Source organism: Dama dama, chromosome 27 (assembly GCF_033118175.1).
Source record: "Dama dama isolate Ldn47 chromosome 27, ASM3311817v1, whole genome shotgun sequence".
NCBI lineage: Eukaryota > Metazoa > Chordata > Mammalia > Artiodactyla > Cervidae > Dama > Dama dama.
In genome coordinates this window covers 12,617,840-12,906,197 of record NC_083707.1, presented here as the reverse complement: position 1 = coordinate 12,906,197, position 288,358 = coordinate 12,617,840, and the positions used below count along the sequence as shown (strand labels likewise).

General features: G+C 39.1%; 1 protein-coding gene across 3 annotated transcripts; it reads left to right on the top strand.

Annotated features, from left to right (window-relative positions):
* The first annotated feature begins 58,751 nt into the window (after positions 1-58,751).
* CDH7 (cadherin 7) lies at positions 58,752-196,614 on the top strand. Of its 3 annotated transcripts, none has more exons than XM_061130768.1 (12): positions 58,752-58,848; positions 72,379-72,784; positions 123,467-123,761; positions 127,758-127,877; positions 135,397-135,564; positions 137,863-138,050; positions 160,435-160,688; positions 175,123-175,259; positions 176,546-176,667; positions 177,540-177,657; positions 180,756-181,007; positions 194,419-196,614. In XM_061130768.1, the coding sequence occupies exons 2-12, from the start codon at positions 72,575-72,577 to the stop codon at positions 194,910-194,912; spliced, it is 2,358 nt and encodes a 785-aa protein (XP_060986751.1). In that variant the 5' UTR covers positions 58,752-58,848; positions 72,379-72,574; the 3' UTR covers positions 194,913-196,614. The 3 variants fall into 3 exon arrangements, with proteins under 3 accessions (XP_060986751.1, XP_060986752.1, XP_060986753.1); XM_061130769.1 differs by having other exon boundaries at positions 58,838-58,848; positions 72,553-72,784; XM_061130770.1 differs by lacking the exons at positions 58,752-58,848; positions 72,379-72,784 and having other exon boundaries at positions 123,625-123,761; positions 135,465-135,564.
* Positions 196,615-288,358: the final 91,744 nt, after the last annotated feature.

The following is a 288,358-nucleotide window of genomic DNA, read 5'->3' as shown; positions in this document are numbered from 1 at the left end:
TAGGTTTCTGCAGCTCAAAAATTCCAAATTCAAGATGTCAGAGGGCCCAGTGCTCCTTCTGAAGTCTCTAGGGGATGTTCTGTTTCCTTGTCTTTCCCAGTTTCTAGGGGTCGACTGCATTCCTTGACTCCCAGCTCATTCCTCCCTCCTCAAAGCCAGCAAAATAAATCTTCAGAGCCCTCTCTCGTTTCTGTCCTTTGCTTCCATTGTCACACCTCATTTTCCCCCTCACCCATTTCCTTAGGAGGATTACATTGGGCCCATCCAGGTCATCCAGAATATTCTCCCTATCCCAAGAAACTTAGGGACTTCCCTGATGGTCCAGTGACTAAGACTCCATGCTCTCAATGCAAGGGGCCCAGATTCAATCCCTGGTCAGGGCACTAGATCCGACAGACCACAACTAAATGATCCTGCCTGCCACAGGGAAGACGGGAGATCCCACGTGCTGCGAGCAAGACCCGGTGCAGCCAAATAACAAGTAATACACTTTAAAAATAAACAGCTAAATGAATATTATTAGAAGATTTAGCTTAGGCATGTCTGCAAAGTCCCTTTTCCATGTGTAGTGGGTAGCCTCCGAAAGATTTGTCTACCTGGAACTTCAGAATATGACTTTATTTGGAATGAAGATCTTTGTAGATGTAATTAAAGATCCCAAAATGAGATCACTGAAGATGAGAGTGAGCTCTAATTCCACTGAGGAGAATCCTTATAAATGATAGAGAAGTATTCATTAGACCCAAAGAGTGGAAGGGGGTGGGATAAACTCTCCCTCGGAGACTCCAGAGGATTCAACCCTGCTAGCATCTTCATTTCAGACTCTGATCACCTTACCCATAAGAGAATACGTTTCTGTTGTTCAGAGCCCTGCAGGTTGATCATTATTATGGAAGTCCTAGGAAGCTAATATACCATTTAAGGTTACATAACACAGGATCTGGGGATTACAGGATGGGCATATTTTTCAAGGAGCATTGTTCTGTGTACCACAAAGTACAAATACCCTACCAAATTTGAGAAATTGCACTTGTGTTCTGATGTGTTATGTCGTCCTGTTTCTGTCTCATCAGCAGAGATGGATGCTTAAAAACAAGGTCTTCACATCTCCTTTCTTGGGTGATAATGATGTGATTGATACTCAAACACAACTAGTTTCCAGTAAAGAATGTTATTCCCTATGAAACAGCTTGCTAAAGGGCTGATGATGACAAAAGTTTGGTGAGATCACACTGAAAGATACATATTCTGAAATCTTTGTATACTGGTTCTATAATATAGAAATATTTACCATTCTCTTTGTACTGGTCCTTAACTGCAAGAACAGTGAAATTCATGGAAAGTAGTTTATTAACTGAAATTCTCTGAACAAGACAAGCCCCAGTATCATTTCCATGTTTTCTTTATGAGCTTGGATTGATTTAAGCAAAAGTCAGGCTTAACTATTTCTCTGTTTGTTTTCCAAAAGTTAATAGCTGCACCTAAAAGGCCCGAACTTTAATTTGGCAGTGAGTTATTATGAAATCTTCCACAGGACTCCACAGTGCTAGGTTTTTTTGTTCACAATTTCATTTTATTAAAAGTCTTAATAGTAATTATAAATCTCTGTTAAATCTAAGCATAGATCTTTTCCGTACTAGACAAAGATATTTATTGACTAGTAGATCAAATAGAATGGATTTGAAATACTATCAATAGCAAAATTACAGTTGTTATTTTATGTGTTGAATTTGAATAACCCTAAATCAACAGTAAAAAATTACAGACGTCCTTTGCAAAAGATGCTTAAACACTGGTTTATCCAGTTTGCCAATAGTTCACTACAGGTGTTTCCAATTTAATCAGACATCTTTTCACAACTACCAATTAAGTCTTTTTGTTGGGTTTACAAGATAATAGCTAAAGGCAAACCACTCCTGTAGGTATTCACGTCCCCACTTATGTCTTCAAACAATAATGACATACATACATGGAAAATAAAATATGCTTTCTCACTGCTTAATGTTGGACAATACAAGGTAATTCAAACAGACATATTTAAGCACAGTTAAGTAATAAATACCACATACAGACATAGCCTGAGAATTAAGCATTTAATACTTGTGACTATAATTTCTTGCTGCCTTGAATTTCTTTTCAGAAGAGACATGAAGTATAAGAGTTTTCTGTAGATTCTATTCATAGTTGCCTGTTACAAGAACATATGGAATGTTATGACTAATTGAACTTAATTGAATTACAAGGGGCTCACTGTTTCTCAGAAATGTCATTATCTTTTGGTCATGTAGTAATAGATAACCAGCAAGAGAGTCATGAAAGCATTCTGCCAAGACCAAATACTGCCTCTACTTCAAATAATGCTGATTTTTTTGGAGGAGAGGTCATCTTGTGATGTAGAACCAAAAATATTAGATTACTTTAAAAATGAATGAAATAGACAAAATCTATGATGTTATTTTAGTTTTTCTGTGATTTAGGACAGAAATTTCCAGAAGTACAGAACCATTTATACTACATTAAATCTCTTCTGAATATTGCAATGTTTTCCTTTTAAAAATCACATGAATCAAATACCATGCATATCGTTAGATCACTGGACTACATGCAGATGTTTTGATATGTTCGCAGAAGTATAAACCTCTAGGTACTCACAAGGCACAGTAGTACATACTTACTACTGTGTGTACAATAGTACATATTTGATCACTTAAATGTTTTCCCCTGTATTGTTATTCCAATGTGGATAACCTAATTTTCCTTGATTGAAATAAAGTGTTACTAATTACAGAGCAACTTCTTAAAAATACATCTAGATATATGCATCTTTTAAGCTAATAAAAGTCATCCTCAAGGAAGAAGTTGATCCATGCTTGCTCATATAATTATTAATAAGTTCAAATTAGATACAAGTAACACCTAGTATATTACTCTGCAAAAATGCAGTAAGAAAAGTGAGTTTACATAGAATTTCTTATTTTACCGACATTATTTTTTAAGACACTTCCTTTTGTTGAAAAAAGGAAAAACACGTTTTTATTTTGTAATGGAATATAGCCAATGTTGTGATAGTTTCAGGTCAACAGGGAAGGGACCCAGCCATACATATGCATGTCTCCATTCTCCACCAAACCCCGCTCCCATCCAGGCTGCCACATAACATGGAGCAGAGTTCCCTGTGCTTCACAGTATGCCCTTATTGGTTATCCACTTTAAATATAGCAGAGTGCACATATCCATCCCAAACTCCCTAACTATCCCTTCCCCTCATCCTTGCCCAAAGCAACCATAAGTTCACTGAGATGCTTCCTTTTGAATATTACAAATGTAAGGGAGTAAAAGTAAAATAAAAGAAGCATGGAAACAAAAGATTCCCAGAGGAAGAGGAGGAAAAAATAAAAGGAAGGCTAGAAAGATGATAGAAGGTAGAGTCATTAACAAGAAAAGCAAGAAGAAAGTAATTCCTGAACCAACAGTGAGTGGCTGTGCCGTGCTGACTCAGTTCGTGTCCGACTCTTTGCCAACACATGGACTGTAGCCCGCCAGGCTTCTCTGTCCATGGGGATTCTCCAGGCAAGAATATTGCAGTGGGTAGCCTACCCCTTCTCCAGGGGAAGTTCCCAAATCAGGAGCCAAACTGAGCTCTCCTGCACTGGAGGTGGGTTCTTCACCAGCTGAGCCACCCGGGAAGCCCCATCAGTGAGTGGAGATTCCATTATTGCATTATCTGTGAGCGCTTAGTCACTCAACGTGTCTGACTCTTTGCAACCCCATGGACTGTAGCCAGCCAGGCTCCTCTGTCCATGGAGATTCTCCAGGCAAGAAGACTGGAGTGGGTTGCCATGCCCTCCTCCAGGGGATCTTCCCAACCCAGGGGTGGAACCCAGGTTTCCTGCATTGCAGGCAGTTTCTTTACCATCTGTGCCACCAGGGAAGCCCTCATCCATTATTGGGTGTTTTTAAAAAATCTGTTTAATTATACAAATATCGCCTTACTTTCTCCCTTACTTTGCTAGGGCTGCTGTAACAGAGTATGACAATCTGAGTGGCCTGAAAAGAGAAATTGATTTTCTCATAATTCTGGAGGCTAGAAGTCTAAGATCAAAATATCAGCAGGGTTGGTTCCTTCTGTTTCAGATCCCTCTTCTTGGCCTGTTGATGGCTGTGTTCTGCCTATGTCTTTACATCTTCTGTCTATATCTGTATGTGTCCAGATTTCCTTTTCCTGTGAGGATACCAGTCATATTGGATTAGGAACCATCCTAATGGCTTCATTTTAACTTAATTACCTCTTTAAAGATCCTATCTCTAGAAATTATGGGCTTCCCTGGTGGCTCAGAGGTTAAAGTGTCTGCCTGCAATGTGGGAGACCTGGGTTCAATCCCTCGGTTGGGAAGATCCCCTGGAGAAGGAAATGGCAACCCACTCCAGTATTTTTGCCTGGAGAATCCCATGGACGGAGTAGCCTGGTGGGCCCACGGGGTCGCGGAGTCGGACATGACTGAGTGACTTCACTTCCACTTTTTTCACTTTTCTCTAGAAAAGTTTACATTCTGAGATACTAAGGGTTAATACTTCAACATATGAATTTGGGGAGAGACAGAATTCAATTCATTTATATTTTCCCTGAAATCATGTAGGATGGCATAATGCATAATATTAATAATGTGTATTAAAAGTGTAACATAAAGATTTAATCCAATTATTTGGATAGTTTCAGAATGAAAAAGCCATACTGATTACTTAAAAATAATAATAATTAACTCACAAGTTCTAAATCAGTTAAAAACATGATGTGGTTTTTTGTTGTTGTTTTTTTCTTAATAACTTCCCTCTCTTCCAGTTTTCTCTGTTGTCATGGTTTGAAGTCACAGGAAGTACATGGAATAACAACAAGTTTACACATTTGTTGTTAAGTAAAACCTTTGTAAGAGTCACTGCAGACCTTTAGTAAATTATTGCTGAGCTGTGGCATTACAGGCACTGGGAAAAATTCAATCATTTTCTGCTATATTCAGTTAGAAAAAAAAGAAACCCTAAAATATGATTCCTGAATAGACTTGCTTGAAAGAATTCCATCATATATAATAGTGTTATTGTTTGGCATTATTTCCTACAGAGAATTGGTTTGGATAGAAATAATATGAGCTAAAATACGAAGAGTTTTCAATGAGATTCCTTGTTGTTAAATGAACAGCATTATGTCATGTTTATAAAGTACTAAAAACACTTAAAAATATCTAATGCTGCTGCTGCTAAGTCGCTTCAGTTGTGTCCGACTCTGTGCGACCCCATAGACGGCAGCCCACCAGGCTCCTCCATCCCTGGGATTCTCCAGGCAATAACACTGGAGTGGGTTGCCATTTCCTTCTCCAAAAAATACCTAATACCTTTAAATAATTATCATTTCTGTGAATAGAAGACAAGATATTATGGCATATTTTAATTACTATGAGTGAATCACTTTAACAGACTTATGTAGATCATTTCTAATAAGTGTTAAAAGAATATATATAACCATAATTTACCTTTGTCATTGACAAATAAGAAAAATGATCAGCCTTAGTATAAGTTTATTTTCTTATTTTCTGTATTACATGATTCAAACATCTTGTAAAACTTTTCAGAATCATAAAAAGCAACTAATTGGTTAATTGATAGACTCGAATTTCAGATTTGTGGAGAGCTGAGATCATGTAACCCAAAAAACCCACTTTTTTTTTAAACTGGAGGATAGTTGCTTCACCATGTGTTATTTTCTGCTGTCGAGCAACATGAATCAGCTGTAAGTATACATATATCCTCTCCCTCCCAAGCCTCCCTCCACCACTTTTATTTTCAAATGAGGAAACCAAGGACTATACGGGTTGACTCCCTGATCAGTAATAGAAGAGGTGCCATGAAAGACAAAAATGAGAATTTTATATAGCTCACCGTTTCTAAGAGTTTATGCATAAAAAGATACAAGAAAGTCAAAGTGAAAGTCTCTCAGTCATGTCCGAATCTTTTTGTGACACCATGGACTATACAGTCCATGGAATTCTCCAAACCAGAATATTGGAGTGGGTAGCCATTCCCTTCACTATGGGATCTTTCCAACCCAGGGATCGAACCCAGGTCTCCTCCATTGCAGACAGTTATGTTACACATTAAATAAGCAAACATAATCATGGCAAAATGAGCAACTGCCATAAATAAGCCATTTTAAATAATATGTATTCTGTTTGTAAGAACATGAATGGCACATGTGAACACAATTTTTGTCAAACAAACCAAAATCTCATTTCTAAACTATTTTCTAAATTTGGGGGGTAGTGTATAACAGCATACTTTTTAATGCTGTCTCGGCTACTAAAGAAGTAAATGGCAAAATGCAAAGATTTTAATAGTTTAATCCAGCTTTACATTTGAAAGATATCACATTATATGGTTTACGAAAGGTCAGTGTATTGAAAACTCTCAGGATTGGAAGAAACCATTCAGGTCATCTAGTTACTCCCCACCCAGTTGCTGACAAGTTTCTCAGTGACTGAACTGCAAAAAGACCATTTGGGTTTTATTTTTCCTTATGACATGTATATGGGCGGCAAATAGTTGTTTGAATTTTGGAAAGATTAAATTAACTTCATCCAAAATGCCTTTCAACTTTGTTTCAGAATTCACTTAGAAACTCCTGAAATAAAATACATAGGAACTCCTTACTATCTTAACTCTTCTAGTTGCCATAACAACTTCTGAAAATTTCCCAAAAGTCTATGTCTGCTATGACAAATCTGCTCATTCTTGCAAGAGCACACATTTGAATTGTGTGAGTCTAAGTGGGAGTCTACTGGGTGAGCTACCCTCGGATCTCAACTGTACCCTAATGGGATCGAGTCTTCTATTTGTGGTTGTGAATTATCATTTGTATAGCCTCCTCATTTTTAAGTTAAAAAGAAAGTCTTATACAGACTATAAAATCCTGGGGGGAAAGTAGATGAGCCAAAGAAGCCTAGGAAAAAAATCAATAATAGAAACTTTGGTATCAAAATTTATTGAGAGAGGTATGGTGCTGAGCTTAGTCATGCAGTCATGTCCAACTCTCTGTGACCCCAGTTACTATAGCCTGCTAGGGTTCTCTGTCCATAGGATTCCCCAGGCAAGAATACTGGAGTAAGGTTGCCATTTCCTATCCCAGGGTATCTTCTCAAAACAGGAAGGGAATCCATGTCACCTGTGTTTCCTGCAATGGCAGGTGAATTCTTTATCACCCAGTCACTAGGGGAGTCTGAGAGGTGTATGTATGCCTAAAAACCGTAAGCTCCGCCATGCAGGATACTTGAGCACTGTGTAATATTTCTGAAGTACTAGATGAACATTGTTGCAGAAGACTGAGAAGCCCTAGGCAGGGTGTTTGCCATAGAACATCTTGTTGATAGAGCTGAAAGTGTTGGAGTATAGAAAAAGAAGATAAAACAAAGTGAGATGATTGAAAGGACTGAGCCACAGAGCAACTTTCAAATGACTTGGGAGATTGTAATATAGTCCATGACTGTAATTTGAAGATCACACATGAAGCAACTTATTTAGAATATAATACTACATCATACTCCTGGTAACAAGTTAGCTACATTGCAGATAGTCTAATTTGATGGAAAGGGCTGTTTGGAAACAAATGACGCCTTTTCTGATCATTTCAGAAGACTAAAAGTACTGGCACCTTCAGTGCTCAAGCATAGTCTCATCCTAGCTCTAGTGTAAAAATTGTGAAGATAGAAGTTAAACCTTTGTTAGTATCACACTCCCAAAACTCCAGACCCTTAAATTAATGTTGAGAGGGTACTTTGTTATAGAGTATTCAAATCATAAAGCCTAAATGAGAAAGGAGATTATTTAACATTAGAGAAATTTGTAGCACAATAGGAAAATCTTACAAGTAGCATTCTTTGATAATATGTAACTCTTCATGAACTTATTGATTTGGGGAGGAGTTCCCAATCAATGGAGGGGCTTCCCAGGTGGCTCAGTGGTAAGGAATCTGCGTGCCAATGCAGGAGATGCAAGCTCATTCCCTGGGTCAGAAAGATCCTCTGGAGAAGGAAATGGCAACCTACTCCAATATTCTTGCCTAGAAAATCCTATGGACAGAAGAAGCCTGGTGGGCTACATTCCATAGGGTCAAAAAGAATCAGATACAACTAAGCATCCACTGATTTATGGAGGTGATAAATGAATTGTTTGCCTCCTAATACATGATTGTTGAAACCTTTGGGACCAGATTGTCTTACAACCATCCCAGCATATTCTAAGCAGTGTCTGCTTCAGGGTACTGATAGAGATTATATGGATTCAATGAAGGATTCACAAAAGAGTTTTGGCATCGAGGAGACATTCAAGATTGAAAATTTCACAGCAAAATGCAGAGAATGGGAGAAAAATGTTTTTACCATTTTCTTGCTGATTTCCAAGTTGTTTGGGTACAGTCTGACTGCTTCACTCTCAAAGGATTAAACATATCTTATATTAATATCTTCTGGAAAGGCCAGGATTTAGTGAACAGTGAAAATGTGGCAGAACTGTCAGATCTGATAATAAAGCACTCCCTCCTAATGTATTCATTTTCATGCTCATCACTGATCGGAGGAAGAGGAAGATAAGTAGCTATGAATACTAGATGCCAAAAATTTAGCTGAAATTTTGGGTTATGCAAAAATGATCTTGTTAGTGAGCATAATTATAATATGAGCAGATGTGTCATATTAAAAAAAAATACACTGTAATGACAAGTTGGTCTTCTATCAGGGTTCTCTGAGTTATCATAGCCAAGTATATGGGTTTTCTTGGGTTTGGTCATGGATGAACCTTCAGTCAGCACTGTTGACCCACCTCCCTCACTGGAATGAATTTTAACCAGCCGCCTGTACACACAGCTACTGATTCCTTCAGCTCTGCCCTCTCAATGATTTATTTTGCTAAGTTGCTTCAGTCCTGTCTGACTCTTTGCACCCCTATGGACTATCACCCTCCAGGCTTCTCTGTCCATGCGATTCTCAGGGCAAGAATACTGGAGTGGGCTGCCATTTTCTTCTCCAGGGGATCTTCCTGACACAGGAATTGAATTCATGTCTTCTGTGTCTCCTGCTTTGGCAGGAAGGTTCTTTACCACTAGCGCCACCTGGGAAGCCATGTACTCTCATTACCAAGCCTCATTTAAACAACCCCTCTATCGATAAGGGGCAGTTTTGCTCCCTGTTATTTGAATTCCTTATCTGTTCTTATCATGATATTTTGATTTTTAATAACAGATTTGAATCACCATCCATCACAGTTTATGACTGTTGTCCCTATGTAATTTTAATATCATACCACTTACATTCAAAACATGGAGTTTATGTCTTAAAAGACATAGTTATTAGTTATAGCATATATTTGTTGCAGCTTAGAGAAAAAATGGATTTGTGCTTGATACTGTGTACAAGATCATGTTATGCAAAAAATAATAACCATCAAAGTCTGTTAATTGAAAAATAATAGTTTAAGTTGTGTTCTACAACTCCTCTGTGGGTTTTTATATAGGTATTTCACAATGTTCTCAAGATATGTGAAGAAATTTGGCATTTTGTATGGACTGGAATGGAGAAAAATGGCAACCCACTCCAGTATTCTTACCTGGGAAATCCCATGGACAGAGAAGCCTGGTGGGCTATAGTTCATGGGGTCACAAAGAGTCCGACATGACTGAGCAAACACACACACACGTACAGACTGGAAATGTGTCATTATTTTTCCTATTTAAGTGAATGGTATATAAAAGCTCACTATCTAAAAATTCATCATCCAGTCTATTTTCAGGAACTGATTAATTATAATAAATGAGGAATATTTGGGCTACCATTTGGTAAGGAGGTGAACAATAGATTGAAAGAGTATTCATTGATTTTTATATATTTCACAGAGCATTACTGAGTTTGTTTTGTTCATAGAAACAAGGTACAATAGGGAGAAAGTCTAATCCTTCTAATCCACTATTTCTGACTCAGAAGTAAAATCACTGGTCAGCATCCTTAGATGAAATTGAGGAATGAATTGTGTTTATATATCATCAAATTAGAGCAGTGTTTGTATTTATCTGATTTGTGTTACATACTATTTTCTCTTTTAATTACAAAACCAACAAGGGCAAATTTATTAATCTTCATGGAAATAAAATTATTTTGTTTGTTTTTGAATCTGGCATAGATTAACAAGTCTACTTGTATGTCTAACAGAGAGATAATTGTTATAAAAATATAATGAGTTATCAAGATTAGTATTATTTCACTACCATCATACGCTGACACAGCTTTCACTTAAGTGCACAGAATAAATGAATAGATCTCTTCTGTGAGAAAGATTCAGCTGGGCTTTTATTTGATCATTCTGTTGCCTGTAATAAACCAGGGCTTATTCAAATAGAGTGAGCCAGCTCTTCTCTTTAAAGCTGAATTAGGAAGCATTTGAACAGTGGGTGAAAGCTTCGAGATTGCATCTAGCATGCGCTGCCTCCATTGGTGGGAAAAAAACTAATGCCAATTGAGGACATAGATAAGGAAGAGCTGGATGACTCTGAGAAATTAACAGTGCTTCTTCCTTTTTCTTTAAAGTGGAGATTTGAATTTTCATTGTAACAATATTCACATTTGAGATTGAGCATATAAATGTTGAATTTTTTCAAATTTCATAAATATTTAACTGAGGGAATAATAAAGAAGTGTACTCATCACACTAAACAAGAATACAACTGATGCTTGATAGGGGCCAAGTCTCGAGAAGTTATGGCCAATTTGTGATCCAATTTATCATTCCTTTCTCTTCACACTAAGTGGATATGTACGTAGATCATAGATATGTATCAGTTCGGTTCAGTCCAGGCACTCAGTCGTGTCGGACTCTTTGCGACCCCATGGACTGCAGTACGCCAGGCTTGCCTGTCCATCACCAACTCCCAGAGCTTACTCAAACTCATGTCCATTGTGTCAGTGATGCCATCCAACCGTTCATCCTCTGTCGTCCCCTTCTCTTCCTGCCTTCAGTCTTTCCCAGCATCAGGGTCTTTTCTAGTGAGTCAGTTCTTTGCATCAGCTGGCCAAAGTATTGGAGTTTCAACTTCAGCATCAGTCCTTCCAATGAATATTCAGGACTGATTTCCTTTAGGATAGACTGGTTGGATCTCCTTGCAGTCCAAGGGACTCTCAAGAGTCTTCTCCAACACCACAGTTCAAAAGCATCAATTCTTCAGCACTCAGCTTTCTTTATAATCCAACTCTCACATCCATGCATGACTACTAGAAAAACCATACCTTTGACTAGATGGATCTTTGTTGGCAAAGTAATGTTTCTGCTTTTTAATATGCTGTCTAGAGTAATCATAGCTTTCCTTCCAAGGAGCAATCATCTTTTAACTTCATGGCTACAGTCACCATCTGCAGTGATTTTGGAGCCAAAAAAAATAAAGTTTCTCACTGTTTCCATTGTTTCCCCATCTATTTGCCATGAAATGACTGGACTGGATGTCATGATAGCAAGGAATTATCTTTAATATTAAAATATAAAACATCCAATATATTCTTAGAATATAGCCTATACCTAAGCTATATTTTTTTTCTTTGACAAGAATTGATGACTCGTCTATTAGAACAAATCAAATTCTGGCAGGGAGTGCCACTCATACGTGATTACCAATATGCTGTCTTCCCACTAAACCAGTATGCTAACATTCACCAAATAGATTTAGTGATCATGCATTTCAAATTTTGAATTGAAATTTGATGAGTCCAAATAATTCATTACAGAGTACAAATGGTGATAACAAACCACCGTTTCCTCTATTTCTTTATAAATATTTTCCTTTAAGCAATAAACCTATTTAGAAGAAAAGGCAATTTACAAGAGTCTGGGTAAACTCCGGGAGTTGGTGATGGACAGGGAGGCATGGCGTGTTGCGGTTCATGGGTCAGACACGGGTCAGACATGGGTCGCAAAGAGTCAGACACGACTGAGCAACTAAACTGAACTGAATCAATTTTTAAAAGTCATGAGGAAGGTATTTAATCTGTTCACGTAAATCTATAAAACAGAGAAGAGAGAAAATATTAATTTTATGATGTTCTGTTTTCTAAACTTGAACTTATTGGGTCTTCCCAAGTGGATCAGTGGTAAAGAATCCTTCTGTCAATGCAGGAGACATGGATTGGATTCCTGGATCCAGAAGATCCCCTGGAGAAGGAAACAGCAACAGACTCCAGTATTCTTGCCTGGGAAACCCCATGGACAGAGGAGCCTGCTGGGCTACATGTAGTCCATGGGATCACAAAAGAGTCGGGCATGACTTAGCAACTAAACAACAACATATATATGTGTCACTTCACTTATTCAATTATTTGTTCAATTATTCATATAACTTGTCAGTCAATTTCTGGTGACCGCTTCCACGTGTTAGCTATGGTGCTATGTTGTTGTTCAGTTGCTCTGTTCTGTCCAACTCTTTGCGACCGCATGGATGGCAGCATGCCAGGCTTTCCTGTCCTTCACCATCTCCTGGAGCTTATCCAAAATCATGTCCATTGAGTCAACAATGCCATCCAACCACCTCATCCTCTGTCGGCCCCTTCTCCTCCTGCCTTCAATCTTTCCCAGTATCAGGGCCTTTTCCAATGAGTCAATTCTTCACATCAGGTAGCCAAAGCTTTGGAGTTTCAGCTTTAGCATCAGTCCTTCCAAAGAATGTTCAGGACTGATTTCCTTTAGGATTGACTGGTTTGATCTCCTTGCAGTCCAAGGGAGTCTCAAGAGTCTTCTCCAACACCACTAGTGAGGTAGAACATGGTTAAACATGTTCTTACTGGTCACATATAGTTCATTTTTTTTATAAATTGCTACATGGGGCTGTTTTCAACTAAAGGTAGAAACTTGCAAATAACTTATAAAAATACTTTTCATATTTACCCCTTGTTAATGCTTGCATTTTACACATTTTCCTTTCCAGTTTGTAGTTTTCCTTTCAATTTTGTTTGTGATGTTTTTGACGTTCACCTTCTGGGTTATCTCACCATATCTGCTGGCTCTTTCCTTTATACACTCAAAAGCTGGTTATTTTGCATTTGGTACTGTACCTAGAAATCCTGTACCATCACTATAGCATATAACCATCTACATTTTCTTTTTAATATGTTTTGGGTTTTTTGTTTTTTTTTTTTTCCTTCACATTTCAGGTCTTTGGTCTCACTGAAACTTATGTTGGCATAAGACATGCAGTAGGGTCTCCTTCTCCCTCTAATGATTAGCCAGGCAATCCAGCACTATTTGGCAAAAAGCAAAGAAGAACTAAAGAAACTGATGAAAGTGAAAGAGGAGAGTGAAAAAGTTGGCTTAAAACTCAACATTCAGAAAACTAAGATCATGGCATCTGGTCCCATCACTTCATGGGAAATAGATGGGGAAACAATGGAAACAGTGAGACCCTTTATTTTCTTGGGCTCCACAATCACTGCAGATGGTGACTGCAGCCATGAAATTAAAAGACACTTACTCCTTGGAAGGAAAGCTATGATCTATCTAGAGAGCATATGTAAAAGCTAAGACATTACTTTGCCAACAAAGGTCCATTTAGTCAAAGCTATGGTTTTTCTAGTAGTCATATATGGATGTGAGTGTTGGACTATAAAGAAAGCTGATCTTTGAAGAATTGATGCTTTTGAACTGTGGTGTTGGAGAAGACTCTTGAGAGTCTCTTGAACTGCAAGGAGATCCAGTCAGTCCATCCTAAAGGAGAGCAGTCCTGGGTGTTCACTGGAAGGACTGATGCTGAAGCTGAAACTCCAATACTTTGGGCACCTGATGCGAAGAACTGACTCATTGGAAAAGACTCTGATGCTTGAAAAGATTGAAGTCAGGAAGAGAAGGGGATGACAGAGGATGAGATGTCTGGATGGCATCACCGACTCCATGACCATGAGTCTGAGCAAGCTCCAGGAGTTGGCGATAGACAGGGAAGCCTGGCAGGCTGCAGTCCAGGCGGTCACAAAGAGTCCGACACGACTGAGTGACTGAACTGAACTGAAACAGGCACAACTTTGCCCTTAATTTTTTGAAACAGGATTCAGGAAAAAAAAAAAAAAAAAGGCAGCCATGTGTTTCTGAGTGATTCCATGGGCGCTGCACACTGGCTCTGCAGCGAGACTTGCCTGGCAAGAGCCCCCTCCGCCCCCCGCCCTGTACACACACACACAAGAGTCCCAAGACTCTGGGGCTATGCATGGTGACATAAACGTAAAGTATACTACATGCTTGATCTTTTGAATTTACCAGACTCAGGCAATGTAACAAATAGTCGATCTCAATATAGGTACTCAACATAGATACTAATATAGAGGTGAACTCAGAGTAGGCAAGTACCAATTTCCCCATCATCAGCTCAACATGGGTCCCACTGGGCTAAAGTCAAGATGTGAGCTGGGCTGTTTCTTTCTGGAAACTTTAGTGCAGAATCTATTTCTTTGTTCTTTCCAGTTGTTGGCCATGAGATCTCCATTTCCTCCATGGCTGAAGTCATTTCTCATCTTCCAGAATCCACCTACATTCCTTGGCTCATGGCTCTCTCCACTTCAAAGCAAATAATAGAGTCAAATCCTTCTCTCAGTCCATCTCTCCTGTCCCTTCCATGACCATATCTCTCTGACCAACCCTCTTGCTTTCCTCTACCATTTTTCAGGATCAAGGTGATTATGTTGGGCTCACTTGGGTGAGTATAATGTGCCAATCTTAAAGTCAGCTGACTATCAGCTTTAACCATCTGCAACCTTAATTCCCTTCGACCATGTAGCAAAATGTATTCATAGATTTCAGAAGTTAGATCATGATATTGATATCTTTGCAGAGCCATTGTTCCACCTATCACAATATTTCTGTTCATTTCAGTATATATATTTTAGGCTGATACAACTGTTTACTAATTCTCCAATCTAAAAATTCTTCTGGGAATTGACAAAACTTATTTCAAAGTAGTCCCTCCTAACTTCATTGTAGACTGTTCTCCAATATATGAAGTGATTCTGTTTTGTTAATTATTTTGTGTCAATAATTACTTTTTGTATTTAAAATGACTTTTCAGAGCTTCTTCTGTTGGTATTGACCTCAAAGTAGTATTTATTGGATTATATTTTATAGTACTATCCTACAACCTATTCATAAAACATTTTATCTTTATACTTATTACTGAAATGAAGTTCACAGTTCACGTATTGCTGAAGTCTGGGTTGTAGAATTCTGAGCATTACTTTTTCAGTAATTTATGAATTTATTTTAATTTATTTTCAGCAATACATGAACTGTGAAATTCCAGATGTTCAAGCTGGTTTTAGAAAAGGCAGAGGAACCAGAGACCAAATTGCTAACATCCTCTGGATCATCGAAAAAACAAGAGAGTTCCAGAAAAACATCTATTTCTGCTTTATTGACTATGCCAAAGCCTTTGACTGTGTGGATCACAATAAACTGTGGAAAATTATGAAAGAGATGGGAATACCAGACCATCTGACCTGTCTCTTGAGAAACCTGTATTCAGGTCAGGAAGCAACAGTTAGAACTGGACATGGAACAACAAACTGGTTCCAAAGAGGAAAAGGAATACGTCAAGGCTGTATATTGTCACTCTGCTTATTTAACTTATATGCAGAGTACATCATGAGAACTGCTGGGCTGGAAGAAGCACAAGCTGGAATCAAGATTGCTGGAAGAAATATTAAGAACCTCAGATATGCAGACGACACTACCCTTATGGCAGAAAGTGAGGAACTAAAAAGCCTCTTGATGAAAGGGAAGGAGGAGAGTGAAAAAGTTGGCTTAAAGCTCAACATTCAGAAAACTAAGATCATGGCATCTGGTCCCATCACTTCATGGGAAATAGATGGGAAAACAGTGGAAACAGTGAGAAACTTTATTTTTGGAGGCTCCAAAATCACTGCAGATGGTGATTGCAGCCATGAAATTAAAAGACACTTACTCCTTGGAAGGGAAGTTATGACCAACCTAGATAGCATATTAAAAAGCAGAGACATTACTTTGCCAACAATGGTCCGTCTAGTCAAGGCTATGGCTTTTCCAGTGGTCATGTATGGATGTGAGAGTTGGACTGTGAAGAAAGCTGAGCACTGAAGAATTGATGCTTTTGAATTGTGGTGTTGGAGAAGACTCTTGAGAGTCCCTTAGACTGCAAGGAAATCCAACCAGTCCATCCTAAAGGAGATCAGTCCTGGGTGTTCATTGGAAGGACTGATGCTGAAGCGGAAATTCCAATACTTTGGCCACTGCATGTGGAGAGTTGACTCATTGGAAAAGACCCTGATGCTGGGAAAGATTGAGGGCAGGAGGAGAAAGGGACGACAGAGGATGGCTGGATGGCATCACCGACTCAATGGACATGGGTTTGGGTAAATTCCGGGAGTTGGTGATGGACAGGGAGGCCTGGCGTGCCTGGGCATGGTGTTGCAAAGAGTCGGACACGACTGAGCGACTGAACTGAACTGAACTGGAATGAATTTGTCATCATAACCTTTATTAATACTAGTACTTTTAGTCTTCTTTATAATATCAGATATTTAGAGTTTCTCTTTCACTTTACCATTATTTTTCATTAGTAATTAATTATTCAACATCATATGAACCCCCTCAAAGAGACTGAAAACAGCACCTTCTTTTAACAACATATATATATATATATATATATATCTTATATATATATATATATATATATATATCTTTATCATGTAAGTATTTTCTACCTTCCTTATGGAGCTTCTAGAAAACCACTCTACCCTAAAGCTATTCTTACTTGAGATGGAGACATTTTGACAGGGTTTAATCAGTGCAGTGATATGACTAAAGAATGTTCTCAGAATCTTGACCTTGTGGAGAAGGAATGGTGTGGCTCCATCTACTGTTTGGAGATAAGACAGTTTGCTATTGCCGTAGTCCAGCTGAAAAGTATGACAGGATCCAATAAACCTTCTGAGGTCAAGGTAGGAGGAGTTAATGGCTTCATCCATGATAAACGGGAAGAAAAAGAGTCAAAGATGATTTTCAGGTTAGTGCCTAACTCACTGATGATGAGTCCTCATATATAAGGTAAGAGGAAAAGCAGGTTTTGGGGGGTTGGATAAACTCATTTGAGAACATACCCCGATTGTGTTATGAATGAGAAATGAAAGAGTCAAGATATGAATTTGAGACTCTATAAATTCAGTCCTTAAAAGCAATTAATATTACTCAGGAGGAACAAACAGAGGAAGAAAAGAATAAACAGAGAATATTGCAGAACAGTAATATTTAAAGTATGGGTGGAAAAAAGAGAATATAAGAAAGCATATGCAGTATAAATGCTCAGGATGGCATTTTAAAGTGGAGGCACAAACAAATTCCAAAAGACAAGATCTTCTTTCTGTCAGATAGTTCAGATAGGTCAAGTAATTTGAAAACTGAAATTTAACTGTAGGAGTTAGTAAAGCTCAGGAGCTAGTAGATTTTATAATCCATAGGAGAAGGTCTTAGAAAGTTTAAGTAACATACTCAAGGTCACATAGCCAATAAATCAGGGAATATAATTTTAGTGAACATTATTGAATCTTTTTAGTGAATATTATTATTGAAACTTTATCTTTGGACTTTACTTTCACCACCAGACACATCCACAACTGGGCACCTCTTCCACATTCCTTTATTCCTTTATTCCTTCCGGAGCTATTTGTCCACCCTTCTCCAGTAGCATATTGGACCCCTACTGACCTGGAGGATTCATTTTTCAGTGTCACATCTTTTTCCCTTTTCATACTGTTATAGTAAACAAATAAACAACCAAATGAACAAAAGTAAGGCAGGGAAGTAATAAGTATTTATTAGTTCTTGTGGGAAGACTTTTCTAAACTTGAAAGCTTTAGAAGGAAACTAGAGAAAAAAAGATATATTTTCATAAAAATTGATAACATTCACATATGAAACAATAATAGCAACCTAAGAAGAAACATAGATTCTTTAAATGATATATTTATACCATCTAAATTTTAATTTAAAATGTACTAAACTCCCACCAACTTTTCTTTAAAACATCTATGATGACTCAGAAACACCAAATCTCACAAGAACACTGAAAACTACAAAACATTGCAATAATCTGAGAGGAAGTACAAGACCTACGGGGCTGAATTGAGAATCACAATTGGCAGCTGACATGAGCTTTGCCAATTGGAGCAGATGGTATGAATATGATTTGGTTCTGTGCCACAACCTCCCCCTGGTAAGAGATCAGAATCAATGCCAACAAAAAACTTGGAAACTGCCCTCCTACTGCATAGATATAAGATTTTCTGGGGATCATAGTCTACCTGCTTTCCAGTTGCTGCTCCGTCTCAAGTACCACTCATTATACATAATGTAAGATTTTTCATGGAAGAATGAAAACAGACACTAGAATTGATCAATTGTATCCTGTGAGGTGTTGAACCAGCATGTTGTGCTTCAAGCTGTACCTTAGTGGGGATTAGAGTTTTTTCCTGAATTCCTTTAGCCTAGTGACAGAAAAAGATGTCATAGGTTTTTCTGAGACTATTGTACTTCAATCAAGCAGTATTATACTATGTAAATATCTCCTAGCCCAGAAAATGGATCTAGCGATCTTCTCAATCAATCTATTGTATACAAATGGAGAAGCTCAGGTTTGCTTGTTTTTTTTTTTCGTCCCTACTAAACTGGGTGGTGTGAGAGCTTTCTGTTTAGAACACAAACAAATGCTATAAACAGTCTTATGCTAAAACAGTCTTCCTTACCCCATTGGCTTGAGCCACACAAAACTCCGCCAAATTGCCGCTTGAATATAAAAACGTAAGGCTTCCGTCCAGCAATCCTTTTCTGATGCTATCTAAGTGTACCCAGTGGACAGTGAGTAAACACAGGGCAAGCCATAACATTTTTTTTTTCTAGAAGCACTAAATGTGCTAGACAACTCTTCATTCCAAGACAAGTAAACAGGATCAAAAATCTACGAGACTCAAAAACAAAGAACAATAAATAAGGAATAAAGTGGTTTTAAGATTCAGAGAAAGATTTTGCCTACAAAATTTGTTTAGTTTTATGAAGTCATAAAATCAGTTATCCTCTATGATCACACAGTCTGGTTATTCCAAGTGTTATGAGCCATTATTGCCTCAGCGCCTGATTTTCATCACCTGAGACCTCAAAACTCTGATTTCCTCTCCTTTCTTCCTCTAACCCCTTTTTTCAATTGTTACTTCTTTTCCAGTACAGACTCCAGGGTTTTTTCCACGAGCTTATTCTTGTGAATAACTTCCGCTCTTCTTTTCTTTATTTAAATTAATTTCTACTGGAGTATAGTTGATATACAATGTTGTGCTAGTTTCCATTGTACTGTAAGGCGAAACAACAACACGTGCACACCACCCTCCTTTTGGATTCCCTTCCCACTGAGGTGGGAGCACTGACCTAGGTGGGAGCACTGACCTAGGTGGGAGCACTGACCACAGTTCCCCGAGCTGTAGGCAGGGCCTCATTAGGTACCTAATTTGTACAAAGTATCCGTGGTGTGTGCATGTCAGTCCCAACCATCTCACCACCTCCTTCCCCGCCCTGGTATCCATGTGTTTGTTCTCTCCATCTGTGTCTGTTTCTGCTTTGCAAATAAGATCACCTGTACCATTTTTCTAAATTCCACATATATACATTAATATAGAATATTTGTTTTACTCTTTCTGACATATTTCACTCTGTATAACAGTCTCCAGGTCCATCCACTTCTCTACAAATGACCCCATTTCACTCCTTTTTGTGGCTGAGTAATGTTTCATTGTATATGTGTACCACATTTTCTTTATCCACTCCACTATTGATGGACATTATTTAGGTTGTCTCCATGTCCTGGCTGTTATCAACAGTGCTGCTGTGAACACAGGTGTGCATATATTTTTTTTGAATTATTATTTTCTCTGTGTATATGCCCCAGTGGTTAACCTCAGCTTTCTTTCTCACTAGTTATAGTGACCTGGAATAGGTTCAGAGTGAAATAGACCCAACAGCTGCATTTTTGAATCCTAAACTAGGTCTTCAGAATGATTTTACAAAAAGCTAACTGCATAGGGCATAAAAATAAATCATATGTATCTGGTATCTACATTACATGTAAATATATCATATATGTGATCTTATACATGTACTACATGTATGTATGCATTTATTTTCATCCTGTTTTCTTTTTCTTGCTTCTTCCACACAATAGAGTGATATTGTATGTATCTTCTCCACTCTTACATGCCTCTCAATTTCCCCTTCCCTCTTAGCACAGGACCTTGCTTTACAAATTAAATAGTGCCGATCAGATGGAAACACATTCCACTTTATATCACCAAACTTAAAGATGATCACTAATGTTATGAGAATTTATTTATTCCTATAGTAGATGGCAAAGTGCCTTTCCTGTCCAAGGAATGGCACACAATATGAGCAGTGCCACAGCCAAGAGGAACTGGACATTTTAGATTATGGCCGTTAGCTGTTGTGGGGATGGATGAATGTCACCAGCATCTGCTGGCTGGAAATCAGTGAAACAAGAAGTTCTAAAATGTTCAGGGAAGTCCCCTCATTGAAAACATCTCATCTCCTGCCACACCTTTCAAATGTTTCTCTGGAATTCAAACATGTGTAAAAATCTGTTTCTAATGATGTGAGTGTGGAACATAGGTTTAGGTGTAGCCCATCATTTTTTGCAGCTGCATAATCTGCTGAGCACTCCAGAGTGAAGCTACCATAAATATCAAGAGAAATTTTAATTTCTTATATTAAATATGTATGTGTATGTGTTTGCATGCTCAGTCATGTCCAACTCTTTGTGACCCCCATGGACTGTAGCCCACGAGGCTCCTCTGTCCATGGGATTTCCCAGGTAAGAATACTGGAGTGGGTTGCCATTTCCTTCTCCAAAGGATCTTCTGGACCCAGGGACTGAATCTGAGTCTCTTGCATCTCTTGCATTGGCAGGCGGAATCTTTACCACTGTGCCACCTGGGAAGCCCATAATAAATTTGTAGTGTGTCAGGAAATGATAAAGGCTATAGAAAAAACTAATGCAAAGTAAGGGGAGTGAGGATTCTAGATAGAGCTTTGTAATTTAAATGGGTTGTCAGCATAGACCTAATTGAGAAAGTAACTTTTGATCTAATATTTGGGGAAGTGGTAGATTTAGCCATTTATTAATGAAGGGATGCTAATGAAGTTGATCCTAAAGGAAATGAGTCCTGAATACTCATTGGAAGGACTGATGCTGAAGCTGAAACTCCAATACTTTGGCCACCTGAAGCAAAGAACTGACTCATTGGAAAAGACCCTGATGCCAGGAAAGATTGAAGGCAGGAGGAAAAGGGATGAGATGGTTGGATGGCATCACCGACTCCATGGACATGAGTTTGAGCAAGCTCCAGGAGCTGATGATGGACAGGGAAGCCTGGCATGCTGCAGTCCATGGGGTTGCAAAGAGTTGGACATAATTGAACTGAATTGAACTGAATGAAAGGATGTAAAAGAAGAAATAACTACTAATAACAACCTCACACCATGCCGTCTAATATCTAAGTGATGATAGTTGTGAATAGCTCTTATTCCTAGTATAGTTAATAGTATAGTCTTAGTATGAAAGTAGTGCATGCCCTAAAAGAATCTTTACAATTAGACTATTTGTCACAAGAAAGATGATTTCTGTGCAAACATGAAAATGTTTAGTCTTTTACAGTGCTGTGTTTAGCCACTCAGTCCTGTCCAACTCTTTGTGACCCCATGGACTACAGCCCTCCAGGCTCTTCTGTCCATGAGATTCTCCAGGAAAGAATACTGGAGTGGGTTGCTGTGCTCTCCTCTGGGGGATCTTCCCAACCCAGGGATGGAACCCAGGTCTCCCACATTGCAGGCAGATACCTTACCATCAAGCCACCAGGGGAGCCCAAGATTATTGGAGTGGGTAGACTATCCATTCTCCAAGGGATCTTCCTAACCCAGAACTCACACTGGGGTCTCCTGCATTGCAGGAAGGTTCTTTACCAGCTGAGCCAATAGGGAAGCCCATCTTTTACAGTAAAATATACCATAATAGTGAAAGTTGAGAATAATCAAAATATCCATTCAAAAATAAAATATTATAAGGGAACTATAATTTTTAATTCAAGGCTGTTTAATAAACTTTAAATAGAATATAAATGTTAAGCAACTTTCCTTTATAGTTAAGAGTTCGAAATTGTCTTAATGTAAAGAGCAATAATAAAATATTTCTAGATAGGTATTTAAAATTTAATTTATAAAGTAGCTATAAAGTATATCTCTTTTATTTTTCTTTTATATAGTTAGATATTTATATTCTATTCATGTTTTTAAATTTAATTTTATGTTGTGTTTTATTATATATTATAAGCATAATACATATATGACATTATTATGCATCATTGTACTTTAGTTCTTAAGTATGTAAGGACTGTGACTACCTGAAATCAAATGTTTATAGACACACAATTGAAATTTTCATTAATCAATGGGATTATTTCTATTGTAACACTTTTATTAAAAAGTAGAAGACTACTCATTCATTTAAATAATATATTTGCCAATTGCAGAAGATTGAGACTGCAGAATAAATCCAATATTTATAAAGATTGAATTTCAGATTAAATCTTTTTTTTTCAAGTTGACTGTGGATGTGTTGAGTGGTGACATAAAGAATGGGGAGATGGCACCCCTCTATGAAGCCTTAGAAATGAGAAGTAGGAGAACCATCTGTTTTGGAGAAGACTGCATTTTACCCGTCAATTAAATGTTTGTAAGCACTGCAAAACTTTCTCAAAGGATGTCTGTGCTCCTCATAGTACATGTCATTTATGAAAAAATCAAATATAACTATTCATAAAAGAAATGTGTGGATATGTACAATTTTGAATTTTTTTTTCTTAACAAGACCTCAAAATGAAGCATTGTTGAAAGAATAGCAAAATGCAAAAGGAAGAAATGTTTGATTGTCTATTATTTAATGGACCCCCAAGAGAGGTTACCAATTTGAATACTCTCTTTTATCATGGCAGCACAATTTTTAGTAAATAAATAAATAAGATAAAATTTTCTGTGAATCTTATAGGCTAATTAATGTTAATCTTAAGTAATCTAATTAATGTTCATTTTACAGTTTGCCTACCAATCTCAAACAAAGTTGCTTCTTTAAATATAAAAATAGTAGCAAATATATTTGTGATTGAGATGAAGCTGATTATTAACTCATGCTAATCAAAATTTATTTTCTTTCAGAATGAAAGTACATCTTTTTTATAGTAAGTGATATTTCTATTAATATTGTCTGTAGAACATCAAATCTCTGAAGGAAATGTCTCAAAATCCAATAGTTTGGCTTCTTATAGAATAAAATATGGACGTGACTGATTAAATTGTTCAATGTTCATTTAAATATTTCCCCATTACCTGGGGCTTCCCTGATGACTCATTATAAAGAACTCAATCACTCTTAAGCTACTGAGAGTGGTATCCCACTGCATATGTTGTCTTCAAGTGGAGTTTGAATTTTTTTGTCTCCAAAATATTTATATTTTCCCAAATTATTCCAACATGACATTATTATATTTTACTTGCTAATGTACAGTATACACACTGTGTATTTAAGCAATATTCTTAAGCAGTCTTTTTGTTTTTTGCAATAGTGCACCATACTTAATAATACTAAACATAGATATGTTCTTCTTGATAATTTTATAATACTTTACCATTTTACTTTTCAGTCACCCATTTTTTTTTAGTATCTTTGATTAAACACACTTCATTATTTAATTTACTTAACCATTTCATTCACTTACCAAGTATAGCTCTTTTTGTAAAACATTTTCTAGGTATGAGAATAGTTGATGACACACCATTGTGTTATCTCGAAAAGTCTAGGATCTTCCAAATGAAGAGAACCCTTAAAAGGACAATGGAGGCAGTGTCTGAGTAATTGTGTAGCTTGGGCTTCACAGGCTCACGGTGAATTTAATGAGTTCCTTGTGCTTTTAACAATAAGAAAATTGAGCCATTGTGTATTTCCATAGGGGTTCATCTGTTTGGGCTGAAAAGCAGTTTAACAATGTTTAACACAGACTGTGACTTACATCTTAATCATATTTTTCATAGTCTTATCTATCTTAGCTATGATAATAGAATTTCTTGTCTAAACTGACTAAACCCATTAAAGAGTAGGCCTTTTTAACATGTAAATTTATTTTTTTACTGTTGGTTCCTCTTTATTTTTTAATTTTATTTTGAATAAAAATGGTACAAATTTAGATATTAGTAATGACATGTTGAGTGCTTTAAAAGAATTTTTGATGAATTCCAATTATTTTGTATATAGTAAATGAATATCAATTTGTGTGGTTGTTGTCCAGCCACACATGTTAACATTTTAAAAATATTTTGGAGAAAAATTTTTGATAAATTCTAATCATTCTGTATGCAATAAATGAATATTTATTTGAGGAAATGGCTTAAGTATATATATTCAGTTCTTTGTCACTATAACATACTTCATTTACAAATAAGACAACACTCATATATTAATATTTGTACATAATTTAGGAAATACTTATGAAAGTTTATGTGAATTATGAAATTTGATATTCTTTTAAATAAATGTAAGATGATTTCAAGCTGGAACAAAGTATTTGGAGAGGGAGTTAGTATAAAAAAATAAGATTTTTTTATAGACTATTCAAGAAATAAATATCAGTATTTTACATTGTAAAGTGTTGGTCTTAATGTTATAAACTTGATCTAGACACTTCTTATTTACTTCACAGGAAATCTCTTTTTTGGATTGGCTTCACATATTAGTTATAAAAGTTTTCACTCCTTCAAATGTAACCATCTAAATGAGAAATATTTATTAATAGGAAGGGAGTTCTGTGAATGGATGCTGAAAGAAGGTAGCTTCAAAATTAGATAAACTGGGCTGCCGTCTATGGCGTCACACAGAGTTGGACACGACTGACATGACTTAGCAGCAGCAGCATGCAAATTCCAAGTAATTGATCAAAATTTTATTGGTTTTATGGATTGTTTATATAGTCTACAAGTGGCTAAATAAAATGGGGGAAATCAATAATTTACTCAGTTGGCACTATTTCCTTTGGACACAATTGCCTGGAGAATCCCCACAGACAGACGAGCCGAGTGGGTCACAGTCCGCAGGATTGCAAAGAGTCAGACACAAGTGAAGCGACTTACCACACACACACGTGCCTTTTGAAACAAGGGAAATGTTCAATAATTCAGTAAGTGGCCCTGATAATCTGCCACTTTCTACACAGTCATTATGTTGATTAATTAAAAGTGGACAGAAGTTCCACCAAAAGTGGTGGGTTTAGAGTGATTTAAACTTGCTAAATGTTTTGACGATACAATATTGGAAGATAAATAGATTCGAGACATCTGCTTACATCATTGTGCTGTTAACAGTGATGTATTGTGTTTTTTCCCAGAAGGGAGATCTCATATTAAGTGTTTTTACCACATAAATAAGTGAAAAACAGTTATTTAATGAGACTATTCAAGACTGAAAAATTGCAGTGATTCAGGCATTTTTTTTCACATCTAGTAAATGTATAAATGGGTATAATTTTGTGAAAAATTATTTGGTAATATGCCTAGAAGTTTGGGGCTTCCCAGGTGACACAGCGGTAAAGAATCCACCTGCAAATTCAGGAGACACAGAAAACAAGGATTCTATCCCTGGGTTGGGAAGATCCCCTGGAGTAGGAAATGACAACCTACTGTAGTATTCTTGCCTGAAAAATTCCATGGACAGAGGAGCTGGCAGGCTACAGTCCTTGGGGTCTCAAAGAGTCAGACATGACCGAGCACACACATGCACACATGCTTTCAACTCAGTAGTTAAACTGCTAGGATGTTATCATGGTAGTGATGTGAAGTGATATATGCCCAAGAGTAATTATTGCAGAATTATTTTGATAATAAAAAAACAGAAAGAATCTGATTTCCACAAAAAAATTGTTGAAATGAGCTTGTAGAAGACTTAACATAATGGGGAAACCCAGTATAATATTATTTAAATATTAGATATGTGTATTATATTTTTAAAATAAGAGAATAAAAGTGAGCTAGGTTTTTAAAAAGCCAGGCAAATATTCATTTCTATTTAATGTTTTAAAAAGTTATCTGTCCCAAAAGCTCTGTGTGTTTCTGTAAAACCAGGATCGTAGCACTTGGTGTTGGAAACAGCAAGCAGAGTGTGCTGAGATTCAGATAATGAAATGATAGGCGTGGATGGGACAAAAGTTAGGAGCAGGCAGTGTCAGACCCAGGGTGGATGGGAGTGTAACACCTGGTCAGTTAGAACACAGTAACCAACACAGAGACACAGTATCTGGATAGAACTTTTAGGCATTGTCATAGACAAGCAGAACTGCGGTGTGTAGGGAGACAGGAGTTTAATCAGTGGTTTAAGGGTAAATAATGTGGGGCTTGTCCTCCAGACCCAAGACATAACATAAACATATTACTTAAACCAAAGTGTGATGGGATGGGTGTCACACTGTTCCTTGATTTCCCTGAGCTCCTTGTATCCTTCCACACGGACAGAGTGGGAGAGCAAGCATCTGGGGAGAGAAAACTAGAACTGAGGATGATTTTGTTCATCTCTCTTTTTTCCCTTCTCTCCTTCCTTTTTTTATTCTTCTAACTCTCTAGTCTTTTTTCTCTCCTTCCATCTTTTTTTCCTCTCTTCCCTTTTTCCTTCTACTTTTTAATATTATCTTCAAAATCAGTATGTTTTACACTTAGAGAACATCTTAATTTGAACCGTCTACGTGTTACATGCTAAGAGACCTGTATACTCTGTGTAGCATTTCTTTTCCTCCACTTGATAGCTCTTAGTCATGGTCCTGAAGAGGATTTAAAGCTGTGCTTTGCTTTGGGCCTTGTTTTGTTTTCTGTTCTTGGTGATGCCATGCAGCATGTGAGATCTTAGTTGCCCAACCAGGGATCAAACCCCCTGCATCAGAAGCTCAGAGTCTAAACCGCTGGACCACCAGGTAAGTCCTATGCTTTGTTTTTTAAAAGCTCCTCCATAAGATCCCATTTTATGGATGTTACAAATTGGACATAAATGGTTCTCAGTGCAAAAGGAAAAATTAAGGAAAGATGCAACATTATAAATGAGATGAAATATTTCCACTTTATAGTTGAGGAAATTGAATTTCAGATAAGTTAAATAACCAGAAGGAAGTCATAGGACAGCTTAACAGATCAGTACACAAATCCTTCATTTTTACTTGAGAATTCAGATTGGAAATCCAAACAGATTGACTGATTTCAATCCTAACTAGAAAAAGTTTGATATAATCATCATCTATATTTCTAGTGGTGATTTATGAGCCATTATGTTATTCTGGCAATTACTACTTTCTCATAAATGTTAACAATATGAATGTCGGCAATGTAATATCTCTCTATATAATATCTATTTATATCTATGTCAATATAATATAATATCTCACAATGTTAACAATATATTTCTTATGAAGTACAGTTATTTTCCTCGGAAATGCTTCAGATTTGGTTCTGATGCATTTGGGTTAATTCATGTACTCAGCATTGAAAAATGAGAGTTGAAATAAATTATCTGCTAGAAATGCAAATTAAGTCCAAAATGTATGCTGAGAAATACACCCAACGCAGAATGATTAGATAAGCCACGCAGTGACGAGGATCAAGCGAGCTGCAGTCGCTGAGGAAAGTGCTGGCATCAGCCCAGAGAGCTGAGCTGGCTAGAACTGCGTCTGCCAAGGTTCACTGACATAAGACTTACGCATGCTCTGCTTCTGTAGTGGGCGGAGCAGCAGTATCCTTGGATGCACATGTGTCCTCTACTGGATCAAGCGCTTTGCTCTATTTGAATAGACAGGCTTCCTTTCACAACTCGCTATTATTAATAATAATTATTATTAATTATAACTAATAATTAATAGTTACTATTAGTACTAGAATTGCTTTTTAAAAGCCGAATATCTGAAACTACTTTTTCATATAGAGATGAAAACTTTAGGATTTCGGGGAAGATTGTACTAGGGTTTTGTAATACCATTTTTATTCCTTTTCTGAGTACATGAATGTGCATGTGCTTATTTTACAAGCAATGGAAAAGGGAAAATCTAATATAATTAGGTGCCTATTATGCTGCCAGACACCAAGGTAAGATATTAACTGCTAACTGCACACTGTTTTTCTTCAATCAGGATTCTTTTATGTACCTCCATGAATAGCAAACCGCTAATAAGACTAATCAATCCCAAAAGTATATTAGGACAGACACTCCCCACCCACAAAACTCCAAATCCATGGAGCTGTATTTTAGTAGGAGCCTTTTGTTGACTGAGCCTACAGTTACTGACAAGCTCAAAGGAATAACTGAAAGCTTGAAATCTGTGGATTTGGGTAAGAAAAGTCTTACAGATGAAGATGAAATCCTTTATGGTCATAAAACTCAAGAGGCTACCTAACTTAAACATTGCCTTAGCCTTTAAAATTATTTGCAGTGTGCTTTTAATGTTAAAAGACAAAAGGAAAAGGTTTTATACAATAAAAGTGACATCAGTCAAGCACTTAAAGTTTTCAGTTTATAAATGTTTTAACATCAATCATAATATCACAACAATTGAGCCTCAGTAAAATGCCATATCAGAGAAGGCAATGGCAACCCACTCCAGTACTCTTGCCTGGAAAACCCCATGGACGGAGGAGCCTGGTAGGCTACAGTCCATGGGGTTGCGAACAGTCGGACACAACTGAGCGACTTTACTTTCACTTTTCACTATCATGCATTGGAGAAGGAAATGGCAACCCACTCCAGTGTTCTTGCCTGGAGAATCCCAGGGACGGGGGAGCCTGGTGGGCTGCCGTCTATGGGGTCGCACAGAGTCGGACACGACTAAAGCGATTTAGCAGCAGCAGCAAAATGCCATATGTTATATATGAAGACTTTAGAATGAAACGATTATGTTAACCTAAAGATAGTGCTATCTTCTCTTTTTAATAGACATCTATTATAATTACTGATTTGAATCTGGAGAAACTAAGGCATAAAGTACTCTTTCATTCAAAAGTCAATGATATATTTATCAACACCATCACGATAATGCAGTTTTCATTTTAATCTTTTATCAGTTGAACAACTTGTAAAAAAAGGTTAAAGATGTGTTGCATTATGTGCTCAGTCATGTTCAACTCTGCAACTGCGTAGACTGTAGCCTGCCAAGCTCCTCTGTCCATGGAATTTCCCAGGCAAGAATACTGGAGTGATTTGCCATTTTCTACTTCAGGGGATCTTCCCAACCTAGGAATCGAACTCACATCTCCCGCATCTCCTGTACTGGCAGGCAGGTTCTTTACTTAACTTGAGCTACCTGAGAAGCCCTTAAGATACATTCCTTTAAAATGGAAAATTATCATTTGATAATATTTAGAGTTTCATGATACTTGATAATTCAGTTCACTCGTCTATGTATAGTAAGGTGATATTGAAAGTGGATGTGAAATTATATTTAATAGACAATAAACTAGAAGCAAACACTTCATGACCAATTCAGTTTTAAGACCTGATTGTGTAAAAAATGAAAAGGCAATTAGCTTTATAGATTTATTCCACAGTGAGAAATATTGAATGGCTGATTTTTCTCAAGGAGCAGTGTTGTAAAAATTAGTTTACAGAAATTATGGAACATTCCATTCTCAGTAAGAAATAAGTAAGATTTTTTAAAATGTTGTACAAGATTTAAAGATAAATGTATAAAGCAATAATAAGTCTGTTCAATTCAGTTCAGTTCAGTTCAGTTCAGTCACTCAGTTGTGTCCAACTTTTTGTGACCCCATGAACTGCAGCATGCCAGGCCTCCCTGTCCATCACCAACTCCCATTACCCAAATTCGTGTCTATTGAATCAGTGATGCCATCCAACCATCTCATCCTCTGTGGTCCCCTTCTCCTCCTGCCCCCAATCCCTCCCAGCCTCAGGGTCTTTTCAAATGAGTCAGTTCTTTCCATCAGGTGGCCAAAGTATTGGAGTTTCAGCTTCAACATCAGTCCTTCCAAAGAATATTCAGAATTGATTTCCTTTAGGATGGACTGGTTTGATCTCCTTGCAGTTCAAGGGACTCTCAAGAGTCTTCTCCAACACCACAGTTCAAAAGCATCAATTCTTCGGCGCTCAGCTTTCTTTATAGTCCAATTCTCACATCCATACTTTACACATAATTTGTAAAGACATACTTTATAACAATAACAACATAGAGGAGAGCAGGAAGACAGAATTGTGCAGGTGCATGGATGTTCTGTGCTATTGAAATTAAGTTGGTATCTATTTGAACTGGACTGTTACAACTTTAGGATGATAAACATAATTCCATGGAAAGCACAGATTAAATATTTTTAAAATATGCACAAAATGAAAAGAGAAGGGAAACAAAAGATTTACTAAAAATATCAACTAAACACAAAAGAAGGCATTAATATAGGAAATGAGAGTAAAAAAAAAAAAAAAAAAAGAAAAGGAATAAACTATGACATACAGAAAACAAATAGCAACATTGCAGATGTATTCCTTCCTTATCAGGAATTGCTGTAACAGAAATGAATTAAACTCTCTGACCAAAAGGCAGGGATTGGTAAAATGAATTTTTAAAAAATTCATTCAAATATATGCTGTCTATGATGTCTATAAGAGGGTTGTTTTATATCCAAAGACACAAAAAATTAAAACTGCAAAGTTGGAATAACATATTATATGCAAATAGTAACCAAAAAAGAGATAGAATGACTATACCAATATCAAGCAAAACAGATTGTTAGGAAAAAGGTTACAAAGAAGAACATTATATGTTGATAAAAGTGTCAGTTCATCAAGAATATATAAGGATTAAAAACAGATGCAACAGGAAGATTACGGGAAGATGGCAGAGTTGTAAGCGCCAGAAAATTGTCTCCCCACCAAGATTTTGGAACAATTTTGGAACTCTGGAGTCTATTGAAGGATTGGAAATTTCCAAGGGAAGACCCCATCATTTACAATAGGTATAGATTCAACCTAGAATTACTCTCAGTCTCTGGGACTTAATATGGATGACGTGTGTTAGGAAATCATCAGTATACTTATTTGGGGGACTTCCCAGGTGGTGATAGTGGTAAGGAATCTGCCTGCCAAAGCAGGAGACACAAGAGACACAGGTTAGATCCCTGGGTCGAGATTTCCTGGAGTAGAAAGCGGCAACCCACTCTAGTATTCTTGCCTGGAAAATTTCATGGACAGAGAAGCCTGGTGGGCTACAGTCCATGGGGCTGCAAAGCAGGTACCTATTTGGCAATAGTATCAATACTTCTGTTTTCCCACTAAACCTCGGCTTACCTCTACCCTTACCCTCTCATAATCAATGCTACTTACTTTTCTTTCCCTCATCACAATGCCAGACCTTATGGGGTATGGGAAATGTCTTTCCACTACTAAGGACCAAGTCACAAGTTAAGAGTACAATTAACTCTTTAAAGACTGCATGAATGCTTAATTGAATCAATGGATAAAGGAAAATACTCAAAAGGGAATACCACCTCTTTTTGTGAGATTTGGAGGTAATACAAGTGTCCAAGTTCTGAGAGGATTTCGAAGAATGGCAACTGAGAATATTGTATTCATTTACACTGATGAATAATTTGTCATCTTACAGACTTCATGCTGGTATCCAAGACAGTTAAAAGGAGAGTCTCTTCTTTTTTTTAAAGTTTGTTAATGTGATTGCCAGCTTCCCAGGTGGCTCAGAGGTAAAGAATCCACCTGTCAACGCAAGGAGATGCAGGAGATGCAGGTTTGATCCCTGGGTCGGGAAAATCTTCTGGAGAGGAAAATGGCAACCCACTCCAGTATTCTTGCCTGGGGAATCACATGGACAGTGAAGCCTAGCAGGCTGTAGTCTATGGGATCACCAAAGTGTTGGACACAACTTAGCAGCTAACAGCAACAACAATGTGATAGCAATAACAGCATTGCTTTTATACTAATCTTAGTATTTAAATTTAAAGTATATTTTAAAGAAGTAATTTCCTAAATTGAGATAATATTGTAGGGAGAAACAATAAAAAAAAATCTCTGACAGTAAAAAACAAGAACACTCTATTCACACAACTAGATATCTTATAGTAAGACTTACAAGTTCTTTCAACTCCTGACAAGGTGATTATATCAATACATTTTTTTAATTTACTATTTTCTTAAGGTTTTGTACTGATCATAAAATTAAGTCTGAGTTTGTATATGTACACACACATGCATGTAAAAGACACACAGAAAAATACAGATATAAAATATTTTCCTGTAATTTTTGTAAATATTTTACCTTTTTCCAGGTACTGTATCATTTGCATTTGCCATTTTTCTCCTTAAATTAATGTCTAAGCCAGGAAAATACAACTATCCATGTTTTAAAGGGACTTCCTAGGTGGATCAGTGGTGAAGAATCTGCCTGCCTGTTTGGGAGATGCAGGAGATGCAGGTTTGATTCCTGGGTCAGGAAAATCCCCTGGAGTAGGAAAGGGTAACCCACTCCAGTATGCTTGCTGGGAAAATTCCATGGACAGAGGAGCCTGGTGAGCTACAGTCCTCGGGGTTGCAAAAGAGTTGGACATGACTTAGCAACCAAACAACACAGATGTCTTAAAGATATGGAATCAGGGGTTAAACGAATTGTCCAAATTCATACAGTTAGCATTGAGCAAAAATTCTTGGATCTGTACCCTTTTTCCCTTCATCACCTTGTCTCTCCCATCTTCCTCTCACCAGTCCGATCTTACTGCCCTAGCCCTGTGGCTCCTCTTTCTTATGATTGATGGGCGCACAGCTGACTTGGTCGTCTTCTTGTCTGAGAAAGCATCTGGTGGTCGCCCTGAAGCTGCTGGCACGCTGGTCGGTTTGCTCCAAGGCTCAGTGCAGATGGCAGGATCGCTGATGGAGATGGGAGCCTCCTGTACAAATGTCAGCCACGAGGAGAGCTTCTGCCCTTGTGTTTCTGGTCCCAAATCCTCTTGGAGGACTTCTCCGACTTTTGAGAACACTGGCTGTTTATGAGGCAGCCACTGGGTGGGGCAAAAGTGCGTACTGAGTAAGAGGACATTGACTTCTTTAACAAGTATAATAAAGACAAAAGTGTTTTACCAAGTTCATTTTTTGAAGCAAATTGGAAAGTTCACATTCAGATTCCAAGTTAAGATCTCATTTTCGTTTTCTAGCATGCTGCTGCTGCTAAGTCGCTTCAGTCATGTCCGACTCTGTGCGACCCCATAGATGGCGGCCCACCAGACTCCCCTGTCCCTGGGATTCTCCAGGCAAGAACACTGGAGTGGGTTGCCATTTCCTTCTCCAATGCATGATAGTGAAAAGTGAAAGTGAAGTCGCTCAGTCATGTCCAACTCTGAGCAACCCCATGGACTGCAGCCTACCAGGCTCCTCTGTCCATGGGATTCTCCAGGCAAGAGTGCTGGAGTGGGTTGCCATTGCCTTCTCCAGTTATCTAGCATACCTCCTCTATAATGTTTTATTAATTACATATATCTTTATACATAACGGACAAAGTGCAGCCCTCCAGGCTCCGCTGTCCATGGAATTCTCCAGCCAAGAATACTAGAATAGGTAGCCATTCCCTTCTCCAGGGGTTCTTCATGATCCAGGGATCAAACCTGAGTCTCCTGCATTGCAGGCAGATTCTTTGCCGTCTGAGCCACCAGGGAAGCCCTTATACATATGAAAGGCACACACATACAAACATACACCCCACACAGTTTAAGGACTAGACATGATCATTCATTTGTGTAGCAGAATGTAGAATACCAAGTTATATTTCCATTGATAGTAAATTTTTTTCTCTAATAGATCTTATCTGCTAGGCATTTCTTTTTTATACCTTTCTGAGTGTATATGTTGTAATTCTGCTCCTGTGGGGCAATTTAAAAAATGATGGTTTATGGCATTTTTCCTCTAACTTCTGTTGCTTTGTGAATGTTGTAGTTACATTCATCAGACACCACATTCATATGCAGCAATTTAATTGGTGCCGTTCAGTATCTATCATCACTTAAAGAGAATGAAGGGGAATTAGCCCTTAGCTAGAGTGTTTAGAGAGGGAAAGAGTGAGCCTTCGTGTTTAAAAACAGATGAGTCATTTGCTACCTTCAGATTTCTTGCAGGATTTGCTCCTCGTCTGATTTTTCTTGAGACTGGAGAAAATGCTTGTAACCATGAAGAATTTAAATAAGCACATTAGACAAATGCTATATTCAGGTGGAATATAGTATCATATAGCAGTCCATTTAAAAGGTTCAATCCCTGAAACTCCATTACAATGAAGTTTCATCCCTTCAGATTTTTCAGATGTCTAGACGATGTGGAAAAATTGCTTATAAAAGAGGCTCACATATAAAAGAATGCCCCCCTTTTCCTGTATGTTTATAACAAGTTTGGAAGTAACAGCTGAAAATGATAATATTAATACAACAAACGTGCAGTATCAAATCTGAAATTAGACTATTTAGTGATATTTCTAGTTTTTTTTTTTTTTTTTTTTTTTAATTTTGTGTTTTCTTTTTGTCAGAGAAGTAAGACTACTCTCTTTTAAATGTGAAGAGAAGGGTACAGAGATAATTAAAGCATCCAGTTTGGAAAAAGAAAAGAAAGCAAGGTTGATGATATTTTTTCTTTTCTTCACAATTTTTCTTCTCATTTGTTTATTGTCAAAAATATCAGCTTTAAATGGCTTCCCTGGTGGCTCAGTGGTAAAGAATCTACCTGCCAATGCAGGAGACGTGGGTTCGATCCCTGAGTCAGGAAGATCCCCTGGAGAAGGAAATGGGAACCCACTCCAGTATTCTTGCCTGGAGAATCCCATGGACAGAGGAGCCTGGCAGACTACAGTTCATAGGGCTGCAAAAGACTCGGACGTGAGTTAGTGACTAAACAACAATCAGCTTTAAGATGATGTATTTCAGAAGTCCCTTTACTTTCTTTTTTTAGAATTCTTTCTTCTATGGTATTGGGATTTAGAATAACAGGATACATACATAGTGAGCAAGCAAGAGATTCAGCTTTTCCATATTCATCTCATTTTGCTTAAGTATGTTATTAAAAGTGTTGGAAAATAGGCAAAATTTGCATTGAGCAATCAGACATGCTGTACGCAACTGTTTTCCCTGTTCTATTGCAACAGAATGGATAAAGCAACACCTTAGCATGATTATCCCTCAGTCTCATGACCACTAAGTAATCTCACAGGAAGGTTCAGTAACAACTTCGTGAGTCAGGATGATGCAATTCTAAAATAGAAACAAAATGACTCGTCCAAATATATCACAGAAATGCTGTATCAAGACATGGGTCAGGAAAACTAGAAAACAAATGAGGCTTTAGGGAAATAATAATACTTAAAATCATGCAAATCCCATTTCTTGAACTATGTGCCTGGCCCTGTACTAACAGGTTCATATTCATTATGTCTGGTCCCCTTAATTCTGAAATACAGGTTTTATTTTACTTTTTAAAATTTTAGCAGGTTGGAAAGCAGCAGTGAGAAAGTGCTGTTAGCCCAAGATTACCCAGAAATTGAGTGACTGAGGGAAGGTTCCAGAGTGCATTTATTGTGACTATGAAATTGAAAGTAAGGAAACAGATATTTTGAACTTGTTCAGTGCCCTTCAGTTTACAAAGTGTCACCATTCTACCATCCGATTCCTTCGGGAACTCTGGGAGATACAAATATCATTACCCTGTTGTAGACATAAATAAATAGAAACTCAAAATAACAATAATCACATGCCCAATAAAAGACAGAGCCTAAGGTAGGAAATGGTATCAGTGCTCTATCAAGTCAGACCAGCTGACTTGGAGAACTGGCTGAAAGTAAAGAACATAAATACATAGGGAAAAGAAAGACAGACATTCCGGAGGCGAATTGAGATGAGGATTCCTGGCTTTTTATATTTATCTTTTTTCTAGGGGTTACTTGAAGAAATGCACCCGGAGGGGAACCCTGGGAAGAAAAATATTTGAAGAAATAAAGGTGGCTTACAAGGGCTTTGTGTGCTGCCACAGTTTGGGAGGAACTAAAGCTGTCCGTGGTTAAAGGAGTCACAGACTTATCAGGAGAAAAGTCCTGGGTCTGAAGGCCGCTGCCATGGGTTCCAGGCAAGTCTCAGACACTAGCAAGTTAAAAGATTTGGGTGAAGAAGAAGATGAGGGGGGTGGGGGCGGTCCCTTGTCCTCTTGAAACTTATTTCCCTACATGTGAAATGACAAGGTTGAATTACATAATGACTAATAGATTTACCAACTCTAAAAATTTTGACCCTAGAATTTAATTATATTTCAAGTCTTATTAGGAAGCGATCATTGATAAGCTTCTTGGGCTTCCGAAATGGCGCTAGTGGTAAAGAATCTGTCTGCCAAAGCAGGAGACATAAGAAACGCAGGTTCAATCCCTGGGTCGGGAAGATCCCATGGAGGAGGGCATGGCAACCCCGTCCAGTACTCTTGCCTGCAGAGTCCCATGGACAGAGGAGCCTGGTGGGCTATGGTCCATAGGGTCGCAAAGATTCGGACACGACGCAAGCAACAGCACGCACGCATGCGCACCACTGCCAAGGGACGAACCCATGGGCTCTCCAAAGAAGGGAGAAGTCCCAGGCCCCATGCTGTCTGGAGCCTGTGCCAAACCTTTGTCGACCTAAATGAAAAGATAAACTGAGGCAAACTCCAGTTGCCGGAAATTAAGTTTAGCTGGGAATAGCAGAGGAGTTGCAGTTTGGAAAATGCAAGATGTAGCAAGCTATAGACAAGTCTGTTGAGGGTTTGGGGTGAGCTGTATCTAGGGCAAGGAGTGCAAAGAGCGGCTGGACCAGCCAGATCCAAGCAGGAAGTTCACTGACTTAGACATGGGGAGAGATTCCTGGTGGGTGTGCACTGGTCAGGGGATAAACTTTGGTCTGTAAACTAGGCACTTACCAGAAATCAGTCTCTCAGGTTTTTTTGTTGTTTGTTTGTTTTTGCTTTTAATTTTTTGTCTGCTCAGCATGAGCAACCTCACTTCCCCAACCAGGGGTCGAGTTCATGGCCCCTGTAGTGGAAGGGCAGGGTCTTCACCACTGCAGCACTAGGGAAGCCCATCTCTCGGTTCTTAAGTTCTGCTTTCCTGCGGGTGAGTTTGTGAGAGTCCCCATTTGATATCCTCCAGTCTCATTCTAGATTGAAATTCTTTCACACCTTCAACATCACAGCTGGTAGTAATAATAGTATGAGGCTGTTACTTTATTCTGACTTATCTGCCTTGCAGTTAATTCATGTTAAAAAAAAAAGATTCTGAGGAAATAGATCAAAGAAAAAAATAAGATGCAAAAGATACCTCTTGATTTTAAAGCCCCAGGTTTTAGACTACAGGTTTGAATGAACAAACAGGTAACAGCACATTCTTTAAGACAATTGAACTGTGTTTCTGGACATGCTGTTTTCCTCCCGGATTTTCTGGTCATCCAAACTTTAGGAGATGCCATCCTCTCCAATCAAATGCTGATCAGCTCCCATCTCTGCTCTTAAATTTAACAACAACAAAGGAAAGGACCCTCTGCTTTTGAAACTGACTCAATTGTTTATCCCTTTGTTTCTTCTGAGAGCATAATAGAAACCAGGGAAAGGTTTTCCGGATGCCCCAAAGAAACAATTCCTCTGCCATTCCAAAATACATCTAGATCAGTGATTCAAGCATTTATGTATTGAAATCTACATTATCTAAACATAAATTGGGCTTCCCTGGTGGTTCAGTGGTTAAGAGTTCACCTGTCAATGTAGGAGTTGCAGGTTCAATCCCTGGCCAGGGATGATCCCCTGGGGAAGGAAATGGCAACCCACTCCAGTATTCTTGCCTGGGAAATCCCATGGACAGAGGACCCTGGGTGGGCTACAGTTCATGGGGTCGCAAAGGAGTCGGACATGACTTAGGAACTAAAGAACTGTTGTAGTTAGTAACATGAATTGCTTCATTTTATCTCCTTTATTTTTCTGTTGGGGCAATATATTTATTTTTTAGTATTGTAAGTGTGTAGAGGGGTTTATTATCTCTGTTTGTTTTTTTTTTTAATTGAAGCAGAGTTGATTTACAGTGTTGTGTTAATTTATGCTATACAGTGAAGTGACTCAGTTATACACATACATATCGCCCATTCCTTTTTATCTTCTTTTCCATCATGAATTTATACCAGGAGTTCGGATATAGGTCCTTGTGCTGTATGCTGGACCTTGTTTTTTTTTATCCATTCTTAATGTAAACAGTTTGCATCTACTAATCATACACTCTCAGTCCATTCCTCCCCTTCCGCCCTTCCCCTTTGGCAACCTCATGCCTGTTCTCCATGCCTGTGAGTCTGTTTCTCTTATAGACAGGTTCATCCGTGCCATAGTTTAGACTCCACATATAAATGATATCACATGGTATTTGTCTTTCTCTTTCAGATTTATTTCACTTAATATGATAATCTCTAGGTCCATCTACGTTGCTTCAAATGGCATGATAGTTTATTATCTAGGAACTTTATCAGAATATTAAATGATCATTATAAACCATTTAATATAAAAGGAATCTTCGGGTCTTACAGAAGTTTGGCCCACTGGCGTGAAATAACTCACATTATTGACTAGGAGGCGCTTTCCAGGTTGGATGAATGATGCCTCCCTTAGCTCCAGTGTTCCTTTAATCCTTGATTAACCATCTCCTTGATTTCCCAGGATTAGAAGGTCAACTGATTTTTTAATTATTCACAGACAGATTGAAAGCTCAGGGGCAAAAATGTCTAAAGTCAGTGTGGATCCCTTTCCAAAGCCGACAATAATCTGCTCAGCTAACATTTACTGAAAACACACATGAAAAGTTGTGTTCCAAGTTGACCCACAGTCACTGTGTCAAGACGGCTGTCCTGATGGTTGATGGGGAAAGAAAAGACATGAACATAAAGCATCAAGGCATGGGTGTTGTATCAGGAAACCAATGCCGTGCTGTGGACTCACAGGAGAAAGAGTTCTTACAAGGGGGTTCAGAGCAGGGTTTATGAAAGAAATAACATTTGAATAGAGACTTAAAGGTCGCGTGGGGTTTGATATAGTAGGAGAGCACACAGTCTGAGCAAAGTTAATTGGCATAAAAATGTGGCCACGTTCAGGGAATAAAAAGTAGTCAATCCAGACAGTGGCATGTGCTTGTGGATGGAGCCGCTGGGTCGGACCTGGCAGGGTGTGGAGAGTCCTGAAAGCCACGGGCCAGGAATGCTGACCTGTCTCTTTCGACAATAGGGACATCCTATATATTTTGAGGAGAAAATACTGGCAACATCCAAACTAGTTTAGAAAAATGAGTAGCAGCAGGGGAAGGGATTAAAGAGAGGAGCCAATACAAAGGACAGGGACAGTGGGGCTCATGGAGAGCTGCTTCTATCATCCAGCAGTTAGATGATGCAAGTTCGGGACCAAGGAAGGCAGACAGGAGTGAAAATGCTATTTCGTACTGCATGTGGGTGGTGAGGGAAGTCTAGGAGATGTGGGTTTGATCCCTGAGTCCGGAAGATCCCTGGAGGAGAGCATGGCAACCCACTCCAGTATTCCTGCCTGGAGAATCTCATGGACAGGGAAGCCCGGCAGGCTAACAGTTCATAGGGTCACAGAGTCGGACACGACTTAGCGACTAAACCACCACCAACACTGTGCTATTTCTACACTGAATTTCTCTTTATCTCCTGATTATCTCTACCTGGGGATCATCACTGAGAACAGTCAAGCTGAAGTCCCCATGATAAGTAAAGTGAGATGTTTGGGTTCTGACTTCATTTTCTGGAAAAGGGTCCTCTGAGTGCACTTTACAGATGGAGACAGCTGCTATAAATCATGTAGAATCAAATAGCACATTTTAAATTTCTTAAACTGGAATTAATTAAAGTTAAAACATACAAATGTGAGTGAATAAATATAGAAAAACAATTTTAAGCTCAACAGCAAATTCCTGATGCTTAAAAATCAGTTCCATATTTAAAGTTGCTTTCCATCACGATAGCAATGATTATATAAAATGTAATATTAAGATCGAATCCAAAGAGTGAAACTCCAGTATAAGTGGCTCCAACAATGTAAATCACAGAGATCACAGACAAGAATTAAGTTCTGTACACCACATCTTGGCTTCTAACATATTAACAGATACTACGATGTCTCTGAAGTAGAGTCTTCCAATTTTAGTGACTTTTAACATTTGCCTAGTCCTAGGCAGCTTAGTGATGGGATTTTAAGAGCACCTCTGTCTAGTAGAAACAAATTGGAAGGGAAACGACTTTATAAAGGTGCTACTGAAACAAATTGGATAGGATGTATTTAAATTTAATTTTATTTGTATTTGTTATTGGTTAGGGAGAGTTGAGGAGGATCCCCTCCTTGAGGGTCTGGGTTCTTGGTAAAGACACAAAGAAGAAGCAAGTTTATTGAAGAAAGAACACCTCAAGGAAGAGGTGGTCCAAGCTAAGTGAGGCACTAGTCCCCAAGTGATGAGGTATGGGGGTTTTCAAAACAGGGCTCTTGCATATTCATCTAGGTGGGCAAGGACTGACAGTCTTATTGATAGTTGAAAGTTCCATAACATCAGGCTGCATTGGGCATGTCTTTCTCATAGTTCAGTCTGTTATAATCAAATTTAAGTATGTGTAGAATATTTATGAGTCCTTAATGGGTTCCAGGCTCCCTAAGGTCACTTGAGGACACAAGTCACTTGAGGAGTTGGAGAAGTCCCTGTGGTTAGTTTGTATCCACTGTGAGGCTAGGGTGCTTGCACTGGATTTAGAACAGTGTGGTTATTTTGTAGCATATCCGTTAGCTCTTCGGGGCTGCATTGGAGTGTGTCTAAGGTGAGGTTTAGAGATCACCTAGAATCTTTTTTGGCTATGCTACTCCTTATTGTTCATGCCTAACTTCCAACCTAACATATTTAATACACTTTCAAATGTTAAATTTTAAAAGTGAATAAATACACTTATACTATGCTTCCTTATAACCTATTCAGAGATTCTGAGTTCCTATGAAAGGGAAATGGAACCTGCAAAAATAAAAATTGTTGATGCATTTAGGTAGGTAAACTGCAATGATGGAGAGAACCCAAAGGAAAACAAACCGAAAAGATAGAAGTCTGCTTGTCTTTCAGATGATGTTTCGGGGAGGATCAGCAGGTTCTGAGCCACAAAACCATTCAGTGTCAAAGACAAACAAGGGTTCTACCATGTTTACCGTGTAGCTTCTAAGATGTCCCCGGACACGGTCTTTTCAGACCTGGGAAGGAGGCGGGCAGGGCAGTGGAGGCACGGATTTCCTCTTGAGTAAGTGAGGCAAAATTTACACACACCAGTCCCACACACACTCCATCCAGGAGCATTTGGGATCTTGACCTTGTGCAGCTCCAGGCAGTCTGACAAATGCCCAAAAAAGAGTAAGATCAATATTATTTGGCAGCTGCCTGTCTTGGCTACATACATAGACATTGCAGATATTTTTCACCCTTTACCTGTATTCCTATTATCATTATGATTCAATAAAGACAAATAAAATTTCAGTAACAATTGAGAATTAATACTTCCAAAGAATCACCCTTTGGGTGGTCAATGAAAACTCAAGAAAGTTCTTTAAGAATTGAAGATAATGTCATGAAGGTAAAGATCATATGTCTTCCATTGACATAAATAATTGTTTAGTGAGAAAAGAATAGGAGTTACCACCTGAATAGAGGGTACTTTTCGTCCAGGGGCTAACACCAGATGTTGCACTAAGAGAAATAAAGCTCCCACAACACAATTTCTTGAAACTGTACCATGGAGTGGGAATGTCTTCCTGACCCATCTGGCGAGTAGTTTCTGCCCTGAAACATGGAGATGAAGAGCTTGTGTGATTCTCTCCAGCCAGTGGACTGTAACTGCAGGTGCTACTCCCCATACAAATGTCTAATTACCTCTAGGATCATTTTCTCTTATTCACATCCTGTTGCCTAAAGTTACACAGGTTAAACATGTTGCCAATCCTTGAGTGTTATTCTTTAAAAAAAAAAAAAAAGGAAGAAGCAGCACATATGAGTGTTTAATACATTGTTTTCAGGTCACCTGATTTTTTTTTTAAAACTGTTCTATTTATGGTTTATATTGCCCCCAGTGGTTTGAGAAGCTCATTAATAAACTATTTTTTTTCCCCTCAGATATATCCATTTGCTCCATTTCCCCTATGCCAAATGTCTTTGTTGATTTTCTGTAACAGTTTATGGTCAGGCACTAACTTCCTTGCTGCTAATTTCACTGTAAATTTCATTGTGGTACCAGACCCCTCTGGACTGCCCTCTAGCAGATCAATACACTGAATTTATATTTGTTACAGAGCTATTAGCACTAGCAGCAGCAGGGTAATTAACTTCCCAAACCGAGATAGCATTCCCCATCTGCTTTATTAATAGCATGTATATCTTGAAGAAATAATTTCTATTTGCATCTAACCCATCAAAGAAACGAGTGGCCAAATTCCAAAGTCCATGTGAATTCTGGACGTTAGGGACATAATTTCTTGGCAGAAGATAGTTTTAAGATATATTAGGAAAGGAGTGAGTTGCAGAATCTATAAATTGCCCATCAGGGGAAGGGCTACACAGAGGATTAAAATATAGAGGCCACATGGAAGAAAGAGTTCTGTATTAAATACCACTGAGAATTTAGATCATCCTTTCAGAAATAGGAGAGTCCATCCCTATTTAAATGACCATGGAATTCACTTAAAGGTCAATGTTCACATTGGCAAAGCAAAGGCCAATGAGTTCTCACTGACAAAATAATTTGCCCCTTGTAATTTAGGACATAACTATCTTGTTTGAAAAATATGCTATATTCTTTATGACACAGGACAAATTGCAGTGTCTTTCATATATTTGTATTTATTTATTTTTTGTGATGTTTTACATATTAAAGCAATAGAAATTAATATTTAACCATAATTCATTTACTGACTGAGATCCTATGCTATGCAAAATTATATTCTAAGTTCTTTGAATATAAACAAAGAATATTACCTGCTTTCTATAACTGCAGTTCTAGTGGGGATAAGACAAGAAATATTCTGAAGCAAAAATTCCAAAATGCAAAAATCTCACCACTACCTATGAATGGGTGGTCTGTGATTGAATGGGACTCAGGAAATAATTATCCTGAACTTTAACACAATCATACAGGTTGGGATTGACACTTGTAATTTAAGAAATATAATTCCATCAAAGAAGAAAAAGAACCTCATCTATTCTTAAATAATGTTTGCTTGATATTATCTTTCTGGATGGATTAAGGATATTTTATTTTTAATGTAAATATGGGATCTTTGAAACAGGTCTTTTAAAAAATTTCTCTGTATAACCATTTCAAAAGCTCTGTTTAAAAATGAGAAAATTCTTTGTATCAAATTCATGCTGCGTTTTGGGCTTCCCTGATAGCTCAGTCAGTAAAGAATCCGCCTGCAGTGTGGGAGACCCCAGTTTGATTCCTGGGTCAGGAAGATCCCCTGCAGAAGGGATAGGCTACCCACTCCAGTCTTCTCGGGTTTCTCTTGAGGCTCAGCTGGTAAAGAATCTGCCTGCAATGCAGGAAACCTGGGTTCAATTCCTGGGTTGGGAAGATCCCCTGGAGAAAGGAAAGGATCCCCACTCCCATATTCTGGCCTGGAGAATTCCATGGACTATCCACGGACTCACAAAGAGTCGGATAGGACTGAGCGATGTTCACGTTCTTGCTGCTTTTTCTGTAATGAGTTTCTGTTGTCATTTGAACATATTTTCCTTTCCTGCTTTGTTTTTGGAATAATTCTATCTTAGTAGTTTTAAACAACTCATATAATTCTATGCTTAAATCAGATCATCTCTTGAGTTTTGTCTAACCATCACTTTGCTTCAGATCACATTCTGGTTCAATGGGTGTTTTGTTTAATAAATGTTGTTCAGCCTTCCATACGAGTCAAGTGCACCTGAGGAGTTTGTTGTCTACCTAGGGGATGATGAGAATTCCTCAGGTGTCAGGAGGACCCTGGAGCAGGAAATGGCAACCCACTCCAGTATTCTTGCCTGGGAAATCCCATGGACAGAGGAGCCAGGCCGGCTGCGGTCCGTGGGATCGCAGAGTCAGACAGGACTGAGCAGGCACACACAGGAAGACACAGAAATGTAGGGCCTTTGCTAATTAGCTGTAACTTAATAAATGCCCAAGTTCTGTTTCCTTGTTGCCGCTCGCATAGCTATCTTGTAGCTTCTTATGTCATTATGGCCCACTTTTCAATACGACGGTGCCTTAATATCCAGTGTAGCAAATCTAATCCTACGGTTTATTGTGGGCAGCCCCAGTTGGTCTGCTTTGAACGCTTCCCTCCCTTCGTGTGAATGGAAGTTATAGTTTTGCCCCGCTGGTGGCCTGCCTCACCTCAATTTGTTCCGGCAATCGGAGGCAGCGGCTCTGTGTGAAAGGCGCGCGGCCCGCTGAGAAGCGCGTTAGGAGTGACCTCGGGCTGAATGGGCCGGCGCAGCCCTCTCTGCGCGGGCGGGCCTGCCCGGTGCAGCGCGGGGCCGCGGTGTCAGGCGAGGCTCGGGCGCCTTTCTCTCGCTCGCTCTCTTTTTTTCTTCCTTGAAAAATGAAACAGGATAGTGGACAGGCTGGGATAATCTTAGCAACATCTGTTGCCTTTCACAGGGGTCTTAGCTGGGGACAATAAGTTTCAGCAAGGGCCTGAGTTCCTGTTGACGGCGAAAATAAAAGCGCTCTGCTGAAAGGACTGTGGACACGTCGCCCCACTCACAGTTTAGGGCGTGTGTGTGTGTGTGTGTGTGTGTGTGTGTGTGTGTGTGTGTGTGTTTCCCCCTCTTCTTTCCTGGCAAAACTGCCAGAAGGGGGAAAAAAAAAACCACTTTCACAATTAGTGCTTAATGGACTTAAAGAATGGTGGAAAAGTTACATTTCTCAATACCTCCATCTTCAGCTCAGTTAATCAGAAGTGTGGGAGAATGTATGTTTGGCATTCTTTTACATCTGTTCCTGTCCAGATTCCTGATTAACTTTTGTGTGTGTGTGTGTGTGTGTGTGTGTGTGTGTGTTTATTTTTCCTGATTAACTTTTATACTAAGTCCAGACAGTTTGGGGGGCAATTGCTAGGTTCTTACTTTTTTTTTTGAAATGAGTATTTCACACATTATTTATTTTTTCCCTTAAATTTAATCTGTTCATCTGATGCCCATTACCTTACTTTAGGCAGCAGGAAGCATTCAGTTTAGATAATTTTTATAGGGACAGTTACCTGCTTCTTTTGCAAGATGCTTTTTCAGAGCAATTTTGTTCAATTTTAACCATGACATCCTTTCCAACAAATGAGATGTGATGCAGCTGATATGTGTGTGCCTCCTGCAGCCTTCTGTTTCTTCAGACCAACAAATGAACAGATGAAAGGGAATCCCAATATCTCAACTTTTATTGATGGTATATGTCTTTGGAATCCTTCACATGATTTTGGAGGAAAAAAAAAAAAAACCTATAGAAAGAAAAATCTATAGATGTAGATTTATGTCTATTAAGAGATTGATAGATTTGGGTAGACCTCAATGACTATGATCCATGTTCTACTATAAAAAGGAAATGCTAATATTTCTGAAAATATCTGCATTTATAAACATTTCTTTAGAAGACATAAGGGGTCCTTCAATAATGGGTCTTGTACAAACACAGTACATTCATGCATGACATATTTAAGAGCTGCTTTAAATGTTCTTTAAATGTATTAATTTAAATGGGTTTAATGTATCTTATCCCCAAATTAAAAATTTTATGCTTCAAAGTCTTTAAAAATATTGCTTTTAGTTTAATTGCATTATTATATTTCCAATACTGTTTATAGATGTGTGAGTAAAATATAAAACTGTAGCATTGTAACAATGGTTTCTATGACTGTCATTAATGTTTAACAAGTTTTCCTATTTTTAAGCCAAAAGTAAAAATAACAAAACAAATTCAGTATAAGAAGTAGAATTTAGGAATATAAAGATCATGTGTTATAAGTATGGAAAAATATGTTGGACATAATTGAAATAATTGTATTTTTCAAAGAAAGAAATCCTTACAAATTGAGTATTAATTAACATCTAAATTACCCAGTTAAGAGAGGGACAGCTAAAGTTACTTAAGAGTATTTCATAACTAGTCTTCATGAAATAGAATAAGACATATTTTGTTATTCTTGCTTCTGGCACTAGTGGTAAAGAATCTGCCTGCCAATGCAGGAGACATAAGAGACATGGGTTTGATTCCTGGGTCGAAAAGATCCCCTGGAGAAGGAAATAGCAAACCATTCCAGTATTCTTGCCTGGAAAATCCCATGGGCAAAGGAGCCTGGCAGGCTACAATCTATGGGATCTCAAAGAGTCGGACACGACCGAAGCGACTTAACTTAGTACTTATTCTTGCTTTTAATAAAGTTGTCACTCTAATAGATTTATCTAACTGCTAGATCCCATTCAAGCCAACCATGGAAAGCTTTGATGTGTATGTGTGTGTGTGCGCAGTCATGTCTGACTCTTTCCGACCCCATGGACTGTAGCCCACCATGGCTCCCTGTCCATTGTACTTTTCAGGCAAGATTCCTGGAGTGGGTTGCCATTTCCCACTCCAGGAAAACCTTGACAGCATAAGTTAAATGAGAAAAAGACAAAAAAGAAAAAAATCAAAAGCCGTTTGCCAACTCACATACACAGCCCAATGGGTGGTGTGGAGGTTTTCCAGGTAATGCAAGGATTCAGCTGTGTAGCATGAATTTTCCATTCACTCTGAATATACCATGTAGATAACTTCCACGCATAAGAAGTACAAGATCTAATTATGTCTAATGGGTAAATGGGAGAAGAAAAAAAAAAGCTTTGGACTTTGAAACCTGCCTATCTGCATATCTTGTGCTATGGATTGGCTTCCCAGGTAGCACTGCAAGTGGTAAAGAATCCGCCTACCAATGCAGAAGACACAGGGGACACAGGTTTGATCCCTGGGTTGGGAAGATCCTCTTGAGGAGGAAATGGCAACCCACTCTAATCCTGAACAATCACATGGACAGAGGACACTGGCGGGCTATAATCCACGGGGTTGTAAAGAGTTGACCGAGCATGCACGCAGGCACATGTGCTATGGACTAAATGTTTGTGCTTCCCCCCCAAGTTCACATGAAAGTGAAAATGTTAATCACTTAGTCGTCTGGGACTCTTTGGGACCACCAGGCTCCTCTGTCCATGGAATTTTCCAGACACGAATACTGGAGTGGGGAGCCGTTTTGTTCTTCAGGGGACTTACCTGACCCAGGGATCGAATCTGGCTCTCCTGTACTGCAGGCAGATTCTTCACTGTCTGAGCCACTAGGAAAGCCCAGAATCCATATGTTGAGACCCTAATCCCCCGTGTGATGGTGTTTGAAGGCAGAGCCTTTGGGATATCATTGGACTTGGGTGGGGTTGGGGTGAAGCCCTCATGATGGGGTTGGTGACCACATTAGAGGATGAAGCCAGACCTTTCCTCAGCCATGAGGACACTGCAATTAGATGGCCGTCTACTCCCAGGAAGAGAGTTCTCACCAGCACTGGACCTGTCCAGACACTGATTTCACACGTGGAGTCCCCAGATAACACAAGAGAAATTAGCCTTTGTTGTGGACACCACTCAGACTAGGGTATTTTTTCTTTTAAGTTTTTTTTTTTTTTTTTTTTTTTAATGTTGACCATTTAAAAGCTCTTTATTGAATTTGTTACAGTGTTGCTCCGGTTTTCGTTTTTTGACCATGAGCCATGTAGGATCTTAGCTCCTCCATCAGGGACTGAACCTGCGCCCCCTGCACTGGAAGGTGAGGTCTTAACCATTGGACCACCAGGGAAGCCCCTAGGTTATTTTCTTACAGAAGTGGGAGCAGACTAAGACATTTTACCTTCAACAATAGGAACTATAAATTTACACACCTATGACGGCCTGACAGTGAATTAAGGAGTAAGCTGACTGTGGCAAGATGGAGTGTATATGCCCATCTCAAGGGAACAGAAAGGCTTCACGTTGCTTTACAGTATGAACCCGGAGCTGTGGTCAGATTTCCAGTGTGTAGAAGGCGGAGGGAATTCCCTGGCAGTCCAGTGGCTAGGACTCCATGCTGCCTCGACCAGGGGCCCAGGTTCAATCCCTGGTTGGGGAACTAAGACCCCTCAAGCTGTGTGGCACAGCCAGATATATAGTCAACATTTATGAAAAAAGGAAGAGAAGTCAGAAACAGAGATATGTACATATAATCTTCCAGTAACAAACCCTGAAAGACACACGCAAAAATAAACTCACTCTGTGGGCCCAACTTGACTGCTGGTTGGGTGTGATGAGGGGGGCGTTGACTTGACCCACCTTGGTTAAACAAACGAAAACACCTGAAACATTGTTTGCCTTGCTCTGTTGTGTGTTCATTCAAACATGACTCTCATATTAGGAAAATCTGCAAGGCTGGTTAAGGAGCTGTCATTCAGAAATTTAGAAAGATATATTTTGTCTTAATCTATAGGGAATATTTAAACATTTAAAGATTACCTAGTAATTTTCTAACAAGTAATAGAGCTATTTTTATTCATTACCTATGGTTTAAATAAACTTATGTAGCTGTTTAACTTTTGGGGGAACTACTTGATATTTCATTCGATAAAGGAACTGAATTATCTGTCAATATAGATTGTAACATCAAATTACTTTCTTGCCATGAGCTATTCATTTGACCTTATAGTTTTCCAAAATATAGGCTTTTTACCCTAAAATGATGGACTCATTCAAGTCTTATTGTTCTAAGAATGAGAATGATGATTTACGTTAGTAGATTTACGTTACATTGACACCTTAAATAAAATTTTAAGGTGTGATATGGAAAGCCATGTCTACAGAATTATTTGTGAAAGTACATTCCATTCATATCATTATAAATCCACAACAATCCAAACTATTAAAAAAATGTCAAATTAAAAGTGACAATGACTACAACCAAATTATTTTTCCACTGCTTAGAAAAGCTATGAAATAACAAAAATCCTTCTTGGTATTTGACATGCAAAATAGTGAATAATTATGTCCGCATATCTAGGATTTTTAGGAATCCTGCATTGGATGTTGCTGTGTCGACCAACTGGCATGCTTTCATTACTGGGTTTTGATTCTTCTTTTTTTTTTTTTGATGTGGACCATTTTTAAAGTCTTTATTGAATGTGTTACAATATTGCATCTGCTTTGTTTAGTTTTTTTTTTTGGCCACAAGGCATGTGGGATCTTAGTTGCCCAACCAAGGATCAAACCTGCAAACCCTGCATTGGAAGGAGAAGTCTTAAACACTAGACTGCCAGGGAAGCCCTGTGGGTTTTGATTCTTATTCACATACCTGGAGTTTGTCATGAGATCATGAACCAATCTCCTTATCTTCCTGAATTTCAGTTTCATCGTTGATAAAATGAGGGAATATGCTTAAGTGTCATCGAATGTATCTTATTAAGTCATTTCATGCATAAGCTATTATCTTCTGTGACTGGGGGTAATTCAGTTACTTACTGAGGCCCCTTAACCCTCTCAGACCATAATTTGTATCCACAGATTTATTTGGAAGGTGATCTTTAAGTTCCTCACAATATGTATAACATTTTCCTGTCAGCATTAAAGCTAAAAAGCCCTAACCAAATAAACGTGGCATAACGACCATTGATTTCCACTGCCACATCTTCTCACACAAACACACAAATGGATTAGAAAATACCGCGCCTTATTTTGTCCCTAAGGACTGTGTATGTTGGTCCTCACATACGGCATCAGTCGTGAGTTAGTTTCCTTCTTCACTCTTTTGTAGTGGGAGACCCTCATTAGCTTGGGGTGCAGAGTGACCATTTGGCCAGATGGGTGAGGAAGTGAAGGAAAAATGCTGATGGTATCCCTTTTTAATCACTCAATCCTGAAAGTGAAAAGCGAAACCACTTGCAGTTCACAGAGATAATGACTGCTTGAGACATCACCTTTGTCAATGGAGTAGTTCAAGCTCATAAAAAGACTGTGCTTCTTAAGCACAAGTACCTTCTAGGGTGGCAGCTCTTCAGGATTTCATTAAGCATGCTTACCTGCCTTTGAAAAAAACTGGCTCATTTCATCTCCTCTTTCTTCCTAAGGTATATTGTTTCCTCTTGTTTTCTCTTCCTGGATTTGCTTTCTGAATATGAATCTAGCCTCAAAGACACATACTCCTGAGAGTCGTACTCTTGGTTCCATGCAGAGGCTGGAAGTAGGGTCATTAGTCCATGCGCATTTCACGTGTGTTCAGTTCAGTTCAGTCGCTCAGTCGTGTCCGACTCTTTGCAACCCCATGAATCGCAGCACGCCAGGCCTCCCTGTCCATCACCAACTCCCGGAGTTTACTCAAACTCATGTCCATCGAGTCGGTGATGCCATCCAGCCATCTCATCCTCTGTTGTCCCCTTCTCCTCCTGCCCCCAGTCCTTCCCAGTATCAGGGTCTTTTCGAATGAGTCAACTCTTCGCATGAGGTGGCCAAAGCACTGGAGTTTCAGCTTTAGCATCAGTCCTTCCAATGAACACCCAGGACTGATCTCCTTTAGGATGGACTGGTTGGACCTCCTTGCAGTCCAAGGGACTCTCAAGAGTCTTCTCCAACACCACAGTTCAAAAGCATCAATTTTTCGGCACTCAGCTTTCTTCACAGTCCAACTTTCACATCCATACATGACCAGTGGAAAAACCATAGCCTTGACTAGATGTACCTTTGTTGGCAAAGGAATGTCTCTGCTTTTTAATATGCTACCTAGGTTGGTCATAACTTTCCTTCCAAGGAGTAAGCGTCTTTTAACTTCATGGCTGCAGTCACCATCTGCAGTGATTTTGGAGCATGTGATAGGAGAACACTAAATATAATTGAGTGGCACCAGCTATAAAGCCTGCAGAACCCAGGGCAAGCCAGCTCTCTGGGTCTGTACATCAGGTTAGTCAACAGGCGGAGAAATCGGGTCCCAGCCCAGGTGAACAAGAGAACGCATGCTTAGGGAGCCCTTTCTGTCTAGGCGAGCAGAGGATTCTGTGTAAGAATCTCATTTTATGTAAAAAAACAAAAATCCCCTGTGAAATCCGATTGCTCCTTGGAGACTGTTCTCCAGGGGATCTTCCCCACCCAGGGATCAAACCCATGTCTTCTTGGTAGACAGAGTCTTTACAACTAAACCACCTGGGAAGCCTGGTTTATGTTTTTGCTGCTGCTAAGTCGCTTCAGTCGTGTCTGACTTGTTGCGACCCCATGGACTGCAGCCCACCAGGCTCCTCTGTCCATGGGATTCTCCAGGCAAGAGTACTGGAGTGGGGTGCCATTGCCTTCTCTAGGTTTATGTTTTTAGGACTCTCCAATAATAAGTGTCTTCCTCCTTCAATTCTTGTACCTTGCTGCTTACTGTTCTCTTACTGAGTTTAGCCTCATCTCTCCTTTTTAAATAGTTCTGGATGGTCCTGGAATATTCTGTGGGAACTTGGCCTTACTTTCCTTTGTAATTCCTGCAATTTGTGGCATCAAACCTGGCACACAGCACATACTCAATAAATACTTCTGAAATGAGTTTATTGTGAAAATCCACTTAATTTTTTCCCCCAGAAGATTCTCTGGTTTATCACAGAGTGATAGAGCAGTGTTTAGCAGAAATTTGCATTATCACTTTTCTCTATGATGGTTTTAGATGGTTTTTATGGAAAGACTATAATTCAAGAGACAACACAGGCCTAGCTATATTATTTCTGGTAATTTTCATTTGAGATGCTTTTTAAAAAGTAGTTTGTGTTCTAACTATTCTAAATCCAGAGATACAATTGCACAGCCACGGTATCATACACGATTTAAATAAGTAAGAGTTCCCTTGCCTTGGCGTTTAACACCAAATCCAGGTCAGATGTTTTTCTCTTTGAGCTTGTTCATCAGAAAGAAAATGTTGATAAATTTGACATGTGGCACCAGAAAACTCTTCTTATTTAAAACGATAACCAAGCACCCACAATATCCCAGATATTCTTAAGTCCCATGAAGAAGCCTTCAGTATCTGAAGAGTTCTGGAAAGATAGCCTGACAACTTCCTTTGCCTAGAACAGGGGAAAAAAGGAATCCTTCATCTTTGCTTTTGCAGCCCTCCCTGTGTCTTTTTGTTTCCATTTTCCTTCTTTTTTTCTAAGTAGTTGGGGTGAGCAGTAAACTACCAGTAATCTAAAGCACGATATATACAAGTAGGCAGATTTAAAAGTCTGAACTTTTTGTTTCTGCTTTCCTGTTTCACCATGAGATCTCACCATTCTTTTTTAAAACATTTTCCCTTTTTTTGATGTGAACCATTTTTAAAGTCTTTATTGAATTTGTGACAACATTGCTCCTGTTTCATGTTTTGGTTTTTTTGGCCACGGGGCATGTGGCATCTTAGCTTCCAGACCTGGGATCAAACCCACACCCCCTGCATTGGATGGTGAAGTCTTAATCACTGGACCATCAGGGAAGTCCCAGTGCTTATCATTCTTCTGTGGCAAAGTTCTCCATACTGTGTATTTGAAGGGAATGGAAACCTCAGTATTGGTCCATCTGCATCATTGCACCACCTCGGAAATCTGAGTACTACCTACTGGGATGCATCTACCTTATTGTAGGTGAGTTTACAAAGGACTTTTGATTTTTTTCTTTCTCATTTTATTTACACTATCAAGGATTTTCATGCTTGGGCACTTTTATTGCTTAATATGAGATCTTAGACCACTCAGGCTGAGGGCGGTTTTCAGTGAGAACTTACTGTTCTTACTGTAGCTCCTGAAAGGTCCACTGGCCTCCTCCTCACCCTTGGTGTTGTTCAGTCATTAAGTCATGCCCGACTCTTTGTGACCCCATGCACTGCAGCCAGAGCTTCCAGGTCCTTCACTATCTCCCGGAGTTTGCTCAGATTCACGTCCGTTGAGTCGGTGATGCCATCCAAACATCTCATCCTTTGTTGCCCCTTCTCCTCTTTCCTTCCTCACCCTGGAGAACATTTAAGGAGATGATTCCTTAGACCCCATTAGACATCCTTGCCTTCTGTGCTGTCTCAGCAGCTCCTTGCTCCATGAATATCTTCAAGCCCTTTAACTAACTAGTATACTCTCCAAGAGAGTATATTAAAAAGCAGAGACATTACTTTGCCAACAAAAGTCCATCTAGTCAAGGCTATGGTTTTTCCAGTAGTCATGTATGGATGTGAGAGTTGGACTATAAAGAAAGCTGAGCACCGAAGAATTAATGCTTTTGAACTGTGGTGCTGGAGAAGACTCTTGAGAGTCCCTTGGACTGCAGGGAGATCCAACCAGTCCATCCTGAAGGAGATCAGTCCTGGGTATTCATTGGAAGGACTGATGCTGAAGCTGAAACTCCAATACTCTGGCTACCTGATGTGAAGAGCTGACTCATTTGAAAAGACCTGATGCTGGGAAAGATTGAAGGTGGGAGGAGAAGGGGATGACAGAGGGTGAGATGGTTGGATGGCATCACTGACTCAAAGGACATGAGCTTGAGTAAGCTCTGAGAGTTGGTGATGGACAAGGAGGCCTGGTGTGTTGTGGTTCATGGGGTCACAAAGAGTCAGACACAACTGAACAACTGAACTGATACTAATACTCTCCAAGTATTCACTTTTGGTCAGACTGACTGTGTAAATAATAAACAAGGAGCCCTTGAGAGCACCTTAAGCAGAAAAATTGTATCATTGCATACTTGGGATTAGCCCTGGCTAGTACCTGTGATGGGCGCACTCACCAGTGAGATGTTGTTGGGGGTGGTGGGGCACTGATATCATGATGCTGATACTAGCAAACATCTTTATTCTCTCCGTGATCATTTATGCTGTTACTGATAACTGTATTCAAGATATCTTTAAATCTACTTCTATTTTCTGATTGTATCTAAGAGATTTTCATGCACTAATGCCACAACTAGAGTCCAGGCTACTATTTTTCTCACCTGGATTTCTATAGTAATTTCCTAAACACTTCCTCACCTTCAGTGCCAAGCTAACTTAAATCAACTGCCCGGGTGTCGCCTTCTTGTGCAATTATCATCACAATCTCCCTTCATAAGACTCCTCATGCTCCCATATTGCTCTCATGGTACAACCCAAATGTTGGCTCTTCCCATTGGAGACTTTTTGTTCATGTTATGTGCTCCCATGCCCGATACTCTGCTTACCTCATCACAGTGCTCATCCTAGTGTAGGGAGATGTACCCACCTTCTTATTTTCACAACAGGTTGGAAGGTTCCTGAAGATAAGAACTGCACCTTGACCTTAGTGTTCTCACCCTTTAGACTAAGGATCACGCAGCAGGCATTGTTACTATTTACCAAGTTAGTGAAGGACAAAAAAGATCTAGGAGTCTGTCCTACTTAGTCCTTCCCTTTCTAGAAAATGCACGTGAACTGAATTAGATGAAATAGATTGATGAATACAGACATACTCAGGGAAACTCTAAGCATCACATAATGAAAAGATACATTTTAATGATTATCCACACCTCTATATGGGGAGAGATTTTTCACAGGAAACTATAAATGATCTTTTTGAGAGCTTGCCTTAGGTGAGAGCGTCTTACCTTCTGCCACATCTATGTTTTCCTGCCCAGGGCTCCCCAGAATTGCTGGAAATATGCAGACCTCATGATTAGCTCTTTTCTGCCCTCAGCTGCCAGATACTCAAGCCACATCTCTGGTTTCAGAGTAAGATCAGGATGGAACGAATATGAATATAACTGAACCATCAATCTCATCAGAAACCTTGTACTTTGGCATTGAATTTCCTTTGGGACACAAAAAGTGTAGGGAAATACTTTCCATAACAACAGGAATTACGGCAAAGTTCTGTTACCTCTTCTGATTCCTCCTTCTCCAAAAGAGAGCTTTATTGATTTAATCAAGAGTGAAAGTATATTGAAAGTATTTTTTTTAAAGTAGGAAAGAAAGGGGGACACATTGATTTGTGTACATTATATGACAGTAAAGAAACAAAACCTTCAACTGAGAGGATTTTTAAAAGATTGTTATATATTAGAATATAAGTATTAAAGCATAAATTTGGAAATAATGGAAGCATGACATTTCATAAATAAGCATCTGCAGTGATGACTTACGTTTGTATTTCATAGACTCCTAAACATTTGGTATCATCTTGGGATTTATCTAGTACAGTGTCTTTTTATTTGTGTTTCTCAGGAAATGAGGTTCTCTAATTAACCAAAATTTATCAGAAGAGGAGAAAGGATCTAAAAACATGTCCTTGGACTTGACCACAGTGTAAACCTGTGGAATATTTCCTTTATTTATTATTCCTAACGTTGGACTTCCTCCTAAAAATAAAACACAAACACCTTCCAGGGACCTAGAAGACCCTGCAATATTTGTCTCTTGCCCACCACTCCAGTATAACCCATCTTGACTCTCCCCCTTGCGTTGGGTTCTCTGTTTCCCAAATACACCCAACTCTTTCCTCCTCCAGACCTTCTGCCTTCTCAAGACCTTTGTCCTTGCTCGTTTGCCCAGGCTATTTTCCTTCAGAGCTTCTTAAGTCCAACTCATTCTCATCACCATGTCTCAGCTTAAGCGCCTCCTCCCCAGATGAACAGATGTCCCTCAGTTACTGTCGGAAGTACCCCCTTTTCTTACCCTTGCCTTCTGCACTGCACTCGATGGGAGAGGAACCTAGATCTTCCTCTACGAGGAACAGAACCAGAACTAGTGTTCTAGGTAACTCACCCCTTCTAGAATCTAGGTCAAGGTTACAGTTTCTGTTAGGGGAAGCACACTCGCTAAAACCACCTACCCTGGCCAGGCACCATTATACCTATTTTCATGAGTTATCTTATGACAGGAGATCCTAGTAAGGAACACAGAACTAAGAAGCCACCACCACCTGGAAGAGTTCAGGAAGGGTCAAAAGGAGACGGCACATGTCCTACCCCCTCCCAGAATCCTTCTCGCTGGCATCCATCTTGGCTGAGCAATGCATGTGCCCCCAGGAAGGACCCTGAGTCAGAATGATCGGCCAAAGACCACCCAGAAACTACTCCCATCACCAGGTAACTGGGGACTCACAGCAGTTCCCCTGGGTTCCTTTACCCTCCTGCTCTCCGCCCCGGGGCCCCTTCCCGGTAAAGTTTCCTGCTCTGTCACCATGTGTGTCTCCTCCGACAATTCATTTCCACGTGTTAGATGGGAGCCACCCTCGGGCCCTGGAAGAGGTCCCCTTTCTGGTGCCAGTTTAAGGGTATTTTTTAAAAAGAAAGGCAAGGAGTCTGGAAACATCTGGTTCAGGATGAAAGCCTAAACTGATGATCAGTATTTCTGCAGAGGACCAGAAAATAAAAAATCAGGGACAATTTTAGGAAAAGTATGACCAAAATAACACCAAAAAAAAAAAAAAAAAATCTGCATTTCCTTCCGTTTTCATATGTGGTGGCTGTTGATTATAATAAGCTAATAAATATATATGGTACAGTACCAAATTCCTGATCCCACATTATCCCTTATAGATGAAAGAGCCAGGCCGCCAATGAGCTGGTTAAAAACTGGCAGGTGGGCTCAGATTTGTGTTAATACTGGATGGGATACAACCATTTCACTTCTTGTATTCAACAAATATTTGCTGTGGGTTAAACATGTGTTGTGTCTTAATCATGCTGAATATTAATCTTTACCTTCCTGAAATGTTTGGTCCAGAGCAATGATAAGAATAGGTTCCATCCCAGAAGCAAATTCATTTACACAAAGGAAGGCCACCAGAAAAATGTAAAGTTCGAGACTGTGGAATATTAGCTGGAATAATTGAGGATTTTCGCAGAGAATCCTTCAAGTCAAAGTCCTTCAAGATGAAGCCAAGGTTTAATGTTCCGCCACCGATGGTGGAGTTGAAACAGAAGTACACCCTGGGAAACCCAAGGCGGTATCTATGCAAGATATAAAGAGGTCTGTTCTAAAGGTACAGAGTTTGAGGGATGGCTGGCAGGTGAATGGAAATGGACCGTGAAATGGTCATCCAAGCTGACCTGGAGAGGTTTGGGGTTGAAGACACAACTTTTAAAATGAAGCAACTGTAAGTAAATAGCAGAGCCAGCCGTGGTATTTGGAAATGAATACGCTTTAAAAAGGTTTGCTGTTAGAATGATTAGCACAGAACCCAGTTTTAAAGACTAAGTAGACGAGAGAGGGAAAAAAGAAAAACAAAAAACTAGCTAAACGGACTAGAGGAGCTAGACTGGGGGGAGGGTAAGTGTGCCTGAGGGATACAGGACGCAGAGGGGCTTACACGGACGAGCCATGCCCACAAGCCGGGTATCCGGAGAATCACTGTTACGGATGGATGGGAGACGCAGGGCCAGTTCCATTGACAGACTGAGAAAAATGAAAACGAACGCGCTTGGAAACGATCTGCTCACCTTCCTAACCCCTACGACGGAACAGCTAGGCATCAGACTAAATCAAGCACCAGAGCAGAACAACATAAAGCGTGCTCAACTCTACAGGCGGCGGCGCGTCCTAAAAAGAAGACGAGATCCCCTTGCCCACCTCGCGAGGGTCCTCTCTCCCACCCAGCGCGTAAATCACACACCTCGGAAGTTTTGCATTAGCCAGCCCAGCAGGGGAGGAAATTTTCTGCAAGTACAGAAAGCAGAACTAGGGCAGTCCGAGGAGATTGAAAGGGCAAAACTATCACGCAAGAAAACTGTAAGTTCTGATTAGTTTTATGACTTTGCCTTCATGCCTCAGGAGCTCCATTGATCACGGCTTCCGCGACAGGTTGGGGGTGGGGAGGGGAGGGCGCTGGAAAAAAAAAAAAATTCTCCAAACTCTCCTCCAGCTCGGCGTTTTCAGATGCAAATACCTCGCCGGGAGATGGATGGGCTGCTGCCCCTCCTACTTCCACCGCTCTCCTGGATTTTCCTGCGAAGGACTCGGTCTGCGCGGAGCTGTCAGGAGGGCGGTGGAGGAGGGGTACGCGGGGGTGCGCGCGCGGCGGTGCGCGCGCGGCGGCGGAGCGGCTGCGGTGCCAAGAACCCTCACTCGGGCTCCGGGAGGTGCCGGAGTGTCGGCGGCTCCGGGTCCCGCCACGCACGGCGCTGTCTACCGGCGCCGGCCGCCGACCACCCGGTCCTCCCCGCCGCCCGCCCACCTGGCCCGGCCCAGCGCGCCCTCTCCGCCTCTTCTGCGCCCGCCCACTCGCCCCCTCGCCCTCTCTCCGGACGCGCGCCCGCTCGCTCGCTCGTTCCGGACCCAGCGTCTGAGCCGCCCCGGGAAGCCGGCCGAGCCGGCGGGACCGGGGCGCTGGGGGCCCGCGTCGGGTCCCCGCAGCCCGCGTCCCGCGGAGAGGGCTGTGATCGGAGCGGGCGCCGGCCGCAGCGGGTGCCGAGCGGGCGCCGCGGGTCCGCCCCGTGCGCCCCACCGCGCGCCCTGGGTCCCCAGGAGCCCGCGGGCGCCCGGCTGCTGAGCGCGCGCCCTTTCGGATGCCAACGCCCAGGTGGCTGGCGCGGGACGCCGCGGAGAGGGCAGCGAGCCCCCAGGTGAGTGGGTGCGCCTGCGGGGGGCCCGGGGAAGGCGCCGCGGGGCACAAGTGCGCCCTCCGGTGCGCCCGGGGAAGCGGGACTCCGCGGCGGGCGGAAAGAGGGCGGGGAGATCCGCGCGGAGTTTCCTTGGCGTCCCCAAGTTACTGCTCGGTGGCCCTGAGATGCTGCTCCGCCGGGCAGGGCGGGCGGGCGGGCGAAGGGAGCCGGGCCCGGCAAGCTGATGCTGACGGACACCGGGTGCGACGCGAGTTGGCGAGTTGAGCGAGCAGATCCCGGCGTTGTCCAGGTGCAGGGGAGCACGCAGTCCGGCCCGCTCTCCTCCACCGGGAGCGCGAGGGGCTGTTGTTGACCCGGGATACATGCTGGCAAAACTCCGCGCTGGCCGGGCGGCCGGCTCCTGCGGCGGTCTGAGACTGCGAGGGGGCGTGTGCCCGCGCGTCCATCTGACCGGCTGCGTGTACTCCGTTTACCCTTCTGGACGGTGGAGCTCCTGTAAGGGTGTTTGGTTTTTCCTGTAATTAGTGTTCTGCTGGTGCCCTGCATCCGCAGGGCTGGCCTCTGCGAGGCATCCCGCCTCCGCTCCGCCCGGCGGTACCCTAGGTGCGCGACGTTCTAAGGGCGCCCTGCTTCTCTGACTGGTGGACTTCGTGGGCGCACCTGGTCCGCGGCTGGTTGCGGGTATTGAGGCTCCTGGCATGGATGCACGAGGAAGGACCTATGGTCTTTATTGGCTTCACCTTTTAGATCGTTAACCTCAAGGATTTCTTAGATATAGTGCAGGTGAGTGGAGATTGGTACTGAATTACTCAGCAGTGGGCAGGTGGGAACCTGTGAAGAAACCAGCAAGGACTGGGTAGCTTTGGAGATCTGAACACTGAAGCCCGAATATACTTACAACGCGTTCGCAAGAAATATCTTCTCTTGATTGGAGCACTTATTAGGTGAAACATCTTTAAGTAAAGACTCGCCCTTCATAATTCCTGTAACCCGGCAGAAATTCAGATTATTTTGCATTCAAAAGTAGACAAGCAGGACTTTATGGGGGAAAATGGGGGGGGGGGGGGGAAGTAATGTGTTAATAATATATGGCTTGAGGTAAGTGACAGTATGCATTAAAAAAATTCAGGTTAGCAGCACGAAAATGTATATTTTAAGAGTTTAGGGGCAGTATTAGCCTTTTTGGTTGTTGTTCTTTAAAGGAAAGTTCATATTGATACGCTGTCCGGCAGCGATATCAGAATAGTTCTAAGTGTGTCTTTATAAAGACAAGTTGGTAGTGAAGAGCTAAGGAAGAAAGTAATTGTATTGGAAGCTTTCAGTAACTCACCAGATTTACTTCTTTCCGGAAGAAACTAGTTAGATTTTGTTTACACAAGCTGTTCTCTTGTTAGTACATAAAGGGCAATCCATTAAGAATCCTTTTGTTCATTTTGGGGCTCTTTGGGACAGTATGGATTAAAATGCTAAAGAATTGAGGCAGATAGTCAAACTGGCAACTTTATAGACGTCTGGCTTGTTATGCTAGAGTTTCATATGGAGTGGAGTGGCAGAAGCAATTAGGTAGCATCCAACCTTAATAGTCTTATCTGGTAAAACTAGCTGTGAAAGTCTGTCTGTGGAAAGAAAAATAAAGAAAACAAAAAATCAGTAGTGCAGACCATCACCCTGCTCGAAGCCATTAAGGTTTGCAGCCTTAAGAAAAGGGCATTGTGCTCTTACAACCTGAGATATTATTGTAATTAAGGGCTGCAATAGGTCATTAGAATTGTGTTAACAATTGGCTGACAGGCTCACACCTCTTCTTAAGTAGACTTTTATTGATTTAATAGCACAGGCTTTTCCCTTTCTTATAGAAGGGTAATTGTAAAGCATCTGTATTATTGTGGTTTACCCTTGAATTGACTCTAGTTTTTAGTGTCCAGTGAAGGAGAGAGGATCAGGTGCATCCTGAGTGGGTCACTGTTCTGCCTCCCTATGTCTAAAAATCCACCCACTCTCTCTTCTTTTTAGTTTTTTTGAGGGCAGAGCTGATAACAACTTCCAGAATGTATAGTGGTATGAGGAAGTGACTACAGTATTTGTAGTCAAGTTCAATACTTTGTCAAGTCTTTTAAAAATCTTTTGTAAAGTATCATCAGTTGTTCAGTGTTGTTAACATGTATGCTTCAGTGATTTCCATCCTTCTTTGATTTTATAAGATTTTGCATTTACTGCCTTAGTAGCTCCTATCACATCACGATTCTCTCTCTCACATGCAAAAAAGGTTTTTTACTGGCTTGGAGGGCTTCAGAGCCTTTAGCTGAAATTGGGAGTCTCAGAAACTTCTAAAATAGCTGAGGCACTGTCGTTGATTGCAAAAGGACAGTGATGGGAGCTTTTCTCCTTTGCATGAAGGACTCAGTTGCTTCTAAATGGGGTGATGAAGGGGAGCTGAGGACAAGGAAGGCATGTGATCAGAGTCCTGTGTGTGACCATCTCCTCAGCCTCTGACAGGCAGAACTGATCTAGTTGCAACCAGCAGTACTCGAGTGCCTCCTCTGGGAATTTGCTGGTTTTGCAGAAAGATACCCCTGCAAACATCCCCCCCCCTGGTTCTGCGAGACTCCTCACGGACAAAATTATCAGTGCAGATGAATATGCAGGCATGCATGTCTTTACGTTCATTTCAGATTTTCATTCTGGTAGAAATTTCAGTTTGACTGTTTTGCAGACTGTTTATTGAAACATGATGCCTTTTATTGAAGTCGTGTAAATGCAAGGGTAAATTAAAAGTGAAAATTGATCCCGCTGAGATATGTTGTAAAAGTACAAAGGAACATTAGCCCTGTAAGTATGAGTTGACCATTTTGATACTATATAGAGAGCTCAGAAGGACTGTGCTCTGTCACTTTCTTTGTAATTTACATCGGCTGCTTCTAGTTAATTGTGTTTTCTCTTTTTCATTCCTTTCACCCATGGCAGAAGTTATTTGTGCTTCGTGGCAATTGACTCTGTAATCCACTTAGAGAAGTTTTCATTCCATGTCTGATAACCAGAGGCAGGCTACTGGCTGTGTGATTCATTTCCAGGGCCCCTGCCTGAATATTTAGGCCAGTTAACGGTAGGAGGCTGTGGTCTGTGGTTGTAATGTTATCTGGCCCAGGGAGCTAATGGGTTTGATCACAGTTTCTTTATGTGAGAAGTCACATATCACAGAGGGTCCCCAGCCTCACTAATTAAAATGTAAAGAATTATGCCTTTTAAGTAGAAAAGAAGAGGGCTGCTTCATCAGTATTAAAATTATTGAAGTTAATGCTAAACTTTAATAGTATAGAGATGAAACAAATGATAGTATATCTCTATACTAAAAGCTGAAGATGAAATATTAAATCTAGAATGATTATCATGGGTAGTTAGGAACAGAGGAGCATCTTGAAATACAGGACTTATAGCAACAACTAGATAACCATCCATGTACATTCTTATATCCTAAGGTATTTTATTGAGAAATTGGAATTTACCCAATTTCTAAAACAGCCAATGGAATATTATTCAAATGTCAGTGCAGATAGTTAACTACCATAGCATTACAGCGTTGTAGGAAGTTATTATGGATGCTAGAGTTGTTTCGAAGGGAAAAGGCAATTTTAAAATTGGGTACTGCTCACTCTGTTTTTGGTAATATATAAACATGCAATCCTGAACAAGAGATCTCTTGAGTATCCCATTTACATTCTATACTCTCTCTTGTCCATTCAGAGTGGAATCCTTGATGTTCCCCTACTTTGAAAATTCAAGCTCATGGTTATATTAAAAATTTGAGTAAATTCTGAAGGTAATAAAATAGATCTTAATGATCAGATTGAGAAATATTTAACAAATACTTTAAATGATCATTGCATCCCAGTCATGCCCAATTCCATCTGTAACTAGCCGTGTGACCTTGGCCACTGCACAGCCATAGGCTTCATTTTCGTTAGTAAAGAAAGAAAAGACTGCCATAGGTTCTTCTAATGCGTCTTCTATCAATACTTTTGTGGTTCTACCTCTTGAGTGGGTTGGAGATTTATTTATTTTTCCCCAACATGAATGCTCAAGAAAAGCAAGCGTTTACCTCCTTCAGCACTGAATGACCCTCATTCTCTCTCTCTCTTAGATGTCATCTCTGAAAGCTCTATTTGTGTGTGATAGTTGGAACTGACGAGTGGCCATAGCTCTTGAAGTGCTCCTTGCCCTTGGATTACTTTCTGTTGTAACTCATGGTGTCTGCTCACTGACGAAGGGGAGGTTAGAACAGATCATTCCCCGCTTTTGTGTTCCCCCAAATGTGTTCAGTGGATCTACTGTAAAAACAAGTGAACATAACAGTGAACCAGTATGATCCTTTTTACAAAGCAGCGCACTCTACCTTTGTGGCAATAGTGAGGACCTGTGTGGAGACCAGTGGCTGCTGTCCTGGGGAAAGCAAGGGCAGATGAAGGTCTTTAATGGAGACATGAAATCAGAAGGCAGTCTCTCCTTGTTGAGTTTAAATAATACCATTTAATACCCAAGGAGTATCCAAAACGGAGCAGGCTTCTTTCGTCAAACTACAGAGCTCATTCATGAAGGTTGTGCGTAAAACTGGTGATATGGTCAGAGTACCCTCTGACCATTGCTCTGAAGTGCACTTTTAAGCATGGATGTTGTTCAGTCTTCATAAGCATGCATTAAAAATATGTTGCTTGTCAAAATGCATCGGGTTGGCCGAAAAGGTTGTTCAGGTTTTCCCATAAACTGATCAACCTTTTTGGCCAGCCCAGCAGTTCGACTTGAAAGCAATCCTGGAAATGACAGTTTCCTCCCAATAGGCCAGCAGCAAGATTTTTTTTTTTTCCTCTCCTATTTTGTTATTGTTACAACTGTGATTTCTTGTACTATAAACCATCCAACAAAATGTCTCAGGGAATGTTCTAACGGTGTTTGGCGGTTACCTGTTAGGGATTTCTCTGATTCTCGTGGAGTATTTTCTATCAAGTTCACTGGCAGTCCTTAAATGGCATTCTTACCTTTGTTTTTATAGAAAGTGCAGATTACTGAATTTATTCTAAAACTCTCATGTTCCATGTAATTGTGAACTGGACCGTGTTTTTTACTTTTTTCCTTTTGGCCGAGTTGTGCTGCCTGCAGGATCTTAGTTCTTCGACCAGGGATCGAACCTGCACCGAGGTGTGGAGTTTTAACCACTAGACCACCAGGGAAGTCCCAAACTGGTCCCATTTTTAAAAGAGAGGCAGGCGGTCTTCTAGCCTTTAAATTACCAGTAGGTAGTATACTACCTGTTAGTATGTTATGAAGTAAGTATATTTCACAACAGTTGCAGAAGACTTGTATCTGATGCAACTCCAGACTCACAGAGGTTGAGCATCTGTTCCTTGCCTGTGGTTGAGAGAAACTGATGGTATAGAGTCTTAAACTGAGGTAAGCCATTGGTTTATTCATATTGCACTGCAAAAAACACTTCCAGTTTAACTAAGTGCCAGAAAACCTAAACTAGTAATATTCTATCTTCTTTTAATATAATTGATAGTCATAGTTTATAGCTCCTTATTTCTAGAAGGCAGATAGTCCTGTGTGCCTTTTAAAAAAGCAGTTTAGCAAATATAAATTAGTTCATAATTAGGCATGTCTTTACTCTTATGGTTCTATGTTAATGTGAGTGGTTGAATAGGATACATTTTGTGCTACTTGTAGTGTTTTTAGCATGCCGTCTTTAATTTAGATGGAAAAGGCTCTGTAAGATTTGCCCTTTTGCTCATTGATGCATTAAAAATACATTTTTTGTTATGAAGGGTTTTTTTAGTCATTGTTTGTTTTTAGGTCTGAATAAACATTTGATTAAGAGCATGATGGTCACTTGATCTGATTTTTGAAAGTAGTTTCACAGAGGTGTTAGTGGAGCAGAAAACAAGAAAATTTTATAATGATGAATTCATTTGGGTAAAATCATATTAGGTATTAAGGTTAAATGAATAATAAACTATCTACTTGGAAATAATTCTTTACCACTTAGTTGAACAGAAATAATTGGAACAAAAAGGTAGCATGATAAAGTAATTTCAGGTCAACAAATGATGTTGATTTAGTAAATAGCACTTGACTGATTCTTACCTCTATCTCTCTTTTTTCATTTTTGCTCCAGTCCATTTAAGATTTCCTTTGTGAGGCTTCATTTTGCATTCTTTTGACTAAAGTGCTTTGTGCTGCTCACAGCATTATTTGTGGTGATTTTCATGTATTTTTGGTTTGGCCAAAAAAAAAAAAAAAAGAGAGAGAGAAAGACCTAACTAATGTTACAAATTTTAAAAATGACAAATTTTAGCTTTAAAATATCAGAGCAAAAACAAAGTTTTAAATGTTACCCAGAGTTTTTAGATTTTAGATTAATTACCAATCCAGTAGCCATCTCCACTTTTTTTTTTTTTTTTTTGAAATGTCTATGCTTGGCCTCTATTCAGCTCTTCTCTCCTCAGAGACAACCTATTCCTGCTGTTTTTGTCCCCAGTGTTATAATGGTGAACATCTGTAGCTGTCCAGAAGTTGTCACAGATCTGTAGACGTTACCTAATTGTATACTAATACATTATTTTTCTGCACTCTTTTTTCTGAGTTGGTCATAGTGACCCAGGCAGCAGTCCTGACTTCCAGAGGGCCATCCTTTTAAGTTTTCCCTCGGGACACATGTCGGCCCATGACACAGCTTGGGTGCAGAGGTCTCTGCTCATTTCTGATGTAACATCCCTTGGTTAACTCCTACCTGTATAGGAAAGTGAGATAGGAGAGGAGGCAGAAGAGGACACACAAGTCTGAGGAAGGGTGTGGATTTCTGTTTTGGGACACAGGTTTGTGAGGCTGTGTTTAACCCATTGTGCAGAAAGTCAACAATTGAAATGTGTTGGGTGCTCAAGTTCATTTATGTGGAAAAGATGTTACTGTGGTTGGTGCCTTTAGACGTGTTGACATTTGTGTGAAGATGGGAAGCCTGTATGGTGAGGTTATGGACAGGAAATCTCAAGGTCAAGTCTCGATTACTTCTGATTGATGACCGTAGATAACTGAAGGTTTTTCCTGAGGGTTCAGGGCCCTTCCTGTCTTTCATGGTGACCCAGCTCATCCATGGAGGGTGAGCTGGGTTGAGCTGTTGTTCTGGCCTTTACCTTGAAAACCAGATCTGACTGGAAAGTAAGGCAAGGATTTGGGGGGACAGGTGAAGAAAGGGGACATCAGACCCTTGCCACACCACTTCGTCCTACTGTTTTCAAGGGTATGTTCCTGGCACGGTTTGTAGCCTCTGCAAGGTATTGATGTACATATCATGAAACACCCTACTCAGATCACTACCCTTCACATGTGATTTTCTGATTTTTACCAGCACACTGTACAAAGGGTCTTCTAGAGGCATTTATGTGCCTCATTAAAGAGAATCTCATCCTCCAGGAATGTACACAATGCCAGTTGAAGTATCCTTGTACTCTCTTGTAGACCTTCAAGAAAAGTAAAGGAAATTTGGCTCAAGAGACTGGCAAATACTTCAAATCCTGCAGAGAAATGTAATGGGATTGTTCTCAAAGTGATTGCGACTTCTGAGCATGGTAGAGTAGTCAAGGATTTCCATGTTGACGTCTATGGTTAAGTTTTCATATTAAGCATGAGAGCGATTATAATGAAAAGAAACATTCCATAGACATTTTTTGAATGTCAATTCCAGGGCCTCCTTCTCTTCTGGATACTGGGATCCAGAGATAGGGTAAATCATCCCTGTTCATCAAGGTTTCTGTTAATACTAACTGCTCTTAAAACCCTTGATTTAAATAGGAAAGTACAGAATTCTCAGGTATCTTTCCTCTGCAGATACTGTCATGTCAATGACTCTGAAATAACTCATGGCGTTTTCTGTCACTTTGTTGTTTTATGTGTTCTAGCTTGTTCCATCACTCCACAGTCTTGTATGGAAAGTAAATAATCAAGAGGCAAAAGAGTAATTTAAACATGTTAAAATTCATGCTCAATTCCATAAATATGTCAAATGCTTCCTTTATATTCCTGTGGCTTTCCTTAATCTCTCTACCCTTTACCTTTAATTATTAACAGTGTGTACTTTTTCATAACTGAAAAAAGACAACAAAAGCAATTTTATATAATTAAGACCTGTACAAACAGACTTTATAAAATGATGTAGCTCAGCTCTCACATTTTGCAAATGTGGAACATGAAGTCCCAAAGGGATCCAAGGTCATTACAGCAAATGATGGAGGGTCGTGTGATCTATTTCCAGTCCAGATTATGTTTCTTTCTTATCAGTGAACATCCTGAGTGAACTCAAATAAAGTTATCCAATACCAATACCAGTCTTTGACTTATAAGAATGACAGAGAACATGGCTTTAGGAGAGAAAACATTACTTTTTTTTTTTTTTTAAGTATTTTGTTGCCATTGTTTGTATGCATCTAGATGCTTTGTTTTATAATCTGTGTAGTTGTCCGGGCACTGACTAGAACTATTAAGAATATTTTCATTCAATTTGCTTACAAAACAGAAACTCTCAGACTTTGAGAATGATCTCATGATCGGGTGTGGGGGGAGCAGGGAGGAGGAAGGATGGGGGAAGGAAAATGGTTAGGGAGTTTGGGATGGACATGTACACACTGCTATACTTAATGTGGGGAACCAACAAGGACCTACTTATAGCACAAGGAACTCTGCTCAATGTCATGATGCAGCCTGGATGGGAGGGGGGCTTAGGGAAGAAGAGATACATGCATATGTGTGGCTGAGTACCTTCACTGTTCACTTGAAATATCACAACATTGTTAATTGGCTATACCCCAATACAAAATCAAAAGTTAAAAAATGTTTTCACTAAGTGTTAAGAGTTTTCTGAAACATTTTATTATAAATAATATGAAAATGAAAACATCACAAACTAATTTGAACATAAGTAGTATCAAACTTAAAATGTATAATTTTTAAGTTTGATACTACTTATGTTACATATATGTGTGTGTATGTGTGTGTGTGTATATATATATATATTTAGTGTTTTTAGTTTTTGCCAGGGACTATCCTTAGCTTTTTATGATTTGCTTATTTAATCCTATGAATTAGATGAAATTATTAACATTTTCATTTTATAAGTGGGAAGCTTGAAGATTCATCTCTGGAACTCTGGAACTTATTTTCTTAGAATTTAAGCATCTTTTCCAAAATTGCATAGCTGAGACATGACAGACTCAGATTTGAATTTATATCTGAGGCAGATGCCCACAGACTTTACCAGTATTTAATTATAAGTATGTATCTTAGTTGCTCAGTTGTGTCCCACTCTCTGCGACCCCATGGACTGTAGCCCTCCAGGCTCCTCTGTCCAAGGGATTCTCCAGGCAATAATACTGGAGTGGGTTGCCATTTCCTTCTCCAGGGGATCTAACTGACCCAGGGATTGAACCTAGGTCTCCTGCATTGCAGGCAGATTCCTTACCATCTGGGCCATCAAGGAATTCCAATTTAATTATAAGAACTCCCCAAGTCTAGAATTCTGAAAAAATTCATTTGCTGTCTAATTTTTTGGAGGTTGGGTACAATTTCACACAGAAACAATGTTATCAAGTTCCCTTAATTGATAGAGTAGCCTAAATTGACACAGAATTGAAACAGAAGAACTATACAGAAAAGATCTTCACACCCAGATAATCACAAAGGTGTGAATACTCACATAGAGCCAGATATCCTGGAATGCCAAGTCAAGTGGGCCTTAGGAAGCATCACTACAAACAAAGCTAGTGGAGGTGATGGAATTCCAGTTGAGCTATTTCAAATCCTAAAAGATGATGTTGTGAAAGTGCTTTACTCAATATGCCAGCAAATTTGGAAAACTCAGCAGTGGCCAGTTTTCATTCAAATCCCAAAGAAAGATCAGTTTTCATTCCAGTCCCAAAGAAAGGCAATGCCAAAGAATGCTCAAACTACCGCACAGTTGCACTCATCTCACTGGCTAGTAATGCTCAAAATTCTCCAAGCCAGGCTTCAATGATATGTGAACCATGGACTTCCAGATGTTCAAGCTGGATTTTGAAAAGGGAGAGGAACCAGAGATCAAATTGCCAACATCCGCTGGATCATCGAAAAAGCTAGAGAGTTCCAGAAAAACATCTACTTCTACTTTATTGACTATGTCAAAGTCTTTGACTGTGTGGATCACAACAAACTGTGGAAAAATCCTCGAGAGATGGAAATGCCAGACCAGCTGACCTGCCTCTTGAGAAATCTGTATGTAGGTCAGGAAGCAACAGTTAGAACTGGACATGAAGCAACAGACTGTTTCCAAATGGGGACAGGAGTACATCAAGGCTGTATATTATCGCCCTGCTTATTTAACTTATATGCAGAAATGCTGGGCTGGATGAAGCACAAGCTGGAGTCACGATTGCTGGGAGACATATCAATAACCTCAGATATGCAGATGACACCACTCTTACGGCAGAAAGTGAAGAACTAAAGAGCCTCTTGATGAAAGTGAAAGAGGAGAGTGAAAAAGTTGGCTTTAAGCTCACCATTCAGAAAACTAAGATCATGGCATCCAGTCCCATCAATTCATGGGAAATAGATGGGGAAACAGTGGAAACAATGACAGGCTTTATATTTTTGGGCTCCAAAATTACTGCAGATGGTGACTGTAGCTATGAAATTAAAAGACGCTTGCTCCTTGGAAGAAAAGCTATGACCAACCTAGATAGCATATTAAAAAGCAGAGACATTACTTTGCCAACAAAGGTCCATCTAGTCAAGGCTATGGTTTTTCCAGTAGTCATGTATGGATGTGAGAGTTGGACTATAAAGAAAGCTGAGCGCCGAAGAATTGATGCTTTTGAACTGTGGTGTTGGCGAAGACTCTTGAGAGTCCCTTGGACTCCAGGGAGAGCCAACCAGTCCATCCTAAAGGAGATCAGTCCTGGGTGTTCATTGGCAGGACGGATGCTGAAGCTGAAACTCCAATACTTTGGCCACCTGATGTGAAGAACTAACTCATTTGATAAGACCCAGATGCTGAGAAAGATTGAAGGTGGGAGAAGTGGCTGACAGAAGATCAGATGGTTGGACGGCATCATCAACTCACTGGACATGAGCTTGAGTGAGCTCTGAGAGTTGGTGATGGACAGGGAGGCCTGGCGTGCTGCAGTCCATGGGGTGGCAAAGAGTCGGACAGGACTGAGCGACTGAACTGAACTGAAATTGACATCATTTGGCGATATTGCATTTTAAATATTTGGTCTTAGGGACCAAAGTATTTCTGCTGTAGTTTTTACAAGCAGTTTCCTTCTTTCTTGAGGAATGAGAGCCATGAATCTTGAAATGTTCTTTGGCCAAAGGGTTCCCATGCTGGACTCAGTCTGGTCACCACGACCCTAGGTCACCCCTCCCCGATCCCCAGGAACCTGGTTATGAAGGAGGTCCCTTTGCTTCTTACCAAAGGCCACTCACCAGGAGTGCCTGGCCCCAATTCCTGATCGGCATATACAAATCCCTACACCAGCACACCATTTCCTTGTTTAAGTGTTTACCTGTCTTCTTTTAACTGCAGGTAACTTGTCTCTCAGGTGGGTTAGCTCAGACCCGCGTACAGAGAACTTCCACACTAGCTGAGGGTCATTCATCCAACAGAATATCAGTAAATTGCCCCAAGTTCCTTCTTGCTTGTAATTCTAAGTGTAGAACAACTCGCCTTTCTAGAGTGATTTTCAAATGAACCAAATTCATTTTTGATCATCAGATGGGAGGTCTGGATTCTGGGAGATGGTATTCAGTGCACAGACTGCAGTGAATATGCTCCAGTAATAGTTTATCATTCATGGGGGTTCTCAGAACATAGCATTTAGCTGTATGTGGAGCTATCCTGGAATGTCCTAAATTTCAAAATGTTATCGCAGTATCTTTAATAGGAGTATGTTCATTTGAATAGAGCTTCAAGTCTATGCAGCCTGTTTTTTCCAGTTGTGTGGACCATTTTAATATGTTTAATACAGTTCACCTTCCTTCTACTATATATGGCATGTTCTGTAAGCAATTTGACTGTCAGAAATCATCTGATGAATAGCAGACATTTCTGTTACAGGAGAGAAGGGAGAAAGATGGAAAAGTTGGCACAGAGAGTATTTTCTGCTTTGATAATGAGATATCTTGTGGCTTCATGTTGTTAAGACTATTTTTCTCCTCTCAAAAATTGAAAGCAAATCTTATTTGCCTTAATTATCCTATTGTTGATTTATTTATAGGTAGCCAAATGAATTCATAACCCAAAGTGCAGCAGTGATTTAAGTGAGCACTTGGTCATAAATTCTCATTCCTCTGTGTTTTGGGGTGTGTTGGCAAGTTGGCATTGTAAACTGATTATCTCTTGCATTATCAGAATTTAGTAGCTGAAATAACTAGACCTTAGGATGCAAGATTTTCGCTGCTGCTAAGACACACCTCTTAGGTGTGCGGAACCGAGAATCAGGCTCACATATAGTCGAATTTGCTCACCCCTCTGATGATCAGTATAATTTAATCCTGTCATTGTTGACAGAGAAAGGCCCTACTATGCACAAGCCATGCTGTAAGGGGTTCAGTAAATATTTATAAAGCGACAAATACCTTCAGTGCAGTAGAATAACCAAACATGCTCCACAGCAGACATGACAATAAGTTTGAAGGGTAGAAATTGGAAACCACTGAGCTTTTCAGCTGATCACAATCAAATCAGAACACATCAAAACAGCTGGTGTTCGGTGGCTTAGAATCAATCAACCGGTTTTGAAGCATCTCATACTTCTTTCTCTTTACAGTTTCACAGGAGAGATTTAAACTAGCATATGTCCTTTCCATTTGGTTAAATCCCTGCTTTGAGCTGCTTGGCTTTCATATTCTAATACCAACAAATGAAACTGTGATAGAAAAGGACAAAAAAAAAAAAAAAACTGCCTAGCATTAAAAAGATTTTTTTTTTAACCGATGGGTTTCTCCATTTGTATTAAATAAACCATATGCTCCCAATGATAATGCCCTAGAAGAACGAGGAAAATTTTAAGGTTGCAATAGGGAATCAGGATATTTCTGCATCAGCAGTAGCTATGTCATTTGTAAATACGGCCACAGCTTTTGCAGCTTTCTGTTTTAAGTTTATCATTATATTTTAATGATAATGCAAATAATGATATCTTGGACGATCAAGAGTGAGTGAGTACCAACAAAGACCTGCTGTAGAGCATGAGGTTCTCTGCTCAGTGTTACGTGACCAGCCTGGATGGGAGAGGAGTTTGGGGGAGAATGGATACATGCATGTGTCTCGCTGAGTCCCTTCACTGATCGTCTGAAACTACCACAACCCTGTTAATTGGCTGTACTCCAATGCACAATGTTTTTGGTGTTGAAAACAAAGTAAAAAAAAAAAAAAAGAATGAGTTAGTAAGTGCAAGTTAAAAGTTATTTCTGTGTTTCGGTTTCTGACACCCGCTCTTCTCTTTGTTCTGGTAGGTACCTATTACACCATTCTTGGGCGAAGGTTATTCAGCACTTGTGACCTCTCCCCTTCGAACTCTCTACAAATTATTGTCTCTGCACTCCCAGCTGACACCCTGCCGGAGGCAAGAGCTACTAAGCCAGCTGGAACTGTGCCTTCTCTCTTGTCAAGGTTTTTTTCTTACACAGGAAAAAGAAAGAAAAAAAAAAGATGAAGTTGGGCAAAGTGGAGTTCTGCCATTTCCTGCAGCTGATCGCGCTTTTCCTGTGTTTTTCGGGGATGAGTCAAGCGGAGCTCTCAAGGTCCGGATCAAAGCCCTATTTCCAATCAGGGAGGTCACGCACGAAGCGCAGCTGGGTGTGGAATCAATTCTTCGTGCTGGAGGAGTACATGGGTTCAGACCCCCTCTATGTAGGAAAGGTAGGGTATTTGGCTTTTCCAAGTCACAAACAATCCTTGTGAATGTCTGTGGTTGAATGGAGAGCGGCTCATTTTTCTTTGGAGATGAGAAACGCAAAGCTGTCATGAGGTTTCTGGCGTTGGTTAGCCAGGCTGGTACAGTCACCCAGGTGTTACTCATCCCGTGAAGCCACAGTTTAGGGAGTGATGCTTTATTCCAAGGTCCAGGCGAGACTCGTACTCACGTCTCATTTACCACGATGGTGGCATGGTAGTAAAGCTGTCGTTTCCAAAATTAGAGCAGGAATGCTCACTCAACAGCGGTCCCCAGTGTTTTTGGTGCTTGGAACTGGTTTCATGAAAGACAGTTTTTCCTTCTGACAAGGATGGGGGACGTGTTTTGGGGATGATTCAAGGGCATTACACTTATTGTCTGCTCAATTTCTCATCTAATGTTGCCACTGATGGACAGGATGTGTTGGTCCATGGACAAGAGGCCGGGGACCCCTGTACTAATAAATGAATACTGGCGGGTTCTATGAGCCAATAAATTTTTAAAATTCTTTCTGGGAGTTAATGAGGCTAATAATGCTCATACTAACTTGAGGCTTACTATCCTGTTCGGATACTTGCAGTTGAAAATGGCAAAAGTGTAATTATGGAGACTGCTGTTTCTAAATCATGAGCGGTTCAAATCTACATTTCTAAGTGGTGGTCTTCTTTTAATGGACTATTAAAATTTCCTTTTTAAAATTAACATTTTGGTTAAAAATGAATGTGAACAGAGGTCCATGAGAAGTGATGTTAGACGAATGGTGGGCAGTTTGGGGTGTATTTATTTGGCGGCCAGGTGGTGCCCAAGTGGAGATTCTTTATCACTGCTGCTCTTTGTCTGCATGTTTGCGTAGTGGTTTCCATTCGAGCACTTTCTGAGTTGAAGGTGCACTTCAGGGCACGTGGCCTTTCCCCGACCATCCTGGTACCATGTTCCCAGTTCCTAGTTTGATGCAGGTTTGACTATGTTCGTGTCTGTGAAGATGTCCTGAGATTTTCAACTTGGTGCTGAGCCCTGGTGAAGGGTTTCTATAAGTAGAATATGTTTGTAAGACATCTATACATCTGCATGTCTGCTCTTCCGTTTTATGCATCTATTCCTGGTAAAGTGAAGCCCAGCATACTGATGAATTTATCCCTGAGTGGATTTTCAACTGTGAATGATTGAAGGAGAATCTTTGGTATTTGTTTCACAGTTCATTGTTTCATTTGAATAGACCTTGAGTAAGAGTGAAAAATCTGTTTTTGTTGGTAGGTATCTACATAAGTCAAGGTGATCTTTATTATATATATCTTCTTATTTTTCTTTAAATGCCTCTATATTGTACAAATACTGATACTGTGTTGTAACAAAGGAATTCAGATACGTTAAAGATTTCTAGGGACGTGGATTAGGAAATTTTCTAGCCTATCATAGCATGTTTCTGTCCTGATGAAGGATTTGCATGCATGTGTGCTAAGTTGCTTTAGTCGTGTCCGACTCTTTGCAACCCCATGGATTGTAGCCCGCCAGGCTCCTCTGTCCATGGGATTCTTTAGGTAAGAATCCTGGAGCAGGTTGCTGTGGCTTTCTCCAGGAGATCATCCCAACCCAGAGATCAAACCCTTGTCTCTTATGTCTCCTGCATTGGTAGGTGGGTTCTTTATCACTAGCACCACCTGGGAAGCCCAAGAAAGGATGTACACAAGTTATTGTGTGTGTGTGTGTGTGCGCGCGCGCATATCTATATTTCCAGAGCCAGTCTGCTTTTATCAATAGCACCATCATTTATACTTACTATGTATAAATCTTTCCATTGCTCTTATTTTCTTGTAAATCAAGTGAAAGCATTAACCATATGCAATGTTAGTGACCTAGAATTTAGCTCATAATGTCATTCATTTTTAATGATGAGAAATTCATCAAATTCGGTTGAATGGATAGGTCTATAATAATTCATCTATTTCATAAAGGACCAGTGAAAAGTGAAAGTGTTAGTAGCTCAGTCATGTCCGACTGTTGGTGACCCCATGGACTATAGCTCGTGTGGCTCCTCTGTCCATGGAATTCTCCAGGCAAAAGTACTGGGGTGGGTAGCCATGCCTCTCTTCAGGTGATTTTCCCAACCCAGGGGTCAAACCAGGTCTCCTGCATTGCAGGCAGATTGTTTACTGTCTGAGCTACCAGGGAAGCCCAAAGGATCAGTAGTTATTAGTTATTATAGTAGTTATTACTACTATCAGTAGTTATCAGTAATGAAAGTGAAAGTCACTCAGTCGTGTCCGACTCTTTGTGACCCCATGGACTCTATAGTCCATGGAATTCTCCAGGCCGGAATACTGGAGTGGGTAGCCTTTCCCTTCTCCAGGGGATCTTCCCAACCCAGGGATCAAAGCCAGGTCTCTAGCACGGCAGGTGGATTCTTTACCAGCTGAGCCATAAGGGAAACACAGTAGAAATCACACTTTTGCACAAACGTAAAATTTTCTAAACATAACTAAAATATGCCACTAATTTGGTTTTAAATGGAGTTGCTTGAGTGAGATTGACATTTGGAAATCAAGATAATTTAAAATTTTAAAAAACCTCATGTTTTAATTTTTAAACCTTCACCATAACAATTCAGACTGCTTCTATCAAGATAATCTGTGTTAAGTCAATTTCAAGTTTTGAATGCATGTCTCTAGGTTACTTAAGTTCCAAATACATGCAAAAGTCCTGGGCAATGCCGTTGCTGTTTTTCTATTAATAAGAAATGGTGTGGTTCCTTGATTAGGTAGGAAATATTCTGTGCTTTCCTTTCAGTTAATTAGAGACAATCGTCTAGCAGACTTGATGTGGCAGGAAACAAGTTTGTGCTCGTCTCTTGAAGGCTGTGTATTGGGAGTTCAACAGTGCTCTTCACAGTAAGATATTCAGGATGGAAACAGGTTTTAAAAAACACTTAACTGATTAAAATACAGAAAAAGGGCAATAAAGTAATTTGAGATGGAGAGAGAATTTATAGAGAGGACAGACAAATGAACGTGAATAATCTAGACTTTCTGTGTGAGATGATAAAATGAGTCTTTTTAGGTTAGTGTCCTGAATGGGCAGAGTTAAAGGGAAATTTTGACCTCAGTACAATTTTTATCACTTGGATGCATACAGTAGAGATATACACACACACACACACACACACACACACACATATATATTCTTTTCATTTCTTTTTCTTTTTCTACCTTGAGGGAGGCTATGACCAGTTTTCAAAGACAGGATAGAAAGTTCTAGATTAATATGCGGAAGAATAGATAGGCAGATAATGGATTTCACAAATGCGTATTTAACATATGCTGGTTAGATGGCTACACTCTGAGTCTTCCTGAGAAAATCAAGCTATTTAGGTAATTTGGAAGATGTGAATATTGACCTTGATAAAGTTGATAGCTTAATTTAATCACAAAATGAATATGTATTGTATGCATCAAATTGACTTCAGTCTGATTGCTGACTCGGGCATTTCCTATTAATTCTATGACTTAGGTTAAGTTGCCTAATGTTACTAAATTATAGTTTCCTCATCTTTAAAGTAGGAATAATGATATCTGTAAATCAAGGGTTTTTTTTGTTTGTTTTTACTGAGAAATAATGAGATAAAATATTTGGAATATAAATTAATCTAGACATCATATTTATCTATTTCACTACATACTAATTATAAATTAACCAGGTTGTGGAGAATCTATTGTGTTATGTGTCCAGTGTTATAGTTGTGATCCTTCAGATGAAAGTAGACATTATTTTATGTCTTAAATAGTATTTAAACTTATTGCAATTAATTATAGGATTGGTCCATATTGGATGTGCTTGGCAATACATGTCTTGTATAGGATAAGACTATGACATACATATGTGGGTAAATAATTCAGTCCTTAAACACACGGACTTCAAATGTCAGATCATGTCTAACATTTTTTTACCTTCAAAGTTGAAGACGATGTTAATGGCTGATGGCCAACAAGATCAGCTAAATTAGTCTACAGTTAAATAAAATTTGATCTTTAAGGTAGGATAGTGAAGTCACAAGATGGCCATCATGTTTTATTTTAGCCAATTTCCTGATTTTGATAACTCAAGATGAAAATAGAACAGTCTGTTGAAAGGGACCAGGAGTTCTTCCAGAATCCTCTGTAAGAGGCCTCCAGGACACACTTATGGGCTGGGTTAGAATCTGACCTTTATCAGGAGCATCTCATTGTTTTCTTGTGATTCAAATTGACAAGCCGCTGAGTCTTAGGTAAGGAGTCATTACTCTGATGGAGCTCTTTTTGTAAGTTAAAGTGTAATTGATGTATCTGTGCTCTGTTGTGTCTGACTCTTTGCCATCCCCATGTAATGTAGCCTGCCAGGCTCCTTTGCCCATGGAATTTTCCAGGCTAGGATACTGAAGTGGGTTGCTATTTCCTTCTCCAGGGAAATCTTCCTGACCCAGGGATTGTCCCGTGTCTCCTGCATTGGGAGATGGGTTCTTTACCACTGGCATCACCTGGGAAGCCCCATAGTTGACATACTGCATTGTATTATTTTCAGGTATACTGTATAATGATTCCCTCTTTGTATAAATTGAGAAATGATGACCACAGTATGCCTAGTTGACATCCATTGCTCTACATAGTAAGAAATTCTTTTTGTGTGTGTTGAGAACTTTTAAGATCCACTCTCTGCACAACTTTCAAATGTGCAGTACAGTATTATTAACCAGTCACTGTGCTGTATGGAGCTCCGTTTTAAAGCATAGCAAGTAGTGCACCTTTCCTTCCGAGGAGTATTTTCTTGCCTGGGCAGCAGGGCACATGGATCTTAGTTCCCCTACTGGGGATGGAACCTGCGCCCCCTTTACTGGAAGTGCAGAGTCTTAACCACTAGACCTCCAGGGAGGTCCCCAAGAGTATTTCTTAATTACAACTGTGTCTGTTTTCTTGTCCTGTCATGGGAAGGATGAAGGTAGAGATGCCCTTTTCTCTTCTTCCTGTGAATTTAACATCACCCTGCCTTGGCTCTTTGAAGTGCATGGGAAGTAGCTGTGTCCAGCCACCTGATCGCATCACACTGCAGTTTTCTAGCCCCGTCTTTTCCTCACCTCGGCATTTCTCACTTACCATCCCCTCACCATCTGACAAAAAAAATTTGTCTACAAAACCACTGAGCCTGAGTCTGGTATTAAGTGTTTTCCATCTCTGCTCAGGGTAATGGGCTGCCAGGCCTTCGCTCTGCTCCGGGCCATCACTTTCACTGAAATGTGTGTTTCGTGCTTCTTCCACAGTCTGCTTCTCGAGCTGTTAACATCACTCTTACCTTTTCTGCTACTCCCCTTTCGTTCCCCGCCCTCATTCAGGGAGAATCTATGCCTGTTACCCTAGTCAGAGTTAAAGACATAGTAATGCAGCCTGGGATTCACTCTGCTCTCAATTTCACCTGGCTTGAAAGTGTTGCTGAGCATCTTTGATGCATTTAATTACACCTCACAGCCATATCTCTCACTGAGAGATTTCTCTGTCTCCTGATCCCTGAAGCTCTGCTCACTGTTCCAGAAAAGAAACTTTTCTCTTGAAGAGAGATTGTGTTAAGAGAATTGGGTTACAAATCAGATTCCTTCATGGGGGTAAGTTTATATGAGAATCACAGAAAGAAAATAATCCCAAATATTAAGAACTTAGGGAATAACATACATGTTCACCTGGGTGTTTCCATAACACCTTATTGAAAAACCCAAATGAACTTTTTGGCTAACCCCGTATATCATGGTAAAAATTACATTTTGTAGATTTCAGAGGGAAAACAGCAAAGCATCCTCTAAATATGTAGATTACCTGAAATTGGCTCCCATCTTAAAAGAAAACAAATAGTTTGTTCTGTGTATGCATAGGAAACCCATTTTCATAACAGTTTTATAACCAGGGTGAATTGTGAAGACCCTGGCTTTTATCTTCTTGTTACTTCACTGGTAGAAATGTGGAACTCCTGGTGGCTTCAAAAGAAATTTGGACATGGATAAGCTCTGTGGGATGCAAATAAGTTCAGACTCTTAGAAATATTTTTTGGCAGTTATTTTTAGCTCTTATAAAACTCTGGAATGACTATAAAGTAGTAAATGTGTTTTCTCCACATAAAATCAACAACCCAAAGTCTTTGTGTGTTCTTTCAAAACCATAATGAAAATAATATATATCAGATTTTGCTACTAAAATGCAGAAACATGCCATTAATTCAGTTTAATATGGCCTATTTTCTCTTCAAAGTTATCTTAGGTTGGAAATGAAGGTTGTAATTAGCTACCAAATACTTTACAGGTGAGGCTACACAGCCAGAAGTTGGAGGATGAGGAGTTGCAGTTATAAACCTAATTATAGTCAAACTTGGGCTTCCCAGATGGTTCAGTGGTAGAGAATCTACCTGCTGATGCAGGCGGTGCAGGAGGCGCAGGTTCGATCCTTGCATCGAGAATATCCTCTGGAGGACGAAATGGCAACCCACTCCAGTATTCTTGCCTGGAGAATTCCATGGACAGAGGAGCCTGGTGGAGTATAGTCCATGGGGTCACAAAGAGTTGGACACAACTGAGTGACTGAATACACACAGACACTCAAACTAGAGATAGTCTAGATTGGCTCTAAATTTTCTGATTGTTTGTGTTGATCAGGATCATTTAAAGTGCCGTCTTCTAAATCCTATATATATGTGTTAGGTATGCTGTAATGTTCTTTATCTTTCTGGCTTACTTCACTCTGTATAATGGGCTCCAGTTTCATCCATCTCATTAGAACTGATTCAAATGAATTCTTTTTAATGGCTGAGTAATATTCCATGGTGTATATGTACCACAGCTTCCTTATCCATTCGTCTGCTGATGGGCATCTAGGTTGCTTCCATGTCCTGGCTATTATAAACAGTGCTGTGATGAACATTGGAGTGCACGTGTCTCTTTCAGATCTGGTTTCCTCAGTGTGTGTGTCCATATATATGGGATTTAGAAAGATGGTAATGATAACCCTATATGCAAAACAGAAAAAGAGACACAGATGTACAGAACAGACTTTTGGACTCTGTGGGAGAAGGCGAGGGTGGGATGTTTCGAGAGAACAGCATCGAAACATATATATTATCTAGGGTGAAACAGATCACCAGCCCAGGTTGGATGCATGAGACAAGTGCTCGGGCCTGGTGCACTGGGAAGACCCAGAGGGATCGGGTGGAGAGGGAGGTGGGAGGGGGGATCGGGATGGGGAATACATGTAAAACCATGGCTGATTCATGTCAATGTATGACAAAAACCACTACAATATTGTAAAGTAATTAGCCTCCAACTAATAAAAATAAATGAAAAAAAATAAATAAAATGCCATCTTCTCTAATGTGTGTCTTTGCACACACTTGTCACCCATTTGGTGAGAGTAGGAGCAAAAGTTATGAAAAACTAAATTCAGTCTATAATAGTTGGGTTTTAATATTTATGTTGAATTTCTAAATGCAAAGACCAGATTCCAGCTAAAAGGATGACACTGGGCTTTTCTATAGAAAAGTGTAATTGACCAGCTGTATATGCCATGCTCACTGATACACAGCCAGTGTCTGTGACTCACCAAGATAAATGATAGAATTAGATAAGCACAGGGCAGGCGCTGAGGCTTTGCTGGTTTAAGCATATATGGATGAGTGCTAGCGTGGGAGGAATTTCATCCTAATCGTTTCATCTGATTTATATTGATTATCTGTCATAGTGATCGTGATCACTGGAGACAAACCATAGTTTGCAGAACTATGCTTAACATCTTTGGCATGCTGAGCAGCCTCGCATGTGTTTTCTTTCTTCCGCTTCCTTCTCTTCTTCAAATACATATTAAGTACATGCTCTATGTTAGGTACTGTGTCAGAGTTAAAGTAAAGCCTCTCCATCCTAACATTGTTTGGTTGATAAACCAACCAGGTAACAGGTGGAGATGGAAAGGAGTCAGTTCCACAGCTGATCTGTAGCTGCGGAGGTGGATAACCAGAGGCACAATTCATAGATCTGTGAACAAAGGCTTGCACGAGGATACCTGGAAACACTCTGTGATTCCACGATTCAGTCTCCAAATCAGAGGCGAGAAAAAAAGGAATTATCTCCCTAGAGAGTAGGACAGAATCTTCTAAAACTATATTGGGGGAAGCCTTATATAGCAAAAAGATAAGTAAGCAGAAACCCTGGGTTATACTGTCAAGTTCCTTATTATTGTGGGCTCTAAAATGCATAAATTTCAGTCTTCGCATCTGTAAAATAGAGATCAACTAGGTAAAATTTTGAAACCATCTTGAAGTCATTTCAGACTTACACATAGGTTGCAAAGTATCATTTCAGGACCCAGCTTCTCCGAATGACAGTATCATACTTGACTAATGGCTACACCTATTGGGCTTCCTGGATGGCTCAGCAGGTGAAGAATCTGCCAGCAGTGCAGGAGACACAGGGAATGTGGTTTGATTCCTAGGTTGGGAAGGTCCCCTGGAGAGGGGAATGGCTACCCACTCCAGTATTCTTGCCTGGATAATTCCATGGACAGAGGAGCTTGGCAGGCTACAGTTCATGGGGTTGTAAAGAGTTAGACACAACTGGGTCCCTGAGCTTGTACACATGCAGTGACTATACCTATTATTTAAACTATGAAGTTAACATGGGTGTAGTACTCTTTACTTATCAACAGGTCACATTCAGAATTTTCCAGTTGTTACAGTCAAGTGACTTTTCTGGTAGAAACCAATCCTGGATCGTATCTTGCATTTGTCTTGAGATCTCTTTAGTCTGCTGTCCTTGACTAGTGATTTGGTAGAGTCTCTCGCAGTCGGGCTTAGTTTCATGTTTCTTCCTAATGTAGACGTGTCAGGAGATGTAGTTTGGGCAGGAATGCCACAGAAATGGTACGGTGCCCTGCTCACTGCTTCTTCTCAGGAGACACAGGCTGCTAATAGGGCTCATTCTTACAGATGTTGACTTTGATCACTTCGTCAAGGTGGTGCCTGCCATGTTCTTCTACTGAAAAAAAAAAACTGAAAGTTTTGAAATCCTGAAGGGAAGTATAGAATTATCTAAGTTGCCATTATGGATTAGGATAAATATTACTGGTGATTTGAGGGATATGCATTGAATGGCTCATTAAGGTCCATTGTCCATTTTTAGGATGGGGTTGTGGGTTTATCTGAAACGTGGATGAAATTTAAATCTAAAATGCTGTCAGGTAATAGCCATACTTTTATGTAGTAATTGATCTTGTTTCTCAAAAACACATCCATTTAGGATGTCTCAGAGAAATTGATTTTGGTTTTTTTGTTTTTTTTTTTTTTTTTGTACGAAGCACGTGAGACTACTCTCTGTGGTCTAGGATTCCAAGAAGATGTCTACTAATCTATATTTAAATAAGAACTTTCTTCCTCATTGCTTACAAAATATAAAGAACTGTTTTATACTGTAGAGTGTGCCACAAAGTATTTGACCCTCATCATTATAAATAAAACATTGCTTTGGAAAATAATAGGTATAGTTGGCTAAGGTAAAAGAGAATGCAATTGAATGTTTTACATTTTAATATATTCATAAGAGAGCTGAAGTCTAAACAATGAATTGTATTCTGTTTAATGTTGGAAAAGATTTAGTAATGATTTCTGCTAATAATTCTTCATAGAGTCAATAACATTTCTGATTCATAGTCAGTACTGATTAAATCTTCAGAAAGGCCTTGAACTCACAAGGAGTTCAAGGAAGGAGGGGTTCTTATATTGGAGATGATGCATTTGGAAGTGCAGTAAGTAGAGTAAGGGAACAATCATTAGAGATAAAATTCAGTAGTGTTAGAGGGCCAGTCTGGAAAGTAAATTTCTGGAAATACATTGTTTTACTTCTATGAAAATAATTTTGTTTTCCTTCAAAGTATCAGATTTAGTTGCAATACTGTCAAGGTCTTTTGACATGTTTTGCAAACTTTTTCCTTTAAAAATGCATATATTCAGCAGAGAATAGATATATTTATGTGGACTCTCAAGTTATTAATATTAAATGTTATTTCCTAAATTTTACTAAATCTTGAAACTGAACATTGAATAACATGGCATGATAATTAACAGAGACATTAAAATGGTATTTAGCTGGGACACAGAAATATTAGAAATGAACCCTGGAACAGAATTTTCCAGAATAGAGTATGGAAAAATAATGAACTGTTGAGAGTCTAGAAAGAAAAAATTTTGGACTTTTATTCAATTAAAGATAAACTCATCTGTAAAAAAATGCTAGTTTTTGGTATATGAAGTACACAATATACTCAAGGAGTTTTAACTGATAAAAGTGCAGCTTCAAACAAGTGGGGAGACCATTAGCTCATCCTTGAAGGGGTTATAAAGACATTAGGAATGTTTGTAGCTAGTTGGCCGTACACTGCTGTCTTTCACTGAGCTGGTGGGAAAAGATGGAGCAAGTAGGGTCAAGCATCAGCTTAGCCTACTCTTGTACATCATGGCTTGTTGTTGTTCAGCCTCTCAGTCGTGTCCAACTCTTTCTGAACCCATGAACTGCAGCACGTTTGTCTTCCCTGTCCTTCACTATCTCCCAGAGTTTGCTCACATTCATGTGCCTGGTGTTGATGATGTCATCCAACCATCTCACTGTTCTGCCGCCCTCTTCTCCTCCTGCCCTCGAGTTTTACCAGCATTAGGTTTTTCCCCAATGAATCAACTCTTTGCCTGAGGTGTCCAAAATATTGGAACTTTAGCTTCAGCATCAGTCCTTCCATGGCTTAACATTCAACATAAGAGAAGGTCTGAACTCATTCCCACAAATAACAGTTAGGGAAAAGGAACTGGCCAGGAAAATACTTGTGTTGGCCTCAACCAGTCTTAATTCTTCTCAGACCAAAAGCCTGAGGATTTTCATCTCTCCTGTCACCACACAAATAACAGTGACCAAGAGATGTGGACTCTTACACAAAACTGGGGAAACAGACTCTTGGAGGGCACAAACAAAACCTTGTGAGCACCAGGACCCAGGAGAAAGGAGCAGTGACCCCACAACAGACTGACTCAGGCTTACTTGTGAGTGTCCAGGAGTCTCCGGAGGAGGTGTGGTTTGGAGGTGGCCTGCTGCCGGATCAGGGCACTGAGTGCGGCATTGCATGCATGGGAACTTTTGAAGGAGGTGGCCATTATCTTCATTACCTCCACCATTGTTTAGTCTCAGGTCAAACAACAGGGAGGGAACATAGCCCCACCCATCAACAGAAATTTTGATTAAAGATTTACTGAGTCCCACCCATCAGAACAGGACCCTTTCCCGCCGCCCCCCCCCCCCCCCCCCCCCCCCGCCAGTCTCTCCCATCAGGAAGCTTCCATAAGCTTCTTATCCTTATCCCTCAATGGGCAGACAGAATGGAAACCACAGTCACAGAAAACTAATCAAGCTGATCACATGGACCACAGCCTTGTCTAACTCAGCGAAACTTTGAGCCATGCCGTGTAGGGCCACCCAACATGGACGGATGGGTCATGGTGGAGAGTTCTGACAAAACGTGGTCCACTGGAGAAGGCAAACCATGGCACACTACTTCAGTATTCTTGCCTTGAGAACCCCATAAACAGTATGAAAAGGCCAAAAAGATAGGACACTGGAAGATGAACTCCCCAGGTCAGCAGGTGTGTGAAATGCTACTGGAGGAGAGTGAAGAAATACCTCCAGAAAAGAATGAAGAGGCAGAGCCAAAGCAAAAACAATGCCCAGTTGTGGATGTGATTGGTGATGGAAGTAAATCCAATGCTGTAAAGAGCAATATTGCATAGGAACCTGGAATGTTAGGTCCATGAATGAAGGTTAATGAGAAGTGGTCAAACAGGAATGGCAAGAGTGAACATTGACATTTTAGAAATCAGTGAACTAAAATAGACTGGAATGGGCAAATTTAATTCAGATGACCATTGTGTCTACTACTGTGGACAAGAATCCCTTAGAAGAAATGGAGTAGCCATCAAAGTAAACCAAAGAGTCTGAAATGCAGTACTTGGATGCAGTCTCAAAAATGACAAAATGATCTCTGTTTGTTTCCAAGGCAAATCATTCAATATGGTAATCCAAGTCTATGCCCCAACCAGTAATGCTGGAGAAGCTGAAATTGAACAGTTCTATGAAGACCTACAAGACCTTCTAGAAATAACACCCAAAAAAGATGTCATTTTCATCATAGGGGACTGGACTGCAAAAGTAGGAAGTCAAGAAATACCTGGGGTAACAGGCAAATTTGGCCTTGGAGTACAAAATGAAGCAAGGCAAAGGCTAGCAGAGATTTACCAAGAGAACACACTGGTCATAGCAAACACCCTCTTCCAACAACACAAGAGAAGACTCTACACATGGACATCACAAGATGGTCAATATCAAAATCAGATTGATTATATTCTTTGCAGCCAAAGATGGAGAAGCTCTATACAGTCCGCAAAAACAAGACTGGGAGCTGACTGTGGCTCAGATCATGAACTCCTTATTGCCAAATTCAGACTTAAATTGAAGAAAGTAGGGAAAACCACTAGACTATTCATGTATGACCTAAATCAAATCCCTTATGATTTTATAGTGGAAATGAGAAATAGATTCAAGGGATTAGATCTGATAGACAGAGTGCCTGATGAACTATGGACAGAGGTTCGTGACATTGTACAGAAGGCAGTGATGAAGATCATCCCTAAGAAAAACAAATGCAAGAGGCAAAATGGTTGTCTGAGGAGGCCTTACAAATAGCCGTGAAAAGAAGAGAAGCAAAAAGCAAAGGAGAAAAGGAAAGACATTCCCATTTGAATTCAGAGTTCCAAAGAATAGCAAGGAGAGATAAGAAAGTCTTCCTCAGTGACCAGTGCAAAGAAATAGAGGAAAACAATAGAATGGGAAAGACTAGAGATCTCTTCAAGAGAATTAGAGATACCAAGGGAACATTTCATGCAAAGATGGGCACAATAAAGGACAGAAATGGTATGGACCTAACAGAAGCAGAGATATTAGGAAGAGAAGGGAAGAATACACAGGAGAACTATACAAAAAAGATCTTTATGACGCAGATTACCACGATGGTGTGATCAGACATCCTGGAATGTGAAGTCAAGTGGGCCTTCGGAAGCATCACTATGAACAAAGCTAATGGAAGTGATGGAATTCCGGTTGAGCTATTTCAAATCCTGAAAGATGACGCTGTGAAAGTGCTGCCTTCAATATGCCAGCAAATACGGCAAAGTCAGCAGTGGCCACAGGACTGGAAAAGTTAAGTTTTCATTCTAATCCCAAAGAAGGTCAATGCCAAAGAATGTTCAAACTGCCTCACAATTGCACTTATCTCTCATGCCAGCAAAGTAGTGCTCAAAATTCTTCTAGCTAGGCTTCAATAGTACATGAACTATGAACTTCCATATGTTCAAGTTGGATTTAGAAAAGGCAGTGGAACCAGAGATCAAATTGCCAACATCCATTGGATCATTGAAAAAGCAAGAGAGTTTCAGAAAAACATCTAATTCTGCTTTATTGATTACACCAAAGTCTTTGCATGGATCACAACAAACTGTGGCAAATTCTGAAAGAGATGGGAATACCAGACCACCTGACCTGCCTCCTGAGAAGTCTGTACACAGATGAAGAAGCAATAGTTAGAACCCAACATAGAACAAAAGACTGGTTAAAATTGGGAAAAGAGTACATCAAGGCTGTATATTGTCTCCCTGCTTCTTTAACTTTTATGTGGCGTACATCATGAGAAATGCCGGGATGGATGAAGCACAAGCTAGAATCAAGATTGCTGGGAGAAATATCAATAACCTCAGCTATGCAGATGACACTATCCTTGTGGCAGAAATCAAAGAACTAAAGAGCCTCTTGATGAAAGTGAAAGAGGAGAATGAAAAAGCTGGCTTAAAACTCAACATTCAGAAAAGTAAGATCATGATCTTACTTACATGGTCTCATCACTCCATGGCAAATAGATGGAGAAACAATGGAAACAGTGACAGACTTTATTTTGGGGCTCCAAAATCACTGCAGATGGTGACTGCAGCCATGAAATGAATATACGCTTGCTCCTTGGAAGAAAAGCTATGACCAACCTAGACAGCACATTGAAAAGCAGAGAAATTACTTTGCTGATAAAGGCCCGTCTAGTCAAAGCTGTGGTTTTTCCAGTAGTCATGTTTGGATGTGAGATTTGGACTATAAAGAAAGCTGAGCACCAAAGAGTTTATGCTTTTGAACTGTGTTGTTGGAGAAGATTCTTGAGAGTCTCTTGGACTGCAAGGAGATCAAATCAGTCAATCCTGAAGGAAATCAGTCGTGAATATTCATTGGAAGGACTGATGCTGAAGCTCCAAATTTTAGCCACCTGATGTGAAGAACTGACTCATTTGAAAAGACCCTGAAGCTGGGAAAGATTGAAGGCAGAAGGAGAAGGGGAAACAAAGGATGAATTGTTGGATGGCATCATTGACTTGATGGACATGAGTTTGAGCAAGCTCCAGGGGTTGGTGATGAAAAGGGAGGCCTAGCGTACTCCAGTCCATGGGGTCGCAAATAGGTGGACACAGCTGAGTGAGTGAACTGAAGAGATGTTGGGGAAAAATCCAAGAGAGTATAAGGAGACCCTCTTCATTTCTAGTTCAGCTCGAATTCTGTCTGCTGTAAGATAAATGCAGAAGAGTAATTTCTCAAGATGGGGCTATGTCACAGGAATGGTAATTACCATAACCAAAATGATTAACATCATTCCAGCAAGTTTTGTGTGTAAACAGTGCACAATTATCTGATAAGAATGCTTCCCTTAGGATATTTACTTATCTTCTTAGTTAAAATGCTGACATGTTTTAAGGTATTTAACTGAAAACACACAATCAGGATTTGGACAACACATACATAATGCTCAACAGATGCGAGTTTGAAAGATTTGTGATGATCACTGGTGGAATTAGTCAAACCAGGCTTAAATTAGATTTTTCTGATTTGTGAGTCTTTTAAGGGTCCACATTGGAGCAGAATCTTCCTGCAGTGTAAAAGATTACACTTTCGGTTCTCTGAAGTGAAGAAATGAAAAAGTCAGCATTTTCTTTTTGATAACATATCTGAGAAACTCAGGTTTGTATTTCATATACTCTCCCCTTGCACAGTTTATGTAAGTTTCTCAGTTGAATCCTAACAGCTGAATTTAGATGGCTAATTGATTTTGCTTATTCTGTAGAAGCAGATAATAGTGAGCTCAAGTCATTGGGATTCAGTGTATGATAATTATATCTAAGAAAAGTGAAGATGAGATGGTTGGATGGCATCACCCACTAAATGGACATGAGTTTGAGCAAACCCAGGAGATAGTGAGGGACAGAGAAGCCTGGGATTCTGCAGTTCATGGGATTGCAAAGAGTCAGACAGGGCTTAGCGACTGAACCACAAAGAAAAGTGAAGTTGCCAATAGTTGAAGATGATGAACCATCAGTAGTTAAAGAAACAGATGAGAAATAATCGGATGACTGTAGAACATTGAGATAGCTTATTTGTAATACTGAAATCACACAGACACTGCATGAAGAAACACGGAGCCTTGTCTAAAATGAAAGTAACTTGAATTGTGCAGTAGATACACAACCTTGGAAAAGTAGTTTTTACAGAGATTCATGTCAAATGATGGGATAGTATTGTGAAGCTTGACATTGAAAGTAAAAATACGAGCCTTATTACAAAGGGTAGGGGTCTTGTTGGTTAATCATTGTAGCACCTGCAGATAGACTTCTGGCTGAGACACAACAGCTGTGTTCATGAATTTGGGAGAGTGGTTGTGGAGTGTAATGATCTGAAACAAGAGTTTTTTTTTCCATTGATTAGATCATTTGTTGGAAATGTGAGTACAATTGATGATGGAAAAAACATACAAATGAGTAAGGAGTAAGGGTTAGTGTCAGAGGAAGTGCGTTTTATTTCAGATCCAATTAAGATTTCACAGTGGGATTTATGATTAAAAACAAAAGGGACTGATGTTCACATGATTAATATCACATTATGTGTGTGTGTGTATGTATATATATTTGTTTTTTTCAGTGCTACTCTCTTCACACTGTCTGTGGCTTCTGACTTGTGTCTAAGTTCGATTTCTCTGTAAACTCTGGGCACACTGATCAAGCTATGTTTTCACAGCACTCTATTTTTAACCTTATATCCAAAGTTAAAGAATGTATAGGAGAAATAGAAACTTAAGTGGGGGAAGGAGTTTAAGCAGCTCCAGAGGCTTCAACAGTCATGCAATAGCTCTTTTTGTTATTTTTTCAAGCAATGGCTGTGGAGCCCTGTACCAAGGTCACAGGATAAAAATCTCTGAAAGTGACCAAGCCCCATAGCAACTGTGGTCCTGGGCAGGATTAAACCTCAATAATTTACAACTGATCCAGTCAGTTCAAAAGAGAAAAATCAAGATTTTTGTTCCCCTTACTATGAATTTTGTCATAACACAAGACATGATTGCATTACCCACTGGGTGGGCCAAAAAATTTGTTTGGGTTTCCATAGGTATGATGTTAAGGAAAAACGCAAATGAACATTTTGGCCATCCCAATGTTATTTTTGTTGTTGTTAGCATTATTATCTCTTGAAGAAAATAGGAAAAAAATTAGGGTTTGGATTAATAGATGTGATCAATAAAGTAACTAGTGAATATGCTAAAAGGAAGCTGTTGTAAAACTGCATGTTAACTAGGAAAGCCAAAATCAATTTCTCCAAATACTGTTTTCCTCAGGTAAAAGTGATAAATGAGGGGCCTGTTCTCTCTTCAGCAGACTCTGAAAGCTTCCTGAACACTGCCTATATAACTATAGAGTATCACACATTGTTCCAATAAGTTCAGGGGCACGTTTAGGGCAGGGTTAAGAAATCTGAATACTCTGGCCTAAGCAGGTCTCCAGGCTGAGCGCCTGTTGCATCCGTAACCCATCGCCCAGCTGTGTGGCCTGGAAGTGGCATTTTCCACATGTTTCTGACTCTGGAGCATCCAAGTGTGCAGGATTTCCTCAGGGCTGTATTGGGAGAGTCTAAAGCTACTGCCGTTTCTCAGAGTTATTCAAGGATACAGGCCAGTCCTCTGGAAAGACATGGGGCCCAGGAAATAGACCTGGATTTGAATGATAGTTTCCCCATCCTGATGACCCAGAATCACAGACTTGACCTTCCCTAGAACTCCTGTGATGGCCACAGCCCTGTTTTGAAGTCTGCCATAAACTCAGCTGAAGCAAAAAGATGAAAAGCAATGGAGGAAGGAGGTAGGTTATTTTGGGCTTTCTCAAATGTTCAGTGCAAAAGAGAACAGGAAGATTTCAGTTGGCTGCCTAGTAAGAAACATGTAGAGAATAAAAGGGAATGGGGATAGAGCTGCCATATGACCCAACCATCCCACTGGTGGGCAATACACACTGAGGAAACCAGAATTGAAAGAGACATATGTACCCAGACGCTCATTGCAGTACTATTTACAATAGCTAGGATATGGAAGCAACCTAGATGTTCCATAAGGAAGTCGTGGAACATACATGCAATGGGATATTACTCAGCCATAAAAAGGAACATATTTCAGTCAGTTCTAATGAGGTGGATGAAAATGGAGCCTATTATACAGAGTGAAGTAGTCAGAAAGAGAAAGAGACATTATTATATGTATGTAATGCATATATATATGGAATGTAGAAAGATGGTAATGAGGATCCAACACGCAGTGGGGCAAAGGAGACACAGATGTAAAGAACAGACTTTTGGACTCAATGGGAGAAGATGAGATTGGGATGATTTGATAGACTAGCATTGAAACACGTGTATTACCATATGTAAAACAAATGACCACTGTAAGTTCGATGCATGAAGCAGGGAACCCAAAGTCAGTGTTCTGGGACAACCCAGAGGGATAGGGTGGGGATGGAGGTGGGAGGGGGGTTCAGGTTGGGGGCACAGATGTATCCCTGTGACTGATTCATGTAGATGTATGGCAAAAACCATCACAATATTGTAAAGTAATAATTCTCCAATTAAAATAAATTTAAAAGAAAGGAAATAGGGATTAGATCCCATAAATAAGGGCTTTAGAAAAGGAAGCTTTTTTGTTTTGTCTTGTATCCCTAGGGAATTGGAAATTATGTGACAGCTTTCATGCTTACCTTAGGGTATATTACCTAATACAAATGGTAGTGAATTGGTGCATTAAGGCAGTGCATCTGGAGGAAGTTTAGCCTAGTTAGTTGTTAAATCCTAACAGATTCATAAATCAAGGAGATGCGAACGTGAACCTCACCATCACTGCTTGGTGAGGAATTACATCATCCCTCAGCATCTGCAGGGGATTGGTCCTAGAATCTCCCCTCCCCCATCCCAAGGATCCCAAATCTGAGGGTGCTCACGTCCCCTACGTAAAATGGCCTACTATAGTTGGCCCTCCTTCTCTCTGGGTTTCGAAGCTGGCTGAATCCCTGGAGATGTGTGAGCTGTGGATTCAGAGGGTCACATACACAGCTGCTATCAACTTAACTCTGAAAAGTGGGTTTGATAATGTGTGCTTAGCTGCTCAGTCGTGTCCCACTCTATGTGACCCCATGGATGGTAGCCTGCCAGGCTCCTCTGTCCACGGATTCTCCAGGCAAGTATACCGGGGTGGGTTGCTATTTCCTCCTTGAGGGGATCTTCCTGACCCAGGGATTGAACCCATGTCTCCTGCGTTTCCTGCATTGTAGGAGTATTCTTTACCTGCTGAACCATTGGGGTTTATTAATAGTCTTATGTAACACAGTTGTTGGACTGAAGATAATCTATGTCGAGTACTTCATCTTTGCTACATAGGAAGCACTCCTGGAGGGTTAGCTGTTAATAGTAATCCATATTTTTACTTTCTAGTCCGTTACTTTGTAGTCCATTTCTGTGATTGACCTGCGTCAGGTGTCGTGGTTTCAAAGCAACCTGTAGTCTCAGGAGTAATTCAAGCGAGATCTCTCACGTTGGCCCACTTTGTGACCACAGACAAGTCCTTCGAGTGTCCTTTTCTTCTGTGCTCCTCTGTCACGAATGGATGCTTGTTGCCAGATCTCCACTGAGTTGGGGTCAGGACCTCCAACAGATAATATCTGTTAAACTGCTTTGAAATGTGTTAAATGCTAAACACTAAATAACAGTTATTTTTGATGGGAAAAGCAGTTGTGAGTTACATTTATAAAATATTAGAAACAACTCACAACACACATTCATTTTCGGTTATTACTGATGAATACTTGGACAGTCTCTTTCGATCATTATTGATGAGTCATACTTGATATATATCCTAAAAACACTTCCAGGATTTGGCTGCTGTTTAAATTTTACATATTCAGAATCAAATCAGATTTAAATTTCATAGGACAGCTTTTCAAACCGCAGATTTGAAGAAAGGGCAGGACACACACACACATACACACAGTTGTTTTATTCTCAAATACTTTCCACAACTAGAAAGCTAATGACATCTTTGAGAATTTCCCAGGAAGCAAGAGATTCCAGTGCTATTAGGATTTTACCGAAGAAAAGTAATGCTTAATGGAACTAGGTAAAGCTTGTTAATCTCTCAGTTAATTTCCTTTTTTTTTTTTTAACGATTATGCCTTTAGTCTCAAGTTTGGCTCAAGCCTCTCGCTAAGGTTTACCCAACCTACTACACTCCATTAAGTTCTGAATTCAGAAATGGAGTTTGATTAATTTGATTTTGTTCCAAATACTAGTAGCATTTAAGCACCTCTGGCTTATGTGTTGAGAATTAATCCCGTTTGCCTAACATTTTTGGAATAGTGAAATTCTGATATTTTGAGGGAGGAGAGGGGATTGAATGTCTTGATATAATTTGATATTTGGGGAAACAGGTATTTTTGGTATGTGTGTGTCATTGGAAAGATAAACAAGGAGAAACTATCTTGCATTTCTGAGGGTCTTAAGCACAGATTGAGGGACACAGAGGGTTACATGTTGGTAAGTGTTGCTAGTCTTCTAGGAATTGCCATTGGAGAGGAATCAGTTCAGGTAGGCAGGTGTTCCTGTGGTATAATTAAAGTCTGAGGGAAAAAGAGGACCAGAGGTTATTTTCTTTCTTTTCAAAAAAAATAAATAAAAGGCAGGATACTGAAATCATCCAAAGGATATGTGGTACAGAGGAAGCGGAGCTTCTTAACATGCAGTTCCACAACATAAAGCTGAAGAAATGCTTCTGTCACTAAGCATCTCTTCACATATGAAAATAATCAGATCAGTTGACTATATCCAAATGAACACCACCTGAGTTTAAGGGCAACCTATACATATGAATGTGAAACCCCTCAAGATGTCTAGATAAAATGAATGTTAAACTCATCCAGAAGCTCATAGGAGGCTTATTATAAAGTCTTTATGGTGAAGCTTGTCTTTAGGTGAAAAGGAAAAACAAAAACAAAACACAAAACTCTCCAGTTTGGAGCAAATCTATCCATCCAAATAGTAGTACCTAGTGGAGTGGAGAGAATACATTTTCTGGCTTCACAAACTTCACTACAGTTTAGGATCCTATAACTTAGGAGTAATCTTTTGCCTTTAGCCCCTGTGTTATATGATGTGAGAATGCTAATAAGAATTCATACCCACAGACCACCAAAGTATAACTAAATAATTCAACCTAGAAATGTGTATAAAATATGGTACATAAGTATACCATGTTCTTATGTTAAAAAACAAGTATACATAAGGATATTACAAATATTGCCTTGTTGGTGGTGTAACCATGTCTGCACAGAGAATCTAAATTCTCTCATAGTTTCTGCTTTTGATCATATCTCAATGGAAGGTGTCTTAGTCATTAGTGATTTTAGTCACTTAGTGATTTCAGTGTGTATGTTTCTGGGAGTCAGTGACTTTTCCTTTGTATTTACTTCATGCTGATCTACAGCAAAATGCTAAGCATACTTAAGTGTCTACCATTATTATTTTTCTATCAAGAGCTGGTTCCATGCTGATTCAAAAACTTATCACCCTGAACCCAGAACATGATGGGTTAAGTTACAAGACCCAAATAGGAAGAATGACAGAGAAATTGGTGCATTTTTATTCCCAGCAATACATGCCATCCTTGATGTTTTTCTACCATCAGAACTTGCACGAGTGAGAACGAGCCACCGGTTTAAATTCTGTGCCCTGTGCATCTCACCCTTACAAAGGCTCTTCCTCTCGGGGAAACACAAGGTCAAGGTTAGCACTTGCCTCAACTGAGAGTGCTTTTGTCTTTAGATTTATATCCTCAATAGTCTTGCTTCTGGGCTTCCCTGATAGCTCAGCTGCTAAAGAATCCACCTGCAATGCAGGAGACTCGGTTCAATTCCTGGGTCAGGAAGATCCGCTGGTGAAGGGATAAGCTACCCACTCCAGTATTCTTGGGCTTCCCTTGTGGCTCAGCTGGTTAAGAATCCGCCTGCCGTGTTGGAGACCTGGGTTTGACCCCTGGGTTGGGAAGATCCCCTGGAGAAGGGATAGGCTATCCAATCCAGTATTCTGGCCTGGAGAATTCCATGGACTGTACAGTCCATGGGATCGCAAAGAGTCAGACGACTGCACAGTTTTCACGTTCACTTTCAGTCTTGCTTCTAGTCTTGATATTTTGGCCAATAAACCAATAAGATTTTCCTTCCCAAATCTCTGACCCTGATCCGGTTGTATTGGGTTGGCCAAACAGTTCTTTCAGGTTTTTCATAAGATCTTACAGAAAAAACCTGAAATAAACTTCTTGGCCAATGCAAGTTATGGTTCTCCATCTGAGTCACACATAGTCTTCACCAGTGCCTTTTGGAAGTCAGTGGAGCTAGAAAACAGAGATAAGTAACTGCCCCAAATGGAGATAGAATGGGAGGAATTGACAGTCTCTTTAGTGCTTTAGAGGAACATCTCCCAAACTTGAGTTTAATTCTGTCTTATGGTGACATCATTGTCATTTTCTCAGAGAATCGATTCTGAATACTCACATTGATGGTGCTCAGAACCCTTTGCTTAGATTGGCCCTGTTCAGCCTTTCATTTGGTTAGCTATTTCAGATGTACTAAATTTTATGTCAACCACAATTAGTAGATAATAAAAAGTCGTTGAGAAAAGAAAAGTTGATTTACATAAGAAATCAGGTGAACATTTACATTTTTCTCTAAAATATCATGAATGTAATCTGACTGTACATATACATTTCATGCAAATACATGCAAATATACATATAACTATACTATATGCATTTTATATACTTGAACGTGGATTCTTGGTACAAATTTAGAGCTATTTCACTTAAGAAAAGATAATTTTGTGTTTACAAGTCGATCTTGTAGATATTTTAGAAGGCTATATTATCAGAAGGGAATGCAAAACAGCGTATGTGTGATTCAGGTCCTTTTCATTTTCGCTTTTCCCTGTTCCTTTCTTCCCTCCCTCCCTCTCTCCCTTACCATTCCTCTGCCACATTTCAGTATCCGTCTGCTACTTACAAGAGAGAGGTACTATCATAAATAGGGCAAACAACCTTGGTACCTAAGGACCTAGTGGTTGATTTCTGCTCGTAGGTACACGTGAAATATATGGATGACAGAAGTGTTAAAATGGAGCAAAATTTTCCATTGATGCCTGCTACATATGGGTAGTTGCTTTTCAGTACTTATTGTAATTATGTTCTGCAAAGTTGCCATGAACTCTGAATGAGCAAATACTGAATCACTGATCATGGGGGAACACACGGAGTTAGGTTCTTCTGAGCCTATGTCATTTTCATCAAGTGGTCAGCATATAGCCTTGTTTTGTATGTGTTTCTGTTTGAAGACACCTTATTTTATATATAATAAATAACTTCTTTGTGATATATATGAATATATATATATCCATATATATATATGTATATATACCATATATACATATATATATAGTTGATCATTAACATTGAACTCACGGACAGCAGCTCTAACAGGAGTTAGCCTGACATATATTTTTCCCCCTAAAGCACATCACAGGCCTCTTGTCCCTACGAACACTAGCTAGCACTTAAGCATGGCACTTGGGGACCACTTTAAATAGCAAAAACACCAATAGAAAGTGCAAACATACACACAAAAAAGTGACACTAAAGAGACAATAAAATAAACACTTATTTACATTATAAGGGCTGAAACGAAAGCCAGAGTGTTTAACCTTAGTTAGGAATGGGGAAACTGGGAGATTCGAACTTTTTGCTGCTTGGCTCATGCCCACAAATGACTGCAAATAAATAAATGGTCATCAGTTGGCAAATTCATGATGAATTCGTGATGACAGAATCAGGAATAACAAAGTTTAACTGTATCTATGTGAGCAAAGATGTAGAAATTCTGAGCAGAGCCAATTTGGGAGTAGGGATCACGACTGAAACTGGAGGGAGGGAGGCTCCATGAGTAGATTGAAGCTTCTATCCTACGGGGGGACCCTGGCAAGAGCAAGTAAATAAAAGTACAGCGTGGCAGATGCTGACAGATTATCTAGAGATAAATGCATAAGGGCATGGATATAAAGAGTGTCCTTAGAGGGGTTGTAAGTCTTTAAAGGGTGGTCAGCTTCACTGAATGTGGTATTTTTACAGAGTCCAAAGGGAGATATAGAATTTACCAACCTGGGAAAAGTAAATCCAAGCAGAGGAAACAACAAAAGAGACATGAGTCATGTTTTGGCCCACGATGCATGGGCACTTGCACATCCAATTACTAGGCAACTAATCTCCCTAAATAGACAAACCAGGGGGAAAGTAAATTAATGATGTTGAAGGTAAACTAACAGTAAGATCATGACAAAGCCAGGACAGCAATAGTTGAAAATTCTGAAGAGCTCCAAATGTCAAGATGATAAAGCATCCTCTCTGAAAACAGCAGAATTTTCTGTTCATTGCCTGTGCATATATGCTATAGCAAGTTGGCAGAAACACTGCACTGTGTCATGGCAACCGGATTTCTTGTAGAATGTTGAGTCAGTCTATAAATGATAATTGCATCCTAGCTTTCGCTTGTGAATACCAAATTTAGTCAGGTACCAGCACCAGCCCTTAGTGTGGTGCAGAGGGTTTCTATGGAAAATGGTGTGGTACAGGTGGAAATTCTCACCCCTCTCTTCGTGGACCCTCAAGAGGATGTTGGTGGGTTGAAGCAGACATCTTGAGGACCCCTGACTTAGACTTTGGAATGAGTGATTGCAAGTGTGTGAAGCTGCATTTTATCAGTCTTATTTTGTTTGGTGGAAATTCTGAGCAGAACCAATCAGGGAGTGGGGATAAAGACCGAAAGAGAAGATGGAGCAAGACTCCAAGAGTAGATTGGAGCTTCTGTCCTGGGGCGGGGGCACTGGCAAGAGCAAATAAATATAGAGTGTGGTGGATGCTGGCAGATCATCTAGAGAAAAATATGTAAGGGAATGGATATAAAGAGTGTCCATAGAGAGGATATAATCTTCTAAATGGTGGTCAGCTTCACTGAATGTGGTGTTTTTTGCAGAGCCTGCAGGGAGGTGTAGAGTGAACCAAGTGGGCAAAACTGGGGAAAGTAAATCCAAGCAGAGGAAGCAACAAAAGAGAGACGTATAGGGGAGAGTGGCCTGATACGTTTGAAGCAAAAGAAAGGGCAGGTGTGGGTGGCGAGGAGTGAATAACATATGAGCACAGAGAGGAAAGTGGGGTCAGCAGACCTGGCCTCCTTTGTAACTGTTCTTAGTGAAGGGTTCTTTGATGTAATGGCAATGCTGTTGACATATACATATTAAAAGAAAAAGTCACTGGAAACACGTCCCCATGACTGCTGTAGATATATTGCCCTTGACCTCGCAAGATGTGTGATTTCTCGTCCAGCAAAAACAACTTGACAAGAAGTTCTGGTAGCATCTTTTGACATCCTTTTATTACTAAACCTTTTTTTTTGTGTGTTGCCATATTTTTCTTTATCTTCTAATTTATTTTTAATTTTTTTGGAGTATAGTTGCTTTACAATGGTGTTAGTTTTTGCCGTACAGCAGAGTGAATCAGCTGTAAATATGCATGTATCCCCTCGTGTTTTAGATTTCCTTCCTATTTGGTCGCCACAGAGCAGTGAGTAGCTCCCTGTGCTATATGAGAACCCAGTAGGTTCTCATTAGGTATTTATTTTATACATAGTATCAATGGTGTGTATTCCATATTCATTATTCTAATGTTGCCCTTACTTCATTTATTTCGTATCCTTATAAGCTGTCCTAAATCCCTCTGGAGCAAGGTATTCAGTAGACACACAGGTGGAGAAATAGATAATAAGGAAATTGAACTTGTGTTCTTTTATGATATTTGCAGGGACCACAGTTCAATGACTGGCTTTTGGATTGATCTTCAGTTAACTAGGATTTGGTTACTTTATTGCATCAATCCACTTAAAAGCAGTGCATTTAAATTATGATTTTGCCAAATGCAATGTGTTGTATCTAACGTAATTTTCAGGCAACTAGTTATTAGACAACGTGTGCACAAAATATGCATATGTGCTGTATGAAATATGTCACATAAAAATGTATGTATTTGTATTGGCTAATTCTCAGACCAAAGGGACACATGTAGCATACAGTTCTGTATAAAGACAGCGTGAATACTGGATAGTTTTCTTAAAATACGCTAGCAGTCTGGTAGAGATTATGTACTGTGTTCAGTGCAGTTTAGTAAAAGTACATCTGGTAAAAGTGATAATATGAAATTCATTGTGTCATTCTTGAGGCAAACTGTGCTCAGTTAAGAACTACATCCTCTAACTCAAAACTTATAGAAGATAGGTTAACAATAAATTCTTAGCCAGCATTCCAAGACAGCTCTGCCCAAGATAGTAGATGCTATATAATGTGTTAGAGAAAATCCTAAATTTTTGGAAAGAAGCTCAAATGACAAGACTTGGTGAAAAAAATACCCAGTGGTATTTAGGGAACCTCATATATGTCATTTTCCTAGTAGCATTGGTTTTAGAGTTCATTGTATATATTATGGAGGAAGTGTTTATTAATTTTACTCTGATTTTAATACTCTGAGAAGACATGAAAGTTGTAATTATAAAGTACTTTGATTTAGAACAGTTATTTTCTATGCAAGGAAACAGAACCGAGGTTACCACAAAATTAAACTTTTAAATATAAGAAAATGTTTGATCATAAAGAGCAACAGAAATTTTTAAAGCAACATAATAAGATACTGAGCATTCAGTGTAAAATGTGTTATAACTGTAGTGTTCATTGCAAGTACATGACTCTCCTGTATTGATATGTAAAGTCTAGTTCCCTAGGTCCAGAGATATCACTCGAATTTAAGTAAATGGTGGCACTTCCTCGATGGCTCAGCCTGCAGTGCAGGAGACACAGATTTGATCCCTGGGTCGGAAAGAACCCTTGGGGAAAGAAATGGCAACCAAATCCAGTATTCTTGCCTGAAAAAATCCCATGGGCAGAGAACCCTGTCGGGCTACAGTACAAAGGGTCCCAAGAATTGGATAGGACTAAGCAACCAAGTCCAGGAGTAAATGGTGGGAGTAAATCTGAGTTAATGCTTTCCATTAATATAGCTGTAACATGAACTGGTAAGGATGAAATTTTCATTGTGGCATTTAACGCATATCCAGGCTGGTGTTTCTACAGTGATTGTACCTGATTATAAAGTAGAGATGAATGAGGAAGTATTTTTCAAACTCAACATTTTGACATGATATATGATGTTTCTGCAGCATACCTAGCCTTGAAAAAGATGATAATCAGAAAAAGATATGAGTTCTGTGGGTTCTAAAGCTTCCCAAGGGGAAAAAAAATGTAACAGTTGCTTTTTGGGTGTTTCACAAAATTGTAATTGCTCTGCTAAGCCTACCATTCCCCTCTGGTCCTGGATCTTAGAAATGGCCTGTACAGGTGTGCGGCCTCAAAGCTTAGGGTGCATTAACTTCAGAGTAAACCCACCTCTGCATAGCATAGCAAACCATACATCTTTACTGAAAATGTTTAATTGAATATGTTAACATAATGTCTCCGAAGGGATTGGGTTCTTGTTCAAAATGATAGTGTCAAAGGATAGCTTTCGGGATTGATAACTCTGGGGGTCAGATCATTTCCTTGGTTTCATGCCCATCGATGAAAACTCATTATTCCTGACAAAAGACAGTTACATTTTAAGTGTTTTTATCAAAACAAATTAAAGATCTTTATCATTAGCAACATTTATTGACATATGCAGGTTGAAAGTCATGCATGAAAACACTTGGGAAATTTTTACCAAAAATCATGTGTTTTTGAGTAGAAATTTGATATATGTGTATGTATATGCATGCTTATATAAATAGAAAGCTTTTCTTGCAAAGCATCTTATTCATGTTTTAAATTCATTGAATTATGTGACATATTTAGGTGTTCAGTGGGATAAGCAAGATGACTAATTTGGGGGAAGTAGTTATTAACTTCTGAGCTGTTGTTTCTGTTGCCGCTGGTGTGGCTCAAAGTGCGGTCTGGCTGCTTGCTGCTCAAAAGCCAAGATTTGAGAGGCAAGGTTGGTGACTGCTTTATTCTGGAGACTGGCTGCCAGAGGGGAGAGGACAGCCTCAGGTCCAAAGGCTGACTCCCCCAGCAGTCAGTGGGCAAGAGCTTTTAGTGGGTTGTTTCAGGGATACTTCAGTGGAGGCTACGTGCAGAAATAGCACAGTCAGCTCTGACAGTCACCTTGAACTTGCTCATCAGTGGTCTGATCAGCGTCTTCTTGATTGTTTTGAGTCCAGTTAATCTTTAGTTCCAGAGTGGATTTGTTCCCATGTTTTTAAGGCCAGTTGCTGCAGCGATGGCAGCTTGTCACAGCTCCACTCAGGTCGTATGTAGTTAATTCCTTCCACTTGGTAGGAGTTTTAGGATATACAGAACAGCTCAAGGACATGGCCTGTCTACAGCTTTTTAGAAACTAAAGGTCCTTCACTTTACTTAATGACTAAACTATTATTATTTTGTCCTATTTGCTTTCTTTGCTTTGCATTTTTCTCACTTCTCTGATTAAACTTGTTCTCTGGCTTAAAGATTTTCTACAAAACAAAAGATAGGCAGAGACCATGGGCCGGCGAGGACCACTGGGTCCTGGTCTCTCTCACTGCCGTGGAGGTCATTTTGGTGTCAGTTCAGTGTAATTTCACAAGGATTTCCATACTATTTGCCATTCATTCCACACGATACAACAGAAATTTTCTTACAGGTGTGAGGATGTAGAGTGATTATCCAACACAAGTCACACATTTGGAAGAATTCTTAGTCTAAATTTCAGGAGGTTGGGACCAAGTGATTAAGAGTGTAGACAGAGGAAAAACAAAATTAGGGCTGCTTTAATTTTGAATTCTCTACTGTAAAAGACTGGATGGGCTGTCCTGATACATAAGGGCAGGGACAGGAGTGTAAAAATCCAGAGCTGTAATTCCCTGCTTACTGGACTGGCTCTTCTCTTGGGTGGGTTCTTTAAGGGAGGACCTTGCCTTTCATTTTTGCATTCTCAGACCTGAGCAGATGGTCTGATATGTTTCACAGATGAGTACAGCTAAGAAACTACAGTTTTTGAGTAGACTGGGTTGAATAGGACTCTGCACTCAGTAGGCATCTGGGTGACATATTTCCTGAGTAAGTTGGTGAAACTCAAGGCAAAGGCTGTAACCAGTTAGTGTGAAGAAGAGAGAAAAGTAAGTCACATTGGCTCTTTAGGGGGATAGATCTTAGTGAGATGAAAGCCCTGAAATCGTGCCTTAAAAATCTTCAGCAAGAAGAAAGGCAGATATTAGCTGTAAGGATGTTTGGTTTTTTGATATGTTTCCTGAACTCTGATCTTTGAACAGACAGGAAATGAGTGTGTATAATCAGGATTGATTCAGATTCATCAAGTATTAAACTGTCTGGAATAAATATGGCTGGTTTGGTGCAGAATTGGGTATAAGATGAGTACCTGAAATAACATAATCTTCTTCAATGAAGATTTATTAAATACCACTTATGAATATGGGTCTCACCCCTCATTCCCTTTAAGTGCAGTGGAATTTTTATTACTTAGAGTTATTTCTGCTAGACTCTATACCAGATTCTACATTGTTGGCTCAAATCATCAAAGAGGTTTAAATACCAAACAGTTTTAAAACAGAAGAGCACTGGGGGTCATTATCACTAAATTTAAGCTAAGGTGATTTATCAAGTCTGCTTATCCTGGGTATGGTGGTGGTTTAGTCACTAAGTCGTGTCCGTCTCTTGTGACCCCGTGGACTATATATAGCCCATCAAGTTCCTCTGTCTATGGGATTTTCCAGGCAAGAATACTGGAGTGGGTTGCCATGTCCTTCTGCAATAAGACACACCAAAATGTGAAATTAAAAAAAGAGAAAGTGGGGGTAGGGTGGGTAGAGAAGAGGGAAGAAAGGGAGGGAGGGATGAAGGAAGGAATAAATCCTATTTGCCACATTGCGTGTAGCATTCACTTTGGCAGCTGTAAGCCTTGGTGAGTGGTATGAGCAGGTATATTTAGATATAATTTAGTTCAGAACTCATTGGGGCCGTCAGCTCGTCTGTTCAACTGGTACAAATGCTCAAGGTTGTGGTGGCTCACAGTTTCTTGCAAGTCACTGCTCCCCTGACTGGATAGACCTTTCTCACAACACTGTTTGCTAGACATCTGTGTAATCTATGGAATAGCATTTGTTGTTCAGTCACTGAGTTATGTCTGACCCTTTGTGACCCCATGGGCTGCAGCATTCCAGGCTTCCCTGTCCTTCACTATTTCCTAGATTTTGCTCAAACTCACAACTCATATCCATTGAGTTGGTGATGCCATCTGATCAACTCATCCTCTGTCGCCCCTTTTCTCCTCCTGCCTTCAATCTTTCCTAGCATCAGGGTCTTTTCCAATGAGTTGGCTCTTTGCATCAGGTGGCCAAAACCCGTTGGAGCTTCAGCTTCAGCATCAGTCCTTCCTATGAATATTCAGGGTTGATTTCCCTTAGGATTGACTGGTTTGATCTCCTTGCAGTCCAAGGGACTCTCAAGAGTCTTCTCCAGGATCACAGTTTGAAAGCATTAATTTTTGGTACTTAGCCTTCTTTATGGTCCAACTTTCGCTTCATAGTGAGTGCTGTTTCTGTGTGTCCTTCGGGAAGAAAGAGAAGCAGAGTTATCCCTGCTTTCTTTAAGATGGAAACTGTCTCCAGATGGTTAGCCAGTTAGTGAGAGTCAAAGTTTCTAACATGAATCTGGACAGATCCACCTTCTCCTCAAGTTCAGATTTTACATGTAGCTAAGAAAATTGGCCTGGTTGAAAACCAAATCCGATACTCAAGAAGCTATAGAAAAGGAGGAATTCGTGGTCTGTAATGGTCCTATAAGAAGTCATGTCATCATGAATATTTTTTAGGATGTGCGTTCATTTACTCTTGGGTTATTTATGAAGTCCGTGGGCTGTGCACCCCTGGGGCTGACTGTGTACTGGGAATATAAATAGGCAAAGAGTAAAGAATGGTTCTTGTCCTTTGGGTCGCAGCACAGTGAGGAAACTTACAGATAATCTAAGTGTTGTCTGATTGTGGGTTTTATAGTGTGGAGTGGACGCTGAAGGAAAGAGCAGTAAAAGAAGCCTGGGGAGATCAGACAGGCCTTTAAAGAGGGGGTAATATTTCAGCTGAGCCTTGAAGGATGAGAAACTCCCTGAATAAATGGGACGAGAGGAAAATATTTCTTGTCTCAAAGGAGCAACCAGGGCAAAGGCATGGAGATGTGAGAAAACCAGTTTGTTATAAAGGGTCTGTGATTGATTTAGATGGCCAAAGAAAGAGCAGAAAGGAGAATTGATGCAGCCATGAATCAAGAGCCATATCGTTAATATTTTTGCTAAGGAATTTTTTTCATGTTTTTTATTTTTGTCTTTTAGTACAGTTGGGGGATGGTTGTGAGCCTATCTGAATTTCATAAATGCCAACTGCTAGTGTCAAAGGGTTTTAGATCGAAGGGGTCAAGAATGGAGGCAGAAGGTCAGTTCAGTGATGGTTAACAATTCCAGGTAAGAGGTGGTAGAGCCTGAAATGAGGTCCTGGGAGGGAGGATAAAAAGGATAACGTGAATAGCAGTTGTTTGGAAAGTGAAGTCACTATGCTGCTGCTGCTGCTAAGTCGCGTCAGTCGTGTCCAACTCTATGTGACCCCGTAGACGGCAGCCCACCAGGCTCCCCCGTCCCTGGGATTCTCCAGGCAAGAACACTGGAGTGGGTTGAGTCATTATGAAATGTTTCCAATTAAGTGTGGAGTGGAGAAGGTTGGGAATGATACAGAAAAAGGAAGAGAGGTGGCCTTTTTCACCCTGAATATTCTTTGGAAGGACTGATGCTGAAGCTGAAGCTCTAATATTTGGCCACCTGATGTGAAGAGCTGACTCACTGGAAAAGACCCTGATTCTGGGAAAGATTGAGGGCAGGAGGAGAAGGGGGTGACAGAGGATGAGATGGTTGGATGATGGCATCACTGACTCAAATGACATGAATTTGAGCAAACTCCAGGAGATAGTGAAGGACAGGGAAGCCTGGTATGCTTCAGCCCATGAGGTTGCAAAGAGTTGGACATGACTTAGCGACTGGACAATAACAACATCTACAGCATCAACCAAGTGCCTTCCACGTAGTTAGTGCTGTATTGTGCACGAGAAATCCAGTGTTTCTGGCTCAAGACAGGAAATATCAGGTTAAGTTGCAGTTTGAAAGTATTGAATAATTTGAAGTCCCCTGAAGAATATCCACATGGAGATATTCCTTAATGAATCACTCAAATCCCTAAGCAGGAAAGGTGAGTGAGAGAAGCAGTTTGTTGAACCTGGATGATGGTGAAGCAAGTAGGATTGATGACTCAGTGAAGAAGCAACTGAGTTTTAAGCTTAGTTATTAACAGGGCCCTTTGGGAGTGAAGGGCGAAAAAAAAAAAAAGTACAATATACCAATTTTTATTTTCTCCCCCTTTTCTTCCTTCTTTTTCCCTCTCACCCAGGCCATCAGAAATACTTTTTAAAATATTGCACTAAATGATCTGAGTGCTCTCTTAATAAAACCTATTTATGAAAGGTAATTGATCAGCTCAAAATGTTCCCACATAATTACGAATCATCACATACTGTAATGAATAACTGTGGGTATATGTAATAGTGCATTATTTAAAGATGTGGAACAGAAAAAAAAAAAGGTTTACAAAAGGGCTTTTGGAAATGTGAAAAAATGAAGATTTCAGTTTCTTGCTTGAGCAACAAACCTTATAAGTTGTAAAGTGCTTTAAGAAGGATTTAACCTAAGACCAAGGAGTGACACTTCTGCCTTTAGCCCCTGCGCTTATGTTCTCTCTTTGAAACATAAAACATGTTTGAGTGTATGTATTTCTATGTGTATGTATGTGTGTGTACATGCATCTGTATTTACGTGTGTATATTTCAGTGTTACACATCTAATGTTTGTGCTTGGCATACATATAAATTAGTAAAATAATTACATCTGAGACGCTATCCTTTCTACATGGTATTCTTTTTAAAATTTTTTAAAAATTAATTTTTATTACAGTATATCTGCTTTATTTTACATGGTATTCTTAATCAAATAGTTTATGTGTTAGTCGCTTAGTCGTGTCCAGCTCTTTGCAACCCCACAGACTCTCGCCTGCCAGGTTTCTCTGTCCATGGAATCCTCCAGGCAAGAATACTGCAGTGGATTGCCATTCCCTTCTCCAGAAGTCAAATAGTTTACTTACGTAATAAAACCTGATCCCTATTTAGTGTTGTGTAGTTTGTAAAACCCACTCCAGTACCATTGCCTGGAAAATCCCTTGAATGGAGGAGCCTGGTAGGCTCCAGTCCCTGGGGTCACAAAGAGTCGGACACGACTGAGCGACTTCACTTTCTTTTAATACATTATCTCACTTGAGCCTCACAGTAGCTCTTTGAGACTGGGGCAAACATTATCATTAGTTAACTTCTTTATAGGAGGAAATTAAAGCTGAAAGAAAGTTCTGTAGGTAAGTAATAAGCAATGGGGCCCTGCCTTGACTCCAAGCATTCTGGTCACAGACCATATGCCCCTCTCATCACTGTCCATTTAAACTCATGCCAGACATTCCAGTAGAAGTCTTAGGGGCCATGTTAAGTGATCCAATATATAATAACAATTTAATGTTTACTCTGGGATTCTGTAAACAAATCCATAGTTTGTTTACAATGTGACAGAATTACTGGGGAAGCAGATACAACTTCACTAGTTTGGATTCCTTCTGCACTAATAGTTGTGTGTGTACTCAGCGCTCAGCTGTGTCTGACTCTTCATAGACCCGTGGACTGTAGCCCGCCAGGCTCCTCTGTCCATGGGATCCTCCAGGCAAGAATACTGGAGTGGGGTACCATTTGCCTACTCCAGGGGACCTCCCCGCATCTTCTGCGTCTCCTGCATTGGCCAGTGGGTTCTTTACCACTCGCCACACCTGGGAAGCCCCTGATAGTTCTCTGAATGCTCCAGTTCTCCTCATCCTTCTCTGTTTCTCTTTGGCCTTTATTTTAAATTGATTTTGCCGAGTTTTAATTCAGTGGCATTTGACTAAAAACCCTCTTATCCGTTTAGTACACTGATCTGTTTATATGGTACTGGATATTAAGTTTTGAAAACGACATTAACTGTTTTGTGGTGGTGTGTTAGCCAGTTTTCTTAGGTGCTCCTGAAGCTGACTTCTGGGTATGAGAAAATGGCTTTTAGAAGCTCCGGCTGCATTCCGCGGAGCACCAGGATGTTTGCTCGGCCAGTGCATTCTCAAGAGTGGCCAAACATATGGACGACGTCGTAGAGAAGTGGAAAAAAAGAGGCAGAAAAGGAAAAGGAAGGGTTTTCTGGTTTCTATCCTCTGGAGAACTGATTTGATGTGCCCTCTAGGGCTCAAAAGGAAGTTAGTGTCTGTAGAGTACAGTTTAAGGAATCAAATACCTCAGCCTTGAAAAAGCTCTGGTGTTACCCCTTCGAGAAGCTTATAGGTAAAACAGTAGGCAGTATTCCACCCTACGGCTGTGTATCATTTATGTTTCAGTTTTCTTGCTTTGTATTAAAAAGCAAGTATACACAATGCAGATGGGAGAATGTGTGTATCTTCTTCCTAAGGGGATAAGCATAGGAATAAGATTGTATCCTGGAATGATACATTTTTCCAGCTTTGTGGCAGCAATGTTGCATTGTAATCTTGTAGTTCTGAGCCCTGCAGAGCTGTGGATAAGAGAGCATGCTTCGCTATTTTCATACCCTTTTTCCAGAGGCTCTCTCGTCTGTGCAGACTGATTCTGTCTGACCTGTACTAAAACTCAGCTATTTACTGATTTCTATTTAAAAAAGAAATCTGTAAGCATTTTTTTAAACTATAAACAATTTTTGCAATATTCAAAAAAGTTATTACATTTAAGTGAAGCCATGGGAGGGGGCAGGGCTTTTAGCACTGCACCGAACCAGTCCTCATCTGAAACGCTGTCCTTGGCTAACCCATATCTGAGACCCTCCTTGAAGGGTCTTTTCCTTCCTCCCTGAATCATCCAGCTTCTGGTTTTTCTTTCCCTTTCATGTGTACTGCAGGATTTAACAATTATTCTTCACAACTTGAGTGTTTGTAAGGAAGGAAGGGGTGGGTGTCTCAGTTTCCATCCCACAAAGTTTTGAGACATCTTTTTTTTTTTTTTGCATAAGTGTACACATTGTGGGCGGTGCTAGTGGGGAAGAACCCACCTGTCAGTGCAGGAGACCTAATGACGAGGGTTCGATCCCTGGGTCGGGAAGGTCCCCTGGAGGAGGGCAGGGCACCCACTCCAATATTCTTGCCTGGAGAGTCCCATGGACAGAGGAGCCTTCGGGTTACAGTCCATAGAGTCGCAAAGAGTCTGGCACCACTGAAGCGACTTAGCACTCACACATGAGAAATTTCAGTGAATATACTTATTTCCATGTAATTATAAAAAAATATTTTTCACTGCATTAAAAGCCTGTCTAAGAGTCCTAGTCCAGTCTATAGATTGGCCCTGCAAGAATTAGGGTTTTGGCTGATGGTGGTAATGATAAACTGCTTACAACATGTGATCACACTACTTGTCACCAGAGGAGACTGTCACTCAGCGGGATTGCAATGGAGACTTGATTTTGTAAAGAAAGTAAACATAAGATCATCTTAAAAGATGTTCTGGAGAAAACGCATGCCTTGGCGGTACTAAACAATATCCTGTCACTTGCTGAAGCTGGTGGCAGAGTGTTTTCTTGAGTAACATAATATTCAATGCATCATGTGCTCTTTTCATTTTTACTTGGCGTGCCTTGATTTTCATGTTAGATAAATGCAAAGTAGGAATAATTTTGGTATGAAATCTGATGGATTTGATTGTAGAAAGCCTTAGGCAATGTTTTCTTGCCTGTCGCATTCCAAGGCAGAAGGGGGTTGGTGTAGGAGATTATGGGAAAATTACAAATAGGAAATAGAGAAGAACCAAACAACGTATTCTCTCAATTATAAGGTGCATCCCCCCCCCACCCCTACATTTTGCCTTCGGAAAGTGGGATGCCTCATACAATAAGGACATCTTCAAATGATACCATACAGATTTCTTGTTCTTTTGTGGCAGAATACGTGATTATGGGGCACCTTACGGTCATTGAGCTTATGCCACGGTAGACCTTGATGCTAAATTGGTCTTTACTTTTGAAAGTATTAAGAAGCCATCCATGATCTTGAGCTGGAGAGCAATGAAGCTGTTAATGTTCTAATAAGATGCAGGGGACAGTCACCTAATAATAATATGTGTTAGAGATGTTTTAAGAGGGGAGACTAGTTGAGAGTCTGTGCATTTTGGGGATGGTATGATTTGCTTCACTGTTAATGTGTGTGAGAAATAATGAAATCCTGATTCAGGGCAGTGATGGGCGAGGTAGAGACAATAGTAGACGTGGCTCTTGAGGTGGATAGTTCCGGTCTGTCATGCGCTCTTAACTACTGTCAACATTTTAGAATGCTTTCTTAGTTTTATAGTTCTATTTATATAGTGATTGTGTAACCATAATATATAATCTTTTGCATGCTTAGCATTTTCCATGATATTTCTCATCTACTGTGAGCTTTTTTCTAAAAATCCTTCAAAAGCATTATTGAATGGATGCATAAAAGATACATGATTGAATGTTTAAATTATTTTCAGTCTTTGCCATATTAAAGGGAATGATTCAGTGGAATGCTTGTATATAGATCTTTGCATGAATGATGGTTTTCTTAAGATAGACTACAAGAAGCAGAATTAGTTAAATATTGAAAGCTCTCTCTCTCAAAAAAAATTGGGAATTGACAACTGTTTGGGGGTGGGGTTGAAAGTATCAGGAGGCATCAGGGGAAAAAAAAAGAAAAGCTCCGAAATTCAGTAGCTATAAACTGACATTTGCGTTACTAATTGTTGGGGTTTTTTTGTATCAGGGAATACAAGAATCTAAGATCTTTAAGGTCATTCAGTTCTTATGATGGGAGGTGAGGAGGGGGCAGCGTGGTATAGATGAGATGCGGTAAAATACAGACTTTGCTGCTGGCAAGATCTAAGACTGAAGTTTGACCCTTTTAGGTAAGTTTAGACACAGCACTTAATCCTGTTAAATAACACTTTCCTTGTGTGTAGAATTAGGCCAATAATGCCACTGCAGAAGTTTGTTAGGAGAATTAAAGGCCCTTTGGCCATGTGTCTGGCACATAATTACACTCAATAAATATTAGCTCTCACTATTAGCATTTGAAAAGAGAGCTATAAAACAATATGTGAAGCAGAGCGGATAGAAGTCAGGATTGCACATATAAAGCGATAAAGTAAGTGTTCAGTTCAGTCACTCAGTTGTGTCCGACTCTGCGACCCCATGAACTGCAGCATGCCAGGCCTCCCTGTCCATCACCAACTCCCGGAGTTTACTCAAACCCATGTCCATCAAGTCGGTGATGCCATCCAACCGTCTCATCCTCTGTCGTCCCCTTCTCCTCCTGCCCTCAATCTTTCCCAGCATCAGGGTCTTTTCCAATGAGTCAGCTCTTCGCATCAGGTAGCCAAAGTATTGGAGTTTCAGCTTCAACATCAGTCCTTCCAATGAACACCCAGGACTGATCTCCTTTAGGAAGGACTGGTTGGATCTCCTTGCAGTCCAAAGTAACTGTAAGAATACACAGAAAGGAATAGAGGATACAGTCTTCAACAGGAGTGATGGGGTTTTGAGTTAGTCTGGATCTGATCGTCAGCAGGAAAATTTTCTGTCATTCCTTCACCTTGGTTAAAATGGTCCCTTCCCATATAGTATTGCAATCCAGAATCCACTGGTCTCAGTGATTACTAATAATTGTTTTATATTTGACATGTGACCATACATGTTTATTCCGATATGGACTTCTTTTTTATTTAAATCACAGATAATGTACAAAAAAAAAAAAAAAAAGATTCAGCCGGCACTTTTAAAATTAATTTTTTGGATCAGTAACAAAGGAAGTTTTACTTAATAGAAGCAACATAGAAAACTAGGGGGGATATGCCCACCCCTAATGATGCCCTCCAGAAATGTTTCCTTGCATTAATATCCCTCAGTAGCAGCCTTCTACCAGAAAATCATTATCATCACAGCACTGCTGCAAGGAGTTTGGGGTGATTCAAATTGAAATAGAATAATACATCTAATCCATGTATCTGTAATGTGATGTGATGAAACTTAGGGAAAATGTATAACATTTTAAACCTCACAGAGAGCAAATGGGTTTTCTTAGTGTGTATATTTGTAAGTGATACTAATTGAATTTGTGCGTAAGATATCAGACAAATTCTAAGTATTATTAACAACACTTCCTTTAACATATACACCCCTTTCTGACAGTTGTGTTTAGGTTAGCAAACTGTTTTGTTGTACCCTTTAACATTACTTTCTGTAAGGTGAGGACATAGATTTTTTAAATTAAAAAAACTAATTAGTTCTGTTGAGTTCTTTTAACCAAATTGCAAGCTGAGGTCAGGAGGAAGAAGTTTTCCTCTCCCCTTCTAGGTTCTGCTGGCTGGTCTAAGCATTAAATTCATTTGAGACAGATTGACAGAAAATCAGACAAATTTAAAATAGAGGGGAGAGGCCCAGAAGAACTTGCCACAAGGGCTAAAACCCTCACCGTAACTGCCATCTTCAGTTAAAGGCAAAAGAGGATGTTGAAGGTAGTGGTTTGGGACTTCAAAGGGGAGAACTTTTCCATAAACACGCATGTTCCATGAGCAGATGTTTGCTGGGCCAGGCAGAAGGGCTGGTGTATAGAGTGGTCTCTGGACTTCAGGTCCTATCTAGTTCCCCCCACTGCACAGCCACCTCATTCTTTGCAGGCATGTTTGATTATAGCTCTATTTGGGGAGCAGACCCCGTATCTGAATTGTTTTAGGCAGTTAGAGGACAGGTCAAAGCTTCTTCCTGAGTCTTTTGAGTCTAGTTTTCAGCTCAACATAATCCTCATGACAGAGAGACACTTCGGGCTGCCAAGTTTTTCTCCCCTACATTCCTATAGCTTTATTAACTTTATTACATTTCTTTACAGACACTTTTCACCTTTAGGGCATTAAACACAAATCCAGACTCTCAGCGGCAGAAGGGTAAGGCATCCCTTGGTTGCCTTGGGTGCTGAGAAGGTTCACAAGAGACTTGACTTTCCTCATTTATTTTTAAATGATAATGTTATTTAGAGGAGGAAAAAATGTGTCTTCTCCTTAGGTCACCTGAGTCAAAATATAGCCTTCTTGTTTCTTATACCTGCTCTGTTTCCCATGAGACAATTACATACCCCATGGAGGGACCTGACTTGGAAAATGGGTTTGTTTTTTATTTAGGAAGATTTTGTGTTTGTTGAAATTATTCCAGGAATTCTTTGAAGGCAAATTATTATCTCAGCTCTGCAGACATGCTTATTTTTGCTTTTTTATCTAATTAATGAACCTGTTTGCCTTTCAAGATGATGTCATTAGTCAAATGGAAGAATATTTTCCTCCACTTCTGTACTCCTTTCTTCCCTCTTGGTGTGTGAATCTTAGATTAGGTGTATAATAGCATGGTCTGGAGATCTTTTAAAAGCAATGATAACGATAAAGCCCATGGGCACATACTCTGATGAAACTATCCTGTGGGGGTATGTGTGTGTGTGTGTGTGTGGAGATCTTTTAAAAGTAATGATAATGATAAAGCCCATGGGCACATGCTCTGATGAAACTATCCTCTGTGTGTGTGTGTGTGTGTGTGCAGGCGTGCTCGGTCATGTCTGGCTCTTTGCCTCTCCAGGGACTGTAGCCTGCCAGGCTCCTCTGTCCATGGGATTATCCCAGCAAGGATACTGGAGTGGGTTGCTATTCCCCTCTCCGATTCTGCAGTGGGTCTGGGCGTCTCACCACGTGGGTGAATGGAAGACACTTGCCCTGGGCGTGTAGAACTTGAGGGGGTGTGTAAGGAGAAGCACATCGAACTTTGGCTCCTGGGCTCAGTGAGTTAAGGCCCTTCTGCTTCTTCCTGTTTTCCAAATAAACCCCACAGAGAATCCTCCTTACCCTTGTGACTGGTTCATTCACCATGTGAAGTGTCTAGAAATTAAAGGCTTTGGGAGCATGGGAAAAATAAGACTGTATCAGGTGTGGACAGAAGGAAACAAGCGGCATTCCGCCTGGGGAAATGTCTTTTTTTTGGGGGGGGGGGGGCGGAAATGTCTTTGAAGAGCTTTGCCTCCGGCAGCTTCTTCCTAGTGGCTTCCCCTGCTGATCTCCAGCCCTCTGATCTCGCCTGTCTCACCAAATTGTGCAAATGTGCTTCCCACCGCCTGTGCCCCTGCCGGAGGAGGCCTGGGGTGTGTGAGCACAGATGTCCTCAGACAGCCAGGCTCTGCCACGGGTTAGTCAGTGAGTGAGTTACCTGCATCTGGGGGACAGACGCTGAGTCAGGGATGTGCCTTTCGGGGATGTATTGGAGTGGTTCTCAGAATCAAAATTGGTGATGAAGGGAGGGAGGGAGGGCTGGGCAGCGGGAGGGGGTGAACTGCGGTAAAATTGCAACCTTGAAGGGGGATAGTCTCCGGGGATGTGTGCAACTGGCAAGGCTCTTCAAAGTCGACCTGGATCAGGGGAGCAGGAGGAGCTTGAAATCAGCCAGTCATTGCCTGGGGGATGCCTCCGAGAAAGAAGTATTACCTTCGGCAAAGTGGCTCTCTTTGCCATCTTTTGCAATTTGCCAGACTGGTAAATATCCCGCAGGTGAGTGACAGTTTTTAGGAAGAACTTAGCTGAGAAGCATCAGCTCCTGGCACTCCCAGCATTTCCTGGGGTCAGGTGGGAAGTGAACCTGGGCGGTCACTGCCATGACACCCCCTGATGACTGCAGAGGGGCCCCCGCCCCCGGCTTGAGGTATTCCGTTCAGGGGGCAGCTCTTATAGCTCATATTTGACCTCTTTTCTTGGTAGGATTTACAGGAAGGTGAGTAAGATGAACTACAGCCCCTGATGCTGTAGGTGGTCTCCAGCTTCTAAGCAGTACGCACCATTTTCCTCTCATCACCCAGCCTGCCTCAGGCTGAGGTTCCTGCCCTTGTCCTTTTAGCATCAAAATGGGGCAAGAGGGTATCAGAGTCACCCAAGGACCCAGATGCTGAACATATTCCTCCTGTCTCCTTCGTGCAACAGAAGCGTGCCTCCTGCTGCTGGTCAGGATGGATTACACCTACCAGGATGCAATGCTTCTCTTTGTGCGTTGGTCCCTTGGTGCTGGGAGTCCAGGGACAAGGCAGAGAGCACTCAGAACCTGGTGGAATCACCTTGCACTTGAAACAGAAGCATCAGTAGGAATGAGGATAACATGGGCATTCCCACTGTAATTCTAGTTCCTGGTCTTGTGTATTCTGCTTGCCCCGGGAAGCTCTGTGATGTTTAAGGAGGCGTCTCCCTCCAATAGAGGGTGTTTTCCTACAGCAAGTGGTAAGGGCTCAGAGAGACTGACTCCAGCACTTCCAGTAGTTGAAGTGGGCGCTGCAGCCCAGCCTTTGGGGTGAAGTGGGATGGGATGGGTGACCCACTGTGGATCCCCTAGAGGGGCATCTCAGGTGTGAGAAGAGCCTCTGAGGTTTGAAATCATCAGTGTTTTCTTTCCATTTCCAGTTTGTTTGCTTGTTGTTGTTCAGGGGCTGAGTTGAGTCTGACTGTGGTATTTCTGATATTTTTATCGTAAACATATGGCAGATGAAATTGTTAATTTTTTTTAGTAGACATGCAGTGTTTCTGTGGAAAAATTCTGCTCAGCCTCCACTTCAAGAAGCAAAATTTAAAGTCATCCTCCTGAGAGGAGAGCTGAAACCTTCCAAGGGTTTGCTGTCTAACTGCTTCTGTTTTATGACTTGGCATTTAGGCCGGAGCCAAGAGGTGGAGAACACTGTGCTCTCGCAATGAAATTGGAGTGACGAGGAGTTTTGATCAGTAAGAAGCTGACTCCAGGCAGATTTTCTTGCAGTTGGTTGAAAGTTGTGGCTGTGTGTCCTGGAGACAGCAGCCGAGAGATGATGAGATGTGTGCCGTGGAGCTTTCTCTAGGGAGTGGCGTGTAGCACGTGGAATGAAAATGCTTTTCTGAGTTGTTATCAGTCAGTCCCTGGTGAAAAAGGCAGGGCTCTTCACATGAAGCACTGTCTGGGTAACCACACCATAGGCACGAGTGTAGAACTTTTTGAAACGAAAGCAAGATTTCCCCCACTAAGAAAGGCAGATACTTCCATGGTACAGCTCTATGGATGTACACATATGGATAGAAAGTGACCTTTTATACAATACTTACAAATACATTACTTCATTTTATCCTCACTTCAGGATTTAAGGCTCAGTGGACACTGAGGATGCTGACTGGTTGTTGCTGTTGTTCGGTCAGCAAATCGTGTCCGACTCTTACAGACCCCATGTCTGTAAGTCCATGTCATGCATGGACTGCAGACTCCAGGCTTCTTTGTCCCTCGCCATCTCCTGGAGTTTGCCTAAGCTCATGTCCAATGAGTCTTTGATGCCATCCAACCATCCCATCCTCTGTTGCCCCTTGTTCTCTTGCCTTCAGTCTTTCCCAGCATTGGAGTCTTTTCCAACGAATCAGCTCTTCACATCAGGTGGCCAAAGTATGGAAGCTTCAACTTTAGCGTCAGGCCTTTCAATGAATATTCAGGGTTGATTTCCTTTAGGATTGACTGGTTTGATCTCCTTGCTGTCCGAGGGACTCTCAAGAGGCTTCTCCAGCACCACATTTCGAAAGCATCAATTCTTCAGCTCTCTACCTTCTTTATTGTGTAGCTCTTATAAATGTACATGACTACTGGAAAGACCATAGCCTTGACTGATCTATAACTAGCAATAAACTGGGATTTAGGTGTGACCAAGGCAGCAAGACAGCATATTAAAAAGCAGAGACATTACTTTGCCAACAAAGGTTCGTCTAATCAAGGCTATGGTTTTTCCAGTAGTCATGTATGGATGTGAAAGTTGGACTGTAAAGAAAGCTGAGCGCCGAAGAATTGATGCCTTTGAACTGCGGTGTTGGAGAAGACTCTTGAGAGTCCCTTGGACTGCAAGGAGACCCAACCAGTCCATCCTAAAGGAGATCAGTCCTGGGTGTTCATTGGAAGGACTGACGCTGAAGCTGAAACTCCAATACTTTGGCCACCTGATGCGAAGAGTTGACTCATTGGAAAAGACCCTGATGCTGGGAGGGATTGGGGGCAGGAGGAGACGGGGGCAACAGAGGATGAGATGGCTGGATGGCATCACCAATTCGATGGACGTGAGTTTGAATAAACTCCGGGAGTTGGTGATGAACAGGGAGGCCTGGCATGCTGTGGTTCATGGGGTTGCAAAGAGTCGGACAAGAATAAGTGACTGAACTGAACTGAAGGCAGCAAGATACGGAGCGGAGTAGAGATTCAGTAGACAAACCTCTGGTTCCTTCGCATGGACCTGGCTGTTGATACCACTCTGCTGCTTAGTATGGACTGAGACCCAGAATGAATGTCTGTTGCCACTGCATTAGGGTGAACTTTTCCTGAGGATAAAAATAATCACAGTAGTCCTTCCTTTTTAAAATACACTGTTTTTTGTTGTCTTTTTTTTAAAGAGATGTTCTAGGGAATTTTAATCTTTCGTTAAGTACTCTGTATCATATTCTTTTCCTTTATTACTTTGTGAGTGTGTGTGTGAAGGTCACTCAGTTGTGTCCAACTCTCTGTGACCCCATGGACTATACAGTCCATGGAATTCTCCAGGCCAGAATACTGAAGTGGGGAGCCTTTCCCTTTTCCAGGCGATCTTCCCAACCCAGGGATTGAACTCAGGTCTCCCACATTGCAAGCGGATTCTTTGCCAACTGAGCCACAAGGGAAGCCCAAGAATACTGGAGTGGGTAGCCTATCTCTTCTCCAGCAGATCTTCCCCACCCAGGAATTGAACCTGGGTCTCCTGCATTGCAGGTGGATTCTTTAATCAACTAAGCGCTCACGGAAGCCCTTTATGTGTAGTAATGAAGGGCTTCCCAGGTGGCACTAGTGGTGAAGAACCCAACCAGCCAATGTAGTAGACATAAGAGCCATGGGTTCGATCCCTGGGTTGGGAAGATTGCCTGGAGAAGGAAATGACAACCCACTTCAGTATTCTTGCCTGAAGAATCCCAGGGACAGAGGAGTCTGGCGGACTATAGTCCATAGCGTTGCAAAGAGTCGGACACAAATGAGGCGAGTTAGCATGCACGCACATGGTAATTAATACCTATATTTCTTAAAGCACGCATCTTCCTCAAAGATGCTTCACAAGAAAATTGTGTTCCATTACCCTGGAGCACAATGATAATTATAAATTAGGAATATTTCAACCAGAAAAAAAATGACTCTTAAACTTGTTTTCATCTGTAATATTTCTTCAGCAGCTTGATAATTACATGGTATCCAGTGATATGTGGAAAATATCTATTTAAAAGCATAATGAGAAAAGAAAACTTGCATGTAATGTGTATATTCAAACAGTTTTTCCCTTGCCAATTATTGTTTAAATCTGCCCTCCATACTTTCTTATTTTAACCTTGTGAAAGTTTAGCAAAAGTAAACTGCATGAGTTCTAACAATCTGTAACACAGTTTTAAACTTAAAAAAAAAATCTATAATAAGTAAATCAGCAGTAGAAAACTTACCTTAGAAATCTTTTGCCTAATGTTCAATATATAAATCATTCTCTGATGGATTAACATGCTGTTCAAAGGAACATATGCATATTTTGTGTTCAGCCATCATTACTCCATTTTTTTTTTCATTACTCCATTTTTTGTACACAAATGTAGCAGCATTAACTTTTATTTCTATAATATACATTTTTCATTTTTTCTATTCAAATATTCATTACAGAAAAATTAAATATAACATTAATTATTTCCATCATCGTATTTAGTCAGTGAGGATCACAGAGGCTTTCTTTTTTAGCTTTATATTTTTAGTGTCAAAACTTTCGTGATAAGCGTTATCTTTCATGATAAACATTCTGTTTCATCTTATGACTATAGTGGTCTTTTTCTGTGATAAAGTAATGTTTTCAAAAGCAAAACATTAATAAGTGCAGTCCTGACATTATAGTAATTTATTAATCGTACCCTTCTTCGTCGTATCAAGTAGTTGTCACAGTTGTTCAGTGAAGTTCAAGTGCAGGTATTTATAGAGGAGGGGAACCAGGAGAGTAAAGACAAGATCAACAGTCAGGTCAGAAAACAAGCAGAGTGGAACATGTTCATAGAGGGAAGAAAAGTGGGTCAGTAAATTGAATTGATTTTTTTACCTCAGTAGATTGAGGAATATTTTCCATTTTCAGATGGATCACAGTGATAGATCAGGTAGTTTATATCAGGTCCTAGTTGATTAAATAAATGCAGGAAAAATGTCAGAATGCAGTGCATTGATCTGTTGTTGTTGTTGTTCTTTATAATCTTAAATTGAAAATGTAGTGTTAGTTGCTCAGTGGTGTTCGACTCTTTGCAACCCCATGGAGCCCACCAGGCTCTTCTGTCCCTGGAATTCTCTAGGCAAGAATACTGGAGTGGGTTGCCATTCCTTTCTTCAGGGGATCTTTCCGACCCAGTGATCAAACCTGGGTCTCCCGCATTGCAAGCAGATTCTTTAATCAAGAACATGGTATTCTGCCTTCTGAGAACATCCAGTGGTCTATAAACCCTCTTTAAGCCCCTGTGTCTGTGTCTGTGTGGAGTACTGTATAAGACTTAGGGAAGCAAGAATAAGAAAGCATGCCTGTCCCTGCAGGACTCTGTCTCTTGGGGAACACAAAGGTATCAATGTGCAAGTATTACCCTGGGCACAGAAAACAAGGTGTCTGAATTCCCTCTCCCTGGTTTCAGAGGATTAGGGAGAACAAACCAGAGATACAGGATGTTTTTTGTTTAGTTTCTTTTCTTCCTACTTAATGCTATTAAAGCTTAAAAGGATAGAAATTAAATAAAACAAGCACTATTGTTTCCCAAAGTGAATTATAAATTTACAAAATTTACTACAATAGTCTGTTAAGTATGTGGAATATGGTGATAAAGAGGACCCAGCTCTTAGGGTAGGAAAACAACTAAACCAGATTTTCAGTAGAAAGCAGAATTAAAGGCATTTTGTCAGAGAAATGCAAACAACATGTCTTGGGGGTGGGGATGAATAGGATTGTTAAGGTTTCAGTAAAAGGGAGCTTACATTGTGTGGAGCTGGGTGTCAGATGCTGGATGAGATGATGGAGGCCGGGTCTGTAAAGAGATGGAGATGCTGGCTCTGATCCAGCTGCAGTCACTGGTCCTGGATGCCTGGGGCATAGAGAGCCCTCTGGGGTATAGGAAGGAGACCCGGGGGGCTGGCCCGTGGCCACGTGGAGCCCTGTGCTTAAGATCTGGGGCTAAACCCAGAGACCATGGGAAGCAATTAGATATATTTGATGAAGGGTGTGACATACCCTATGCTATACTTCAATATAGTTTTAGGAAGATCATTGCTGACATGCAGTGTAACCGCATAGATGATGGTGAGCTATTCAAAGTGAATAGTAGCTGGGGAGTTTTGTTATAGCCCAAGGGGAAGATTTTAAGATTCCACGTTGGGATTATTGTTCAGAAAGACTGAGGAAAGGGTTGATGCATTAGAGGTGATGAGTGCGTAATTCCATTGAGTGGGGGATGATAGAGTCATAGTGGATGATTATTATTGTTTTCTAACTGGAGAATAATCGCTTTACAACGGTTTCTGCTGTCCAGTGTGAGTCAGCTCCATGTACACATATATCCCTCCCTCGTGAGCCCCGCTCCCACCACTCCAGGTCATCACAGAGCTCTGAGCTGAGCTTCCTCTGCTAGACAGCAGCCTCCCACTAGCTCTCTGTTTTATACATGGCAGTGTATCTATGTCAGTGTTCCTGTCTCCGTTCGTCGCATCTTCTCCTCATTGCTGCTGCTGCTGCTAAGTCACTTCAGTCGTGTCCGACTCTGTGACCCCACCGACGGCAGCCCACCAGGCTCCGCCGTCCCTGGGATTCTCCAGGCAAGATTATTAAACAGATTATACTTCAGGCACGTGTGAGGTGTGCTTTGCATCCTGGCCTGGGTAGATTATGATGGAATCCAACAGTTTCGCGTTTCTTACATTGTTACCAAAGACAGAGGTGACCCAGGGACACTGGATTTGCATGATACTTGGATCACCTCCCTGCTTATTTGTTCGCCTTATAGTAAGCTGGACTCAGCTAAGAGATGTGTGCTCCTCACTGTGTGTGCTCGTTTGCCAAAAAAAAAAAAGAAAAATGTAAATATTTACTTTTGGAGCCACAACAAATACTTTGAAAAAGATTTAGAGACACAGACAGTAAAAATGAGTGTTTTCTGGTGATGAATCAAGATTTTGTTATTGTTTAGATGAATCCAAAGATGTTTATGGGGATATTGGCAAATGAAATAGGCAGAACATCATGAGTTTTACTCTGCTCCAAGTAGAGTAAAAATCTTTGTTTTTTATTGTGTTTTTCATTTATTGCTAATTTGTTCACTTACCATTTTGGGACCATAGAAATTTCTTCCTGGCCAGAGGTTTTCACTGTGGAGAGTCCTCCTCTAGGCTGTAATAATCATTTACAGAGACTGTGCAGCCGTGTTTGTGTGTGTGTGGAGGGGGTGGGGGGACTGCAACGACACACATCTTAACTCAGATTGCCTTTCCGTAGTTTCTCAGCATTTTTCTTTGCTGAGCATGCTTCTTCAGCACAGAAGGGTAGTAGTTTTTCCTAACAGTATCGGTTTCACTTCACCTATTAAGGTTAGTATAGTGGGCGAAGCCTCACAGATTTAGTGTGTGAATCATTGATACTTTCATCTCCATCTTAATATTTCCTAGTTGATCCTTTACTCTCAACCGCAGATGCTTCTGCTAACCCCACAAGGACACCAGGTTAGACTCATGCGTTTTTATGCTTGTGAATTTTGGCAGTGGTTACGAGCCTAGCGATGGTCCCAGCTAGGAGGAAAATGTCAGTGATGGGGAGGGTGGTAGATTTCAGGGCTCCGGCAATAGATGTGTGTGCGCACATGTGCGTGTTTGTGTGTGTGTGTGTGGGATGGGTTGGTGATGGTGGTGGCAGTTAGAGGTGGAAGAGAAGAATGCTGATCCTTGAATGACTGGGAAAACAAGCAATATGAACCGTTTTTTACCTTTCGGCTCTTTCACTCTCAGTAATGGAGAACAACTAATGATATTGAATAATGTCAAATACGGTGTCAGAGCTCAGGCTGAAGGTCAGTCAGGATTTCATGTGTTTCCTTTATGGAGAGGAAGGCATCCTCCCTTAGCTGAACACCCCGGGAACATCGGATCACCACACTGTGAAGGCAGCCATCAGTTGATAGGAATTAGTTAAATGAATCGCAAGGGCTGGTCCCGTGAATGGGAGCCCATACCTTTGATTAAAGATGCAGCCTGGGTATTACTTATGTATTTCTATGGTCAGAAGCTCTTTCTAATATTTCACACTACCATCAGCAATAGTGTAGAGACCCTCTGCTGACCCAGAGAGGAACAGATGAGCAAGGGGGGGCTGAGAGAGGGGCTGTGAGAGGTGCATGCAGTGGGGGACTCTGCTTCGCGCTCCTGCTTGGTCACTTCAGTCGTGTCTGACTCTTTGCGACCCCATGGCCTGTAGCCCGCCAGGCTCCTCTGTCCATGGGATTCTCCAGGCAAGAATACTCGAGTGGGCAGCCATTCGCTTCTCCAGGGGATCTTCCCGACCCAGGGATTGAACCTGCGTCTCCTGCCTTGACAGACGGATTCTTCACCACTGAGCCACCAGGCGAGCTCCGGCTTTATTCTCCCCTGTTATCTTCTTTTGTCTCTGGACTCAGTTCTTCCTGTTGAGTGTGGTGGAGTCTCCTGCTGTTCTGTGATGTCAGAAAGGTGCCTTCTGGAATGTTGTGAAGTGTGTGGCTGAAAACCCCTGGAAGCATTGACCTTCTTTAAAATCTGGGTGGGGGGTGGGCGATCTGGTGGGTTGCTTTATTCTGCCCCGAGTTCCCCTTTGTAGTGGCTTTTAATGTCCCCCCCTCACAGGACACAGCCCGTGCCCCAGAGGCAGGATCCCAGTGCAGGCGTGGAGGACAGGCTTTCCGCCAGCCTGACGTTTTCAGACTCCTGTGCGTGCTGCGTGCTGAGCCCCATCAGTCATGTCTGGCTCTTTGCAACCCCATGGACTGTAGCCCGCCAGGCTCCTCTGTCCATGGGATGCTCCAGACAAGAATACTGGAGTGGGTTACCATGCCCTCCTCCGGGGGATCTTCCGGACCTGGGATCGAACCCGCATCTCTCACGCCTCCTGCATTGGCAGCTTCTTTACCACTAGCGCCACCTGCAGGGATGCAGCTGCAGTGTTGGCCACGTGACCTCAGGCTGTTCTCTGCCTCAGTTTCATTAAAAGGATAATGAAGGCATTCAGTGTGAGCACGGGATGGGTTACTCTGTAGAGAATATTAACAGTAGTTCCTGGAACACGGAGTGCTCAATAAGTCAAACTTTAGGGACTTTTCACTTGCCTCATATAAGCTATTGCATATGTACATAATAGACACCCTGAGAATGACTTAAGAAAATTAAATAATTGATTATATTTCAAGAACACATCTTCTCCATATGCTGGATAATCTTGCTGCGGAGTGATTTACTCGCTAATGCCTCCCTGAACAAAGCTAAATTAAAACTTGTGCCAGAAATTAATTTTTTTATATCATTTTGTCCTGGCTGAAAACTACAGAAACTAAAGGATGAATCAGGTACTTAAGTATTCCGAAACCGAGTATAAACACAGCTGTTACAGTGAAATGGAAGGATCACTTAGAGAAATTCTTGGTACAAACGCAGTATCCTCAACAGCTAAAGATGGACATGGACTGGGTACCCACTTACCTAAATAGTTTCCCATATCCTATATTTGTTGCACTTTGTCTTTTTCTTGTGATGGCAGGGGATTCTTTACCACTGAGCCACCTGGGAAGCCCCATGCACCTTGTCTTTTAAAGAGTGCCAGCATAGTTCCGCAGGGCAGCCTTGCTATTTGGTAAATTGGGTTTTTGCCTTTGTATTAATTGCAGGCCAGAATCACAGCGGCTCCTGAGGATGAAAGATTGTTGAAATTCCAGAGTGCGTGCTGCATTTCTCAGGTTATGAAGTTCAGGGAAAGATGTAATTATTTCCGAGTTTCCTCAGGTTCCTCTGTTCGACATAATGTTCTGACATACACAGAAGGGACAGCTCCAGATATGAAATGCAAATCAGGAGGGGCTGCCCCTGCAGCCGGAGCCGGGGTTAATCATGCAAATCTAATGCAGTGCTTGGTATTTCAAGAAAGGTTTTAGTTGAAGTCTCAAGCACATATTGATTTAAAATTCCTACTTCAGAGAGCAGTGTAATTTTTTTTTTTTTTCCAGCTTCAAATTTTAAAACATAGAACAGGATTTGGAGACCCATTTAGTGACTGGACAGCCATCCGTACTTAATAAGCATGAGAAGTTGTGGGGGTGTGAGGGAAGGGTACCTGAAAAGGATGTGATGATTTCTAAGCATTTTATTTAATATATTAGATCTAAACTTACTAATGTGCTCGAACAAGTCCCTTTGCTTGGGTATGATTGAATCGACCAATTGTACATGTTTACTGAATAGCTGCTCTGGTCAGAGAAGATGGCTAAAACTGGTGAGGACAGATAGCGAGTTTCTAACTTTGGGAATAATATAAAATTCCTTTGGAGGTGAGGCTGGGTACCGGAAGAAATGCAATTGTTTTGCTCACAAGTGCAAGCTGACACATTCTAAATGGCCTTTTCCACTGTGCACGATACAGGTCCGCTTATCTTTCCAGGAACAATAAAATCTCGTGTGCTGCTGCCTGACATAAGAATTATTTTTACGTATCTCCATATCGCTGACTCTCTTGTAAGTTAATCTCATCTCACATGAATTTTTCACCAGCTTCACTCTGATGTTGATAAAGGAGATGGTTCCATCAAATACATCTTGTCAGGCGAAGGGGCAAGTTCCATTTTCATTATTGATGAGAACACTGGGGATATTCATGCTACCAAGAGACTGGATCGCGAGGAGCAAGCCTACTACACGCTTCGAGCCCAGGCGTTGGACCGGCTCACCAACAAGCCCGTGGAACCCGAGTCCGAGTTCGTCATCAAGATTCAGGACATCAACGACAACGAACCCAAGTTCCTGGACGGCCCGTACACGGCAGGGGTTCCCGAAATGTCACCTGTGGGTGAGTAAGCCCAAGTTGATCTTGTACTATCTGATTTGGGGAGGTTTGTGTTTAAAATTAAATCATCATAAGTACCAGAAAAAGAATCACATTAATATTTGTATAGAAATTACTATCTTGAGTGAGGGAATGTTTGAGATGTGTTAGTAGCCGGTGTCTAAATTCTACTTTTTGACGCATTATTTTATTTGTACGAAAATTCAGAAATTCTTTTACACTGCTCAATGTCTTCAAGAAATTACCTAGGTCTTACCGTCCCTTTTCAATTTAATATTTAAAAATTTAAAAATGAAGGAATCCCCCAGCAGACCAGTGGTTAGAATTCAGTGCTTTCACTGCCCAGACCCTGGGTTCGATCCTTGGAGGGGAACTAAGATCCCACAGGCTGTGTGGGACAGCTTGCCAACCCCCCTCCCCCTCAAAAAAAAGTTAAAATTATGCTTAAGAGGTTTAAAAAAAAAAAACAAAGAAACCTTCCAAATAAACTTAGTATCAAACCAAAAAAAAAAAAAAAATTCCAGACACATCCTTGTGATGATTTGGTTATCTTTCTCCCCATGTTAGGGTAATAATTCGCTATTCTAAGCATATCTCTAGGGCCAGGTTATCAGGTAGACTACCAGTGGAGCCAGGCTAACATTTGGTCTTTTTCTTATAAAGTGTGCTTCAGCCCATAAATGTCCATCCACCTGCCACCACTAATCTTGTTGTAATTTCTCCAGGAATTTAGATGCATGAGAATTTATACTCAAATGTATACTGTTTATAATGATGGTAAAGTGATACTCACTGTTAGATATATGAAAGAATAATGAAGGCCGTTTTACCAAAAGGGCTTCTGATCATTGCTCCATGACTGGAAAAATAGAAAGTAGATTACCTTTAGTATATACTGTATTTCAAATACTATTAAATTCTCTTTTAAATTCCAGTTGTTTAGGTACCTTTGGAATAGTTTTCAGCCAGTATGTAACTTAGATATGGATGATCTTACAAGATAATAAAAAAAAAATTATGAGGCTATTGATTTATATATTTTATTTCCTATTGTTTATGGTATTGAAGGAGGAAGTTTATTTAAAATAATAATGGAGCTTGTATTTTTACACCTATTTCAACTCAGGTCTTTAACTTGAAAGTTTTGTGTATATGTGCTCAGTCATGTCTGACTCTTTGAGACCCCAGGGATTGTAGCCCAGGTTCTTCTTCTGTCCATGGGATTTCTCAGTCAAGAATGCTGGCGTGGGTTGCCATTTCCTACTCGAAGGTATCTTCCTGACCCAGGGATTGAACCTGTGTCTCTTGTTTCTCTTGCGTTGGCTGGCAGATTCTTAACCACTGCGTCACCTGGGAAACCCTGATAATTTTACCAATGTGATATAATACTTGACTGACTGTGATTTGTTTTATTGATTGATTGTGATTTGTTTTACTTGAAATAAAGGTCATTGCATTCATTCCAGCTTTTCATCTGTATATCCGCTATGCAGGGAACTGGAATTGCAGAGATGTGTGTTACATGGTGCCCTTTAGGGAAATCACAATTTAGTGACCCTGAATTTCTGTTCCTATCAGATGGGAGAGGGAACATTATTTTGGGACTGTGACTCTGGCTGCTAAAGAAATACAAACTGAAAATGAACCAAGGGTGCTTGCGGTCAGGAAAAGTTCTGAACCACAGTGGCAGCAGCTGCCTATAATTATCTTCTGTGTAAACATTCTTTGACCAAACAGGCTTATTCACAGCCTCTCAATACCACCCACACCTTCAGAATGCTTCCTGCTGCTCTCATTTAATGACAGAAACAACAACAGCTATGATGACAACAACAATAACAAGACTTGGGAGGTTTTAGAGAAAAGAGCAGGCACATTGTCCTCCCCGAAGGAAGTAGTAATGTTTAGAGAAACAGGTTTTGAGGTGTGTGTAAGCAATTCAGTTCAATGCTGCAATTCTCCTGGGCATTTTTGGTGGGCTTGATAAGGCTTTCCTTTCCTAAGTAGAAGATAGCGGTGCAGATTGGCTTAATGGGAGCTTTTTGTTCTAGCGGTTGAATAATGCACTGTAATTTTAGTTCCACTGGTACCACTCTGATATCAAACAATATGACTATTATACACATGTGTAAGTTATTTTAGCTATTTGATCGATTCCAGCAGGCTCAGGACTTTTTAGAAAATGATTTTCAAATGTCTTCAGAATTTATTTGACACTGAGAGAGTTCACTGGATTAAATATCCAAACTTGAGCTAAGCACAGGAAATGTTTATATACAACATATCCTATGGATTTATCATGATTCTGTTTATCAAAGTGTTTACTTGTAACTAAATAGTTATAGTAGCCACTAAATAGTGTGGTATATGCAACACAAGGCTTCTGTGTTTATTATTCAGGGCTATTTTGTTGTTGTCGTTCATTGTATACTAACAAATAATAAGATTTGAGACCCTCATAGTCCACTAGGATTGCTTATTTGTTGCCAGAAAGGCATAGATAAGCACAAGAATGGGTGTGTGTGTCTGTGTGACTGGATGTGTGTGTAGTAAATTATTTAATGAACACTTCAGAAAAATAATATATACAACAAAATTTACTGAGGTATAGGTTTCATTATTTTGTTGCAAGATGTTTTCCAGTGAAGTAGGAAGTGGGTACTTAAACATATCACCAGAGTAAATATTGCTGTAAAGATGGTGAATTATAGAGGAAATTGAGAATATCATTCATTGATCCTAACGTTTTAAGATAGTCAAAATCTAGTTGTTAAAAAGATTTTAAAATATACATCATTCACCATGTGGTCCTGCCAAGCAGCCACATGGCACAATCTCCTAAGTCTACCAAATAAAAAAGATAAAACTTCAGAATTTAAAAAATAACTCTCACAATTTTTACCCAATTTGAAAGGAAATGAAATCAGTTAGGGAAATAATAATGTGGAAAAGAGAATAGATTTGTAGTAAGATCAGCATTTAATGACTTATTTAAGGAATTTCGAAAGGAAGATCTACATAGGAATAGATCTAAAACAGATGTTAGATGAAAAATGCTGTGTTTTCAAGAATTTGTTAGAAAGCAACTTGAGCCTTGAAAGAATACATAAAAAAGGGAGTTGTCCCATGCCCATTAACTAGGACATAAATGTTAAAATAGCCTGTGCTTACATATTTAAGCTAAGCAAATGTGGGTAGCTAATATTTTAAGATGAGATTCCAAGTGGAGATAAAAAACAACAGATCACACTAGATGCTTTCTATCTGGAATAAGGAAATGCATAGTAAAAGGAAGAAGCAATATGACATTCTATCATACAAAACGTAGAAAAGCAACCAATGTTGTGATTTTTCAAGTTATCATGCTTTTTCTCCTTTGGGAGGGTTTGGTTTCAGTGTTCACTTCATGCTTTTGTTATAAGTCAATTAGTGAAAACAAATGAAAAAAACTACTGAGAGAGAGAGTTAAATACCAGTTAAATACCAGTTAAATGTACCAATCCAATATTTTTTATGAACTCACTCCGTTACTGAGGTTTCCGTTTCTGTCGCTATAGCAGTTGGGTTGCCCCATGATTTGAGGGTCAAGGTGCTAGGATCTGTCATGCTGCTTTTTTAGACTGTGATTGAGACTTAGAGATTGCTGTTGATAAAAAACTTGCTACTAGACCTTGATGGATGAGATGCCTAAAAGTCGAGTCCCACCCAATTCTGAGAATATATCCCTGTCTAACTTGGCATTGTCAGTCCTATTTTTTTTAACCAACATCTTTTCGTGTCCCTTAAGTATTTCTGAGGAATTATCATTTATCATCTTTTGGAGTTTGTCTTAGACAGAAAAATGTATCCATTTTTCACATACCTGAGAAAAAGAAAAATGAACACTGGAAAGCATCTTTATATCTTTACACTAATGTAGCATGTTTAGAGTTTGGTGATTTTTCTTGTTTTATTGCATTTGGGAGTTTTTAATTCATTGGTTTTTGGATTGTCATGTAGGGACCTCAGTGGTACAGGTGACAGCGACGGATGCTGACGATCCTACATATGGCAACAGCGCTCGAGTGGTCTACAGCATCCTTCAGGGTCAGCCATACTTCTCAGTGGAGCCCAAAACAGGTAAAAATTGACACGCGACTCTCCTTGTAAAGTCATTATTTCTTTCTTGGCATAGAATTAATAATAGTTATTTTGGTTCAATGTAGTTGAAACTGATGACACTCTATTTTTGTTGTGCATTTTTCAAAATGTGTACCATGGTAATAAACAGCATGTTATTTATAGAGCCATCAACACCTTTTAAAAATATTTTACTACATTATCAAAATTTCTATCAAAATTAAGCAAAATATTAGATATTGAAAAGTTTTTCAGCTGCTGTCTCTTGACTTGATAAGAAAACGTTGAATATTTACCTCTGCAATGTTTCGATTTGTTTTCTTTAATTAACTCACATAGGAATTACACACAGTAGAATTTTAAATCTTCAGCAAAATCTCCCTGCCATGCAGTAGAATATATAGTGTTACAGCTTCTCCTTCCAGAGGCTGGCTTTCTCAGGGAAATTAGTTGAAACATAACAATTAGGATGATGATCTGCTAAATCAAAAACTAAATTAAATGACTTTTTTTCATTTTAGAAGGAAAAAAATATGGGTTGCAAAACTGCCTGGATAGAAAATGCGGTTGTTTGGCTAGATGTTCTGTTTCGCTTTGAAGATGAAATGGTTTACATTCAGTAAGGCTATAATTTGGAGCACTGTTTTCTTTGTTATAAAATAATATTTTATCTATTACGCTTCTCTGGCTATTGGTACAGGGCAGCATGGGTGGGTGTGAGCCCTTGCTTTTATTCACCACTGAAAAAATCCAAAATTTCTCTGTATTTTAGTAATTTTGTCTTTATCATGGAGAAGAATGCCTCCTCAAATATCCAAGTTTATGATCTTGAATCACTGATGATACTTATGATCCTAAAATACTTATGATCCTAAAATATTCATATTTTAATGCCATTCACCACCCTGTTTTCCATATTATAAAAAATGGCAGTATTCATTCATTCTCAAATCACTGTGTGGGGAGTACATATTTTAAATATGTTTTGAGAATGACAGCTATAATGTACAAAAACAGACAGATTCAAGGCCAGTTCATCGTTCATTAGAATGTCCACAGAGGCCGCATTGCGTGTTTTATACCAGTGTTGTGATGAAGTTTGGAAGCTGCCTGAAGAGTCTGACAGAGGAGTAATACTTCTGATTGAGCAAGTATTGAAGGGGAAGTAAATGAAAGTCTCTGCTTTATGATCTGAATCCTGTGAATGTAAAGTTGTGCTCGTGGCTGATTTAATGATAGATCTGAGAACCTCAATTCAGACACCCACCTGTTCCCTTATATATCTACTCTGAAGCCTAGAAAGACATTGACAAGTCTCTGACAATTTGCTCACAAATTATACACCTCTCGCGTTATATAACTGGTCCAAAACTAGCTTGTACTAATCCCAAGGGCTAAATATTTTGCTGCTACTAGTGACTGGCTTGTGATTTTAGCTTTGTGTAAGATAATAGGTGTCCCATAGGCCCTGTGTAGGTAAAACCTCCACTGTGGGCAACTGGACAGTAGTCTGTATCCTGACATCACATGATTAGAACTTCAAACTTCATTTTAACTTTCAGTCTCAAGGATCGTGTATTAGAGGAGATGAGCTTTTTGTTTAGTTTTGTTTTGTTAGAGTTTTTAATGCTCTAGTCATGGTAGTCATTGGGACTTCTGTTTCTCTAGTCACCAGTGCAGAGATATTAGAGGACTATAGAGAATGCATTTTTTTCCCCCAAAATTCTGTTTTTCTGACAAAAATGAATGGAAATTTTTCATGAATTACATATACAAAGAGCCACGTAGAGTTTGAGGTAGTCTTCCTGAGTTGATGTATGATCCTTATCTTTGTGAGAAATAGCATTCTTTTCCACATCTTTCGATATCAGCGTTTTTGAGAAGCATGTAAAACTTTTGACATGAAAAATGCTGAAAATATGCCGGATCAATATTATGTAAAATAGGCCTAGGAAATCACTATTAAATGTATCTCTGAAAGTTTAACTTTTAATTTCTTTTTTAAAAAAGGAATATTAGTAATATTAATAATATCCATTACTTTTTATTAATCACATATCATTAATTTAGCCTGAGTAAAATTTCTGAGCATGTATTTCTTCTGTAGCTCTACTTACAGGCCAGATGACCAGAGGGTAAGTGTGTTTTCTACCTTAATTTTTCTGTCCACAAAACAAGAATGTGAATAGCTGCAAAAAACAATGTTGACAGTTCAACAAGCAAAGAGAATGGACCTTGGAACAAGATGATGTAACCTTAAAAGGACCATTCAGCTTCCCATCACCTGTCTTCATAATGGCCCCCAATTTACTGGGAGATTAAGGATTATTCTAGTATGTTTATCTACTCTAAAACCTGCAAGCAAATGGGTCACATTGTTCAATGTGACAGGATTGGCTACACGATGTGCTATTTGAAATGAAACTGCAGGCTTCCTGTTCTAACATTAGTAAGATTTCCAGTGCCATCAGCAGAGCAGAATCCAAACACAGGGCCAGTGGAACTGCACAGAACACCAAAGCTGTAGGCCTTGGAAAATGGGTGGAGAGTTAAATATCAAATATCATTTAGGATTTCTTTGTTAAACTTGGAGGTGTGACTACATGCTGCCTGCATCATGCATTGCCTGCGTCCTTGTTCTGTCCTAGTTTTAGGTAAGTACTACAGTCATAACAGTGTGCTTCCGTGATAGCCCAGTTGGTAAGGAATCCGCCTGCAATGCAGGAGACCCCAGTTCGATTCCAGGGTCAGGAAGATCCCCTGGAGAAGGGACAGGCTACCCACTCGGGTATTCTTAGGCTTCCGTGTGGCTCAGCTGGTAAAGAATCCGCCTGCAATGTGGGAGACCTGAGTTCGATCCCTGGGTTGGGAAGATCCCCTGGAGAAGGGAAAGGCTACCCACTCCAGTATTGTGACCTGGAGAATTCCATGGACTGTATAGTCCCTGCTGTTGCAAAAAGAGTCGGACAGGACTAAGCGACTTTCACTTTCACAGTCGTAACTCAGCGCTCCTTCCGCCCCTCATGGGTGTTCTGTCCTGTGTCCTGGCTCGTGGTGTGGAGGAGCCTCCCCGCTGTGAGGGCTTTCTGAGGATGTCCGCTCACAGCTTACGGCAGTCCTTTCCTCAGTCCTTTCTGCTTCATGTGATGCCAGCTCTGAAATCCTTTGATGTTCCAGAACCTTCCATCTTCACTACTGTTGGCTCTTCTCCGTCTTTTTATGGTTCTATTAGATGCTTCCATGAGTTTGACAAGCTCCAGGAGTTGGTGATGGACAGGGAAGCCTGGCGTGCCGCAGTCCATGGGGTTGCAAAGAGGCAGACACAACTAAGTAACAGAACCGATAGGCTTCACTTACAGGGAGAGAAACCAAATAATACAAGTCTTACACAGAAAATCTAGGGAAAAATACCCCACAAATTTATTAGGCAGAGATTTACCTGAACATCTGATGTATATTGAACCCACATAACATGAAAAGCCCAGCCCCGTGTTACCGGGCTTACGTGGTTGCCTAGATTCCTGAGACTAACCCAGAGCTTGACTGAGTAGGCTGCATGCATCTGTAATTGTTTGGTTCCCTAAACTGGGGCAGGCTTCAGAAGTGGCTCTTGTCTGTTACATGTAGTACACATACAAATTCTTAAGGAAATTCCATGACAATATGCTTGAAAGAAAGTTAGTGGCTGGTAGGACATTAGAAAATCATCTGAAAATTTATTCCCAGACTAAAAACTCGCCAGTTGTTGAAAAATGGCAGTGATAAATTTGCTTCACACATAATACATTTTGTGAACATCAGTTATAAATATAAAAGTAAATGAGAAATTATTATTCAGAAAGCCAAAATCTGGGCCAGTCTCTTTTTCTAAAGAGATGAAGGGTATATTCTTTTCATCATAAGTGGCTTAAAATTATTGATTATTAAAACAATGCTATTATCTCCCATGAAAGCCTCATAGAACTGTAAGGCTATGACTAGACAAGACTGGCTTTTACCACTTTAGGGACACAGTATAAACAATTTTCTCTGTGAGTGTGTGTGTCTATATAATATTCACCAAAATGCAGATCCTATCCAGTTTATGAGAATTATTTTCCAAATATGGACAGCTTAGACTCAAAAGTAAAAAGCTCGCAAAAGCCATAGAACTAGAAATCTATTATGTTTGAATATTCTTATTTAACTTCAATTCTCACCTAGTTATTTCTCTCTTGTAAAAAAAAAAAATGTTTAATAATTGAGGTATTTGGAAATTACCTTTGCCCCCTGCATTTCTTTGCAAACTCAGTGATGATTTTTGCTTTGGAAAAGTGTTATTTATAGGATCACTTGTAAAGAGACAATTAGAAGTGTGAAAAATAAGTGAGTAACTTTGACTACCAGATTTCTCCCCTGATAATTCTGTTTTCTTTCATATAATACCACTGAGCAAAACCATGAGAAGATAAGGCAGCTGTGTTTTCTTTGCTGGTTAATTGAGATGCTATGGACCTTTCTCCATTATAATAGCTGTGCAGGATGCAAACTCATTTAAACATATTGAGAAATTAAAAATGAAAACTGGGTAGGAAATTGTTTTAGAATTTCATTAGTATTTTATCATCTGTATGAAACACTATTAATTATGTGTTTAATGTGAAACATGCTCTTAAATATCATCTTATGAAATGCATTATCAAATATTCAAGATTGTCAATGCTTAATTTATTTTAAAAATATTATAAATAAATACAGTTACGATAGGAAGAAAGAAGAAGAGAAAGAAAAATGGTAAGAAAAGGAAGAAAAGTAAGGAAGACATGGAGAAGTCCCAGGACTCTTGGAGATTGTTAAGCTTGGTAACAGTGAGTCTTATTGAGGTCAATACTCAATGTCTTAAATTTTAGAGTTAAGGGAAGTATTGAAGAACAGACATGAAATATTCATAGAATCATTATGGTTCTAAGAAGAATATCTGCATCTCAGACAGTGTTCAGTGAACCAAATGGGTGTATGACTGCTTTTTCTGATGATGATTGTGATATTTTAGAGATTCTCTGTAAGCAATGTGCACATAACCAAAAGAGTTCAGCGAAGGAGTTAAAGAGAACTTGTATCGCTGTGGTTATAGCAGCAGCGGCCAGTGTAGTGTATTAGAACAAGTGATTGTTAAAACAGCAGTGACAATACCTCGCCTGTGTGCTGAGTAGCTTCAGTCCTGTCCAACTCTTTGTGACCCCTGTACTATAGCCCACCAGGCTCCTCTGTCCATGGGACTTCTCCAGGCAGGAATAGTGGAGTGGGTTGCTGTTCCCTACTCCAGGGGATATTCCTAACCCAGGGATTGGACCCACATCTCTTATGTCTCCTGAATTGGCAGGTGGCAATAGATGGCCTACTCAAATGTAATTTAAATGCTTAAAATATTGATGTGTTGTAGGTGTATGTGTGTATATATGTGTATGTGTGTGTTTGTATTTGATAGGTACGGCTCAGAACTAAACAAAAATGTGGCTTCTTAAGATAGTATGAGTGTTATTTAACTAGGAATCTTAACATACTGGAACCAATAACATATTGTTTAAATTATTCTTAAATTATTAAAAGATATTTTCATCTCTTTCCCACTGCTAGAGTAGTTACCAAACTGTAGGATATTGTGATGAATAGGGCAGACCAAGTATAGTATAATACAGGCTTGTAACTTATACTTAGGGCTGAAATATACACAGACCATTATTATATGTGTCCGTTGAAGAGTCAGCATTTAAATAATTTAAATTGGCAACTTTTAAAAATGTTTTATAAATTTGGAAGGTATAAAGACATTTTTATGCTGAATATGAGCAACATTTTTAAATGGCAGCTTTTAAAAACATCTTATAAATTTGGAGGGTATAAAAACATTTTTATGCCAAACATGCAGAAAAAAGAATGTTTATTCCAATTTGTTTACAATCATTTTCTTCCTAAAGAACCATCCTCTATCAGACAGCCCAGTTTTGCTCCTGAGAAGTCCATGATACCAGAGTTCCTGTCCCTCAGGTCTGAGTCATGGGAGATTTAAATTCTGACTTAAATTCTAAAAGTTAGAATCTTTTAACAAAGTAGAGTTCCAGTTGTATAGGTAAGACATTATCAGAAATGATGAAAGTACAAGAAATGATTAAGTAGGATTCTAGCCTCCTTACTGTATCTAATTAGCAAAGATGACCTGCTGTTTCTAGTTTCAAGATCTGTATAGAGCAATATCAAATAGATACATTTTCATTTGTTATGATCTCTGTGTGCGTATACTGAGTCCTCTCTGCGACCCCAGGGGCTGTAGCCCACCAGGCTCCTCTGTCCTTGGAATTCTCCAGGCAGGAATACTAGAGTGGTTTCCATGCCCTTCTCCAGGGGATCTTCCAGACCCAAGGATCGAACCTAAATCTCCCTCATTGCGGACAGATTCTTTACCATCTGAGCCACCAGGGAAGCCCAAGTATATTATATTAAGTATATTATTATTTTATATACATGTGTGCCTGCTCAGTTGCTAGGTAGTGTCTGACTCTTGGCGAGCCTCTGAAATGTAGCCTGCCTGGCTCCACTGTTGGTGGAATTTTCCAAGCAAGAATACTGGAGTGGGTGGCCATTTCCTCCTCCAGGAGATCTTCCTGACCCAGGGATTGAACCCATGTCTACTGCATTGGCAGGTGGATTCTTTACCAGTGGGTGACCATAGCCAAACTAAATTTTATCTCATAATCATTCTATTGTCTCATATATTTATATAATAATTGGTTATTAATATAAAACCACTAATTTACTGCAGCAGTGATTGTTGTTCAAGCTTTCTTATCAAACAGCATGGAGTTCTGAAGTCAGTTTATTATAGCTCTGAAGTCTTCAAGGCTCTCCTTATTAAATGCAATTTATTAGAAAGAAACAGCAAAGCACATTGATGTTTTTAGTATCTTGATTTTCATGAACACAGTCACTCTCATCGTTAATACTTTTTCTCAGGTTTTTATAACAACAGACACAGCCTAAAGTCATCCAGCAACATAGTTTGGAATGGTGTTTTCTTTGTTAAGCATAAATGACACATTCTTTCATTTAGAGAATACGTAGTTACTTGGCTGGGAGAGTAGCAGGGACAATAGCTGAAAGGGTTTATGGTGATTTCACGTCACTGGGAATTAAGATGTTGGAGAGGGTGAGAGAGAAAAAGATTCATAGTTATATATTTTACAGGCAACTGCCCAGTCTTCTAGAGTAGATTTTATTTAAGCTGGTATTTTTGAGTCATATTTCCATAAAACCTAGAGATAATGCTCTCCACCCTGGTCTTCTACATTACAGTGATTTCGGCATTTTGTAATGTTTATATAGCTGTTATATTTTTTTGGACTTTAATATGTTTTAAAGTTATTAAAAGTAAAGAAAACAGCAGGAGGCAACGACTTGAGCTATTTCTACCTATATCAGTGTTCTTCGCTAGTATAAATGCAGCGATTCATGATGCGTTTTACTGGGATTTGAAATTTTTCAGGAGTCATCAAGACCGCCCTTCCAAACATGGATAGAGAGGCTAAAGACCAGTATTTGCTTGTTATTCAGGCAAAGGATATGGTTGGTCAAAACGGAGGGCTTTCTGGAACCACGTCGGTCACCGTGACCCTCACTGATGTCAACGACAACCCTCCTCGCTTTCCTCGAAGTAAGCTGTTCTGAGGCATGTGGCAAGCATGCTCGCTTTCCTTTCCAGATTATAGGAATGTCTTTAAAAAGGAATTTTCCTAAATATGTCTCAAATAGTTAATCTCAATTACATTCTCCCCCAATTTTATTTTTTCAGGGACTTGATTTTTAATTCAGTAATATGAAATAATAAAGGTATTGGAAGCAAATAAGAGCAATTATACCTTTGTCTTAAATGTATTTTTTTTTTTCTTTTGGTTCACTTTGAATACTAGACAGTTATTAAGTTTGTTTATGTATTACTCTTTTTTAGTCAAAGACATGCTGCTCTTTACATTCTGTAAGCTCTGAGGTTGTTCCCAATTATAAATAGTAACATGCAAATACACTTCATAAATTCTATATACTAGAAGTACTGCTTTATTTTGTAAAGATTAAAAAAGAGTACTGAACTTTCTCATTCTGCACTTTTTTTTAACCAGTTCATGAACCTTGAACATTGCTTTTGCTATCTACCACATCTTTTTTATGCAAACACTCAGTGTTTCTAAAGAAACCAGTCCAAAGAACCAGAAAACCATATTCCCTCAGTTTAGTTCCTTTGAGCAATGTGGCATTTTCTTTAACCAAGTAAAAGGAAAAAAAAGAAAATTTTTCTTAGATAGAGGTGTCCTAATTGTAAAAAAAAAAAAGGCATTTCATCTTATTCTCTCAATTGTCCTTTTTTTCTTTTTTGTAAGTATATGTGGTATTCTTTTGAAAACTCAAGAAAGTAAGAAGAATCGTGTAGACTACAGTATCCTTAAATGCCTTTCTGAAAAGCTTATGTCTAACAAGGACACTTTCTCGGGAGATATGACTGTCACCATGTTTTCCTTCAAACACTGCTTCTTTAGATGTTTTATTCTTATTTTACATATTTTTGATATTTATGTTATTGTAAAACAGACATTTTGATACCTCCTGGCAAAATAAAGTTATCCTAAGTTTAGCATTAAAAAAACCCCAAAGAATCTAGCCTTAATTGTGTTCTTAATTGCTTACAATGGGGGAAGAGTTATGTTTGGCTCGTAAAAGAATTAGCTGTTTCTTTTCTTTAACTAGAGAAATAAGAATTGACACAGATTTTTTGGGATTTCAGTTGTCATGGTTTGATAAGACAGAGCATGAGTTTTCTAGCTTATTAAACACTCTCTTACTAAAGTGAAGAAAGCCAAAAATATATCATTAACTTTTTCATTTTGACTGGGATTTTCTTTGTCTACCCTTTAGTTACTATTGTAAGCTTGAAATTGTTGGATTTTCCTAAGAAACTTATATGTGTCAGGGGTCACTCAAAAATGATGTTGTGATCATTTTTTAAAAATCAATTAACAAAATGTATAGAATTGCAAACACCAAGGGTTCTTCGTCTAGCATGTAGTACCTCCATTTGGATACAATTTGCTTTCTCTGTTTCTCTCAAAGAGTTTCCTTTCTTTTTTCTTCATAAGAAAGTGCAAATGCATCACAGTTAGCAGCCAAAAGGAAAAGGAAAAGGGTGAGGAAGCAGGAGAAAGTAGATGATTAGAGGGAAGTGTTGAAGGGGCATTTCCTGCTTTCAAAGGGTTCTTCCCCGGCCTCCCAAGCTGGTTTTCTTTCTTTCTTTTTTTTTGAGTTGAGGGATGGTGAAGAGTTTTTACAAAAGAAAGTTTGAAAAAGTTACTCTTCGTTTTCTGCTTCTCTTTCTTCCTGTTCAAATAACAGTCTCTGCTCTTGTACTGTTGTGCCCCAACTGAGTTTAATGTGCAAGTCATAACTATTGCCTTTTATCAACTTCCTTTTCCAGTTTTCTGAAACTTTTTCAGTAAAAGATGCTATTGTGGAAATTCCAGCATTAAGTAATGAGAACTAGTTAGGCTCATTTTCTGCCCATTTGAAGTCTAAGCTATACTATTTTAATTTTAAAATATTTATATACATAATATATGCATATTAATTATCTATAGTCAAGTCTCAACGTTAATTCTGTTTACAATTTAAATTTTATTTTTGTCATTAAAAGTAAGTATATTTCTCACCACTAGAAATACTGGTATGGAATACTTCTTATGCTTTTCCCCAGGCCGTCTTTGACATATTGATTATTAGGTAATCATTTCCTTGGATTTTTTAAAGCTGTATGAAACTTGCCATTTGTCTCATATTGCCTTATCATCTTATTTTATAAAGACATAAAAGCAAATTAAGCAAAGAGGGTTCAAGATAGCCAGATAATTAAATTTTATTGGTTAGTTTGGTATAAGGTTTTGTTCATTTCTTGTTCTTCATTTCACAGGGTCGTACCAATATAACGTCCCAGAATCATTGCCAGTGGCTTCCGTTGTGGCCAGAATTAGAGCTGCTGATGCAGATATAGGAGCTAATGCTGAAATGGATTACAAAATTGTGGATGGTGATGGATTAGGGATTTTCAAGATTGCCGTTGACAAAGATACACAGGAAGGAATCATTACTATACAGAAGGTAATATTTTCTTTGTTTTTATTTCTTGTGAGGATGATATCATAGAGGATTACTGAAAAGCCATATCTGCTTTGATGGAATAATGTAGTAGACACATTGAATGGGAGCATAGAACCATTGTTATTTTATGTTTAGGGGTTAAAAGCTACTCATTTAGTTACAAGTGTTAGCATTGTAGAGAAAAAATTGGGTAACATTTGTAATTAAAGTCTATCAGTTCTATTCTCTGAGTAAACCCACAGCCCTTATCCATAGCTCTGTAACAGTAGGACTTAACTGGCAAATATGCTATTTAAAGTGATCTACTTGAAGACATGAATATTCTTCTTTGTTGACTAATAATGAAACCCTAAAATCAGCGAAAGGGGCTTCCTAGGTGGTTCAGTGGTAAAGAATATGCCAGGCAATGTAGGAGACACAGGAGATGCAGGTTTGATCCCCGATACCCTGGAAGTGGAAATGGCAACCCACTCCAGTCTTCTTGCCTGGAAAATCCCATGGACAGAGGAGCCTGGCGGGCTACAGTCCATGGGGCCACAAGAGTCAGACATGACTTAGCAACTAAACCACCAGCTGTATTATCAGCTATTCTTTTTTAATATTTATACTAATTAAAGTATTTGAAAGATTTATACAGAACATGGAAAATTCATGAAACCTATCATAAAAAAATAAGTGCAAAGGAAATTTTTAAAAATCATTATAATCCAAAATAAAGACTATTTGCAAATTAGCTTCCAACTCTGATTAGATTTGGGGTAAAATAAGCTCCCTCTTTTCGGTATAGACATGGTCTTTGACAAACGTTTAAAAAAATAAGTCAAAAGAAATTGTTTCAGAATATAGTAATAATTTCTCAAATGTGTGAAACACTAAAAATTAAAGCATATGTGAAAATGCCTACACTCAAGACTCTGGGATTCTATGCTAGTGTGACAATCCAGGTGTATAATTGTGTAATCAACATCCCTCAGTAATTAACACACATCAACAAAGAAAGTTATGTTTTAGTTGTTACAGGAAAACATATGTTTGATTTCAGGCCAATGGGCAAAACATTTCTGCAATTATTTCCAGTGGGCAGCTGCTGTTTTAGCTCAGCTGGTGACAATCTGTGTAAAAAAGTTTTAATAACTAGGATAGGCCAACTGTTGGTAAATGTTTTATTTGTTGTCTAAAATGAAAGGAATGCACTAGAATGCAGTGCTGTTCAAAGATTTCAAAGACTCATCTGAAACCAATCTGCTCATATTCAAGAAATTTTAAATATATATCAGAATTGTTTTATTGAATACATACATGTATTTCATATATCATGTTAAGATAACATAAATCATTGAAGAAATAAACACAAATACATGTATTTGATATATTTCAGTAATAGAAAAATTTTATACTCAATTTCTTAATATCTAGAAGTTTCAGAGAATTGTTTTTTTTTTTTTTTTTAAAAACCTATAAGAAAACTGTACAAAAATGCATTTAATCTCACAGCATAATATTCATGGAAAAATAAGGTAAGACTTACTGATAACTTACAATGATATAAAAGTAACGGATAGTTAATACCACTGTTCTAGATAGTGGTTAGTATCTGCTAGGATTCATTTTGGGTAATTTAAAGGCTTCACCTTAACTTGCCTTCTCAACATCTCATGAAGGTATTTAGTACAATGAACATATGGAATCATTATCAAATGTGGAACAAAAGAATGAACAGATAATGTTTGGTGTTTCCAAATTATAGAATCTTGTGCATCATCAAAATGATGTGATATTTTCTTACTGTATTAGCTACTACAAGAAATGATTATTTAAAATATTACATAAAAAGCAGTATCCAAAATTTTACAGACCCTTTATTACAATTTTTTTTCATTTTTATAGAATACAGGATTGCAGGAGAACATTAAAATGTTAACCGTAACTGTTTCCGGATCTTCACTGTTTTTCAGTATATAATATGCATTAGTTATAATTACAATATTATTAGGCTTATAAGAATATTATGTAGCCAAATCAAAATATGTTTAATTGACAGCACTTTGTGATCTATTTTGAGTATTGATGAAAATTCTTTTCTAAATGCAGACATATATCACAGAGATGTCAGACAGTGGGCTAAAATGTAGTATATCGTTGAGCTGTCTAAGGTATTAAAAAAGACATTGTCTTCTGCCTAATGAATTAAGACTCAAAAACATTCCAAATTCTATAAGCATTAAGATTAATGGATTTTTTATTTTTGATACAGAAGATTTCCTACCCATGCACAGTCAACTGAGTAATGTTTTATACCTCATAAATGCCCAATATTTGATAAGGATTTATCAATTCATCATATGAGAAGTTAGCTAAATGCTTCAATAATTTCTTATGCTAAAAATGGAATCAAAATTGTGTTATTTTTAGTTTAAATTATTGACAACTAAAAATGAGTTTTATTTACTCCAATGGCTTCTAATTTATGAATATTGTCTAATTTTTATTAGACAATTTTTGTTAGTCTAATTTTTTTTAATGTTTCTTCTCCTTTGTTTTCTGATATAATGTCAGTGATTGTCTTTGGATAATTAAGCACGTTCAGTGTACAGGATAATCTTGAGAAATAATGATGGTAGAACATTTTGCAGCTTTACCATTGTGGCATAGATAACCAGTAAAATATTTAATATTCAATAAAGAGAATCTTGTTCATTTTGAACTCCATAAAGTGTAGAACCAGGTCAATTGTCTAGATATCAAGGGTCAAGAATTCATATTTAGGTTAAATTCAGAGCTTCTTAAAAAAAATCCCTTGAGAACTCAGGTGTTGAATGCTAACATGATGTTATGTGTCATATTGGGTCTAGTAAAACAGTGTATAGAAACATTAATGTAGACTACAAAATGAGTAATGGTGTATTGCTCGAGATGGTTGGTTAAGCTTGCTCTGCTTTACTAATGTGAAAGATTGATCTGATGTTGTTTCATCTTCATGTAGAAGATGTATTTTCCACATCTTATTGGGGTAAAACCATTATGTTCAGAAAGCAAAATAGTCTTCAGTAACAGATAATATGAGTCTAAACTGTATAGTTTTGTGACATTTTAATGACTATTAACTCGTTATAAGAGAATGTATGTGTATTAAGACAGGGTATCCGAAGCCTTGTATATGAAAAAACTAAAATTTAAATAGATAGACCTATAGTGTTTATAATATGCAGGTAATATCCACATAGAAATAATCGGCAGTAATCATCTCTTAGTTTTCTTCATGCTAAAGATCTTTAGCATTAGCAAATGTTGCTTGATGCGGCTTTGCTTGTGACTCAGCCTGCCAATGCAGGAGACACCAGTTTGATCCTTGGGTAAGAAAGATCCCTGGAGAAGGAAATGGAAACCCACTCTACTATTCTTGCCTGGGAAATCCCATGGACAGAGGAGCCTGGCAGGCTTCAGTTCAGTCACTCAGTTGTGTCTGACTCTTTGTGACCCCATGGACTGCAGCACGTCAGGCCTCCCTGTCCATCACCAACTCTCAGAGTTTACCCAAACTCATGTGCATCGAGTTAGTCATGCCATCAAACCATCTCATCCTTTGTCGCCCCCTTCTCCTCTAGCCTTCAGTCTTTCCCAGCATCAGGGTCTTTTCAAATGAGTCAGCTCTTCACATCAGGTGGCCAAAGTATTGGAGTTTCAGCTTCAACATCACTCCTTCCAATGAACATTCAGGACTGATTTCCTTTAGGATGGGCTGGTTGGATCTCCTTGCAGTCCAAGGGACTCTCAAAAGTCTTCTCCAACACCGCAGTTCAAAAGCATCAATTCTTCAGCGCTCAGTTTCTTTATAGTCCAACTCTCACATCCATACATGACTACTGGAAAAACCATAGCCTTGACTAGACAGACCTTTGTTGGCAAAGTAATGTCTCTGCTTTTTAATAAGCTGTCTAGCTTGGTCATAACTTTTCTTCCAAGGAGTAAGAGTCTTTTTATTTCATGGCTGCAGTCACCATCTGCAGTGATTTTGGAACCCAAAAAAATAAAGTCTGGGGTTGTAAAAGAGTCGAACAAGACTTAGTGACTAAATAGCAACAGCGTTGCTTCACATTTTCCTCCTACCCTCTTTCTCCACACAGTTCTGCATAAATAATAGATAATCAGGGTAATTACCTGGTATACATCAAACTAATTTTTATTTCCAAAGCTCCCTCCACCCACAAATTCCTTTTTAAAAATTATGATTTTCACTGTCTGCTAATGCATTCTAATGCCTAACCAACCCAACACAGAGTTCTTACCAATACTGAAATAAACAAATGTAAAACATGGCTCCTCTAAAAGTTAATTATAAACAGTGGAAATTGTATATTTACTTTGCACGTCAAGCTTAGTGATCAGCAAACTTGTTTCACTTGACAAAATTGCTTATGGTATTATATATTAATCTAGTTTTTAGAGGAAAAACTATGAAGTCATAATTCTTTTTTCACTTTGAGCAGTTATTTATTCAAAAATGCAATTCACTTTTTCTGTGCAGTGACTACACCTAACACTGTAGCTCAGCATTAGTTTTGCATTAATCCAGGCCTTCTCCTTTCTCAAAACCTCAAATAAAGCTCATATTCTGACTGCTTTCTTGGACATCAGAGAGCTATTTTTGGACCCCCTAGAATTATTCAGACTTGTGTTTGCTAGATGCATGTCCCACTACTCCTAGTTTTATGCAATGGTCTGGAGTAGACACTAAGCCTCTTAATTCCTAGAAGCAACATCAATTTTCTTCTGGGTCTTTGAATATTTCCTTCTGCTGTTGGACTCTTCTGGGCTCAGCCACCCCTGCACACTTATTCTTCCTCATCTTTCAAGACTGGAAATCGCTCCCATTCTTCCTTCTTTAAACCGAATAGGTAAACAGAGGTTGTAATATTGTCTGTACAACAATTTGTCTTTCTAGTTCAAGGAAGGGTGTATGTGCACATATGCTTTTCACTGTTGGGCAGTGGTCTAGTAAAAATGTAATACTGTAGGTTTTTTTTTTTTTTTTTGTAGATGTTAGCTATGGTCACAATGATTTGGGTAAATAGCCAAGGTCCTATAGAAGTGCCCAAGTGAGCCCAGGCCCCATCTGCCGGCCAACTGGTCAGTCCCTGCTAGTCACTCAAAGATTTGAACATGACCTAAGGAAGAAGCTGCACAGTGGATCAGTAGTGTTATTCTGCAGGTAAACAGGGGAAAGGGGGCTTTCTTATGGAGGTAACCACCTGTGCAGAGGTTCGTGTCCGACTCTTTGCCACCCTGTGGACTATAGCCCACCAGGCTCCTCTGTCCATGGGATTCTCCAGGCAAGAATACTGGAGTGGATTGCTATTTCCTTCTCCAGGGGATCTTCCCGACCCAGGGATCGAACCTGGGTCTCCCGCATCACAGGCAGATGCTTTACCCTCTGAGCCACCACGGAAGCCCATATCATATGAGACAGAGGATATCATATGGCATGTTAAGCTCAAAGAGCAAAAGTAGGGCCGGTTTCCTGGAGTACGGTGTGGAAGCGGGTGTTGGTACCAGATGAAGCGTAATATATGTGAAAGGCCGTCTTTATGCCTCCTTTGCAAGGACCCTGTTACATGTGTACAATGCTTTGCAAACAATGGCTTATAAATAATAAAGGGTATTTTACTTTTAGCTATGATAAAATATACTCTGGAGTAGAAAGTTATATGTTCTGATTTCTCTTGAACCCTTATTATTGGGATTGTCATTCTAATTCATTGAGCATTTCTCTTCTTTTCAAAGCTCTGAATTGTAATGATATTTATTTAAACATTTATTTAAAATGTTACCGCTTTTCCTGGCCTGTCAAGTAGCACACTTTTTTTATTTTTTAATTTTCTTTAAATTTAAATCCTTGAAGTTTCTCTAGTCTTGTCCTTTCTTGATCCAGAATAGATCTGGTGTATGTTTGTTTGTTTCTGTTCTCTTTGACATTCCCCTGAGATTCGTTATCACTGCTTCACTCCAAAACTATTTTTTTATTGTTTCTGAGCTCACAATCTGAATTCTAGTTTTTTAATTTTTAAATCTGACCTTTTAAAATTATTTTTTAGAAATTGCTATTCAAAACTCAACACCATTTTATTTTTCATTATTCTAGCTAGTTTGTAAAGAAGCTATTTTACTATAAAGTATTTTATACCTTCAGTTCAGTCGCTCAGTCATGTCCAACTCTTGCGACCCCATCAACTGCAGCACGCCAGGCCTCCCTGTCCATCACCAACTCCTGGAGTCCACCCAAACCCATGTCCATTGAGTTGGTGATACCATCCAACCATCTCATCCTCTGTCGTCCCCTTCTCTGCCTGCCCTGAATCTTTCCCAGCATCTGGGTCTTTTCCAGTGAGTCAGTTCTTTGCATCAGGTGGCCAAAATATTGTAGTTTCAGCTTCAATATCAGTCCTTCCAATGAACACCCAGGACTGATCTCCTTTAGGATGGACTGGTTGAGTCTCCTTGCAGTCCAAGGGACTCTCAAGAGTCTTCTCCAACACCACAGTTCAAAAGCATCAATTTTTCGGCGCTCAGCTTTCTTTATAGTCCAACTCTCACATCCATACATGACCACTGGAAAAACCATAGCCTTGACCAGACGGACCTTTGTTGACAAAGTAATACCTTATATAGTATAAAATAGTATATACTTTGTATAGTATAAATACTTTATATAGTATAAAATAGTACTTTACTATTAAGACAGAGTGGTACAACAAATTGAAAGGAAGTGGTAAAATAATCATTGATAAAGTTATATATTTAGAAAACTCTAAAAGAATGTATTGAAAAAGTATTAGAATTCAGGAGGGCTTTTACTAATGATAACTACAAAGTGAAGTGAAGTGAACGCTCTCAGTGTCCGACTCTTTGCGACCCCATGGACTGTAGCCCACCAGGCTCCTCTGTCCATGGGATTCTCCAGGCAAGAATACTGAAGTGGGTTGCCATTTCCTTCTCCGGGGGTCTTTCCGAGTCAGGGATGGAACCCAGGTCTTCCGCATTGCAGGCAGATGCTTTAACCTCTGAGCCAGTAGCTTCATTATAGTTCATGAGAAGAGGTGTATGAACTCTTGTCTTCCAACCACATGGACTTAACCATCTAGGGACTACATGTGGAGTATCCATCTTTCTTGTCTGTATCCCTAACCCTTCTGTGTTATTTTTTATTATTTTTTATAATTTTACAAACTGTGAGCAGTGTGAGCTCACAAAGGCAGTCTTTACTCCCAAATCCAAGTGATTTTCCATCGTGAAAGTGAAAGTGTCCTACTCTTTGCAACCCCATGGACGACTGTACAGTCCATGGAATTCTCCAGGCCAGAATTCTAGAGTGGGTAGCCTTTCCCTTCTCTAGGGGATCTTCCCGACCCAGGGATCAAACCCAGGTCTCCCACATTGCAGGCTGATTCTTTTCCATCGTGAAACCAACACTATCTTGGCTGTCAGTTTCAGAAGAGTATATTATGTTTTTTTGTTTTTAACTAAAGTCACTCTCTCTTTGGAGTGGTTTTCTCAGAATGAAGGAAGTCTCTTAAGATATGCTGATTCTCTCTGCCAAGAAATAGCAATTGTTTATGGCCCTCAAGGACAGGATTTTGATTTTCAGTTCTGCTTACCAAGATTTCAGTAAAGTGGGGGTGTATATTCTGTTCCAGGTAAAATATTTCCAGAGACACCTAAGAGTGATCAGAGTCTGAGAAAACAATTGAGTCCCATAAATTCACTGTTCTTTTCATGACCAGATAATAGTAGAATCATTTGTGAAATTTAGAATAGATTTCTGAATCTGAGTCACAAGAGCATTCTGACTAAAACCAAGAAGTTCTGAAAGAAGACAAAGCTTTCTTCCATTAGTCTCAGAATATCTTGAGATTTTCAGAGATAAATAAGAGAATGTTGTGGGCAGTCCATTAAAAAATGATCATTTGTTGAAAAGTTTTCCAGGCTCTCCTAACTTTAGGAAAACATTTACAACCAGGCACTGCTAGGATGTTGACGAGCACTTTGTTCAAGACGTGTTTGTTCTGAGTGTTGTGTGTGTTAAAATACTACTTCACATTTGGATAATAGTGTTCTTATGTCCATTTAGATAGAGCCATTTCTATTGGAATTAGGTTATTTTGTACCTGTGAACCATGCTTGATAATCATCTGAACCTATTTTCTTTCTACTCTATAATAAAACTCTAGTCCATTGCTTTTTCATAAACAATGCACCATCATGGTTACAATGAGATTCATTCTAGTTTGAGCAAGTTATTATCCTATTTTGAAACATCTATGTATACTGTACTTTGCATACGGGTAAATTTAAGGGCAGGGAGAAAGAAAAACAGTCTTTTTCTAAAGCATACGTTAGTTAGAAAAAGAAAAATAAGGACAGAATTGTGAAAGACTACCTTCAGTTATATGGGATTCCCTGGTGGCTCAGTTGGTAAAGAACCTGCAAGAGACCTGGGTTTGATCCTGGAATTGGGAAGACCCTCTGGAGAATGACGTGGCACCCCACTCCAGTATTCTTACCTGGGAAATCCCATGGACAGAGGAGCCTGGCAGGGCTATGATCTATGGGGTCACGAGAGGCAGATGTGAGTAGCCCATCACCATCACCACCTACGGTTATGCTATTACTGTCCTAATGTCTGATACAGAAAATGTTTATTCATATGATCAAATATGCAGAAACCACAAGGCTAAAGATTTGTATGGCTATTACCAGATAATTATTTCTCTTAGAATTCAGTGATCCTTTCTGTACATTTAGACATGATTATATATTTTTTAAGTATATTTTAGATAATAGCAGAACCATAGTGTTAAATAGTTAAAGCAAAGTAGAGTCTACTTCTGTGGCCATTTATGAATGATTTGATGATAAGCTTTATAACCAGTTACCTAGGGCTTCAACATCCACAATGCGTGAACATAAGTATTATCCCATGTTGAGTGAAAACCATGTCTGTCTTTCCACCTAGAATTCTTTCTGTTTACATTTCTCCATCATAATTTACAATGTAGGAACTTTAGTCTTTCATTTTTCCTTTGAGTATGGCAATCTTACCTCTAATGTACTTCAGTTTTCAGTGTAAAATCTCAGTTGGGATTACATATGGGTTTTGCTTCTATAAAATAGATTACTACGTAGAGTTACAGTCCAGTAAGAAAATGAGCATTTTCAAAACGCATTTCCTATGAAGGATAAGCGCACATCCAGTTTGTGGCCCAGGGATGGCTTGTGTGGAGGCACATATATTGTCAAATAACACATTTAAGTTTCCTCAGGCCCATTCTACTGCTTTGTCTTCATAATCTCCTCATATTCATACCCTCAAAAAGGCTGAATGGACTCAAAACCATCAACTAACAGAGCATTCCTGGGGAGGCACTGACCCCATGGCTGGCCTCCATCCCCTGCGGGGGAGGCAGGGTTAGAACATGCTGTTTCCTGGCTGGCCTCCATCCCCTGCAGGGGAGGAAGGGTTAGAACATGCTGTTTCCTGTTGACTTACTCAGCTGCACAGACTTCTGAGCTCTGGGTCTGCTGTCTTGTTATTGAGACGTGTCCTTGTCTGCTGCTTGCAGTAATGAGGGGCTAATGCTCAGAGTCAAGTGTGTATTTCAGTATTTCATAAATGCTGCTGATGTGTGGTGGAGAAAAATGAAACCAGCAACATTTCCAATTTATTTTTTTTCTTTTCATTACATTTTTTTTTCCTTTCAAAGATGTTATTTAATTAAGCCTGCTGCTGTGGATGCACGTTTCTCAAAATGGAGCGAAGATCTCCGTGCCCTTTGACTGTGGAAAAGCATACATTTCGGGTTTTAGTTTTGAAGGCTGGATGTGATAAGATTAATACAGTAACTAATTTAGTGAATGTCTGATTTTCAGATTAATATTTTCCAATTTGTTCAACCCATTGTTGTTGTGTATCAGAAGTTGATCCTAACATCATTTTAATCTTTATGAACATGGATGCGTGCATAGAGACTGTTACCTGCTTATTAAGGTATAAATGTACTTGTTTTTGAATAGTCAAGATTAGAGATGAATTTAAGTTCTTAAAAAAGAAGAAATCAACTGTTCTTGAAGAAAGTTGGTAGTAATGTGAATGTCAGCACATGATAGACTAAGGGACTAAGACTCTGTTCCTTAGTAGCATTTTCTGTTTTCTTTGATTTTGGCAGTTATCAGAGTAATCTTTTCAGAATATGTGTATGTCAAAGACATTTTCCAATGAGTCTTTTATGTTTTGTGTGGTTTTTTTTTTTTTTTTTTTTGGCTCAGGACAAGTCATAGATAAAATACAATTTCCCTTCTTTTTCCCTGGTTGTTGTTCCCTAGATTAGTTTCAATGGGTAGGATTCCAAGGAAAAAATATTTAAGAAATAGATAAGAGAAGATTTAGGGATTATGTAAGGAAAGTTGGAGAGAGAATTTAAGGATAAAATTAATAATTCTAGTATGGGCAACTAGATGAAAAATGTGCTGTACCTTCAGAATGGGAGTGTGGAGGTGATTAAAATGTAATATTACTTTTACGTTACCTGTGACATCTAGGTAACTGTTTCTAGAATGTCATGAATAAGGGTTTTATCTCAAAGGAGAAGTCTAGAGTACAGAGTTACGTTTGGGAGTCATAGCATATGCATGGCAATTAAAATGAAGGGGTCAATTGGGAACACCATAAAGTATGCATAGAAAATGAGGAAAAGGATTTTTTAGCTATTACTTGGTGAAACTGACAGACTTCAGTTAATAGGGCAGAGAAAGATTCAGAAAAAGCATTTTGTTGTAGTCGTCACAGATTAAGGTATTTTAAGAGAATTTAAAAATAACTGATCAAGAAAGGAAATAAAAACTCAGATCAATAAAAGGATTTGCATATATTGTCAATAGAGGGAGGTGATTGTTGGATCCTGGAATCTGTGTCCTATAGTAAAGACAGGGCATAGTCCATAAGGCAATGATTAGAATAGAATCATTAAAAAAAAAAAAAAAAAGAATAGAATCATTGTATGGATGTGAGAGTTGGACTATAAAGAAAGCTGAGCACTGAGGAATTGATACTTTTGAACTGTGGTGTCAGAGAAGACTCTTGAGAGTCCCTTGGACAGCAAGGAGAGATCCAACCAGTCCATCCTAAAGGAAATCAGTCCTGAATATTCACTGGAAGGACTGATGTTGAAGCTGAAATTCCAATACTTTGGCCACTTGATGTGAATAACTGAGTCATTTGAAAAGACCCTGATGCTGGGAAAGATTGAGGGCAGGAGGAGAAGCAGACGGCAGAGGATGAGATGGTTGGATGGCATCACTGACTCAATGGACATGAGTTTGAGTAAGCTCTGGGAGTTGGTGATGGACAGGGAGGCCTGGTGTGCTGCAGTCCATGGGGTCACAAATAGTCGGACACGACTGAGTGACTGAACTGAAGAATAGAGGGCCTGGAGTTTATGGAAATTTCCATGTATAGATCTGACCTCTCTGCCATTAGTTTATTTGGTTAAGTCTATTTTTGTTCATTTTCCCTTTATATTTGGCCATCAGATACCAAAAAGTGAAGTCACCCACTCTTATTCTCTTCCTTTTTGTGGTTGTATCAGCTGCTACCCAACAAATCACCCCAAAGCTAGTGCTTTAAAACAGTTTTTTAGGTTGTGATTCATGTGTCAGGATTTGGTGGGGTCCAGCAGGGTGGTTTTTTGGTGGTCTTACATGAGCTCCTCTGTAGAGGTGGCTGTCTATTTGCCGGGATGGTAAGAAGGGATGGAAGCATGCCTCCTGTCAGCCAGTAGCTAATCTGAGTTTGTTCCATGAATGGCAGGAACAGAAGCTGCAAGTTTTCTGAAGCTGATTTCCATAATTGACCCTACATCACTTCTACTACTTATATTGATTGAAGCAGGACTGGGTGGCTCAGATTCAAGGAGTGAGGAGGTGAAGCACATGGAAAGAGAGAGGCTATACTGTAGGGACCTCTCATGGTTCACTGGTCAACACTTCACCGTGCCAGTGCCGGGGGTAGAGGTTCAGTCTTGGTCAGGGAACTAAGATCTCACATGCCATGCACTACAGCAAGAAACCAAGAAACAAAAGAAATACTGTGGATACTGTGAAAGAAGAAGAAAGATCTTGGGTCCCAGTTCTTCTCCAGAGAAACTAAAAAACCTTCAGGTTACATTTACTTGAAATGGCAAAAGTAAGGGTGACTCTCAGGTCAGCTGACTTCCACTGTAATCTCCTCTCCCCTGTCAGCATGACTCACAAAGTAGTCATGTGGATCAAGACAGTTTAATAGTTGCCATTATTTCATAAAGATCCCCTGAGAAACATAACTGTGTTTGGGTCGGAACTGGGTTTGGCTTCCCTGAAAGTGATGGAGACCCTTTCACTGAAGTTTGTGGTCCAGTCAGTAGTGCATGCTGGGAAATATGGACATCAGCAAGTTGGGAATCAATCTGATCTGTACTGTGAATCAGGTTTTTGATGTTGGGCAGAAATACAGTCATTTTTGCAAGGCTTGTTTTCTAAACTTCTGTTTATGAAATTCAAACAGCCTGCCTAAATTCACTCTTAGAACTATACCCTGCACTGGATAAGAACTGTATAAATATGTATTGTTCTTGGGGAATATATTCAGCAATTTATGGTACTACCTCTTTTTTAGACAGTGCAATTAGCAATTTGAAATGTAAACACATTTAGAAAATATTTTACAAAATGGAGATGTGTTAGGTATACCTGCTTGAGTTGCTGTTTAAAAAATATTCAGTGATCTTTAAATCTAGGTTAAAATGTTAATGTAAGTACTCATGGAGGTCAGAGGGCACTTGTGAAGCTAGATAATAAAAATAATAATTCTTGATATATGTATACTTATTTTATTCCTAATATCTTGACACGATTTAATGTCTTAGGCTTAAACATTCCTGCAACTATTCATAATAGCGTTCTTAGGGTCCCAGTTTACCTGTAAGCACTAGATACTTTTTATGTAAATAATTTTATAAAATATGACTGTATCAAGCACAAGAGAAGTAGCTGTTAACACATGGAGTTTTTTGAAAGTTAAAATAATGACCCTTATAAAATTATAAAATGGACATAGACCCACCCATTAAGTTTTTACTGCTTATTCTGTATTTGCTTTCATGTATTTTGCAATAAGGGGTTACCTCAATGGCTCAGCAGGTGAAGAGTCTGCCTGCAATGCAGGAGATGCAAGAGAATGGCTACCTACTTCAGTTCAGTTCAGTTGCTCAGTCTTTACGACCCTATGGACTGCAGCACACCAGGCCTTCCTGTCTATCACCAACTCCCGGAGTCTACTCAAACTCACGTCCATCGAGTTGATGATGCCATCCAATCATCTCATCCTCTGTTGTCCCCTTTTCCTCCTGCCTTCAATCTTTCCCAGCATCAGGGTCTTTTCAAATGAGTCAGCTCTTCGCATCAGGTGGCCAAAGCGTTGGAGTTTCAGCTTTAGCATCAGTCCTTCCAAAGAATATTCAGGACTGATTTCCTTTAGGATGGACTGGTTGGATCCCCTTGCATCCAAGGGACTCTCAAGAGTCTTCTCCAGCACCACAGTTCAAAAGCATCAACTCTTTGGCACTCAGCTTTCTTTAGTACTACTCCAGTATTTTGCCTAAAAAAATCCCATGGACAGAGGAGCCTGGCGGGCTGTAGTCCAAAAGGTGGCAAAGAGTTGGACATGACTGAGTGACTAAGCACATTTTGCTACATTTCAAATAATTTGTTCTTAAATTTTTTTGTTTCCTTCATTCAGCAGGCAGTGAATATCTATCTTACCTGTCTCAGACAATTGTTACCTGCTGGAGAGATGTAAGATTTTACATTTGGCTTCTATCGTAGATCTCAAAATCTAGCACAGTGAGACAGGAAAGAGTCAGTACCTTGTAGAGAATACCCGCAGAGCTGGCAAAACTTTCAGAACTCTTGTTTTTCTCCCCCTTAACCCCTGAACATCTATGAAGGCATCAGCAGTGACATAGTGGTAAAGAATGCGCCTGCCAACACAGGAGACACAAGAGATGTGTTTTACATCCCTGGGTTGGGAAGATCCCCTGGAGCAGGAAAAGGCAACCCACTCGAGAATTCTTACCTGGAAAATCCCATGGACAGAGGAGCCTGGCAAGCTACAGTCCATGAGGTCGAGAAGAGTTGGACACGACTTGGCGACTGAACAACAATATATGTTATTGTCCAGTCACCAAACCGTGTCTGATTCTTTGCGACCCAGTGAACTGCAGCACACCAGGCTTCTTTGTCCTTCACTATCTCCCGGAGTTTGCTCAGACTCATGTACCTTGAGTCAGCGATGCCATCCAACCGTCTCATCCTCTGTCGTCCCCTTCTCCTCTCGCCCTCATTCTTTCCCAGCATCAGGGTCTTTTCCAGTGAGCTGACTGTTGGTATCAGGTGGCCAGAGTATTGGAGCTTCAGCCTCAGCATTGGTCCTTCCAATTACTATTCAGGGGTATTTCCTTTAAGATTGACTCGTTTGATCTTCTCGCTGTCCAAGGGACTCTCAGGAGTCTTCTCCAGCACCACAGTTCAAAAGTGTCAGTTCTTCGGCGCTCAGCCTTCTTTATGGTCCAACTCTCACATCCATACATGACTCCTGGAAAAACCGTAGCTTTGACTGTACAGACCTTTGTCGGCAAAGTGACGTCTCTGCTTTTTAATGCACTGTATAGGTTTTTCATAGCTTTTCTTCTAAGGAGCAGGCATCCTTTAATTTCGTGGCTGCAGTCACCGTCTGCTTTGATTTTGGAGCCCAAGAAAATGAAATCTGACCCTGTTTCTACATTTTCCTCATCTGTTTGCCATGGAGTGATAGGACTGGATGCCATGATCTTAGTTTTTTGAATGCTGAGTTTTAAGCCAACTTTTTCACTCTCCTTTTTCAATTTCATCATGAGTCTCTTTAGTTCTACTTCACTTTCTGCCATTAAAGTGGTGTCATCTACATATCTGAGGTTGTTGATATTCCTCCCAGCAATCTTGATTCCAACATGTGCTTCATCCAGCCTGGTATTTCACATGATGTACTCTGCTTATGAGTTAAATATAATTATTTTTAACTTATTAGTTAAATATATTTATTATTATATATAATAGTTTGGAACACACCTTTCCCTTGATGCCTTCTCTATAAAAAATAACTTAGTGCCCAAATCTGGATATAGGTTTTGTGGTTCACAGACATTTTAAGACAAAAGCTGTGTGTAGTGATAAAAGTCACTTGCAACTGTCAAAGCATAAATGTCACTGGACAAAGTTAAACATTAAGGCAGATTTCAAGGATATTGTAGTTAGGGGAGAAATATTACAAAGACTTGAAGAATTTTTAAGGGCTGGAATATGTGTGTGTGGAATAGGGTGAGTGTAGATCACAGCTGTATTTGTTTTACACAAAGGAAACGTATATTTTCTTGTGTTTTCATGATAGCGGGTAGTTTTATAACTTGGAGCAAGACTCCTGCTGAAAGTTGATTCTAAGAAAAGGGAGGTCAGGAGTGAGGAAAAGTCTTGTTTGCATTTGGTCAACCTGAGGGCACAATTCAGGGAAAGGAGAAAGGAAGGCTGCAATGTAGTTATGCATAATAATTGCATGTTTTGCTTTTGGAAAAGGGAAAAGCTTTAGCACTCTTAAACTGTTTAAATGTACAAAATTGTTCTTTGCTGAGAAAGCTTTTCCAGGGTTGTAGATTACTTCTGATTAATTTACAGTCAGATAATCGTCAAGGGCAAATTATGATTGTGGGTTCTTTTTCCATTGGTACAGTCTCATCGAAGCCCATTGACTTAGTAAAAATGATTTATATTGATTTGATCAAGAAGTAGGGAGGATATTGAAAGCAACAGGGTCTAATGCTTTGATCCAAAGGACAGCTGAAAACGCCAGAGAAAGAAATGCTTTTAAGGATGATGAACGGTCTCTGTGCTTCTGTACAAAATCAGTATTAAACGTAAGACACTAAACATATAGACAGGGACCCCTGTGTACACTAACACACAGAACAGCCCTGGTGGGTCCATGTGATGGTTTCAGGAACAGATTGAAGAATTTCCAGAAGGATGTAACTTGGATCAGTTCCTGAAACATCAGCAGTAGCACTGACCAAAAGTACAAGCCCTAAAAGAAGGTCATTGAGTTTCATGAGAGTGTGTTTGGCTGTAGACCAGAAACCAAGCTATAAAAAGAAGAAAAAAAATTCAGTGCAGAGATTTTATTAAATGAATTCAAGATGCTATTTTAACTAAGGTTTTACTGTTAAGGAAGCTAATGGTGGCGGGGAGAATCTCATAAGACTTCACTCTTTATGACAGTTAATGATTTTTAATACAGAAGATGAATATTATAAACTAATTTTGCCAAAGACATAGGCCTAGGTGTCCTGGGGAGAAACAGAAGAAAAAGATGTAATCTTTACTTTCCATTTGATTTGCTCGTAATCTAGCAGGAAATAATGTCACTAATAATAGTACAGTAGAGAAGGCAATGGCACCCCACTCCGGTACTCTTGCCTGGAAAATCCCATGGACAGAGGAGCCTGGTAGGCTGCGGTCCATGGGGTCATGAAGAGTCGGACACGACTGAGCGACTTCACTTTCACTTTTCACTTTCATGCATTGGAGAAGGAAATGGCAACCCATTCCAGTACTCTTGCCTGGAGAATCCCAGGGACAGAGGGGCCTGGTGGGCTGCTGTCTCTGTCGCACAGAGTCAGACACGACTGAAGTGACTTAGCAGTAGCAGCAGCAGTAACAGCAAATGCTTATGCAGTGATTGCTGTGTGTCCATCACTGTTCAAGATGCTTTACATTTATGAATAATGTACAGCAACTCCACTTGCTTGGTGAGGTAAGCAGCTACCAAGATGTGATGATGTCATCCAGCACAGGATGCTTATTGCTCTTCGGGTTTGGAGAATGCCTGTTTGTTCTAGCAGAAAGGGAATGGGTGGTGGGCAGACATGGCTCAGAATTTCCATAGTGTGTCTGCCCCTAAGTACATATATAATCTTGGTCTTTCACTGGAGCTTTTTACTAGTTTCAATAGTACCAACTTTTACTTAGTTTTAATAGTATCAACCTTGCATCCTTTAAAATGCACTTTAAAGGTATGCCTAAAACTTTCTGTTTGAAGATACCTCTCTCTCAATATAAAGAAATCTTAGTATAAGTCTTATTATGAAATCACTCATAAAGAAGATGGGTTTCCCAGGTGTGCTAGTGGTTAAAGAATCAACCTGCCAATGCACAAGACATAAGATATACAGGTTCGATCCTTAGGTTGGGAAGATCCCGTGGAGTAGGAAATAGCACCCCACTCCAGCTAGCCATCCAGTGCTCCTGCTTGGAAAATTCCATGGGCAGAGGAGCCTGGAGGGCTACAAGCTATAGTACACACAGACACATACAGACACACACATTCACAATCTCCAAAAGATTCCCATAAGAGAAATGGAAGACAGAGTTCCATGAGAAGGCGGGAACAGCAGATGATACACACTGGAAACGTACCAAGTGTGCTGTATGTAGTGAATAATTCATTTTACTTGGAGTAAAAAGGGTGGGAGGAAGAGGTGTGAACCTCTAGTCTGGAGAGAGAAGCTTATTATCTGGGGCTTCTTAGACCAGGGATTGGCAAACAGCTGCCTGCTTGTTTCTAGACAGCTCAAGAGCTAAGGATTGTTTTATGTTTTTAAATGATTGGAAAAAAGAATCCAAAGAAAAAGAATGTTGCGTGAAACGTGAAAGTTACATAGAATTCAGATTTTAGTGCCTGTAAATGAAGTATTATTGGCACACAGCCAAGCTAGTTCATTTTCATGTGGCAGAGAACCATAGTGCCTGCAAAGTCTAATTATTTACTGTCTGGTCTTTACAGGAAAAGGTTGCTGACCACTGTCTTAGTTATTATGCTTGCTTTTTCATCCCAAAGTTCATCATCTTCTGATGGCAATAAATTTACACACACTGTTTCATTATTTAGGAGGGACTATGGCCAACAAGCAGCTTTCCTTTTAGTGTCTCCAACACAGATGACACTTGACAGATAAAGCAGCTTCTCTATGGCATTGCTAACTTGGGTCTAAGTGATGGAATTTTGAGTTCAGATTCTTAGGAATCCTTCATAATTTCTTGCTCTTTTGGGCTGCGGCGTGAACAGTGTTTTGGTCAAATTTCCAAATATATCTAGTCTCCAGTGGTATGTAGTTTCAAGTATTGAATAGACTGTGTTTAAACAGTACCTTTATCTCCTTCCCTTCCCTTCTTCTTTCCCTGGTCGTTATTTTAATTTCATTCCCCAAGTATAGCTTTGCTCATGAACTTTAATCACTTCAATTGCTCAGTTGTGTCTGATTCTTTGTGACCCTATGGACTGCAGCACGCCAGGCTTCCGCTTCCCTGCCCGTCACCAACTCCTGGAGTTTACTCAAACTCATGTCCTTTGAGTCCGTGATGCCATCCAAGCATCTTATCCTCTGTCATCCCCTTCTCCTCCTGCCTTCAATCTTTCCCAGCATCAGGGTCTTTTCCAAGGAGTCAGTTCTTCTCATCATGTGACCAAAGGATTGGAGTTTCAGCTTCAGCATCAGTCCTTCCAAAGAATATTCAGGACTGATTTCCTTTAGGATTGACTGGTTTGATCTTGCAGTCCAAGAGTCTTCTCCAGCACCACAGTTCAGAAGCATCAATTCTTTGGCGCTCAGCTTTCTTTATATTCCAACTCTCACATCCATACGTGACTGCTGGAGAAACCATAGCTTTGACTAGATGGACCTTTGTTGGCAACGTCTTATAGTTATGGGATATATTGCTTATGTAGAAATCAATCAGAAGGAGAAAGCAGGAATTAACATTTTACTGCAAAAGTCATTTCTTCAATTTGCCATCTATCACACCACACCCCTCTTTGAAAACTGGCTTATTGTGATTTGCTCTGAAAATCATTCTGCGTGGCAATTCCTTCTGTCTGGAATCTTGATTCATGGGCCCTCATAAGAATTCTTTTATGGTTCTATTTTCATAATAGCTTTTAGGCAGCCAATCTTCATGCATGATCCTGTGTTTCTTTATGACTTGGCAGCATCCAGATGTCTTTACTGCATCTTGTTGCCTTTTAGACACATTAAAAAAAAATTTGCCATAAAATAATTGCATTCATTTGTGCAGGAAATGTTAAATTATTCTTTCATGAGTCAGTCAAACTTTTACTTGAATACAGAAAGACTTGCTGTCCCTTTTGGTAAACCTGCATGAATATCTTAAAAGTTGTGGTTTTGAAATGATTGAAAAGGAGATGGTAAACAGGGTTTTTTCTTTTTTTTTTTAAACCTCATCTTATCTTCATAGTCACATAATATATAAAAATAAGATTTTTCTCATAACTTACCAGTTTTGTAAGTAATATAAGAACAAATTGAATAGGTTCATATCCAAGCTATGTGTATGCTGAGAGTGTCTTAAGTAAATGTATTTGGGTAAATAAGAATGCTTTGTTTTATTTTTAGCAGAACCCAAATTAAGTATTGGATTGCATGTATGGGCCCAAGAAAATTTTAATGAGGAAGTCAAGTTTCTTGGGTTTCCATCATAGCTCAGTCGGTAAAGAATCTGCCTGCAATTCAGGAGACCCGGGTTCGATTCCTGGGTTGGGAAGCTCCCTTGGAGAAGGAAATGCAACCCACTCCAGTATTCTTGCCTGGAGAATCCCATGGACAGAGGAGCCTGGTGGGCTACAGTCCATGGGGTTGCAGGAGTCAGACATGACTTAACGACTAAACCACCACCAAACCATCAAGTTTCTTAGAAGAGTATTTGCATCACAACGACCTGAAGAACCTTTTAAAAATACGAATGTTTGTGACTCACCCTGGATCTGCTGAATCAAAAATCTTCTTGGAAGGGGCTAGGAAGGTATTAGAAAGTTCCCCAAGTGGTTCTGATTCTCACTTTTGGCTGACAACCATTGGGCTAGAAATATTTTTGGAGAGTAGACCAAAAAAAGGTAGCCTCAAAAAATGGTTTTGGCGCTTGGGCTTAGTTGCTCTGTGGCACGTGGGATCTTCCCAGGTCAGAGATCAGACCCCTGCCTCCTGCATAGGTGGGCAGATTCTTCACCACTGAGCCACGAGGGAGGTTCCCTGCATTTTCATATGAAACCTCAGAGAAGAATTAACATTTGGTTTTCCCGTGGTAATTATATGAAGTTTTTCTGGTCAAGAAAAACAATATACGTTTCTTCCCCCATCTCTCACTTCAACCTTCCGGATTCTCTGGAGCAAAGATTCAGTTCATTTTCAAGGTTCCTGAGGTCTGGATATCTGGATTCTATCTTTTTCTAATTCATTAAGAATTTATCGATGCTTTTCAATGTGTCAAATTCTGAATAGGCACTGAGTATGCTAGTACTGAAGAAAACAGTCTAGAATTTAAAATCTACTAGACGAGACAGATGTTAAGCAGATAAACAATTCAGTAAATGCTCTCTGGCCCAGATATTATAAACCTATTTTTTTTAAATTGGTTTAAGGTATATATATGTTAATACATTTTATGTAAGTGGTATATAAATTTTTATGTCTCATATAGCATATACACATAGACATAGAGTGTGTTATTAAGTGTATATACATTTTATATTTATATATTGCCATCATTTTTATTAGCCTCACATCCTTCTGGAATGAATTGGAATGTATACATACCTATATGTGTGTGCACACATATGCCCATACACACGATGATGAATTTAGACTACAGTTCTACAGCAATACATTTAGCTAATTTTTCTCACTGATTTTTTAAAATTAAATAACATGTAAAATGACAAATATATTGTTTTTTGTAAGGTTTGTGTTTTTTTTCACTTGGGGTATAGTTGCTTTACAATACATTATTTTTTATATGTGCTGCGACTTCTATTGGTTTCTTTCTAAAATTTTTGCTTTTATAGCATTAAATGTAACAGTTATTCTGGGACAGTGTTTCAGTGGCAAGATAGATTGAAAGTCCCAACAAGCTGGAACTCTCTATACCTCTTGAAGAAAGAGAAGCGTGCTGTTGTCACAAATAGCTTCCACGTGTCAGGCCTATGACCCTTTTTTTTTTCACAGATGGTGCTTCACAAGTACTCTTCACTGCCCTTAAAACATTTTTAAAGCTACCATATGGTTTGACTCGGGTCACTGTATCTGAGAAAAGTGTTAGCATGTTAATCCTGTTCAAACATGATAGAAGAGAGATTATAACTGTCAACCATTTAATATAAATAGAGACTGTGTGTACTGATGGTGGAATATTGAAGGAAGAAACAATGGTGCTCCATCAAGAAGAGTCAGCTATGTACACGCTTGTGTATTTAAAATGGATCACCAACAGGTTCCCACTGCATAGCACGTGGAGCTGTGCTCAGCGTTACCGTGCGTCCTGGATGGGAGAGGGGTTTAGGGGAGAATGGATCCATGCACACGTATGGCTGAGTCCCTTCACCTGAAACTATCACACCGCTGTTAATCGCTGTACCCCAATACAAAATAAAAAGTTAAAAAAAGAAGAATCAGCCATGTTTTCTGGCTATATAACTACAGTACACCACCTCTTTTGATTCAGGTGCATTTGGTACACTTGAAAGTTTAGGATGGTAAGTGTGTGTGCTAAGTCACTTCAGTCTTATCTGACTCTGTGTGACCCTGTGGACCGCACAGGCTCCTCTGTCCATGGGATTCTCCAGGCAAGAATACTGGAGTGGGTTGCCATGCCCTCCTCCAGGGGATCTTCCTGACCCAGGGATTGAACCCACATCTCTTAAATCTTCTTCATTGAAGGCAGGTTCTTTACCACTAGTGCCACCCGGGAAGTCTTAGGATTGTAAAGGAGTCCCCTAAATCAATGAAAATGACGTTGTATATGAGAAATTCAACTGAAAGTTATCTTTTTCCCCCTTTGCAAAATGCATTCCTGGATAGTGCAGTGAAATTACATGGTTGATGAATACTACCTTGAGGTCCCTGCTGGAAAAGATTTTTATATCATATCAGTTGTTGTTCCAGTAATATTCTAAAGACCTGCGTTTACTCATGCGATATACTACACAGAGTGGATTAAGTTAGCTCAAAAGCACTTACCATTGTCTGTGAGCCAGAAAGCCACAAGGATTCTGATTGACATTATTATTTATTGTTTCTGAATGCTGATGGTACATTTTCCTGGTAGAGTCTGCACTGTGCTTATTGACATGCATATGTGAAAAGGCTCTGCTTTTCTGAGTATTTAATGGGCAATTTAATTTTCTTAGCAACTTTCTTTACAGGACTTGGATTTTGAAGCCAAAACAAGTTACACGCTACGGATAGAAGCTGCAAACAAAGATGCCGACCCCCGCTTTCTGAGCTTGGGACCCTTCAGCGACACGACAACCGTGAAGATAATCGTGGAAGACGTGGACGAGCCCCCTGTGTTTTCCGCACCCCTGTACCCCATGGAGGTGTCGGAAGCCACCCAAGTTGGGAATATTATTGGCACCGTAGCAGCTCACGACCCAGATTCTTCCAACAGCCCAGTGAGGTAAGAGCTCACTGCTCTCGTTTTCAATAATTCTGTAACAGTGTGCCCTTGTTCACAACTCATGTCTCTACATCATGATGCTTTGGGATCGTGAGTGCTCAGCCGCTTCTACTGTGTCTGGTTCACTCTTTGTGATCCTGTGGACTGTAGCCAGCCAGGCTCCTCTGTCCATGGGATTCTCCAGGCAAGAATAGTGAAGCGGGTTGCCAGGCCCTCCTTCAGGGGATCTTCCCAGCCTGGGGATTGAAGCCACATTCCCTGTGGCTCCTGTATTGGAGGCAGATTCTTTACCACTGAGCCGCTGGGGAAGCTCTGGGGTTATAGCAGTTAGAAATCAGTTATATATATGTATTGAGCCATCACGGCAGAAGTGAAACAGGATCAGAACCCCTCAACATTTTACTAATTCTAAAATATGTCACCTGATTATCCAAGGCCATTATTGTGTGGCAAAGTTGTATCTTTTTTTTTTTTTTTTTTTAATATTTATTTGTTTGTTTGCCTCTGGTGGGCCTTAGTTGTAGTATGTGGGATCTTCAGTTGCAGTGTGCAGGATCTTTTAGTTGCAGCATGTGGGATCTAGTTCCCTGACCAGGGATTGAACTTGAGCCTCCTGCAGTGGGAGCATGGAGTCTCAGCCACTGGACCACTAGGGAAGTCCTGCAGTACTGTATCTTTAGGCACCATTATCATCCACTCTTCAGCCCATTATCCAGAGCACTTTTTCAACACAAACTGTGTTCAAAGAGAAAGTGGTGTGTGTCCTCATTGTAGGATAAATGTTTATGTTAGAAAACTAATTTTATAAGCAATTTAAATTGGGGATTGATTTCTCAACAGATCCTTTTTTATATTGGTCTGTATGGATAGTATGTGTTTGTTAGTCTAATCTGCTTATTAAAATAATACCTTATTTATATACAAGGACTATTTTAAAATGTTCTTTCAATAGGCCTGTATAGAGAGTAGAAACATTGTTATAACCAACCCTGTAGGACTAACAATAATGATATGTAAGCATTCCAAAATATCACAGCATGACAGTTCACACTTTTTACCTATAGTCTTATATATAATCTAAGAGCTACATACATATTTTTGTATATATATGTGTTCACATGTGTACATATGATAAAGTATGTTTTTTCAAGTAAATATTTAATATCTAAGTATATAGTATATACTAGAAATTAGATTGTATTTCATGTCTTAATTTGGGTTCATAAGTAACACATTTTTAGTTCATGGTTTGAATTTTGATTATAAAATCTATAAAGTGGGCTTCCCTGGTAGCTTAGCTGGTAAAGAATCCACCTGCAATGCCAGTTCAATTCCTGGGTCAGGAAGATCCCCTGGAGAAGGGATAGGCTACCCAATCCAGTATTCTTGGGCTTCCCTTGTGGCTCAGCTGGTATAGAATCTGCCTGCAATGCGGGAGACCTGAGTTCAGTCCCTGAGTTGGGACGATCCCCTGAAGAAGGGAAAGGCTGCTGCTGCTGCTAAGTCACTTCAGTCGTGTCCGACTCTGTGCGACCCCATAGACGGAAACCCATCAGGCTCCCCCGTCCCTGGGATTCTTCAGGCAAGAACACTGGAGTGGGTTGCCATTTCCTTCTCCCATGCATGAAAGTGAAAAGTGAAAGTGAAGTCGCTCAGTCGTGTCCGACTCTTCCCGACCCCATGGACTGCAGCCTACCAGGCTCCTCCGTCCATGAGATTTTCCAGGCAAGAGTACTGGAGTGGGCTGCCATTGCCTTCTCTGAGGGAAAGGCTACCCGCTCCAATATTCTGGCCTGGAGAACTCCACGGACTGTATAGTCCACGGGGCCCCAAAGAGGCAGACACAACTGAGCGACTTGTACTTTCACATTTCACAAAAATTAGTGAAAGTTTTATATTGAGATATGTTCAGCTAACCACTGATTGAACTTCTGGAATAACTGATATTTAATAATGCTAAGTGGTCTTGAGCTAACTTATGAACTAAGTCTGGACATTGATTGCAGAGTGTCATGAAAAACATCAACACATTAGACAATGATTTTTAGTTAAGAAGAGCTCATAATCCTCTGTTTCCCTAAAATAATAGGTATTTAGGCTTATTTATATAATATAAATATATTATTACACACACTTAATAATTAAATATCAATTTATCATTAATATACAAATAATAATCAGCATATATATATATATATATATATATATATATGTAGAGGTATGTATATGTAATTAAATTAGTGCTCTCTTTTCCTTCCCTTTTGTTTAACATTAATATCATAGTCTAGTAAAGAATTGTATAAAATAACTTATTTCAAAAGTGAAGTCATAGTCATTGCTTCTCTGTCTATATAACAAATTCAGGCTATGTAGTAGCTGTATTATTTTTAACACAGTGATCATAAACCATTTCTAAGAATATAACCTTCTGTACACTAGAATATCTGTGAGTTGCAGATGCACTCAGATGGAATAAGCCTTCTCTTCCCTGTAAAAGCCCAGCCTGTATTGTCAGAAAGTTCCCTGACTTAAGTTCAGCTCCATCCGCTGAGTCCTATTAATGTGCACAGACGTGAATTTGGGCTTTGTTATAGCATTGCAATACCAGTGACATACTTGTCTTCTTCCTCTATGAACAAACAACCACAGTACAATCGTAGTCATAGATCAGGTGCTCAGGAGAGCCTGACTTCTGCTTAAATCACTTAATTTAATGGAGAGAAAGAGAGAAGGCTTTCATGAAATTGAGGATTGGAAAAACAGACACAGTAATATACATGATAATTCAGTACTTCAGCTAGTGAGAAGATTTAAGAAAATTTTGGTTTATTGGTATTTTATAATTTTTTTCTTTATCCATTTCCTTGTGTATCATTCTGTTAGAGCCTTTCAGAGTAAATATTTCACTTTTAATAATATTTTATTTGGAAAAAAATGCAGTGTTATAATTTGAGGAAGGGAAAGGGAGAATAGGAGCAAGTGGGTAGTGACTTGGTGTTGGAAATGAAGTGAGTTCCATGTCTGTTCCCTGGAGCACAGAGAAAGAAAAGGCCAAAGGGTGGACTCTGCTGAATTTGGAGGTAAAGACTTCTGTGTCCTCCATCAGCTGGCCAGCACTGTATTTTTACCTCATTTTTAGTTTCTTAAAACTAATAAAGGTGATCCTGAAATTTCAGGTCAGTGCTTCTTACATCCTTTTCTAATCTCTAAATCTCACAAATAAGCATTTTGTTCAAAGTTGAATTAAATGTTGAATTAAATGTTATTTTGTGTGTGCCTGTGAATATATCTTTTGCTTTTTGAAAATTAATTTCTTGACTTAGATTTATGCTCATATTCTTGCAACATTGCTTTGCCTTACTCTTTTTAAAAAAAAAAAAAATAATAAGGTCAGCACAATCACTCATAGCTTATTTGTTTCTGGACTTCTCTCTCACGTATTTCTCTTTCCCGATCCATTTATGATGGTCATTAAGAGGCCAGTCTCCTCATTGTGTAGTTCAGTGAGTTGAGGGGAACTTCTAGAAATAATATTCTCTAGAAGATTGGTTTACTTCTGCTGTTTGCTAAGTGCCTTTAGGGGATCTTTCCATATAACCCAGTGAAAAGGAAAAGCAGCACACATTCAGTCCTTGCTCAACCCCAAATATTTTGAATATTAAGGGAGAAAGGGAAAGTAACTGATGCTTTTAAACTGTCAGTCATGACTGAAATATTAGGAAGTATCATCCCTGTACATTGCTACTATTATAGTTTATTGTTTTCATGCCATTTTTATTTCAAGGTCAGTAAAGTCAATGAAGGAAGACCTATTTTATAAGGAACTATATTGGCAATCTACTGAAGGTTGTGTTGTATTCACATATTTTCCAAGATATTGTAGTAAATATTGTATAGTTGTTTAATGGACATAAACACATATTTGCATTGGGCACTCAAGTAACTATCAAAATAGAAGCCCTTCATCTACAGACGCCAGCGGATGAGTAGATTACAGTCTGTTGAGATCCTAGGAAAAGTGAATCTCCAGGTTGAGATGGAAGCTGAAGACTCTTACAATTATGAACTTTCTGCTCCTGTACCTTTCGGGATATTGTAGTTCTCAGAGGAATGGAAAATCTGTATTTGTTTCCTCATAATTGTTTAAAATTAGGCCAGATAATATTTGAATTGTAAAAGAGTATGGGAAAGTGGATAATTAGTGTTTGAATTCATTGACATTCTTTGTGGCGTGATACTGAAATCTAGCATATTCTGTTTGTGTTTGGAATATTTTCTGATATATGGGGCAAGAAATTAGAATTCTAAAAAGAAATGCATTTACTTACCTCCAGCAAGGTAAATGGAGGTCTTCTTCCCATATGATCCATGCCTTGCCCAACATTTTTCATTTTTTTTTTAACATACTCCACTAATGTAGAAACTTAAAGCTCTGCACATCTGCCCTTTCCTTAACAGAATATCAGGGCATCTATGTTACTCCTGAAACCTTACCATTTTTAACAGTTTAGAAGTATAGTCACAACAGGGTGAAAGACTAAATGAACCTGGAGCCCAGTGATGCACTGGAGTATACCAGCTTTGTGAATTCGTGTGTCTTTGTTACAGCTTGCACACCATCCAGAGGGCTTACCCGGCCACCACTGCATGTAGATTCTGTTTCCTCTGTCCTGATGTGAAAACTAGAAGCCAAAACTGGAAATTAGGTGATTGAGATTACTTAGGAAAAAAAGAGAATTTTTGGAAACAAAAGTGGGTAATGGAGGGCCAGAATGTTTCTGACATTTTGTTTTTCATGGATTGGCTTACCATTTCATGTAAATTTTGGCTCCAGGTACCAAACATCAGGCTTTATCAACTGAACTTGGAAAGATAGATTTGTGTTCTGCTGATTCTGATCATTTTTCGGAATAGGAAAAGCTTCACTTCTGTGTTTCTCATCAGTAAGATGGGAAAAACTATAAGAGCAGCCTCGTGTCTAGAGGACTATTAATTCTTCATATCAGCATTCACAGACTGATCAATGAATCACGTACATTGATTAAGAACCTGCTTTGTGCAAGACACTGGAAAAATACAGAAAAAAACAGATGAATAAAACATTTCCTCTGACCTCAAGGAACTTAGAATCTTGTTGAAGAAACAAGATTCTATAGAAGTTAAACAGTACATGGTGGGGAAAGTGCCAGAGCCCTCACAGGGCCAATTGTGAGGAAAGTACTAATCACTCCAAGTTCACTGTACATGTGACCTCATTTGAAGGAGTGATAGCCTAGGCTGGACTTTGAGGGGTGGCAGGATTTGGGCCAGCCAAAAATATTATGTAAGGTCTATTTGTGTTTGAGATATGCATGTGTGTGTGTTCAGCCACTCAGTCACTCCTGAGTCTTTAGGACCGCCCACCAGGCTCCTCTGTCCATGGGATTCTCCAGGCAAGAATACTGGAGTGGGTTGCCATTCCCTTCTCCAGGGCATCTTCCCGACCCGGGGATCAAATCTGTGTCTCCTGCATCGGCAAGTGGATTCTTTACCACTGGACCACCTGGGAAGTCCATGTTTTAGGCAGCTGTATCCTTAGAGTCTGATGCTATATGATGAAATGAGCACACTTACTGCTGCAGGCAGCTCAGCAAGCCCGAAATCCCTCTGCCTAAAATAGCCAATGAGTTGAAACATGATATTACAAAGATCAGATGCGAAGAAGCGTGATTAAGGAGTCATGGATGACAGGGCAGGGGCATGGATTGGGAGATTGGGATGGACATGTGTACACTACCATGTGTAAAATAAATAGCTAGGGGGATGCTCATCTTGGCTCAGCTCAGCCCAGCCCTCTGTGATGACCCAGAAGGGTGGGATGATGAGTGGGTGGGAGGAGGGTCCAGGAGGAAGAGGGATATATGTATACATTTCATTGTACATTGTACAGACTGGCATAACATTGCAAAGCAACTATACTCCAACTTAAAGGAGATCATTTTTGGCATTTCTGACAATCCCAATACAGAACTAGAGTCGTATTTATGTTCAAGGATCATAATACTACTTACCAGCAGCCTCTTTTGGTATTCCTGGTGTGGTATGTCCTCAGATGAAAGGTGATAAAATTGTATCAGATATTACAGTATGTAGTGTGACTAGTCTGAGCACAAGTTGGGTGTTTGAATAATTCACTGTGTATTTTAAGTGGCTTGTATGCATGCATACATTTGTACATTTTAATCTAAATTACATGTGAATTTCTCACAGAATTAAAGGGAAAGTTGAACAGCCAGTCTTTAGAAAGGAGAGGAGGAAGGTTTCTCTGTAAATATGAGTAGCAAGAATGTGCGGACAGTCTCTTCTGAACGAGACAAAGGAGGAAACATTGGCCACTTTTTTTTTTTCCTCGTGGCTCTGTTAAGAAAGTTTTTTGGGGGGTCTTGTCTTAGGACACGTGTCCTCTTACCCAGGAAGTCCTGGGCCTCTTCATTGTGAGTCCCATCAAGGTTGCGTTGGATTGAGAAGATTGAAATTCCTGAAGGAAAACTGAGTTACCTTTGTTAGAAAATGGGGATGAAGCTGCAAACAGTGGCATCACTAAGTACTGAACTCAACAGCTTATCTTGAAGTAATTTATTTCTCATTAAAGCCCTAGAAGGCAAGCATTAACATTCCATGGTTTATAAATAAACATGACTCCAGTCACACAGTTAGAAAATGTGGTTCTAGAATTTTAGCAGGTTCTGTATCAAAACCTGTACACTGCTGGCAGCAACACACACACACATACGTGCGCTTGTAAATTATTTAAGAGATTGAGGTTTCAACTCAAACAATTCAGTTATTTCTATTGATCAGATTTGTCGATGCTTATTTATTATGTTACCTTTTCCACCTGGGGAATAGCACTGATGCCTTTGTGTTCATCCAGCCTGCTCACCTGTATATTCCCTTTGTGACTATCAACGTGCTTGTCAATAGCTGGGTGACAAGCGTGCTGCTTGTGAATACGGAGAGGACCGTTTTAATTGATCTCCATAGCTTATCAAACAGCAGCACCGATAACTACAGGCATTTTTTAGGATTGATTTTGTTGCAGATGTGCAGAACACGGGGGATATTCAGGTATAGAAGACGCAATCCCAGCCCACTTGTTATCTCGCAGGAGGAGAGATCTTAGTGAAAACTTAGAAAAAAGTTCCAATGTTAAATCTGGAAATGAGAAATCATCTTGTAAAATATTCTCATTTTGCAGATAAAGAATACAGATGGTGAATAAAGAGTCCAACTTGGTACAGTAGGTTTGTGGCAGGGTCCTGGCTATAAATATTACCTTTTAATGCCCAGTCTGTGGTTCATGGTGGTATATATGTATATGTATATATATATGGCACAGAGAGCTTGGAGTGAAGTCCCTGAGTCATATATACCACAAGCCTTCTTAAAAAGGTGCAATTTCTGAAGTATTGGGCTGGTACAAAAGTTTGTTTGGGTTTTCCGTAACGTCTTACAGAAAAATACGAATGAGTCTTTGGCCAACCTGATAATTGGGATGGCTTGGTGCTTTACTGCCAGAGGTCTGTCGTCAAGGAATAGTAGGAGTACGATAATTGGAAGGAGGAAAGATCAGAGTAAAGAAGGACCAACACGAGGAAAGGCACCAAAATGGAGACACGCTATACTGTCATTTATTCCATTAATACGTCAGTGTGACTGTCTTAGAATTTTAGATAGAGCAGTGGGGGAAAATAATGTAAAGCTGAATTCTGGAAATGTAGGTAGCAGAGACTAAAAGCTCATCTATAGGCAATACGGTGCTTACTGGAAAGATGGCGCAGACAAACACTGTTCTGAATCTGGGCTCCATCAACAATCAGCTGTGAGACTTTAAAGTCCAGTCCTGACCTACAGCAATAATGGTACCTGCTTGCCTTAGAAATTGTGCTTGGCTGGTAGAAACAAAGCTTAACACTAATGACTTACCAATGAGAAGTCTGGCACCAGGCAGTCAAAGACTGACAGTTTGGCAGGATAATGTCATCAAGGGCTTGGCTTCTTATACCAGGCACTCATCACCTTGTATTTACAAGATGCTTTTTGGATTGCTCTCTAGTGTGTTTGTATCCCAGGTGAGATAGAGGGGAAGGGGCAAAATCAAATGCCAGCTGAGTTAGCAGCTGTCTCCTATCCTTAAGGGAGTTTTGGAATGATGCTCAACCTGCAAATTTTCTTTTGCATCTCATTTGCTAAGAGTCCATGGAATTCTCCAGGCAGGAATACCGGAGTGGGTAGCTATTCCCTTCTCTAGGGGATCTTCCCTACCTAGGGATTGAATCTGGGTCTCTTGCATTGCTGGCAGATTCGTTACTGTCTGAGCCATGGGAAGCCCACAGATGTAAGGATACTGCATCTACAGGGAGGCTAGCTAGTGTAGTTTTTCAGCTGGACACAGGACTGCCTCTGACATAGCCAGGTTTCTATGAATAAGAATTAAGGGCAGGTGAACATTAAGCATGCAAGTGAAAGTGTGTTACATGACCTTACATAGCTATTTGAGGATTAGGAAGCAATGTATATATTTTAAATTCTTAGTATATTTTAAATTCTTAGTATATTTAGGGGGAGGGACTGTTGGGGGAAAGGTTGATGAATCCACTTTTGGATATACTGACCTTTAACAGAAGATGTTGCCGGTATTTGGGGTAGTTTACGAAATCTCAGGTAAAGGATTGAGACTGGATATTGAGATTTGGAAGCTTCTGCATAATAAATACAGAGAGCAGAAACCTTAACTGCTGGTGCTACGAAAATATGGAAGCGATCTCTTTAATTGGTCGCTCCAACCTACAGTGAAGGAAGTCAAGTGTTTTAGGCTGTAATTTATAGAAACGGGAAGGATCACTGTGAGTGTGCAGTCACCACTAACTGCAGCAGAAGTTGCATTAAAGATAACTTTGGGTCATGATGAGAGAAACACCAGTCCTTTCTTTTCCTGTTCAGCCTCTAATTGACTCAGGCAATTGTTTTTCACTGTCCCTAAACCAGTAGATCCGGAGCTAGAAAGAGCGTGCAGCTCTGAACTTCTTCAGAGTGTTTTTTTTTTTTTTTTTTTTTTTCTCTCTTGGCCTCACTCAGCCCTCCCAGACTAATTCAGAGACAGTTTGCACCACTCACTCTAAAAAGTGCTATATTTTCTTTATTTCTCTTGGTTAAAGAATTTTTTTTTCCCTTAGGTAACTTTATCATTAACTAATGTCTCATACAGAAATTCCCACTTTTTGCATGTCCAGAGGGGCTGGTAGAAACTAGGGACCCCTTTAATGCTGGGGATCCCAAGTTCTTTTGATTAAGAAGTACAATAACTGTTGTTTGTCTACTCCTGGTCCCTGCCAGAGTCTTCCATCCCTTCTCAAGTTAATACCTATTTCTCTTCCCCACTCTTGCCCTCGTTCCCTTCATCTTACTTGAGCACAGCAATTTGTTGGATTCCTCCTGAATAGTTCTTTTAAATTGCTGTCTTTCAAAATATTTTGTTTATATACCATATTTCCTGAAGTAGAGTATCACAGGCAGATTCTCCAGATTAATTGCTGAGTATGTGAATGAGTGAAAGGGAGACATAAGAATATCAGAATGATTCACAAATTATCAAATACCATATATATTTGTGTGTGTGTGTGTATGGCTATTTCAGTCAGTTCAGTCGTTCAGTCATGTCCAACTCTTTGCAACCCCATGAACCACAGCACGCCAGACCTCCCTGTTCATCACCAACTCCCGGAGTCCACCCAAACCCATGTCCATTGATGCCATCCAACCATCTCATCCTCTGTCATTCCCTTCTCCTCCTGCCCTCAATCTTTCCCAGCATCAGGGTCTTTTCAAATGAGTCAGCTCTTCGCATCAGGTGGCCCAAGTATTGAAGTTTCAGCTTCAGCATCAGTCTTTCCAATGAATATTCAGGACTGATTTCCTTCAGGATGGACTGGTTGGATCTCCTTGCAGTCCAAGGGACTCTCAAGAGTCTTCTCCAACCCCACAGTTCAAAAGCATCAATTTTTCGGTGCTCAGCATTCTTTATAGTCCACCTCTCACATACACACATGACCACTGGTATGGCTATTTAGAGAGAGCTAAATGAGAGTTGTCAGGCTTCCCTGGTGGCTCAGTGGTAAAGAATCTACTGGCCAATGCAGAAGACGTGGGTTCAATCCTGGGTAGAGAAGATCCCCTGGAGAAGGAGATGGCCACCCACTCCAGTATTCTTGCCTGGTGAAATCCCACGGACAGAGGAGCCTGGTGGGCTACAGTTCATGTGGTCGTAGAGTCTGGCATGACTGAGCAACTAAACAGCACCAACAGCAAATGAGAGTTAAAACTAAAGCTACCACACAATTTATAAGTGGAAGCTGCAGAGTTTATGATTTCAAAATGATTAATATTTGGATAATAGAAACTCTAGTATCCATTCTTCTGAAAACTTATAGAGGCATAGGTGATAACTCTATTCCTAAAAGATTTAGGGGTTTTTCTATGAAGTGAACAGAAATTGGAGATATTTAACATATTAAATGAATTATTGAGTTTAATGTCCTTTATTCTAATACTGGGAAGCTTTGAGATTACTGATAATAGAGGCAGATGTTTTAGTTATTGTCTTTAGTCTGTGAGGAATTACATGAACTCATTTAGAGAGCTATGTAGCAAGTTCAAGGCCTTTTTGCTTTGTAAGAATCTAGAAGTTACTTTTTTCCTGAATATGCTAACATTACCACAGTTGACTGAAAAAAAAAAAAGGAACAATTCAGGCTTTTTAGTATTGACTCCATTGATGCATAGATATTAAATTATATTTTCTTGTCAAACATTAATTCTATTATCATTGAATTATATATATGATAATACATGTGTATATGGTCATAGGTATATATAAAGAGAATATATTAATAATGTGAAATAATGACATAAACTGGTTTGACTAAAGCAGTATTTCAGAGAAGATCTGGCTTTTCTATGTAACTGAAAATTTATGTCTGTTCTTGTTTGCACGGCTATTGTGTGGAAGTAGATTGTAGACAATAAGAATGGAAGTATGCTGATAAAGAGTAGACTAATGCAGAATCTGAGCTCGTATGTGGTAGCTTGGAGTGACTGCACTTGAGAGCAGATATTGACAAATTGATGCAGGGACAAGAGAGAGAAATCTATGTTTTTAGCTTGAGCATCCATGTGACAGGTGATGTCATTTGCTCAGGTGGAGAAGAGTGAGGGAGGAGGTGGTGTGGGAGACCTTAGGAGACAGAACAGCAGTCTGAGAATGTCACATTGCAGTTCACATTGTTTATTTATATGTGGTTCTACTAAGCAAGTAATTCAGTAAGTCAGTCTGGTTGGCCAAGGAGATTTTTATATAAATGGTAGGGGTCATCAAAATTATAGAACTGAGTTATGCTACAGGGCCATATAAGATGGAAGGAAAATTATTTTTTTTTTTTTTCAAAGAGAAGGGGATCTGTGGGAAAGGTTTTGGGGGAAGTAATTAAAGATCACAGAGGAGAGGGTAAACCAACTGAGGTCTTGAAAGGGGCAGATAGTAATGTAGGAGAAAACCAAAGAATAGATGGTGTTAATAAAGGCACAAGGAGAATGTGTTTTAAGGAGTTGTCAGGGGTCAATTGTTGGAAACTAGGATGAGATAAAAAGTAAGAAGAGAGAAGGGAACAATGGATTTGACAGAATGGAGGCCAACAAATAACTTGACACAAATGGAAGAAATCTGTTTTTTTTTTTTTAATGAAAAACACATGTTTTTGATTCTAATAAAGCTTTATAGATAGAAAAGGGTCCAACCCAAGGAAAAATGTTCTTGAGGTCAGGAGATAGGACAGACAGGTTAAATAGAATGTCTTGATTTGAATGAAGACACTTAACTGCAATAAATAGATGGTAAGTAGAGGGTGTAGGGACTTTCAGTTAAGATGCATTTTTTCTCTCATGTTTCATGTAGCACAGATCCTGGAGGTGAGGGTGAGCACCCTTTGTACTGCCCTTGCCATTTTCAAACTAGTTTTCTTTTCCCTTCCAAACTCTCAACTCTTGGCAGAATGCATCACCACACTTCACTCAAAACCTTTCCCATTGCTATCCACCACCAAATATACAGTAATCACACTGATTTGTTGAGTCTTTTAATACTCAGATTATTTTGTCTTTCTCTACCATCACTTTTGGCATGATGATTAGTATCTGGCCTCTTACTTTCTTAGTCTTTTTGAGTTTAATGATCTGTTTCTTTGCCCCAGTTTTGTCATAGATTCTTATTCTGAGCTGCTGTTGAAAATCTACTTCAAGCATCTACTCTCTATCTGCTACCTCCCCCCTCAGCCATTCTGGATCCTGAGGAAGTCCTGCCACTTGGTGATGCTACCACATCATGTCAATCTGCCTTCTTGTATTTCCTCCGTTCCCTCTTACGAGCTTAGAGACCCTGGGTCTTATCACTCCTCTTGTGCAGATGTCCGAATCTACCATGCTCTTCTCCTTTGATTGCCCATACCTGGCTAAACCCAACCCTTTCCTTCACACACATCTGCAAGCAAGACAGACAGACAAACAGGATGACTGGCTTCACATCAAATTAATAGACATAAGACTTAAAGGAGCAATTCACAATGTGTAGCTCATTCCATTATACTCTCCCTAGTCTATGCATTTTTGGTCTCTTCTAAAAAAAAGGAATTCTCTCTGCTCCTCAAGCCACCTTCTCCTTTCTGTCTTAGCTGATAATCTTGTCTCCTATGCCATCTAGAAAACAGAAGCCATTAGATAGCTTTCTAATATTCTGAATACCCAAATACCTGTTGCTGCACAAAGACAGTAATGTTTGCTGGTTTGTGGTCAATTTTTTGGTAACCTTTTTTGATGTCTTCTCTTCCCTTTTTATGTTCCTTGCATCTTGTTATAGAGCAGAGTAGTAGTAGATGATTCTATTTAATAATCATCAGTAAAGTACTCAGGAAGCATAGAATACTTTCTGAAATTGGGTGTGTGTTTATTTGTCCATTCATTTGTTTTTAAATGACAGTCCTTATTTCACCCAAGTAGAAAGATGGTGAGTGCATTTGAAGATAGTCATTATTGAGCAAAGGTTGCATTTTGTATATGGAACGAAAAATAGCATAATTGAATAAGAATACGAGTAGAGCAGGAGTTTTTCACTAATGTTTGGAGAGCAGATATTTTGAGAAAATGTTTGAATAATTTGAGGGAGTTTTAAAGATTTTTATTTCATATCGGATTGTAGTTGACTTACAGTGTTGTTTCAGGTACATAGCAAAGTGGTTCAGTTATACATATATCCACTTTTTTTTCTTTAGATCCTTCCCCACGAAGACCATTGCAGGGTTTTGAGTAGAGTTCCCCGTGCTATGCAGTAGGTCCTTATTAGTTATCCATTTTATATAGTATTGTGTTTATATCAATCCCAGTGTCTCAGTTTATTCCTCCCTGCTTTCCCCTGGTAACCATAGTTTGTTTTCTGCATCTGTGACTCTATCTTCTGTTTTACTTTGCACCTTTTTTTAGATTATAAGCTATATCATTTGATACTTGTCTGTCTGACTTCACTCAGTATGACAATCTGTAGGTCCATCCATGGTGCTACAAATGACATTATTCTGTCCTTTTCTGTGGCTGATTAATACTTTATTGAATGTGTGTACCACATCTTTATCCATTCCTCTTTTGATGGACATTTAGGCTGCTTCCATGTCTTGCTATTGTAAACAGTGCTGCAGTGAACATCAGGTATATGTATCTTATCAAATTATGGTTTTCTCCATATATATGGCCAGGAGTGGTTTTCTTTTTTTTAAGGAACCTCCATCCTGTTTTCTCTAGTGCTTGTACCAGTTTACATTCCTACCAACAGTGTACCAGGGCTCCCTTTTCTGCACGGTGTGGGGTTCATGAAACATGTCTGTGGTCCCTGAGTAAGTGATAGAAAAAGAAGAAAGGTTAAGATCAGGCTGGAGTTATTAAGACACAAGATGTTATTCAGTATATGTGAATGGGTGAGTTATCTATATGTATTTCATTTTACAGGTACCTCTAATCATGACCAGGGACACTAAATATGTTGTAAATGCTTTTTAGGAGTCACTGTTTGGAGTTTATAATGGCATATTCAAATCTACTTTGAAGATAATTATGCTAATTATACAATTGTTTTTTATTTTGTACTGTTGGACAGAAAAGCAGAGGTTACTGACAAGCAGATGATGAATCAACTAGAACATTGGTGCAGTTTTAAACTAGGCATATTCTATGTTAATATGACAGATTGTTGAGTAAGCAGAATTTGGTGATTTGATTGTGCAATTAGCAAAATAAATAGAGCAAATTATAATCAGATGTAAATATTGAAGTGCTTTTTTATTTTTTTAAATATTAGGTATTCAATTGACAGAAACACAGATTTGGAGAGATACTTCAATATCGATGCCAACAGTGGAGTTATTACAACCGCCAAATCTTTGGATCGAGAGACGAACGCTGTTCACAATATCACAGTCCTTGCAATGGAGAGCCGTAAGTTGTAAGGTTTAACATTAACTTAGGATGGAGGACATTGAGAGTGGAGAATGGGCTGCCATGAATTTATAATTTCAACTTGAATTTTACTAGATACTTGTTTGAATTCAGTAAAATTTTGAAACTCCCTAATTTCAAGGTGTGAAATATACTTACATTTTCTAACTTGGTTTGCTAATACTTAGAAAGTTAATGGAATGCAGTTACCATAAAATAATGGGCCTGATTTACCCTCAGCCAGTTTCTTCTTGTCTTGTGGTCATATTTCATGTGCTCCATCTACGCTGACATGGGTTAGTTCAGTAGCTTACAAAAATAGTCAACTGGTCTCTAACCAGACACTCAAGTTTGTACATTCTCTAAACTAATTTTTATCCTTGATGAGAGAAACTTTGAGAACAATGCACAATTACATTGTATGCATGTTTATAATATGGTATATATATACCTAGGTAATATGTATAGATATATTCATTTATTTATATATATATGAATTCATGAATTCATATATTCATAGGTAATATTATAGATATATTCATACAAAAGGAACTCTAGCATCACATAATATTTAAATTCATGGCTTCTTTGTCACTGTCTGTGTGTATATGACATTTGGATCAGAATTTCTGTTTCTGTCTTTAAAATCTGCAATGTTATGCTTCTAGATTTTACTTGAAGCATGATCATTTCCTTATTAGATTTGTGCTTTAGAGGCAGGCATTTTTGATTGATTCTAACTGTTCATAATATAAGTTTCTTAAGAAAGATGGCATTGAAGTAATAGCTTTACTCTAAGCACAAGCAGAGATCAGAGGTTGCAGGTTCAATTCCAGCCACCTGCACTAAAGTGAGTGTTGAAGTGATGAGTCACAGGTTTCGGTTTTCCAGTGCATATGAAAGTTATACTAATCAGTAGTCTGTGAAGTGTGCAATAAATAGCATTATGTCTAGAGAAACAACATTGACACCCTAAGAAATATTTCAATGCCAAAGATTGCTGTCATCTGAACTTTCAGATGGAAGAATATTAGGAACATCAGAGGTCACCATAACACATAATAAATATAAGTTTTGAAATACTGTGAGAATTACCAAAAATGGGACAGAGACAGGAGGTAGGTGAGCCGGTATTGTTGCAGAAATGGGACTGATGGATGTGCTTGATGAAGAGTTGGCATACACCTTCAATTTGTAGAACACAAAATCTCTACAAAGCACATTCAAGCAAAGTGCAATAGAATGAGGTGTGCCTGTAAATGAGAAAATCTTTTCCTCTTTACTAGAGAATCCATCTCAGGTGGGAAGAGGCTATGTAGCAATCACTATCCTTGACATCAATGACAACGCCCCTGAGTTTGCCATGGACTATGAGACCACTGTTTGTGAAAACGCCCAGCCAGGCCAGGTAAGAGGCTTCAGAATACCAGCCTCCTCCTTCGTGATTTCTTTAAAAATACCCAGCGGTAGCTGCCTTTGAAATCCTGCCAGCTTTAAGATGAAATATCATCAGCATGTTTCAGCAAAACCAACACTTTGATGTATAGCATAAACTAATATTAAAGGAACTTTCAAATTCTGGTTTAATTGGGATGATGAAAAAATTCCTCCAGAAGAAAGGTAAACATTTTAGAAGCCATGGTAGATGTTAAGGGCTTAGGCTCTTTTAAAGAGAAATATAGCATGTGAAGCTTGATTGGGCCATTTCCCACGTTACACAGCGGGGCTTACATACTTTGAAGTTCCACGAATTTAGTGGAGTGTGGCTTCCTTGTGGTTTGGTATGCTTATCCATATTGTCAGTGTCTTGTGATGTTTCTGATAAGGTATAATCAGTTGGTACGGCTTATTTGTGAGGTTCACAAAAGTCAGTTCAAATACGCATTTTGAAAAGAACATGATTTGATTTTCAGAGCCCTTTTTAGATTGCCTTCATATCAGTATGTGTGTTAGTCACTCAGTCGTGTCTGACTTTTTGCGATTCCAGGGACTGTATCCCGTCAGACTTCTCTGTTCATGGGGTTTTCCAGGCGAGAATACTGGACTGGATTGCCATTTCCTTCTCCAGGGGATCTTCCCCAAACCTAGGTCTCCCACATTGTGGGCAGATTCTTTCCCGTCTCAGCCACCAGGGAAGTCCTCATTTCCGTACACCAGACCCTTCCCCAGCTCATCCCCCAGGACAGTATTTATCATCAGTGTTAAGCCGCTCTGTTCTCTGCTTAAAAAACACAGCTCACCGACATGCTGTCCTGTTTTACATTGTCTATTCCTTCCTAGGTTATCCAGAAAGTCAGTGCTGTCGATAAAGACGAGCCATCCAATGGCCACCAGTTTTATTTCAGCTTAACAACTGATGCAACAAACAACCACAACTTTTCATTGAAAGACAACAAAGGTAAGGCTTAACTATTGTCGCCAGAGGAGGCAACAGGTAGGCGCTTTCTAAACAAGAGAGCTTTTTCTCACTCAGGAATGCTGATGGGAGATTTTTTTTTTTCTCCTCATAACAGCAAGGACATTAATTAAAGGGAAATGAGCCCCTCAAGTAATTTTTATCTATGGATTTTCCGTCATGAAGAAGAAACTGCTACTTAAATCATTTTAGGCCTAAATCCAAAGAGGGAAGAAGACAGATTCATCTCTCTGTCTTTTCTTTCTGGCTGTTTGCGTCCTTGTTTGTATACAAAGCTCTTTAACCAGAGTATCTAATCAGCAGAGGGTCAGCTAAATGCCTTAGTAAGGATTATATTACCTAGGCATAACTTGAGACATTAGGAAAGTAATTGGACATAACACATTTCAACCTAAATCAACTTTGACATAGCATTTTCAGTGTCAACATCAGTTATTGTTTCATTTTTAGCATAAAAGTAATCCATGGAAATAATATACTCTTGATGCAAAGAAATACAGAATTTAAAAGGAATAACGAATTCCCTGTCATTCCAAATCCCATTTCTCTGCTACAGAGAAAAGCAGTTTTATAAATGTCATTATAGAAACATTTTCCAAATATCTGTAGCTAGTTTCTGATTTTGCTCAATTATATAAACACACACACACACACACACACACACTTATAGCCATATAGATAGTGTATTTAGTCACTAAGTTGTGTCTGAGTCTTACCTGACCCTATGGACTGTAGCCCACCAGGATCCTCTGTCCATGTAATTTTCCAGGCAAGAATACTGGAGTCGGTTGCTATTTCCTTCTCCAATAGATAGTATATAGACAATCATAAAAACTTTTCAAGGAAACAGGAGAACTTGCTATTTATTATCTAACTGTGATGTATGTATGTGTGTGTGTGTAAACACAAAGAGAGAGGATTATCAAAAGTTCAAAGTGTTAGTCGCTCAGTCGTGTCCAACTCTTTGCGACTACATGGACTATAGCCTGCTAGACTTTTCTGTTCATGGGACTCTCCAGGCAAGAATACTGGAGTGGATTGCCATTTCCTCCTCCAGGGGATATTCCCAACCCAGGGATTGAACCCAGGTCTCTCACATTACAGGCAGATTCTTTCCTTTCTGAGCCACCAGAGAGGAGTATATACCCCAACAATATAGAAAATGTAATTTTTCCAGTTTTAATATGTGATTCAAGTTTCAGAAAAACCAAATGTAGAATGTGTTAGTCCAGTCTGACTTACTAAAAAGACTTGCTTTCAGACAATGGACATCGCAAGTGCTTTTACCTGAAGCCACCAACTATTTTACTGGAGAAGATTCAGCTTTGGCCTCAAAAATTCTATCTGAAAATAATATTTTTTCTGATGCCATTCTCTGCTTAATGAGGATACTGTCTTTTCCCATTCACGACTTAAAAGGAAGCACATTCTCTGTGTGGGTAATCCCAGGCTCTCTGCCTTCATCATAGTTGGAAAAGACCATTCTCAGCACTTGTACAGAGGAGAGTTTAGGCCTCAGAGGGTCTGAATATTTCCCCCACCTGTCATCAGCCAGCACCACCATGATTGTTGGACCAGCACAGGAACTAAAATGGTTGGATTTTCCCGGAATTCATCCAGCCACACAATTAAAAACTTTTCCCAAGTCAAGCCCTTGCTTATGGGAATCTTGGAGGAAAACATAAGGAACAGGAAGAAGGATCACCAGTTCAAATGTTGGGTTCCATTTTAGGGGGTACATAGAGAACATGGTGAACTTTATGATCTCTTTCCCAAGCATAGGGACATTACTACAAATTTAAAAATCACCTATCAGATATTGGACATTTCAGCATGTACTCCCCAATTTGTTGTATGTGTGTGTTATTTGATGCCAGGCATGTTAGATTACAAATCTGCAACTCTGAAAAACCTTTGTGTATCAAGTCATAAATATGTATAACATCTGATCAGTAGGGAGGCAGACTAGTGGTGTGTGTGTGTGTGTGTGTGTGTTAAGTTACAGAAACATGCTCAACATAATATCCTTAACTCCATGTGTAGTTTTTAAATGAACACTCTTGAATTCTTACATTTTAAAATAAAAGATTTGTTTATATAGAAACCTACCAGCTGAACACCAAACACTTTTCTTCCTGTTACATTTGTAATTCCAGTCTCATGAGTGCATGCTCTTCTGGGCTGTTAGAGAGAGTAGATGTCAGCTGGCTCTTTGATTAGAGTATTGTTAATTCTTTGATAACGCTGTATATTAAAGCACAGTAGATAAAACTATGGTCCCGGCGTTCCCTCTTTGCCATTATATTTTAATTAATTGCTATAAATTTTAAAATCACAGAAATTCCTTTATTAATTAAGGTAATGTAACTGAACAAATTGTTAGCAGATTTAAAAAGTCTATTTCTGATATAGAAATTAAAGTTATATCATACAGCTATGTCATTCAGACTTACCACTGTTAAAAGTTTCATAGTAACTAATTGTTTAGATGAAATAAAATATTGAATATAAATTAATTTCAAATGGCCTAATTTATCACTGATAAAATGTTTTTATATACATGATGTTTTGGTAATGCTATGGGCCTTATGGATTTTTAAAAATTATATAACAATTCCTCTTTTGAATAACTTTGTGTATTCTTTTTAAAACAAGAGTGGCTTATTTTACTTGGTTGTGTATTGGGCTTGGAAATTGTCAAAGAAAGGATGGATTGGAAATTTCACCTATCTCTCCAATGACATTGCAAAAATATTTAACCTGTTAATTATTATTATCCTTTCTATAAGCATATGGTTTGAAATTTCAGATTGTAAAAATTATATCTAGTATACACTTTTTAATATGATAAATGATGTATAAACAGTTTTCTGTTTAGTTTTACTTTATAACTGTTTCTTTGGCTGTAACCATGTAGCACGACGTAAGTTTTTAAAAATGTATTCAGATGAACCAGTATCTGGAAATATGGCTCTCTGTCAAAAGAAGCTAAGGAGAGTGACTTTAAGTCAGATGAAGTTTGGGGGGTGCAGAGTCCATCAGAAATCTTGTATTCTGTACGTTTGCTCTCTTCACCCTAGACAACACAGCCTCAATCCTCACCAGGAGAAATGGTTTCCGGAGACAGGAGCAGTCTGTCTACTACCTGCCCATCTTCATCGTGGACAGCGGGTCGCCTTCGCTCAGCAGCACCAACACCCTCACCATCCGCGTGTGTGACTGTGACGCAGACGGGGTCGCCCAGACCTGCAACGCCGAGGCCTACGTCCTCCCCGCCGGGCTCAGCACGGGGGCCCTGATCGCGATTCTGGCCTGTGTCCTGACCCTGCTGGGTAGGTGCCGTTTGCGATGCTGTGTAAGAGCAGTCACAGCTGCCGGCGGTCAGGATTTCTCATATACTCTGAGAACACGTGCAGATAGTCTCACCCATGCTGTTTGGCTCACAGAGGAATGACCTTCGGCCACGCTTTCCAGTGATACGGTTAAAAGTGAAATCGTCAATTTTTATTTTGTAAACATCAGTGAAGATAAATGGCTTCTGCTGAAAATGTTGTTTTTAAAGATTTTAAAAAGCATTTACCATATCCTCCAGCCTATTTGTTTTAGAGTTCAGGAGGCTCTATGAGACTAGAGAGAATCTTTTCTATGTTATTTCGATAATATGCTTATTTTGGAAATCATGGCCTTCAGTGGAATCTAGTACTTAACTCCTTAAGACATGAACATTATGTTAGTCTCTATTCTTGCCTGTGTGTTTGAAATACATCATAATTTTTTTAAAAAGACCAATGAATATGAGGGCATAAAAAAAAGAAATGATGACTTTACATCCTGCCTCTTTTCAGAAAAGATTTAAACTACATTTTACTATTTGTAAAGCTCAAAAGATTACAGTTTCAGCAGTGCAAAATTTCCCAAGAAGAATTTACATATGTAATTGTACTTTTCCATGATTACTTTATTATGTGGTTAAGCTTGATTTATAACTCATATTAGAATTGCAGTTTTATAAGAGATTATGCAGCATCCTTTTAAAAATTGGAAGGCGTCCAACATGGGCATTGGGTAATGGGTTTATTCCTTTACATTCTGTGAAGGCAAAGTATAGTTTCCTACAGTGAGGACAGTAAGCATTTAATATTGCATCTGAGCCTGTACTCTTGTGTTTTCTTGGGGCTTAGTATAATTTGTAAATGCATTTATAGTTTTATAAAAGCAGAATTTAGCAATGAGAGTCATAATTGTATAATATTTAAAAGCAAGAATTTATGGAGTTAGGTAAAAGCTAGCTTTTATGCCTGCCTCCAACATGTACTATGAGTTTGAGCAAGCTCTGGGAGTTGGTGATGGACAGGGAAGCCTGGCATGCTGCAGTCCGTGGGGTCACAAAGAGTCGGACACAACTGAGTGAGCCAACTGACTGGACATATACAAGCTCTTCACCAAGGGGAACATTAATTCTTCTAAGGCTAGCTTCTTAATCTCAAAGGAGAAAATAATATAGCTAAATTCATAAAGCTGTTGTGAAAATTAAATGATAATTCATGTGCCATCCATCTAGTGAGCATTCCGTAAATTTTAAGTCTTATTGATAAAGCAAGTTCTTAACCTATTAACCAAGGTAAGACCTAATTACTAATACACTGTGGAAATAATCTCATGAAAATGGAAGTTATTTCCTTCAGCTAACCAAATCTAGAAGGGCATAAGCTATTTTTTATATAGCTTCATACAGATGGCCAAAAGTTTTAGAACTTCATTAGAAATGGCAAGTAATTCCCAATGAAAGTCTGAGTATAATGTAAAGGACTTGAGTCAGCTTTGAAAAAGATTGGACCATTGCAAACTGCTTATTATTTCTTTACCAGATTTTAAAACATGTTAATAAGAGGTAAGTTGTATATTTATTTTATAGTAGCTGGATAACCTAGAAGATAAATATTTTCCTTCCTGTGTGTGTTTTTAATTTTATCAGAGTATCATTTTTTTTTTTTATTTACAATGTTGTCTTAGGTGTATAGCAAAGTGAATCAGTTTTTACATCTATCTATGTCCATTCTTTTTCAGATTTCCCATATAGCTTATTATAGAATATTGAGTGGAATTCCCTGCGCTGTACAGTAGGTCTTTGTTGCTTCTGTCTTTTATAGTGGGTATATATTAATCCCAATCTCCTATTTTATCCCTTATCCCTGTGTTTACCCTTTGGTAATCATAAGTTTGATTTTGAAACCTGTTAGTCTGTTTTATAAATAAGTTCATTTGCATCATTTTAAAATTAGATTCCACATATAAGTGCTATTACTTGATATGTGTCTGACTTACAGATGGTCAAGAGGCACATGAAAGTATGTCTTCTCTAGAGATATGTCTATTTAGATCTGCCCATTTTTTGATTTAGCTGTTTGGAGATTAAATCCCTTGTTAGTTGCTTATATTTAAGTTGTATGAATTTATATTAAGTTTTGTTCTTTCCCTATTTGGATCTTTAGGTCCAAGAAACTGAAGCTCTAGAACATCCCTTCTAGCTCTGGGTTCTTCAGACACAGCGGAGATTAGTTAGACTAGTGTTTATAAGGCATTGGTGGAAATCACTGTCCACTTCATGAAATCAGTGCTCTTCCGGTGTGTCCAGGGTTGGCAACTGGATGTTTAGGTTTCATGCTTCTTTTCACTTTTCTTCCCTGATAAACCAAGACCTTGACAGTATTTTCCTCTGCTTTTAACTGTGGAGACCACTCATGATTTGATACAACAAGAAAATATTTTCCTGGCTTTATAAATGATAGTAGTACTTAAGTAAAAATATTAAATTGCAAAGAAAAAAATGAGGACAGTATGTAAAAGATGAATCTGCACTGTGATCTGAAAATATAGAACATAATAACATAGTAGATTCTAGTGGCTAACTTACAGTAGCAGGTGTGTTCCTCTTTCAAACAAGTGCAAACGTACTAAAGAATGAATTGCATTGAATGAGATGGTACTAAGTGTTAGACGTTAGCTATCACTCGTAGCTCAGTCGGTAAAGAATCTGCCTGCAATGCAGGAGACCCAGGTTTGATTCCTGGGTGAGGAAGATCCCCTGGAGAAGGGAATGGCAACCCCCTCCAGTATTCTTGCCCGGAGAATCCCATGGACAGAGGAGCCTGGCGGGCTACAGTCCATGGGGTCACAAGAATTGGACAGAGCTGAGCAACTAAGCCACCACCATGCCTACATTTCGTGTGAGAAAATTGTATATTAGAGGAGACACGCACAACATTATAAGGTGTCAGAGCCAAGCCTAAATACAGCCCAGACTTCCTCGGGGATGTCCTTTATGAGGTGTTTTTCTGTAAGTATTTTCTAGTCTGAAAGACCCGTGTGTCTCTGGGAACCACCTGTAGATCTGTATATATGGCCCGTCTGTCTGAGATTGTTTCACCTACTGGCTTTAGGACTTCTTTGGTGAACTCTGTCTAATTTAAAGTGTCCTCCACTTAACACAGTCCTAGATGTGTCCTCTCAAGCTTGGGAGTATTTTAAATGTGAGCTTATTCTTCATGGCAACCAAAATATACTAGCTGTCTTTAGGCATAAAATATTCATTGTACTTAGGTCAGTTTTTCTGTCTCACGTGAGCCTTCAATGAAATCATTCTAACTCACATATTTAATGGAGAGGAACTTTGTGATGCTCCTTTTAAGGAAAGGAAAGATCAATTTCAGTTGCAATTAAACTTCTTCCTATCCTGAGGCATGGAACGCAGTTTCTCAACTATGCAGATGATTTGCAAATCTCTGGTTTGGTTCTTAAACAGAACTAGACAGGTATAGTCATTGTTCTGTCAGACTGCTGACATGAGAAGTCTGAAATTATCATACACTGAACAATCTTCCTGCGTCCCTGCCTCTTCTCTTGATTTGGTCCCTACTTGTGTGGCTACATGGCATCACCGACTCGATGGATATGAGTTTGAGTAAACTCCGGGAGTTGGTGAAGGACAGGGAGGCCTGGTGTGCTGCGATTCATGGGGTCGTGAAGAGTCGGACACGACTGAGCGAATGAACTGAACTGTGTGTGTTTTGAGTGGAATCGGTCAGCCTGCACTCTTCTGTATGTCCCATCCTCTGTAGCCAATCAGCCCCTAAGTGCTGTTAATTTCACTTTGATTCTTGAATCTGTGTCTTTCACTGGCTTAATACTCATCTTGATTTTGGCCAGGGTCCATCTTTCCCCTCCTGAATTAATGGCAGTTTCCCCAGTCTCTATCATCTTCAATCTAATGGAAACACAGAGAGAGTAAGCTTTTTAAAAGTAAATGTGATTGCAACACGCCCAGCTTAAAATAAGATTTCTGTGGCTCCCCATTGCCTACAGACTAGAATCACCTTCTTTCTATGACCTGACTGCTCCCTCTCAGTAGAACCTTCTTTCTCTCCACTCACAGTGTACTTTAGTCAGATTGCAGAGTAGCACTTTGTCAGACTCATCCTGCTTTGTTTTAAACCTCTTCTTAAAAGCTTTGTTCTCTTGCTTGGAGTACCCCTCCCCAGAATCCAACAAGTAGTAACTCCTTTTTGTATTCAGCACTTAACCTGCTTTGCTCCTGAGTCCAAGTGGGGTGCTGTTCCTAAGGCGGCAAACCAATCTTAAAGCATCTTTCCTGGCTGATTAATCCAAACCAGATTGTCTACTCTTCTATCTTGTCTGGTGGACCCCTGCTTTTGGGGGCAATGACTGAGCAGTATTTCATCACTGTATATATGTAGCATCTCAGAAAATCATGATCAGACACAGACAAGGCATATATCATACATGATACTGAATGAATCCATGAATGTTTGGGTGTACTCAGTAGTAGAAAAGAACATTTGATTTTTGTCATTATCCCTAACTTGTATTTCTGTTGGACCTGAATGTTCCCATTTCATAATATTCTACAGTTTTAGGCCTTTATTTGAGATCTGGCCTAAAGAGAAAAGGAAAAAAAATTATTGCAGTAGAGATTTCAAAGAGGTTTCGTTAAAATTCAGTTTAAATTTCAGTTAAGAATGCTATATTTGATATCTATCTGAATCATGCACTTGGATTTTATTAATTACAGCTCCTTATTCTTTGTGACTATAAGTAATAGGTGACTCTGCCTCGGCTGCGTGTATGCACATGTGTGTGAGCTCAGTCGTGTCCGACTTTGCGACCCCATGGACTGTAGCCCGCCAGGCTCCTCTGTCCATGGGATTCTCCAGGCAAGAATACTGGAGTGGGTTGCCATGCCTTCCTCCAGCCTATCTTCCTGACCAGGGACCGAACCCGTGTCTCCTGTATTGGCAGGCGAATTTTTTACCACTGAGCTACCTGGGAAGTGTGGGTTCATAAGTGCAAATCCAAACTTGGGCCCTCTCTTACTGGGAATCTGCCTGTATCTGATTACACAGCACATAGATCCAGGCAAAGCAGTAAGCTGACTTCTCTCATCCTTTTCATCTTTTCTTACATGTCATTTCTAATAACACCTCTCTGTGATCACAGCCCAACTTCACTAGTAGCCCTATATTTTTCCTGTCATTTCCCTTTTTAAAACAAATTATTTCATTGCTTGAAACATCTCAGAAGCATTAAATATACTTATATAAAATCCAGATGTTCCTCACAGCCCACAAACAAGGCACCTTCTGATACCTGCTCATGTCTCAGTGACATTAGACCCTCTGATCCTTCACTCACCCAGTAGGAAGAACCACGTGGCTTTTCTTTCCATGATGTTCAAATGTACCACCCTGTTCCTGAGACCTTCTTCCAGCTTCCTTTACCTACTGGATTCTTACTATTCTTAGTGCCCCAGTTCAGTATTACCTTCAAAGAGGGAATGTCCTGGTTAAATTAGGTGCTCCTCACTCCCATGATTCTTTATTACAAAACCTGTGTGTTTCCTTTGTAGTGGGTATCATAGTTGATAAATGTTTATCATGCTCAAATATTTAAAAAAAAAAAACCTTGAAAGTAATGATCTTAATATCTCTCTTTTGTGAAACCATTATGTTCTCAAAGCCTATCATAGGGCACCCAAGAGAAAAAATCTTTTTGGGTGAATTGGTGAATAGTACTTATTGCATTCTACTTACGTTACTACATTTGTTTTACATGTTATGCTCTTCATGAATAGGCCCAGTATCTGTTATTCCACTAAATGGAAGAGAGTAGATAATCAAACACATCAACTAAATTAACTAGGGGTTATCAAAATCATATGCGTGTGAATGGTAAGGTGTATGTTTCTTTCTGTGCATCAGTTATATGATTCAAATTTTAGCAAGACCAAAGAAATAGGAACTGGAGTGTGTAAGAATTTATTATAGAAATTCAGAAAAATGACATTTTAAATGAAATCAGATAGTGCTTACTTTGTGTAGCACTATTTAAGTATGATGCAAATATAAATTCACTTAATCTTCATAAAGGTACTGTGAAATACTTTCTTTCAATATTATCTCCATTTTGGAGAGAAGGAAGCTGAAGTAGGGGGAGGTAGCAGTTATTAAAAAGCTAAGTTCTACTTGCCCATTGATGTGAATAATTATTTATAATTAATTACTCAACTTGTATTCTGATTATGCTAATAACAATTTTTCATTTAGGTTGTTTTTCACTTATACCTAATAGAGTAATAACGGTAGTATGATAGCTGTTTCACTATTCAATATGTCATTTGGTAATTAAATCCCCCACTATAACCATAAGACCATATGCAATTACGATTTTTCTGGTATTTTCAAATCTTTTGTTTAAATCGACTGTCCAGAAGAAACACATGCATAATTTTAACTTTTCAAGGGAACCTCATTAGAAAAAATATTTTTAAAGTGAAATAAATGCTAACAACATATTAAAGCAGTATGAACAAACTATTGTAATCTTAACATGTAATCAGTTATTATTATATGTTACTTAAAAATTGTCTTTAACATCACATGTACATTTTACACTTAGAGCAATCTGAAATAGTGATAGCCGCATTTCAAATGCTCATTCACCACCTGTGGCTGCCGCATTGAATAGTGAAGATTTAGACAGCCTTTTATGACTAATACATTCTGAATGTTTATAAAGACCACAGAGCAAATACTATTTCTTGGTGAAGGCTGACTCATCCATCAGCTCTTACTGTCATCTCTTCTGTGAGGCGTTCTCTGAGCATCCTGGCTAAACGTTCCCATCCATATATTCTTAGCATATGTTATAATGCTCTGTAACTATTGCATTATATAATAATTGCTTTTTCTTATTTAAGTTATTGAACTTAATGACAAGAGCTATCTGCATATCACCATAGTACCTTACCTGTTTTCAGTTTAACAGACATTTATCGAAATCATCTGTCAGGTACTGTTCTTTGTGCTTTAGCTATATCTGTGTGGAATGGCATCACTGCCCTTCTAGGGCTTATAGCTTTAGAAAATCTGTGCTCTCTAAAAAATATTGTTGAATTAAATGATGCTCAGACATTTACTTTTTGGAAGTAGTCTATAAACAATGGGTTACATTTAAGAAAGTGATAATTAACTGGTTTACATATGCACATTAAAAATCCTTTACAGATTTCTAAGGATGAGGAAAACTGACTTGAAGGTAATTTAAATGTGGTTTAAAATGAGCCCCAGACTGAATGTTTAAAGTATGTTAATAGATGAAAGGAAAAAGTTGTTCTTTAATAGAAGTAGCCTTATTTAGAAGTTAGTACCATTTTGTGGTCATCAGATTACATCTGCAGAATTCTATCAAGTTCTGGGTGAATTATTCTGTTGTTAGCCTCTGGGAAGTGGGTTAGAAAAGTAGGACCGAAATACTGCCAAGGTGATTCAGTAAAAACCATGTTCTGGGTTAAGTGTCTAGATGTGTATCTGACACACACCACAGTGAAGGTTGGAATCAGAGGTCACTGAAGGGAGAGATGGGGAGTTTGGGATGGACATGTGCACACTGCCGTGTTTAAAATGGATCACCAACGAGGACCCACTGTGCAGCTCAGTGCTATGTGGCAGCCTGGATGGTGAAAGGGCTTGTCTGTGTATGTCTGAGTCCCTTCACTACTCACCTGAACTATCACAGCATTGTTAATCGGCTATACCCCAATACAAAAAAAAAAAAAAAAAAAAAATTAGAGAAGAGCACACTGACTTACAGTGTGAACTTCTGAATTTTTCTCCATCTTCTGCTTCTCTCGAGTTTGAGAGACTGGTGCTGTCCCGGTCTGCCTGCTTCTTGGCGCCCATGCACGCCTGTATCTTCTTACAGCGAGTTGCATGACAACTAGTACTATATTTATATGTGTATATATAGCCTCCACAGTGAGCTGCTGGGATGTGGGAATCGCTCTTGCTATATTTGGCCCGTACCCAACACTATTTCCTACACACTGGGATACTTGGAAAATGTTGAATCGAATGTTAGGAAACTGAATTCTACAATCAGAAATGTAGGTCAACATTATGCATTTTCTGCTTGAAGAGTGTTCCAACTTCTTTTCTCACGTCTACTCTTCTCTGCCTCCCTAGTCTAATCAGAATGACTTTTTTTCTTCTAAAAACAAATCTGATCATACTGTGCTCTCCTTAACCCTTGCTAGTGCCTACATCTCCCGGCTTCCCTCCCATGTCTGTCTTTACTCTTCACCTGTGTTGGTCTCACACTTTTGTTCACTGGTTGACTGTGCCCAGAATACTCTTCCATATCGCCTCTTGACCCTCAGGCTTCAGTTATCCTCAATTACTACTACTTCTGATCTGTTTCCCCTAATAGGTTAATATATCCTTGGTGGTGCCGGTGTCGTCACTAAGTTGTTTCTGACAGTTGCAACCCCGTGGATGGTGGCCCGCCAGGCTCCTCTGTCCGGGAGATTCTCTGGGCAAGGATACTGGAGTGGGTTGCCATTTCCTTCTCCAGGAGATCTTCATGACGTGGGGATCAAACCTGGGTCTCCTGAATTACCAGGCAGATTCTCTCCCAACTGAGCCACTGGGAAGCTCTGATATATCCTTAAAAGATCATATTTTCCTCTTTTGGAATAATTATCACTGTCTTTCTTTTACATACAGTTGTCTTTATTATTTGATGAATATTTGTCCACCCCATTTAATTTTAAGGACTTCCCTGGTGGTGCAGACGGTAAAGTGTCTGCCTACAATGCAGGAGACCGGGGTTCTATCCCTGGGTCGAGAAGATCCCCTGGAGAAGGAAATGGCAACCCACTCCAGGATTCTTGCCTGGAGAATCCCATGGACGGAGGAGCCTGGTGGGCTGCAGTCCATGTGGTCACAAAGAGTCGGACAGGACTGAGCGACTTCACTTTACTTTAATTCTAAGTTCCATGAGGAAATGCATGTCTACCTGTATGTCCAACATTGTATAACTATACCAAAGTCATGTACTAAATGGTTAACTCATATTTGTGAAGTGGATATATAAATTCACGAACAAGCACAATACATGTGCATGTCTAGGCTCCAACTAGGCCTAAATCTTTTCTTTTGTCTCCACTCAGAGGTATAGTCCATATGACAGAAAGACATGTGATAAAACGTTTTAAAATATATAATCTTGTGCTTACTTAGGCAGAAAATATTCCTTTTAATACAGGGATTATCTCCATAACCACTGAAGAGCAGTTAATACTTGTTCTCCATAAAGGTTAAAATTTATTTTTTATACATGCTCAAGTAGTTAGAAATTAATATTCTTCCAAGTCATTGAAATGTTAAACTGTCTAACCTTCTAAAAGACTTCACATTTATTCTCAGCCCCAGGCAAGATTAGGGAATAAAACAAACTTCATGAGATATTAATATCCTAAATGGGTATCATCCCCATGGGCTGGCACACCCATGGGTTCTTAGATTTCACCTTTCCTAAACACTGTAACTGAGGGTCAGAAGGCAGGGATGTTGGTAGTTTGAAAATACATTTGCAACAGAGTATAATAAATAATTGTGAGATGTAGATAATATATGACAAGATCCATTGTACTTACATGAAGGAAAGAGAATTGCTGATTCATATCAATGTATGACAAAACCCACTGGGAAAAAAAAATAAAAATAATAAAAAAAAAAAAAAGAATTTTGAAATGTTTGGTCTTCTAAGATAGGCTTAAATGAAAATAACATCTAATTCTTGCATCTAATTCTTCCCTTCTTCATACCCTCATTACTCCTATGCCGTTGCTTCTTCCATCCTTCTGTGCTCAATTGAACATTTTCTCCACCCCAGCGCCCCAGTTTTGCTCTTCACTTTGTGTGGAGTATTTCTCATTTTCCCGTTTTCACCTGTCCACTCATCACAATTCTTTGGATACTCACCTTTCCTTTCTGTGTCTTAACTCAGTTTGACTTCTTAATGAGAAGTCTTTCTTGGTTAAACTTTCTGCTGCAATTACTTTCATTTCTAGCAGACCATATAAAAAAGTTTCAGAAACTAAAGTATATAAATCGAAATTTCCTGATGGGTCTTTCTGGGTTCTAGCAACTGTTACCCGAGTTCTCAGCTTTCCTCTCTATTACCTTCTATGGACGTTCTAAGCTCACAGCATGAGAGAAAATGCAAAGGCTTTGAAGATAGATGGGAGTACAACTCAACCCAGGTTATTATCTTGACCATAGAGAGATTATTTCGTGTCTGAGACAACCTGCCCCTGGGAAAAGACTTACTCCAGAGAATTACCAGGAAGGTCAGCTGGTATTCTGCATTCAGACCATCATCTTCCTTTACTGCTTTTTTTTCTCTCCCATTTCATCTTTAGGCATAGGGCTTGCCGTGAACTTGATCCGCCTTCTACTTTGCTTATTACCTAACTTCGTTCTTGGTTTTCCCTTAGGGGAGAAACACGTCTTCACTTGCTGTGTTCACAGAATTTTGAATGAATGTTCTTGTAGGTCACAGGATAACTATGAACACATCTCTGGTGCACAAGTGCCTGGCCTGCTGCTCATCTCCCTACACGATTCCCGAACCTCTTTGATCTCTTTAGTCCCCCCTGTGAACACAGAAATTGGCTATAAGTATCACATATGGCTAGGTTCAGTTTAAGTGACTTGCCCAAGTAGTAACTACTGGGCAAATATCACGCAGCTAATATCAGGAACGAATGGACTTTTATCTAAGGCCGGCTTGACACCAAAGCTATATGTTAGTTTTCAAGTTTCATACCAGAATGTTACAATAGAAACATATCAATCTTTTGTAAACTTGTTTTTGCTGTAGCATTCTGGCATGGAGCTTGAAAACTAAAAGGCTTTGGAGTGGTGGACGTGCTAATTTTCAGAAGACAAAAAGGGACAGGGTTGGGAACCCACTTAGCAGAGAGGGCAGACACGTAGCAGAGTATTTATGGGAATAGACAGGAAATGAATGATGTCTCATTCATTTCAAAACCATGGGTTTGGGAATTACACATCTGCTACTTTGATGAAGCCAGTTGAAAACATTCAAGTGTAGTAAATAAGATGAAAGATGAAGAGAAAAGCATTTATATGCCATAGCAACACAAGAAAGTGAGCAGAAAGCTCAGAAACGTATCTCAGTTCCTAAACTGTCGGGTACAGATAAAGCTTGTAGGGGAGCAATGGGCCAGGGTCAAATAGGAAAGGAAATAAAAAAGGGCCACAATAAACAATTGGCTTCCCCCTATTTCCAAAGATCCCCAGTAAAATTATTTTTGTCAGTCATATTCCCACTGATGATGGAAAACAAATAGCAGACACATGCCTAAGAAAGCATATGCTTTTCATTGATGATAACAAAATTGTTTAATACATCTTTAGATTTTGCTTTTTAAAACAAATTGAGATGAAGGCTGGAATATACTTCACCCTTACTCATTACCTTTAATTACTCCAAATTACTTTGATGTCTTTCTTAGTTTTATATTTTTGTTCTCAAATGTGTTCTTAATGCCAAAGAAAAACCTTAAAGGGTATTTTAAATATAAACTTATTTTTAAACTGCTGAGAGTAATATACCTCAAACAGTAACCCACTCAGTATGTATTCTGAGACTTCTAGACCTTCCAGGAAAAAAATTCTTGTGATTAAAAATTGTTAAAAGGATATCTTATTTGTAGCCAAAGATAACTCACTGATTTTCACGAATGATTATATAGGTTTGAATTCTAAAATTCAAGAATACCTTTCTACTTCATTTTAATTCTTAGGCCGTGAAATCTAATGTGTTCCCAAGTCAACCAGCATTCAGTAACTCACAGCAAGAGCAGAGCAGTCATCATCTTATTAGTGTATACAGTTGTCCAACTGCATCTGTGGGGAACTGATTCCCAAAGTCAGAAATGCTCAAGTCCTTTATGTCAAATGGCGTAGTATTTACATATCACCCATGTACATCTTCCCCTATACTTCAGATCATCTCTACTTATAACACCCAATACAATGTCAATGTTATGTCAGTAGTTGCAAATTCAATGTAAATGTTGTATAAATCATAGCCTAAGTGAAGCAAATTCAAGTTTTGCTCTTTGGAACTTCCTGAAATTGGGGAAAAAAAAAGATTTCAATCCAAGGTTGGCTGAATCTTGGATGTGGAACCTGCAGATACAGGTCAACTGTATTTATTAAGAGGCACAAAAGTATATATTCAGTCTAGAAAAGCGAGGTAGATGATCTTATTTGCAAAGGAGAAAGAGGCATGGATGTAGAGTAGAAATGTATGGACATCAAGGGGGAAAAGGAGGATAGGATGAATTGGGACTGGTGTATACACTATTGATACTATGTATAAAATGGATTAACTGGCAAGAACCTACTGGATAGCACATGGGACTCTATTCAATGCTCTGGGTTGACCGAAATAGGAAGGAAATCCAAAAAAAGACCAGATATATGTAAACCTATAGCTGGTTCACTTTGCTACACAGCAGAAATTAGCACCACATTGTAAAGTGACTGAACTCCAAGAAAAATTAACTGACAAAAAGTATATTCAGTTTGCTTAAAAGTATAGCCAGTGTAGTTGTGTCTGTTTTCCAATGCAAACATCTGCTTTATTATGTATGTTTTGATAAAAGAAAAACTCCTAATGTTAAAGAAATGATTGACTTCTTCAGTCAATCTTTGGCTACTGCTAAAACCTTACAACCCGTAGGCATAATACCTGCAGGCATAATACATTAAAAACCCAGTTCAGTGTTTCATGCTGAAAGCCGGACTGTATTAGAGGGAAGCTTTTAATGTTTGTATAGGGTCTGACATACTGGCTTTTATTTAACAGCTGAGTTTCATAGACAAGTACTAGGCATTTCTTCAAAGAACCCAGACAAATGCTATAATCCATTTCCCTCGGAAATTGCAGTTGTTAAATTAGACCCCAAACATTCATGAATGTCACTTTGCCTTTTCAGCAATTAAAGAGTTCAAAAAAAAAAAAAAAAGTCCCTTTGTGTTTCATGGCTTTGAAATTATTATATTTATCCTGAGCTGGCCCTCCCCTCTGCACTGTCAAATGCTCCGGAGGTTACATTCAAGAGGCTGACATCAGTTCTGAACAGGTATGGGGAAGGGTTTCTTGATGTATAAAAAGTGTTCGATATTAAAGGCGTTGGAGCAGTTTGAGCGCATCTACCGCTGTGAGTTCCCGCGTAAGCAGGCAGCCCATTCATTTCCCTTTAAAGGACAGAAACCCCTGAAATCCACAGCAGAGACCTGCTTTCCCCGGTGCATTGACTGAATCTATTGCTTTGCTGTCTCCTTGTCGTAGTGTTGATCCTCCTGATCGTCACCATGAGAAGACGGAAAAAAGAGCCCCTGATTTTCGACGAGGAGAGAGATATCCGAGAAAACATCGTCCGCTACGACGACGAGGGCGGGGGCGAGGAAGACACGGAGGCCTTTGACATGGCCGCGCTCAGAAACCTCAACGTCATGAGAGACACCAAGACGCGCAGGGATGTGACCCCGGAGATCCAGTTCTTGAGTCGCCCGACTTTTAAAAGCATCCCGGATAATGTCATCTTCCGGGAATTTATTTGGGAGAGGCTGAAAGAAGCCGACGTGGATCCCTGCGCCCCGCCTTACGATTCCTTGCAGACGTACGCCTTCGAGGGGAATGGCTCGGTGGCGGAATCGCTCAGCTCCCTCGATTCCATCAGCTCAAACTCTGATCAGAACTATGACTACCTTAGTGACTGGGGGCCGCGTTTTAAACGCCTCGCAGACATGTACGGAACCGGCCCCGAGAGCTTGTACTCATAGCCCTGGGGACCTTCGTTTGCAAGGTACTGAACGAAAAGTAAAGGCAAAAAGAGAGAAAAAAACAGCAACACAAACGACGTACAGAACCACAAGAACTCCGCTTGCAAAAGGGAAATGGTTGTAAATATTCCTCCATTTTTAACTGTTTGGGTTTCTGCCTTGGTGAAGCAAATCTTCATTAGACTTGTCCAAGGGACTGCACTGACCACAGACTCTGAGCATTTGCAGGCTTTTTTGATTAAAAAAAAAAGAAAGAAAGAAAGAAATGCTCAGTGGTTTGTGAATAGACAGCAACTCTCAGATACCTGCAGAGGCACCCGGCCTTCTGAGTGAGGAGTGCCGTGTTGTCAGTGATGGCGTTGGCAGTGAGGTGAATAAAACACGATCTGCCAGGAAAGTCCTGGAACTTCTTGCATATCAAAACTTGGGACAAATTTAATTTACAGTGATGCTTTCGGCTTGCTAGATTAGAGCATCCAGCAGAATTTTATTGCTGTGGGTTAGCAAATATATTTTATTTCGCAATATAAAAATTCTCAGAAAATCCTCCCCAGTCCTCCAATACAAGCCAATAAAATTTGGTTTAAGGCAACATAAACCATTGTTTAGCAGATAAATCCAGAAGTGTTCCAAATAAGCAATAGGTAAATCATTCTTAAAGTTGGCCGTCTTTTTGAGATGCTGGTGTAGGTATGAAAAAAAGTTGCTGTCTATTTGTTGCCTTTTTTTATTATCTCTTCTGATTTCTACAGGAGACTACCTTTTCTTTTTTTATTTGACACATGGTGTTATATTTATTTTGGAGCTCCAATCTCCACTCAATTCAGGTCCATCTTCCTGCCTCGGAATATTAAGCTCATCAGAACATGTTGATTTTTTTTTCCAGTCTGAGCTACATGAAGGAAATGAAGCATAGAAATGGAAAGAAAGACAAAATAAAGGTTGAGCAATTGAGCCCTATTGCTGTTCACATCTCAGAGAGGAACACAGCTACAAGGACATGGAAGTTCTCTGTCTGAGCCATTAGAATTTAGAGAACATTGGAAGGAAGTGTATTATAGAAGGAAGATTTCAGAGAGAATTGAGATTTTTCTTTGATGCAAGATTTATTTTTCAAGGTCACAGGTTCTAGAAGCTCCAAAGACTTTTGAGAATTTGTTTTCCTCTCCTCTTTTGCTGTAAAAATATGGAAAGATTTTTTTAATATATCTTAAGCAATGTAATGTTATAAATTTCAAAATCCATCTTTCAATTCTGATGCAAATATGTTCCTCAAGAATTATCCAAACAGTGTATACTTCTTGTACCAGTTTAGATGTGCCAAAGTGAGCAGAGGAAATTCAAGTGACCACATGTGTTTGAGAAAAAGAATTTTATGACTAAAATGGTATTTCTACCTAACATTATTTTCTAGATTAATACTAGTTTAATGTGAATATAGTCAAGTAAGAATGAATTTTTTTTTTTCCTTTTAAAAAGGGTTTATTGATGGGTTCCTAATAAATCTACAGATAGTGGACATTGTATAGGAAATTGTGTTTCTAAAAGTGCTTTCTGAAAGGCAGTGGAACCAGAGTATCAGTATTTTGATTACATGAGGAGAAACTCCGTAGGAATCTGTAAAATTGCAGCCCACCTTTCGAAATGAAGTATGTGAAAGTGGCCTTCAGCTTCATCAAAATAAATAATTCAATAAATATGATTATCTGTAAACAGTTCTTTCATTTGAATAGTTTTATAGACATTATTTCATGACTAGACATGCTTCTTGCTGTATTAAAACACATATGCATATGAAAAACCAATTTTATAACAGTAAAGGATACTGTTCATGACTTTTAATCACATACGTTTTTCAGATTACAAAAATAAAGCATAGTACACTCACCCAAGTTCATAAAATCAGAGTGTGGTGCAGGAGTGATAGAGGTGTTAAGTCAGCAAGGGGCTGAGAATACGATTGTGTAATAATCCCCTTGTCTGCACGAAGATAAAACAGTATATTTGGATTATGATGTCACAGCTGCTGATTGTTGCATAAATGGAAGTTTGAATGTATTTTAGAAAAGGAACATCACACCATTCACCTTGCTTTCTCTTTTAAAGTATATATATATTTTCTTCTTTTTTCAAAAAAAAATTTCATATTTGCCAGTAAAAGATTGGGGGGAAGGCTTTAATTTAAATAAAGATGAAATTCTTGCATATACTCAATTGCCATTTTGTGTGTGGAAGATGATAACAATACAGTATTGAACTTGATTCAGTGGTGTTTCAAAGAAATCTTGAGATGGCTGCAAGTATCTCCCTAATAGAGATGGAGTTTATATGAAGTATTCTAGCTAAGCGTCTTTTAATGATGGTGAATGTTATTTTAGTTCTCTTTTTTTTCTTCTGAAAATTAGGGTTATAGATGTTTATCTGACATCCTTAAGGGAGAGGCTCTGTTGTAAACCCAGAGAGTAGTCAATGAACAAAAATCAGTGTTAGAGCTAGTTACAGAATTCTCCAAAAGCATCTAAATAAATACCTATTATATCATCTAACCACTAAAATTCAGTGGTGAACTGGAGCCAGATCAGAACAACTCCTAAGTACCAGTTATGCATATTTCTTCCCGATTCTGCTTCTAGTAACAATATCTAGTAATAATAATAATGGTAGGTCAGCCATGGTGGTAATAGACTACCAGAGAAATCAGCAAACACTACCTTTTCTTTTCTTTTTTTTTGAGAACTATTAATAGTTGATAACTGTTTACTAACACTTCACTGCTTACTTTATAAAAGGAAATCTAGTTGTAAATACAGTATGAATAGAATATCAAAAATTACATGAGAGCAATATGTGCCCTGTTCTACTACTAAATACCGATTCATGTGGTCGTGACTTCCTAGTATCAGATCCTTGGAGCTACAGGTAGAAAAGGAGGGGACCCACTTCATATGGGATGCAGAAAATGGTTGGGAAGTCAACAATTTTACATATTTTCATTTGTCCTTATGAGGGCACCATTAGAAACTCAAGGTATACAAAGTAATGCATATTTTGGAAAATTTCGTTTCTTAAAATTAGCTGGATTTAACTTGTTACCCTCCAACTCAAAGAAATAAGCCCAGTCCTCTACTCTAGATTGTTACTTTTGCATAATTTTAAGTCAGCATAAAGAACAGAAAAACTAAACCTTTTCAGGAAAGTGGAATTTTGCAGATCAAGCCTAAACTATGATTCTGGATGTGCACTATGCTAAAGCAATATTCCAAAGTCAGCTGCAGACCAAAATTAGGAAAGCAACAAGGAGACAAGATACTGTGCAGAGGCAATGAGTAGATCTTTCTACAAGCAGTCACCTAGATGAGTCTGGTCAACTTCTTCCTATGATAGGAAACTCAGCTGAAGATGACTGCAGTTACAGTTAGACAACTACTAGCCACAGGCAAGAAATAATAACGTGTAGGTTATGCTACCTGCCTATTCACTCTGCCCTCTGAAAATGTCTTACATTTATTTTAACTTCACTAACAATTACATCTACTACACTGGATGATGAGCAGTCTTTGGCAATTATTCTCATGTAAATGGTATAGTTGTATAAGGTAGGAATTGTATTTGTGGTATGGTGCACATGCTCAAAGAACTTAACATGCATATAGAGTGTTAGCATCATATTCAAATATAAAATCCAGAAGATCTTAAGATAAAATTAGATATACTTGCTTTTTGCAAGAGGCAAAAAGCATCTTGGTTAAACATTTTAACATTTTTGAGCACTACTTGCAAATATTAATCATCAAATTTTCCACATTATTTTGACACCGTTTGACTTCAGCCACCTGATGCAAAGAGGTGACTTATTGGAAAAGACCCTTATGCTGGGAAAGACTGAGGCAGGAGGAGAAGGGGCAACAGGCATCACTAACTCAATGGACAGGAGTCTGAGCAAGCTCTGGGAGATAGTGAAGGGCAGGGAAGCCTGGAGTGCTGCAGTTCATGGGGTCACAAAGAGTTGGACATGGCCGACTGACTGAACAACAACAACAACAATTGATTTTCAAACTGTCCTAGTTACCCAAATTGTTTCTAAATCCCAGTTTGAAGGTTTATTTACAGTTAATCTAGTTAAAGCTGATTGCAAGAAAGCTTGGACTTACTCAACTGTTTCTGATCAGGGATGGCTGGAGACAAATGAAATGTCTGTGACAGTTAACACATAAGAAAATTCATTTTCTGTTTGTCTATGTAGTTTATTTGATCTTAACTCTGTCAGTTTAGTTCCCTCACTCAGTCGTTTCTGACTCTGCGACCCCATGCACTGCAGCACACCAGGCTTCCCTGTTCATCACGAACTGCTGGAGATAACTCAAATTCATGTCCATGATTCAGGGATGCCATCCAACCATCTCATCCTCTGTTGTCCCATTCCCCTCCTGCCTTCAATCTTTCTCAGCTCAGAGTCTTTTCTAGAGAGTCAGTTCTTCGCATCAGGTGGAGCTTCAGCATCAGTCCTTCCAATGAATATTCAGGACTGATCTCCTTTAGGATGGACTGCTTGTATCTCCTTACAGTCCAAGGGCTTCTTAAGTGTCTTCTGCAATACCACCGTTCAAAATCATCAGTTTTTTGGTGCTCAGCTTTCTTTATAGTCCAACTCTCACATCCATACATGATTACTGGAAAAACCATAGCTTTGACTAGATGGACTTTTGTTGGCAAAGTAATGTCTCTGCTTTTTAGTATGCTGTCTAGGTTGGTCATAACTTTTCTTCCAAGGAACAAGCAACTTTTAATTTCATGGCTGCAATCACCATCTGCAGTGATTTTGGAGCCCAAGAAAATAAAGTCTGTTTCCATTGTTTCCCCATTTGCCATGAAGTGATGGGACTGGATGCCATGATCTTAGTTTTCTGAATGTTGAGTTTTAAGCCAACTTTTTCACTCTTCTCTTTCACTTTCATCAAGAGGCTCTTTAGTTCTTACTTTCTGTCATAAGGGTGGTGTTATCTGCATATTTGAGGTTATTGATACTTCTCCCAGCAATCTTGATTTCAGCTTGTGGTTCATCCAGCCCAGCATTTCACACGATGTACTCTGCATATAAGTTAAATAAGCAGGATGACAGTATGCAGCCTTGACATACTCCTTTCCTGATTTGGAACCAGTCTGTTGTTCCATGTCCAGTTTTAACTGTTGCTTCTTGGCCTACATACAGATTTCTCAGGAGGCAGGTAAGGTGGTCTGGTGTTACCAACTCTTGAAGAATTCTCCACAGTCTGTTGTGATCCACACAGTCAAAGGTTTTGGCATAGTCTGTAAAGCAGAAAGAGATGTTTTTCTGGAACTCTCTTGCTTTTTCGATGATCCAATAGATGTTGGTAATTTGATCTCTGGTTCCTCTGCCTTTTCTAAATCCAGCTTGAACATCTGGAAGTTCACAGTTCATGTACTGTTGAAGCCTGGCTTGGAGAATTTTGAGCATTACTTTGCCAGCGTGTGAGATGAGTACAATTTTGTGGTAGTTTGAACATTCTTTGGCATTGCCTTTATTTGGGACTGGAATGAAAACTGACCTTTTCCAGTGCTGTGGCCATTGCTGAGTTTTCAAAGTTTACTGGCATATTGAGTGCAGCACTTTCACAGCATCATCTTTCAGGATTTGAAATAGCTCAACTGGAATTCCATCACATCCACTAGCTTTGTTCGTAGTGATGCTTTCTCAGGCCCACTTAACTTCACATTCCAGGATGACTATCTCTAGGTTAGTTATCACACCATCGTGGTTATCTGGGTCGTGAAGATCTTTTTTGTATAGTTCTGTGTATTCTTGCCACCACTTCTTAATATCTTCTGCTTCTGCTAGGTCCATACCATTTCTTTCCTTTATTGTGCCCATCTTTGCAAGGGACATGAAATGTTCCCTTGGTATCTCTAATTATCTTGAAGAGATCTCTAGTCTTTCCCATTCTACTGTTTTCCTCTATTTCTTCCCATTGATCACTGAGGAAGGCTTTCTTATCTCTTTTGCTATTCTTTGGAACTCTGCATTAAAATGGGTATATCTTTCCTTTTCTATAGCCAATTATTTTTAAATTATTAATATATATTGTGTATATATTCCATGGTATATGAAAGTTTAGGGAAGCTAACATAAGAAGATTAGGTGACAAGTCATCATCATAATCAAAAGGACAAGAAAGGAATAATAGCATTTCCATTTTGAGTGCAATTGAAATTGTTTCAGAGGAGAGAGATTAGCCCTTAAGAAAAATGGGAGTTATTTGAGGCTGTGACCTGGCAGGCACTATAAAGTATAATTCCAGGAGTAATTTTTCAAGCAAAAATGAGACAGCCCATGTGTGCAACATTCTTGACACTCTTTCATTACTATGCTGCCTTGTACTGGCTTGGAACTTAAAAGAACAGGTGTGTGTGTGATTGAGTGACGTTGGAAAATATGTCTGAAACAACCTTAAAAAATAACCTAATATTATCTTGTTAATTCCAGTGTATTATTGTCATTTTGCAAATGCCTATTAAGCAGTAAGACAAAGTCTGATAAATTGAAGGGGACAATATTTTATTTGCTTAAGAATCTAAATTGGGAAAGGATTGTGGCGCTAAGGGGAGAGCATTTAGCTGAACTATCTGGATAACTGTCTTCCTCATTTTCTTTTTATTGTGTAGATGCCATCTCGTTGTCAACACAGAATGTGGAATGTGAATTATTTATTGTGGCTTGTCACCAGGCTTTGGCTTGTTGAGTATCACTCTGGTGTAAGAGGAAGCACCCCTTGTCTGTGGTTATCAAATCTGGGTCAGAAGCCAGTTGCAGCACATTTTAGCTGTGCCCTGGATACCACTCTAATTCTCTGAACCTTTATATCTTTGTGATTAAAATTGAGTTAATTACCATCCTGTCTGTTTCAGAAGCTTGTGAGATGATTAAGTGAAAATGCTGTGTAAACGGTAAAGCACTGTAAAAATGTAAGGCTTTATTATGGAAATTATGTAATAAGATTGATTATATTTCTTGTTAGTGGTAAACATGGATAATTTCTGGTTTGGGAAATATGCAATAAGGGGAAAAACATGCAATTAATATCCTAAGTTGGAAAAAGAGACAATTGGTATAATTAATTGAAGCAACTACTTTAAAAGTTATTTTATAAGGTCTTTCATGATTTTGGGTAAACTCTGGGAGTTGGTGATGGACAGGGAGGCCTGGCATGCTGTGGTTCATGGGGTCACAAACAGTCGGACTTGACCTAGCTACTGAACTGAACTGAACTTATAAGGTCTTTGCAGGCTGAGATTCAGACCAAACTAATTCAACTGCTAATGAGAGTTAAGCAAATCAGCATGGGCATGCTGATAGAGAATTCAGTAATTCTGTCAGGCATGACTGGCGCTTGTGTAATTAATCATTTATATACTTCAAAGAATTAGAGTAGAATAATACTGACTTAATATGAAAACCATTTTCAGTATCTTCCAATAGCCTTTTATAAATGAAGACGCCATCAGAGATTAAAAAATAACATGCACAGGTACTACTGATTTGTTATTCTACTCATAAAATGAGCATTAAGAAATCTTCTACTCAGGAATTAGTTATCTGGTTATTCAAAGCTCACATGAACAAGCATTATAAATAAATACATTAGTAGCTATGTAACTACTGAGTATGTTGCTACAATATACACTCAAATTAACTCTTACATTTTCATTGCATTAACTAATGAAACTATGCTGCTAATGACTGATGTTTTTAAAAGCAGGAAAAATTATATGATTCACTACCTTATTGCTACATGCTATATTTTTTATGAATATAAATACTATGTTTATGTATCTCAAGATCTGGAATATGTAGTGTGTTGAATATAACCAATTCTTCAAAAGTAATCAACTTTTTAAACAACAGATCAGATAACTATATAGCAATTGCATTTTGCATGTAATAATTTTTAAAATGTCAGAGGAGTGTATAATTTCCTCAGTTCTGTCTCACCGCAGCAAGTGGGCCTTAGGAAGCATCACTACAAACAAAGCTAGTGGAGGTGATAGAATTCCACTTGAGTTATTTCAAATCCTAAAAGATGATGCTGTGAAAGTGCTGCACTCAATATGCCAGTAAACTTTGAAAACTCAGCAATGGCCACAGGACTGGAAAAGGTCAGTTTTCATTCCAATCCTGAAGAAAGGCATTGCCAAAGAATGCTCAAACTACCACACCATTGCACTCATCTCACACGCTAGCAAAGTAATGCTCAAAATTCTCTAAGCCAGGCTTCAATAGTACATGAACCATAAACTTCCAGATGCTCAAGCTGGATTTAGAAAAGGCAGAGGAACCAGAGATCAAATTACCAACATCTACTGGATCATCAAAAAAGCAAGAGAGTTCCAGAAAAACATCTACTTCTGCTTTATTGACTATGCCAAACCTTCCACTTTACCTGCCTCCTGAGAAATCTGTATGCAAGTCAAGAAGCAACAGTTAAAACTGGACATGGAACAACAGACTGGTTCCAAAACAGGAAAGGAGTACATCAAGGCTGTATATTGTCACCCTGCTCATTTAACTTCTGTGCAAAGTACATCTTTTGAAATGCTGGACTGAATGAAGCACAAGCTGGAATCAGGATTGCTGGGAGAAATCTCAAATCTCAAATCTACAAATCTCAAATCAGATATGCAGATAACACGACCCTCATGGCAGAAAGCGAAGAACTAAAGAGCCTCTTGATGAAAGTGAAAGAGGAGAGTGCAAAAGTCGGCTTAAAACTCAGCATTCAGAAAACTAAGATCATGGCATCTGATCCCATCACTTCATGGCAAATAGATGGGGAAACAGTGGAAACAGTGTCAGACTTTATTTTGGGGGGCTCCAAAATCACTGCAGATGGTGACTGCAGCCATGAAATTAAAAGACGCTTACTCCTTGGAAGGAAAGTTATGACCAAACTAGACAGCATATTAAAAAGCAGAGACATTATTTTGCCAACAAAAGTCCATCTAGTCAAAGCTATGGTTTTTCCAGTAATCATATGTGGATGTGAGAGTTGGAATATAAAGAAAGCTGAGTGCCAAAGAATTGATGCTTTTCAACTGTGGTGATGCAGAAGACCCTCAAGAGTCCCTTGGACTGCAAAGAAGTCCAACCCGTCAATTCTAAATAAAGTATGTCCTGAATATTCGTTGGAAGAACTGATGCTGAAGCTGAAACTCCAATACTTTGACCATCTGATATGAAGAACCAACTCATTGAAAAGACCCTAATGCTGGGAAAGATGGAAGCCAGGAGGAGAAGGGAGCAACAGAGGATGAGATGGTTGGATGGCATCCCCGACGCAATGGACATGAGTTTGAGTTGGACCAAGTGTTGGTGATGGACAGGGAGGTCTGGTGTGCTGCAGTCCATGGGGTCACAAAGGGTCTGACATGACTGAGCGACTGAACTTATGGAGGAGAAGGATCCCCCAAAGAGAGACTGTAGCCACCTCAAGAACTCTCTAGTTCATTCTTTGAGATCCTGTAGGAGCTGAATGTTTTTCTTGGGGACTGTGAGACTTTCTTTAACTTAGCTGCAGTATTCACCCAGAAACAACACGTCTCATTCAAGATGGCTAAAGGCCCTCTTTGTTCAGGGATCAGGAGATCTATCTCTTGTCTGTTTTGGAGCACAACCCCTGCCAAGCTGTGTTGGCTCTTTAGAGCTGTCCTGAGAAATCTTATCCCGGAAGCTTAATTTTGGGGGGTATTCATGAGAATGGCACTCATTTGTAGTCTGAATAGATATCTGAGATCTCCCAGAGGCTCACAGGTGGACTGAGTGTCCTCCTCTGTTTTCTTCCACAGCTTGACTCGTGAGTAGTGAATCCAGGAGTCATGTCCCGGTATCCTGACCGCTGTGGGGGTAGAAAGTATTACAGGGTAGAGGCCCTTCCATGTGGGCTGGTGGTGAGCCTTTGGGGACCCATCTTTCCAGACTTTAACCCTTGAGTCCCTGGAGAATATACTGGTGGCTCTTTAGAATCTTTTGGGTCCTGGTTGACACCCCACAAGCATATTACCTGTTGGAATTGCCCAATGGCCATGGTTTAAGACCAGAGGGACTGAGGCTCTGGATCAAGGAAGAGGTCACTGACATAAACAAAAGGTCTCCCATATAGCATCTCATAGGACTAAGCCCAACCTATTCCTTGGGGGCAATATGGGTGCAGAAGAGAGCTACTGGTAAAGCCTCCTTCCATCCCAGGGAGGTCTCCTGGGTTATCTTTTTTATCACGGACTTTAAGAATTGGTTGGCTCTTTCTTTGTAACTTCCCTCACAGCTCAGTTGGTAAAGAATCCGCCTGCAATGGAGGAGACCCTGGTTCAATTCCTAGGTCAGGAAGATCTGCTGGAGAAAGGATAGGCTACCCACTCCAGTATTCTTGGGCTTCCTTTGTGGCTCAGCTGGTAAAGAATCTGCCTGCAATGTGGGAGACCTGGGTTCAATCCCTGGGTTGGGAAGATCCCCTGGAGAAGGGAAAGGCTACCCCTCTCCAGTATTCTGGCCTGGAGAATTCCATGGATAAGTCCTTGGGGTCGCAAAGAGTCGGACATGACTGAGCCACTTTTGTTTTCGGCTCTTTATATTTTTCCTGAAGACTGAGCCCTCCAGGCACAATGAAGATAGTAAGTAATGCTCAATGCCTTAGAGACCCCTTGGGTGATGTTAGAAGTAAATGATGTCCCATCTTCACTTTGTAATGACCTTGGCAGACCAAATCTCAGAATGATTTCATGGAGCAGTTTTTTTTACCACTTCCTCAGCCTTCTCAGTCCAGGTAGGAAAGCCTTCAATCCATCCTGTGAATGTATCTATTATGACTAATAGGTATTTATACCCTTGAGAAACTGGCATCTGGATGAAATCCATCTGCCAGTCCTCTTCTGGGTAGGTCCCATGTTGTTGGACAGGCCGGGCCAGCTTGGGTCTTTGAGTCCTTGGGGGTTGTTTAATTGGCAAGTAGCATACGAGGAGACCACTTGCCTTATAGTCATTTGGAGGCCTGTTCCTCTGAAGGACCTTTCTAGTAATCTTTGGAGTGTCTTCTTCCCTAAATGTGGCAGCGTGTAAGAAGTCAACCAATTTCCACTGGAGGTTCCCAGGCAGAAAAAGGAGTCCCTCCTTTTGGACCCATCCCATACAATCTTCTCGAAAGCCCTCACTCTTAGCTTTAAGAGTCTCACCTTCAGTATATGAAGGAGTTTCTGGCAAATTAGTCTGTGGAACTAAGGTGGCAGCCCCTATTAGGTCATGGTTCTGTAACGCTGCTCTCTTAGCTGCCTGATCAGCTGCTTGGTTCCCTCATGCCACTTCCGTGCTCCCTTTCTGGTGTCCTTTACTGTGGGAGACTGAAACCTCAGCAGGCAGATGCCTGCCTCCAAGAGCCTAAGGATTTTATTACCACATTTGACTGGGGACCCTCAGGTGGTCAAGTGGCTTCTTTCTTTCCAAATAGCAGCATGTGCATGTAGCCTCAGAAAGGCATACTGTCAGTGTAAATGGCTTTTTTTTTTTTTTTTTGCAGCTCTAAAGCTCGAGTCAGGGCTATGAGCTCAGCCAATTGGGCTGAAGCACCTGATGACAAAGGCTTGGCCTCTATGGTCTCAAAATTGGAGACTACTGCATATCCGGCTCTTCTTTTCCCATCCAAGACAAGGCTGCTTCCATCCGTGTACCAGATTTACTCAGGGTTGGTCAGAGGGTCTTCTGACAGTCCCTCCTGGGGTCTTGTCCAGTGATCCAAGGTATCTAGACAAGAGTGAAGGGAGAGAGCCCTCAGGGGTAGGCAGGAGGGTGGCTGGGTTAAGAACCTCACAAGGGGATATAGTCAGTCCTGGAGTTTCCATCACCTCGACTTGATATCTGAGACGCCTTTGATCAGACATCTATTAATGGCCTCTCCCATTCAGGAGTTGTTTCACTTGGTGGCTGGTAAAAATAGTTTGACCCCAAAAGAGAGTTTTAAAGCATCTTCTATCAGGTCTGCAATAGCTGCAAGATTTTGAAGGCAGGGAAAGAGCTCTTCCCAATAAGGGAGTAGGACACTCAGGGACCACCAGAAACTGGTGGGAAATATTTGTCCATCCTAGCAACAAAGAAGTGCTCAGGTGAATCATTTTGTAATTGATTTTCCTGTAGCACCCAAAATGGCACAGGTTTGGGAGGAGAAGGCTCTGGAATAGGAGGTCAGGACAGAGTAGGTAGCCCCTGTGTCAACCAAGAAATTCTTGCATCTACCTGCCACCTCCAGTTGCACCCTTGGCTCCATCCCTGCAATGGTTATCTGTGACAGGCGGGCTGGCTGGAATGGGCTGCTTCAGTCCTGCTGAACAATCATGAGGGCAGACTTGGCGCTTGACCTTGAGGCTCTTGGGTTCCGAGTGCAGAGTGCCACCCAATGTCCCAATTGATGGCATTTGTAGCAAACTGTTTTAGGAGACTTGCCATGGTTTGGCTACTCTTTGGCCCATTGTCTCACCTATCTAAAGATTAGGCATTTGCCTTGTGCTTTGTCCTTCAAGGACTCGGGGTTTGCCATAGGGCTTCCTTTGAGGGTGGCCAGCATCTGGGCATGCCTTGTCTCCTTCATTCTCTCCCTCTCCTGGGCCTTGACCTCCCTCTCCTGTTCTCTGTTATAAAAGTTATTGATGGCTGTCTGGACCATCTCATCTAAAGATGCAGCCAGGTCCTACTGCTGTAGCTGTTTTAACTTCATCCTGATGTCTGATGCACACTGGTACAGGAATTTGTCCTTTAAAATCACACTTTTGGAGGGCCTATTTTAGACTTTCCAAAAAGGCAATGGGGTTCTCATTGGACTCCTAAGTTATTGCTGAGACTGGGCACAGTCCCGCAGCTTCCTCCTATTTCTATGGGTGGACTTCCTTAGGGGTGAGTTTTTCTGAAGCTTATCCTCCAGTACTGTTGCAACCTGAGAGCTGGGTGTCCCCAGGTCAGGGTGCAGATCCCCAGGCAGGTTGAGGAATGACAGCCTCCTGGAACCCCTGGACTGGTGGATCGCTGAGCAGGTTGACGCATGACAATCTTTTGAGGACCAGATCCCTAGGCAGGTTGACCTCCTGGGATCCCCAGACTGGAGTTGGGCATCCCCAAGGCCTCCAGCATGACCAATGGGATTAAGGGGTTGTAATCTTAACTCATTGCTGGTTTGTCCACCAGGGTGGGAATAGATATCATGATGTAAAGTAATCTAAGTCTATGCCCTGAGGCTGGGAACCTGGTGAAACAGCCATAAGCCTTATCCTCTTATTGCTCTGAGGAAATCTAAGTCACTGATTTCCTCCCCTAGTTCTCCATAAGAGCAGTTTAGGGTGTCTCCAAAGGTAAACATCTCATTGTCATAGACCCACTTTAGGTAATAACAGAAATAATGACAAAGGAGTGGGTTATCTGGTCCTGTTAGGGGCATTGGGAGTATTTTAATAATAAGCGGAGTGAAGCAATGTTTCCTACAAAGGGGCAGGGTCCTGGTTATAAGAGTTAGGAAGTGGTTTAAGAATAAATTGATAAGAGGCAACAAACCAGATGTTCCATAAAAGTGTAGTGGAGATTTGATCCAGGGGTATGTTTGTAACTTTAGAAGAAGGGTGGTAAGGGTTTGGGCCCAAACGGCCTGCAGGGCGGATTCCCAAAGTGGAAAACATTGTCCATGGAGGCCCAATTGCCCTTGAATGGATGCCACCAACAGATGAACTACTAGCAGGCATTGTGTGTATGTCACCTGCCCTTTTGGGTTCACTGAGAGATGCTGTTGTTGCACATGTTGTAGGAAACATGGAAGATGAAGGCCTGGATATCTAGAGGGATTAGATATTATATAGTATTTCTCTCCCAAGGGCCAGTTATTTTCTGGTTGTCCCTCAAGAAGATTGTAGAGGCATCACTGTGGGCCTGGGTGGCTGTGCTCGGAAGAGCATGAAACAGGAGGGAAGGGGGCAGGGCTCAACTTTTGAAAAAATGGCATAGCTCAAGGGCATAACATAAACCAATTAAAATCAAATGGGTCCAAGATGACAATTCAAATTCAACTAATCCTGGATCCTCCATCTGAAAGCTAAATGACACACCCAGAGGTGCCAGGACAGTTCCAAGGCACTGTCAAAAGACTGAGGAGTGGGTGGTTCCCTAATTGTTGGAATGATCCTCCCACTAATTAGCATATGAAATCACCCAGCCCGCAAAAACTAACCACACCACAGTCCATGGCCACTGCCCTCTCCTCTGTGATGGCCCACACCCTGTGGAGTGTGATTCTCTCTGAATCTGACAAATCCATCTCTTACCTATCGCTGTGTCTCTCACTGAATTTTCGCAATGAAACATCAGAGCCTAAGCTTCATTAGGTCCTGAAGCCAGGTGCCCTGGGTTTTGTCCAGGCTCAAGTCCCAGAAGAGGGGAGCTGAAGGACAGGAGGAAAAAGCAGTGGGCAAAAATGTGCCGAGGAATCCCCTTCATAACCTGCCAGAAAATCTGCTAAATACCTGACCTGTGCTCACAGTTTTCATTGGCCTGATCCTTGGCATAAAGAAGATTAAGGACAGAAGAACCCCCACCCGCTTGGGCAACATCTTCTAGGGCTCAGCAGAGGAAAATGGAGCCTTCAGGACACATGGGGGAGTAGCCTTTCCAGAGTCCCTCAGTTGCACCCACTGCTGCTCAGCTGTTCGTGGGGGGCGCAGGGAAGCAAGAAACGACAGACTATAAAGGAATTACAATTTTGTTCACCATATGTCCTTCCAGCCATAGGGGCGAGGACTTCCTACCCCAACCGGAGGTCCCCTGGAATCTGAGACTGAGCCACATGAGCTTTCTGCTGAGTTTGTTTTTGCTGTCGAGTTTTCTAGCATGCCGAGCTTCTTGTCACTTCCCCAGTGCTGGGTTTTCTTCACGTTCAGCTTCCACCGTGGGAGTTTTCACCGAGTTGGGCTTCTGCTGTGCTTGGCCTCCGCCACGCAGGGGCTGAGCTGAGGTTGTTTCAGCCAGGTTAAATCCAAGAAACGGCACCATATATGCCGGGGGAGTATGTAATTTCCTTGGTTCTGTCTCGCCGCAGCAAAAATCTGAAGCAACAGACAGATCAGTGTTACAGCCCCGTGTAAATGTCCTCAGCTGCAGCAAAAACTTGAAGCGACGGATGGACCAGTGTTGCAGCTCCATGTTACAGCACAGTTTTATTTAGAAAGCAAAGGGAAACACATCCTCAGGAGTGAGGGTGGGCTGACCCAAAAGAGGCGAAGAGAAGCCAAGTCCCCCGGCTCAATTTTCGTTCCTTTTTTTATATGTTTTTCCTCCTCCCCCTGAGCCTGCCCTATGTAAACTGGGCTAGCCAGGAGGGTTGTTTGCTTCACCCAAGGTTCTCACTCTGGTCCTTGGACCTTCCTTTGTTCTATTTTTGTGGGTTTTTCCCTTCTTTGTTTTTCAGTCACTGCCATTCTGGACTCCGTTTTCCTAGTCTAACTACCTAACAAAAGCAAAAAAAAAAAAAAAAAAAAAAGAAAAGGAAAAGTACCTCACTACCCAAGTTTAATATATGTTAGACTTCAAATTGCATATATTACATATCTTGTGTATTATATACACTGAGCATACTTGCATACACATCACACATACACAATTTGAGGCTAAATGTTAAAGTGAAACTAATGGCATTTAACATTTTGTTTTAATTTTTTAAGATAACTATGACTGTCAGATCCACTGTCTACAATTATATGAGCATGTTGAAGGAATACTGTGCATCTGTAAAGATGCTCTTTACTATAGATTTCAGAATTTCTTTCTCAAAATTTAGAGATGAGCAATTCACTTATGTAAAGAATGAAATGTAACTGTCAATGAATCTATTAATGCCTATTTTTGAGGCTCTATTGTAATTATGTTAAAAAAATTTATTTTCTGCAGTTTCTGCTTAAATGAGTTACTTGAATACATAGATGCAAAAGAGTGTCAAAAGTGCTAATTCGATTGACTGCGAAATGGATCCTGGAAACCCAGTTAGAAAAGACCCTGATGCTGGAAAAGATTGAAGTAAGTTGAAGAAGGGGATGACAGAGGACAAGATAGTTGGATTGCATCACCGTCTCAATGAACATGAGTTTCAGCAAGCTCTGGGATATGGTGAAGGACAAGGAAGCCTGGTGTGCTGCAGCCCATGGGGTTGCAAAGAGTTGGACACAACTGAGTGACTGATCTGAACTGACTGAGCCTTGGGAATGAATCATTAAATACAAACTGGAGGTCTGAGTATATGTCAGAACCTGATGAGATGGTTGTTGTTCAGCTCAAGAACTCCATTTCAGGCAGTCTCTTAGAGTATTAAGGATTTGAGTTTTTTGTTTTTTTTTTTTTTTTTTTTTTAGCTGATAGAGGAAATAAAGTACTGTTTCATAAGAATACTGGTGTGTCTATGTACAAAGTGCATAACAAGTTTGGATCAAGTCAGAAAACCCAGAGTGATAAATGCTCAGCTTATTGTCATGTTTTCTTGATGTGTGCTTTGTTATGTTAAAAAAGTTAAGAAACATTGTTGCAGATTAAGTTAATAAAAATAAAAATGCCCCCCCAAAACCTAACAACTCAAAAGACCCGAGAGACCCTGCACTGGCTGCTTCTGTTATCTTCATTCTCAACTGTGACTGTCAATGACAGCGTGGCTTCCAATTTACACTTTCTGACAACTTAGTTCAGGGAATGAGCCCTGTTGTAAATGAAAACTTCATGTTTCCTTCTGAGTGACTGATTTTTATATAAAATCATCTTAAGAAAAATATTCCATGGATGTGTCATTTTAAGTTTCAGAGCAATCCAACAGTATGTGATTTCAAGTTGCTTATAAAACCTGTGAATTACCCAAGAGAAGCAAGCAACATTATACCTTTTTTTAATGGAAAAAAAAAAAATGAAGCCCAGAATAATTGTAACTTATCCAAGGAAACATCATTAGTAATTAAAGCTTATTAATTTCCCACCAGGTTATTATGTGATCAGAGGGGAAAAATCTTCAAAACTATCCTTAGCTCTAATCTGGGTGAGAAAACATGTGAAATGGGGTTATGGTCACAGTCATGCAGGGAAATCTTTGTTAAGTTTTAATTATTTTCTCACCTTTATAACATCACAAGTCAAAGAGGACTGCACAGGACTTCCTGACGTTAGTAATTTGGGCAGCTGGAAATGTGAGGTGTAGAGGACTAAAGTGTTATGAATAGACACTAGAATTAGAAGCTATGACTTAGAAATGATTAGACAGTACTGAACATACCAACTTAAAAACAAATGCCACTACCAGTAACAGGCAAGAGATAGTTTAGTTACAATAATACGTATGTTTGTAATTGAAATCCTCTTGAAGACTATTAATACACAAATAGGCAAAGATGGTTACAGTTCCTGAACCCATTCTAGTACCATTACGAGCTTCAGAAATTGTTTGAGTATTGGTTAAAAATTATTATTCAAATTAGCCAAAATTCAAGTCAAAAATTCCTTCCCCTCTTCAACTTCCCTAAATCTAATCATCCATTCATTTTCGAGGTGCTTACTTAGCATCTACTGTGGGATAGGTGGTCAGAGAACAGTGAGTTAGACATTACTACAGGTCTGCTAGACAGTCGTCTCTAAATGCTACTCCTTCGTTACCTAATCTATAGTAAGCCATTCTTACTAAGTAATGACAGTCTTGTTAAGAAAGGTTATTCCTACAGGTTTTAGGATGCACAATTAGAATTTCTGGTTGTGATAGCCTTTGCATTACAGGATATCAGCTTCTGAAATGCCAAGGGTACAGACAGGCACCTCCATCAGACTCTCCAGCATGGAGACCAACAAATTTTATTTTTCCTATGTAAATGCTAAAGGGTAAGGAAGGTTTTGAAGTCTTGTAATTTGTCTTTTGGAATTTGAATGTCAAAATAACTGCTAATAATGTGAATTATAAACTACTGAACAAAATAAAATCCCTGAGTTCCTGCTGATATAAACAAATGCAGAATAAAATCAGGCATAAAGAAAAGTACTTCCTGGCAGTACAATGACAACCAATAAATATTGACAGGATAAAGAAGCTAGAAGTTATAAATGGATATTAAAACTAGAATAATAAACATTATTTACATATTTTCAAGGCTTCTTCACATGATAGTTATTAATTACAAAGGTCAAGTAATACTGTTACAGTGGAGAATCTGGGAGACACTGCCTTAATGAGCTAATGATCTCTCCAAAAACATTACATAAGAACAGATTATCATCCAGTGCCACTTGATATGGTACAGTGAAGCTATAACATCACTTCTGTGTTATTCCCAACATATGAATGACCTGTTTATAATCAAGAAAATACATGGTGTGAACCCAAATCAGCAAATAGTTTTTAAAACAGTGAATCCATATTTTTCAAAAATGTCAAGATCGGCAAATTTTTAAAAAGCTAGAGAATGTTCCAGATTAAAGGAAAATAAAGACATGCAAATGTAATGCATCTACTTTCACAGTTAGAAGACCATTTTTTTCAAATGTTCTTATGTAACTACAACCTGAAGGCCAATGCAGCTGCTGCCAGACCACAAAGTGAAATCCTTTTTCTGCATTTTGTGAATGACAAATGGAATCTTTGATAGCAATAGAAATAGAATATTAAATACAGATAGCGTCATCTAGTACCCAAGATAAAATAGATAATTGAATCAAACCTACTCTGAGACTTGCACAGGTACAGGGCAATGCTAATGCATACAGTGCAAGCTTGGAAGTAGTTTCTATGGCATTTGCCAAACTGTTGCTAATCACTAATTTCTTTTCCATATGATCGTGTATTTTTTGTTATAAAATCTTAAGAGATGCATTATATTTATATTCACCAATAGAATATGAGTTGGCAATAGCTAATTTTCCTATAAACCCATTAATTTTTCAAGTAAGTGTTTGTATAAAGTTGATGACAAGTGTTATCACTTTTTTTTTCCCTATGATGTGAATGCCAGAGTATCTGAGATTAACTTGGTAGGAATTTTTGTATTAAGATTATAAATTTTCTTTAGAAAATACTAACTGTGGAACTATGGCTGCCCTAACAAACATGATGATGTGATTTTTCAGTGGTCTATTTATCTTTCATTACACTTAAAAAAAAACATAAATGTTCTAATGGTTTAAGCCATTGCTAAGTAGGTGTTTAGTTTGCTGTCAGAAGCTCTCCTAATTATTGGATAGAGTGAGTGAAGCATTTTGTGTATTTAAAATACTTAAAAAAATTTAAGTTATTATAGAATCAGAGGGTAAAATTGACAAAGTACACACTAACAAAATTCAATAAAGTGTGTGGGGGTGTTTCCATACTTTAATGGTTGGTAAAAGAAAGACAACTATGATTTTATATGAAATTACTACTAATAACTTTAAACATTTCCCCTGAAGCTTAAATTATCTCCTAATCCTTGTTTACATTATCAATATGCATAACATGCACGCATGCTCAGTTGAGTCTGACAATTTGCAACTCCATGGACTGTAGCCTGAGCTTCCCAGGTGGCTCAGTGGTAAAGAATCTGCTTGTCAATGCAGGAAACACAGGTTTGATCCCTGGGTTGAGAAGAGCCCCTGGAGGACGAAATAGTAACCCACTCCAGGATTCTTGCCTGGAGAATCCCATGGACAGAGGAGCCTGGAAGGCTACAGTCCATCGGGTTGCAAAGAGTTGGACATGACCAAGCAATTGAGCACGCACAGGACTTTAGCATGCTAGACTCCTCTGTCCATGGAATTTTCCATGTAAGAATATTGCAGTAGGTTGCCATTTCCTCCTCCAGGGCATCTTCCTGACTCAGGGGTCAACCTGCATCTCCTGCATCGGCAGGTGGATTCTTTACCACTGATCTACCTGGGAAGCCTATGCAAAATGTACCCAATAGCTTTAACTTCCATTTAATCCTTATGCCTTAGATAATATTTATTAAGATATTCAATCCTAGAATTATCCTCACTGACAACATCTAATTAATAGCAAAGCTCTGGTTTCTGAACTTGTCCCATACAAACTCCAATAATGTCTTTTCTGATATTCTCTTAATGATATGCTCAACAACTCTGAATTCTGTATTCTCCTTTGTAATGAGTAATTAAACCCAACTTTGAGGAACTAAAGGACTGTTACTGGTGGTCTTTGGCTGTTAGGCTTAATAGTACTTATATTGCAGACAATGACGGGAAATGCGGAAGTAGTTGGAAGAGAATGTAGGGTCAAGGGAGAGTTTTTCAAAGATGGGACAACAGTGAACTCTATTTGCCATCTGATACAAGAGAGATCATTTAAGTGATATCTCTGCGGTGAGAGGTAAAGCGGTCATGTACATAAAGGTTGGCCATAGGCTCGGAAGAAGGTAGTCCATAAATAATGTTATGAGGGGAAAATGGGCATATTGCTACCAACATAGGTAGCTTGATAGAGGTGTAGCAGAAATATGTAGAAGTTTTCGTCTAATTGCTGCTATTCTTTCAGAACCAAAGGGCAGAGTTATGAACAGAAAATGAGGAGGGGGAGAGACATCTTGATGGCTAAGGAGAGAAAAGGTAGATTTCTAGGGAGAAGGAAAAGGGAGAGGATTAGAGAAATAGGGTATGCACTCTGGGAGCAGTAAGGGCTCAGCACCCTGAACTTACGGATCAAGACCAGACATCAAACAAAGCTCTTCTTGTCTTCCCAAACCCCAACATACTCAATATAGTTTTTAAACAAAGATGAGTATCAACCTTTTAATTCCTGATTTACTAGGGTTATCAAGTTGTTAACACATGTACACACACACACACACACATATCTTGGGATGGATCTTTCAGAGTCAGGAGAGACAGAGTGGCACCACTTGGCATAGCCACTAGGGGACCAAGTACCTGAGTGATTCTGGACAAAAGATTTGACTCTCTGGCTCAAGGTTTTCATGTATGTAGTGAGCAAAACAATACAATCAACTTTTATAGATGCTAAAAATGTGAGAATGCTTATAAAGCATTTAGAACAACAGCTAATGATTCACTTGTTAAATAGAAATCTTACCAAACTTAAATCATTTTTTTCCTGAGTTGCCTGGAAAAAGTCAACTGGGTGAACCAATAAAAAGAACCTCTCTTCATGGCCTATTTAACAACATGATTATTTCTGGTGGTCATCTGGGACAGTCTTTGTGGACTAGATCACGGGTGAGTAATTTGAGTGACTTACATCATTTGTAACTGTGAAGCCATTTATGAATGAAAGAACTCTTTCCATTGGCCCAAACATTCTTACATCATTAAAAAAAAAAAAGCATATCTAGAAAAGTGTTGACAGAAACATGTTTGAAAAGTTGAAAAAAATTTCAGCTCCAGACAATAATAAAACAGTTATTAATATGTTACTTATTTGGTGAATTATAAAGATTGAAAAATAGCTTCTTGCCTCCTTATCAGACAGAGATCAAAATTCTAAGATGGTATTGTTCAAAAACTATCAACATTCACCACCAAAATGAAGCCCCAGGGAGAATTTATTATTTTGCATGTGTCTACTGACATGTCTTTAAAAATTATTTTGAGTTATCAAAAGACAGCCCCAATGTGAAAGCCCAGATTACTACTCATCGCTGTCTGACTATTTCAGTTTTAATATTACATTTTAAATTGCTGAGATATTCTTTTAAAGCCTTTTGGGCTTACGTATTTGTTTTTGTATGGCTAAAGATTTTAACAATCTGTGTTCACGGATTCTGTGAAATCTTGAAAGACCAGATCTATCGAATGAAATTTCTTTCGTCTCAAATCTATAAAAATTCAAATAACCAGACTTCTAAAAGAGATGATTTCTCTTAGGGATTTTATTGACCCTGGCGCTCCAAATATATACATCTTCTTGAAAGAAGTAAACCATTGTGTAATAATTTTATTAAGAAGGCATTTGGAGATGGCAGTAATTAAAGTGGTCTAAGTTCATCTATTTCAGAAGTAAAGCAGGAAGACCAAGAAAAGAGCCTGAGAACTGCCAGGAAACTTCACAGAAAGAGCTGAGATCCACCCAGGAGAAATTCGTTTCTATTAAAATATGACAGGGCATTTAACTGCACTGATCTTCCTCTCTCTTTGGAGATACATTCGATGGGAAGTATTAGTGATGGAGTTCTTTTAACTTTAAAAACGCCATTCAAAGCTTTCCTTTGCTTCTCAAAGAATTCTGCCTTGCTTTACAGGCAATACCCACAGAGAAATAAAAGTTACTTTGTGTGATATTACATTGCATTTTACAGTCAAGGACACTGTAAGGATTTGTGAATTGTATAGAAATTAAGACATTCTTTTTCTTTCAAGAACAAATAAAAATTTGAACAATGTCTGTTTTTGTTCTATACCAACTGCCCTGCCAAGGCTAGAGATGATGACCAAAGTATGATTATTTTAAGCTTCTTGATAATCATTCATTCATTTTTGCATGTAGAGAATAAATATAGATTTAATTAGATAACTAAGTTGAAATCTTGGAGTAAAGATAATTATTTAATAACTTCAAACTCTTTGAGAGTACGTGAGCTTAGGAGATTGTCTTCAGGAAAAAAGAATTATTTTCTAAACTATAGAAAAATACCTTTCTGAAAAATAAAGATAGGAAATATAATCTGAACAAAGAAATCAAAGGCAACTTAAAGTTATTGCAAATATTTAACTCTGAAAATTAGTTTTACTTTTGTAGCCTGCAGGTACTTAAATAGTCAATGCACTATTTTATCAATATTAGACTGTGCAGACCACTGGGATTTAGAAAGTTTTTAAAGGTTTTAAACACTGCTTGAATTACTAGTGGACGACAAGAAGCTAAATGTCAAATATTCATCTCCTTATGTTTGTATGTATATGTGTTTTTATGTACTTGTTTATGTATTTACACTGTCCTTATACTAAAATTGGATTGCAAGGGTCAAGTCTTGAATAGTAAGCAAATTAATATTTTGCAGGATAGGAGATTATCACTCTCCTATCTCCTATCTCCTAAGTGTTTATAATTCAGGAAGAGTAAAGCAAACTCACACCCCTATTTACTGAATTGGGTCACATAAGTAAAAAGGGAAATATGTAAACAATATTTGTTAATAATTCCCTAAAGATATCTTGGTATTTTTTATTCCTAGGACAGACATTTATCTAATGGCATTCATGAAATGAACTTTTTTATTAAGGACTTTTTTATACCTTTAGGCATAAAATTTCATACTGCATTGAATGATCTTAAGTGAATCCTTGTTTTTCTAGGGGCTTCTCGACATTGTTGATGTTACTCAGATGCTAAGTCATGTCCAAGTCTTTGGACATGGACTGAAGGACAGCAGGCTTCCCTGTCCTTCACTATCTCCCAGGGTTTGGACAATTTCATGTCCATTGCGCTGGTGATGCTATCTAACCATCTCATCCTTTGCCTCCCTCTTCTCCTTTTGCCTTCAATCTTTCTCTACATTATTAGGAAAGGAACTCCTCTGTTTTTGTCTTTCAAGTTTGTTTTGAGGCTGTGGTTATGGCTCCCTTTTAAAGGTTTCTGTTCCATATAAAGTACATACTGTCTACAGTAGAGTACCTGTTATTTTTGTGCAGAAAAACAGGATTTAATCCAGGGGTTCATAGAGCTATCTCAAAATGTATTATATTCTTTGACTACTTCTGCAGGTATCCTTAGCCTTTGACCTTCATTATCTACATGTTCTTTGTGGTTTTTTCAAGCATTATACTTAAAACTAAAAAAAAAATCTCAAAAAATTTAATTTTTAATTGCACATAGCTTGCCAGCAACAGAAAGACATTTTAAATAACGTGTTTATACAGCCCCAGTGTCATGATACCAGAGTTTGTGCCATAACCTCTGAACAGCTCAGAAATAGGATGTTGTGTTGGCAATTGCCTCTATTCATTGGAGAACTGTTAACTTAGATTTATTAAATTTAGTGCACTTTGGAAAATGTAAAATTGAACACCGGAGACTAAAATATAAATTGTATTCTACAAGCAAATAAATCCAGCTCTTTTGAGCCTCGAAAATAAGCATAAAATACAGAGAGGGATGAAAAGAGACCATTTCGAGAGCAATCACTAGTTTTACAAGGCTGCCTGTCCACTTAGGAAGTGAAAATATACAGAGGCTCACACAACCCATCATTCTTTTGCTCTGTCCGGTGCTCTTTCACCTTTTATATGAGATTTTTACACTCCAGTCAGCGAAAAGCTGAATTAATAAATCTAATATTCATGCTATAAATGTGTTAAAGAGGAATGGAGTTTGATGCATGATGCAAGTTGCATTCTGAACCTGTGCTTACATTCTGATGGTGCAGTATCAACAAATCAGATAATCATGTAGAAGAAATTCACATCAACTTGAAGAATAATGACAAAAATTGTACAAAGAATAGTTCAGAAGTACCCAGACAGTCCATTCTTTAGAGTAGAAAACTGTGTTCTGTAGATTATGCCTGTATCCACCAGGTGTATTTCAATTCTGGATGGAATATTTTAAATTCATTTGTCCATTCAAATGCTTTAGCTCTCTGATAATCACCATGCAACAACAGTTAAGTATCTAGGTATAGTGCAAAAGATAAACACATGGTAGAAGTGCGTTTCTTTTTTTAAAAATCAAGATAATTGTGATGTTAGACAACAGATAAACCCATAGAAGTTATAGGTTATACTCTGTTCTTTCTTCACAGAAATATATACATTATAAAGAGATGTACACATATCCACAGAGCTTAGAAAAAAACAGAATATGTCAAAATGTGAATTTCCAATTCAGTGGTCTTGAGAATTTTCTATAAATGTGTTTCAAAAAGTTGAAGTCCTCATTTCAATTTAAAAAGGGTTTTTCAATATATCTTTTGCATGGATCCTAAACTTACTTTATTGAAACTAGTGAGTGGTCTTCAAAAGTCCTAGTTTCAAAAGTAATTTAGAGTAGGAGAAGATAGAATAATATGTTTAAGATAGAAATTGTACCCTTTACTAAACCTTATGACAAATAAATTTGCACTTTCCTTGTATAATACATTTTATTTGGGTTAAAAAATCTGAAAGCTGGTTTAACCTGTTTGATGTTTTTAACATGACAAACTTCTTCAGGAAAAAGAAGATGCCTTCTTTTGTAATCTCTTGCACTAAATAAGCATGATGACATACTTCTAAGTTGCATGTAGCATATACCTGAAGTTTATTGTTTTTTGAACAAGCAACCTAGGAGAGAAAGAGGTGAGGGTATTAACATAATTTGAATAAAAATTCTGAATGACTAACAATTCATTCAGATCTGAGTATCAAAGGAGTGAATTTCAGAATTAATATAAACATCATATAAATAAATACACATACATATTTAATTTCACATTGTATCTATAGAATAGTCCTAATACCAGGCTAGAGATATTTGGTAATGTTGTTTTATTATATGTTCTTAAAATTCTAATCCATGCAATAATGTGTATAACACTAAATGAGGACTTCCGTTTCTGGTAATAGGGGAATAGTTTATATCAAGGAAGTCTTCCTATAGATAACAGTAACACAGTCTAGAAATATATGAAAATTCATTTGAAGGTACAAAAAGGTAGATCAAACTAGAGAGAATTTGGCTGTTGAAATAAAAACCTCAGTTAGAAAATTTCTTTTGAAAAATATATTAACTTCATAAATGTTTGTGCCTCAAGCTTATTTCTTTTTCTCATAACTCAGTTAATGATAATACTATTCATTCATGTAATCAAAGATGAAATCCTTTACTTTGCCTGCAATTCCTTATTTTACTTAACCTCATTATCTAATCTGTCACCAAATTCTGTTTTACCTAGGAATGGTTTCAAAACTTCAAAGTCTATATAACATCCAAAAACTATAAATAACTCATAAAACTTAACAGCAAACAAACAATCCAATTTAAAAAAGGAGATGGTCTAAGTAGACATTTTCCAAAGAAGATATATAGGTGGCCATCAGGTATATAAAGGATGCTCAACATAATTAATTATTAGGGAATTGCAAATCAAAATCACAATATCATCTCATACCTGTTGGAATGACTATTGCCCAATAGGCAAGAAATAACACTGAAAATATGAAGAGAAAGGAAATCCTTGAGCACTGTGGGTGGGAATGTAAATTGGTACAACAACTATGGAAAACAGAATGGAAGTTTCTTAAAAAATTAAAAATAGAACTACCATAGGATCCAGCAGTTCCACTTATAGGTATTTACCGGAAGAAAGTAAAAACACTAATTAGCAAAGATAGATATGTTCACATGTGTATATGTTCATTTCAACATTATTTATACCAACCAAGGTATGGCAACAATCAAGTGTCTACTGATGGATGAATGGATAAAGAAGTTGTGGTGTGTGTAAATGTATATATAATGGTATATAATGGAATATTACTCAATCATAAAAACATCATGCCATTTGCCACAACACAAATGGACATTGAGACCATTATGCCAAGTGAAATCCATCACACAAAGAGACAGATGCCATATAATCTCTCATGTATGGCTTCTTAAAAAAATAAAAATAAAAACAAGCTCATAGATACAGACAATAGACTGCTGGTTACAAGAGACAGGGTGAAAGAAATAAGTGATTTTTTTTTTTTAGTTTCAAAAAAGGTGGGGGGGGGGTTCCCTATTATTTCATCATAAATATCCCCAAATCTTTCTAAGAAGTAGTCCCCTCCATTTTTTTTTTTTACCCCCATGGCCTTAGTGAGTCATTATTTATGGAATGATGCTCTAAGTCCTTAGACATGGATATGATTTTTTATAAACCAGTGTACAAGTTATCATTGCCACAATAATGTGAAGCGAAGGGAAGTCGCTCAGTCATGTCCGACTCTTTGCAATCCCATGGACTGTATCCTACAAGGCTCCTCTGTCCATGGAATTTTCCAGGCAAAGAGTACTGGAGTGGGCTGCCATTTCCTTCTCCAGGGATTTTCCCGACCCAGGGATCGAACCCAGGTCACCCGCATTGCAGGCAGACACTTTACTGTGTCAGCCACCAGGGAAGCTGTGTGCCAAACCACCACCTGCCTTCTCTAGCGCCTGATGACATGCGGCCTTTGGATAGGCATTCCCCTCGAGCTTTCCCGGGGCTGCTGCCATGTCTGGGCTCAGCTGGCTGCCAGTGATCTAGGTTGGCCTCACTTGGGACCACCTGGCAGATCCAGCTTGGCTCCACCCCTGTCATCCTCCAGCGTGTCTTCAAGGTGATGTGTAAGACACAGAGAGGAGACAGAAACAGACGGCCTTCTGAGCTCTGGGCTTCATTCTGTTGATAATAGAGGGGCACATGTTGAAGAAATGTACTCTGCTCATATTAGAGAAACACCAAAATCACAGACAAAGTTCACTGACAAAGATAGATCTGGTGCATTAATGACATCAGTCTACCACACTCAGTCTCTCTTACCCTTCTTGCAGCTTCTTTTCTACACTAGGGGAGCAGATAAAACACAGACATTTATTTAAATTTGGGTTTCAGATATATAACAAAGAACTTTAAGACTCTCTTGTTCCCTGGCTATAACTGAATAGGGCTTCAAAAACAGCATTTTAAAAGTAGCAGAAAATACATAACTAAAAGATAAGAACAAGACTCCCTAAGGGATTCAGAAGGGTTATTTCTAAGAAAAAATTGGATTAAAAAGTTGGCAACAGTTTAACAGTAAAGAAAACTTCCAGCGATCAGAAATTTTACTGTTGAGACCTGCTATTCCTGGGAGACTTCTTATTGCCTGGTGCTTTCAATGACTAAATGTTTCTATTTAATGATCTTGTTCCATTATTAGCATCGATGTGTTCACACTTTTAAAATGATCTTAGCTCATGGTGGGCATATCAGCAGCTGTCAACAGCAATACTTATTTATACTGAATAATTCTTTCCTTCTCTTCTATACCTTTGTGAAAGCAGTGCTTCAGGGTATATGCTCTTGGATTTCAAAAATAGTGGATTGTAAATATAAAGGGGTTCCTAAGCAAGCATATTGACAAGCACCCAAAATCCTTGCACTTGCTTTGAAGGGTATTTTATCTGTATGCAAAAAATATAAAAATGGCATAGGGTAGCAAAAATGTCATTGTTCCTTAGCTCTAGCCTACGATTTAGACTTTGATGCTTTTATGATCATGGTTTGTATATAATTATATTAAAGCACTGGAAAAATGTTATTAGTTCAAAAGCTGATATATATCATGGGTGGGGGAGGGCATAAGTCTTTTGCTATGTCAATGGTAGATTTCTCAAACAGGGATGAAAGTAAACGTGTTGGTCACTAGTCATGTCCAGCTCTTTGTGACCTCATGGACTATAGCCTGCCAAGCTCCTCTGTCCATGGAATTCTCCAGGCAAGAACACTGGACTGGGTAGCTGTTCAGTTCTCAAGGGGATCTTCCTGACCCAGGGATTGAACTCAGGTCTCCTGCGCTACAGGCAGATTCTTTACCATCTTAGCCTCTAGGTGGTGATTTAGTCACTAAACCGTGTCCAATTCTTGTGACCCCTTCAACTATAGCCCGCCAGGCTTCTCTGTCCGTGGGATTTTCCACGCAAGAATATTGGAGTGGGTTGCCATTTCCTTCTCCAGGGGATCTTCTTGATCCAGGGATCGAATCTGGGTCTCCTGCAATGCAGGCAGACTCATTATTGACTGCATTACAAAGGAAACCCAAGATTGGATAACCACCAGGGAAGCCCCTCAAACAGGGATATGCAGTTACTAATCTATCAACTTCTTTAGAGAACTGGTGGTCCTATGGGTTCACTTCTTATCAAGCTTCTTTCATTCAGCATAAATCTTTGGATGATCATCCATGTCACTGTGTCTCTTCATACATTTTTTCTTTTACTGTTGAGTATAGTTTTATAATACTGAGAGATCATAATCCTGAGGGTAGACATCTTAGATATTTTTGGCTTGGGGATATTGCAAATAAAGCTGCTAGGAGCATTTGTGTAAATGTCTATATGGGCTTATGCTTTCATCTTCTTTAAGAGTATAATAGCTATGTCATATGTAGACAAGTGACTCAGTGATAAAGAATCCATCTGCCAATGCAGAAGACCCAGTTTCAATCCCTGGGTCAGGAAGATCCCCTGGAGGTGGAAATGGCAACCCACTCCAGTATTCTTGCCTAGAGAATTCCAAGGACAGAGGAGCCTGGTGGGATAGGGTCCATGGGGTCACAAATAGTAGAACACGACTGAGCTCCTGTGCACGCCAATTGTTTTACAAATAGTGTTACACTTTTACATAATCCCTGGCAGTGGAGGATTATTCCAGGAGCTTCATATCCTTACCAATACTTGGTATGATCAGTCTTTCTCAGTGTTAGACATTTAAATAATGTCCAGTAAGAGTTCATTGTGATTTTAATTTGCACTTATCTAATGGGTTAAGCATTAATCAAGCTATCTAATCTTCAGCGTTTTTCGTGTGCTTTGTTTTTTGCTATCCAGGTATCTTTCTTTGGTGAAAGGTCCAAGGAGATTGTGCAGTTCACCTCATTTATTTTCTGCCTCAAACAGATCACTGTTTTCCACTGCCAGGTCTGTAGTGTTATGAAAGCCGTTATTTCCTACTTTTTTTTTTTTTTTTTTTGATTTTGTAATTGTTTCAGGTGGGAGAGTCAATCTAGTTGCTACTATTATTCATTTTGATCAGAAGCAGTTTTTTTTTAATTTATTATTTTTATTGGAGTATAATTGCTGTATGTTGTGCTAGTGTCTGCTGCACAATGAAGTGAATCAGCTGTATCTATCTCTCTCGCTTGCTCTCTCTTTCTCTCTCTCTCTTTCTCTCTCTCTCTATACATATATCCCCTCCCTTCTACCCCAAGGGCCATCCCCTCTTCCTGGTCATCACGGAATCGCGAGCCGAGCTCCTTGTGCTATGCGGCAGGTTCCCAGTAGCTCTCTATTTCATATATAGTGTTATATCTATGTCAGTCCTAATCTCTGGGTTTGCCCCACACTTTCCTTCCTCTGCTGTGCCCACGTGTCCATTCTCTATGTCTGTGTCTCTATTCCTGTCCTGCAAATAGGTTCACATGTACCATTTTTTAAGATTCCACATATACGTGTTAATGTTTGTTTTTCTCTGTCTGACTTACTTCACTCTGTATGATAGACCCAGGGCCATCGACATTTCTAAGAAGGACCCAACTAATTATTAGAGAAATGCAAATCAAAACAACAGTGTGGTATTACCTCATACCTGTCATAATGGCCATCGTCAAAAAATCTACAAACAATAAATACTGGAGAGAGGGTAGAGAAAAAAGAACCCTCTTGCACTGTTTGTAGGAATGTAAATTGATACAGCCACTATGGAGCACAGTATGGAGGTTCCTTAAAAAACTGAAACAGAACTACCATAGAACTCAGAAATCCCAGTACTGAGCATAGACCCTGAGCAAACCATAATTCAAACTGACACAGGTACCCCAATGTTCATAGACATAGACGTTTTTAAAATTTATTTATTTTTAATTGAAGGATAATTGTTTTACAATATTGTGTTGGTTTCTGCCATACATCAAGATGAATCAGTCATAAATATGCATATGTCCCCTCCCTCTTGAGATGTAGAAGTTTTTATCTGCACAATTTTTATCCTTCTTGCCATGAAGCGAATACATGTATATTTTATTTACATAGCAGTCATTTTTAGCATTTCAGTGCTTTCTTTTTCTAGTACTCTTGCCTGGAAAACTCCATGGACAGAGAAGCCTGGCGTGTATATAGTCCATGGGGTCACAAAGAGTTGGATACAATGGAGCATGCGTGTGCGTGCGCATGCGCGCGCGCACACACACACACACACACACACACACTTTTTGCGTTACATGTTGCTCAGTCCTGTCACCTAAAAGTTCCCATGGGCTATCCCCTTCTACAGGCGGTATTATATTTTTATTTTGCTGATTCACTTTCTCAAACTTGAGATATAAATAAATTCATTTGTGGCCTCTACATTTATTTTAAGCTTCTCTGTCACTAAAGACATGGATTTACTCTCTAATACCACTGCGGTTGTCACCCTGCACATTTGTACTACATCCGCACACATTCCCCCAGATGCCAACTTTGGATCTATTCACAGGACTATAATTAGCATTTGTTTCAAGTCATTGATTGTCTTCTCTAATCACTACACTTGAGAATAGTTTGATGTTTTCCATAGTTGACCGTATTCCCATGTTGTCCAGGAAAATGATTGGGGATTAATAATTAGCATCCATGGTTAATCTGCTATGACCCACCTCAACTCAGGGGATACACACACACACACACACACACACACACACATACACACATGTGAGTCCACAGATATACCTGCATTGGAGGTACCATGTCTTATTAACTGTTCCCCTTTATCACTGTAAGTCAAGGTTTCACACTGTAGGACTATATAGAAAGGGAGCTGGGTGATCCTGAGGAAATGATTGCATAACTACAGCCTCAAACTTTAAAACTGATCATTACCACTAGCAGGAAGAGGGGAACACAATAATAAAAGAAAAATCAACCTGAAGCTTCTTAACTATACATTGTTTAGGGTATTAAATTTATTTCCCACAGTAACGATCAACTATACATTAAGTGGGCTTCCCAGGTGGAAATCGCCTGCCAGTGCAGGAGACTCAGGTTCGACCCCTGGGTCAGGAAGATCTGGAGAAGGAAATGGCAACTCACTCAAGTATTCTTGCCTGGAGAATCCCAAGGACAGAGCAGCCTGGCAGGCTCTATCTAGTCCATTGTGTCACAGAGTTGGGCATGATTTAGCTACTAAACAAAAGCAGCAATACATTGTGTTCTGTGCCCTAAACGTGGTTTTCCTGTTTGGGGTCTGGTTTCTGTATAATTAACCCATAATTTGCCTTATGTTTGGACAAAGGGAATTTTCATGTTTTTTATTCACCTTTAGTTGAATTATGATTTTATCAGGTTTCTTTCATTAACTTGCTATTCCAGAGTTTCAAAGCAAAGATAAATTATATAAATTCACTTCAAGGCAATAGAATTACAAATTAATATTTTTCCCTATTGAACCACTTTCACTGTGTTTCCATCTATCACTTCCTTCCATTTTAACACAGATAAGCTGAGAAAGTTTTCTTTCATCAAATCCTGTCATATTGATTATTGTCAAATATATATGAGGGAAGAGCCTGCTTATCACTGATGTCTGATCTATTTTCTGTGCCCCACCATTTTTATCTCCCATGAAGGAGTGGTCTGAAGTGGGTGATTCATACAAGAGGTCACAGAGGATCAAAATTTGTCAGGCTATAAGGTTATAAAACATCTCAGAGAGGGCTGAAATAAACAACTGTCACTTTTGTTTTATTTTATTTTTCCCATAATAACTAAAGGTTGAACAGAATACAACTCAGGTTTCTGTGTTTCATGCATCTCAATGTTTCAGCCTCATTGTTTAATTTAAATAAATTAGGTCTAGGTTATCTTACGACCTGAATAGATTTATCTGTGTGATCAGCTCAAAGAATACTTAAATGATACACTCACATCACCTCCACTAACAACATTCACATCATAAAAAGTCTTCACCTAATGGTAAAGTCTTTCGAAATAACTACATGTGAACTGTAAATTATTCATTAAAACAGAATACTTTTGAATATGGGTTCACAGTTACTTTCCTATGACAGGTCTGGCATATTTTGTTATGGAATACTTTACAGAATACTCCCATGGCTGAACACTTTCAGTAACTTTCTCTAGATAGTGGTTCTCAAAGTATGGTCATGAGCAGAAGAAACAGTTTCTGCAGGGAACTACTTAGAGATGCAAACTCTGCTTCAACCCCCTCATTGTTGTCTAGTTGCTAAATCATGTCCAACATTTTACTACCCCATGGATTGCAGCATGCCAGGTTTCCCTATCCTTCACCATCTCTCAGAGTTTGCTCAGATTCACCCAGCCCTTATAGACTGGAAAATCTGAAAGTGAAACCCAACCATCTTTTTTTTTTAAGGTTTAATTATTTTTCATTTAAAATGCTTTTATACAAGTGTATTTGGTTTACAATGTTGTGTTAATTACTGCTGTATGGCAAATTGATTCAGTTATACATATGTAAGTTCTTTTTTTAAAAAAATATTCTTTTCCATTACGATTTATCCCAACCATCTTTTAATAAGCCTTCCTGGTGATTCTGAGCAAGTCAAACTTTGACAACCAGTGCTATAAATAGTCTTACTTTGTTACTCAAAAGGTCTGATATGACCATAAAATGAAATACCTAGGCAAATGTCTACCACTGATTAATTACTTTCATTCAGATGCTAGTCTTGTGAGTCTGTTCAACTGATGCCCTAAACAAAATTCCTTGGATCAATTCAGTTTTAAGACAGGGTCAAAATCATTATGAATGGGAAACTTGCATGAGATCAAATTTAGGATAAGTACTTTAGGATATAGCAAAATATACTAGCAAAAGATACTTTTGCAAAATAAGTTTAAATGGGTTTTTTCCCTGAAAATTTTAAGTAAATGAATGGGCTAGTAACTATGATATTTTCATCCTAATATTAATTCCTTTCCTTAGCTAGTCATCAACCTATAGAGTGTATGTAAATACCAGGTAGAAATGACTTTAATACTGAAAACTTCAATTTAAAGTAAATCCTCTGTCTTTTCTTTACATGTCAGACATAGTTTGTATTTATTCCTTTTACTATTTGGAAATAATCTCAAAGAATCTAATTCAAGATACTGTAATAAAATTGTAAAGTCAGTACAGTTGATTCTAATACTTAGTGGCTTTCAATATACTGAGAAATGATAGGTGTATAAATAGGAACTCTGATCAATCCAGAGTATCCACTTGGATACATGTCAAGAGCATGGACATACACAGACAACAATAAAGCTTAAGCCAATTGCGAGGCACTTCAAGAATTAATAGACGTGAATTACTCTTGGCAACTGACTAATCATTACCAAAGCACCATATAATATCCCAGTTTTCTATTTGAATGTGCCTGTCTTCCTGTCTGTATAAACAGCACAAAATAGGATTAAAAAAATCACTATGCTTTGCCACAAGGCTGATTCTCAACAGCAATATAACTGTTTTTCCCTCTTTATTCCATTACTCATTTGGAAAATGCTTGTTTTGCGTTTGTATTAAGAGGATTTAGAGACATGACAGTTTTTTCAGAGCACAGAATTCTTAGAGCATGACAGCCTTAGACACTGTTCATGCGCGTAACAAAGTGGTACAAACGATGCAGTGAAAAAAGCTTATGATATCTCACATCAGACAAATTCAGGATCTTTATCCTGACATCCATGTACCCTCTGTTTGCACTTTTTTTGTTTGTGCTTTATGCTCAGTCATGTCAAACTCTTTGAAATCCATGGAAAGTAGCCTGCCAGGCTCCTCCGTCCATGGAATTTTTCAGGCAAGGATACTGGAGTGGATGGCCATTTCCTACTCTAGGGGATCTTCCTGACCCAGGGATCAAACCTGTATCTCCTACATTGCAGATGGATTCTCCCATGTTGAGCCACCAAGGAAGCCACACTCTCTCCTTCACACTGTTCAATTAACCCCTCAGTTTCTCCATCTGTAAATCAATGCAATAATACTTAACTTTAAATGAATACTGTGAGATGTAGTGTTCATGTTGGTTTTTCTCCTTACTATCATCCTCAGTTACTTCCTGTGGTGAGTTTATGTGCTTGTCAATAAAAACAGTTTACTTGCAAGGTAATGATTAGTATATTTCATTAGCTACGGTCTTCCTTGAGACAAGGATTTGAATTTCTGAGTCTGTCACTTTGGTTCTGTTCTCATTCTACAGTTTTAATAAGTTTTTGCTGTGTTTTTTTATGCTGCTCTTGTAGAACAGATGATAACTTTTAAGATCCCTTCAGTATTAAATATTTAATGATGTTTGAATATAACTTCTTAAGGATGTTTTAAATCATCTGTAAATACGCTACTACAAATCATAAAGGTTTAGATCTCCACTAAATACCAAGAGAAGCAAGAAATTAAATCCACTACAAGCTAAGAGAAGTGACATGGGAGATGCTATATGGTAAGGAAGGTGAAGAATGTATTTCAGTGTATTTCCCTGGAGCGAGAAACCTTTTCTGCTAATTACTAGTTAATGACCATAAAGTGCATTGAAAATATGTAAGAGCTGTATATAGTCCTTATAATGATCAAACCTTTATGGCTCCTTCAAATACTATGATCATGTAACAGCATTTGAAGACTATGCTAATTGCTTCTTCCAGTCAGTTCCATCACAGGTTGGCTGCTCCCATTTGAAAAGAAAAATATTCACTTTCTTGGAGCCCTCTTCCCATCCTCAGTTCACATCTCTGGTTTTCATGTTTCACTTTAGCTCAAATATTCTTTTAACCACTGTAAGTTATCTCTATTTCTTCGTGTATGATGTATAAATAATGCAAGTGGATGGATTTCTCCTTTGCTCTCGTTTCAGAATTAACACTGCTTAAATGTTGTCGCAGGCTTAAGTCTCTAAAACCCCAATTCTGCATTTTTAATCTCACATATTCTTGATTCTGGCCAACAGCCACATCTCCTACCTCTCCTCCTCTAAAGGCACAAGTTCAATTCTCCGGTGTGCGTCTTGGCAGCTCTTCGCGTTTTGTGTACCACTCTCCAAAGACTGCCATAGCAACATAAAATGTTATCTTCACTTACGCTGATGTGAAATTTCATGGAGAGGAAAAATAAGTGCTTGGCATGACATCAAATACCTCTCTATATTTGTTAATCCTCCACTCTGATATGATATGAAAACTATGGATAGATTGTCTCTTTTTTCATGTGTGGAAGTCCAAATCAGCTGCTGTGATTCACACTGACCTTTTAACACCGCACTGTAGTCATGGTCCCTCGGCGCTTGATTCTGTTTGAACTGAGTAGCAGTTGATCTACCAGTGAGCAGGGGAAGCAAATGAAGGAAAGAGAAGCAGGTGCTAAGGGGACACATGTGGCCGACTTATCTACGTTCGTCTCTCCAGCATCTAAACTATAAACACACAGAGTACTAAGCTCAACAATAATGTATAAACTAGTTCTAACTTATGTTTGGCCCCGGGATTCAAATATCTGTTAACATTATATATGTCCCATGATTTCTGAACTATCATTGCCCTGTTTAACCCATTCATTATTACCACGGGAATTTATTAAGGGCTAAATATTATTAATAGTTAAGCTTATTTAAAAGTAATTCAACCTCAAAATGTTTTGCATAATTTTTGTAATCCTATAAAGTCCTATAATTTAGTATTTAGAAGGATTGTTTTTAACTGCTCTGTAGAAAATCAAATGGTTAAATAAATATAGATTTATTTATCTAAGCACAGAACCTATATCTAGATACACAGGACTCATGAACCAGATTAGCATCCAACGTAATTCAAGTTCACAAAGGCAGAGAGAGTACTTAATTCTAACACATAGTTTAGACACACAAAAGTTCAACAGATGCTTTTGGAATAAATAAAGGAAGAAATTCCGCATTAAAGAATTCACCATTTAAACTATATAAAATTTAGGAGGTTCTAATCAGAAGAGTGACAGATATGACTTGATAATGTAAGTTTACTAGAGTTCGGTTTATGATAAAGTGACCCCAGATCAAAAGGAAAGAATGAACTATTACATATTCAGGGAAAACTCATTTGTTAAAAGGAAAAAAATTAAGACATAATCCTTACTCTTGACTTCAGACAGATAGAAACTGAAACATGACATATTACTACGGAGCTAATAACACTTTAAGCAGATTGTCATTGTGTTCTTCACTGGTAAAGAGCTGGTTAAACAAGACCAAAACCAAAATAAAAACCTTATAACATAAAGCTAAAAATAAATAAGCTTGAGTAAATCAAATTTAAAGTGATCTATTTAAAAGAACAGTGTAGACAATGTTAACAGATCACTGGCCATTTTGGAGGGTGATCTATACATATCTGAGTAAAGGAACGTCTAATATTTCGAATACAACACAAAAATGATCAAGAGGAGTATGAAGGTTACTCCAACTAATTTTTGGTCAAAAAAGCCTTGTTAATATATGTAGCTTTCAATTAATACTCTTCATATTGTTAAAAAATATGATTTATGTGCCAAGTACTGTAAGGCCTGTGGACATGGCCATGTGGCACAGTGTTGCTGTTTTACAGAGCATATTATGTGGGCTTATCAGATTATTTTCCTGAACCTTTCACTTTCTTCCTGTAGAATTATGCATCTCTAATTTTTCCCTGTGGTTTTGCAGGGCTTTTCACTAAATGGAAGAAGTATGTATAGACCAACTATTAATTAAGGCTTTAGTCGTGTGACTTCATTTAGCCAGTGTGATATGAGTGGACTTGATACAAGCAGAGGATTTAAATAGGCTTGAGTGGCTCACTTAATCCAGAGAACCTGCCCCAGTAGCCACAGCATCTTCCGGGCTGACGACTTCATGAGAGAGACGTGGAACACACCTGAACCAATACACAGCCTAAAAACCAGGGGCTGCCAGAGATCTTTTCCTTTCACCCACCAATTCCCCAGGTAGGATATGTTCTTTCTTGATAAGACCTGGAATATATATACACACACACACATATACATATATATATATGTATATATATTTGCCTTTTATCTAGAACTAGGAATTATATCTTATTAGTTTATCTATTAAGTGACTATTACTATAATAACACCTTGATGAATTTTCCTATATCCAATCTGTTCCCAAACTCCACCCAAGCAATTCAACCTGAAAAATCTGTTTCCATAATGATTGCGAGGGTGGGATGATCTGAGAGAATAGCATTGAAACATGTATATTATCAATTGTGAAACAGATCGCCAGTCCAGGTTGGAGGCATGAGACAAGTGCTCAGGGCTGGTGCACTAGGATGACCTAGAGGGATGGGATGGGGAGGGAGGTGGGAGGGGGGTTCAGGATGGGAAACGCATGTAAGTCCATGGCTGATTCATATCAATGTATGGCAAAACCCACTACAATATTGTAAAGTAATTACAATAATTAGCCTCCAACTAATATAAATGAATGAAAAAAAAATGTGAATCTGATCGTGGCAGTTTCCTGCATAAAATTCTTCAAAAGATTTTTATAATTTCCATGCTAAAATAAAACCTCTTCATACACAGAGGCTAATACGTGAAGTAGCCACATTAGTGGCTTCTCCGTATCTTCTCCCACCACTGCTCCACATGTACCCTTTAACCTCTGTGCTGGATGAACTGAAAATGTTACTGTTGTTACTGAGCGTCACGCCCACACTTGTAATCAGGCCTTTCTCTATAGCTCAGAGCCCGGAAACAATACTTCTCCAATCCCACCATTTGGAAACTGTTAGTGTAAGACATTGGTGCAAGATTGGACTGGAGGAACGTCAACAGTTCTCTAACATAGACTGGCAGATGTGTGACATTCAGTGGACAACAGAGATTTAGTAGTGCCTCTCATATCCACTATAAATACCCACTGAAGTGCTGAGTTCACCTAAAGTCACTGGTGTTAGGTTCATGCAAAATTTCAAGCAAATATTATGATGTTCAGATTTCCTGAAATCATTAGAAGTTTCCTTAACCCTGCTGGAAGCTCATTCAAGTCTTCCAAAGTTTTGTATTTCTCTTATTTTCTACATTAAATAATATTTTACCTGAAATCTCTAGTGTGCTTTCTGTTTGTATGACTCTTTGATAGAAACCATCAGCAAATGAGTCCGGTCATTTCAAACATTTCTGATTTGTATTTCTTGTTTTGTTTGTCTCATGGCCCCCTACCCTGACTTCCTTGATTAATTTTGTCTTTCAAAGCTTAGCTGAAGAGTTACTTCCTTTGGGAGACTTCTGAACCATCTCTGACATCTGATCAAGATACTGCCATTGCAACGTGGCTTCATCTGTTATCTGTATACTTCGTTCCAAGCATCTGAAGAGCAGGTGCTATGCCAAATACAATTAAGCACTAATTGTTGCATAGTTAGCACTTAAAAGATAGTTTGGAGCAGATGAATACTAACATATGATGTGGCTCTACTGGGATATGTCACAAAATGCATTAACCCAGAATCTCAGATGAAACTACAGACAACTTAGCAAAGTGTTTTATATTAGGGACTTTGAAGTTACAGACGCTTAAGGGTTGAGACATAGCTCTGTCATGTGATGTCTGTATTTTGAAGAAAAATGTATTTCACCTTGTTCCACTATAGTTGTCCTATCTATAACAGAGTGCTGGTAATAATCACTAAATCATAAGATTCCAGTGAGAATTAAATGATACAAAGTATTTAATGGAGTGTTTGCACATAGCAAGTAATAAAGTGAAAGTGTTGCCCAGTCGTGTCCTACTCTGCGACTCCATGGACTGTAGCCCACCAGGCTCTTCTGACCATGGAATGTTCCAGGCAAGCATACTGATGTGGCTAGCCATTCCCTTCTGCAGGGGATCTTCCCAATCCAGGGACCAAACACAGGTCTGCAGCATTGCTGACAGACTCATTACCATCTGAGCCACCAGGGAAGCCCTTCAGTTTAGTTCAGTCACTCAGTCGTGTCCGACTCTTTGTGACCCCATGAATCGCAGCACGCCAGGCCTCCCTGTCCATCACCAACTCCTGGAGTTTACTCAAACTCATGCCCATCAAGTCGGTGATGCCATCCAGCCATCTCATCCTCTGTCACCCCCTTCTCCTCCTGCCTCCAATCCCTCCCAGCATCAGGGTCTTTTCCAATGAGTCAACTCTTTGCATGAGGTGGCCAAAGTACTGGAGTTTCAGCTTCATCATCAGTCCTTCCAATGAACACCCAGGACTGATCTCCTTTAGGATGGACTGGTTGGATCTCCTTGCAGTCCAAGGGACTCTCAAGAGTCTTCTCCAACACAGTTGGAGTTCAAAAGCATCAATTTTTGGCACTCAGCTTTCTTCACAGTCCAACTCTTACATTCATACGTGACCACTGGAACAACCATAGCCTTGACTAGACGGACCTTTGTTGGCAAAGTACGTCTCTGTTTTTTAATACGTTATCTAGGTTGGTCATAACTTTCCTTCCAAGGAGTAAGCATCTTTTAATTTCATGGCTGCAATCACCATCTGCAGTGATTTTGGAGCCCAAAAAAATGAAGTCTGACCTGTTTCCACTGTCTCCCCATCTATTTCCCCATCTATGAGGTGATGGGACCAGATGCCATGATCTTAGTTTTCTGAATATTAAGTTTTAAGCCAACTTTTTCATTCTCCTCTTTCACTTTCATCAAGAGGCTTTTTAATTCCTCTTCACTCTCTGCCATAAGGGTGGTGTCATCTGTATATCTGAGGTTATTGATATTTCTCCCGGCAATCTTGATTCCAGCTTGTGCTTCTCCCAGCCCAGCGTTTCTCATGATGTACTCTGCATGTAAGTTAAATAAGCAGGGTGACAATATACAGCCTTGACGTACTCCTTTTCCTATTTGGAACCACTCTGTTGTTCCATGTCCAGTTCTAACTGTTGCTTCCTTACCTGCATACAGGTTTCTCAAGAGGCAAGTCAGGTGGTCTGGTATTCCCATCTCTTTCAGAATTTTCCACAGTTTATTGTGATCCACACAGTCCAAGGCTTTGGCGTAGTCAAGAAAGCAGAAATAGATGTTTTTCTGAAACTCTCTTGCCTTTTTGATGATCCAGTGGATATTGTCAATTTGATCTCTGGTTCCTTGGCCTTTTCTAAAACCAGCTTGAACATCTGGAAGTTCACAGTTGACGTATTGCTGAAGCCTGGCTTGGAGAATTTTGAGCATTACTTTACTAGCGTGTGAGATGAGTGCAATTGTATGGTAGTTTGAGCATTCTTTGGGATTGCCTTTCTTAGGGATTGGAATGAAAACTGACCTTTTCCAGTCCTTTGGCCACTGTTGAGCTTTCCAAATTTGCTAGCATATATATATATTTTTAATTTTATTTATTTTTTTCCCATTTATTTTTTATTAGTTGGAGGCTAATTACCTTACAATATTGTAGTGGTTTTTGTCATACATTGACATGAATCAGCCATGGATTTACATGTATTCCCCATTCCGATCCCCCTTCCCACCTCCCTCTCTACCCCATCCCTCTGGGTCTTCCCAGTGCACCAGGCCCGAGCACTTGTCTCATGCATCCAGCCTGGGCTGGTGATCTGTTTCACCTTAGAGAATAGACACAAGGTGCACGCACCCGACTTGCTGGCATATTGAGTGCAGCACTTTCACAGCATCATCTTTCAGGATTTGAAATAGCTCAACTGGAATTCCATCACATCCACTAGCTTTTTTCGTAGTGATACTTTCTAAGGTCCACTTGACTTCACATTCTAGGATGCCTGGCTCTAGGTCAGTGATCACACCATTGTGATTATCTGGGTCGTGAAGATCTTTTTTGTACAGTTCTTCTGTGTATTCTTAGCAAGTAATAAAAAGGGTTATTATTATTATTACCTGGAGGTTCAGGAATCACTATTCAAATATTGAATCAAGTACATTTTTAGACAAATTGCTTGATATATTTAGGTCTCACTACTTGCTATCTAAAATTTAGGAATCCAAGACAATGAAATAATCTTCTCTATAATCTAAATGATTATTTGAACTCATTAATCAAACTTCGAAGTGGAATAATTCAGATTGTGATGGATACACATATATACAAATATAGATTGTTGCTATAAGAATATAAGTGGTGCTGAGAAAACTGTACAGCTACATGTAAAAGAATTAAATCAGAACATTCTCAACGCTATACAGAAAAATAATCTTAAAATGGATTAAAGACCTAAACATAAGGCTGGATACTATGAAACATCTAGAGGAAAATATAGGCAAAACACTCTGACATAAGTCACAGCAAGATCTTCTTGATCTATCTCTTAGAATAATGAAAATGGAAACAAAATGAACACATTGGACCTAATTAAACTTTCAAGCTTTTTTACAGCAAAGGAAACCATAAATAGATGAAAAGATAACCCTCAGAATAGGGGAAAATATTTGCAAATGAACCAACTGACAAAGGATTAATCTCCAACATATACAAACAGGTCATCCAGCTCAATATCAAAAAAATCAAACCACCCAATCAAAAGATGAGCAAAAGATCTAAATGGACATTTATACAAAGAAGACACAAAGATGACCAATAAATGCATGAAAAGATATTCAACATCACTAATCATTAGAGAAATGCAAATCAAAACTACAATAAGGTATCACCTCACACTGGTCAGAATGACCATCATCAAAAAATCTACAAACAATAAATGCTGGAGAGAGTTGTGGAGAAAAGAGAACCCTCTTGCACTGTTGGTGGGAATGTAAATTGCTACAGCCACTATGGAGAGCAGTATGGAGATTCCTTAAAAAACTAAAAACAGAACTACCATATGACTCAGCAATCCCAATCCTGATACATATACCCAGAGAAAACCATAATTAGAAAAGATATGTGCATCCCAGTGTTCTCTGCAGCATTATTTACAGTAGCCAGGACATGGAAGAAACCTAAATATCTAGCACTGGAAGAATGATAAAAAAGATGTGGTGTACACACACACACACACACACACTGGAATATTGTTATTTAGTCACTAAGTCATGTCCAACTCTTTTGTGACCCCATAGACTGTAGCCTGCCAGGCTTCTCTGTCCATAGGATTTCCTAGGCAAGAATACTGGAGTGGGTAGCCATTTCCTTCTCTAAGAGATCTTCCCAATCCAGGGATCAAATTTGTGTCTCTTGCACTGCAGGCAGCCTCTTTACTGCTAAGCCATCAGGAAGCCCAACTCAGCCATAAGTAGGAATGGAACTGTGCCACTTGCAAATGTGAATGGATCTAGAGACTGTAATAGAGTGAAGTTAGAAAGAGAAAAACAAATAGCATATATTAAAGCATACATGTGTAATCTAATAGAATGGTATAGATTAACCTATCTGCAAAGCAGAACTGGAGATACAGAAATAGAGATCATACTGATGGATACCAGGAGGAGTAGAATTTATAGGGAATCTGGGATTGACATATATATACTGCTATGTATAAAAATAACAGCTAATGAGAACCTACTGTATAGCACAGGGGACTCTTGTCAGTGCTCTGGGGCGACTTAAATGTGCAGGAAATCCACAAAAGAGGGGATGTGTACACACACACAGCTGATTCACTTTGCCGTACAACAGAAACTAACAGCCTTGTAAAGGAGCTATACGCCGATACGGAAATAAAGAATATTGGGAAAGTTTGTAAAGGATTGCTATATGGTTTATTCATTAATCAGTATCAGGACTAGTCCTTCTGGAACAAAATAAATCTTACAAGTCATATTAAATTTTTTAGAAAAGAAATTAATCTAGACCAACGAAATGAGATTCCAGAAAAACACAACATATTTTTCCCACTTCATCTACAAGCAAATAAGTATTTGTACTGTTTCTCTTATGCTTATTGCATTCCATTTTAGTATGGTATCATATTATAGCATCCAGATTATAATTACATATGATGATCATATATATATAGAATCCAGATTAATATATTTATATAGCTTTAGATTAATATGTAACATATTTTACATATTATAACTAAGCATGCACATGGCATCCCAAACTTCAAATAGGGGTTATTGTAAATGTATAAATGTCACAATCTTACTTTCACAAAACAAAGTGCAGATTGCTTTCAAGCAAAGTGAAGTTATTCAAATTCATGAAATGTAGTCTATGTTTTCAAACATAATATTATGTATGCTTGAGATTGTTCACATAAAAGATGATTTTCAAAAAAACTTCACATCTTCTTTCTTTTAGTGATTTTTAGAAAACCATTTCTGAATGGTTTAATCCAAGTATCTTTTGCTCAGTAAAACTTTCATATGTTTTAGAGCAACAGTTCAAATGACCTAGTTAGAAACAAGATGCTTATAAACAACTATGTTCATCATTCTTTTCTATGTCTGAGTGTTGAAAGCAGCTGATAACTAAAGACACTTGCATAGCGGTTCTTCTGAAGGTGCTAAGGTTTGTGTACCTGAGTGTATATTAGTCTCGAAGCTACAGGAATTTTTCTATATCATGCTATATTAAGAGACTCTTGTACTTTGCAGTTCTTGTCTTTAGCATGTTAAATCCGAGGCTACATCTGTACAACGTATCTGTAACAATGCTGATAAATATTTGTTTTGCATCTGTGGATATTATGCTTCACCTGTGTTATGTAATTTAACCTTAACAGCAAAACTATTTAGAAGGTATCCCTATCCTCCCTTAAAAGAGAAGTTAATTGGGTAATAGACAGTGTTCAGTTGTTCTATATCATAGAAGAAAGTAGGACTATTGATCCAAGTCTGTCTGACACTGGAATTTGACAGTGATGGATACACCTAACAGCAGAACAATATTTCTCCAGGTGTGATACCTGGCTATAGGCTGGGCTTTACAGGAGCCAGCCCCAGCTCGCTCAGGAGAGCAGACTGCCTGCCTGTGTTCTCAAGAGCCTGCTCAGCCATGGCATGTGGAGGTCATGTGGCTAGCATGAAATCAGCCCTGGTGAGAATATGTCACGAGAGAAATAAGTACATGTTTCAAATCAGGGCTTTTCTATTTCAGGGTCCCAGTTTATCTGCTTACCACTGGCAAGAAGCATCCTGTTTTCAGGCCAGAAAGTGGCCAAAAGTGGCCAAAAATTCCTTCTGTTCTTTTAAATATTAATATATCCACAAACATTACCTATAACCATTGGCTCTTTATTAAATCTAAAACAAATTATTTTTAAGCTTGGTTTTGAATTATTAATTTTTTTTCCTTTACTATGATAAAAGTCACATAATATAACACATACTCTTTTAATCACATTTAACCATACAGTTCAGGGACACTTAGTACCTTCACAGGTTATGCAACTCTAACCATAACCCATCTCCTGAGTGTTTCACCTTCCTAAACCGAAACTGTCCCCACTGAACACTAAGTCTCTATTCTCTCTCCCAAATCCCCCCTTCCCCCACCCCTTGGCCCCCAGCACCTACCAGTGTAGTTTCTGACTATGAATTTGCCTATTCTAAGTACCTCATATAAGTGGAATCAAATTGTATTTGTCTGTACCTAATGTATATTGGAATGCATTTTTAAGGTTAACTTAATATATGTCCTACAAACTGTACTTCCTTTTTTGGGGGTGGGGCTGATCAACATATATGCACTGCTACATATAAAAGAGATAACTATAGAGGATCTGCTGAATAGCACAGGGAAATAAAGAATAAATCAGTTTTTAAAGTTTACTTAAACCAGGTGTTCATAATTTTGAAGTGTTTAAAGATGTTTCCTGAGGATTCTAAATCAATATTCTCCTATGAATGCTAGTTGTGACTCTTGCTCTGCTGACAACTGGATGGATAGATGAAGATATAAATTAGGAATTCCTGAAAATTTCAGGGTTTGCTCTGATCTTGAGATGTTCATTAAAATGTTTCTATTTTTGCTTTTTACATGATAGATTACCATGGGTTAGATGTAACTTATTGAAACTTTAGTGTCATTATGTCTTTTGCTGATTCTGTGGTGTGTAATAACCCACATCTGCAGCAGTGGTGCTCTGGGCTTATACTTTAACAATTGTTAGATTTTTAATGCATATGTGAATTGTAGTTCAAATATGAATCTTTCATATTCCTATTTCTAAGATCATTGTAAACCCGATCTTCCCATCCCAAATAGACTGTGTAAAACATTATTATACTGATTTTTTACCCTACTAACAGTGAGAAGGAGCTATGTTCTAGAAGGATTTTTTTGCCTCCCCTGAGAATAAGATTTAAAACAGCTATAGATATATGTGAGAGATGATCACTGCAACATCTAGTGGTTCAGAGTTTGAAAGATAATGGCAGAAAAAGGAATATATCTGGGATTAGGAGAATTTAAAAAAAATTCCCATGGGAGTTGCTCAATTTAATCATTTTGAGTAAATATTAAGACAACTGCCTAATTTTGGTCTTTTCACACAAAAAAATTGTATCTGCAAAGTTTATGATTGATAAATGTCTGTTTCCCTCACTTGACTGAGGATCCATAATTGAGGAGGTAGTTCATGGAGGATGCTGGTCTAAGGTAGAAAAAAACAAAACAAAACAAAAAAAAAAACAAGTGAAGATATTAAATGATGCTCATAAACAAGGTACTGAATTGTGATAGATCTTTAACATAAATTTTGTTTTTTATGTTTTTTCTCTGAATACATGTTTTTATTACAGGTGATAATCTTATTCATGGTGATAAGAAAATTTCATTATCAGAAAATGTCCTAACACTCGTATGGAAGTTGAATGATGCCTTTCCAAAGTTGCCCAAGTCCAAATCCCCAGCATCTGTGGAGGTGTTAGGTTCCAGGACAAAGAGGAATTAATGTGGCTCAAGAGCTGATCTCATAAGGAGACTGTTCTCGATGATACTAACAAGCCCCATGTAATCACAGTGGTCCTTGGATGTGGAAGAGGGAGGAAGTGTTAGGATGATATGCTTGTGACAAAGTCTCACATCCCCCATCTTTGTTGGCTTTGAAGATGGAGGGCCATGTGCAAAGGAATGTGGGTGACCTGGAAAAGTCAAGGAAATGGAAATGGATTTTCCCCTAGAGCCCCAGGAAAATAATGCAGTCCTGCAAACAATTTGATTTTTGCCCAGTGGGACCCATTGTAGACTTCTAACCTCCATAACTATAAGATAATTTACTATGATTTTAAGTCACTACATGGGTGGTCATTTGCTCTAGCAATGATAGGAAATTTCTGTGGGTAAGATGCAAACCTGAGCAAACATTATGGAATCTTAGTCATTTTATGACTTAAATTGAAGACATAGCTTCTTCAAAGGGGAAAAATAGCGGGACTCACTATCAGAATAGAGGGGTGGGGTGGTAAGCAAGCTGAACTTCTGCTAAGACACTTGGTACAAAGGGTTTCAGGTTTTCCCTGAGATGGGTCAGTTCCAGAGTTAGGGGCAAACCTGTATACATTAGCAGAATAATTATGTGGCTCAGCCAGTCTAGTCCAACCTGCATGATATGTGCTCTCAGATGCTTGGTCTAGCATTATAGAAATGGTCTGTGTTCAAAAAAGCAGCCTTAAACTTCAAAATTGAATACATGCTAGTCATTTATCTAATATATTTTAACTCAATTGGAAAAAGGTTTTATTGTAGAGAGAAATTAATAAAATATCAGTTATCAATATATGCTTGATTTCTTGAATTTAAGGAGAGAAAGGCAGCGCCTAAGAAATGAATGATTCTTGACAGTTGATTTGCCTGTTGGTTTTGTCAAAACACTGATAAATGAAACAGCGAGTACTATAAATTTTCTCTGAAATCCTGTGGTTCTGACTGATAAGATGAATTTATGATTTAAAAGCTGTGATAAATCCTAAATGACCAAGCAATTAAGGCTATTCTGAAAACATACAAAACATTACAGGACTGGTTGAATTTCATCCATTCATTCTAATTAATTGTAAATTCAGTGTACACAGTAAAAAACAAAAGTCAGTAATAAGTTACCTGGCACCCAGCCAGCAGCTTTGTGTAATAAGCAGAATGGCCCCCTAAGGATGCCTGTGTCCTTATCTCTGGACCCTGAAAATATAGAATATATTACTTTGCATGACAAAAGCAATTTTGCATATGTAATGAAGGTCACTGACTTTATCTTTTAATTTTTTAATTTTTTTAAGGTCACTGACTTTAAATGGTGAGATTATTCTGTTTTATCTGGGTCTCCACAAAGGTCTTTAGAAAGAGAATTTTCTAGTTGGAATCAGAGCGATGAGGCAAAAGGGGAAATCAGACAGACTTGACGCATGAAGGTCTTATTTCCTATTCTTGGAAGAAGCCACGTGGAAACCTCAAGGGACATGGGGACAGTTGCTAGAAGCGAAGACTGGCGTCTGGTGGGCAGCAAACAAGAATCAGACTGAAGTTCTGCAACCTCAGTGACTGAATGAACTTGGAAGCAGATTTTCCCAGACAGACTCCAATGACAAACTCAGTTCTGCCAACACCACCCTCAAGCTTATGAGACCCTAAGCAGAGAATCCACTCAAACTCACTAGGCTTCTGACTTACAGAAGCTGCAAGGTGATGGATCTGTGTGATTTTCAATCCCTGTATTGGTGGGAAGTTCTGAAAACAGCACAAGTGAAACAAATAACCTTGCTTCAGGAGGCAGGCACTGCATGGAGTCAGCTGGATTATAGGAAGAATCTGGCTTGGAGATTGGATCAGATGCCCTGTCTGGGGGCCGGCTGGGAGGACCAGCGAGAGGAGAAGGTTATTAGGACATTTATTTTCCTCTCAACTGGAAGCACTGCTTTTGAATTCTTGGGGACATTAACTACACAGCTAAAAATAAAATCAACTCAAAACTGTGGGTTCGGTGCTGGAATAGTGCCCGGGGTTTGGGATTCATCTATCATCCTACCATACCACCTGGCTGTTCCTGAGCTTGGGCTGTGAAGTGTAACTCTGAAATTCACAATATTCTGTTGCCATGAAATGTGTTAGAGAAGATGCTGCAGAATTATTTTTTGAACACTGCTGGATTCTGACAATTTGCGTTCTGAGTCAGATCTCACCACTGAATTGCTCCCTAAACAGGACATCTCTTGAAATATTAAAAGAGTTGGTTTTTGTTTGAATAAATACTGGAAGAAATTTTGATGCAGTCTGATTATGTTTCCTGTCAGATATCTATAAAAGACTTCTTCATTTGAAAAATGTTACTGCTGTTTTTGTTTTTAAAAAAGTTTGAAAAATTGATGCTTTTGAACTGTGGTGCTGGAGAAGACTCTTGAGAGTCCCTTGGCCAGCAATGAGATCAAACCAGTCAATCCTAAAGGAAATCCACCCTGAATATTCATTGGAAGGACTAATGCTGAAGCTCCAATTCTTTGGCCACCTGATGCAAACAACCAACTCATTGGAAAAGACCTGATGCTGGGAAAGATTGAAAGCAAAAGGAGAAGGGGGTGGCAGAAGATGAGGTGGTTAGATAGCATTACTAACTCGGAGGACATGAATCTGAGCAACCTCCAGGAGATAGTGAAGGACAAAGGAGCCCAGCATGCTGCAGTCCATAGGGTCACAAAGAGTTGGACACAACTTAGTGACTGAACAACATGTTCTATCTAAAATGTACAGAAGTATCACTGGTTTGCTAAATTCCTTGCAAACATTCCTTCACTTACATTTTGTTGCTTCAGATAATTTCCTCTAAATCTCCCATCTCTCTTCCCATATATTCCTCCCTGATTTTCTCTGTCTGCCATGCTTTAGTTAGTGATCATTTAAATGCAACAGTCACCTGTCCTTGTTTTAAATGACACCTTGTCCTCAGAATTTAAAGACCTCTGAGTAGATATCAGAAAGGTTAACGGCAAATGAAATGATGCATTTCAGTGTTACTGTGGACTTCATTAAAATTTAGTGATCGTTATTGGTCTCTTCTCAAATCCTGAGTTCCACTGAATCATTTGATGCTGCCCTTGTAATTTTGTTAATAATTCAAAAACTTTGTTTCAAACGTCTCGTCAGCATCTTTAAGCATCATGCTAATGGCTAGCCACCATCTGAATATCAAAGAAGACCCCCTTAGAGAGAGGGAGGGTTCATCCCTCAAGATGAATCTGTCTTCTTTCAACCCTGCTTCCTGAATGGATTCAGATTCATTTTGATCCAAGAAGTCCTCTGAGCACGTTTTCGCTAATGAAGGGATGTAAGGTACTTATATGGGTACAATGTTTATGTCCTAATCTATAAATATTTTATAGAAAGTTTGAAATCTAGAAAATTAAAAATGGAAAATTAAAGACAATGCCTTATCCCTTTGCCTAAAGATAACTACCATCATGTTGATACACTTGTCTCCAGTAGTTATACACAACTTAGATCAGACCCGTATATGTTGATTTTCTGTCTCTTATTTTGTCTAAGGTCATGTGTGTTTTCTCTTGCTAATTCATCTTACAAATTAAAATGTGACTTGTCTGCCATGTGGATTGACACAATTTATTTAACCATTTCTCCATTACTCAATTCACAGTTATCAAAGTTGTGCTATTGTAAATAATAACATTGAAATACATGATTTTTGCACATAAATTCTTCTCCAGCCCTTGGTAGACCACTTAGTCTATAAAATCTTTGAAAGTTCATGATGCATACAGCCAAGGTCCTCCCACCTCTAGGAGCTGGTGTCACATAACTACATCTCCAACATGTAATGTTATCCTTCAATCCTGGTGATTTGATAGATAAATCATAGGCATTATTTTAATTTGCATTGCTTTGATTTCTACTAAAACTATATTTTCAATTTATGATTCATTATCTTTAAAAGAGTTGATGATAATCTCTCTTATATTTACCTGACAGATTTAAGTGGTTTAGTTAATCTTTCCTACTTAAGTCTTCATGATATCATGTGCCTCTCCAGCAAAGTCATTTTTTGCACTAATATCTATTATTCATTGCTTAATGTCTTTCTCACTGAACTGTACTGCTATATACTTTAAAGCGTGAACCATGACAGGTTTGTTCATCCCAAGTATGTCTGCGCTTTATGGGTTCTCCTTAAGAAAATAAATAGAACCTGTACAGACAGTGATTACTGTGGCTAGTTAGAATCATTAGTGACATCCTGGTAAGAAATAAACCAGAACATAGAGAAAGCATTGTGAGAACCACTGCAGTTACATGTTTGCAAAGACATCTCACCCTGTGAAGATACCGATGACTTTTCCAAGAGTCTTGGATAAGGTTCATGCAGATGAGGGGACACCGAATCTTATGCCTTAGCTCTTTCACGATAAACCCATGTCAACAGTCACTATCACAGGCCCACTGCAAAGCTCAGTGCCTGGCACATTTTCAAATGCTGGAAGCTTGGAGAGTACCTATTGGATTAGCATGTTTCAGGGATGTTCTTGCCGAAGTGGTGACACTGAGTTTCACAACTAAAGGACAAAGGCAAAGACAGGAGAAGCTTAATCTCATAGGAAGAAATAACACTATGGAAAGGCACAAATCTGGGATGAGCTCAGTGACTTGAAGGGATTAATAAGAGATGAGGAAATAATGAAGTAGAAGAGGAAGACGAGCAAGACCAGGCAAGTTCTTACAGGAAATTTAGGGATCATGGATTTTCCAAGTAAGCTTTTGGGTGATGCTAAGCCAAGAGTGAAAGAACACGACATGCAGCTTATACATTCGAGTCCAGCTGATTCCTGCAGAGGGAGACAGGTAAGAATGTGGACGAACCCATAGATACTGCAATTAGTCCAGCTGGAAAGGGCGACATCTGGGGGTCAGCTGCCAAGATTTACATGATTGTTTATTTAACACCAACCTATACCATATGCACAGACAGTTGTGTGCTCCCACAACACTTGTGCTTGGAACACAACGGAGCATGTCATTCGTGTATTTGTGAAGTACTGATACATATGAGTGAACCTCAAAAACTACTATGCTAACTGAAAGAATTTTGTCTCAAAAGGTTATATATTGTCTGATTCTGATAATAGGAATATTCACAACATGCAGATCTATAGAAGAACCAAAGAGTAGTTGTTGTCTAGAGGTGAAGGTGAAAATGGAGAATGACTGCAGAAGACACAGGGATAGTTTGAGGATAGGGCAGAGCTGGTGATGGAAAGGCTGTAAAATTAGATTGTGGTGATGATTTCACAACTCCGTGTATTTACTAAAATTCACTGAACTGTACCTTTACATCAAGTGAATTTAATGACATATAAATTATACCATAGTAAAGCTGTGCAAAGAAAAGAAGTTAATTGCATGAGCTTGGGGCTGAATGTCTAAAGGTGGAGTTTTCAGCATGAAATGGTTGTCAGACAGGATTCAGTCAGGAAAATGGGAACTCATTTGGAAAGTCAAACAGAGGGACTCTAGTAAGCTATGAAGGTGAGAGATCATGGAGAAAAGGTCCCTACCACTGGTATGGGAGGGTGTCTAATGGGGTGGATTCTGAAGGACTAAAGTTATCTGAGGTTTAGATTTGGATTGAGCTGCTGGGGTGGTGTGTGGAAAAGCCAAAGCCCTTTTTCTCATCTTCTAGTATTTTCTCTCTGGATGGCACCTAAGAGGCATCTAATAGAGGAGTCTGAGAACCCTACATTTTGTCAAGTTCTAGTCCCATCCTGCAATTTTGCAGCTGAGAGACAACAGGTAAGTATTCTTCAAATATGTGATTAAAGGGCAAGATACTCAAAAACTCAAAGTATCAACATCAGGTAGAAAGGCAGGCCTAGAAAATTATATTCTTAGGAGGACAAATAAGCCTCATGTACATAGTTTCATTCAACTCAAGAAGGGAGTGAATGAAAGTTGAGTCCAGTGGCACTGAGAACCAAGTTAGATAAGAGGAACAGAAAAACAAGATTTGACCACCTGCAAAGTATCGGCAGTATTACTAAAGGCAATCTTAGTAGAATGTTAGGAAATCAATGAATACTAGAGTGGATTAAAGAACAATTGTAGTGAGAGATGTAAACTTTAGAATTAAGTTTGGATAGCAAGGGATAGCAAGTTTGGATAGAATTAAGTTTGGATTGCATCATTAGGCTTTGATGAGGAAAGAGCTTTTTGTATATTTAGAAGTATATATGGACTCATGCAATTTCTTGTTTGGTATTGATGTAATGTTTGGTCACTCAGTCACATCTGACTCTGCAACGCCATGGACTGTAGCCCACCAGACTCCTCTGTCCATTGGATTTTTCGGCAAGAAAACTGGAGTGGGAAGCCATTTCCTTCTCCAGGGAATCTTCCCAACCTGGGGATCAAACCCACAGGTCCTGCATTGGCAGGCAGATTCTTTACTGCTGAGCCGCCCCGGGAAGCATTGACCTAAAAATAATGGCTAATGCTTGTTGAGGGCTTTCTCCGTGCCAGGTATCATGCCATTTTCCCTCGAATCTCACCAGGCCCCCGTGGGTGAGATACAGCCATCCCTGCTTCACAGATGAGATAACGAAGGCGCAGAGAGTGCCTCACTTGTCCACAGGCACAGAGAATGTGAGGGATGATTAGCCTTTGAGATTAAACATGTTGCTTCTCTGAAGAAACAGAATGGGAAACAAATTGGATCCAGGGAGGTGGGGGGTGGGGGCGGTATGGAGCAAGAGGAAATTTAAATTTCCATTTATGGAACTGCTATTTCTTTGAGACAGTGTTTTAACCCTGGTTTCCTCACAGCACCTTCACATGAACCTTGAATATTCCAATTTTGGCAACTCTGCTGACAAAATTCCTGATCTCACCAGCATGAACTGGAGTTACTTTCTCAGACTGTCTCAATTCATTTCCCCCACAAAACCGTGGACAGCCAGACTCACAGCGACCCCTGACCCACACCCACTACTGACTCCACTGTCTCCCTATTATCACCAGTATGCCATCCTGAATTCTTTTTTCCCCTTGAAGATACTAGATCACTATTCCACCAAACAACAAGAACTTTTTGTTGGAATGAGTAGACATTAAAGGTAAACCTAATGTAAAACATATCATATTTGCTTGCTAGAATGACCTGTATCGATCGACATTTATTTTATAGATACAATGACTATATTTTCAGGATAAAATTGGCGTACGCCATTAACAAATAGCAGTACAAGTGAAGGGATAATGGGCATGGTTGAGACTGCGTGGTTTTCTTATATTTATAGCTGCATCTACAACTAAAGTGGGCTTCCCTGTTGGCTCAGCAGTAAAGAATCTGCTTGTAAGTTAGGAGTTGCAGGAGACGTGGGTTCGATCCCTGGGCTGGGAAGATCCCCTGGAGGAGTTCATGGCAACCCCGTCCAGGATGCTTGTCTGGAGAATCCCATGGACAGAGGAGCATGATAGGCTATAGTCCATAGGGCCACACAGAGTCGGACATAACTTTAGCGACTTAGCAGGTGCAATTAAAGTAGAACAAAAGTTTTTCTTCTAGAATATGAATATAAATGTTGTATAATTATTTTGATCTTTGTATATACCAAAGTACAATTCTCATATCCAAAATGTACTGTACTAGTGAAATATTTTTCTGCCCACTGCCTTATTAATTCTAAATATTTTAATTTTATTTATTTATTCCTTGCCTCTTTTGAAAATACATTTGAACTCGCTTTTTAACAAGAAGCTAAAAATAAAAAATCAGGACAAAGAGAAACATGAAAAATGCAAATAAAACCCCTAAAAGTATTATTTACTTTCAGAGACTGAGTTTAACATTTGATTCTGAGCCTCTTTGGATTCTAGGCAGTAAGGAAAACATGACGTATATTAGAGACTGACTTTCCTTATATATTAAATTTGGAAAAGGAAGACAATCAAATGGACTTTTATTTTTTTTCTAAATATGGAAATCCATCTCTTTGGTAAGACACCATTTTCACTTAACCTTAGACCAACATAATTTACTGTAAATATTTGCGTGGGAACTGTTCATTGATTCTGTGAATGATCTTATTCTGTATTAAGGGGCCTGACCACGATGATGATGCAGAGACAATACAATAAGTAGGTGTGTAATTTTCCCCCTAAAAAAATTCATACCATATTGTGTATTGATTGATTTCAACTTCCTCCTTTAGAACGGAGATTTCCAGAATATTGTGGAAGATGCTGCAGAGTGTTTTGGGAGAGAAAAAAAAAATAAGGCTCTGAATATTTCACTTGAAAAGTGTCTGCTGAAGTTCCTGCTCCAGTGGGATCGCTCCTCTCTTTCTCTGGGGAGAAGGGCAGATGGCAGTTGCTAAGTAAAAAAAAAAAAAAACCAAAAAAAAAAACCACACAAGCCAAGCGATCACCTGCAGCTATTCAGGACAGGAACTTTGAGGCACATTTAATAATCAGGCGATTAAAAAGCACGGCACCTTCATCAGCCAAGAGATCACGTGCTTTTGAAGAAGCTGGAAGAGAGAGAATGCCGTCGGATGAGGATCCCATCAGTGAGGCTGCAGAGCATTCAGAGCCCTGGGTCCAAGCCCCAGAACAGCCTGAGACTCCCGGTGTGCACGTCACAATATCCCGTTAGCAGAACTCTGTGATAGTAATTCTCTCCTCCACCGCCATGGACAGAAAACTCGTCCTTTACGACACAGAACTCAGTTGGAAATAATGTGAACAAAAGACCTGACTGATCAAGAATATGGTCATTTGAAGACGATTTTTTCAAATGACAGCAAGGGCAGAGAAATCCATCCACAAAGTAGAGAGTCTCTGTTGCCCACAGAGCCTCCTGGGTTCAGTCCCACCGTCAGTTCCTTCCTGAGGTACCTAAGCCAGGTATTGTGTTTCTCAGTGAATTTATTTCTCTACCTTTAAAACAGACCTCAGACTGGAAACTCGTCTCATAGGGCTTTTAAAATAATATTTCACTTTATTTTTTTTTATTGGAGTATAGTTGATTTATAATGTTGTGCTAGTTTCAGATGTACAACAAAGTGAACCAGTTATACATACATATATATATATATACACATATATATATATACACATATATATATATATATGTATATCCATTAAGTCATGTCCAATTCTTTGTGATCTGTAGCCCTGTCAGGCTCCTCTGTTCTCCACTAATTCCTGTAGTTTGCTCAGATTCATGTCCATTGAGTCAGCAATGCTATCTAATCATCTCATCCTCTGACACCCTTTTCTCCTTTTGCCTTCAATCTTTATATACAGTAATATGTATAGGTTAGTCCCCTTAGGGCTTTCGGATGTTTAAATGGATGATGGATATGAATACTTAGAATGGCGTCTGGCAAAATAAGCTTTCAGTTAATGACAGTAACATCATACTACAGATAGGATTCATAAATGCAGAAAGCTGTCCCTAACTAGTGGAAATATGTACATATTCAAGGGGTAAGAATGTACATCTAATAGGGTTTCTGCCATATCAAGACCTAGGGGGACAGGAAAGCTCTAATTTTGCAAGGTTCTGTCTTGTTCAGGTTTGATTAATTAGTTGATGTCATAGCCTGGCCTTTTATCTCTTCTTATGAGAGAAGAGAGAACCTACTTTCTCTCTATCTGTTATGAGAGAAGAGACAACCTACTTTCCTGCTGCTTCTTAAAAATATCTAAGAATAATAGAACTTATTTGTAGTCTAAGATGTAGGTGGCATTTGTAGTGTGGGGGTAGGGAACTAAATAACCCAGACAGTTGTTAGAAAGATATATAGGGCTCAGCTTCATTTAATTTTCTAAATCATCAAGTGCCTTCCTGCTATAGATTAGTTTGTTTGCTCTTGTAATTTCCACTTATTAGTGTGAAGAGGGTGTCATTAGTGGAAAGGATGATTTATGATGATAATAGGCAAAGTAATTAATATGCATACATAATATAAAGTAAGTATTTGAGGCATTCTGACTGTCTCAATCAACCTTAAGGAAAGAAAGCCTAATCAGCCTTGTCCGTGACTTTGATTATAACCAAATGATAAACCTAGACAAGCATATTAAAAAGCAGACAACGTTGCTTTGCCAACAACGGTCCATCTAGCCAAAGCTATGGTTTTTCCAGTAGTCATGTATGGATGTGAGAGTTGGACTATAAAGAAATCTGAGTGCCAAAAAATTGATGCTTTTGGACTCTGGTGTTGGAGAAGACTCTTGAGAGTCCCTCGGACTGCAAGGAGATCCAACCAGTCCTTCCTAAAGGAGATCAGTCCTGAATATTTATTGGAAGGACTGATGCTGAACCTGGAGCTCCAGTACTTTGGCACCTGATGCGAAGAGTCAACTCATTGAAAAAGACCCTGATGCTGGGAAAGATTGAAGGCAGGAGGAGAAGGGGACCACAGAGGATAAGATGCTTGGATGTCATCACTGACTCAATGGCCATGAGTTTGAGCAAACTCCGGGAGATAGTGAAGGACAGAGAAGCCTGGTATGCTACCGTTCGTGGGGGTCTCAAAGAGTCACACATGATAGTGACTGAACAACAATGAAAATTACACTGCAACAAAAATATCCAAGTATTCATTTTAAAATTTGGGCAAACAATTTAAACATTGGTAAATTAAGAGGACAATATTTCTAGTTTCTAATGTGTCATTTCTTATTCAAAGTATGACAAATGAAAGACGGTTGCTACACCACTGAATTCTTTCAAAAGTTTTTATGAGAGAAAAGAGAAGGCAAAAGCCTTTGTGAATGGAAATGTTTAGCTCATCATATAAAATATTCCATGTTGGGTTGTTGATGACAGCAATAGCTTTGAAAGGGGAGAAGTAAAGTTTTCTTTTATTCAGCAGCTCTTCAACTTTTTGATGCCAGATTTAAACAAATTTCAAACTGCCTCATGAGAGATTAGGTGGCATTGTAAGGAAGAACTTTCCTGAGAATTTAGGATGGTTCTTATTTTAACACGGTTGAATGTGGCTCTTCCCTTTGTTGTTCCAGTTGATTTTCTTCAGGCACTCAGATGGGGTCTCTGTCTGCTGGGCGCTGTGATCTGCTCCCCAAGCCCCTTGAGAAATGAAGATTTACAGCCCCATCTTCTGAGAGGGCTGTTGGAGCTGGGCGATCTTGCTATCACTCACTTTGGGTCAGAGCAGTGACCTCAATCAGGCCAATTCTTCCTCCAGGGGCAGACCACATCCAGTGACTGGTCACTACTGGGGGGTGAAGATCAGAGCCCCTCAACACCAGCTGGGAGAAGCCTTAGCTGGCCGGTCTCAAAGCTCTCCATGGCGCAGCTGAGCCCTTCCTGTGACAGCATCTCAGCTGCCCTTTTCTGCCATCCAAGCCTGCTTCCGCCCTATCCCTGCACATAATGGTGAGGCCCCAAGAGGTGGTCTTGGCCAGCATCCTAACTGCTGATCTCCACTCCGAGCCCGCTCTCAAGAAGCCCTGCCTGCAGTGTTTCAGTCCCCGCGCTGCAGCACACACAGACTCCTTTAGTGATAGCTGCTTTGTATTTTTTTTTTTTTTTTCCATATAGCCTTTATCTGAACAAAGAGAGAAAAGTGAGCAAATCATAATGGTGCAGAAGAGCGACTTTCCCCCAGGCTCACACTCCCCTCCACCCAGGACCCAGAAGAGGAAACAGAATCCGCAGTTCTCGGCATTGTCGTTATTCTGGCTTCTAACACCATTTTGCCCAGCTTTCCACTTGGTATAAATAGAATCATGCAGTTTGTGTACCATGTGGGTTTTGGCTTCTTTCACTCTACGTTGTTTGTGAGATCCATCCATGTTGTTGCATGGACTTTATTTCTTCATTGCAATATAGCGTTGACTGTACAAACATGCCACATTATTTGTGTATTTATAGACATTCATCTTTCCCCCCAATTTGGCTGCTCTGAATAGTACTGCTAAGAACGCAATGGTAAGTGTCTTTTGATGAACACACGTATGCACTTCTTAAGATATCCTGTGTCTTAAGAGAACTGTTAGTGCATAAAGAATCTAAATATTTTTCCGATTCAGAGATGCTGCCAGTCTTCCAACATGGTCAGGACAATTCTCATTTCCACTAAGGGTCTATGAGAGGACTACTTCCCTATGGAGAAAAGGACTCCTTCCCAACTGGTACACTGTACATCCAGCCTTTCAGGGGGCTGTATGGTATTACTGCAGTATGATTTTAATCTGTATTTCACTGAGAATCATGAAATTGGATACATTTTACTATACTAAGTGGCTTTTAAGTATTTTCTTTGGTGAAATTCATATTCAAATGTTATTTTTAAACTATCTTGTCTCTCCTTTCTGGCTGATTTTTAGGAGCTATTATTTGACTTAATTCAAGTCATTGTTGAATATGTATTTCTCAAATATCTCCTGCTACTCTGTGGCTTATATGTTTTTTCACTTGGTGGTAACTTTTGATAAATAGAGTTCTTAAGCTTAGTTCAACCAGATTTATATTTTTTCCATTATAGTTAATACTTTTCATATTATAATTAAGAAAACTTTGATGTCTGAAGGTCAAGAAGATTTTTTTTCATGTTTGCCTCTAAAATCTTGATCATCATCATCATTATTTACCTTTCAACACTCAATGCAGGTTTATCTATCTTTTGATGTGAAGTGTGGTCAGTGTTTATAGCAATATAATCTGACCTCAAGAAACAAGAAAAACTTCAAATAAGCAATCTAAACTTCCTAGCAACTAGAGAAAGAAGAACAAAGAAACAAACAAAACCCAAAGTTAGAAGAAATCTTAAAGATCAGAGTAGAAATAAATGAAATAGAGTCTAAAATACAATAGAAAAGATCAATGAAATCAGAAACTAATTCTTTGAAAAGCTAAACAAAATTGATAAACCTTTAGCCAGACTCATCAAGATAAAAGGGAGAGTGGCAAAACTGCTGAACATTCTTGCACCACTGTTCAATCTTCATTATTTCTATTTCAGATAGCAACCCGTTCTGAATTATTTTTGTTAATTATTGCTTAATTGCTGACCCACATATGTATAAGGCCAAGTGTAATAATATTCAAAATGACATCTTCCTAATAATATACCATACTGTGCGCAAGAAAATCCATGATGTCATTTATTACAAAAACAGGATTTTCAGATTTGCAATAATCATAAAAGTTATGTAGAAACCTATCTTTCAATAGGAGACATTTACTTAAATCATGTAATGGTTTTGAATCTCAATTCGCAAGCTAATGATATCTGGAGGACTTTATTGGTATAAAAGCTAGTCACTTAGATTTTGGTAGGTTAAAGCAGCCTTGCAAAGGACAGCAAGGCAAATCACTCACTCACACACACACACACACAAACACACACACACCCCCCGCACACACCCGAATATAATGGAAAGGGTATATGCTTTGGATGTGTTAACTAGTTTAACCATTTCCCTCTTTTATAGACTCAACTATGACTGCTTCACTCTCCAATATATATTATTATATTCTGCATGCTTGCATGCTCAGTCACTCAGTTGTGTCTGATTCTCCATGACCCATGAACTGTAGCCTGCCAGGTTCCTCTGTCCAAGGAATTTCCCAGGCAAGAATGCTGGAGAGGGTTGCCATTTCCTTCTGCAGGGGATCTTCCTGACCCAGGGATCCAACCGACATCTCTTGTGTCTCCTGAATTGGTAGGAGGATTCTTTACCACTAGTGCCACCGGGGAAGTCCATTGTACTCTGAATTGTCACCAAGTTTTAGATAATTTAGTACTGCTGCTGCTACTGCTGCTAAGTCGCTTCCGTCGTGTCCGACTCTGTGCAACCCCATAGACGGAAGCCTACCAGGCTCCCCCGTCCCTGGGATTCTCCAGGCAAGAACACTGGAGTGGGTTGCCATTTCCTTCTCCAATGCATGAAAGTGAAAAGTGAAAGTGAAGTTGCTCAGTCGTGTCCGACTCTTAGCGACCCCATGGACTACAGCCCACCAGGCTCCTCCGTCCATGGGATTTTCCAGGCAAGAGTACTGGAGTGGGGTGCCATTGCCTTCTCTGATTTTAGTATTAGTGCCACGTAAATATGAAGTAGCTATGTATTTTTGATAGACACCAAAGATATGAATAACCTCACCTGAAGTCTCACAACAGAGTATGTTGACACCAATATAAGCATAAAATTACCTATAAAACTGGTTTAATTGAATTAAGGACACAGTTAACATCTCTGAGTACCTACTTCTCACCAGAACTATCCTCTGTAATGTCATCTTACAGGATAGTTGTAGCGACCTTTTCAGGTAGGTGTTATTATTTCTATTTCGGATACAAAGATTGTGAGATTCAAGAGTGTTGAGAAATTGACCAAATTCACACTTACAGAAGTGGAAGTTACTAACGCCTGATTTATCTGAATTCAAAGTACATGTTCTTTCCATGACTATGCTAATCAATATTTGAACAGTGTGTTCCAGTGCCTCCATGAGATGATTCTAAGCTATAGCTTTTCATGTTCTTTAAAGAGTTTTCAAGGGCTGTAGACACTCTTGCTTTCTCTAAGGAAAGGACTAATATTTACTGGGTACCTATATATGGGTAATGGGTAAATACATACATCTACACTGACATACTCAAAAGTATATTTACCTAATATACTTTATACTAAAAGTAAATATAAAATGTATAGTTGTTGATGCTTCATATTTTGTCTTTAATGATTTTCTTTGCTTATTTCTACTTACTCAAGATTTATTTATTTGATTTCTGGCATTGACTTGGAAGAGAGTTTAATAAAAGTAGGAACATATGTTTGATCTGAAACAACTGCAGTTTAGTGGAGAAATATATTTATAAACAAGTAATTACTATAAAAAGTGGTCCCTCATGTTTCAAATGTAATCCTTCTTTTTCTCCCTAACATATGGTCCTAATCATTTAGGAAAGTTGATAGAATTTTAAGGAAATAAATGGTTTTCAACTCTCTCATACAATCTGAGCTGCCCATGTCTATAAAAATGGCATGAATGTACATTACTTTACAAATTATCATGTGCATTATTTGATATATTGCTTTTCTCAAATAATTCTGGTGTCAACTGATCCCTTCAAATTTATTTAGTGTCTTTTAATCTAGGAGATACACTGAGAAACCAATTCCAGCTTTTATTTTTATTTGTTTAATACAAGAAAAGTGTTTCAGTTTGGTTTGGTTCTTTTTTTGAGTGGCCGGAATTCAATTCTGAGATGTTTTGTACTTTGGCTTCTAAGGCTACATTTCTTGGACTTTTACTAAAACATTTGAAAGATCACATTCAAGAAAAACTATAAGCAACTGGTTTTGTCTCCCACTGCTTTTATATAAATTGGCTCTTTAAACCTCCTAAGACTATTACAGATAAAAAATACACTGAACCGTCAAACAGAAAGGCAGCATTGAATAATGTCACAGGGTGTTTTATTTCTATCACCCCCAGATGTCTCTAGAGTCCAAGACTCTAGGAGTTAATATTTGATTTTGAGCATGAGTTGGCCTCAACCAGAAAGCAGATGGTTGCAGAAGTTTATTCCAACAAGCGCCCAGGAATTGAAGTTGTACCATCAGGATGTCAGGGTGGTAAGTTTTATTCAGCAGAAAACGTAAAGGCTTTCCAACAAAGCATTATGAGGTTACCAAAACTCTATTGAGGTGTTTTAAGTTGTCGACTTTCCAGAGAAAAACTAATTTAAGAACATTCCAGGAGGTAGGAAAACTAATGGAGCAAGCACTAAAGACCACTTTTGTGGCTTCTTTTGAGAATAGTCTACATTTTCTAACAGTCCCAGCAAATGTAAGTTTTAAAGCTGTTCTTTTGACAATTCTCTTTAAACATATCTCTATCAGCCTTGATGATTTTTCATAGAAAATGAGAACCTAATATGAACAAGTATTAAATTTCATGTGAACTAAATTTTATTGGAAAGATAAGCAAAACACTAACTCGTTATGTGACTGCCTAATGTATTTTCCTTAATTTCTTTACAAGGCCTTAATTTGGAGTAAAAACATCCTAAAACTGAGAATGGAAAAAAAATTTTTTCTTTCTTTCTCTAGAATACTGTCTGCACTTTTTATTCAGTTTATTGGGTTATCTGACATTTCACATCATGGACTAGAGCTTAGATTATAAAGGGGCAAATAATTACGGAGTTTAACTCAAATCAGCAAATATTTATCTAGCGTTGACTGTGGATGGAGAACTAGGTGGAGAGTCAATCTTTCAGTTCTCCAAGAATCTGAATAAACCTAAATTCTTAAATTCCTTTGCATTAGGCTAGATGAATGAGGATCAGGAGGCAGTTTGGGATTAGCAGAGTATATATAGAATGGGTAAACAACCAGGTCCTACTGTATCACACAGGGAACTATATTCTATATGCTGTAATAAAACATGATGAAAAAGAATACATATATATATGTATGTATAACTGAATCATTTTACAGTGTAGCAGAAATTCATACAACATTAAAGTCAACTAATAGTCAAGGCTATGGTTTTTCCAGTGGTCATGTATGGATGTGAGAGTTGGACTGTGAAGAAAGCTGAGCACCGAAAAATTGATGCTTTTGAACTGTGGTGTTGGAGAAGACTCTTGTGAGTCCCTTGGACTGCAAGGAGATCCAACCAGTCCATCCTAAAGGAGATCAGTCCTGGGTGTTCATTGGAAGGACTGATGCTGAAGCTGAAACTCCAATACTTTGGCCACCTCATGTGAAGAACTGACTCATTGGAAAAGACCCTGATGCTGGGAAAGATTGGAGGCAGGAGAAGGGGACGACAGAGGATGAGATGGTTGGATGGCATCACTGACTCGATGGACATGGGTTTGGGTGGACTCTGGGAGTTGGTGATGGACAGGGAAGCCTGGCATGCTGAGGTTCACGGGGTCGCAAAGAGCTGGACCCGACTGAGCGACTGAACTGAACTGATACTTCAATAACTTTTTTTAAAAAAGGGAAGAAAGAAGAGTGGTTCTCAGTATGTGGGTTTAGTAAACCAGAAAAAATTATGTTAACTGAATGGATTTTATGGTACACTTTACTAGCAGTCATAAGGGGGTAGCTTTTCTAACATTTAACTATTACATGGTAATGGTGTAGTGTAAACCTGATGTAGTCCCCCATTTTAGCCAGGGTCCTAATATTTTCCTGGGAGAATCCTGCATGGTTATTACAAATAGAGATTCTTTTTCTCATAAAACAAAAAAACTTTCAGCACAAATCAACTTCCAGGGCAAATTACCTTCACACTGAAAATAATCAGAATCTCAGAGTTAAATTACACATTTGAGTTTTAGGTAAATTTTAATTTCACCCTTTAAAGCTTTTGTTTCCACCAAAAATATCTTTATACTCAATCAATCTATAGCTCAGGGAAGGAGGCTTATGAGAGTAGCATCAGAAATACTACACATTGAAGGGAAATGATTTACCATAGCCATGAATGCATTTTCTAGCATGCTGTGTGCCGGTTGACTTTTATTGAGTAATTATGTTGAATCTTCTCCTAAACCTTTTGTTTCCAGGGCAGCTCCATCTTTTGCGTAAAACATCATCAGTATGCCTTTCTCATCCATCATCCACGTGACAGCTTCAATGGTGTGCTGAAGCAACAGCTCGTCAGGGCAGCGGTGCACTGTGATGATTTATCATAGAAATGTAGCATCAGAGGGAGGCAGCAGGATAATTTATGGCCAGAAGGCTTCAGGAGTGATATGCAGGAACATACTTAGTTACACAAGAAGGGGGCGGGAAACCTGGAAGTTTTGCTTTAGCAGACATGTGTCCTAAGCCATATCAGGTGACATTTGTAGGTGATAACTTTCATTCATTCAGTATGTAACTGGACATCTGCCTATAGTTGGTCTTCCAAATATATTCGAAAGTATAAACCCTTTATAAACTCAATCCTGATTTTGCTTTTACAGGAAAACTTGTGGTTATGAAAAGTGACAGAAATTGCTCCATGTTAGGTACACTCTAGAGTTTGTCCCTACCACATTTTCTAGAAGGATGTGCAGCTTAAAAAAAAAAAAATTACTCTAGAAAACCATTGTCTTATATGAAATAAGTTTGAAAGCCTAGTAAGTGGTGACTATTCCACCTTGAAAATTAATGTGAGGAAAAATAGCCTACAATTTTTAGACAGAACGTTTATGAAGTTCAAGCATTAAGCAGACATTTCACCATTTTAACATAGCTTGCGATAATGTTGTCATGTAATTTTCAGGGAAAACATTTAGTGAAGTTCTCAGGTTTTAAGATATCTCAGTAAACTGAGATACTAAGTCAACGTCCAAGCTTCCAGAATATCTAACCTTTTATTTTCATGGGTTTTTGAAATGATAAAACTAATTAAAAAGTGTCATTGGGAATGTTGATTTTATTCATTTTTTTGGTGGATATTTTGCCATGTTCCAAGGCCATAATTTTTTATGCCTGATGTTTGATCGCCTCAGTCACATCTGAGGTGAGGAGTGGAACATTAAAATAGGTCCATTTGGGGAAGCACCAGGCCATCTCCACTAATGAGCTCCACTTTTGGAAGGACAGTGTGTGTCCTGGGCCTGATTTAGATGTGGCCTACTTCTTGAAGGTGCTGTTCAGTTAGAAATATCTCCTGGCAAATCTCCCAACACAGCATTTGTCAAGGTCTTATCAATCCTCAGTCCCAATTGAATGAGAAATATTTCCTGGGTGAGTTGTTTCTTATCCAAGAGGCAGGAAGCTGTTGTCACCAACCTTACTGGGCCGTAAAAAGAAGCTTTCAAGGGATGAAACTGTCTATTTTGCGGCCAGGTTGTAGTTTTGATAGCCTTAGAAGGCAGTACCTTATTTTAGAAATGTTGAGAAATTTAGGATATGATATTTCCCCAATTCCTTCCCATCCAGGCTGTGTTCCTATCAAACTTTTTTTGTGTAACTTTAGTAGCACTTACTCTTACACCATACATCACTGTAATTTATCTATTTACTTGGATGTCTTCTCCCAGAGGCCTTGAGCTTTTTGAGGACAAGAGTTACATTTTCTCCTTTTCTGTATTCTCCAGGGTAGCATATAACAAGTGCTCAATCGATACAAGCTGAAATTTTATTACCAACGGTGACTTAAAGTATGTAGATCTTGTAAGTATTCCGCTTATTTCCACCATAGTGTATTTTCTGGGTTTGGCTGATGACAACGTTTACTGGATTTAGTTCACAATCATGCGCTGAAAATACCATTTTGTCAAGATTGCTGTTGTCATTCACTCAGACTAGAAGAGTAGAGTCAGGAGTGTGCATACTTGCAACAGAATATGTTAAATGTGGCCAGAATAGTAGCCATAATAATGATCTGTCCAGGTAATCAAAAAACTATTATAAATAGCAATGACTGAAATAATTCACAAGTAATGAAAACCACACGTGTGCTTCCTAAGTGGAATGCACTATGTTTAGTCATTCCTGCAGATCTTTGAAGTAAAGATACATCTTCACTCTGTGATTACTAACCCAACTTCACAGAGATTGAAGATAGTTTAAAGAGGATGTCACTTCATCAAAGATATACAAATAGTACATGGTGTGGCGAAGATCCAATCCCAGGCCTGTCTAATTTGAGCCTAAACTCTTACCTACTTTTAAGCATTTCATTGAAGATATGCCCAGGTGTTCTGAGGGTATGGAAAAGGAATTTCTGGACTTACTTAAACTGAGTCTTGGACTTTATCCTCCGGTTGTGAAGATGTTAAACAGCTTTAAAGGAGAATGATATTGTCAGATTTGTGTTTTTTGTTGGCTCACACTGGTGACAGGAGAATTCATTTAAGGGAAGTATGAGTAGAGATGTTCCAACAAAGTGGCTCCAGGACTTGGCCAAACCTCAGAATAACTGGAAGACCTACAACAGCAGAGTATTAATAACACTGGCCCCGCCCTCAGAGATGCTGTAGGACGAGTGAGGGCCTCCCTCCCAGCATTTGCATTCCTAGTTTTCTGGTGACATTGATACCGCTGGTCTAGAGACCACACTTTGAGAACCACCAGTTCTGACTGCACCAGTTAAGGACTGCAATGATGAGGACTCACATTAAGGATATACAAGAAGGGTGCAAAGGCAGGATACCTGTGCAAAATGTTTAGACATTGAGAGCTCAGTTTCCAGGAATGAGACAATAACTGCATGTGAGTTTTGAAAAAAATTAAGTCTAGCAGCGTCCTCATGCTTTTAGGTTGGGGAGATGGTATTAATGCAGATAAGGAAATCAAAGGGGATTATTTTCGAAAGATCAAGGAAGATGTGACATTTGGGATTTTGAGGTTTGACATTGTTGAGAGAGAATTCTCCATGAGTCACTTATGTTTGTGCTTTTCCTACAAGAACTTTTGTTCCAAGCTGTCTTTTCAAGCATACATGCACAACAAAAATAGATACAGTTGGGCTTCCCTGGTGGCTCAGCTGGTAAAGAATCCACCTGCAGTATGGGAGATCTGGGTTAGATCCCTGGGTTGGGAAGATTCCCTGCAGAAAGGAACGGCTACCCTCTCCAGTATTCTGGCCTGGAGAATTCCATGGACTAGTCCATGGGGTTGCAAAGAGTCAGACACCACTGAGCGACTTTCACATTCACTTCACTCGCACCAAAAATGGATACAGTGTTTCCCCCAAGGCAAGGATAGATTTGTGGAGAAGGTTGGCACAACCTGAAGTCCTGCTTCCTGATCTGCCATGAGTAATAAATTGTTTCTGGTCCAAGAATCTTGTGTCTCCTACCAAGATCCAGGAGCACGTGATAGGCTAACTTCTTGGCTTGCCAGTCAGATACAATTTTAGATACTTCACAGTTCTCGGGCAGACTTGTCTGTGGGACATTCTAGTGGATATAACCAGGAGGAAGATAGATAAGAATCTTATGCTCAGGGAAACAGATTTGAAGATATAATTTTGCCAGTCTCTGGTACACAAGTGAACAGGATAATATGATTAAAGATCAGCCAAGGAGAGAACATAGATTCAGGCAGACTGTTGGTTAACAACAGAGAAGAACTAAGGTTTTCTTTTAAGGTCCGATTGCAGTACTGGATTATGACAGTAAAAGTTCTATGGTCTTAGCTATGGGTGGGAAAGGGAGGTAGGGGCGGAATATTGGGAAATTGTTCTTTTGGAACTAAAATCAAAGCAGTTGATTTTCTATTATTTATACTATTTATTAAAAACATTTTTAATAAAAAATATTTAAAATAGGACAAGGAAGTTGGTATAAGACAGAAAATAAGAATGAACTATAAAGAAAGCAGCCACTGATCCATGCAATGGCATACATCTATCTCAAAGACATTAAGTCCAGTGAGAGAAGCCAGACACAGAAGTCTACTGACTGTACAGTTTCACATATAGAAAATCCTTAAAAAGGCAAAAGTATAGGGAAATAAAGTTGGTTGTAGTTACCCGGGGCCTGAGCAAAGAAGGCTATTGCCCACAAGGGGGACACAATTAAACTCCATTGGGCCATGGGCGTGTTTTGCATCTTGATTGTGGTAACTTTACTACTGTATATTGTTGTTGTTTAGTCACTAAGTCATGTTCAACTCTTCGTGACCCCATGGACTGTAGCCCTCCAGGTTCCTCTATCCATGGGATTCTCCAGGCAAGAATACTGGAGTGGGTTGCCATTTTCTTCTCCAGGGGATCTTCCTGGACCAGGAATAGAACCCACATCTCCTTTATGGGCTGATAGATTCTTTACTGCTAAACCACCAGGAAAGCCCGCAGTACTATATATATTTGTCTAAATTATTCAAATTGTGCACCTAAAATTTGTGAAATTTCTTGTAAATTCTGCCTTAAAGCTGATTAAAAAGGAACTAAGTAAAAAGTTTCAAGGTTATTATGCATGTTAATGTCTTCTTTTTGTATTGTATTAAAATATCAAATCTTAAGATTCCAACATGAGTCTAACTTTTATGTCACTAGAAATTTCTTCCTTTTGATCTTCAATCACCTAATGTCAGCTTTCGTACAAATACTGAATTTATGATGTTGGCATCATTTACATGAACTCATCACATTTCTTTAGTTTCTCTACCTTGAACTGACACCACGTTAGTTTTTGTATTGTTTCTTAATATGTCTTCTGAGTTATGAGTATTTTCTGCCCTTGGAATATGTCACCTTAGCAAACTACTCAATTTTATATGCTCTTTCAGCTCTGAAATCTTAAGATGACAGGATATTGATTATGTCCCAAAAGAGAAAATTTTTAAATTAATTTTTTATTGGAGCATAGTCACTATAGAATATTGTGTTTCTGCTGTGTGGCAAAGTGAATCAGCCATATGTATACATATATCCCTCCTTCTTGGATTTCCTTCGAGTTTAGATCACCACAGAGCATTCAGTGGTGCTAACCCCCTGCTATACAGTAGGTTTCCATTCAGCTTAGTTCAGTTCAGTCGCTCAGTCGTGTCTGACTCTTCGTCACCCCATGGACTGCAGCATGCCAGGCTTCCCTGTCCATCACCAGCTCCCGGAGCCTGCTCAGACTCATGTCCATCGAGTCGGTGATGCCGAGTCAGGTTCTCATTAATAATCTATTTTATAGCAGTAGTGTCTATACGTCAATCACAGTCTCCAGATGTTAGTTCTCTACACCTGTGTCTCTATTTCTGCCTTGCAAATAAGTTTTTATGTATAATTTTTCTAGATTCCACATACAAGTGATACTATACGATATTTGTTTTTCCCAAAAGAGAAATTATTAAAGAGTCCAGAACATCAAGACAATGTCTATGTGAATATTTGGGTCAGGCTGTTTTAGAAACACAAACCCTAGTTCAAAGAGAACTATGTATTTTTATTATTTAGAAAACCTGAACTCTAGTCCTCATTATGACATCAGGGTTTTCCTTGGCTGAGTCATTTAACAAGTCTGCCTCAGTTCATCTTTAAATTGACTATAATCATATTTTCATACAAAATTGTGTACAAGAAGTAAGAAAAAAATATTTGGGAAGGCAATGATAATGAATAAGTTATTTTGATAAATGTCTGACAATTGCATGTAGTGAAGAGTCAGAATTCCAGGACAGTTTAATTGAATGGCTTCTCATTACTCAAAATTACTAAACTCTCAGTACCCTGCTTTACAGTGTATTGTTTATTTATTCATTAAAAATTATTATATAGTTTCTGTTAAGGTTGTATCAGTTACTGTGGGGTGAAGTGAAGAGGTGGAAAGTATTGATATATAATGTTGAGCAGAATGAATTCAATCCTGGTTCTCACATGGTTTAGAGTGCAGAGAGAAGTAGACATCAATCAAATCCGTATTCTGACAAATGAATTGAAAAAGAAGCTTTTTATAGATTCATGGTACCCAATACTATCTCTAAGGGTTTGAAAACAACAAGGCAAAATGCAAGAAATTAGATCTGCAATTCAGACAATATATAAACTTCTTAATCACATTGTTCAGTTCAGTTGCACAGTCGTGTCTGACTCTTCCTGACCCCATGGACTGCAGCACGCCAGGCTTCCCTGTCCATCACCAACTCCTGGAGTTTACTCAAACTTTTGTCCATTGAGTCAGTGATGCCATCCCACCATCTCCTCCTCTGTTGTCCCCTTCTCCCCTTGCCTTCAATGTTTCCCAGCATCAGGGTCTTTCCAAATGAGTCAGTTCTTCACATCAGGTGGCCAAAGTATTGGAGTTTTCTCTTCAGTCCTTCCAATGAATATTTAGGATTGATTTCCTTTAGGATGGACTGGTTTGCCTCCTTGAAGTCCAAGGGACTCTCAAGAGTTTTCTCCAACACCACAGTTCAATAGCATCAATTCTTCACACAATTTTTCTTAGTCACATAGAGCCCGTTTCACATCTACAGATTTTTCCTTGATTCTCCTCAAAAAATGATCTTTGGAAGGAAATGCTATTAATTGAAAATTTTCTGAGTTGCATATTTTTACTTGATATAGATATCATGTGTTTTCAAGGATTTTAAAAAATAGACACTGTAGGAAATAAAAATAATCTCAACTATTCATTTTTTACTTCTCAGTTACTCAGTCGTGTCCAACTCTTTGTGACCCTGTGGACTGTAGCCTGCCAGGTTCCTCTGTCCATGACATTTCCAGGGAAGAATAGTGGAGTAAGTTGTCTTTACTTCTTCAGGGTATCTTCCCAACCCAGGAATCAAACCTGCATCTCCTGCATTGGCAGGCAGATTCTTTAGCACTGAGCCACATTCAGATAAAATGCACATGTATTTTGGTACAACTATGCTTATGTATAACACTTGGTGATTTAGGGTAAGACTGTTTAGTGTTCTATTTCTGCAGTGTTTAATATGATTTTGATGTGTATTAATTTATATAAACCATGTTGCATATGAGAAATAGATACATGTATACCTGAGAAATAGTAATTCAATCAATAAGCAATCATTGAGAATATATCCATGTGAACACATATGTATGTGCCACATTATTATGCTATTAAATTTTATACTTATGTAATAATATCAGTAATATTACTTTATGAAATTGATTAGAATAAGAACTTAATTTTAAAATGTGTGCCTTATCTTCTGACTCATTTAATTATAACAATCTAGGTATTATAAGCAACCATATACCACTTAGATACAAAAACATTGGGTATATTTCAAGCCATCTTATATCATAACTGTGTTAGCAATAAAATTTATTCTTTGTAATTCAGTATCTGTGTCATTTTCTGAGAAAAGGAGGTCAAAATTTTACTTATTGATGAGTGTTCATTTTTAAAAAACATTTGAATTAAAAATCCCTTTATTTGACCAATGTAATATGTTTAATTTTTTTAAAGTTATAAGAAAGAGATTTAAAAGTTATATTAAAGTTCATAACAATGCATGATATTTTTATGGATATAGATGATATGAGGTAATATTAGATGTTGCTGCTGCTGCTGCTAAGTCGCTTCAGTCACATCCGACTCTGTAAGACCCCACAGACAGCAGCCCACCAGGCTCCCCCGTCCCTGGGATTCTCTAGACAAGAACACTGGAGTGGGTTGCCATTTCCTTCTCCAATGCATGAAAGTGAAAAGTGAAAGTGAAGTCACTCAGTCATGTCCGACTCTTAGCGACCCCATGGACTGCAGCCCACCAGGCTCCTCCATCTATGGGATTTGTCAGGCAAGAGTACTATACTGACTTAAAATCAACATACATATGGTACAGTAAGAGTAGCTGACTGTATCAGTTTCCTACTGGGGCTGTAACAAATCACCTGCAATTTATTGGCTTAAAGTAACACAAATTTATTTTCTTACATTTCTGCAGATTAGAAGTCTGACACTGGCAGCATTAGGGTAAAATTAAGTTTTCAGCAGGGTTGGGTATCATCCTGAAGACTCCAGGAGAGAATCCATTTCCTTTCCCATTTCTAGCCCTTTCCCTCCATCTTCAGAACCAGCCACGTTTTCTGATTATTCTTCTGTAGTTACAGTTCCCTCTGACTCTCCTCTTCTGCCATAGTCTATGTAACAGATTATAACTCTCTCTCATATCTGGGGTTATAACTCTATCTCATATCTGGGGTTCACCAGGATAATCCAGAATAATTTCTCCCATATCATGCTCTTATATTCTTATACCTCTTAAGTCCCTTTGCATGTGATGTGCCATATTCACAGATTCAGAAGATTATGACATGGGCGTCTTTGGGAATGGGGGCATTATTCAATTCTCCAGGATTTGTATGGTACGCATGCTTTCCTGGTGGCTCAGACGGTAAAGCGTCTGCCTGCAATGCAGGAGACCCGTGTTCGATTCCTGGGTCGGGAAGATCCCCTGGAGAAGGAAATGGCAACCCACTCCAGTACTCGTGCCTGGAAAATTCCATGGATGGAGGAGCCTTGTAAGCTACAGTCCATGGGGTCACAGAGAGTCGGACATGACTGAGAGACTTCACTTTACTTCATGTCACTAAAGGTCTTCCCAACTGGCTCAGTGGTAAAGAATCCACCTGCCAATGCAAGAGACAAGGGTTCAATCCCTGGGTCAGGAAGATAACCCTGGAATGAAAGTGTCAACCCACTTCAGTATTCTTGCCTGGGAAATCCCATGGACAGAGGAGCCTGGTGGGCTATAGTCTATCAGGTCTCAGAAGAGTCAGATATGACTTAGAGACTAAATAGCAACAACATCACTAAAGTGTACCTTGATTAGTTTAATGCTTTCACTATGTAAATCAAGAAATATTTGTCAAGTACTATACATGTACTATACAAGATTGCATCCAAATAGGGCATTTCAGACTCTTTTGTTGACCATGAGGGCTAATCCATTTCTTCTAAGGGATTCCTGCCCACAGTAGTAGATATAATGGTCATCTGAGTTAAAACCACCCATTCCAGTCCATTTTAGTTTGCTGATTCCTAGAATGTCGAGGTTCACTCTTGCCATCTTCTGTTTGACCACTTCCAATTTGCCTTGATTCACGGACCGAACATTCCAGGGTCCTATGGAATATTGCTCTTTACAGCATCAGACCTTGCTTCTATCACCAGTCACATCCACAACTGGGTATTGTTTTTGCTTTGCTCCATCCCTTCCTTCTTTCTGGAGTTATTTCTCCACTGGTCTCCAGTAGCATATTGGGCACCTACTGACCTGGGGAATTCCTCTTTCAGTATCCTATCATTTTGCCTTTTCATACTGTGCATGGGGTTCTCAATACAGTAGAAGTGAGAAATAGGTTTAAGGGACTAGATCTGATAGAGTGCCTGGTGAACTATGGATGGAGGTTCGTGACACTGTACAGGAGACAGTGATCAAGACCATCCCCATGGAAAAATGCAAAAAAGCAAAATGGCTGTCTGAGGAGGCCTTACGAATAGCTGTGAAAAGAAGAGAAGTGAAAAGGAAAGGAGAAAAGGAAAGATATTCCCATTTGAATGCAGAGTTCCAAAGAACAGCAAGGAGAGATAAGAAAGCCTTCCTCCGGAATCAATGCAAAGAGATAGAGGAAAACAACAGAATGGGAAAGACTAGGGATCTCTTCAAGAAAATTAGAGATACCAAGGGAACATTTCATGCAAAGATGGGTTTGATAAAGGACAGAAATGTTATGGACCTAACAGAAGCAGAAGACATTAAGAAGAGGTGGCAAGAATACACAGAAGAACTGTACAAAAAAGATCTTCATGACCCAGATAATCACGATGGTGTGATCACTCACCTAGAGCCAGACATCCTGGAATGTGAAGTCAAGTGGGCCTTAAAAAACATCACTATGAACAAAGCTAGTGGATGTGATGGAATTCCAGTTGAGCTATTTCAAATCCTGAAAGATGATGCTGTGAAAGTGCTGCACTCAATATGCCAGCAAATTTGGAAAACTCAGCAGGGGCCACAGGACTGAAAAAGGTCTGTTTCCATTTCAATCCCAAAGAAAGGGCATCTCAAAGAGTGCCGCAAACTACTGCACAATTGCACTCATCTCACATGCTAGTAAAGTAATGCTCAAAATTCTCCAAGCCAGTCTTCAGCAATACGTGAACCATGCACTTTCAGATGTACAAACTGATTTTAGAAAAGGCAGAGGAACCAGAGATCAAATTGCCAATATCTGCTGGATGATCAAAAAAGCAAGAGAGTTCCAGGAAAATATCTATTTCTGCTTTATTGACTATGCCAAAGCCTTTGACTGTGTGGATCACAACAAACTGTGGAAAATTCTGAAAGAGATGGGAGTACCAGACCACCTGACCTGCCTCTTGAGAAACCTGTATGCAGGTCAGGAAACAACAGTTAGAATTGGACATGTAACAACAGACTGGTTCCAAATAGGAAAAGGAGTATGTCAAGGTTGTATATTGTCACCCTGCTTATTTAACTTATATGCAGAGTACATCATGAGAAACGCTGGGCTGGAAGAAGCACAAGCTGGAATCCAGATTGCTGGGAGAAATATCAGTAACCTCAGATATGCAGATAATACAACACTTATGGCAGAAAATGAAGAGGAATTAAAGAGCCTCTTGATGAAAGTGAAAGAGGAGAGTGAAAAAGTTAGTTTAAAGCTCAACATTCAGAAAACTAAGGTCATGGCATCTGGTCCCATCACTTCATGGGAAATAGATGGGGAAGCAGTGGAAACAGTGTCAGACTTTATTTTTTTGGGCTCCAAAATCACTGCAGATGGTGATTGCAGCCATGAAATGAAAAGACGCTTACTCCTTGGAAGGAAAGTTATGACCAACCTAGATAGCATATTAAAAAGCGGAGACATACTTTGCCAACAAAGATCCATCTGGTCAAGGCTATGGTTTTTCCAGTGGTCATGTACGGATGTGAGAGTTGGACTGTGAAGAAAGCTGATTGCCAAAGAATTGATGCTTTTGAACTGTGGTGTTGGAGAAGACTATTGAGAGTCCCTTGGACTGCAAGGAGATCCAACCAGTCCATCCTAAAGGAGATCAGTCCTGGGTGTTCTTTGGAAGGACTGATGCTGAAGCTGAAACTCCAATACTTTGGCCACCTGATGCGAAGAGTTGACTCATTGGAAAAGACCCTGATGCTGGGAGGGATTGGGGGCAGGAGAAGGGGATGACAGAGGATGAGATGGTTAGATGGCATCACTGACTCAATGGACATGAGTTTGAGTAAACTCGGGGAGTTGATGATGGACAGGGAGGCCTGGTGTGCTGTGATTCATGGGGTTGCAAAGAGTCGGACATGACTGAGTGACTGAACTAAACTGACTATACAAGAAATGCAGATGCAGAGAAAGAATAAATTGTATTATTGCAATGGGTTAAAGTCTAGCAGGAAATATTAGTAAACTTACAGAGGACCTTTGCAAACAAATGTCCTTCAAGTCAAAGCTATGATTTTTCCAGTAGTCATGTATGGATATGAGAGTTGGACTATAAAGAAAGCTGAGCACCAAAGAATTGATGCTTTTGAACTGGTATTGGAGAAGACTCTTGAGAATCCCTTGGACTGCAAGGAGATCCAACCAGTCCATCCTAAAGGAAATCAGTACTGAATATTCATTGGAAGGGCTGAAGCTCAAACTCCAATATTTGGCCACCTGAAAACCCATTGGAAAAGACCCTGATACTGGGAAAGATTTAAGGCAGGAGAAGGGAATGACAGGATGAGATGGTTGGATGGCATCAGCGACACGATGGACATGAATTTGAGTTAACTCTGGGAGTTGGTGATGGACAGGGAGGCTTGGAGTGCTGTAGTCCATGGAGTCGTAAAGAGTCGGACACAGCTGAGTGATCTGAATAGAGAATTGCAATGTCTAGGTAAACATATAAATATATCAGGCTCAGCTGAGTGGATGTTAAGGGAGTTCAGGAGAGTCTTTCCCAAAGTAGTGATCCATGAACTCATTCTAAGAGCAAGTAAGAGTTAACTCAGTAAAGAAGGAAGAGAGCTCTTCAAGTATATTATATTCTTTAAACGGTCTAGTCCCCATAGGTTTAAAGTGAGCATTAGAGTTCTATCTTAATAAAACTCATCATTACATTCATGACAATTGTTTCTGTAAAGAAGATCACTTGGCACTTTTCAACTAAATATGAAATGTACAGTAATGTAAACTTAATTTTCCACTTTACATTTCACCCACCTGTTTAAGTCGCTTCTTGATAGAATGTTCATGGTTATTTTCCCTTTTAGGAAATTCGGTTCTATTTTAAGACAGATACTTCTGTGCTAAATGCAAACCATGATGGGAAATAATCACTTTCATAAGCAAAGATGAGATTCTCCAGAACCCTCTCAGAAGGCTCTGCTGCGCATCTCTCTTTTCCTCCTCATCTCCACCACTGCTCCCCAAAATACACAATTTTAGCTTGCAGACAGGCAGTGTGCCCAGTCCATAAGCTTTCAAAAGGTTCCTCACTTGACCTTTCTTTAACACTGAACTCTTCTGATGTGGTAGCATCTTACAGACCCATGTGAATCTCCAAGTCAGCAACAAACATTTTTGGGAAAGGCATACTACTTGTTTTAAAATCCCATAAGCTAGTAGACTGTAGAGCAAAATCTTACACCAGATTTTCAAACTAGCATTTTGCACGGTATGTATTTGCAATATGATGGTTAGCAACAAAATGAGATAGGTGCTGTAACTGGAGGATAATTGCTTTACAATGTTGTGTTGGTTTCTGCTGCATGGCAACATGAAATCACATAAGTATATGTATGTCTTGCCCATCAGCTTGAGCCTCCCCCAATCCATCCGACCCCTCTAGGTGCTCACAGAGCAGCGAACTGAGCTAGGTGCTGCATTATTTGCTTTAGTAGATGGGGAAACTGAAGCTTACCGAGATCGATCAACTTGCTTGAATTCTCTTTATTAGTAATTGCTAAAACCTGGATTCTCACCTCTCCATGGCCTGTCCTCAGAGTCTTTCCTTTAACTTGGGTCCAATTCTGCCCTGCATAGTTAGGTGGACCAAGGAGAGGGAACTGATCACTCTTTGCAAAACCTCAGAGCTTTCAGGAATGCCCAGCCTCCAAAAGGAAGAAAGAATTCTTCAATAACGTACATGTGATGGAAGGCACTTGACAGATAGACCAATTTTAGGTCAGAAATCAGTGGAGGGACAAAACCCAAAATATCCTTTCAACAGTTAACCTACTCTTGTCTCCTGTAACCACTTTATGGAAAATACCCCATGATTCCTCTCAGTGATTTTGCTTTTATTTTTCTTCTGCTCCCAAGTGACTTCGACAAATCCAACATTTACTATCCCCACAAATAAAAGTTTCATTTTGAATGTTTCATTGACAAAATACAACTCTTATATCCATCATTAACACTGAACAGAAAAGAAAATCAGTGTAGCAATTTAGAAGGAAGAAGAGAAAAAAATAATAAAGTGTTTTCAGAGTGTGGGAAAGAGTAAATGAACACACCCTCAGATGAACACTGACGAATGAATTAGGACTCAGGACTTGGGTACCATCATGTTTTGCTGGGCTGTGCTGGGAAGTGTGGACTTTGCATCAAAACTGCCTTGATTTCTCTGGCCTTATTCTCTGACTGGTTCATGAATTCAGTTAATATTAGGTACCAGGCTTTAATATCCTGGGTGTCAGAAAAGAAGATCTGAGTGAAGTATTTTCTTCTTAATTAGTAGAGCTTGCTAGATTGCCCAGGGTGACTCAACATTATCAAAAACTTCCTACTTATTTCAAGGATTGAGACCCTAGGGAGGTCATGACTTTCTGCAAACTACAGAGAACCCTGTTACTAATATAAGAATATAATTGGCCTGAGGATTATACAGTTTGTTATTAAAAGCACAGAAGTTTTGTTACAGCCTTTAATTTGGTAATGGGATTGGAGCCAAAGTCAATCAGTAGAAGATGATAAAAGCTGAGTTAGGAGGTAAATGGCAGACCAGTAATCCCATCTTTTTAAAAGTGAGAGTTACCTGGTTCTCAAAATCATTAAAACAGATTAATTGGTACAAAAGAGAAGCTAAGACATGGCATGTGTAACACTAGGTTAAACAGGTAATCTTATCCCAACTTTTGAATACCTCTGTCTTATGCATTTTAAAAACAAACTCATAACTGAGGGATGAATACTTTGATCTCTAAATTAACCACTAATGATTACACAGTTTCAGATTTATCTTATGCTTTTCCCCTCCTTTAAGTACAACACATGCATGCAGGGCCCTTATCATTCAATAGAATCTCAATTAGAAACACAACCATTACAAGTTATGACAAGAGTTACGGCAGATGGGGAGTGGGTAGTAAAATTCTGTTGTTTCTACTTTCCTAGTTCCCTTAGGCTTTTTTGAGTTTTCTTTTTTATTTGAGAGTTCCTTTAAGAGATGCAACTTCAAAAAGCTGGGCTCTCCCCTCTAAAATCTTTTTCAGACAAATTTAAACGGTGTCTCTAGTTAAGAGGCAGAAGAACCACATTTACTTTCGGGAATGAATTTCTGAGTTGTCCCTTGTTCTCTCTGTGCCTTAGAAAGGTTTTCTTTTTCTTCTTCTTTTGTTAATTTCATGAATGACGACAGTTAAAAAGAAAACATTAAAATTCTCAAAAGGCGCCCAAGAATTATTAAAACATTTAAGATGCACTTTTAGTGCAGGTTGATGCTTTATGCCCATGGCAATCTTGGCTAATGAGGCCATTTACATTCATGAAATGAGAAGCAGGTTTGTAGGAAGCCATGAGATACATTTTTACACATTTAAATACATTAGTTGTATTACCTGGACACTATTGAACTGCAAGGCCAGGAGCCTCAATTACTTGAGAAGCAGGTTTAAAATAGCCAAATTCTTGTTACAAAGAATTTAATTTTTTTTTTAAGTTTATATTGCCAGAATATCATTTATGGTGAATGTTAATGATTATCCTTATTAAAAAATGGAGCTGTGATGTTTCTCCTTGAGGTGGACCATTAAAACCTATTATAATTTCCAGTTGCTGTAATGTTATACTAGAGGGTCCTAGTGTTCAAAACTATGCCAGTGAGTTTAGCGGGCTGGATTCACTGTTACAGGAATGTTAAGAACACATTTGATAATTAATTGTTAATTAATATGCTGTAATTAACTGAGCTACATGCTCAGTCGCTAAGTCATGTCTGACTTTTTGCAACCCCATGGACTGTAGCCTGCCAGGCTCCTCTCTCCTTGAAATTTTCCAGGCAAGAATACTGGAGTGGGTTGCCGATTCCTCCTTCAAGGGATCGTCCCAACCAAGGGATCGTACTTGCATCTCCTGTGTCTCTTGCATTGGTAGGCAGATTCTTTATCATTTTTAATTTACTTTGACAATTAAAGGAGGAAGCTATTTAACAATATTTCCAGATTCTCTCCTCAACACCCAGTTGCAGCCTGAGCAAGAGGAAATGTTTTACATTTTCTTTGCATTTCAGGAACAGGAGTGAAAACATTACCAATCTAAGGCAAAATAAAGATGCACATAACTTGTTTTCCAGTTTATGTTCCTAACTCCTTCTGTACCCTGGTGACACTCTGGCCTCTGAATTCTCAGAAAATATATAGGTGTGCTGAAGTTAGTTCCTTTTCATTAAGAACGTTATAGGCACACACATATCAACACATGCATACACTTTTTAAATTGACCATAGAGTTTGCATTTCTTTTACTTAATCTTTCAGTTCAGTTGAATCGCTCTGTCATGTCTGATCCTTTGTGAGCCCATGGACTGCAGCACACCAAGCTTCCCTGTCCATCTCCAACTCCTGGAGCTTGCTCAAACACATGTCCATCAAGTCAGTCATGCCATCCAACCAGCTCTTACTCTGTCATCCCCTTCTCCTCCCACCTTCAGTTTTTCCCAGCATTAGTGTCAGTTTTTTCCATCAGGTGGCCAAAGTATTGGAGTTTCAGCATCAATCCTTCCAGTGAATATTCAAGACTGATTTCCTTTCAGATTGACTGGTTAGGTCTCCTTGCAGTCCAAGGGACTCTCAAGAATCTTCTCCAACACCACAGTTCAAAAGCATCCATTCTTCAGTGCTCAGCCTTCTTTATAGTCCAGTTCTCACATCCATACATGACTACTGGAAAAAATATAGCTTTGACAAGACAGACCTTTGTTGGTGAAGTAATGTCTCTGCGTTTTAAAATGCTGTCTAGATTGGTCATAGCTTTCCTTCCAAGGAGTAAGCATCTTTTAATTTCATGGCTGCAATCACCATCTGCAGTGATTTTGGAGCCCCAAGAAAATAAAGTCTCACTGTTTCCATTGTTTCCCCATCTATTTACCTATTTAATTTCATGATTGCATTAATTAATTTCTATTTAATTTCATGATTGCAGATGGCTGCAATCACCATCTGCAGTGATTTTGGAGCCCCAAGAAAATAAAGTCTCACTGTTTCCATTGTTTCCCCATCTATTTCCCATGAAGTGATGGGACCAGATGCCATGATCTTCATTTTCTGAATGTTAAGTTCTAAGCCAACTTTTTCACTCTCCTCTTTCACTTTCATGAAGAGGCTCTTTAGTTCTTCTTTGCTTTCTACCATAATGATGGTGTCATCTGCATATCTATGGTTACTGATATTTCTCCTGGCAATCTTGATTCCAGCTTGTGCTTCTTCCAGCCCAGTGTTTCTCATGATGTACTCTGCATATAAGTTAAATAAGCAGGGTGACAATATACAGCCTTAATGTAATCCTTTCCCGATTTGGAACCAGTCTATTGTTCCAAGTCCAGTTCTAACTGTTGCTTCCTGAGCTGCACACAGATTTCTCAAGAAGCAGGTCAGGTGGTCTGGTGTTCCCATCTCTTTCAGAATTTTCCAGTTTGTTGTGATCCACACAGTCAAAGGCTTTGGCATAGTCAATAAAGCAGAAGTAGATATTTTTCTACTACTCTTGTTTTTTCGATGATCCAATGGATGATCCAGCGGATGTTGGCAATTTGATCTCTGGTTCTTCTGCCTTTTCTAAATCCAGTTTGAACAGCTGGAAATTCATGGTTCATGTACTGTTGAAGCCTGTCTTGGAGAATTCTGAGCATTACTTTGCTAGCATGTGAGATAAGTGCAATTGTGTGGTAGTTTTAGCATTCTTTGGCCTTGCCTTTCTTTGGGATTGGAATGAAAACTGACCTTTTTCAGTCCTGTGGCCACTGCTGAGTTTTCCAGATTTGATGTCATATTAAGTGCAGCACTTTCACAGAATTATCATTAGGATCTGAAATAGCTCATCTGGAATTCCATCAGCTCCACTGACTTTGTTCGTAGGAGTGCTTCCTAAGGTCCACCTGACTTCACATTCCAGGATGTCTGGCTCTAGGTGAGTGGTCATATCATCGTGATTATCTGGGTCATGAAGATCTTTTTTTTATAGTTGTTCTGTGTATTCTTGCCATCTCTTCTTAATATCTTCTGCTTCTGTTAGGTCCATACCATTTCTGTCCTTTATTATGCCCATGTTTGCATGAAATATTCCCTTGGTATCTCTAATTATCTTGAAGAGATCTCTAGCCTTTCCCATTCTATTGTTTTCCTCTATTTCTTTGCATTGATCACTGAGGAAGGCTTTCTTATCTCTCCTTGCAAAAATGCAGAATAGTTGTCTGAGAAGGCCTTACAAGTAGCTGTGAAAAGAAGAGAAGTGAAAGGGAAAGGAGAAAAATAAAGATATACCCATTTGAGTGAAGAATTCTAAAGAATAGCAAGGAGAGAATGAACAATGTATACCCTATTTCCAAATGGTTATGTAAAAACATACAATGGTTTATTTATAACATTTCATAAACTAAATATTTTTTTTAGTTCTCCAATCTTATATTTATTGATAAGGTACTCTTATCAATTTTTTTTCCAAAATACATTTATTTTGAACTGCTTGTTTGCCAGACACTTAGCTATATGCTGAAGTCACTTATTATATATTTTAAATATTTTCTAGTGTTAATCATATGACCTTCCAATACAACAGTGAAATATTCAAGCCTCAAGGAACGCTATTTTATTTAGAAATGAAGCATACACTTATTGAAATAAAGTTGGCTTAGGCTATAGAGTTATATTTTATATGTATTTTCTCACTGGTATTTTCCCATTGTCCATGTGGATAACTCCGGGTAGTACTGTAATTTTAAAATTTTTAGTAGAATGATAAAACTGCTCATTGTCATTGATCAGGTTATGAGAATTACAATGAGCCTTCTTACTACAGATGTCACTTTTCACTTGTGCAATGTGGAAACAGTAAAAAATGTTTGGACTAACTATAATATCTTGCATTATGGTCTGCCTTACTGTCCTGTTTAGTGTCTGTTATATGCCTATGTGTTTCAGGTACATTTTCTTTTAGTTATATGTAGTTAATTCCCTTCTGGCAGAGAAAAAAGTGACTGTTTATATGTAGTGCCTTGTTCTAAATCCTCATATATTGAATTTTGTTGGGAGTCAGTCTCGTTGGTAAAATTAAGTACTACAGTGGAACTTAGAACAAGATGGCAGCTGGTAGGGGGCAGGGGGCAACCCCCCGCAAGGCAAAAACTCAAGTCTAACTCTACAGCTGGCCCTCACTATTCATAGTTCTGCATCCATGGATTCAGTCACAAGCGGGATTGTGTGGCGCTGTGGTAAATATTTACTGAGAAGAAAATATCTAAATATAAGTGGATTTGTGCAGTTCATACCTGTGTTGTTCAAGGGTCAACTATACTATATTCTCTTGAAGTTGGTAAAAAAAAAAAAAAAAAAGTATATTATTCCATTTTCAGTTTCACTGAAATAATTATTTAGCCAAAGAAACATGCTTTAAAACAACAAATCATAAATCTGTGCTTATAGAGCTGATGTCCAATACAATGCCCATTCTTACATTTTATGTTAAGAACTGTGCCAGTTTCATCTGGTTTTAAGTTTAATGGGCCAAGTCTCAAGCAAAATAAGAGGCCTAACTCAGTCACTGAGATATGGTGTGCTTCCTACCACAACTCTTTAGCTGACCAAGGTTTCATTTACTGAATTGTTTAATGAATTTTCTATTTACTCATTGAATATCTCTGAAAATTGGCACTTAAAAACTCAATAATATCAAGATAGAAATATTTGAATAGAAATTATGGGCAACTAAATCATGCTTTTAGGAATTCAATACCTCTTACATTCATATTTCTTGGTTTTATTGATCAACTAATGGTAAGAATGATGAGCTTAGATTTTTGCAGAATTATTATTACATATTCCAATAACATCTATTTCTGTTTCAAAACCAGGTAGTTTTGGCAGGAGATTCAGGAAAGAAGTTCCCCTGTAGTTATCTGATATACAAATCCCCAACTATATATATTGATATTGCAGTGCTGTTATCAGACTTGTCTCAGTTCTGCCACGAAATTATGAGATTTAGTGAATTTATCTAACTGGGCCCCACTTTTCTCTTTGAAAAGAAAGGATTTAGGCTCAATAGTTTCTAACATGTTTCTGCTTTTAATGTCTTCTCCTTTAGTACGGGAAAAGCCTCTGGCACGGTGATAGGCTAATCCAATGGTGGACTACTGATGTGCTCTGTTGCTAAGTCATGTCCAACTCTTTGTGATCCCAAGGACTGTAGCCCACCAGGCTCCTCTGTCCATGGGATTTTCCAGGCAAGAGTACTGGAGTGGGTTGCCATTTCCTCCTCCAGGGGATCTTCCCAATCCAAGGATCAAATCCCCATCTCCAGCATTAGTAGGTAGATTCTTTACCACTGAGCCACCTGGGAAGACCTGAAGTATCAACACAGGCAAGTAAATGCTGGCATTTCTTCATGCATTAAAGTTGTAAGGGGAAAAACTTGTACCATAATATATTGAAGTTCATCATTAAGACTGTTCTTATTACACAAAGCCTAGGAGAACCTCCACATTTGTCTCAGTAGGTGTAAGGGTTACCACCTGCTTCAAGTTCAACTACCAATTTGCACCAAGAATGATTTTATTCATTCTTCTTTCACAAATGCCAGAAATTATTTTTGATAACCAGTATTGCTTTTCTCAGATATATGACCAGTTATATTAAGAATGTAAATGTAACATTTAAAGCTTTCAGAGATGATTTTTGAAGGTAAATTTTATCCTATTGCTCATTTTAGAGGATTCATAAATAAATATGAAATGCTTTAAATACAAGAAGACATCTACTTTTTTGAGTTAAATGATGATATATTTATTAATACTCATTGATAACCTTATTATTTTGGGTGCTAACATATCAGAGATGTTTAAAAAATGTATCAGTAACTTGAACCTATTTCCACATAAGTGTTTAAGTGGGTCTTTGCAATTTATTTTGTTTCTCTGACATGAAGAGTCCACACGTTAATTCATAACTATCCATCTAGACATTTAAGATAGAACGTGGCCCCTGAAATGAATGTTACAGCTTTACTCTTGATTTTCAGTTCAGTGAATTCTGTCCTGATGGTCATTTTACTTTACTATTGAGCATAAATTAAATATGTATTAATCAGTTTACATGCAAACACACTCATATATTAATATTTAGATGCTGTGGCCTTCAATATTTATATTTAAACAATCATCTCTTTAGCGATCCCTGATGGTTTTCTCACTGCAGGGAACAATAAAACTGTACAGATGGCTTAGTTTTATACATGGGCTTTAAATAAGCAGTGTCTTTCTTCTCTTTAAAAAATTCAGCTAGAATTTATCGATTGTTCACTACATGCCTAGGGGTGAGACTCAGTTTTTACACTGAGAACTTGGAAATAATATTTCTGCTTGTGGGAAAAGAGGGATAGTTTCTGCTTATACTCTATAACCTAATAATCCTCCCTCCTGATCAGCTGAATTTTGGTTAAAGTGTAAAGTGACTTAAGAGACATTCATTTTTCTTGGTGAAGAAATTAAAATATGTAACCAATTTGAAAAATGAAGATGTGGAATTGGTAATCTAACCACTGGATTTTGAATGTTCCTAATACAGAGGTATTGATGCTTCTTCATTTTGAGTATTTTAATATGGAGATTTCACGTGCATAAAGCATTTCACTGGAAAACAATTTTCCATGCAAACTTGGATGTAGTTTGTCCTCTCCAGATAGTTACTGAATTGTGGAAAGTAAGCCCAAGCTAGAGATACTGGTTTACTCTGTGATCTTGGGTAAAGAAGGAAAGAGAAGCTAATTAAAGGCAATTGCTGGAGACGCATTGCATATTCTCTATCCAGGCAGGAGACTAGACCACCTGGTAGTCATTGGTTGACTTTCTAAAGATCCATGTTATGCTGTAGCAGAAAGTTCAATTAAAATACCACTGTCAGGGGTGCGGGATGAATTGGGAGAATGGGTTTGACACATATATATTGATATTGGTAGTGTGTATAAAATAGATAACTAATGATAACCTACTGTATAGCATGTTGAACTCTAAATGCACTGTGGGGACCTGAGTGGGAAGGAAATCCGAAAGGATAGAGTTGGACATGAATGAGCGACTGGACTGAACTGGACTGATGGCTGATTTATATTGCTCTACAGTAGAAATTAACACAGCAGTGTGAAGCAACTCTAGTCCAATAAAAATTTTTAGGAAAAAAAGGTAAACCTGGAAAATGAAAAAAAAAAAAAAAAAAAAAACTAACCCTTGCTGAAACTGTGATGGTATGACTAAGCTGAAATTCCAGGAGACAATATGATAAAACCAGATGTTAGCACAGCCTTTCTGATGGTACTGAAAGGTGGACTAGAGTTTAGGAAATTTTTGACCAGATTACAAGCCAAAACCTGAATGGGAATAGAAAGGACCTTAGTAATAGAGGCCTTAAAATATTAGGAAACCCACAACAAAACAGGTAATATTGAAAAGGATGACAAAGTCTGAGCAAAATTACTCAATTGAATAAAGTGACTCAAGGAAAATGTTAGAACATAATTAGGATGTTGTAACCAATAAAATTACCCAGTTGAGTAAAATAACTGAGGGAAAAGATCAGAATAAAAGTTTGGGGCTAGCCTGCATTGAAAAGAGAGAGAAGGAGCAGGTGGGGAGAGACCAGGAGAAAGGCAAGAAGAAAAGGCATATGAACCAACTATGATCAGGAACACTTTGGATATTGTTACTAGCACATGGAACCTCATATACAAATCAAAGTCGATTTATATTTTGAGAGAATTGCCAAAGAAACAACAAGCATACATGTCTAAAAAGGCTCTGAAGTTTTCATCTTACGTAACTTGATTTTTTTTTCCAGATGTACAGAACAGACTCTTACGTAACTTTTATGAACTCATCTTTCTGCCTGGCAGGAGATGGCTAATATGTGCAGCTTCCTCAAAAGGGCCTAATTGCAAATGTCCTCAAATGTGGTATAAAATTATGAACAATGGGTATTAACTGACACAGGCAGAAGAAACTATACAAAGTAAAAAACAAGCAGGAATAAGGCAATGATATTAGCAGTTCCCCTAACCCTCCATTGCAGGAAAAGGTCCATGTACTAGCTGCAGGATTCCAACAATGCTACAGACAAGTAACTGCTATTTTATTCAATCTTTCACTTTCTGAAGACAGGACTACACATTGTTTTTAGATCCTGGACTCTGAGCAGAACTCAGTGACTGCAAGTGACTCTGTAGTATCTCTTTTCCAGAAGAAGTTAATTGCATTCTCTTTGTGGGACATGAATAAAAATGTATTCTGTGTCCAGAGATAGAGCTAGGGATCACCAAATAATGTCTTTTTCCTATTTTCAGACTCCTTCTTAATTAGGTTATGGACAAAGTTCCTGGGTTCTGGCCAATGTGATACAACTATTAACAGAAATGAAGAAAGACACTTCATGACATAAATTCTTAAAACCATCTTTCTGAATCCTTCTGCTCCTCCTCCTCTGGCTCCACATTCCAGCTGGTATGCATACAATATGGAGAAATCCCATCCAGTCCTAACTTAAGGAAATGTGAGCAAAAAATAAAATGTTCTTGGTTTACTCTATGAATTGGGGTAAATTTGTCATCAACTATAGGCTAAACTTTTGATTTTCATTATTGCCCTTGATACAACTTTCTATTCTCATTCTCTGAAAATAATCTGGGTTTTGAGGGCTCATTTTAAAGATTTTTTTTTGTATTAGAACTTCTGAAATTTCATAAGTTATGAATTTATTTACAGTATCCTTCATTGAATATATTTAAATTCTTGTATCTGAGAACTAACAGCTTTAATCTATAAATTTTAAGACTTCTATATTGCTTCCACCTCATTTTTGTTACCCTTTTCCTGGAAATCCATTTAAATATGTGCTAGTAATTCCAAATGATCTCTGTTCTCCTCATCTCTTCCTTCTCTGTTGGAAAGCTTGCATAATTTCTTCTGGCTTGTCTTCAAATGTATTACCTCTTTTCAACTGTTTTTAATCTGTTAAACTCATCCATTTATTTATTAAACTTATTACTGTGTTTTTCTATTCTTGAATTTCTAATTTATTTTTCCTCCAAATCTGCCACACTCCTTTAGAATTTCTTATAAGCTGATGAATTTTTCAAGTTTGGTTTTAGTTTTTCTTGTTGTTGTAGCTGGCGGGGGGAACTGGTGTTTGTGCTCACTTTTTTCATGGGTCTACCTGTTCCTGATCATCTTTACTTATAAACCAGACACTGTTTTTAGGAAAAAAAAGATGTGAATAACATCAGTCTTAGGATACTATTCTGTTCTAGATAGTGGTTTGGTTTACTTTTCCACATGCTTGTGAGTGCCGACAGTATTCGACCCTTGTACTTCAAGATCAGAAGCTGCCTGGGTCGCTGATATTTCATAAAGGCAAACTACAACTCCTGAAGTTGCAATTTTTCTTTCAGCCCCTCTTTACTGCTAGGATGAAGTCTTTTAGGAATTCAGCTCCAAGTTTGGGCTAGATTACCTTGTTTCCTACTCTGCAGGGTTAGTTCATGTTTACTTGGTTTTTATGCTCTGATGCAAGAAATTCACTGAGGCCTGGCCTTTTGGAAAATTTATTTATTGATGTCACAAAATCATACAGAGGACATGACCAGTTGTAGGGAAGATCAACACAGTTTAGCCCTATGATTTTCCACAATGATTTAGTGATGATAAATTGAATCCAACATTTCCAGATCACAATTGAATCTGTATCTTACATAATTTTATATGTTTATGAGTAACTACTATCACTGAGGTAAATTTGTGATTTTAAATTATGTCTATTACATTTTAAATAACACATTATGTCCATATGCATTTTATTTTATTGAAATATAGTTGATTCACAATATTGTGTTAATTTCTGCTGTACAGAAAAGTGCTTCTGTTTTGCATATATAAACATTTTTAATATTCTTTTCCATTATGGTTTGGGCTTCCCTGGTGCCTCGGCAGTAAAGAGTCCGCCTGCAATGCAGAAGACCACCTGTAATGCAGGAGACACGGGTTCAATCCCTGGGTTGGGAAGATTCCCTGGAGAAGGAAATGGCAACCCACTCCAGTATTCTTGCCTGGAAAATCCTGTGGACAGAGGAGCCTGGTGGGCTACAGTCCATGGGGTCACAACAGTCGGACATAACTTACTGACTAAACCACATTATGGTTTCCCACAGGATATTAAATGTAGTTCCCCATGCTCTGCAGGGGACCTTGTTGTTTATCCAGGCTATATGCATACATTTTTATACATACAACTGTCTTTGTTCCACATTAATTGAAGCTGGTATGTGCAATGAAATATGGTGCCTGTCGAGGGCAGATGAGGTAAGGAGCCTGTCTCACAACATGAGAAAATATGGCTAACTCTCCTCTGATGCTCTGTATCATGTCACTTATTTCAACTCTTATTTCCTTTGCTTCATTTCTATTTCAATGCCTCTGCAGTGCTCTACCCTCTTAGGTTCTTAGGATCCTTTCTCCATTGCTTTTGAGTTTCTTGCTGCAAGGAAGCAATCAGACTCGCTTCTAATGTAAAACCTGGCCAATGAATACTTTTATCTCTAATTATGAGAAATAATGATTTGCCGTTCTTAAGTCCTTTTAAGTTTTAGACACCATGTGGGTAAGGTGTTGTTTTCATGGGAGGAGGGGAGGCAGAAGCATTGGGCACTGTTTTCTAACATCTAAAATATTTCAGTGAAGCACAGTTCCAGCTGCTTTTCAACCTAAAAATCAGAATTCAGTTACAAAAATATTATTATCAGAAAAGATTTCTATCACCCAGCAGAGGAACTGCTGACATTATATTAAAATATGTGATGCTTGGAAAAGGGAGAGACTCTATTCTGTAACAAGAAACACAACCTTCATTTATAGTGCTTACTGCCAAGTGCTTAAGCTTTCCTCCTCTCCCAGAATTTATTAAAGATAGATTTTTAACTCTACTCTGGGATCTTCCTTCTAACCAAAGAGAAATTTGAAATATTGAAAATAATTGTCATTTTGAAAGGTTGAAATTTTAAATTTGTATCTAGAGGACACCGCAGCTGTTAAAAATGTTGATATAGCATCTGGCAGAGACAGCAAGTGGTGGTTTGTGATTTCAATTCAAATGCATGGAAAGGAAAAAAAAGAAAAAAGAAATGTCTGTTCATAAGTCTTGTGAAAGCAGAGAACCTGTGTCCTGACTGGGATGGAGAAGGATTTTAAAAGTCTCTAGAAGTGTTAACTGAACGTAATGTCAAACTGTCAACAACTGCTTTCAAAAAATAAATTACCTCTAATACCTTGTGTGTTTTTTCACACTGTCTATTCCCCTGTTACCAATTAGTTAACACTCGCTTTGACAGAGAGATGATGATTCTCCATAATCTAAGACTTCAGATGTAGTGTGAATAACTTTAATGATGCTCTTACAGAAGAAAATATCTCATAAAGCCTCACTATATCAAATCCTAATTTAGAAAAATGCGGCAACAAGCTGCAAAGTGCTCTCCAGTCAACGTGCAAATGTTTATTGGATTCTCATTTCTCGTCAATTTCATGTTTCACTTATGTTTCTATCCTCTCCCAGGGACACATTTCCTAGAGGAATTTGTATTGTTTTTATTGATCACCATAGAAAATTAAAGTTATATTCAGTCAGAATAAAATACATCATTCTGGAATTCCTAAACAGTTCGGGCTACGATACACATGAGAAGCATAGTTATCCAAAAACGAGGTCACATTTTAATGTGTCTGAAAGAAGTATTTATACGAAAAGGCTGGGGAAGTGGGCCAGGGAATAATAAAAACTATATATTAGTCAAGCAAACAAGTTAAAGAACTTTCCACTAAATAGCGAGGCAACTCTGTCTTAAGTAGCAGGTAGGAAAAAAAAAAAAGTTGTATAAAAGCACCCAGGCGATTCTAAGCTATTGCACTAGAATCAAAATAAGATAGCTGTTGTCAGTCCTGAATCTCAGCAAACCTCCAAGTTTATTATTTTTTCCTTTAGGGATGCTGGCCATCTCCTTCCACTGCCCCCTCTTCTTTGCTGACCTTTAACCCCAGCCCCAGGCATCACGCAGCTCCTCGGACTCTGGGCACGACTACAGGAGGCTAGCTTCTGCGACTTGTCTGCACGCCTTCCTTTTTCCTGCATCTTCGATTACCATCAACTGCTATCAGTTCAAGTGTTTACTCCTTTCACCATTTGTCATGGCCATGAAGGCCTTTGAAAGGATATGAAGGCCTGCTTGTTGCTGTTCGGTTGCCCAGTTGTGTCTGACTCTGCCATCCCATGGACTGAAGCATGCCAGGCCTCCCTGTTCCTCACCGTCTCCCCACATTTGCCCAAGTTCATGTCCATTGCATCAGTGATGTCATCCAGTCTTCTCATCTTCTGACCCCTCCTTCTCCTTCTGCCCTCAATCTTTCCCAGCATCAGGGGCTTTCCCAATGAGTCAGCTGTTCACTTCAGATGACCAAGCTACTGGAGCTTCAGCTTCAGCATCAGTCCTTCCAGTGGGTATTCAGGGTTGATTTCCCTTAAGATTGATTGGCTTGATCTCCTTGCTGTCCTGGCAAAGAACTGAGAGAATGTTAAAGAAAGGGCTTGAACATCTCTTCAAGACTTGGTGCTAGGTATTTATCAGAAAATAAGAGCAGCTTCTTTTTTTTTACTTTTTTATGTTCTCTCAATTCTTCGCTTGCTATCAGGCTGTTAGATGAATGGTTTGATAGAAAAAGAAGCTATTTTGTGTCAGTTCTTTGATCAAAACCCTCCAGTGGATTTCAGTCTTACTCAGATTCACAACTGCAGTCCTCACAATATTAAAACGGTCTGTGAGACCCAAGGGAATCTGCAGAGACGAGACAACTGGCTTCCTGTCTTCCCCCACCCAGCCTGTGCGCTCAGCTATCCTCCTTCTGCACTTAGCTCCAGCAGTACTGCTTTCCTAGCTTCTCTAACATTCTGGGACATTCCTGCCTTGGAGTTCCTGAACTCGCTCTTGCTTTTGCTCAGAATCCTTTCCCCAGGGATATGCATGGTTGAACCCCTCACCTTCTCTAGGCTTTAACTCTAACATCATCTTTTTAAGAATCCCTTTCTTGTGAACACAGGGGTGCATGTACCTTTCTGAATTCTAGTCTTGTCCAGATAACATGCCCAGGAGTGGGACTGCTGGATCATTTGGTAATTCTATTTTCAGTTTTCTGAGGAACTTCCAATTTGTTTTCCATAGTGACCGTGCCAACTTACACTCCCTTCAACAGTGTAGGAGGGTTCCCTTGCCTCCCCACCCTCTCCAGCAGTTGTTATTTATAGAATTTTTAATGATGGCCATTCTGACTGGTGTGAGGTGGTACCTTGTTGTAGTTTTCATCTGCATTTCTCTAATAATTAGTGATGTTGAGACATGGGAACAACCTAATGTCCATTGAAAGATGAATGGCTAAAGAAGATGTAGTATATTTATACAATGGGATACTACTCAGCCAGAAAAATGAACAAAATAATGCTGTTTGCAGCAACATGGATGTAACTAGAAATTATCATACTAAGTGAAGTAAGTAAAAAAGACAAAGCTAAATGTCATATGGTATCACTTATATGTGGAATCTAAAATATAACACAAGTGAGCCTATCTATGAAACAGAAATAAAATCAGGGACTTAGAGAATAGATTTGTGGTTGCCAAGGGGAAGAGTGTGGGAGAGGGTAGGGGTGGGAGACTAGGATTAGCAGATGAAGACTATTACACACAGAGTGGAATAACAGTAAGGTCCTACTGTATAGCACCTACTGCTTATCCTGTGATAAACCCTAGTGGAAAGAATATGAAAAAGAATGTATATATATGTGTAACTGGGTCACTTTGGTATACAGCAGTAATTAGTACAATATTATAATTCAATTTATATGTCATTAAAATTTTTTCTTAAAAGCACTGTCTTGCTCATGTTACGTAAAATTCCATTCCCAAATTTCCACTCCCTACATTTTCCCCTCCTTGGATCTTCCCCGCTCCTGGCATATCATATACTTACTTTGTTTGGTTTTGTTTTATTTTCCTCTATCTTCTCATGAGAATGCAACTCCATGATGGCAGGGACTTTTGCCTGTTTTAAATATTCTAAGTGCCTAAATAGCACTTGAAACAATGTACAACCAAAGGAGAAAAGAAAAAGCCCAAGCCAAGGAAATGAAAATATTCTATCAAATAAACGTTAAAGGCTGACCCTTTAGAAACGTTTACAAACTAAGGTACAGAGAAATTGCTCAGATCCAGGCATTGAACCTATGTTTCCCTGGCTTTTATAACAAACCGATTGGACATGGACTTTCTTGAAACAATTTTTCATTAAAAGCATCGTGTGTAGCGTTAAAATTTCGGTCACCATGCCAAGTTGTAACAAATCATTCAGATCCTCTTTCCCAAGTCTCACAAATTAAATATACTATTCATTTCTAAGAAAACCAGGAGACAGATTTGTTTGTATTATCAAGATGTTAAGAATTCATCCAAATGCCCAACAAAGAATGGTCTTTTCTCCAGTCCTTGCAACAAGAAAAAGCCAAGCCAGGTATTATGTGAGTGACGAGTTTACATTAGAGCAAAAGGGAAGAGTTCTTGTGATGATTTCTGGTTCCAATTTAATTGATCTTTCTTGTGATCAGGGTACGTTGTTGTTCTTCAGTTGCTAAGTCCTGTCCAACTCTTTGTGACCCCAAGGACTGCAGCATGCCAGGCATACCTGTCCTTCCTTATTTCCCAGAGTTTGCTGAAGTTCAGGCCTACTGAATCAGTGATACTATTCAGACTAATTTATCTGTGTCCCTCCCCAAATGTGTATATTGAAACCCTGAGCCCTGACATGACTCTATTCAGAGCTAGGGC

What these genes read in the sequence shown, in the direction of transcription:
- CDH7 (XM_061130768.1), top strand. Translation starts at nt 72,575, where the DNA reads ATGAAGTTGGGCAAAGTGGAGTTCTGCCATTTCCTGCAGCTGATCGCG. An exon ending in ACCCCCTCTATGTAGGAAAG is followed by an intron (nt 72,785 to 123,466) that starts GTAGGGTATTTG and finishes ATTTTTCACCAG; the next exon opens with CTTCACTCTGATGTTGATAA. An exon ending in TCCCGAAATGTCACCTGTGG is followed by an intron (nt 123,762 to 127,757) that starts GTGAGTAAGCCC and finishes ATTGTCATGTAG; the next exon opens with GGACCTCAGTGGTACAGGTG.